This window comes from Misgurnus anguillicaudatus, chromosome 9 (genome assembly GCF_027580225.2).
Source record: "Misgurnus anguillicaudatus chromosome 9, ASM2758022v2, whole genome shotgun sequence".
Lineage (NCBI taxonomy): Eukaryota > Metazoa > Chordata > Actinopteri > Cypriniformes > Cobitidae > Misgurnus > Misgurnus anguillicaudatus.
This window is the reverse complement of record NC_073345.2, coordinates 14,328,610-14,557,490: the sequence shown is the minus strand read 5'-3', so window position 1 is coordinate 14,557,490 and position 228,881 is coordinate 14,328,610. Positions and strand designations below refer to the sequence as shown.

The 228,881-nt window shown below is 37.3% G+C and overlaps 3 protein-coding genes and 1 long non-coding RNA gene across 4 annotated transcripts; 1 reads left to right on the top strand and 3 right to left on the bottom strand.

Moving 5' to 3' along the window:
- The first annotated feature begins 12,129 nt into the window (after nt 1–12,129).
- LOC129424514 (claudin-3-like) lies at nt 12,130–13,718 on the top strand. The gene has a single exon (XM_055181207.2). It carries the CDS (start codon nt 12,149–12,151, stop codon nt 12,785–12,787), a length of 639 nt encoding a protein of 212 aa, XP_055037182.2. The 5' UTR covers nt 12,130–12,148; the 3' UTR covers nt 12,788–13,718.
- Nucleotides 13,719–29,045: 15,327 nt separating this feature from the next.
- LOC129424110 (glutaredoxin domain-containing cysteine-rich protein 2) lies at nt 29,046–37,666 on the bottom strand. Its single transcript, XM_055180693.2, has 3 exons — nt 36,548–37,666; nt 30,847–31,056; nt 29,046–29,689 (listed from the first exon to the last, which is right to left on the bottom strand). The coding sequence occupies exons 1-3, from the start codon at nt 36,854–36,856 to the stop codon at nt 29,516–29,518; spliced, it is 693 nt and encodes a 230-aa protein (XP_055036668.2). The 5' UTR covers nt 36,857–37,666; the 3' UTR covers nt 29,046–29,515.
- A 68,181-nt stretch (nt 37,667–105,847) lies between these two features.
- Nucleotides 105,848–108,317, bottom strand: LOC129441458 (uncharacterized). The gene is made up of 3 exons (XR_008643435.2): nt 108,217–108,317; nt 107,508–107,573; nt 105,848–105,943 (listed from the first exon to the last, which is right to left on the bottom strand). It is a non-coding gene; the product is annotated as an uncharacterized lncRNA (long non-coding RNA).
- Nucleotides 108,318–119,304: 10,987 nt separating this feature from the next.
- kctd16b (potassium channel tetramerization domain containing 16b) lies at nt 119,305–210,230 on the bottom strand. The gene is made up of 2 exons (XM_055179513.2): nt 208,596–210,230; nt 119,305–119,864 (listed from the first exon to the last, which is right to left on the bottom strand). The coding sequence occupies exons 1-2, from the start codon at nt 209,434–209,436 to the stop codon at nt 119,404–119,406; spliced, it is 1,302 nt and encodes a 433-aa protein (XP_055035488.1). The 5' UTR covers nt 209,437–210,230; the 3' UTR covers nt 119,305–119,403.
- Nucleotides 210,231–228,881: the final 18,651 nt, after the last annotated feature.

The window sequence follows — 228,881 nt, the reverse complement described above, 5'->3', positions numbered from 1 at the left end:
AAATAAAGAAAGAAAAAGGGAATTGCTAGAATAATGTTAGACTCTGGGGTTAAACGAAATGACAAATAAATAAACATTTAATATACTTTTTGATGAGCACAAGAGCAAGCCTACTCGTGAAGAGCGGAGCCGAGGAGCGCGCATATCAGACGTGAACGAAAGGAATAATGGCTTTAAAGCTTTAACTTCATTTCCTGACAGTTTCACTTGTTAGTGAGGATAGTAATGGCTAACAAGATGACGCCGAATTACATACAACATAATCACCTAACTAAATCTGAGAGAATGCAAACACATTACAATATTTTTTCCTCCGCCTGACGGCCAAGGCGCATAATTTTTTTTAGCCCGACAGGAATTCGCCATAGCCCGTAATGGACGTCGGGCAAGCGATTTTGCGAGGTTTGTTTTGTAGAAAGACTTTCTTTAACGTGAATTTCGTTTTGTATAAATTGTATCTTAATATTAATCAATGTTTGATCAAAGAATTGCCTCGATTTAATAAATAAGAAGCAAACCAAGAACGTCTGTAGTGTGGATTGAAGTGAACCCACTATATTTCCGCAGCCTACGTCTTTCTGCTTTAATGCATTTCTTAAATTAATGTCTCAATTACACAGTAGGCTTATAGGTTGTTATGATAGACTATTTGTTGCTTAAAAGCAATAGGCTATATTGTATAAAGTGTAGCAATAAACGTGGCGTGACTTATAGTGCTGCTATATCGCTATATCAAACAACATCACTGTGATCAGATGTTTTCTTTCTATTTTTTACCCCGCTGTCATATTTGTTGTGTGTTTATGTTATTGAGAGGAAAGCGCGCAGCACATATTTATAACGTGTTGTTATTCAAAATACGTTTTCTACTTGCTTGCAAAAAAAGTTCTCAAAGTGATCATGGCTGAAAGCTGCTCGGGAATATTTCATTATAACGCAACATTCAACTGCTTTAATAGTTTTTAAATATTTATCAGGCTTACTTATAATTTTACTGTTTTTAACATAACATGCAATAGATAAATTACACCACATAAAGTAGTATACATGTCTAACTATACAGAGTAGTATTTTTTACATTTCTGATTGGGCGGGCCAGCTGTCAATCTGGGCGGGCCCAGCTCCGCGCCTGACAACAACACTGCAACTGGCATTCTTAAAACGCTCACCCTGGCAGGGGTTGTCAAAAATTTTTGGATTCAGTGCCCTGATACTGCGTGTTCGTGTGGCTGTTCATCCCTGTTTGGATCCTAAGGAATGAATGGGGCTAGGCTAAATGCTAATACAGTTACGACATGCTGTACAAAGATTAAGTGCACGCATTGAAAAAATATAGGTTTGTATTGATTTTGTCTAAGTTGAGGTAAGAACATAATAAAATATTGAAAAACAGTGGCATTTTCCTTTAAGGTGATCAAATTATATTTAAACTAATAAAGTGGGGACATTTCCTAGTTCAATGGTCAAAATATCATTGAATTCTTATTTGTTATTATCCTTGGATTAAACAACAAGGACAAAACCTTTTAAAAAGTTTTTGTCTTTTTATTGTTGTGGGTTTGTGAAGGACAGAACACCCAAAAACTCTGGAACATCTGGTCAACTTAATACCGTTGATGTGAAATAGCAATTAGCAAAAGATGCTAAGCATTCAGCCGGTTAATGTGCTAAGAAATGCATGACAGAACCAGTTGGAAAGTAAAGAAACATAAAATTGCCAAACACGTCTGTCCTATTTCATTCATAGGAAAATCACTTTAAAGTAGGCTATTTGACAATTACGACTAGTAAGCAAGAACGTAATTCCCAGGAGGATGTGAAGTCAACAGTAAAAACCAAGAGCATCCATGGCACTATTTGGACCACCTGTGCCTTAATGAGGATTTGTCTTGCCATGACGTGTTTAATGTTGTGTTTGTAGCTCCTTAGCACCCTTGTGTCCCCCTGGTTACAGCCGAGTTCAAGGTAACCATACAGACACCTGGGACAAATACCATCTTATGTAGTTGTTTTACCGCAACCGCTGCACTTTCTTTACAAACTGATAACACTGATAATAAAACTGATAATTACTACAGCAATAAAATGGTTACCACAAAATTACCATGGTTTTGACAACCATTGTTTTCAAAACCCATAGTTAAACCATGGTTACGTTGTATAACCAATACACACACACAAAAAATAATAATAACATGGGTACTACACTTTTACCAGAAAAAAACATGGTTAATTTTCGTAGGGGTGGGTTCTGGGATTTGTTTGTAAGAGATATACTGAAGCTTCCTGGATCCTACGTTGTGAGTCTTTGATATCTGAAACCCACAGATGTGTTTCTAGGTGTGGTTCTTATCTGTGGGCTTCTGGAACTGTGATGACATCTTATCTTCTCAATAATGCCTCTGTTCTGAACCCTGGTATGGATTATATATGGATCAATTGGGCTATAAAATATACATTATTAATGAAAAGACACACTATATGCACTGCACCTTTATGCCTCAGAGTCTTGTTTGTTTCAAATAAGTGTCATCTCTACATTGATTACCATTTAAAATTATATAATTTTTCCCATGTCTGCTACTATTAATATCACATAAGAGTAGTCAAGCGCGGCATCTTGAGGTCCTGAAAACGCAAACTTTTAGAGACAGGTTTTAAAGTGCACATTTCTGAAAACGATGCATTCGTTTAAACTATGTACCTGAATCTGTGATGTTATAATGATGACATCATGCACATGTTAATTCAGCATGCGCGAGTATAACCAAAACAACAATGGCCGCCTACAGTACTGTGTTTGTACCGCAGGGATGATGTATTTTTGTAGGCTAACCCGGAAGTTAGCGGGTTTTTTTAAGTTAGCGGTTTCCTTGCAAAAAAGCCCATTCGTTTATCCCATAGACTTTTGGATTATTGCAAAAAGTAAGCTCTGTGTTTAACAAAAGTTTATGACACTTACACCTTTTGTCCAACAAGTTAGTCTTCACAGATGAGCACAACTTTAATACAACACAATTATTTTTTGCGATAATCCAAAAGCAGGTGACTTTTTTTTCGAGGGCACTCGATGCAAAGTTCGTCACAACATGTATGTAGCCACTTCTCCACTTCTTGCAGCTCATCTGGATAGGGAATGATTTCCTATAAAATTCACTAAGGCTGTCATGTAAGATGCTCACATGCTGTAAAATACGATGAAACCCCATAACACATTCACAGCCAATTGTCGTAAATAATTATCATCTAAACCAGAACAGCTGTAATGCTCCACTATTTCAGTATAATAATGCCAGATTCACACTAATGGATACTTGTGAGGTGAATTATGGGTAATACACTTCTGCATCACAGTGCCCGAGTGACCTTGCTTTGGCCACTATGCATCAAGCTTACTGAAAATAGAGCACTGCGAGAAAAACACTGTGGTTATTGATGAAACAAGACAAACAATTAATGGTAATACATCACGAGTACAGTAAACACACACACGCGAGTTCACAGAAGCTGCTAAGGTACGAGAAGCTGTTTTTTCGTATTAGGCACAATGATAAGTGACGTAAAGCACAACTATACCAATTTGAATCAAACTAACAAATAGCAACAAACCATATTGTAACACATCCATATTATGTTAAGAAAGTACATTAGCACTATTTTGCATGCTGTTGTTGAACATGCATCGTTTTCTCTGTATTATTTTTATTGTTAAAGTACACTCACCTAAAGGATTATTAGGAACACCTGTTCAATTTCTCATTAATGCAATTATCTAATCAACCAATCACATGGCTTCAATGCATTTAGGGGTGTGGTCTTGGTCAAGACAATCTCCTGAACTCCAAACTGATTCTCAGAATGGGAAAGAAAGGTGATTTAAGCAATTTTGAGCGTGGTATGGTTGTTGGTGCCGGGGGGGCCGGTCTGAGTGTTTCGCGGTCTGATCAGTTGCTGGGATTTTCACGCGCGGCCATTTCTGGGGTTTGCAAGGAATGTTGTGAAAAGGAAAGCTATTCGAGCTGATGGAGGAGCAACTTTGACTGAAATAGCCACTCGTTACAACCGAGGTATGCAGCAAAGCATTTGTGAAGGCACAACACGCACAACCTTGAGGCTGATGGGATACAACAGCAGAAGACCCCAGCGGGTACCACTCATCTCCACTACAAATAGGAAAAAGAGGCTACAATTTGCACCAGCAAAAATTGGACAGTTGAAGACTGAAAAAATGTTGCCTAAGTCTCGATTTCTGTTGAGACATTCAGATGGTAGAGTCAGAATTTGGCGTAAACAGAATGAGAACATGGATCCATCATGCCTTGTTACCACTGTGCAGGCTGGTGGTGGTGGTGTAATGGTGTTGGGGATGTTCACTGTACTAAAATGGACTTAAATCTCCATCAACTGCAAGATGCTATCCTATCAATATGGGCCAACATTTCTAAAGAATGCTTTCAGCACCTTGTTGCATCAATGCCATGTAGACATGAGGCAGTTCTGAAGGCGAAAGGGAGTAAAACACAGTATTAGTATGGTGTTCCTAATAATCCTTTAGGTGAGTGTAGATTTAGTTTAATTATTATTTTAAGTAATTTGCAGTGTAATACATAGGTTTTGTGTAAATTATACACAAAATATAATAAAAATACTGTGAGATGGACAATTGTATATTTACTCAAGCTTTCAGTTTATGAAGATGACTGACCATGATTGGCACAAAGATTAGATAGATTTTGTTGTAAAAGAAGGTAATTTTATTAAGTGGAGTGCTTTTTGCTTCTCTGTGAGATAGCGTTGGTTGAACGCTTTTAGCCGGATCACATTTCGTAATTACAGTAATTCTGACATGGCATAAATAGACATGCATTTTAGCACTTAATCCCTTGGTTTCACAGACAAAGCTTAAGACTAATCCAAGACTAAGACACATGTTTGAGCTGTCTCAACTGAAAAAAACGTACACGGACAGATCTTAAAATAACCCAAAGCCATTGATTTGCCTCAAGATACACACAAGTAATGTCTTTATCTAATGCATGTTTATAAAAGATTTAAGATTTAATTTAACCAAAGCCTAGTCTTGGCTTTAGCTAAGCCTTGTCTGTAAAACCAGGCCAATTTGTGGTTTTAATTCAAGTCATACACATCTGTGATGGCATAAGTAATAATTGATGGCTTTGCCTCATACCACATTACCACTTTGTGTGTACATTATTTTTAAATAATTCAAAGGACCAGAATCAATTATTCCGCTTATACGGTTACCACCGACATTCCTCTGGCGTTTATTTTAAGACCTTTGACAGGTTTTACAGAAAAATAATCAAAACCCATTGAACATTTCTCAACCAATCAGAATAAAGGCATTCAACTTCAAATATTTAATGAGTGTATTTGAACTATATTTTTAATGTACAGCATATGTTAATATTATTTGAGAGCTTATCACATCAGTCATGTTTACAAGGAGATGACAAATCTTTTTACAGGTCAGTAGTCCGTTTGATGCCCCTCATCTTATTTAAAAAGACACCTTGCTTTAAAGTTTCCTCAGAAAGACATTAACGCTGTATCTCGATCCCCAAGTCAGTAAATATTTCAGTGGATATCAGTTGTTTTTTACTATATGTTGATCAAGATGGCAAACCTTTCTGAATTAAAATGTTTAAAAAAAAAACAGGTCCTTGTGGTGGCAAGTTAAAGTTTACTGTGAAGGTCAAGAAACACTGATATAGGTAAGACTTCAGTTACTTTATATGACTTTTAATATGCTACGATAAGCTCGGCCTATTAAATCCCACAGCATAAGCTGATAATGCACATTTGAAAAGACAGTAATGGGACATGGTGTCCTACGATTAATATTTCCTAGAAATGGTCCTTTGAAATCCACACAAAAAAGGCATAAAGCCATAAAGTGCACCGGTCTAAATATAGGGAGATGGTTTAGGGGTACTTAGAAAAGAAATAAACATCTTTCATAGACGACATTCCAGTCAAATAGAGCACAATAGGAGTTCCTGAGGCATGAGCGGCTATCAGTCAAGCCTTCACAGCTGATGTGGCTGTTTAAGGGAAGACAGACTGAAAACCAAATAAGTTAGTAAAGAAGACAGAAAGAAAAGAGAGCGACGGATTGACGGAAATAGAAACTGACAGTGAAGTGAATGAAATGGAGTGGAGCAGAAATAATAAAGCAACAAAAGAAAACAGAGAAAAAGAAACTCAAGAGGGGAGAGAGAAAGAACGCAGTCAGAATAAATCTTTTGAGTAAATAGTGAGGGAATCAGCTTAAAAAATATTTTATTTGAGTTTCTTATCAAACCTGTCTCAAATGGACAGTTACAGCATTGATTTAAATATTTTTATACAGTATATTATTTACAAATGCTATCGGTAGCTTTTGAAAAAAGCCATTTGATAGTTTTGCTTAGATTTAATATTATGCTAGCAAGACAATTACAAAACTATATTGAAGTAAGTTTTGTTCTGTCACTTTTGTTAATGGCACACAAATCCAAGTCTTTTTGTAAGTGATGGAATCTGAATCTGCGTTTGTTCAGATGATGTAGTTAATATCCGGTATATCAGTCGCTGGTAATATCAATATCAGTCGCTATTGTAATAGATGTGCTGAGAGATTGGCACGTTGAGTCACCCCCACTTGTTTTGTATGGGGTTCCTCGCACACCGGAAAGTTATCAGTAAACTAAGTAACATTTCAATGAGTGTGTCTGTCTACTTTCTTTATTAATATCACAGTATCTTACAGCTATAGTAATAACTCGATGCCAAGATCCTCTTATTTATCAAATCTGAGAGTAGCTGTCATTGCAAAAAGAGGTGATATAACTATAATGATTTATTACAAGTTAAAATGTTTTATTCATGCATGTGCTATGTTTGAAACTGTACTGCATACTATATACACTCACCTAAAGGATTATTAGGAACACCATACTAATACTGTGTTTGACCCCCTTTGCCTTCTGAACTACCTTAATTCTACGTGGCATTGATTCAACAAGTTGCTGAAAGCATCTTTTAGAAATGTTGGCCCATATTGATAGGATAGCATCTTGCAGTTGATGGAGATTTGTGGAATGCACATCTCGGGCACAAAGCTCCCGTTCCACCACATCCCAAAGATGCTCTATTGGGTTGAGATCTGGTGACTGTGGGGGCCATTTTAGTACAGTGAACTTATTGTCATGTTCAAGAAACCAATTTGAAATTATTCAAGCCTTGTGACGCATTATACTGCTGGAAGTAGCCATCAGAGGATGGGTACATGGTGGTCATAAAGATATGGACATGGTCAGAAACAATGCTCAGGTAGGCTGTGGCATTTAAATTATGCCCAATTGGCACTAAGGGGCCTAAAGTGTGCCAAGTAAACATCCCCCACATCATTATACCACCACCACCAGCCTGCACATTGGAAACAAGGCATGACGGATCCATGTTCTCATTCTGGTTACGCCAAATTCTGACTCTACCATCTGAATGTCTCAACAGAAATCGAGACTCATCAGACCAGGCAACATTTTTCCAGTCTTTAACTGTCCAATTTTGGTGAGCTTGTGCAAATTGTAGCCTCTTTTTCCTATTTGTAGTGGAGATGAGTAGTACCCGGTGGGGTCTTCTGCTGTTGTAGCCCATCCGCCTCAAGGTTGTGCATGTTGTGGCTTCACAAATGCTTTGCTGCATACCTCGAGTGGTTATTTCAGTTAAAGTTGCTCTTTTACAGCTTGAATCAGTCAGCACATTCTCCTCTGACCTTTAGCATCAACAAGGCATTTTCGCCCACAGGACTGCCGCATACTGGATGTTTGTCCCTTTTCACACCATGCTTTGTAAACCCGAGAAATGGTTGTGTGTGAAAATCCCAGTAACTGAGCAGATTGTGAAATACTCAGACCGGCCCGTCTGGCACCAACAACCATGCCACACTCAAAATTGCTCAAATCATCTTTCTTTCCCATTCTGACATTCAGTTTGGAGTCCAGGAGATTGTCTTGAGCAGGACCACACCCCTAAATGCATTGAAGCAACTGCCATGTGATTGGTTGATTAGATAATTGCATTAATGAGAATTGAACAGGTGTTCCTAATAATCCTTTAGGTGAGTGTATATAAAAAATCAAGCATGTATTGCTAAATGTCACTAGATTAGAATATCATTGTGACATCATCACATCATATTTGTAGTCCAGGCCAAATGCCATTTTGTACTTTTTTCGACTGAACTGCTAAGTAAAAACTTGTACGTGGCATTGTAGCAAAGCTACACAATGTTCACTATATGCTTCTCCTACCTCTACATTTGAATAGACTTGTTAGCAGGCTGTAAGCCATAGTTCCTTAAATCTTACCCTGGAGGGCCAAAGCACTACAGAGTTTAGCTCCAACCCTAATCAAACTTACCCACCTGTGATTTTCTAGTGATCATGAAGACCTTGATTAGCTTGCTCAGGTGTGTTCGATCAGGGTTGGAAGTGCTCCGGCCCTCCAGGGTAAGATTTGAGGAGCCCTGCTGTAAGCAGTGTGGTGCAGTATGCTGTCAAAGCTCTAACAATCAACCGCTTCATAGCGTCAGTAGCTGATGCTATGGGAAAATTCCTGGTTTCTCCAATACTGACACCTATTGGTTTACATCTGGGAAAATCGCAGACCAATTTCGTTCAAGCCTTCCATTTCGGGAGGAGCCATCACTTATAAGTCCGGGCTGAACACCATTCAGTGTTTTGACTAAAGTGCAAAGTAAAAACTCACTGCGTGTCGTTGTAGCATGGCCAGCTACACAATGCTCGTTTCCGATATCTCAAGGAACTGGGGTTATGTGAGTAACCATATTGTTCCCCTTTGATGCGATAAATTTAGCATTGGGTCAGTAGCTGATGCTATGGAAAAGTATTCCACTGTGGTTTGACCGGCTTGAAGTGCATTTTATGGCCTGAAGTGACCAGACACTTGTAGAGTAGGGTATAAAACCGGCAGGAGAGTACGAGCGATACGTCCTTTCACGTCTCCAAAAGTCTCCAATAACAGGTAGTCATTAGTTTTGTCTGCAGTCACTTAAAAAAAGACTTACTAGAGGGGTTGGTATACTCACTAAATATAGAGACAAAGTCGCTACGTTGCCAACACTGGATGTGGTATCATCTAAAAAAAGACTTCAGTTATGAAACTCTAGAGGCCAAGACTTATAGTTTCTATAGCAATCCGCCAGCCAATAAGCTTGCCTTAAACTGACTGATGATGCATGCTTCATCTAACTCCACATTTAAATAGACTTATCAGCATTCTTTAAAGGGGCCATGACACAAGACTTTTTTAAGATGTCAAATAAATCTTTGGTGTCCCCAGAGCACATATGTGAAGTTTTATCTCAAAATACCATATAAATAATTTATTATAGCATGTTAAAAATTGCCACTTTGTAGGTCTGTGCAAAAATGTGCCGTTTTGGGTGTGTCCTTTAAAATGCAAATGAGCTGATGAAATGCACACACTGATCACAATGATGGTGGTTTGTTGCAATTAAAACTCAATTGTGCTTTTCTCTGCACTAAATGGCAGTGCTGTGGTTGGATAGTCCAGATTAAGGGGCGGTATTTATTATAATAAGTGCTCCTTATGACATCATAATGAGAGCCAAATTTCAACAACCTATTGTTTCATGTGCTTGTAGAAAATAGTTTACCAAAACTAAGTTACTGGGTTGATCTTTTTCACATTTTCTAGGTTAATAGAAGCAATGGAGACCCAATCATAGCACTTAAACATGGAAAAAGTCAGATTTTCATGCCATGGCCCCTTTAAGCAATGTGGTGCTACATCCTGTCAGAGCTCTAACAGTCATCCACCTCCATCCCCAGCACCACTTGCCTAAAACTTTACTGAGTAGCAAGTCTTCATATTTACTTTGCACACATAGCTCTGAGTAATCTAGTTTTGGAAAGAGAAAATACATTGACATGTAATGACCAATAAAGTGCTAAAAAGTTGACTAAACTAGTCAGAAATATCTTGTAATTAAACTAAATAACTAGCTACGGTTGGGCCATTAATCATTTAGATCAATAAAAACTAATCTAGTTTTTTAAACAATTTCACATAACCACAACCACAAAATATAGTTTAGTGGTTTGCTGCATCATTTAACACTGATAGATGCCTTTGTGAATGTTTTGTATTTGAAGAGTTTCGTTGCAAAACGAGATAACCACCGTTTTTTTAATTGTTCCGAAATCTCGTTTTTTGGTTGTGCATTCCAATTAATTTCAATGCAACTGCAGTTGGTTTGTTTTGATTTAAACCTTCATAATCTAAAAAATACAGCTAAGTAGGACCATAAAACAAAATAATAACATGATAATATAATAATAAACATGTTTTGACAAAAATGTTAAAAAATGGATTTATCTCGTTTTGCAACGAAACTCTTTATTTGTCACATATTATATAAAGCTACACTTACTGAAAACTCCTAAAGACTTTCCTGGTTTACAGCCAGAATAGTTGCAGAGAAACACTCTCTTCCTGGTCGGGTCATTGCAGTAATGCATGTTTAATCAGTTCATTAATCAACCGCTTCAGACGCCTCCACTAACAATTGCAAGACACACAATAGCAATGAAGAAACTATTTTACATCAGACGGTAGAACTGTAATAAAAGTCATTGTCATAATGCACACTCATTTGAGTTCAGTAATAGATCATATAATTAGTTTCACTGTAACCATGCTGTCATCATCTTCAGCAGAATTTCATATTCATAGGCACTAGGATCCACACAAACACAAAAGATGCTCGAAAAAATTTATTATTCTGTATCCATGCACTGTTGAACAGGGCATAGATTTTAGTATTCATAGATCCTAAAAAGCAGGCACGCTGATATGAATGTATTAATAGCACGAAAGGAGGAGGACATGAAATTCAAAACATAAGAATAGGTACGTTTCTGAGAAAAAGAGAAAATGAATGGTTTTTCTGATTATTAAATGTTTGGGGGGGAAATGACACAGGGTCAGTCTTATGCCTTTTTAAACAGTTTTTGCATATTGTGAGTAATGTCATTTTGACTGTAGAACCTTTTACATCCAAAGAAAATGGTTCTTTAAACTAAAAAAGTTAAGAAAGAAGTGGTATGTTTAAAGTGCACGTATTTCATTGCTAAGAAAACAACATTATTTTGTGTATTTGGTATGTGTTCACGTGATTTATGGTTAAAAAAACATCATTTTCCATACCGTGCATTTTTGTAGCCCCAGATTTCACTCTCTTCCTGAAACACACAGATTTGAAAAGCTCTGTGTCTACCCCTGTAGTATAATGGCCTAAGTCAAGAGCATGACTTAAGCTGTTTTATTTTGCCTTAGCTTTTCTAAATGGCAGTTGCATCAAGAAGAACACAAATCTACTCAACCTCTGAAGGTAGTTCCATTTATTTGTGTTATGAGAAACCTGCAAAAATGACATAGGCAATTAGTTTAGGAAGGTGACGATATAATATGTGTACTTCTCTTCTTCCTATGTAATGGCCGTCTTCCTTTTCTCTCTTTTAGTTTGAGTCTTATTGACATGACAAATACTTTGTATTGCCAAAGCATTTGCGGCTGAGCTTCATACAAACAAAACAGGTCAAACCAATAAGAGAGCATTAATAGCAAAGCAATGTCACACTCTATGCAGATAATATAAAAAGGTACTATCATAAAAAATATTACAAATACAGTAAAAAAGATCTAATGTAAAATAAATAAGTCTCTCTCTCTCTCTCTCTCTCTCTCTCTCTCTCTCTCTCTACTGCTGTCAGTCAATGCTGTCAATGCTCGTGTCTTTATATAAGAACATTTCCTGTTCATCTTTTTAAAAAAAGTTTTGAAAGTATTGGTTTTGGTTTTTGTGGCACAGATGTTAACTGGATAAGACACTTTATTCGCATGCTTTTCATAAAGGGCTACACAAAGAAAGACAGCTCACAAAAAATCAAATCTTGGATCACAGCAATTGGTACATTTTTATTATCTTCATAAGTAAACATTTCATGGGAGTGTATCCTTAGTTTTTTTTTTTTACAAAACTATTGACTGATGTGTGTCTACTTTTAGGTTAGAGGTTCCACACAAAAGAGGCATCATGTCGATGGGATTGGAGATCGTTGGGATTGCCCTGGGTATCATTGGTTGGATCACTGGAATCGTTGCTTGTGTTCTGCCCATGTGGCGTGTGACGGCCTTCATCGGTTCGAATATCGTCACAAACCAGATCGCCTGGGAGGGTTTATGGAAGAGTTGTGTTGTGCATAACACCGGACAGATGCAATGTAAGATCTACGACTCCATGCGGGCCCTGTCGTCGGACCTCCTGGCCTCACGAGCCATGACCATCATCTCCATCATCTTGGCAGTCCTGGCTGTAATGATCTCCATCATGGGCGCCAAGTGTACCAACTGTATAGAGGATAAAACCGCCAAGGCAACAGCTATGATCGTGTCCGGTGTCCTCTTCATTCTTGCCGGCATCCTGGAGCTCATTTCAGCTGCTTGGGTGGCAAACCAAATCTTTCGGGACTTCTACAATCCGTTGGTAGCCAGCGCACAACGGAATGAGCTTGGGGCATCGCTCTACATATGCTTTGCAGCTGCTGCTTTGTTGCTGATCGGAGGAGCAATGCTGTGTTGCTCCTGTCCTCCACAAGAGAAGAAGTACAAGTCACAGAGAATGGGCTCTAACAGCGTTCTAACAGTGGTGGAAATGACAGCATTTCAATATTAAGGGTCATGCTATGCTATCAATATGTACTTTTTCAGTTTCATAAGGATGGTCTATGGGCATATTTTGAGGCACTTAATATTTGTATTTGGTTGTTCTTTGTATTATTGAGACAAAAATAAATAAAGGTTTAACTGGTTAATTTTCTTTTATAAGCAAAATGTTTTCAGATTCAGTGTTCGATATTATAATGTACATAGACAGGAAAGGAAGACTTAAACTCATATGTTATAAAATTTAACTTACAACTAAAGCCATGGAATAAAAATCAGATAAATAATCATGTTTGCTATTTAGATATTAAAGTTTTTTTTACATGTATTTAAAATGGTGATTGCTAACAACTTTACATGATACTACAGATGTTGTTGGGAACTTTAAATGTCATCATGCATGAAAATCTAAGAAAAAAAAAACACAATGCAACATTAAATTTAAGGATTTGGCATATTCATGGCAGTGCATTAAACTATACATAATTTATTAATATGCGTGTTCCATGTGAATCGTACCCATTCCCCATCAACGGTTAACAGAATTCCCAAAAGATTAATCTACAGAGAATTTTCTTATACATTTTTTAAAAATGTATTTAATGAAGGTTAAAAGAGTTGTTGAAAGTTTGGTGTTGATGACATTGGAGTCGGGCAACCATGTTGTAGTTCACGTATAGTCTGAGGGTATAGCTTTTAATTTCTACTAAATGTCTACTAAATTATTTGTGAAAATTACCTTTATGGACAAAATGTTTAAATATTAAAATCTTTTGTTGATCATTGAGTTTATTTTTTGCAATAATTAAAAAGTCTATGGAAAATGTGAAGCTAACTTCCAGGTTGGCATTCACAACTTTGTCATCCCTGCAGCTCTTTATAACAGTTTTATTTTGAAAAACTTGCACTTTGAAACCATGTTTTAAAAGTTTGTGTTTTTTTGTGCCTTGTAAATGAACATCCAAAATGAATTAAACGTTTTGAGTTGAAAACGGTGTTGTGTGAATGGCTCCCACAGTAAATTTACTGGGACAACATTTAATGCCTCAAATTGGTATGGAAAATATTTAAACCAATGCTAAAATCTTTCTGTCTTATCTTTCCACTCTTTAGCTATCTACCGAGACACTAGACCCAGAGACTTCCTGTCACAACCGCAGTCTGAGCAGCCTTATAACTCTGTGGGTGCTACACAAAATATAAATTTGGCCTGATCAAAGTCAGATCTTACTGACATTGCCATGCTGAAACCACAGCATCCTGTGTATGAGCCAATACCCATCTATATAGAGGAAGACATTGCAACTATTATAGATTATTTGCTCACTCCAGTTATTTTAATCAGAACACATTCACATACAATATGCCACCTATTAACCCTGTACAGATAACTGACAAGGCCAGCTGACACCTCACACAAAATCTAGACTATTATTCCATCATCGGGCATCATCACACCAATGATGGAAAAAAAGTATTTTAGCATTTTAGTTAAAGGACAAGTTCAGTATTTTACACTTAAAGCCCTGTTTTCAGATTGTTTATGATGAAATAGAACGGTTTTGGCTGAAATTTGGACATATGATGCTGGCCCGAGAATTTTCGGGTGTTTGTTGTATGACCTCCCACCTCTAAAAGGGCTGTATAGGTGCACTGGAACAATCCTTCCTAAAATGCATTAAACTGTCATTTACAAAGACGTGAAACTCACCGAGTGGTCAGGGGTGTTCACTGATATTTTTGTATCTGTTTACCACAAAATTCCTCAAGTATACCATTACCTTGCCTGTAAAATATGTTTTTTTATGAAAAACTCACAAAAATTATGATCTAAATTTGATTTAAATTGTTTTTAGATATTGGTCTAGATGTTCTGTGTTGAATTCGGCCATCTAGTGTTTAGAAAAAAACATAAAAGAAATACAGTTTAGGGAAAAAATAATTTCGACCAGCAGATGCCCATAGAGACCTATTTATTTTACTGGATATGGCCAATTGCTCACATCACCACTTTAGTGATACATTTTGTGAATTTATGTTTATATAAACATTAGAAAGGACATTAAAAATAAATATTATATCAAATAGTAAAAAAAATTGTAGTGTTTGTGTCAGCGACAGTAGACAACAGAGACAGATGTATATAAAAATGTAACAGTAAAGGCAGAGTGGTGGTGAATGGTGATGATATCCAGTTGTGAGCCACAGAAACACAGACACACTGGGGAAGAGGTAATCCAGATGATGATGATCAGGGATAGTTCTGAAAAACACAGAGGTTAGTGAGTCAGGTAATCACAGGAACAGTAGCGTACGTGTGACGAGACCGGACGGTGTCTGTGTGTTTGTGGTTGGTATTTGTAGTGCAGACTTAATGAGGGGTGACAGGTGCAGCTGATTAGAATTCCGGTGATTGCGATCTGTGATGATGAGGGGTGTGCGTGGAAGGACCTGGCAAATCCGTGACAGTACCCCCCCCCTCCCCCCTCTGGGGTCCAGGACGCCAAGGAGGGCGGCCTCTGGGTCTGGGAGCTGGTTTGTCTGGATGAGCTTGATGGAAGTCATTGAAGAGTCCTGGGTCAAGGATGTCATCACAAGGAACCCAGGATCTCTCTTCTGGTCCGTATCCCTCCCAGTCCACCAGGTATTCGAGCCACCCACCTTGCCGTCTGGAGTCTAGGAGTTGCCTGATGGTGTAGATGGTTTCATCCTTATCCAGAGGGGGGGCTTTTTCACCAGGTCCTGTGGAGGGAACAGAAGAGGTGACAGGTGAAGGGTTTTAATTGTGACACGTGAAAAACTGGGTGGATCCGGTAGTGCGCTGGAAGACGGGGTTGAAAGGCTACCGGATTTACATCCTTGATGATGGTGAATAGACCTATGTACCTGGGACTCAGCTTTTTACAGGGTAGTCTGAGACGAATGTTTTGAGTTGATAACCAGACCTTGTTTCCAACCTGAAAGTTTGGTGTAGGGGTTCTTCTGGTATCTGCATGTTGCTGATGACGACAGATGGCGGATTGAAGATGATGGTGAGCTGAGTCCCAGACCCTCTCGCTCTCTTGGAACCAGTGCTGCACAGATGGTACATCGCAGGGTTCCTCAGACCAGGGAAACATGGGTGACTGGTAGCTGAGTACGCACTGGAAAGGCGTGAGACCTGTAGCCTGCTGACGTAATGAGTTCTGTGCGTACTTAGCTCAGTACTCCAAGAGTCCTGGTGGTTATGGCAGAAGGTTCCGAGGAAGCGACCCACTTCTTGGATCTTGCGTTCCGTTTGTCCATTGGTTTGGGGGTGATAACCAGAGGAGAGACTTACGGTAACATCAAGGAGTTTAAAAAAAGCTTTCCACACTCTTGAGATGAATTAAGCACCTTTGTACGAAACAGTGTCTTCTGGGAGGTCGAAGTATCTGAAGACATGAAGACATGCTGAAACAAGAGTTCTGCAGATTCCATGGCTGTAGGTAAACCTTTAAGAGATATTAATCGCTACATTTTAGAAAAGCGATCTACCACAACGAAGATGCAGTTACCTTGTGTTACCTTGAGATGGGGGAAGATTTGTGGTGAAATCCACTCTAAGCTGTGACCATGGACGAGCAGGGACAGGAAGAGGACGTAGTTTTCCATGGGGCAGATGTCTTGGAGTTTTCGCCATAGCGCATTCCTTACACCCCTTCACGAACCTTCTGATGTCCTCTGCCATATTGGACCACCAGAAGCGATGTTAAAGCAGCGAGAGGGTTTGTTGGGTGCCGGATGACCAGTACCAGAGGAGGTATGAGCTTTGGTGATGAGTGATCTCCGATATTGCAAGGGTACATACTTCATTCCTGGGGACAGCCCGGCGGAACATTAGTACTTTCAGGAATGACATCTTCCTGACTCAGATCAATAGGACACACGAATACCTTCTCTGGTAGGATGATTTCAGAAGGAGAAAAATCTTCATCTGCCATGAACATTCTGGACTATGCATCAGCTTTGCAATTCTTAGTACTTGGACGATAAGAGATGACAAAATGGAGTGAAGAAGAGAGCCCATCTGGCTTGTCTAGGATTCAACCTTTTTGCCTCGCAGAGATAATGAAGATTTTTGTGATCCATTAACACCATGAAAGGATGACGTGCACCCTCGAGCCAATGACGCCACTCTTCGAGAGCCAGTTTGATTGCCAGTAGCTCCCAATCACCAATGTCATAATTCTCCTCCGCCAGGCTGAACTTGTGAGAGTAGTAGGCACAAGGATGAACATTAGAGTTTTTCCCCTGCTGCTGGGACAAGACGGTGTCCCTGATTGGCTAGCACTTACTATGTTTGAAAGATTTCGGTCACAATGAAATGCTAACAGGATTAAACTTACAGGCTGTGAGTCTGAAGCAGGAGGAATTATGATAATGTCGGCGTTTACATCATCACCAATCCCAGGAAGTAAACTGTTACCTAAAATCTGTGTGTTTGTTGCAGTCCAAGAAAAGAGATTTACGTTGGACACGATAAATTGCATCATCGTTTACTTTGGGGTTTGTACTTTTTGCATATCATTTACATGTACTAATACACACTTACACGCCAAAGGAAATTTAAAAACGTGAATCGGACAATAGGTGCCCTTTAAAAACCTTTGATGAAATAAGTCTTTGGAGACCCAAAAATTGTTCTTCTATGGCATCGCTGTGCAGAACATTTGGTAGCACCTTAATTTTTAAGAGCATAGACAGATTTGGATAATCTAAAGACAATGGTCATTATGTGAAATTGGACATACAACATTCCTAAATGCTATATCTTTTGCTAAAAGGTTTTGGTAGTTACTACAGTGTTTGAACACTTGTAAAAGGTGTTTTAAAGGTTCTTGACATTAGCTGGGTTTCCATGGAAATGTGAAACGAATCTTTTCAGAATTCACAAAAAAGAAAAACAATCAAATGCAAATTAGGTGCGTTTCCATCAAGTTGTTTGAGCAATTGACGGTGGTATTGGTAGTACCTGACAGTAAATAAAACAAGGCACGCTTAGAAAATGGAGACAAGACTGCATTTAGTTACGATTTGGCAAGTTATAAATTTACTAGCAGTTCAGCTTGTAATTGCCAAACTGAATGCTATACACAGAAAAAGAAATGCAGAATTTTTAATGCAGGCACTAGCAGCAAGAGCATTGCGACGACGTTGAGCCCCATATATGGGAAAGACAACGTCAGCTGATACAGCTAAACAATCAGTGACATGGATTTAATGTTCGCTTCGTCAGAATTTATTCGGCAAATGGATTTCCATCCCATTTACTATTTTCTGCATAAGTCAAAAATCACCTCAAGCAGGTATATACATTTTTTTATGAATTAAAGGATTTTCATTCGAAATACGGCGTTTCCATCACTTGCTTCTTCTACTTCAAAATGTGCATAAAATCTGTGGGATGGAAACCCAGCTAGTGATGCCATAGAATACCCATTTTTGGTTCCTTGACGAACAGTCTGATCTGGGGCTGGTTTAGCCATAACAGACATAAACATACCAGCTTCAAAGATAAGGGCCAGCATTCAAACTTGACATTTACTAGTAAACATGTTTGCCATAGTGATATCTGTTCTAATTTTATCCCTCAAAGAAATAAACATCCTTGACCTGCTGTTGCTTCTTGCACACCAATGTGTTAAAATTTAACACTAAAGAACAAATTGTTTTAGTTTACAGTAATTGTCCTTACCAATAGATGGCAAGCAGGAGAGCTTTGTTCAAAGTACTGTAGGGCTTGTCATTGCATTTAATGAGTGAAACTCCAGCTGGTTCCTAAGGCTGAAGGTCTCTCATTACGCGATTGCAAGTCGAGCTGATCTATGCTGCCGACAGTGAGGCTTTGTATGGTCTGGATGCTAAGAGACATGTCAATGCTGAGACCATCAGTCTTTGGTCTGAGGCACAAAAACTTTGTAATATGGAAATTTTGTAGATATTTCTAGATAAATCAAGATATAACTTATAAAACTATAAACAAAGCCTGTTTGGATTGATCTCCAATACAACATTAACTCACCTTTTTGTTTACGGTTGCCAAGTATGGTTATTAGCTAGATGGTTGGTACCTGGCAGAACTGACCATCTTAGACTGGCATCTATCCAGCTTCCATGTTGCTTGGCCATCTTAGACTGATACAGGTTTTAGTTCAGCAAGTTCTCTACTGGTTTTTAATCCTACTGGTCAAACTAAATCATTTTGAACCAGCTAATGACTAAAAACCAACTAGAAACCAGTTTACAGAACTAGCACCTTAATTCGGCTATAACTAAACTTTCCAGAAGCTAAAATGACAGCTGTTGATTTCTGGGCGTTTTTGACATACAGTATCCATGTGACGTTTGAAACTACTTGATGTGTTGAGGATGTTGGATAGCAGTGTAGTTCTGTGACTACTGTAGGTGACTTAGAAATGCGTAGATGAAGAGCATGAGGTCCCATTCAAAGGGTTCAAGAGTTCCAACAACTCTGTCAAGCGTGAACGGCTAAGTTAAAAGTAACGTTCAGATCTCACAAATCTGACATTGCAGAAACCCGTCAAAACATTTCAAAAGCTGCAAACTTGCTCTCGCCGTCCCCCTGCTGTTGACATTTTGGAAACTCCAGTGTTCCCTAACTAGACAAAGTTTGGTTGTTGGTTTGAGAAAATTCACTTCTTCAAAGAGAAGAGGAATCTGACAGGCTTATATTTATCGTCAGTCTTGTTTCTATCGTTTTTGTGCGTGTGGGGGTGATGCTGAACGCTGTTCTGCACAAATCTGGCATTTCATTGACACGTTGTCTGTTTTAATGTGAAAGTGAGGTTTCTAGAGGTTTTATTGTTTGCAGAAGTCAGAAACAGGTAACAGTGAGAAAAGTAATAGGAGTATAATAGCAGCTTAGCTGGGTTATGTTAGAGGACTAGCAACTGGATGAGTAAAACCATATGCAACCCAATCTTAAGGCCTTTGGTGGTATAGTCACAAAATATTTTATTTTATTTAATTCGTGTTCATGGACATGGTTTTCTCTTTATCCCGGGTACTTTTTTGGGTACCTGAGCACAACTTTCTTTTTTGTGTCATTTTATGTATTGGTTTCTCAGTTTTTTACCATTGTTGCTTGGGGTTGGGCTTATAACGACTTTTTGTTACATTTCAGACAACCAAACCCCAACTCTAACGCCAACACCAAGCGACAAGAGTTTAAAAATCAGAAGTAAAAAAGTTTAGAAACTAATACATAAAATGGCATCCTATCCCAAATCCCAAATCTAACCCCAATCCCAAGTAACAATGGTTTAAAAATAGAAAAAAAGGAAAAACCAATACATACAATTACACGAAAAAGAAAGTCGTGCTCTGGGACACAAAAACAATACATAAAAATGTGTGCTGATTGATACAAATCAAGAGAAAAAAAAACGTGTCCATGAACACAAATAAATAAATCAAAGATTTTGTGACTATAGCAGGAATTGCATTGAGATTGAACCATGAAAACTTTGTGTGTGGTTGGGGGTTGACTACCAGTTTGGTCCAGGAAAATTTTACAATAGGACTTTTGCTATTTAAGCTATTTCATGGTGGGAACAACATTCATTAAGCGTGTCTTTTGAGCAGGGTTAAATCTACAGAAACCAACTGGCATTCATGATCGAAGAAAATATTTGCCTTTAAACTTCTAAGGAAAGTTGCCTTTGAAGAATAAATATAGTGACATGTCTGATAAAAATAATTATCACTCGAGTCAAAGTGATGTTGAAACAACCTGCACATGAAGGTTTTTACTTTCATCCTGTTAGAAAAGCCATTACATTTTATTAAAAATAAAAACATGTTCTGTCCATTTCCTTGTATTTGCACTGCACCAGTCCATTAGCAAAATCATTAAAGCCGTTCATGAATCTATTTCTTAAGCCATAATACAACAGCTTCTACAAATCATTCTGTTAAACTGAATCAGTTGTGACCCTGCTTGTAAACCCCAGCTAAAGTCATTTGTTATTTACAGTTCCCTTTCAGTCGGTCACTACGACGTCACGTCGTGACCGACGAATTGGGAACCGCTTCGCGGGTGACCTATCTACTTCGAGAACTATCAAAAACGCCAATGAACTTGGCATGCAGGTATTTGCATAATGCCGGCGCCGCCCCGCCAGGTGCGTATATAAGGCGCAGGTGCATAATACCAAATCAGCTTTATTGCTTCGAAGCCGGCAGACATCTGCTCTCGAGAAGCTGTTAAACTGATCTTCGTAGATCCTGTCTCTAAGGGAAAAGAAAAAAATCTCAGCTTGCTGAAGTTGGTTGGGCAAAGACACCTCAGCGGAGGCTCGCAGTGTTTTCTCCACCCTTTCTCTCTCTCTCTGTCTCTTTTTTTAGGACTTGAGTTCGAGTGAGTGCGTTTGCCTCTCCCTGTGTGTTTCACCAGCTCGCACAAAAGAGTGATTTCCCTGAAAGAGCAGCACGTTTGAGCTTTGTGTCTTTTTAAAGACAGCCACTCATTCGTGTCACGGTCGGGGTCGTCTTTTTAAAGATGGATTTCCGTCCGTGCTCCGTTTCTGGATGCGGTGTGTTCATCGCCCCCCAGGATGGCCACAAGCGTTGTCTTTCGTGTCTGGGGCTCCAGCACGCAGAGGCAGCGTTGCGTGATAGCTCATGCCCCATCTGCGAGGGTATGACTATGGCGGATTTGCGGAGACGGGTGTCGTTCCTCCGGCAACGGCCCCCGCCTTCCCAGTTTGGTGCTGCTAAGGGCGCAGCTACCAAACTTGCGAAGGATGACCTTCGTATAACGGTGCTGGGTCGGTCTGCTGGTTCGTCCAGTAGCTCACAGCGCCCTGATCCGTTGCCAGCGGAGGTCCCGATGGAGACGAGCGGCCCGTGTTCTACGCTGTCCTCGCGCTCTGTCGAGCCTCCACCTGACGCGATGTCCACCGTAACGTCGGAGGGGGGGTTGTCAGCCTCGGACGTCGATCCGGATCCGCTCCCGCCTTCGGGCCGGTTGGGGAATCTTTTGTTTCATTTTTCTGTTCCGCCGACTTTTCAGTCGGCACCCACAAATTCACAAAAAGAGCGAATTCCACTTCCATCTCTAGGTCTTCAGATGAGCGCCGGAGACACGAGCGGGCTCATAACCCCCCCTCGTTCTCCGACTCATCAGAGGAGAACGAGAGCGACGCACGGGCTCATAACCCCACCGCGCTCTCCAACTTCTCAGGCGGTAGGAGACAGCTACGGGCTCATAACCCATCGTCTCCCTCCTCCTTCGCCAGAGGGTGCATCGAGTGGTGTGAGGTGTCTTCAGCAGAGCCTCCCTTACTCAACCACCCAGCAACGGACTCAGGTGAGTGTTATCACACACAACACTGCTGTCGGTGCGGCCGTTACGCACACACCGGCGATCACCTCCGTTGCGCCCGCCGCGGGTACACCGATCGTGCCTTTAGTCCCCCTCGCACGGTATCTTGGGGCGTGGGAACAGCTTCCCAGCCCGTCGTGTTGGCTTTTACGCACGATTCGTCTCGGCTATGCGATCCAATTTGCCCGGCGTCCCCCCAAATTCTCCGGCGTTCGTTTCACTACGGTGAGAGCTGCCGATGCGCACGTCCTCCGTGCGGAGATCGCTGTCTTATTGGCGAAAGACGCGATCCAGCCGGTCCCTCCAGCCGAGATGAGGTCGGGGTTTTACAGCCCTTACTTTATTGTACCCAAGAAAAGCGGCGGCTTGCGACCGATCCTGGACCTGCGTTCGCTGAACCGTGCACTTCACAGAATGCCGTTCAAAATGCTGACGCCCAAACGCATATTTCCATGCATTCGTCCAAACGATTGGTTCGCATCTATCGACCTGAAGGACGCGTACTTTCATGTATCGATTCTCCCCCGGCACAGGCCGTTTCTCCGCTTTGCCTTCGAGGGGCGAGCATACCAGTACAAAGTCCTCCCATTCGGGCTCTCTCTGTCGCCCCGTGTATTCACCAAAGTAGTGGAGGGGGCTTTAAAAACCCCTGAGAGAGAGAGGTGTGCGCATTCTCGCGTATCTGGACGATTGGCTAATAATAGCTCAAACACGTCAGACGCTGTGCGATCACAGAGATTTAACTTTAAAACACCTCGCTCGTTTGGGTCTTCGGGTCAACTGGGAAAAGAGCAAGCTTTGCCCCGTGCAGAGAATCTCTTTTCTCGGTATGGAACTGGATTCGATCGATTTGACAGCTCGTCTAACAGAAGCGCGTGTACAGTCGATTCTGACTTGCCTGAATACATTCAAGAGCAAGAGCGCGGTCCCGCTGAAACAATTTCAGAAGCTTTTGGGGCATATGGCAGCAGCCGCAGCTGTAACTCCGCTCGGACTGCTTCATATGCGACCGCTTCAGCATTGGCTTCACGATCGAGTCCCGAGGAGAGCGTTGCTGCGCGGCATTCACCGTGTTATCATTACACCTGCGTGTCGTCGCACTTTCACTCCGTGGTTAGACCGTGCGTTTTTCCGAGCCGGTGTGCCTCTGAGACAGGTCTCCAGGCATGCGATAGTATGCACAGATGCGTCAGACACGGGGTGGGGGGCCACGTACGATGGGCTTGCGGCTTCGGGGGTCTGGACGACACCCCAGCTGCATTGGCACATAAACTGCCGGGAAATGTGGGCTGTATATCTTGCGCTCGTCCGTTTCAGCAACGAGTTACGGGGCAAAGATGTATTAGTTCGAACAGACAACACTGCGACCGTGGCGTACATCAATCGTCAAGGCGGTTTACGCTCGCGTCACCTGTCGCATCTCGCCCGTCACCTCCTCACTTGGAGTCAGAAGAATTTGAGGTCTCTTCGTGCCATTTACATCCCGGGCACGCTCAATGTAGAGGCGGATGCGCTCTCTCGGGCTGCGCGTCCCGGCGAATGGCGACTCCACCCCATTGCGGTTCAGCAAATTTGGAGACGTTTCGGCAAAGCGCAGATAGATCTGTTTGCTTCCCCAGAGACGACCCACTGTCGCCTGTTCTATTCACTAGCCGACGACTCGCTCGGTGTGGATGCATTGGCACACAGCTGGCCGCGAAACATGCGCAAATACGCGTTCCCTCCGGTGAGCCTCATTGCGCAAACCTTATGCAAAATCCGGGAGGACGAGGAGAGCGTGCTGTTGGTGGCACCGTATTGGACAACCAGGAGTTGGTTTCCAGAACTCTCTCTCCTCGCGACAGCCCCTCCGTGGAAGATTCCCCTGAGGAAGGACCTTCTTTCTCAACAAGAGGGCACATTATGGCACCCGCGCCCCGACCTGTGGAACCTCCATGTGTGGTCTCTGGACGGGGCACGGAGGATATGAGTGATTTACCGCAAGAGGTATCTAACACTATTGCTGCTGCGCGAGCGCCGTCTACGAGACAGGCTTACGCGCTTAAATGGAACCTGTTTGTCGACTGGTGTTCTTCCCGAAGTGAAAACCCCCGAGAATGCCCGATTAGTGTTGTGCTTTTATATCTCCAGCGTCGTTTGGAGAATAGGCTGTCACCATCCACTATTAAGGTCGATATCGCTGCGATATCAGCTCACCATTCACCCGTAAACGGTAGAACAGTGGGTCAGCACGACCTAGTCATTAGATTTCTCAGAGGCGCTCGAAGACTGAATCCTTCGCGTCCTCCCTCTATTCCTCCTTGGGACCTGTCCTTGGTGCTGAAATCACTCCAGGAAGTCCCATTTGAGCCTCTGCATAGTGTGAGTGTTAAATTTCTTACAATGAAAACATTAACTCTCCTTGCTTTGGCTTCTGTTAAGAGGATAGGGGATATTCATGCATTTTCGGTCGATGAATCGTGCCTTCAGTTCGGGCCGGCTGCATCCAGCGTAATTCTGAGACCCCGGCCCGGCTTTGTGCCCAAAGTTCCCACCACTCCTTTTAGAGATCAAGTGGTGAATCTCCAAGCACTGCCTTTGGAGGAGGCAGACCCAGCCATGGCTTTGTTATGCCCTGTTCGTGCACTACGTGTGTATATAGACAGGACGCAAAGTTTTAGGACCTCAGATCAGCTCTTTGTTTGTTACGGTGGTCAGCAGAAAGGAAAAGCTGTCACCAAGCAGAGGATGTCCCATTGGATTGTGGATACTATAGCCCTTGCATATCAAAAGCAGAATGTGCCTTGTCCATTTAATTTTCGTGCCCACTCTACACGCAGTGTGGCATCATCTTGGGCACTGGCTCGCAGTTCCTCGCTAACAGATATTTGTAGAGCTGCAGGCTGGGCGACACCTAATACGTTCACAAGATTCTATAGTGTTCGTGTCGAACCGGTTTCCACTCGGGTTCTTTCTACTTACTAGTTAAGAATGCCGAGGGTCGGCTCGTGTGTCGGCTTGGAGCCTCTATTTTGGTGCTGTACAGTTGCACCAATATGGAAGGCCGTCGGGGCAAAAACGTCACAAAAACTGTTTTTGCCTCTCCTCCACCGCCCTGATAGCTGGTGTTGCGGAGCATCCGCTGTCAACCTATCACTGATGTATTCTCTGTAAACCTGTGTAGGCTAGGCGTCCACATTTGTCCCCTACGTGGGGTTCATTTGTGTGTAAAGTCCGTGGGGTTCTAATCCTCCACGTTTTCCTTAGCAGAGCCTGCTCTGCACATCTCAACATACCATGTATTGTTCAGAGACTTTATTTTGAGCAACCTGTCGGTTGTTTCATATATTTTTATGTCATCCATTTAACCTTCTTAGGGGATGGCTTCCGCAGTGTTCTAGCTCCGCTCAGTTTAGACGCTTCCCCCAGTTCGCTGCTTCACTATCGTGGGTTAAGGAACAGGTAGTGACCGGCCTTCTGCATTTTGCCTTAGGTTCCGCCCCTTTATGTGGAGGGCGGAGGGCTTTTGCAGGCACTGGAAGGGTTCAGCTGCAGTGGCGTTTTGGTAGGGATTCCCAATTCGTCGGTCACGACGTGACGTCGTAGTGACCGACTGAAAGGGAACGTCTCGGTTACGTATGTAACCCTCGTTCCCTGAAGGAAGGGAACGGAGACGTCACGTCCCGTCGCCACAGTTTGCTGTTCCATTGCTGTTTTCAGGCCGGGCACTGTTGCTCGGCTTCTCAGCAATAATATAGCTGATTTGGTATTATGCACCTGCGCCTTATATACGCACCTGGCGGGGCGGCGCCGGCATTATGCAAATACCTGCATGCCAAGTTCATTGGCGTTTTTGATAGTTCTCGAAGTAGATAGGTCACCCGCGAAGCGGTTCCCAATTCGTCGGTCACGACGTGACGTCTCCGTTCCCTTCCTTCAGGGAACGAGGGTTACATACGTAACCGAGACGTTTTCTACATAAAATCATCCTACATGATATAAAGAACATTCTGTGAAAATATAACCTTATTATCTTTAATAAGCAAGGTCATGTCAAAGATTGACATTTTTTTGATGCTTCGAATCTTAGATTCACAAGAATTAATAATGACTTTGTAAATTGTAAATTTAAGGTAATTATTTATGTATGCATTAATAATTTTGAAGGTGTAGCGTAGGCACACAATTTATGAGCATGCACAAATTATGAATCAGCTGAATACCTTTTAAAATTATTGCCTGTTTGATAATCAATCCAGAAGTGCTTATCATATCCTAGCATAAACTAAATTACAGACCATTCATCACTTTTCATTTACACACTTTGCAGAAACTTTAATCCAAAGCAACCTACAGTTCATTCGAGCTATAAATGTATTTAGTATCCACATGACCACAGTACTGGATGTGCACGCTGCACTGATTTTGCTGCAATGGGATTTATGAAGCAACATAAGGGGTAACCTATTGTCTACTGGGCTTTCGTATGCAGTGACAGACACAGAAACTCTTCTACTGAGAATCTAAATGAGTTGAGTATTTTCAAAATACTCAAACCTAAACACACCTAAAAAGGTGGCAATTTTACCATGCTATAATAATTTATCTATATAGTATTTTGAGCTAAAACTTCACATACGTACTCTGGGGACACCAAAGATTTATAAAATTTGTGAAATGTCCTCTGTAAGCAAAGTGAACATGCTTTAAACATCTTTAGTTTTGAGTGTACATCAATGTGTTTTTTCCTGCGCCTACTGTGGCCATGTTTTTCTGTGTTCAGCGCTGAGGGCCCAGAGTTGAAAAATGTCCAAATTTGGATACAAAACTCAGCTCATCATTGTCACTTTTTACTCAGTCGATCAATCACAGTGGAGGAGGGGCGGGACAAAAACCACAACATCCAACCAGTGCATTGTGCAAAGACTGATAAACAAAACAGAAGTATCCTATCAACCAAAGCGCTCAGCTGAAGAAACACTGGCAAGCGCCCAAAGTTGACATCCGCCTTACGTCGACTTTTCAGCCACGTTTTAACGCTTTACTTGCTCCATGTGAATGCATATGACTTGAGAGCCCTGTAAACACAAGCTGCAACAATAGTCGCTATCCATTTACTTCCATCACAGCTAATCTTCTCAAGTCATACGTGACAAACTGCTGCTGCTTCTTCTTTGGAGGGTTTACTGGCCTTCTTCTTCGGCTTTTTTACTGCTACTGTGTGGGTTACACACGTGGATACTGCCTACTAGCGGTCTGCATGTGTACTGTAACTGTGGGTTTACTGTACACCAGATGCGAGTTCAACGATTTGCACGAGTAGATTACATGTAGATTACAAGTCAATGCAAAGACGCGATCAGACACGTCCTCGGCTTGCGTGGGGCCATGCGAATGACGCAATATGGACCGTGCGTTTGCCATGAAAACACGTGCAATTCGCCTCAAACGCGTCTTCGCCCAAGTTGAAACTATTCAACTCGAGTGAAAAATTGGCTTGACACAAAGTTAAATCCCGCGAGTAATCTAGACTAGAGTGAGCAACGCGATGCAATTGCACGCTTCGGGTTTGGTGTAAACCCACAGTAACTGCACATTGACGTGGGCGATGATGCAAAAGTATGAATGACAATCGACGTGTAGTCTACAGCATGGAGGCCATGCCATAGAACTTACGCAGAACTATAATGAGCCCTTAATTGCCCAAATTTTTTTGTTGATGTCTTACTGTGGGTTTACACCAAATGCGAAGCGTGCAATCGCATTGCGTTGCTCGCTCTAGATTACTCGCGGGGTTTAACTTCGTGTCATGCAAATTTTTCGCTCGAGTTAAATCTTTTCAATTTGGGGCGAAGACGCATTTGAGACAAATAGCGCGTGTTTTCACGGCAAACGTGCCGACCATATCGCGTCATTCGCATCACCCCACGCGAGGACGCGTCTGATTGCGTCTTTGCATTGACTTTATATGTAATCTACTCCCATCTATAGTGTAAACCCACAGTTACTGTTTTTTGTCTTGTTCCATTAGTGTACATATAGCGCTCAGGTTTTTTTCTATTCCTTCGTTGTTTTGGTCACTGTATTTGGGTCATGTTTGCCACACTTTGAGTTTGCTTAATTTGCCGCTTCACTTTTTGAAAGAATCTTTGGAGTCTCTGTGTTACATAAGGAGAAACTCATTGCAGAAACACCAAAATGAATGTTTTTGTATAGTTGTGTAAGCTGTCAGTGTGAAAGCTTGCCATGTATGCTTTTGTTCGTATCAATGCTGAATGTAACATGTGTGAAACAGACTGAATGTTAGCTGAACCTAATAAAACTCTCATATTCTGCTTAAGTACACTAACAAACAGTTTTTGGGGTCGTTTTAGCTTAGAGTATTTAAAAAAGCTCATATTAGTTTATATTCAGACCTTTTTGAAGGGTAGCGTGCAATAAATCAAATTTTATAGGGTTTTGTTGGATATTATGCAGATGTTTTACAATACAACAGGTTTATCATCAAATCTATATAGTGCTTTACATTCTCTCATCGGTCATAATAATACATCATTCACCACACAAGACACAATATAATAACTATGATGAGTGGAGTAATATTATAATTAATAAACCTTTGAAAATTATTATCATTTGTCTTCTTGTTTTTCATTGTGGTGAAAGCTTTTAGAAAATGATGTGAATCTATTTGGTCAGCGAAGGCAAATTTTATTGTCATTAGATTTTGGCGGTATTGCTTAAGCCTTAAGCAAAAGGTCTACAGTGGAAATTTGAAATTAAATTTTAACCATGTGTTTGTAAATGCAGACATCTTAGCAAAGCATAATATTTATAATTTTAAGATAGAACAGGAATATATCAGGGTTCAGTGAGCACCTATGAACAAAAATATGTTCATGAGTAATACAAGGCTTCATAGTTTGTTTAAAAGCAACATTTAATGGCTGTAAATCTATCAGAAGTAATACAAAATCAAAGATGTTTCATAAAACTTAACAACTTCTGTGCATATTCATCACTTTGCTGGTTAAAATTCTGCTATTCAGACATGAATCGAATTCAAGTTCTGCTGAAATAGATCAAGATAAAACCATCAAATGTGCTTGAAAAGTTTTGTATTCCTAAAACAAATGGCATACTGTATCCATATCTCACATATAAATCTCATATGACCTGCACCTGCAGTCTACACTGTTCATACATTTTATCTCTTTTTCTCACTCATTTTTTATTCTTTCTCCTTATCCATTTACACCCTGACCATTAAGGCACTGGCTGTGTCTGTATTAACTCTCACTGCACTTAAGTCTGTATGCTTTTTTCCTTCACAGCTCACAGCGTCTGATCTTCACTTCGCATTGGGCGCAGTATGGCTGGCAGAAGTTCAGGTTAGTGCGAGCAGGACTGGCATCGCTCCAGGCCATGAGGGTTGCATGCCGGACAGCGCAGTTCCCTGATTGACTCATTGAAGCGGTTAGCCAACATTGACAGTTTACTGCCGTGACACAGAGAGCACGGAGCGCAACCAGAACCTCCACAGTGTCCACAGGAGCCTTCTTCCTGCTGTTCAAACAAAACCAGTAAACAAACAAATACTGTAGGATGAACACAACATGATAAGTAACCTACATAGGACTACATGTTATGGCAAGGTTAAAATCGGATGGGCTTTTATTTCGCTTTAGCAATGTAAAATATGAAAGAACATGGAGAAACAGATTGATAAGAACGACAGATTCATGATGGTGTAATATACAAGAATTCATGACACGGTTCATTATTTCAATGGTGTGTGTGATGTACATCATTATTCATGACAAATCGTGTTTCATGCCGTAAATCTCTTAATCATTGCTTCGTGAATATTTTATTAAGTATGAAAAGTGCACACGACTCTGAGCAGCTACATAATATGCATTCGTGTGAAAGAAAAAAAATCCAAATCATTTAATAAAGTCATAAAGGCAGTTTTATAAGACTATGGATGCTTGCAAGGTTTTTCTCATCAATAAAACAAGATTTTTTGTATTTTTCCGTAAAAAATAAAAAGTTGGATCAACTATAAAAATTAGGCTACTTTATTTGTAGCACCTAAAAAAAAGAGTTATTTCAACTTATTTTTTTAAGTGTAAGATACTTTAGGTAAAAAAAAATTTGAGGGCGCACGATGCAAAGTTCGTCACAACCTGTATGTAGCCCGTCATGTGCGTAGTTCGTAATTTCAAAATATGTGTTCGGCGCGTCGAGTGAACCTGTGTGCATCACGTGACCCGTCAAAACAAGTGCCTGCTGCAGACGTGTCCAAAGGGTTTATGATAAAAGAGATGCCTGCGTTTGCCAGATACTCACATAATCTCATGCGTAATCAGAGTTTACTGTTAAGGGAGTTTCTTTTGTGTGTATTTTGTGAACTTGAGCGTCTCTTTTATCATAAACGGTTTTGACGCATGTGCAGCAGGCACTTATTTTGACAAAACATGTGATACACATGGTTCACATGACGCAACAAAACACATATTTGGAAAACACGAGCAACACACATGACACTCCAAACACATATTTTGAATTTGCGCCCCTCGGATGAGCAGTCACAAACCGCCACTGTTACAGTAGGTACATACAGGTAGCCTAACCCTAACTCATAATAGAAATGTGTAAGGTAAAAAACAGAAAAGAACATTGTGAAGCTTCCCGTCTACAGAGCTTCATACTGTGGATACCTTTTGTGTCTGTGTTTCATCTGGTTTCTCTGGATGAGAACATGCTGCCCTGTTCCTCTCTTTGCTCCGTGACGTACGGCGTGGTGAACTTTCTTTCCTGTCCCGGCTGCGGTGAGGACTCCTTCCACATTCTCTTCTCTTGTGTGGAGCACGGACAATCTTCAGGTTACTGGTGTAGATGATGATCTTTCCGAAATCTAATACTGGTCCCTGTTTAATCAAACACACACACAAACATACACTTTACTAACCTTTGGTGTTTAAAAGGGACATTTTATGAGACTTTTTTAAGTCTTTGGTGTCCTAGAGTGTGTATGTGAAGTTTTAACTCAAAATACCCCATAGATAATTTATTATACTGCCCTACAAAGCGAAAGCGCAGTAACTACGCATTTGGTCAAAATTGAGTTAAGGGTTAAAATGGGCTTTGTGAGATCTGTTGTGTCTTGTGACAAAGTCTCCTGGTTAAATTTTGTCCCATTTCAGAGAAATGTGTGTGCCAAAATTGCAGTAACATGTTTGACTGGTTGGTGTAAAAAACTTTAAAGCCATTTTTCTCAGTTTCAGTGTTTGCGTAGATACTGCACTTAGCCTTTGGAGGGCAGTATAGCATGTTAAAACAACCACTTTACAGGTGTGAGCAAAAATGTTTGTACCTTTAAATGCAAATGAGCTGATTAAATGGAAACACTGATTGGCATAATGTTGGGTTGTTAAAATTGAAACTCAATTGTGCTTTTCTCTGCACTAAATAGCAGTGACATGGTTGGATAGTGCAGATTTAGGGGTGGTATTATTATAATAAGATCCCCTTACTACATCACATAGGGAGCGAAATCTGAATTATCTATTTTTTTCACATGCTTGAAGAGAATTGCTTACCAAAACTAAGTTACTGGGTTGATCTTTTTCACATTTTCTAGGTAAATAGAAGCACTGGGGACCCAATTATAGCACTTAAACATGGAAAAGTCACATTTTCATGATATGTCCCCTTTAATATGTATCAGGTACTACCACTGTATTCTTCAAAAGGCCCATATTATACAAAATCCACTTCTACAAGGGACATAAATGTGTGTTGGCACCTACAGTGAAAATAATCCACCCACTCCCATTAAACCAGAGTAGTTTCATTAGACATGCTGTTTTGATTCTCTTGTTAATTTGATGTCAAACTGATAAAGCCTCACCCACGGCCACTGACTGACTGGTTACCCAAAAGATTTTCTAAATGTGTTTGTTAGAATATTGTAGAGTTAATGCGGCTAAAGATACTATTGTCTCAGACTGTATTCACAAGAATCATATCTATTTTTTCCAAATGCAGTAGCCTATTTTGCATTTGAAGGTACAGATATGAAAACAGCACTTTTTACTGCAGCCCCAATAAGGAGCATTTTGGGCATGCTATAATATATGAAGAGTTTGATTCCAAAACGCAATAAATCCATTTTAAATAAATTCAGTAAAAATGTGTTTTCTATACCAAGAAAGTGACAAGATGAAAATCACAATTTTCTATTACAAACTTTCACATAGCATCTTCACATAGGTTATAAAAACATAAAAAATTCATAATTTGATTTTCAAAAATGTATTATAAAACTGATATTTTTTCCACAAAATGCAATAAATCCATGACCAGTTTTTTTCAAAATGCTATAAATCTATTGAATCAATATATAAATATGCATTCATCTTTGCCATGTTATATTCATTTAGTTGACTACACTGTTTAATATACAATATACAAAAATAAACATTAATGGCATTAATCAAAACACTTAACGTTACTTTGTTATATTAAGAAGACTGTCATTGCTGCTGTCATCATTGGGACGTTTTCATTAAACTTTTTGACAGCGATCAGCTGTAAAATGTTTTGGTCCTGTTGGATTTTTGTTGACTTCGAGTATAATAATGGAAAGGTTTTCATAAGATTCCCTGGAGTCAATGTGTTAGCATGACAGAAGCTTAAAGGTGTAGCGGAGGATTTTCTCAAATTTTAGAAAAGAACCGCCTTCTCCACTTTTTAAAAAAAATGCAATTGCGCAACACTCCCGATTGACAACTAGGAGAACCAATTGTCTTAATGATCCATCCGGAAAAAGAAAATCCTCCGCAATACCTTTAATGATGTCGTGTGAGAACAACAACAGCAGGCATTTTTTCATTTTTGATGTCTAAAGCCCTATTCGGACGGGATTATTTACAGGGGGACCTCTGAGAAAATCGTGTTCTCAGAGGTCCTCTGTGTTTTTAATCCCGTCCGAATCGGCCATGTCTGTGTTTTTCTCTGACAACCTCCGTAAGAATTCCAGAGCAATTTACCTACTGTTTTTCGCCGAACTCAGAGGTCCTCTGAGAAATTTAATCCCGTCCGAATGCAAATGTCTGTGATCTGCCGTAAGGTCTTACTAATGCACGTAAATTGTATTTCCTGAGTCCTATTCATTCAGATATGGGTGTTTTTTTCCGCATTCGGCAAAATAAAATAATTAAATCAAGACGAGTTCAATATCAAACACTGTTAAGACTGGCCCCTGTAATATCTGTAATGTTATAAGAAACTCGTTCAAAATTCGTTCAAAGTTGTTCAACTTCGGAATGGTAATGTTTAATTAATAAAGATAATAAATTGTTATTAATCATTATTTCTTCATTTCTTTGGATTTATTATAAGCAGACAGTTATATAAAACACGTAGGCTAATGTTACTTTAGTAGGATTGGTATATTTTATTTTGATTTATTAAAATTAAATTAATAAATTACATGTTCTGTCATAATTTTACATTTAAAGCAAAATATTAAACATTACAAACACGCGTATCCAGAGCACATGCTCTTCACCCAAATGCATGAAACAGACACTCCCATCTCTGGAATAGCCTGCATCATTTTAATCCCGTCCGAATCAATCCTGGGGGACACGTTGAAACTCAAACGTTGTTTGGAAAACGAATCCCGTCCGAATAGTGCTTAATAATATTTTTAGCTAAAACTTCACAGACACATTCTAGGTGCACCTTAGGCTTATAATACATCTTGTAAAAACGAGCATAATATGGACTCTTTAAAATACATTAACATGTAAATGTTATATCATATCATATATAAATATGGTAATAATTCAATATGATAGTATACTGTATATCAAAGTACAATAAAAATATATTATATATCTTCAAGAAGTATTTGAATAACCCACACCTGCAATCCTAAAGTCAAACACACTAATATTTTACTTAAAGTAATATCCACTTATTTTTAGCCTCAGTGTGATCTTCTCAATGCAATTACATTATTTTTTTTATGTCTTGAGGACGTTAAGACAAAATTGAAACTATTGAACACACACACACACATATATTAGACTGGAACATAATCCTGTAGCTGCGGTGTTTCTGTAGCTCAGCTGGTAGAGCAATACATTAGCAGTGTAAAGGTTGAGGGAACACACATCCTGATGAAACATAAACCTTAAATGCACTGTAAGTCACTTTGGATAAAAGTATCTGTCAAATGCATGAATGTAGGCCAGATTAGCCACCGGCCATTATGCATTAGATAGCCTGTGTGCTACCTATTATATTACACATTATATGTGAAAACCTAACTGTTTTCTACATAAAATCATCCTACAAAATGTACAAAATTCTGTTACTGTGAAAATATTACATTTATATCTTTAATATTGACTGATGTCAAAGATTGAAATCAATGAGTGAAATCAAACTTTGATGCTCCTAATCTCCAATTAGATTATGAGACTTTAGTCTTGATTTCACAAACATGGTCACATATTAAAGGATTAGTCAATTTTCTTAAAAGAAAAATCCAGATAATTTACTCACCACCATGTCATCCAAAATGTTGATGTCTTTCTTTGTTCAGTCGAGAAGAAATTATGTTTTTTGAGGAAAACATTGCAGGATTTTTCTAATTTTAATGGACTTTAATAGACACCAACATTTAATACTTAACTCAACACTTAACAGTTTTTTTCAACGGAGTTTCAAATGACTATAAACGATCCCAAACGAGGCATAAGTGTCTTTTCTAGCAAAACGATTGTCATTTTTGACAATAAAAATAACAAATATGCATTTTTAAACCACAGCGTCTCGTCATGTAGATCCGGTCGTGATGCGCCAGCTGACCCCACTACGTCACCGCAATACGTCATAACGTCAAGAGGTCACAGAGGACGAACGCAAAACTCCGCCCCAGTGTTTACAAGCGTCTTGAAAGAGGACCGTTCCGACGTTGTTGTATGTGGAATGATACTAATTAATGTCTTTGTGTCAGTTTATTGTTTAAAATGGTCCGCAAATGTGCGTTTTATATATGTAACACGTGACCTCCCTACACCACTACGCATTTACGTTAGGTCGCGCTGCACCGGACCTTGACGAAAAGTTGTGGTTCAAAAGTGCATATCTTTCACTTTTCCTGTCAAAAATGACAATCGTTTCACTAGACAAGACCCTTATGCCTCGTTTGGGATTGTTTATAGTCATTTGAAACTCTGTTGAAAAAAAACTGTTAAGTGTTGAGTTAAGTATTAAATGTTGGGCTCTATTAAAGTCCATTAAAATTAGAAAAATCCTGCAATGTTTTCCTCAAAAAACATAATTTCTTCTGGACTGAACAAAAGAAAGACATCAACATTTTTGATGACATTGTGGTGAGTAAATTATCTGGATTTTTCTTTTAAGAAAATTGAATATTCCTTTAAATAAAGGATCTGATATGTCATATATTGAATTTGGTTTATTCTTGTTGACAAGCTGATCTCCAAAACTTGCCAAGAGATTTTAAGCAGAGCTCCAGCTTTGAATCTTTCTAAGAGCCCACATTGTGTGATTATGGTTGATTGTCATTGTCAAGTATATCCAATGTCTATATTTGGGTTCCAGGGAATGTGGATCTTCAGATTGTAGGTTGGAAATACAGTTCACAATGAAGAGGAAAGCTGAGAATGTCAACTGTGCCGGTGGGATGTAATTGCATGCCTATGTTTTGATGTCTAATAATAGAACCGAGAACTATGAATTAGTAACCGTGTGGGACAAAAAATAATAAATTACCCTGTGACCGTATACTGAGACAAAAGAAGAAGAAAAAAATCGAAGGAAATGATTCAGTGAGTTCACACTTTAAATGCCAGAGTTAAATAAAGACCCACAGAACAAAAGTACTGTTATGAAAACAAACTAAAGGGAAAATGGAGTTAAAAGTTAAAACTTATATAATTTAATTGATTTCACAGAAGGTTCTTTAAATTATGCAGGATGATTTTATGTGGAAAACAATAAATCACAAAAAAATTTGGTTTGGTCCCTCACTTTGAAAATATAATCTCAAGTGGTATCAGGGGTACACTTTGGATACATGGTGACATTTCCTACGGGACCACTTTTGGCCAAATAATAGTGGGTGTAAACAAGGCCTATGATACATTATACTGGTCTATAGACATGTTACAGGTCCCTCAAGTCTCAGGGACTTTTACACAGGTTTTATTATTTGTCATGTAAGAACCTTCAGTTGCGCATCTCTCCTCAAACAACATCATTAGAGGTATTTCCCTTACGAAAATTAACCATGGTTTTGACAACTCTATCAAATCTGAAAAAAAATTCAAGTGATTCTCCACTATTAAAATATGCTCAACACCAATGTCATGATCTTACTTTATTATTGCCCTCTGGTAGCCCCTCGCCACAGGCCAGGGTGCAACCACTCACACCTCGATAGACGTTTATCCTCTGGGCGATCAGTCCTGTAGAAGGATACAAACTTTGCTCCTGCATGTTTTCTAGGCCACACAGCTGTCCCATCTCCATCTGTGTGTGGATGAAGCTGTGAGGGTACTGCTCTTCTGGACTCTCCAGCTCCTGTCCATCTTCATACACGTGCTTCAACACCCGTCCGCTGTACGACGAGGCCAGCTTGAACCGTACCTTCCTGGGTTTGTCCGGCTCCGTCTGAAGATCCTCCATTGTCCCTTTCGCCTGAAATTCCTAGTGGTCTACTGAATATAAGGTGAAGGAAGAGTACACAGGAGAGGCCTGATGAATAATTGAGCGGGGGATCGGGTGCACAACGGCAGAGTTGGAAACCGAGACCGCACCGTATAATCAAATAATGATGATGAGGGAAAGAAGCAGGTGTGTGGACTGGCCATGTATCACCTGTAATGAATCTAAATGTCCATTTGATAGGGATCATTTGCTTCTGTACTATTTAAATGATTTTACTTAAAACAAAAAAATCATAAGCAATTAGAAGAGACTAATGTGATATCATATCCACCATCTGTAACTCAAATGTTTGATGATCATTGATCAATGATAATTGATTTCACATTCATTTTAATCTTTGACATGACCTTACATAGGCAATATAAAAGGTATCAAGGTTATATTTTGAAAAATTTGCCTTCAGGCAGTTATTTAAGTCATGCAAGACTGAAGTCTTATCGCTTATCGGCTTGAATCGAGAACACAGGTTATTCCAACCAACGATTAAACCTGACATCAACTGTAGACTACTATAACTTTCATTTCTTTAGCTCAAATTGATCCTAAAACACCTTATGTTGCGGTGGTTTCAGCTACTGTGCATGTACAAAGGTTGTCAAGCATCTTACACGACTTTGTACAGAGCCTCTCCCCCAGAGAATCGTCAGTCTTTTTCGATTCATGATTGGTTCTTTTAACTGGAAGGCGGGACTTCCGTCGCCAAAGCGGCCATACTAAGAGTGGCATTTCCCCCTTCACAGTAATAGCAGTGCCCAATCTTGTAATACATCTAAATATAAGGGCCGCTAAACACCACCTCTGTCAAAAATGGGATAATGATATTAACCGAATGCTCTCGGCACATATTATACGTTCATCAAATAATTTTACTTAAAATCCACTTAATCCTGGCCTCAGGTCATTCAGAAATACCGGTTTGTTGACGTAATCCAATAAGAGTCTAAAACAAATACTCATAAAAAATAGAGGGTTTTGCATATGAACTCTTCATATCTTTGCTTACTTTTATACATCATTAATTCACTTTTGCATTTACATTTATGAATTCGGCAGACGTTTTAATCCAAAACAAAATGCATGCATTTAAAGGTGCCGAAGAATGTAAAACTGTATTTACCTAGGCAGAGATGAATAATACAAGTTCTGTACATGGTAATGACATATTATGAGCCTCAAACACGATTGTTTACTCCTTCTTATGTAAACCTCATTGTTGCTACAATGCTAAAAACAAAGCTGTGACTGCTGAGTTAGGGCTTTATTCTAGTTAATCAGTGTTGTTTTCGTCAACGATGACGATAACGAAATGATTTCGTTGACGCACATATTTTTTATGACGCTAACGCGACGATGACTAGCTAAAAAATTTTTTAAGGTGACGAAAACATGACGATACGCTTTCGAGTTTTCGTTGACGAAATGAGACGGAACGAAAATGATTATAAGTCTGACGTTCATAATGAATGTCATTTCTTCCTATTTTGCGTGAAATCTGTCTGTTTTTAGCTCAAAAGTATCAGTAATGCTGCCGCTTTCTATCCTTGTTTTGGGTCAACACAGTATCACTCACGCTCACGCCCACCACCCGGCTGCCGCCATGCCGCGCACGCACACCAGATTTCAAACAACAACAACACACCTGCGGCTGTGGCAAGTTCGCAGGACCGTAGGGGTGATGCCAATAAACGGAAACGACGAGATGATTTATGAACATACTTTCAGTATAATCCATCAGACAGAAAACGGAAATATATTGGGAGACGACGGTAAATGTGGCCACAAACTAGGTGGGAAGAATACCACCAACCTCAAGCGGCACCTGAAGGCTCATCACGCTAACATTTTTTAAAGGTGACTAACAAGTCACGCTGTTAACTCTTTCACTGCCATTGACGAGATATCTCGTCAATTAAGAGAAAACGCTTCCCCGCCAATAACGAGATTTTCCGTCTTTCCGCAATACCGCAACTTTTTAAACCCGGAAGTTTTCTTCATAACTTTTTGTTATGACATGGGCAGAAGGCACACCGACTAAAACAACGGCAAGCCCTCAGGGACAACCTTAATGCACATTTTAATTGTATTAAATACACCACACTTTTTAACCTAAATTCATTGGTTAAAAAATAATTTTTTTACTAAAATTGACTTAAACTTGACTAAAACCTTTTTGCGTTTTCGTCGACTAAAACTTGACTAAAACCTTTTTGCGTTTTCGTCGACTAAAACTTGACTAAAACTATACATTTTACAAGTGACTAAAATGTGACTAAAACTAAAAGCATTTTCGTCTAAAAGACTAAGACTAAAACGGAAACTAAAAGGGCTGTCAAAAACAACACTGTAGTTAATGCTATATGCTAGCGTTTTAGCCAAGTTCAACTATTGACATTAAAGTTACGTTTTGCAGCGTAAAAACACAAACTTACCACTCAGAGACATCTATTTCCAATCTCCAATTTATTGATTATTCCTTAAATTCTATATCTTCATCTGATACAGACTCAAACATAATGTCTGTTTACACACACAAAGCTACTGAAGGAGCTGCTCTGTAAAACAGCCAATCAGAGCAGAGCTCAACATTATTATTCATGAACATTTTAAATAAGGTAATAATAGACCATTTCATTCTAAAGGCAAATCCTTGTTAATGGACATGTAAACTGTCTCTGGATTTGCACTTAATAAAGCCACATACCTTCTATGTAGATATCAGAGAACAAATTATATATTACAATATATATTATTTCAATGCATTCTTTGGCACCTTTAAGTTGTACATTTTATCAAAATGTATGAGTGTTCTCAAGGAACTAAACTTCCAAGTGAGCTAAAAGAACACATTTTTGTTAGAAATGGTTAAACAAACCGACAAACAGAAATACTGTACAAATAGCGATCACAAGAAACACTAGTAGCACAAAGGTTACTATTGAAATGAATGGGAATGATAAATACTACTACTCTCTCCAGGTATTATGAACTTTTTTGTTGTCAGCTGATTAATGATATTAATTCTTATTTTCCCTTAATAATTAGAAGCAATTTGTTGTTGTTATATTTCTCACTATATGAAAGACACTACACCAAATCTTTGAGCTCAGATCCAGGCCAGCAGGGAGCCATTTTAGTGGGACAGTAATGCAAATCTAAAAAATAACAGACATTAACCCTTATGCTTTCTAACATTAGTCTTGCAATTATCCCATTAGTTGACTCTGATTGCATTCAAACTGACTGCTATGCCCTGCATGCTGCATTACTATAAAATCATTCATGCGAGAAATTGTTTTGTGTGCCTCTCAGTAAAAGACTCATTGAAAGTGTCAAATTTCCGACCACGCTGTACTAAACGATTATTAATCTACACACACACGCTTATTTTCAGCTCTTGTAGCATGATTTGGTTTTCTGTGGGAAATCTGCATTGGGATCATTCTTTCTGAGTGGTTTAAATGCTCCTTATAAAACGGCTCGTTCTGGTTCTTCATTCTGATTGGTTGAAACGCGTTCTAAGCCGTGATAAAATACCCCGGTAAACCCACGGTTCAGACCGCATCACAAGTATCACTGCGCCACTGTTGCTGCGTACTGATTTATGAAAATAAACACCACAGTCTCTAATCATTTTTTTATTTTTCTACCTTTGCACAATTATGGCAATATCCAGATAAATGTCAATAAATAAAACATTTCGTCAATAAAGAGAAAACATTCTCTGAAGATTTTTTTGTCTTATTGATATTTCCGCTATTATCCACTAGAGGGCAATCTTACCCAACTTAAACACTGAGGCATTCACTCGATACAACAGCGTTGTGGTGGATTTAGCGTGACGTGTGTTTTGATCAGGCTCTGAATCTGATCTCTTAGGGCGTACTCACATTATACAAATCAAACCAAACCGTGCCCCAGCGCGATTGTCCCCCCTCCCCTACTCCCCCTCTGGCCTGCACTCACATAGCGTTTCAGCATTCGTGCCGGAGCACGCTTACGTCATTATGGCGCGTACCGGAGCACGCTTACGTCATTATGGTGCGACGGTTTCGGGATAAACAGGAAGCGCGGCGGTGTGACTGAACACAATGGAGTCCATCGCTCTGTTTACTCTGTGGATAATTTTAAGTCGGTTGGTCCACGGTGGTCCACAGCCTTCTCACAGCCTGTTGCTAAACAAATCTATCGCCTTTGTGGCACGAAAATGGTCACGTAATCGTGCTGCTCGTATGAGGAGGTTTGCAAGGTACCAGCTGAAGTGCAGCAAGGACTTTGCAGCTTTGATTACGGACTACAGTTCCCGTACACCGACAAGGTAAGAATTAAGATACTGAAATGTCATTGAACACAAATGAAAAGTGTATTGTGAAATTTGAAATTCAATATGTTTATATAATATATGTTTATGTTTTTTTATTATTACGGCAGTAGCGTTCTAAAGCTAATAATCATGTAACTTGTTGGTTTTGGAGCGTCGCAAAACCGTGACGTCACGCGTCCTGTTCCGTACTCCAGCACAGTTAGCGCTCATACTGCATGCAAACCGCGCCTGAGTCCAACTGAACCGTGCTCTGGCCCACCTCTTCCAAGCGGGCCAGGGCCGGCTAATCGAGCCGCGCCCGGGCACGGTTCGGAGCACTCACACTAGTCAAACGAACCGCGCTTTGGTGGTCAAACGCACTCGGGCACGGTTCAAACTGGCTAGTGTGAGTAGGTCCTCACAAAGTTCTTCACAAAAATGGAATTATCTCCGCATTTAGCTGAGAATTTGAGAGGTGATAACTGATAAGACAACAAATGAAGGTAGGATGAAACGTTTTTTGATGTTGTTGGAAAGCGGATGGACTGTTCTTTCATTTGATATTTTATTTTTATTATGTTTATTTAAAGAAGATAACTGGGTGGCAACTTAAAAAAAAACGCTGACGGGGAAATAGTTAAGCATGCTTCCAAGCATATTTGATCATCACTTCAACAGTTGCACGATATAAATGTTAATGTATAAATTAGATGAATGTTGATTTATAAAAATAAACACCACAGTCTTAAATCATACTTTCATTGTGCCTTTGCTGCGTCTGTGTTGTTTGTGAACTGCGTTCTGTTGCAGCCACTCTTGATTCTGAGGAACTACTTTGTTTGGCGGAAGAGTAATATTTGTACTAATATAATTACAACTTATTTGTGTTTTATTTTATAAAATCCCGCTAACGTTATGCATATGAAGTAATCGTTTTATAAACGCAATAAACCCCTCGAAGCGTTGGGTTACCAGTGCATTTTATAACAGCCGCTTCGCGTCGTGCCTAACAACGCCCCTTAGCTGTTATAAAATGCACTGGTAACCCACTGCTTCTTGGGGTTTATTGCTTTATTATAGTGCAATTGCCTTTGATGATGTCATCATTTGTACAGTATAAATGCATAGTGTATTTGGCTGGTTATACTATACAGACTTGTCCCAGGTTTGATTCACATTTAATGTATGACTGTACGTACTCTCATTTTGTACTGTTAACAAAACGTAAAGTCTGTTACTTTACCTCATTTACTTGTACATTGAAAGGTGCTATTCTTAAAACACAGAGGGAAGGCATGGCTCGAAAAATTTTTATTCTCTTGCGGTTTATTGGACTGCAAACCAAACAGTTCTACTGGCCCATGAGGGAATTCAGACAGAAATTCAAATGACAGTATAATCTGTGTTCTCTTTGACAGCTTGATGCATTAAACATCCCAGGTAATCTTTTAAAGCCGACATTAGCACCCTTACAACAAGGGCTTGAAACTCTGAATCACTGCTCACTGTCCGCAGCTCCAACAGAATATTCATGACCTGCAGTGCAGAATATTTTAAATAGAGACGCTTTGGGATTTTGCACTGGAAAATATAACATAACAGAGCCAGCTTACCTCACTTCATGCTTAATAAAATAACTGATTTATCATGAATACATGTTGATAAGGAGTTTAGCTTGTAAAGACAAATTAAATGTGACGTTAACAGTCTGGCTTAGTTTATGGAATGTAGTTTTTTTTATCACATGTATATTTCATAAGCTGAATCAACACAGCTGAAGCTTTTTCTCTAAAGCAATTTACAGTGGTAGATGCGTTTCAGCCACTGCTGTCCCCTTAACAACTTTTTACAGTAGCTCAATCGGTAAAGCATTGCATTAGCAGTACAGAGGTTGTGTGTTTGATTCCTACACTGTCAGATAAAATTGTCAAAAAAAGTCCCTAGCTGTCACCACGGTAGTACCCTTTCAAAAGCGCATTTCTGCACCAAAGAGGTCTGATATTAGTACCTTAGAGGTACATATTGGTACCAAAGAGTGCATATTAGTACCTCAGAGCTACATATTGGTACCAAAGGGTGCCTGTTAGTACCACAGAGGCACATATTGGTACCAAAGGGTGCCTGTTAAATCAGAGGTACATATTGGTACCAAAGGGTGCATATTAGTACCTCAGAGGTACCTTTTGGTACCAAAGATTGCATACTAGTACCTCAAAGGTACCTATTGGTACCAAATGGTGGCAATTAGTACCTCATAGGTGCATATTGGTACCAAAGGGTGCATATTAGTACCTCAGATATACATATTGGTACCAAAGGGTGCCTCTTAGTACTGCAGAAGTATTAATAGCAGAGAGTGCCTATTAGTACCTCAAATGTACATATTGGTACCAAAGGGTGCCTATTAGTACCTCAGAGGTACATATTGGTACCAAAGGGTGCATATTAGTACCTCACATGTACATATTGGTACCAAAGAGTGCCTATTAGTACCTCAGAGGTACATATTGGTACCAAAGGGTGCATATTAGTACTTCAGATGTACATATTGGTACCAAAGTGTGCATATTAGTACCGCAGAGATACATTTTGGTACCAAAGCGTGCCTGTTAGTACCTGACAGGTACATATTGGTACCAAATGATGCATATTAGCACCTCAGAGGTACATATTGGTAACAAAGGGTGCCTGTTAGTATCGCAGAGGTACATACTGGTACCAAATGATGCATATTAGTACCTGGTGCATACTGGTACCAAAGATTGCATATAAATACCTACATATCTATACCTTAATGGTACATATTAGGACCTTTTTAAAGTGTACTGCCCCTGTGACATCTTGAATGTGTAGTGAACAGCGGATAACAAGGCATTTCAGGGCCCCTCCCCAACTTCCATGTTGTAGAAGGGTTGCTACATTGGAATTGGATTTTGGTAGGTTAACATAAACAAATGCCCAGTTCCATCAGATAAGTCTGCTAGGACAACTACCAGACACCTCTTAGGGCATCAAGGCTGACCACAGTACTAAAACTCAGAAGAAGAGGACATTTTAATTGGTCCACAGCATTTCTACTTATCAACAACCGCCTTTAAACTCTTCCTAAAGGCTGTAACCGATTTACACAAAGTTTTGATTCTCCTCAAGAACAAACCAAGATCTGCATTTCTGGCTTGTGTGGCCTGAAACGGATCACACTACGTTCCGAGCTTATCTTCCAGGAAGGCAACAACTGACATCTGCAACAAGGTGAAGCTTAGGAGAGAAAAACTTCACTTCAGGGGATCTGCATGTTTCAGATTGTTAAGGACCTTCTGCACCGGCTCCAGGACCGCATCTGGGTTTTCCAGATTGCTGGGATTCTCTCTGTGCTCCAGGAGATCAGCATTTCACAGCACTTCGTGTTCAAGGCTGTTGAACGGAAACTGACTCCTTTCCCACAGTACGGCAAAGCCTGATAGGTGGAAGACATTGCCTCCATCGGACTGCTACCACACAGAATATAAATATCACTAACCAAACCTCTTTCCAGAGACATTGGCATAAGTGCATTGTCATTGTATGTTTACATTAGCTACTTTTAATATTGCATTTCTAATTTTCAAATGTTTAAAAGATAATACTTTAATTATTTGTTTTTATGAGAAATAAGGTTGTGGTGCTATTAGAATCAGAAAACATCCTGCCATAAATTCAACTCAGTCACTTCCATTTTCGGTTCTTTCCACTTTAGTTTCCATCCTTACTTTTCTTTTAATGTTTTAGTATCATTTAGTAGTGTTTTTAATTATTCTTATATGTTTTTCTTAATAATTTCCATTTTATTACAACCATGTCTGCCTTTTGTACAGTTAAAGGTTTTATAGAATTAGCCAGAATCTCACAAAATCCTTCAGATAAATTAGACGACAAACTCCAATTTATATATTTTCCTATTTGTTGAATAATCCATTTGGATAATTTTCATACGGTTAAGGTGAAATTCTTTAGCTGGTTGGTCGAGGTAAGGATGGATTGGTAATTTGACACACACACTCAAGTTAAAACTTGCATCACCTCCTGTGCCTGTTTATGGAATGCTACCATATTGGTGCCGTGCAAAAAACACAACAAATGCATTGTGAGTCACTTTGGTTAAAAGTCAATATTTAACCTTAGCTAAATAGCATTAGCAAAATATTTATAAATATAAAAATAGGCATATTTCCTTCACTAAGAAGCCAATCACAGAATGCATTGCAACAAAAATCTAAAATAGTTAAAATAGTATCTTCATAGTTATATTATAGTTGACATGTTTGTTGTAAAACAAGTATGCTGTTCCACAAGCCTCTAATCTGAAAACCAAATAGACTTGAAACAGGAATTTACATGAATAAAACAAAAAGATGAAAATTTGTCTTTTGGAGCTATTGCCTATGAGAGCATTTCCACTCAGTCAGTTATGCAATTTCATTTAGTTTCGGATGCTCCTTTAGAAAGCAGCTGTCTGCAGTAGACAACAAATCTGCTCACTGGAATTTAAAACAGAGCTTTAATTTACACAAAGGACCTTCCACGCCTGAACCGTCTTGTAATAATTCACCGAACACAATGCTTTTCATTTCCCCCTGACTTTTTTATAACATTCAAAACACCATAATCCTCTTGAAAAAGACCTTTTAGCAGCAGTGCACCTACAGAAAGGCTGACTGGGAGTGAACGGATCACAGCAGGTCAGCTGCCAATGAATTTCAGGCTGTGACTCGGTCACATTACAATGTACAGCTGCTCTCGGGCACCCGAGCGTTACACCAAGCGGTACCTCCTCTCACTAGTTTGCCAGTCCATTATGGGACTGTGGCTCATCAGCCATTCGGTTTGTCTTGAAATCAGGCCGGTCTTCCTTTGAACAAGCAAATTTACTTTCGTGCTGTCACGACAGGGTTGGAGAGACAGGACGCAAAAGCAAAGTTCAAAATAAATAACATTTAATAATAAAGACACGAGGGCTGACATGGCGAATACAGGAACACAGGAAACCAGGAACATCCAACACAGGGAACAGACAGGGTAATGACAATAATCCGGCAACCGGTGTGACAGAAACAAGGCATATAAATACAAAGACAATTAAACATAAGACAGGTTTAGTGTATTGGCGTTATGAGTCAATGAGTGTCCAGGTGAGACGGATCAGTGCAATACACAAAACATGACACGGACTAGCCGTGACATAACCCCTCCCTCTACGAGTGGCTACCAGACACTCACATAAACACAAAACAAAAACAAAGTCTGGTAGCGAGAGTCCAAGGGAGGGGTGGAGGGCTTGGGGACCCTGGCGAAGCCGGCAGCCGCCGGGACGAAACCAACAGGACGGTGGGCCGGACTGCGCCAGGAGAACCGGAGCGATCGCTCCGAGAACCGAGGCAGACGAATTACCCCCCTTCTGGGAATCGTCGACGATGAGGTGCCCCCCGGAAGTCATCTCCCGTCCCCTCGCGGAAATGGAGACCCTCACTCGGTAGCCACCCCGGGGAAATGATCGGGCGTGGTCCGTTCCGGATCCCCCTACGAGCGGGACGGTGGTCCTCCGAGGGACTGTCGACGACGACTCAACCGTTGGGGGACCGCCTGGGCCGATCCTCCTCCCACAGGCCCGCAGGAGCGAGCAATCGCTCACGGTGGTCCCCAAGAGACATCGGGGCTGATGGGGAATGAACCCCGATGTCACTACTCCCCCTTGACGAAACTCCTGGGGGAGCCGCCCTCCGTGAACTTGCTGCGTCCAGTTTGGCCGGATTATTCTGTCACGACAGAGTTGGAGAGACAGGACGCAAAAGCAAAGTTCAAAATAAATAACATTTAATAATAAAGACACGAGGGCTGACATGGTGAATACAGGAACACAGGAAACCAGGAACATCCAACACAGGGAACAGACAGGGTAATGACAATAAAACGGCACCCGGTGTGACAGAAACAAGGCATATAAATACAAAGACAATTAAACATAAGACAGGTTTAGTGTATTGGCGTTATGAGTCAATGAGTGTCCAGGTGAGACGGATCAGTGCAATACACAAAACATGACACGGACTAGCCGTGACACGTGCATGGCTTGTGGTTTTCTGAGATAAGAATGAAGACACATGGGAATGTGCTTAATGACATTCACGAGGCAGTGTTGGCAGTAACGCATTACAAAATATAATATATTACAGTAATATATTAGTTTTTGCTGTAACGCAGTAATATAACGCATTACTAATAAAATTTTGGTAATATTTTACTCGTTACAGTCTTAGTAACGAGCGCGTTACAACACTGCATTTCAAAATTAGACTGTGTTATTTTTTTTTTTTTGACCAATGCGCGCGACCAGCATCCACACATGAAAAAGCTGCGTGTAATAGTTATGCCTGCGTCCCAAACTGCATACTTCTATACTATATAGTGGGCGAAAAGCACTACTTCTCGTACTCTTTGCCTACTATATAGTATGGAAGATGTTTACATGTTTATTTTTACTTTAACTTTGTATTTGAAATGCGATTTGGACGCGGTGCGCGTCAAATATAGACATGTGGAAGTCCGCGGCCGTAAGCATTGACTAAAGTGGTCGCAATCAGGTCCGGTAGCGCCGCACACGCATAATTTTGCGAATAAGAGCACTAAGTAAAAGCAACAGAAAGTTTCTATCGGTCTCCTGTGCTGCTTGAACCTCAGAAGTAAAGAGACTTTGCAATTATATGTTAGCCTACATGTAATCCTTATATTGTACTGAAATGAGCTGTATTCCTTGAGACCTAATCCTCCAATAGCACTTTTTGATAAATTGTGTCAATCCAGTGCATGCCAGGTTTGTGCTGTGAATCTGAAAAGTGATCACTTAAGAATAGAAATGAAAAGAGGTTGCGTGTCTTGCCATGTTAATAGGCTATAGGTTGCATTATAGTGGGCTCTATTGTGTTTGGTATGTGTACCATAATTTACCAGACTTTTACCAGATCATTTGTCTATGTTTTTGATTCTGACAGTGATTGTTACTGTATTTTGCCATAAATCTTCACTTTGCCTATTCAAGGCTCAAGGGCCAACACATAACTTCTAGATTTATAAGCAGCAACAAACTACATTTTAACATTTTATAATGCCTAGTCATACTTCTGTTCTTTTGATGAAAGTACCTCAAAAGTAATGCAAAAGTAGTGTAACTCATTACAGTTCAGATACAGTAATATTGTAATGTAACTAATTACTTTCAAATGACAGTAATTTGTAATATATAATGTATTACACTTTGGAAGTAACTTGCCCAACACTGCTCAGAGGTGAATATTGGTACCAAAGATTGCATAATAGTACCTTAGAGGGAAATATTGGTACCAAAGAGTGAATATTAGTACCTTGGAGGTCAATATTGGTACAAAAAAGTGAATATTAGTATCTCGGAGGTCAATATTGGTACCAAAGAGTAAATATCTGTTCCTCTGAGGTCAATATGGGTACCAAAGAGTGAATATTACTACCACAGAGGTCAATATTGGTACCAAAGATTGCATATTAGTACCTCAGGGGTCAATATTGGTACCAAAGAGTGAATATTAGTACCTCAGGGGTCAATATTGGTACCAAATAGTGAATATTATCATCTTGGAGGTTAATATTGGTACCGAAGAGTGAATATCTGTACCTCGGAGGTCAATATTGGTACCAAAGATTGTATATTAGTACCTCAGAGGTCAATGTTGGTACCAAATAGTAAATATTAGTATCTCGGAGGTCAATGTTGGTACCAAAGAGTGAATATCTGTACCTCGGAGGTCAATATTTGTACCAAAGAGTGAATATTAGTACCTCAGAGGTCAATATTGCTACCAAAGAGTGCATATTAGTACCTCAGAGAAAGATATTGGTACCAAGTAGTGCATATCAGTACCTCAGAGGTAAACCAAAGAGTGCATACACTCTAAAAAATGCTTGATTGTTTTAACCCAATTGCTGGGTTATTGTCAATCAATTATGTTGAAACAACCCAGCAGTTGGGTTAAAACAACCCAACATTTTTGTAAATATTGGTGTAAATATTGCTAACAAAGAGTGCATATTAGTTCAGAGGTACATATTGGTACCAAAGAGTGAATATTAGTACCTCAGAGATGAACATTGGTACCAAAATTGCATATTAGTACCTCAGAGGTCAATATTGGTACCAAAGAGTAAATATTAGTATCTCGGAGGTCAACATTGGTACCAAAGAGTGAATATCTGTACCTCGGAGGTCAAAATTGTACCAAAGATTGTATATTAATACCTCAGAGGTCAATATTGGTACCAAAGATTGCATAATAGTACCTTAGATGGAAATATTGGTACCAAAAAGTGAATATTAGTACCTCAGAGGTCAATATTGCTACCAAAGAGTGAATATTAGTATCTTGGAGGTCAATATTGGTACCAAAGATTGTATATTAGTACCTCTGAGGTCAATATTGGTACAAAAGAGTGAATATTAGTATCTCTGAAGTCAATATTGATACCAAAAAGTGAATATCTGTACCTCGGAGGTCAATATTGGTACCAAAGATTGTATATTAGTACCTCAGAGGTCAATATTGGTACCAAATAGTAAATATTAGTATCTCGGAGGTCAATATTGGTACCAAAGAGTGAATATCTGTACCTCGGAGGTCAATATTGGTACCAAAGATTGTATATTAGTACCTCAGAGGTCAATATTGGTACCAAATAGTAAATATTAGTATCTCGGAGGTCAATGTTGGTACCAAAGAGTGAATATCTGTACCTCGGAGGTCAATATTTGTACCAAAGAGTGAATATTAGTACCTCAGAGGTCAATATTGCTACCAAAGAGTGCATATTAGTACCTCAGAGAAAGATATTGGTACCAAGTAGTGCATATCAGTACCTCAGAGGTAAACCAAAGAGTGCATACACTCTAAAAAATGCTTGATTGTTTTAACCCAATTGCTGGGTTATTGTCAATCAATTATGTTGAAACAACCCAGCAGTTGGGTTAAAACAACCCAACATTTTTGTAAATATTGGTGTTAATATTGCTAACAAAGAGTGCATATTAGTTCAGATGTACATATTGGTACCAAAGAGCACATAATTCCTCTCTACTGACAGCTGGTCGAGTCGAGGGCGATTACGCTTTTGTATTGCTCACTTAAACGTTCTGTCTCTGCGCTACATGTCCCTAGTAAGTTTCTCATTGGTTGTGGCAGCTCCTTAGAGGTTTAATCCAGCTGTGAACAGACTTTCTTGGTCATTTATTACAGGGTTGTTCAGGTAGAATACTAAAAGGCCTTGCTTTTTTGCGAAGGTGTTCCTGTTGCACATTGCGTTATCATGTTTGATTCTCAAAATGTAATCCTTAAATGCAGTTTAAATTGTTTGGTTAAAAGTGTCTACCAAATGCATAATTGTGAATGAATATCCAAAAAGGGTCAGTCCACAGGTTTTACTGTTTGTGAGATCATTCACACATTGCATCGCAAAAAAAGTCTATTTGGGGAAAGGATAGAATGTGTGATTTTTACATTTTTCACACCTCGCACACTTGCTATGGCCAGCTGGTTATGACCTCCATGCTTACATGCTGTGATCTCATTGGTTGTTATCCGTGTTGTAGAGACCTCCCGAAGTGCCGGGGCAGAAGGGGCTAAAGATGGAACCTGCAGTGGGATGAAAGCACATTCACACGCTGGCAAAGAGTCGTGCATCACCCTGAATTATTCACAAGCGTCTGGCTCATGCAGATGGAGAGGATTCTGTCGACAAGCTCTTTGGACAATACAAATGAAATTGTGTTGACTGGCAGCAATGCTAAATGGTCGAGTGAAGAGCTGATATGGGAACATTTTGGCCTTATACTGGATTATGTTTGAAGTCAAGGTGAATCAGAATCTGAAAAGGCTGCTGGGGAATTGTGACACAAGAATTATAGGGTAGCCAAAATGAAATAAGGTTAGGCATGAACACAATGCGACAACAGCAGTGATCGATTGTAAAAACAAATCAAATTAGAATAACATACATGTTTAACATATTGCAATAGTATTATCAGCGGGATAAAAGTAACAAGTGTCATCCTTACATTTAAACCCGATTTACTTTTATTTTGAAAAACTCTGATAAGGTAAACTAAAAGATGTGTTAGAGCACTAAATAACCTGTAGATTGATCAGTGCTTTAACACATGAAACCATAAACACAACACGTTATAAGAAAAAAATGAACGCTTTAGGAATTTACTTATCATGGTTGAAAACAGCTTTCTGGACCTAGACGCACAAAACGGTGAGGAAACAACGTGATATTTGTCAGCTCTGTCAAGGGTTGAGTGCTAAAGATGCTGTCATAGTTTGGAATGCAAATGTTATCAGGGCTCGAAAAGAAAATCGCTTTGTTACTTTCGTCCCGCGTTCTCCCCTATGCATACAGTACACAAATTATTATTGCCACACATATTTTCAATCCTCTATATTAGAAATTCAATAATTTCAGTGCAGCAATCCAGAACAAACTTGGCACAGTAATTTCTCACCTCATTGGTGTCAGCACAGGTAACAAGAATCTCAGTCATAAATCATCACTCAGGAAATATCTGCATGCTTGATGCCATGTTTTGTGGTTTCATAACTGCGGTATTGAGGCTAATTTCATTTGAGCGAGCAGTTGGCTGTTCAGCTCCCCCACAACCGGCTTCAATTACAGATGGCTGTCAACCTGATTTCAATGTACATTTAAAGCCTAGATTTTCTCTATGGGAAGGGCCTAAAATCTTTAGCTGAAATGAAGTAGGAACTTGATTGTGTTTGAAGGGAACCAAACAGATGAATTAAATTCTACAATGCATTGTTTAAATGTGTTTATACTACGGGTCTATTGAATGCTTGAATCTGATTGGCTGATGAATGTTCTGAGGTGTACAATTATTTTCTGGGAAACGCACGGCGAACGTAGTTTTAGGCAGCTCTCTTGACCACAACCAGCTATTATAAACGCTATATCAGATTTTTACATGTATCCTTATAGATAATGTCTGTTTTATATTTATGTTTGAGTATCGATGGGTTTAAATATTGTTGTAATGTTGTATATGTTTTGTTTAAATTTAGTTAGCTTATTACAAAAGATAGACTGTAATTTTAAACGCCATATAGGGCATTGTTAAGGCCAATATGAAGGGAGAATTGTAATGGGTCAGACATTATTTTCGAGTTTAATTTAAGTTTTATTTGCTACTTTAAAATGAATTTCGTTTCATATAATTTGTTTTCCTAATTTTAAATGATGTTTTGTCGATAAGTTTTGTGAATATAAATTAATAAAAACAATAAAATCAGCGTCATATTAATATTTAATGCTGGTTTAGCCGATTGCTCTTTTTGCTATTTCTGTGTTGCTAGTGGAGGACGTGCACGGACCTCGCACACTTTTAAAAATGAACGTAATTTTAATTTTTTTTATTTGCACACTGAACAGTTCGCTTCTGTTTAGTACTGTTCACTTGAATGCTTTCTTTTTAAATCATAAAGACCTTTCTGTTTGGTTTATAACATCAACCTATTAATCATATTAAAATGTTGTAGGGGGGAGCTAGAACAATATAAGACTTTCCCAAACACATTTTTATAGGTTCAAAAACAGTGTCTGTTGTAGTTGCTGGCAAAGGTTCCAGGTATGAATTTGTCAATATCGCACACCCCTAGGCTGCATAAATGCGCAAAGGTAAGCTATTATTAGAGTAATAAGTTATTTTACACTTTTATGCGCATGCCCAGGGACCTGATTGGTCATGTTTCATGCGTTTATGGTGGTGTATAGTGTGGATGAAGATTCTTTTAAAATGCCAGTATAAACAAGGATCGTTTTCATTTTAAAATGCCATTTTAAAACGCAAATGCTCTAATGTATGTTACACTGAAAAAAATGATTCATTGAATTTAATCAATTTTTTTAAGGTAAGTGGTTGCAATAAATTTATTTAAGCTACATTTAAACAAACAAGATTAGTAAAGTAAAATAAAATATAAAACTTTTGTTTAAATGTAGCTTAAATAAATTGATTGCAACAACTTACCTTAAAAAAATTGATTAAATTCAATGAATCATTTTTTTCAGTGTATGATTGGCCAGTCACGGCATTCCAAGGTATGTTATTCCGAGATAACAACTGCCTGAAACTGATAACACACGGTAACCCGGATGCTGCAAATCATTTTGATGGGTACAGGTTAATATTACACAAAAATATAATATAAATATGTATTTAATAACATACATCACATTGTATTTACAAATTATTAGACCATATAGTGTGTTTGTGACATTTGAATGACTGATCTGATCTCGTCTTGGGTTTTCCTCGTGGAAAGGTCTGCATTCGTTAAAAAATATCTTATAAAAAATTTCAAATAAATTTTAACGCTCCTCTCTTGCCGTGTAATAAGAGTTATAACAGGCAGCATGTTGTTATCGGTTGTTGTCAGCTTTTTTTCTGCGATAACAACCGGCTTCCTATGCATTATCACTTACTTAAAGCAACACTAAAGAGGTTTTTTTTACCTTAAAATAACGTTTCCAAAAAGTTTCAGTCGTTCATCCACTCGAAACAGGGTGAACGGCACTTTCAAATTCGCTTTGCAGCCCTCTATCGGCCAAAACCGCACTAAAGAAGTTTCCAACCGTCGGGTCGCAGTCCTGTAGTTTGAGTGAAAACTACAAAAACTTGCTTTGCGGCAGACCTACAATCCAATCAGAGCCAGCTTTGCTGCAGTAGGCTAAATTATTTACGACAGTGATAATGGACAATTCCGCTTCCAACCTGTAGGGGGAGCAAAGAGCAAAAACTCTTTAGTGTTGCTTTAACAAATACAACCTTATTCTAAAATGTTACCAAGTATGATATACAGTACACATAGTGTTTATACAGAGAAAGTAAATTATTATTATTGGCTTACTCTATAGGGCCGGTGCCCTGCAGAGTTTAGCATCAACCCTGATCAAAAAAACCTACATGAGATTTTCTAGTGATCGTGAAAACATTGATTAGCTTGCTAAGGTGTTTGATTAAGGTTGGAGCTAAACTCTGCAGGGCGCCGGCTCTCCAGGGTAGGGTGTGAGGAACCCTGCTCTAGAGGAAACCTACAGTGAATGTATTTTAGCATTGGAAAAATTTAATTTTATATCATCACCAAAATAGTTAGTTATAAATAGATCATTGTCTTCCAATCTCTGATATCAAACATTTTATTTGATTTTAGGTCCAGAGAAGAATGCATACCAATCATGTCAGGGTTGAGCCTTTCAAGCGTCCGAGTTTCTTGCTGAAGTTTCATCCAAACTCTTGTGTTTCATTCACTTTTTAATCACAATCATTGAGGTTCCTTCAGATTTATGGAGGCTGATATTAGTAGAGACGGGCTGTATGAGGCGTAGTAGATCTTTTCCTCAATTCGGTGTGGAGGAGAAGCAGTATAAAGCGAATCGTTTCATCATCTGAAAACGTGTACCACACACACTTTATCCCAGTTTAATTTATTTACCCTCTCCCCATGTCTCAAACACTGAACTGGGTCTGAAATCTGGATGAATACAGGATGTCCGTGCAGTTGAAGCTTTCATGGACGTGTTTATCACTTTAGACTTTTTTACTGTGGGTTCATACCCAGGTCAATCTCCGCTTTTAAGACAAAAAATCATAAAGTTCCATTATTTCCCTCGTATTGTGTTTACAGTCATCATTTTGATTTATTTACATCGTTTTCATTTTGTTATCATTGTATACTTGAAACTTAGTTGTAACCAAACTAACCTTGCTGTGTAAGAAATGTTCAATGTATTGTTGCACTTAAATCTTTAAGTTTAAACACGTCATTTAAAATTTCTTGACTAGTGAGGAGTTTGTATAAATAAGAATAAATACAAATAAATATTTCTATAATTTATAACAACTTCTAACTAAAACTTATTCATTTTAACAAACTGTAAAACAAATATGAAATTATTATTTGTGATAATTGTCAACAGGCACACTGTAACCTGTACCGAACCTTAAATAATCCTTTAACCACTACAAAGAGAAAATGATCCAAATAAAACACATCCTCTCTGTGTATGTGTGTAATATTCCCCTAAAGGTCCAAAACCGGTGGAAGATTTTGTTTATGGTTTATGATCCAAACACTGTGATCTTTATTTTAATTTGACATGCCCACAGGCCTTTTAATGCTGAGCTGTGCAGAATGCCATCTAAGAGGAATCGCTCTGTGATTTGCATACATTATGTATGTTAATAATATATTCCTGACCTTTTATATCTTTATATCATGTGCACTAGGTTTTTGTTGGTGTGAGGGATTAAAACACTGTAGGGTTATGTGTATTTTTTAGCACACCAACACTGTGGCTTAAAGTTAGTAGTATTTAAAGGTGACAATGTCTAAAATAGGATGAGCAACATAATAAAAGAAAGAGTACAGCAACATTTTTTTCTACCTAAAAGAAATTATTACTAAATTATTAATGTGGAAATGCAATCCTATCTCACAGCATATCGTGTGTATACAATCAAGGTACACATATGTATAGTATTAGCATCTCTAAGGTACTAATATGGACTCTTTAGGTTCAATGGTCTCCTTTTAGGGTACCGCCCATATGACTTTGTACCGCCCCAAAGATTTTGTATTTTTTGTTATGCTTCCCTAGCTCTGTAAGACCCAAATATAAAAAAAAACTTTGATTTTTTTTAACCTTTTATATGTTGTTGTAGGAGTCTCTAATGCAGAAATCAATGGGTTTTTACATTTTTTACATTTTAGTAAGTTTTTAAGGAATTGTTGTAATATTACAACATTAGGCCTATGGGGTAGCAGAATTGCTGTGATTTCACTCAATGTCTAAATAAATGTTAACATCTAAGAGTTTATTTGCAGGATGTACTGCTTATGTAGCCTAGTAACAGTAGCCTATAGCCATATACATAATCACACAATACATAATAACCAGACAAACCATATTTTATGAAAAAATATTTATTATAAATATATGCTCAGAATATTTACAAAACCTGAAAGAAAACTGGTATTTATGGTGTTTAGTTGTGTTTACAGAAATGTTCAATGATAATAGTTCCATTTTATTGTTTATGAAAACTGATTTTTTTTTGGAAACTTTACTCATTGGTGTTATCTTTCAGAGCCATGATCATGTCTTCTGACACAAACCTTCGGAGGTACTTCAGTGGTATATGAAAGGAGATGGCATCATTAGTGATGAAATATCAGTATTGGGAATGATAAAATCCTTTTTCAGACAGTAATACCTGTCATGGGGCAAGGTCTGTGTTCTTGAATGGCTTGGTTTTGTTGCCATGATGTCCACTTAATCATTATTATTATTATATGGGCAGACGTAGTTTTTAATTTCTCTTTTTTAGTTCAGAGGCATCGTCACATACCTTGTCATCAGTTATATCAGAGTCCCATCTCAAAGTCACTTTACCAAATTTGGATGATATAAATGACATCATACGCATTGTAGATAAGTCGTGGCTAGTAGCATTCTGAAATAAAAAAAAAACACTGATTTTTCCATGCTTATTAATCTTGATGCAAATCAAATCCAATCACATGTATACATTTCAAAGGATTTGTTCATTCCAGAGAATTTACACAATATTGTCTAGCGAGCTTATTGTCCTCTATTTATAATGCTAATAGCACCTGTACCACATTCCTGAACATTATCACCTGACCCTCATGCAGCAAACAGATATTTTGTCAAACAAAGCCCAGACAAGAAAACAGGACCAGCTAAGTATATTTTATAATAAGATACCGATAGTTTCAAACATTGCTACATAAATACTTTCAAATTCTCAAATAATTAATTTCCCAAAAACCTATTTAATAATCTTAAAACGTTGATTAAAACTCAAAATAGTATCAAAAGTTATTTAAAATCAATGTTATATTTTGTTGCTACCAAATAATGATTAAAAAAGCAGATTTTTAACATATTAGAAGGACAGTTAATTCATGTAATGTGCAAGGTGCAAAGGTAAATTTTGGCATCCTTCAGACCCAACGTTGTAAAATTACAACATTGACATAACAAGCTCAAAATCTAATATAATCAAAACATTCAGCTGTATATTAAAAGCTAGACACATAACTTATCACAGACAAAAATATTTTAGGAATTTTACTTACGTGATTGTTGATTTATTTAGTCCAGTAAAAAGGTTATTCAAGGCAGGTTTGCAAGTTTTGAAAGTTCACGACCAGGAAAACAAACCTATTTACAAAGTCTACCATTCAAAATCATTGCAGGGTTAAACAATATGACTTTTTAGTTGTGTAAATGTGGTTTTAAAGAGAAAAAAACATGTACAGGTATATTTTATTACACCTTAAACTGATATTACAACCGAGGGCTTCACATGGCTAGTCCTGTCAAGTGAGAATGGGTTGTGTATATCACCAGTTTGTTTTTCATAGAAATTTCAGAACACACATTGGATACAAAGCTGATGCTTGAATTAAATCCAACTGAGATGTCCATTATATATACTTGGTTATGAAATGGCATCTTATTGAGTTCTAATATTTCCTCTGGATTGGCCCAACAGCATCTCTTTTAATATTGTATACACACATTTTGTCATCACCTGCCTTTGTCGTCTAAAGAGTGATTGTTGTGCAGAACATTGAAATGTGTATATTTTCAATAGTCAGTAAGACAGCTAAGATTTAATTTATGTTCATAAGTCCTTAAATGCATTAATATAAATTTAAATTGTAAATTTATTATACAGCATTGGGTTGATGTAAGAGGAGTTGGGCTGAAGCATCAGGTAACTCCTTACACAAAACAACCCAACACCCAACCAAATAAATCAATGGCATGACTCAACTGGCTCAACCCAGCAATAGGGTAAAATAATACAAACAAGTGCTTTGTTTACCTACAGTAGGTGATTTATTTCATCCAAGAGAAATCATTCATCTTCTTTTATTGCATAATAAAAGGCTGTAATGTCGATCATCTTGGTCATCTGTTATGTAAATAGTGCTGTTTTGTATTTTACCAATGTCATTAATGATATCATCTCAGACAATGGTGTGATGCACAGCATGCAATTATTCACAATATGCAAAACACAACATTATATTTTCATAAATAAATCTAATCAGAATGCGCTTAAGCGAATAAAACAACTAATCTGTCAGAAATAAATTAATATCCTCACAGTCTGGTGTAATTACAACACAACTCATTCACAGTTTAATTGATTTGAATTGTTTTCCACTGAAGATTTATACTATTGCTAATGGAAAATGGTCTGTTTATTTGACCTTTATTTGACCTTTATTACATCATATGTAGCACATTTCTGTCATTAATGTGTGATAATTAGCATTTGCTTGTTTGTTATCTTATTAACATGAATTCGTCTGTTTAATTACAATCCTTCTTTCCACTGCTAAATCTACATGCAGGTTTTTTTAAACATCCTACATCTACAAGAACAATTCAGCAGTGTTGCTCACAGTAATTGATGTCTATACAGTGTATGCAATAATTAATTAGTAGGCAATACAGACAATAGTGCTTTTGGGAAATTAACAAATCAAAGAGAAATAGCAAACGCTAACTGTTATTATTATATTAATTAAAATAAATTGATATAGCAAAAACAGTATATACATTTCTGTCTTTACCTAAGCATATAAAACGTGAAGTTTATTTTACAGTATGCACGGACAGACAGTGTATACTGGTAGATAAATAAATACAGATCTGAAGTTCACTTCAGTTCAGTCGCGTAACTGCGACAACGTGCGCGCATCCAATACAACCGTCTTTAAACACCATATGGTGTATTCTGTAATGTTGCTTTTATATAATGAGAGGAAAAGCACATAAACTCTCTCTCTCTCTCTCTCTCTCTCTCTCTCTCTCTCTCTCTCTCTCTCTCTCTCTCTTTCTCTCTCTCTCATTCTGGCTACAGCAGTGGGAGAAATATGAAGAGTCTTTGATCATATCATCAGATTCTGCTGAGGATATACAAGGCTTTGACTCTAAGCAACCTCATTAAAGTATACTGTATTTCACTGCAGCGCTCAAAGGAAAGATTTAGTGATTGCCTTCCTCTTAGTCACATTCTAAAAATATAAATATAAGGTTAAACCTCATATTAAACAGCCTGAACATTTTACTGCCTAAGTTTTAAAACAAATCTCATTTACAAAATGAAAGCATTTGCCTTTGAGGAAACATTATTTATAAGGTAACATTTTGATAATCACATATCATGTGAATAATTCACAAAAAACACATGAAACTCATTTTTACATCTGACTGATGGCTTAGTGGAGTTTGTGCAGATTAATCTGATGATCCTTTAACGTGCCTGACATCAAGTGTATGTATTAATTTATTTAAGCATAATAATAATTTTGCTCAGCTTTTATTGTGCTGTCATTCCACTCATTTAAAGGACAAGTTCGGTATTTTACACTTAAAGCCCTGTTTTCAGATTGTTTATGATGAAATAGAACGGTTTTGACTGAAATTTGGACATATGATGCTGGCCCGAGAATTTTTCGGGGGTTTCTTGTATCACCTTCCACCTCTTTAATGGCTGTATAGGTGCACAGGAACAATCCTTCCTAAAATGCATTAAACTTTCGTTTTCAAAGACGTGAAACTCACCAAGTGGTCAGGGGTGTTCACTGATATGCTCACACAAAAATCGCTGCAAAAGATGCTTTCCAACAGGTTTTATAGTAGTTTTTGTCCAACTCCATTGACTTGTATTAGATGTGCTGTGAAATACGGTATTACTCCGTGCCGAAACTTTGTTTGTATTCTTGCAATTGGCAAAGGCGGATTATCGCCACCAACTGGGCTGGAGTGTCTATTATTCAAGCTCTTAACGGAAGAATATACGGGTGTAAGACGTTTGGAAAAATAGGTCCACAAGTTTACAACGAATGCTAAAACACCTGTTGGAAAGCAGAAATCAGTGAACACCCCTGACCACTCGCTGAGTTTCACGTCTTTGTAAACGAAAGTTTAATGCATTTTAGGAAGGATTGTTCCAGTGCACCTATACACCCATTGTAGAGGTGGGAGGTGATACAACAAACACCCGAAAATTCTCGGGACAGCATCATATTTCCAAATTTCAGTCAAAACTGTTCATCATAAACAATCTGAAAACAGGGCTTTAAGTGTAAAATACCGAACTTGTCCTTTAAGTAGGGATAATCCTAACACTGCGTATTGATTCTTGCAAATTTATGCAGAAATGTATGCAGTCTTACATTAGAAGTCAAAAACCTATTGAGATTTCATTAAAGAAAAAAGGAAAAGTTTATCCAAACCTTTTTATAATTTACTCACTCGTATGTCATCTCAGATCTATTAGATTTTATTTTATCAGCTGAACAGAAATGGATACATTTATATTCAAATGTTGCCATGTCATCTTTTTATCTGACGTGGTACAGCATGGCTAAAAAGCACATCCATCCATCATTAAAGCAATCCAAATGACTCATTTACTGTATATCATCATCAAATATTATGAATGAGATAAACAAAGGGAATGCTTTCATTCATTTTAAAGTGTATAATCTACAGTCTCCTTGCTGTTGTCTTCTGCATATATTCTGCTGTGTAATCCCTTGCTAATAGAAGTCTATGTAATAATGATAGATCACATGGCCTGTTTAGTTGCTTAATTACATTTTTGGGCACAAGCTAATGTTCCGGGTATTTTAGTAACCGAGGAAAGGGTCCAAGCGTATACACATTTGATTTACTGCTCCAGGGCTGAAATGAGTTGTCATTGTAAGCTAGTAAAGAAATTGGCAGTGCACAGCAGAGGGAATCCTTCAGGGAATGTTTATAGGCTAAAATCAAGAGCTTTGACTGGTTAGCATGAGCAGCATTCCTTAATGGATTATGTAAATTCACAACAGAGCAACTAAAAGCATTCTACACTGTTGACCATCACGTTTGTATTTCAAATGAATAACTTTACTCTAAAAATGGCTGGGTAAATTTTATGCTAATTAAATATTGGACAAAAAACACAGTGTAACGATCAGCCCTATCAGCTGAGTTACAAATAGTTAAAGGGGTCAGATCTTACTATGTGAGGTTTAAACAATGTTAAAAGGATGACAAACAAGTGAAATTAAATTAAATAAGTGTATTTACAAGAACACAATGAACTTAAAACAACACATTAAAACTTAAAGGTCACGTTCTTCCTGATACCATTTTTTAAACCCTAGTTAGTGTGTAATGTTGCTATAATAGCATAAATAATACCTGTAAAATGATAAAGCTCAAAGTTCACTGCCAGGCGATATATTTTCAATAGAATTCCTCTTTAAAAGCCTACAACGAACGGCCGGTTTGGACTACAGCCCTCTATTTCCTGCTTTAATGACGTCAGTAAAACAGTTTGTTGACTAAACTCCGCCCACAGGAATACGTCAGTCACCAGCTTTGGCTCAAATGGCTCTGCTAAGCTAAGCTGTGCGAATCACAACACACTAAACAAACTACACAATCAGAACTTGTTACGTATTTCTGAAGGAGGGACTTCACAGAAAATGGAAGACATCAGCCCATTTTTATGACAGTGAAAACAGCCGTATACAGATAAGTAAATTGTGTGAAAAATATATTTTTTTTACACGTGAAACATGAACACTTGTTATATTGCTCACTATAAACACAATCAAAGCTTCAAAATCACCGACAGAACGGGAGATTTAAGACTGTTAAAAGAAAGGAATACAAGAAAACCTTACCTAAAACTATCTTATCGTTCAAGCGTTTTATAAGTCCAAATGTGCAATGTGTTCTCGAGTTTATATACAATCCAATGATAGTGATAATCCAAACTCTGGAAAGGTAAGTCCAATAAAAGTAACTCCACTGACCAACAACAGTTTGGTTGAGCTTTAGCATCAGCATCAGCTACTCGCTCTTTGCTACTTCCTTTTATAGAGTCACTTCCTGTTTCCTGATATGTGATCACTCACATGACAGGTAGACCATATCAAAATAAAAGACATACACACAAATTAAAAGTAAGAGATAAAATGAAATAAAATGGCTAAGACTACATGTAAAACCTATTTAAAACTCAAATATACATTAAATCATAAAATATTTATATTGAGCGGTTAAAACATGCGTCTTGAGTGGCCGTGTCACAAACATTTGGGGTAAAATTGACCCAATGCTGGGTTATTATAACCCATGGTTAACAACAACAACCCAACGCACAAATTATCCAAGTCGTAAAATATGTATGACTTCATGTGAGATTAGGCTGGGAAGTCACATGGATCACAGCACCCCCTAATGTGTGGTTCAGTTTTTTCCTTTTTACATTCTGACCTTTATCATTTGCAGTGTTTCTAGTTGCATTTTTGGAGATTTTGAAACTGTTTAGTATGCCTTGTCTAATGAAGTGGATTAGGAATGTGGGGTTAAAGTTTGTTTTTAAAGAAGTTCCAGCTCGCGTGGAGAAAACCGACTGTTTGTTTACTTCATTGTATAGTGGATTCATTTGTAAAGAAGTCGATTTGCAGAGAGACTGGTCGCGGATGGTAACTCCTCCTTAACTCCTGGACCTTATAATTCCAAGGGCCGGTATATAATGTTCAGATTCACAGCCAAAGGGAAAACTAATTACCATAAAGTTGACTATAAGCGAACCACAGTTATGCACTGTGCAGTTATCTCTCAATGCAGTATTATATGGTTATTTATTTTCTTACAATATTGCGTTACTGTAATGATCTTCTTAATAAAATAACATAAAAAATGTATTAAAGTAAAATAGTAATAAATAGTAAGCTTTACATACAGTATCTGAAGCAATGTCTGTTGAATCTTCCTGTAAAAATCCCGGCAATTCTTGACAGTGATCTTACGAGTGTTTTTGTAACATAAACCCCAGCAGTGTCCAAATAGAGTATTCTCTACAGTATCTGTATGAAATCAATAGATTCAGATCTTATATGACATCTGTGCTGATGTCAGGAGAGAAAAAGTAGGTAGTGATTTGATTCTAAGGTCCATTCAAACGTGCTAGATACTGTATAGTCAGGTCTGGGCACAAGATTTTACAGCAAAAGAAACGGATGAACTATAAAATATGGATTGTATACTGTATAGCATACTTCTGTTCAGGGTCTTTCTCTATTCAAGAGGGACTCCATTGATTGTTGCACAGGCTGAAGAAAGTCAGACCTTGAAGAGCTCAGCAAGAATTTTAGAAATATTGAGCCATTTTATTACTTAGTTGTGAAACAGGAAAAATAAGCAAAGGCTTAGGACATAACAAATCTATAAAATAAAAAATATGTTTAGTTACTATACAAAGATAGATTAGGCAGAGTACAGGAGATGATCACAGCCATGCTGATATAGAGCCATGTCATGTCTACCAGAGCACAAGTGTGTAAAAAAATTTGAAGCCCGAGATGACAGGTACCCTTTCAGCTGTTTGTTTTGAACTTCATAACTGACTCCCAGGAGTGAATTTTCATGTGATGAAAGCAGACAGAGCGAGCTGCTTCAGGCAGCTCAAAATGGAGCGCTTATGGGCCATTTCATCGAATCGGTGCCATTTCTACACTGTAAAAAACATCCTATAGAATTTACTCAAAAAATTTGTTGTAACAATTTGCACTCACTTTGTTTGAGTAAATTATATCCTATATATTTGATTAAAGAGTACCTAAATTTAATTACTATGATAAAGTAAAAAAAATTAGGTAAGGTCTACCTATTTTTTTCATAACTAATTACTTATAAAAAAATGAATAACATTAACCCTATTGGTATTAAGGCACAGATCTATTAAATTATTATTAATAATGATAAGCCATTAAGAAACATTACATATTACTTATTCAGAGAGGGGTTGAATAAGAAAATAGTCATACACAAGATTGCATAATTGCTTGCTTTATTGACCAAATAACATTCTGTAAACATTTAAAACTAATTATTGGAAGAACAAAATAACCCCAATACATTTCAAGTGAAATACAACATATCATAGTTTTACAATTCTTGAACATATAATTTCATAAAAAAATAAACCAAAGTCTTCATCATGAGATGTTAAAAAACCATTAAAAGCAAGATTCCTAAATACTGTTCTTCACGTTATTATTAGAAAATTAAAGAAGACAATAATATGAGAGGAAAAACTGATCTCATTTACCTCAGAAGACTAGCATGCTATATCGATACAAACAAACATTTCAACTTCATTTAAAACTTATTAAGTGCAAAAATACAACTTCATATTATGCTATAACTCACAGTACACATGCATAAAACATTGAACACTAACAAAAAGTACTTACATTCAATTTTAAGTGATTCAACTTCATATACAAGTCACATATATAACATATGAACTCCGAAATACTTTTTGAACAGACATTAAAAAGCGAAAGGCAACTTTTAGTATATATCCGTAAATGATAATAATAACAATAATAAAATGGCTTCATAAATGGATCCCTTTTAAAACAAAACTCAATATATTAACAGATAAATGCAAGAAAACTTTTACAGTAATTATCTAGCATCGGCAGCTTTACCGTTGTTTGTTTGTCTGCTCGACGCCCTCCCGTCTGTATCATACATCAACCGTCCGCTGCTCTCTCTCTCTCGTCACGTGGCTTGCTCAAGTTCAACCACTCATATTGAGCAGCTCCGCTGTTCACGAGATTCAGACATGTAAATAATAATAATGGAAGTTAATATTTTAATCATAAATATGGATTTTTATTCGTATTCGCAGGTGCAAGAACTGGGCGATGTTTCATTCAAAGCTAACCTGACTGACATATTCTAACCTATCAATCTGTCAACAACAGAGACAGAGAAGCACGCAAATGACTAAACTTCTGGTAGATTTTACAGTTAACCAACTTAACATTTCCATTCATGATGATATCAACAAGTTAAATAAAAACTTACCTGTAAACAAACCGCAGTTCTCCCGCCGATATGATATGAAAAATGGTGACTCGAGTCCCGCCTGGATGTTGATTCATGCGCACTTTGCGGTGCTAAGGCCAATATTTTGGGGTATATGTTACTTATTTTTTTAATATTGCAGTTATTACTGTTAAAAATTGGATAGTGAAGGTAGAATATACCCATTATTTTTTATTTTACTTGCTAGCTTATATACTTAATTAAATTATAACTAATTTTCATGGGTTAAATTTAACACCCTCCCGAGTAATTTTTTACAGTGTATCCAGAGGACATTATATTGATAAAAATGCAAGAAAACTAACTCTAAAATACATTTTATTATTAATAATTGTGTCCTGCATGTTAATCTCACACTTAATTTAAACTATATAATTTAAAACATTAATAAAAACTACAAACTACATAGAACAATAAAAAATTGCATTTTTTATCCATCCCTGTTCTTTATCTCTATATTTTATCTTTAAATATAAAAAAATAAAAAAAATCTTTATTTTGTTATCATTATTATTTAATTTTATTGCATTTTTATGTGGGTCCATATCCCGTCTTTGCTTTAAATATTTTGTACCATTGAAAAGTAATATTTAAAATTAAATCCACAGTTTAGTCATGTCCCATGATTTCATTCGGTCCTGCTGTTACCCAACAAGTGGTAACACTTTACTTGAAGGGGTGTTCATAAGACTGACATGACACCTTCATAATGACACGTGTCATGAACATGAAGGAGAATTTATGCACATTTATGACAACTGTCATTAAGTGTCACTTGTACAATTATGTCATTTTTAATGCAAAGATGTCATTGTTTGAAATTTCTTTGCTATGACAACCAATACATCATTACTTGTCATAAATCTGTCATAAACATGACAGAATAATTATCAAACTTAAGAAACTACCTAGCTTTATGGGTTAACATTACATTAAACTGTCGTTTAAATGTCATTAATAATATGTCAAATAATTTTAAATACCTTCACAAAATGCAACAGACATGTCAAAAAATTATACTTAACTTTATGCAATTCATAAAAAACTGAGAACTAACTTGTTCTTTCTCACACAGGGGGTTCTGAAATTTTTTGACATAGAAAAAAAACTAACAAAACATTTAATCAATTTAATTTAATATAATTAACTTTGCACCAATTTGAACCAAAAGGCTGCATGGCTTAACCCATTATTGTGCTGTTTTCATTTTTTATTTTAGGTGAATCTGTCTATTTTTTATTTTTATTATTATTATTATTGAATGATTGATTTTTTTGTTAAACACATGGAAGAAACTTAAAAAAAACATTATGAACTGAAGAATATTCATGATGTTGTTATAAAACAATTTGATAGAGTATTAACACTAAATGACATTTTAATTTTAAATTATATTGGTACCACTGTAGTTGAGGTCAAGAAAAATATTCATGATGTTGTTATAAAACTATATGACAGAGTATTAACACTTGGTCAGTTGTCAGTTAGACATCTCAAACAATGTCATCTTTGCATTAAAAATGACATAATTAAACGAATGACACGTAATGACAGTTGTCATAAACATGCATAAAATCTCCTTCATGTTCATAGCATGTGTCATGTCAGTCTTATGAACACCCCTTCAAGTAAAGTGTTACCCAACAAGTTTATGGAGTTTTATCTCTCGCTCAATCATAGACGTACTCAAAATAACTAGACCATGCATCTGATTTGGTCAGCTGGTGGGATAGGTCAGCAGCGCTGCCATATTAGCGGTGGCAAGAGTAGCCTGCAAACAAATGCAAGTAAATGGGGGAGCTGCGCCTTTTTTGATTAATTAGTATTTTTATAAGGAATCATGATCGCATATTTATCATGTATTGATTTGGCTTGAGAAGGGAATGTATTATAGCTTAATGTGCATGAAATTAAATAAATTCTTTCAATTGTGAATATTGTTTTTTGTATTGTTTACAAAAAAAGTGGAACTAAGTGTCTAATGAGTGTTAATTACAATTTAAAGTATTTATTGGTTAGGGGTCAGTGTAATGAAGGCTTTTATTCTCCCAATAATAAAATTGAAAGTGACAAGCTTGTCAAGTATGCAATGCATATTTGAAATGTGACCTCTGAATTTAACCCATCCTAGTGAGTAGTGAACACATAAACTGTAAGTCATGAACACACACACACACCCGGAGCAGTGGGTAGCTTTCCCAGCACCTGGGGAGCAATTATGGTAAGGTGCCTTGCTCAAGGGCACCACAGTCACAACCTGCTGGCCATGAGACTCAAACTGGCAACTCTCAGGTTACTCTCTAACCACTAGGCTACAACTAGAATGTATCCTAGTAACGCAGGATCCATTTAATAATTGTAATAAATATAATCATTTACACTCCATGTACGTGCCTAGAATGCGCATACAGTTCATAAATCCATCCCTGCCATCATCACTAACATACTGTAATGTATGTAAAACTGTACTGAAATATTTTTAGTAAAAAAATAAGTGAGGATCCAATAAGGAAGGTTTATGACTATTCAAAACGGAGGCTGTTTTACAATTGGTGTGCATTATGAAAAACTGCTTTTATGTGTGGAAAATAATTGGTTTCAAATATTAGACAAGAGAGGAAGCTGCCGTTTCCTCGGCCATAATTACACAGTAAAAATGCTGATTGGACAGATTTCCATGGAAATTCTTGTTGTGCAAAACTTTTGCTTTTCCTTATCCTACCAGAATGCTTGGTGTAATTAAGTGTCATCCATATGTATTTGAGTGACCTTAAGCCCCATTCACAACTTGCAAATGTAAATGTGGAGCAACTTTTCGAAACGACTATCTTTTGGAAGTACAGTGGTGTCTGATTAATCCTTGCAGTGACTGTTTTATCAAAAGTCAGTAGCAATTACGTATCTGATGATGTACAAGGAGGATATAGACAATAGTGATATTCATAGACATTACTAGGGCAACCAGAACTAGGAACGCATATGGATGATAGTGATGATACTGGGAACTGAATACATCTCTGTGTTCACATTGCAAAATCTTGAGATGGTCTTAGACAATCAATGACATGGCAGCCGAGATACGCAAGTTTCAGATTGAGAAACATCTACTGTTAACATGATTGGGCTACTTTGGGACAAATAAGGAAACTTTTAACTTTGTGAAATTGAGCAGTGAGGTGATTCAGTGATAAACATGTAGTGGAGCTTACATGCTGAGGATTGAATGTTGACTGAATGGAAAGCTTGTTGATTTGAACCTGTGTTCATTTTCTCTCCACTTAAAAAGTTATATCTTTGAACGGCTCCATGAACCTGACCCCTAGAATACAGAACTGCAATTTAGAGTCTCATGAAGGATTCAAGGTCAAACTGTGGAAATAAAATTGTATTTAGAGTAACAATTGTTATTGGGCATTTCTTTAATAATGGGCACTTTGACCTTTTGATCTTTAAACTCACTTCAAACACCCTTTTCATATCTACTACTTTATTTCATTTGAGACTAAATATATCCGGCAGTGGATATGCATGTCACACATGTTTTATTCTGCAGATATTACATCTTAAAGTGCACATATTATATTGCTAAAAAGGACGTTATTTTGTGTATTTGATATATATTACAATGTGTTCGCGTGGTTTATGGTAAAAAAAAATCACATTATACTTTTCACATACCGTACATTGTTGTAGCTCCAGATTTCACTCTCTTCCTAAAATGCACAGATTTGAAAAGCTCTGTGTCCCTGATTGGCCAGCTTATCTGTACACTGTGATTGACCGGAAATGTGACGCTCCTTACCATGTTTGAAGGATTCGTGCACAATGCAATGCTAACAGGAGTTCATTTACAATCTGTGAGTCCAAGCAGGAGGAATTATGATAATGTCGATCTTTACTACATCACCAATCCCAGGAAGTAAACTGTTGGCTACACTCCGTGTGTTTGTTGTAGTCCAAGAAAAGAGATTTAAGTTGGGGACAATATCTCGCGTTATCTTTACTTTGGGGTTTGTACCTTTTGCATATCGTTAACATGTACTAATACACACTTACACACCAAAGGAAATGTAAAAACATGAATCTGACAATTGGTGCTCTTTGGTTAACATATTTTTCAGTAAAAGTCTAAAGCTTGTGTTTTATGTCCCTTGAAAACGATCACACTCGTAATAATATTAAATAAATAAATGCTTGGTTAAAATTATGTGCAATAATAATAGACAATAAATAAGAAAAGTTGAAATCTGTTAAAAAATCTGTAAAGTAATAACTTACTCTAAACGTGAAAGATGACCAGCGGTCCTTCACAAACATCTCTGTAGAATGGAAATGATAAATGACTTGTCAGGAAATTCATATCTTGAGGTCAGAAGGTTTCCTTGCTTGGTGAAAAATATGATTTTCCAACAATGCATCCTGGTCTTTTAGAAAATTGTCAGTATTGCAATGTTTTTTAAAGGAATTTCTGTTCACTTCATTCCAGGTTCTTCCCAACTTCTTTGGTTAATGTTTATTATTTTCAAACACAAAAGCCATAGAATGTATTGATAAGGCACATGGCTTTATTTATCATTAGAAGGACTCACCGGTGTAAACAAGAATGTGTCTCAATTGTCCACTTGCGATCCAATCGACCAAAATGCCTCTTAATACCAAGTATAAACAGCCTGCCACAATATTGTTTCTTTAAAATATATCTGAGAACATACAGCAAACTTCCAATATAAGAAACTGCACTTTTTTATACAAAAGTATAAATATAAGAACAAACATGCTGTTTATATTAAAAAAAGCTGCATTTACATATATCATCTTAATCTTACCAACAAAAACAGCTTCAAGAAGCAATTACAGGGCAAAGGGCTGGAATTACAGCATGTCCAACACAGTACAGAAAGATATAGAAAGAGCATATGATATGCATGAACCACTAGATGAATAAAACACGTCTTAAACTTCTTTGTTACAATTTGTGTGTCTACAAAGAGACCTAAATAGAGGGTTTTAGCCACGTTTCCTGACAAATCACAATAAAATAGACCCTGTAATTTTCTATCCATTTTCTGAACTGCTGAGCATGACATCTATAAAGGTATGTTATAAACATAATAAGCCTTTCAAAGTAAGCATTTTTATAATGCCGCCCTTGTGAGATAATGTCATCATTATATGAATGGCATACAAGGTACAGTATATGTAATCCAAGTACGACATTGTAGCTGCTTTTATAACAAAAGACAACAAAGCAAACTGGATGAATTATTTTTTTTTACAGTAGTAAATGTCATTATTTCTTTCTTTGTGAAATGTACTTTGGGGAATCAAAAGTGGTTATTTTATAATGTCGCTATGAAAAACCATGCAGTTTCTCTGGGATTTATGGCGGCCTTGAATTCAGATGATATGACTTTTAATGAAACATGTGAGCAAATTAGGTATGAATAAATCATTTTTTCTTCTCTATAACATGCAGTAACACACAAAAAGGATTTCACAGTGGAATTGGTGGTCATTATCTGGTGTTAAAATCAGTTGAGACTTGGATTAATGAGGCTCATTTTCTCTTACCTGTTCAGCCTGTACTTTTATTCTTGACCCTGGTGTCACAGACATATCAATTAGCTTTTGATGGAGGTGATAAAATTACTCAGGGATTTATAAATTTAATAATGGCTCGTTTTGTTAGATATTAGTTTAAGCATTAAGCCATTTGCACCGTTCGATGTTATGCTAACTATTCTGATCTTTATTGGTGACAGCTTTTCCCTTCTGCTGTCTGCCGTAACAGATAGGGCAAGAGCTGGTCTGAGGTCCTACATCTTCCACTTACAGTCGCAGAGCGCATATGGGACACAGCAAAGCTAAGGCTGGACTTGCAGGTCCACCATCTGATCTCTAAAAGTTATTGTGTTAGCTACCTCCTGGGGTAAGCCACTTAGAACCTCTGTTGTGCCATATTGTGCTCCCTCCCTGAGAAAGAAGGTCCTCTTGCAAGGAGCATGAGTTGAGGAACCACGTCCTGGTGGGCCAATACGGAGCCACTAGTAGGACGCACTCTTTGTCTTCCCTGGCTCTGCACAGACTTTGTGCAAGCAGGCTCAGTGGGGGAAATGCATACTTGCAAAGGCCCCACGGCCAGCTGTGTACCAGTGCATCTGAACCGAGTGTTCCCCGGTCAGAAAGTAAAACAGGTGGCAGTGGGACGTCTCTGGGGAGGCAAACAGATCTACCTGGCTTTGTAAAATGTCTCCAAATCAGCTGGACCTTCAGGGGGTGGAGTCGGCACTTGCCGGGGCTCGATGCACATGACAACGTGCCGCTACATTGAGCATTCCCGGAATATGAAAAGCATGAAGATGCTTCTGATACACAATGAGCTGTGAAACACTAGTGTCTTTTGCTAGTTTCAACCCAGCGCAATGATCATTTTCACGTTTAGCACCACGTTGTTTAAATAGCAAATGCATTTGCACACAATTTTGCGGCCACGGGCGTTCTGGTCTGAAAACGAGGTGGCGCATTGTTGGCGCGTTGCTATTTTGAGGCAACTAAAATAGACTACGCCATTGAACAACAAAAACCTGCTCTTAAGTCAATGGCGCAATGTTGTTTTTGTTATTTAATGAGCGCTTTAGTAATATGCGCCTATAAACGGTATAACAACGTGGATGCGCAGCAGCACATAGACGTTTTAAAATATGAACATTTTTAATTAAAATGCAAAATATTATTATTGAGTCTCATGGACATAAATGAGGATCGATTATGAGATGAAGGTGTAAAGAGCTGCTTCACCTGTAGCCTGGTAAGTAAATAAATGCTTTGCTTTAAACAAATGCAAATATTGCATATATTTTTAAATGTTTTTTTTTTTAAATGCTACCCCACGGATTTATTCTATATGATGACTTTGTACCTGTGAATAGATGAGAACCTTTTTTAAGTAATGCTTTTCAAAGCACTCACGGCACAGTCTAAGTGCTGAAGGCTCTCCACACGTTTTCTTTAAATTCTTTATCTCCTGTTTTTTTACAGAAAAAGCATTTTTGAGGTACAATCCTTTTCTTGCATATTTGCAAATTATTTTATAAGATTACAATGATTATTTAGGATGGCAATACATTTACAGGAATTAAAAGCCTGTGATTTTTACTTCCATGACTGAAAGAAAACGACTTTTAAAGGTTTTAATACTAAAAAATACAAATGAAAAAACATTTTTTTTTAATATCAATCTTAAACTGGTGGTCTTCTTCCTCCACTTAGTTTTTCAGTTTACAAATTTTACTTCCTAAATAGGGATTAGGCATGGCGCCAGGCGCAACTGGTTTTAAAGGGGATAAAAGCCGAGACTCTCATTGGTTTATTGCACGTTACACCCAAAACACACCCTTTACTCATTACGAGAATAGGAACAACCGATTTAAGCTGTGCGCTTGGCGCATAAACCATTTTTCCCGTCATTAAATTAGCGTCCGTTTAGACCGTGCACTTTAGACAATGCGCTTAGATTTTTAAAATAGGGCCCTAACACACCAAAGGAAAGATACAATTGTGAATCAGATAATAGTTGTTCTTTAATTTTTTACCCGTTTCTGTGTGTTATGCTTTTAACACATTATTAAAATAAAACACAAGTTGGGTTAAAAGTAACACAAAATGTGTTGTTCCAATAATAACACAGAGATGTGTGCATTCTGGAAAAAAAGCATTTAGTGTGTTCTCCCTAAACTAACACAGATTGTGTTGTTTTTAACACATCTGTTCTAAGAGTGTGTTATTTTTTAATCACATAAGCCAGCTCACTAACATCTTACCAGCAGGATGAACGCCACTCCACGGCTACCAGTTATTTTCAGTGTAAAGCTCTTACTGGTTCAATAATCATAAGCCACACCAGCTAACACTCCAAATTCTCCTTCCCAGCTGGTTGGTGTGAATCTGAAGTGTCGCATGGTGGGATATTAATTGTCATTTCCTCCTCCTCAAGACTCTTGATTGCACATCGGTTGTTACAGATGAAGAGCTCCTGTGCAGGAATGACATCTTTAAATCCAGCTGGATCACAGACTGATCCACATAGCACAAACATTACTGATTTGAGGATCAGGGGCTGTCTGTGGAGAGGCCATTGTGCTTTTGGCAGTTTGGTTTTATCATCTGTAAAGACATTTTAGGATCAAACAGAAAAATAAATATTTGTTAAGCAACGTGCACTGACGCGATACACGTCTGGATCCGAACTTTACTTCCGGTTTCGGTTTTTTAATGGTCTGACTAGTTGCTAAACTGATCTCTTACACAAATGCCTCGTCGAAAATAACAAATGTTTTGGTTTCCTAGGTAATCTATGTGTTGTTGTTTTTTGCTTGTTATATAAATAAACTACGTTTAAACAACTTTGTTGTTATTTATTCTTAGCGGAGTTTACCGGAAGTTACGTGTGGACCATGACAGCCGCTTGTTTATGTTGTTACTGCTAAACCGTCGATAGATAAACTCAACACATAACATACAAACTTATGTACACACACCAACAAAGAGATGACACGAAATCAACATCAACGAAGGAGTGTGTATTTGTCTGTGAGGAAAATTTAAGCTTGTTCAGCTTCCCAAAAAACTCAGCCTTATGGAAAGAATGAATATAGTTAGTTTATCCTGCGTAGCACTGGGGTTTATTTGGAAAAAATCGATACAGCTGATCTGTCTTTCATAAATCCGATAAAACTAAAGACTTTTTGGATATATCAAGGATGTAATACTCTATACAGTAAGATTAACAAGAGATAAGCAGAAATGGCGTGTGTTATGTGAGCTTTAAAATGAAAAATGTAGTCACCAAGGACCATAATTTAAGTTCAAAATTCTGAGTTGAAGGTTTCTGTGCTCTGTCAGATTCTTTATCAATCTAATAAAAGCTAAGAGACATTTTGCAATAAGCAGCTGTAATCTTATACACACACACAGCTACTGTGACTTTATTAGGAGGTGGGAGCTTCAGGCTATGAAAATGTGCAATTTTTCGTGCAATTGGTAATCATCCCTTTTTCAGCTCTTTTGCTTAAAATTTGAATTGTGTGATCTGTCTTATTTTTCGAAACATCAAAACAGGCTGTACCAATGATATTTAATATTAACAAGATGCGCCACTGCTATTGCTACAGTATGAATGGGGCAGGGACAGTGCCATCTGAGTGCTAAAGAGGGGGCGTCTAAAAATACAGAGAGGGGGCAATCACATGAATGCATATTATACTCCCCGCTAGAAAATTCATATAGCTATATACGTTCCTTATGTTTAAATGTGTTATAAATAAGCATCTCGATGCTACAAACACAAAAAAATGCAGCTAGTGAGCAATGTACAGAGCTCTGAACAATCCTACTATATACAAAAATGGCCTAGAGTCTAGTATAACCAATTTATAAATACTATTTAAATGCATTTTTATTGCTTTAATCTACCTAAAAAGCCAATCAGTGTGATGTTGAAGTGCGAGCTGATTGGCTGGCGGATCGCAAGACTAGGAACTATCAGCCTGTGCCTGTAGAGTTTCATGACTGAACTGGGTCATTTTTATGAGTTATAGTTTTATAGATTTAGAGATATGTGATAGATTTTTAAGACTATGCTAATGTTGTATCTACTGACATCTGCACACAAGACAATATACTTGATGTGTCAATTTTATGTTAGAAATAAAGGCACCGCTGCAGCAATTTTAGTCTTGTCTCAGCTCAGATTCAGTGGGTTGTGCTCTTCTTTTTTTACAGTTTTTTCTTGAGAAGTGCCAGCAGAAGTAGGTCAACAGAGTCTCCACCTAACCACTCAGCACAGGCAGCCCCAAGGCCTTTGACTGAACTGTAACCACCGCTTATTCTCAGAAGAAAGCTTCTTGGTACTCTTAGGATTTAAAATAGAAATTACTTATGGCACCAGAATCTTTTCTTTACATTATTGAGACTTTTACTTTGCCGCATTTAGTCACTAGACATGCAAGAACCAATGAGATTTGATGTTATTAGTATATCCTGTATTTGATTCTTTTCGACTAATTTCGGTAAAAACTTGGGTAACGCGTAAGTACAGCGAATTTACAGTGTATGTTTCTATAATTATAGTTTACTTATGAAGTACGTACGTGTAATTATAAAGGGAACAATTTATAATATTTGGGGAATAAATGGGTAACAACCAGGAAAAATACAAATAATATATGCAGTTAAGTACTGCGTAAGTACAGCGAATTTACAGCATACATTTATGTAATTATAGTGTACTTATAAAGTACATACGTGTCATTTTAAGGAAACAATTTATAATATTTTGGGAACTAAGGGGTTAACAAGTGCCACTTTAATTTACAGCCCGCAGATGTTGTATTTACTCTTTAACTACGTGAAACAAGGGGGTAACAAGTGCCACTTTAATTTACAGCCCGCAGATGTTGTATGTACTCTGTAACTACGTGAAACAAGGGGGTAAAAATCTTGACTTAGGCTGTTACAACACAAAACAATGGTATATTTACACAGTAACTACAGGAAATAGTTCTAGTTTTGCTTGCTTTGTTTTCACCATAGTTGCCTTGCCTATTTTTTATTTTGCTTGATGACCCAACCAATTCCTGTACTCTTTTTCTTTCTTAAGGTAAGTAATCTTTATTGAAAATTCTAAATAAATTGTATCGTACTAATAGCATAAACACAATTGAAAACTGAATTTCAAGTTTTGTTGTTTAGTAATCTCCATCATCATGAATCATGAAATAATAAAATATGTACCCCCGTGGTTAAAAAATACTTAGCCTATGCCTAAATATATTTTAATAGCCTACCTATATTATTCTAAAAACATATGTGGTGCATGACTATGATTTAATGAAGACCCACACTTTGCAGAATCCATGTGAAAGCATCAATGGTATAACGCCAGTGCGATCACCACGCACCAGCTATATGTGGAGAGGAGTGTGATCGAGCCAATTCAGTGAATGTGTGTGTTCTCGCTAAATTACTCTCAAACATAAGATTGTAGAATTCTGTGTGCATTCAACATGTCGCCATTATTGTTTACAATGCATGGAATGGTGCGCTGTGATTTGTTGAGCGGATTTATTGCATTCTGCAGAGATGGAGGACTGGCTTTTATCCTGTTTTGGGAAAAAAAGCAGAAAAGATGACAGAATAACACGGTGGATATTGGATTTTGCATTAAATATTTTGGGTCTTTTCCCTTTGCATTGTATGAAAGTGTTTAAAAAAAAAATTGTATTCAGCTTAGGAAAAGTCATATATGCGATCCCATAAATGTAGGGGAAATATATTTCCTTCTGTAACAAAAGCTAGACTTGCTGTAATAGTTAGCATATTGGTTATGGAACAAAGTTAAATCACGCTAATTTTTCATCACACTAAATTAATTTAAATAAATAAAACAATAGTAAATGTCCACATACAGTATTTTATATTATTGTAGCATCTGACTTTTGTAGAAAAAGGCTCAACATATCCCTGCCTTTATAAGTGGCTAGGATGTGGAGATAGTGGACTCCTTTAAATACCTCTGGGTATACGCTGACAATAAGATAAACTGGAAATTGTCAAGAATCAGACAGGGAAAGAACCCAAGCCCAGACGTACACTGTAAAAAACTGTAGAAATTGCAGCTGGGTTGCCGGTAACTTACCGTAGATTTAAATGTATGTTATTTGCTGGCAACATTTTGTTCAAGGTTAAATGAACATTAAACATTTGCAGGTCTTTGTCTTTACAGAGTAAAACTAAAAGAACAGCATCAAGCAAAACATTCTGGGAAACAAAATCTGAAGCAAAAAAACAGAAAAAGGTTGATGATTTCTCAGAATGCTTTGCATGAGGCTGTTATTGTATGGTTTTGTTCTGTAAAGATAAAGACTTGTTGATGTTTAGGGTGTATTTGACTTTGAACAGACTCTTGCCAGTGGATAACATAAATTTAAATCTACGGTAAATTACTGGCAACCCAGCTGCAATGACATTGTAATTTCTACAGATTTTTTTTACAGTGTAGATAACAACTAGGGGTGTGCCTCGATGCATCGCGTTCCCATTAAAAAGACCTGTCTAAAATCGACTCTGAATCGTAAGGCTCCGATTCAGTGTTTCATGCACAGCTTGTGCATGTACTACGGCTCCGTGATCAGTACGAAGTCCTTATCAATCTAAAATCACTACGAGTTTGACTCGTTTATAACGTGCATTTAAAAAAGCAACACTCATCAAACACAATCATTTAAAACATTCTTTATAATCATGAAAATACCTGAAACAATCTGAAGAACAGCAATATAAATATGCCTCTAGATATTTCCTGGAATAGTGTTAGTAATGATACTTCTTCTGTAGCACAAATGGAGTTTCTGCACGAAAGCGCCCTCTGGCTTTTGGATGTGGCGGCATTTCACCGTAATTCATTCAAATTCATTCATTGAGAAAATGCGCATTTGCCCGATTAATTGTCACAACCCTAATAACAACACAGGACACAAAACTACACAGTGATCAAACATAAACTGGACTAGATCTTTTCATTAACAAAGGACTCACGGACAGAACAAAACAAACCCGTACAAGACACCAAACACAAGGACTATAAATAGGGAAAACTAAATGACACACACCTGAAAAGAATCACAAGTAACAAATCGGGGAAAAAGTGACGACACCCAGGAAATGCGTGGTCAGAATTAACAAATACTAAAACCACGCATTTCCCACATGAAACATTGTACTGTCAGAACCCTGCCATACTGAACTAGATCTAAATACAAACAAGGATCTGGCAGGATCCTGACAGAAATAAAAGCAGTTTACAGGAAGAGTCAATGTCGACTGTACATTTTGCATATTTTATCAGTCTGTGATTGCCAGTTCCCTGTTGTATGTTTGGTTTGGTGGAAACTAAACCCAATTATCAATTAATTATTTTAAGTTGATACAACTTTTTACAGTGTACAGTTAACATGTATCTTCTCTTAAGCTAAAACTTAATTACAAAATGTAACTAAACTATATGTATTTTGTTCATTGTTTGTTTGTTATTCATATATAAACTTTCTATCTTACACTGATGCATTTGGCAGACACTTGAATCCAAAGTGACCTTCAGTGAATTCAGGGTATACCCTTTACTGTATATTCCCTGAAAATCATGCTTATTTATGACATTTATGCTGCTGACCCAAACTGAACCACAGGGACATAACTGTAAAAAAACTATGTTCACAATAACGTGAGATTTTAAAGGAACACACATCTGGTTTAATGTCGATAAGAGGCACTTGATGGGACCATGGGGAAACATACAACAAGTTACTGTAGGCAAATACTGGCCTACAGCACTGAAAAACTACGACACTTTTCTCAGCGGGAACTTGAGGCTGCACCGGGCAACTAAAAACTTGAAAACTGAGGAAAAGTATCCTAATCCGGAGAATTGCATTGGCACCGTGAACGCAGATGGTAGGGTCGGAATTTGATGTACACAGCCGGAATCCATGGATTCATCTTCCCTTCTGTCAACAGCACAGGCTGGTTGTGGTTTAATGGTGTGGAGAATTTCTTGGCACACATGACCTCTTTTAATACCGCAGAAGCGTCATTTGAATGCTGTGCATCCCTTTATGTCAGCCCAGTCCCAAATGAATATATTCAGCAGGACCCGGTTGTTTAATGTTCCAAGTCCTGAAGCACACATTGTCTCAAGCTGGTTCCATTAATGTGTTTTGTTCCAGTGACAAAACAATATAAAATCTTTCTCGGTGGAAACATTACATCGATATACAGTACTACACAGTCCCCAGATATAAATCCAACACCGTGCCTTTTGGGTGAGATTTACTAGAGGTGTGTGGTATCAACGGATTGTGCACAATGTGAAGAGACACAATTCCCGATGGTCTCCATGATGTTCTTAAAAGCACGGACAGATACAGTAGACACAATCACAAAAGACACCAGAAGAATTCTTCGGGTAAGTGAAGATCTGTAATCTGTGCAGAGAAATATACAGAGACAATACTCTTAACAGAGAAGACCATGACAATGATGAAAGACAACGGGGTGAAATTGTGACCCAGAGCCCTGTTATTGAAACAGAAGGTTTGCACAAACATGATTTCCAAGAAGCAATATAATTCCTGAAAAGAATTGAGGAGGTCTGGTAGGCACTGGTAATTGGGTACTGGATAAATCCAGAAAAACTTACCTGATTAGCAAATTTATTTTTATTTAGTTTTGCTTTGATTGAATACTATTAAGTCACATGCGCATCAGAAATGTGTCTGTTTGGCATCAGTCAGTTTGAAAACGGGAAAACTGAGCAAAGTAGAAAATAACTAGAGCCCAGTGGGCATTTTACTGAGAATATCATTAAGGCTTTGGAGCATGCTGGAGCTGATGATGGAAAAAGAAAAAAAGAGGAAGGCAGAAAAAACCTGTGTGTGGGGATGAACAAAATGACTGTTTTTCTTCATATTTATTTTGTGTTAAATTGCCACGCTTGGCCATGTGTATCACTAAAAGTCCAACAAGATTATTACAAGTAATTTATTAAATGAGATTAGGGCTATGTAGAGACAATTATTCTGGAATGTATAATTATCACTGACAGTAAGTTGGTTATAATTTTGCTAATTGAAATAACCACCACATGATGTAATTAGCTAAATACAATAACATTTGTTATTGTTCAATTGTTCATGTTGTTTAAAGCTTATAGCAAAGTTACATAACACCTCTAATAACTCGACATGCATATCATTTACATAAGCGGCTCCCAGAAGTAGCACATTTACTGTACAGTATAATATGTATTGATGCTGTGGTGACACACTCTGCTTCAGTTAAAAAAACAGAATACATTTTTTTTATATTTGAATGAAACCCATTACCTAATATGCTGAGGTTTGCATTATGGTTCTGTCCATTTTATACGCCTTATATTGTGAAGGTTTAATCTATCCTGAGGGGACATTACAAGCAAATATTGCACAAATTCCCCAATGGACATCACTTTTGGCCACCACTGTACATGACTGCTCTTTTCTCCAGTTAAAGCTCACATTTCACACGCTGTTTCTGCTTATCTCAAGTTAATCTACCTTTAGAGTAGTATTATATCCTTCATATATATAAACCATAGTTAAGCAATGATTAGTATAGTAAAACCATAGTTTTGCTGATAGTAATCAATACACACACAAAAAAACATGTTTACTACACTTTTACCACAATGAAACCATGGTTAATTGGTAAGGGCTGACAGTAAAGAGTTTACAAATTGTGATAAATAGCAGATAATATAACAATGTTCACCCCCAAAACATATAGAAAAAGTGTGTATTTAAGTGTAAATTGGCAAAAAGGTTCAGACAGAATACTTAATATCTAAGGTAAAAAAGTATACTTGAATGTATTTTGTAAAAGTTAAGCACTACAAATATATCAATAAAAGGTGTATGGTCCTACTTTAGTACTTCAATGCACCTAAAAAAGTATACAATAACAGTAAATAGATTTAAGATGTAAATGTACTTAAAGTTTATTTTAGTGCACTTTTTTTCTCCTAGGATAGCATTTGTTAACTCCTAACACCCCTGGACCTAACTAATTATCAAACCCTGGCTAAGGCCATGGCATCATGGTATGATCATCATACACCAGTCCTAAAAAGAAAGCTAAAAAAAAATGGAGCATAGTTGAAGGAGCACAAGTTTAGAGGTATGTTGTGCTGCATGGAAATACAGTGTTCAATACTACTAACAGGCTCTAAAAATCACCAGATCTACCTATCTCAGCAAGCTCATAGAAGAAAATCATAATAAACCTCAATTTCTCTTTAATACAGTTGTAAAACTGACTAGAAATAAAGAACAAACAGAAACAGATACTAAACTCCAACACAGTAGTAACAACTTCATGAACTTCTTCACTAACAAAATTGTGGTTATTGGGGAAAATATCGAAGGTATGGAATCAGTCACCATTTTACCCAATAGTACACTGAACACCAGATTACCACATAAACAACTTGAGTCATTTAAAGCTACTACAATAGAGGAGCTGTCAACATGAATAAAATCATCCAAATCATTATCTCGTATATTAGATCCTGTTTCCAAAAAACTACTAAAAGAGGTATTCCCTGTAGTGTCAGACCCGGTACTAAATATCATTAACTCATCGCTAGGACTAGGATACATTCCAACAGCTTTCAAATTGGCAGTTATTAGACCCCTCATTAAATGCCTCACCTCGACCAGGGAGAGCTTAATAATTTTAGACCAATTTTAAATCTCCCCTTTCTTTCTATAATATTAGAAAAAGTAGTGGAAAGCCAACTATGCACATTCTTAGTGAATAATAGTACTTTTGAAAAGTTCCAATCAGGATTCAGGCCCCACCATAGCACAGATACAGCACTGCTTAGAGTTACAAATGACCTCCTTTTAACATCCGATCAAGGTGAAATCTCAATTCTTATATTACTAGACCTTAGTGCAGCCTTTCACTCAATAGATCACATAATCTTACTCCATAGACTAGAAAACTATGTTGGCATCAGTGGTTAGGCATTAGCCTGGTTTAGATTGTATTTACTTTGTTTATGTAAATGAGAAAAGTCTTGTCACTCTCAGGTTAAATACGGTGTACCGCAGGGATCAGTTCTAGGCCCTATCCTTTTCTTGTTATATATGTTACCTCTAGGAGACATTATCAGGAAACATAACATTACAGTACATAACATAAGGTTTTACTGCTATGCAGATGATACCCAGCTTTACATCTCCTCACATCCTAGTGAAACCTACCCAGTTTTCTAAGCTAACAGTCTTTATTAGCGATATCAGTGACTAGATGGCAAATAACTTCCTTATGCTAAACTCCAATAAGACAGAGATACTTTTTGGAGCTTCAACATTATGTGACCTACCCTATATGTACAGTATAAAGCAATGTGATATTGTTAAAACTATTTTCAACACCAACTTACAGAAAGATTTCCCATAACCATTACCACTTCATATTTCCATATTTTTTCCTAACGTCTAACAACCGGTTAACAACTTTTTACAGAGAGCATAACATCCCACAAATCCAGCGACAGGGGGACAGTGTGAACTCTTTTTTTGTGTTGGCCGAGACCTTTCACCACAGCAGGGGAGTCTGATAATTGCCCATAACTCTGTATTAGTTCAAACGTCAATGAATGTTTCACAGAAGACCTTCAAAAACATGTTTATTTAAAACACCGCGATTTATCTAGTGCTACAGGAAAACAGAAGGCCTCAGTCTGTATTAGTTACAATTCTGCACTTACAAGGACAGAAATGGAGGAAAAGAAAGAAAGTGTTAATGTGATGGAAAGAGAAAGATACAGTAACTTTTGTTGGAGAGATGCACAAAGCAGAGCTCTTATTCCCCAGACGTTTTAGAGACAGACCCGTCTTTCCTCAGAGTAAAAATGCTATGGATGGTGTTAATGCACCCATAAACCTGTACAATAAACCATTGCATGTAAACTATAAATATCCTTACCTGTATGTAATCCTACCAAGAAATTACTAGAATCCTGTTTTCTGTTATTCAACTAAATTTGTGCATGTGAGCTTTTATAGGTGAATAAAACTTTATTGTCATTGTGCAAGCACAACAAAATTGCACATGTGTCAGCCTTCATCAGCCTCAAATTTAAAATACTTTAATACAGTACAGGATATAAACAATGTAATGGGCAAATAACAGAATAACATTTTGTGTAATGTATAAAATTGCAAATATTATTTAGAATATAATGTTAAGTAAGCAGTGTTATGAATAAAGTTGCCAGGTTGTAAATGTGCAAGTAAACCAAATATAAACAGTAAAAGATTAAGTAGCAGTCTATATACAAGTTATCAGGTTGCAAATGGCAAATAACTGTAGAAAATAGAAAATGGTTTGATTTCAGTTTTTCTCATGCCACATCTAAAAACAAATCTGTTATCCCATTATAACCTAAACGTAATTTAACAACAGAAAATGTACAGCAGGTTCGTATCCACAGAATGAGATTAAGCCAACATGCACTTGAGTATTTCTGGCTGTGTCTGTGCATGCGAACGACTGCATATTCATCTTGGTTGTAGAGCTACAGCGTGTAGATCTTAGTGCTAGATTGAGTCATGTCTCATACATTATGCAGCAGATGGCAAGTGCATTTTTCACATGCATTTGAATGAAGTGTGGCAGCACAAAAGAAGATTATTAGTACATCTGTCCATTATTGCTCCCCTGAGGTGTACTTTGTGTCTCCCAAATGTGTAAGTAATAAAGATTTGCATTTTTGTTACACAATGGTGTCACACAGTCTACAGTGGTGTGGAAAAAGTCTGGGCCCCCCTCCAGATTTCTTATGTTTTGGCATATTTGTCATACTTTAATGTTTCAAATCACCAAACAAATTTAAATATTAGTCAAAGATAACACAACATGCAGTTTTTAAATGAAGGTTTTTATTTTTAAGGAAAAACTGGTAACACTTTAGTATAGGGTCCAATTCTCACTTTTAAATTGGCTGTTAATTAGTGCTTATAAAGGACATATTAATGCCTTGTTCTGTATGACCATATTGTACATCCCTTAACCCAATCCAATACCTAAACTCATAAGTAATAATCAATAAGTGTTCCCCATACTAAAGTATTACCGAAAAACAAAATCCAAAACTACATTGCTCTGTGTGAAAAAGTGTTTGCTCCACAAACCTAATAACTGGTTGGGCCATCCTTAGCAGCAACGACTGCAGTCAAGCGTTTGCGATAACTAACTATTCTGTTTCAGCACTATGGAGCACTTTTGAACCATTCATCTTTGCAGAATTGTTGTACTGTAATTCAGCCACATTGGAGGGTTTTCGAGCATAAACCACCTTTTTTAAGGCCATGCCACAGCATAGGATTGAGGTCAGGAATTTGATTATGCCACTCCAAAGTCTTTATTTTGTTTTTCTTCAGCCATTCAGAGGTTGACTTGCTGGTGTGTTTTGGGTCATTGTCCTGCTGCAGAACTCAAGTTCGCTTTAGCCTGAGGTCACTAACAGATGGCTACACTAACAGACAATGCGGTCTAGGCTCTTCCTCTTGGCTTCTTTCCAGGTGATGTTGATTTTCTGGAGTTCATCTCTGGTGGTTCTTCGCCATGAGTCTTTGGGCCTTCCTCTGCGTCTCACACCATGGGGGTTCCAATCAAGTGCATGTCTTGTAATGTTTGACTCTGGTTTTCTCAATGTATGTCCAATCCATTTCCATTTTCTTCTTTTGATGCTTGTTTGAAGTTCTTCCTGTTCTGTTTTTCTCCACAGTTCTTTATTGGTAATTTTCTTTGGCCACCAGATGCCACATATATGTCTTAGCTTTTTGTTGATGAATGGTTGTAGTTTGGCCAAAACACCCTTGTTTATTTTCCATGTTTCGCATCCATACAGAAGGATGGTTTTAACACTGGAATTAAAAATCCGTATCTTTGTTTTCAGGGAAATGGCTCTAGATCTCCAGACTTTATTTAGGGTGGAAAATATTTGTTGTGCATTTCTCTTCCTGGCTTTTACATCATCTTCTGTTCCTCCGGATTTTGAAACTATGCTACCAAGGTACCAAAACTGGTCTACTCTCTAAATGGTCTCTTCTCCACATTTGATCACATCAGTATTTGCAGGTGTCTTAACTCTCATTTCCTTGGTTTTGTCCACATTTATTTTAAGACTCATGTATAATGGTCAGATATTTAATTGGTTTCACTGGGTCCGGTCTAACCTTTTATGCAGTACAGTCTAAAAAATGCTGGGTTATTTTACCCAAGGTTGGGTCACTATTGAAGAGAACGCACTGCTGTGTTAAAATGACCCAAATGCTGGTTAATTGACAATAACCCAACAGTTGGGTCACCTTAACCCAGCAGTGTGTTCTCTCCAATTGTGAACCAACCCTGGTTAAAATCACCCCAGCACTTTTTAGGGTGTAAATAAAAAAAGTTGTTGCTGTATTTAGAAAAATGTTATAATGCAGTAATTATAAATCCTACTAGGTTCATCCTAGTTAAATGAAAGACCACTATTTGTTACTAAAGAATATTCCCTTTTTTGGGAGCTGTAAATTTGAATTAGCTGGCATAATCAAAACTTTAATGGTTCAGATCGCCAAAACTTGGTGATGGTCCTGTACCTGTTCTGCGAAAGTTAGCTCTCCAGTTGCGGTGCATGGCTTACGTCTGCAGTTTTCCAGAGCGTTTCATCAGAGGTGAATGATTTGTAAAGTCCTGAGACCTGCAAGTCTTCATTCATCCAATGTAGTGGAGTAGACAAAATTGCTTAAAATACTTAAAGTTACCAAAGGTCAAACATGAAGTTCACATTTTAGATTTCTGTAAACTTAATATCCCACACTGTCAGAAAAATAGTCAGAGAGTGGTCCTAAGCTGTCACAGGGGCAGTACCCTTTAAAAAGGTCCTAATATGTATCATTTAGGTACATGTGTGTATACATTTGGTACCAATATGTACCTCTGAGGTACTCTTTAGATGCAAAGTTGTACTTTTTGAGAGGGTAAGCCCCAGTGACAGCTAGAGACCATTATTGACCTTTTTTTGACAGTGCACTTCTCTAATTTAGAGTTATAATAACTATGTTTAGCACCAACTTTAGTTAATATTGGTAAATATTACTTGAATGATACAGTATGTAAGATTGACAAAGTCATAATACGAAATAAAGCTTGCATATGATTTTTATCCTTAAATTACTCATGAAACCTTTTCAATCAACTTTATAATACGGTTGAATAACATGCAACAGAGCTGAAAGAGCATTTTTATAGTGTTTTATAGCTGGCAGAGAGTGTGATGTGTATGGGAGATTTCTATTTCAGCTCACCCTTTTAAATGAGCATAACAGTGCATCAAAAGTATGGGGCTAGACCATCTGGCCCTTCATGTTCCAGTCTCTGATGACTTTAGCAGCTCTACAAAACAAATGTACAAGCAACCCTTTCTCTCCCAGTAGGGAGGTAAAGCCGAGCCAACTGTGCCGACTGGCATCCACAGAAAGCTGGAAAAGAGCAGATTCATTTTTCCCGTTTCATGCTAACACCACCCAAAGTGGGAATCATGCTAATCCGCTTGGATATGCAGTATGAATCATTCTGATGGTGATTATTGTAGATCTCAGTATGCAACTCTACACTCTGCAACTTTTTTCAGAATATCACAATAACCAACAATTTAATAATTGTGTGATATTTAAGTTAATCTTCTTTTTTTTTTTTTGAAGCAGCTGGATTTCTTAAAACAAAGTTACCTGTATGATAAAATGATGAAAGCTTTTCAGAAGTAAGGATAAAACCCTTATATATTGTATTTATATCTATGCATTTGGCACGTTTATCCAAAGTGACTACATGAAATTCTCTCATCTGTTCATTTTCTGAGCATTAAGTAGAGTGCAGGACAAAACTGTATGCAGAAGATGGTAGAAGGGACTACTGATTGAAATATTAAAGCTTGTCAGCTTGTAATTGTAAGTAAAACACATCTAATTATTTATCCTGATTCCTACATCAATCCCCTTTAATTTTGTTTTGGGTCCCCCCATGGAGCAGCGGGTCCCTAAATCGTTCCCGTCTTTACCTCATTAAATTTAGTCCTGTCCTTAGGCATTTGTCTCCCTTAAAAGTCGAATCATTAAAAGAGACGTCTTTAATAATGTCTTGAGGAAGAACATCAAAGAACTTTTGTCACCCTCAGTGGGAGATGGTCCTACTTAAAACTGTTTCTTTTAGCTATGCACGGGAACATACAGTTCATTCCTATGATAGAAGGAAGCAGAAGGGCCATTTAATTTGACAATGAAATTATATTGTGCTTAACAAATAGTTTCAAGCATCAGAATCACCTTCACATCTTCTGATCAAGGTAAAAATACTACAAATTAATTGTGAATCAGCCCTTTCTCCATCATGATCTCACAGGAAAACAAACCTATTTTATGTTGTGCCTATCTCATGGCAATTCATACATATTAGGTGGCTAATTTATATCAATTTAAATGACCCCATTCATACATTTTTGTAGGGTTTGGAAAAAAATATGTACAAATTCTCATGAGATCAGGCTGCACATGGCTCACATGATGCAACAAAACACATATTTTGAAAACACAAGCAACACACATGATACTCCGAACACTTATTTTAAATTTGCGCCCCTCGGATGAGCAGTCACAAGCCGCCACTGCCTGTAATAAAACACAGCTGACTGAAACATACCGATGTATTTTGATCATTTACTACTGTCCCTTTTGTAAGATCAATCCTAAAAAGTAAGAAAAGCAGACGTAAGAATTTACGCCAATTATGTTCAGTAGTTTCTGCTTTGTAACCTTGAATGAACTCGCATCAAAAATGAGACAAATCAAGGACCTCCAGTGCCTCTAGGACATTTCAAAAGAAAGATGCAATGATGTGTACCAGGAGAAACGTATTTCAGGTTATGCCGAACTGTACAGAGAGGTATTTCAATGAGCAGGTGTAGTTATTGTCATGAGATTGTCTTGTTGATTCATTTGTAAGTATCTGCTTACCAATTTTAGCATTTTTGCTGTGCTAAATTTAGATCCAATGTCTCACTACAAGAGCCAGATGGAAGTAAATCATTAACTTGTCATATGGCAGTTGGAGCAACCACAGATGAGCATCTAACCCGTATTATTGTTTTATTCATATGTTTTTTTTTTCAGTTTGTGTTCAGCCTTTGTTTTGCATTCTGGTGTATTTTAGTGTTTTGGCACTAACACTTGTTTACTAGCAAACCTAATGAATTACATATAGGTTGAGGAAGAGCTTGGTCAACAAAACCATCATGAAGCACTCTTTTCAGAGTTACCTTTAGAAAATTTCAGGTCATTGGTTTGTGAATATTTCCCTCACATATTTTTGAATCACTTCTATCTGAAATTACTACAATTTTACACACATTATCCACAAATCTTTTTTGAAATGTACTGATTTACTGATGGCCGATATATATAGCTGAGCAGCTCCAGTTTCAGATAAATGTAATGCACTCCACCATGGACAGAAAAATGTGTGCAAAACTATCCAACAAATTAGCTATAAAAGTGGATAATCTTTTGTAGTTTAAAACTAACTCTGTCAAGGTCACACTAAGAATGACTCACTGGTAAAATAACATGGCGCAGTAATGTCAGTGATCATATTACAAGTATCACCTGCATTTATGCACTGTAAGAAAATTACATTAAGGCCTTAAGTGTCCTACGCATATGTGCAAAATTGATCCCCCATCTGCGCAATAAAAATTCAATCAGATCTAAAGCAGAATCCCAGCAGGTCATGGCAGCTTTTGATATATATTCATAAGAAAGAAACTTTTGATCTTGGGCTTTGACGCACAAACATGGGACATGCAGAGAGGACAAGGGCCTGTTGCTGTGTTATTTCATTTTATAAAAACAGAGTGACCTCTAAAACTCTTAGGTCAGATATATTAGAGACAACCGTGCAAATGTTTAAGCAGGGACGTCGTTAGGCCTATTTTAGGGGGGCTGAAGCTACCCCAAAATGTCCCTAAGCCCCCCTAAATGATTATAAGAACAACAGTAAAATTTGATTTATCAAAAACCGTATCCTCATTAATATTTAGACTCAACAAATGTTATATATCCAGCTACAAAAAAACATCTGACAAGTCGGACAGAATACGCTAGATGTCGAACGTCAAGTGACCAAACCGGAAAACGGCGATCGCTTCCGGTTGCCTGTATTAGTGATGGGTCGTTCGCGAACGAGCGGCTCTAAGAGCTGATTCTTTGTAGCGAACGAGCAGAGCCGAATCTTCAGACACATGCAGGGGAGCCGGCTCTTCTAAGGAGCCGAGCCAGAAGAGCCGAATCTATGAAAAGAGCCGGACTGCCATCACTAAAATGTAGAGCCAGCGCTTGAGCCGAAAGAGCCGAATCAATGGAAAGAGCTGGACTGCCCATCACTAATACACACGCTAGTACGCACGCTAATGGTAAAATAAAGATTGGTAAGTGTCGTGATACGGAGGAGTGAAATTGTAAGTTGTTTTTAATTACCTGCTGGCTGCTTACCTTTAGCTACGTTTTCTTGAGGTAAAGGAATGGGAATATTTTGGTTTGCTATGTCATGAAAAACTTTAGTCTTGCACAAGCAAAATACAAGAAATTGTTAACTTAGCAATCTAATCACAACTCTTTATTCTTTGCCAACAATATAGGCCTAATAATCTTTAAAATAAAATATCTCTAAAATAAAATATCTCTAAAAGAGGCATATTCAACAGTATCAATCCCCATAGAATGTTGTTGTCACTGAAAACTAAATGTCATTATAGGGTCCCTGTTAATGCAATACTGTTGTATCCTTCAATTCATTGAGCAGATGAGATGGATATTAAAAAATATTTAAGGAGAGAGAAAGAGAAGCAGCTGCAGGAGATTGGCAGGCCAGTTGATTCTGAGGGAGCCGGACCCGGTGTGATTGAGGTCAGTAATGGTCTTTAGGTCTAAGGATAGTTTTTCTTTTCTTTTCTTGAATTTCTTATAACAATAAGCATTTGTTGGCAGGTCTAGGCACTATGCATAGCATACACTATTATATTTAATACGCTAGCTATATTCTAACTAGGCCTGAGACTATTTTAATCATATAATGTGATAAATAAAATATTAAATACGTAGATGTTACCTAAAAGTAGGCTAAAGATGAGTAAATGCCCACACTCTCCACAGATACACATGTGAAACAAAAATGAAAGCAGTCATACAGTACATATTATACAGTAATCATTACTCCAAATCTTTTATTCCTTCCGCCATCAGGTTATTGTATTTATACAGTAGCCACTTTAAAAAGGATCCATATCAATAGCTTACCTGGTAAAATACTGCCTTTTTGTTGTTGATTTATATTATACATTGTATTCATTTGGCAGAATAAATCATCTTTAATTGAGAAATGCTCAAACCTGTGTGTTGTCAAATATCACTATGACTTTAAAACTCTAGTTCTTGGGTTAAACTGTATGCAAGTCAAACAAAATTGCACTCTGATTGAACCTATCCACCATAGCATTCTGTGTGTGGACAACTTAATATAGAAATTAGATATAGTATGCTATTACTTTATCATACAGTTACAAAAGCATACATATAGCATTTAAGTCATTGCTTATAGAATAACTAATCAGGAGCAAAGTCTGGCCTAAATTCCCCCATGCAGCTTTGATGTGTCTAAAAGCTAACATTACAGTAACTTTTATTTAACAGAGTAGAAATGGAAGAGGAGGATATGTCTGTCATGTTTTACTTGTTAACATCTTGGTTTCTTGACTGGATGTTGACATAATTGTAGCTCAGATGTGAGTGCAAAAATTTTGCAAACACAAGTTACAAATACTCTGTGGGCTGAGCCCCCCCTGTCTTCCAATCCTAGTGACGTCCCTGTGTTTAAGGTTGTTACAAATATCTACAGATGAGTTTTTTGAGTCCCGTCATGCTTTTATCCAAGCCAACTTATAGCATATTGAAGGTACAGTGTAACAACGCTATCTTGTGGCATTTCGTACGTATTTTATAAGGGTGGCTAATTCATATTAATAACCACATTTGTGCATTGACCCCTTTGATGTTGGGGTTAGGAGTAGTTTTTTTTTTTTTTGACAATTATTACAAAAACCGACCAGAGCATTGCACAATAATTGATAAACAGAACAGACATATCATAGCAATCAAAGAGCTTAGCTGAAAAAAACGCTGCCAAGCCCCACAGTTGGCATCCTCCTGGCATTTTCTGTTGCTTTTAAACACTTTGGTGCACACGCCCCTTTACTCCTGTTGACCGATTTCTTAATATAAAACATTAAGTCAAAAGCTTGAGACAAACAAGTACAAATATTTCTGCTCAAAAACTCTCATGGAGCTTTCCAAAATCTGTACACATTTTAATAAAGGATTATTCTACTTGTTTTTGTTTAAAATGGACCATGTCATTCTCAAATCCCAATCTAAACATTTTCTTACCCAATTGACAAGCTACTGGATTCTGGCTTAGGCACCAGCTGAAAAATTCAGCTAAGATGAATGGAAATCATAGAAGATGTTTTCTCCAGGTATTATAGACCTAATGAATGCTGGCACATTATTTATTATGCTGGGTATAGTGCACATACAGAATGAATGAATAAATTTACCTTGAAAATATATTATAAAATATGTAGCTGGAAATTTTCATGTCTAAAAATCAGGTGAGGCTTCTTTTAGCATTCAAAATCTGTGTTCGGAGTGTCATGTGTGTTGCTCGTCATGTCAAAATATGTGATCGTTGCGTCATGTGAACCTATGCTTCATGTCAAAATAAGTGCCCGCTGCACACGCGTCGATAAAAGAGACGCTCACGTTCACAAAATACTCGCAAGACACTCACTTAACACTAAACTCTGATTACATACGAGATTAAGCGAGTATCTGGCAAATGCGAGCATCACTTTTATCATAAACCGCTTCGAAGCCTCTGCAGCATCCACGTATTTTGACATGACGCGTGATGCACATGACTGGTTAAATACATGTTGTAAAGAGCTTTGCATTGTGCGCCCTCGAAAAAGAAGTCACCGGCCGCCACTTTTCAATGGATCTGTTTTTAATACAGCATTGCCCAGGACAATACTATATACTGTAAAATAGTTTGTCAGAATGGTAGAAATACACTATCTATATGACAAAGAGACATACAGTTGGAACCTTTCAATGTTTCAAAAATAACACATAAGTAATAGGATGTATATTAGCCAGCCCATTCTCGTGACGCGCGTAAAGTCATTCAAAACATACGCCAAAGTCAAATTTTCTCTTAATACCACAAATCTTTTTGTGTAATTGTATGTATTGGTTTCTCAATGTTTTTCTATTTTTAAACCATTGTCACTTGAGGTTGGGGTTAGATTTGGGGCTTGGGTTAGAAAGTCATTTTATGTACTGGTTTCTCAATGTTTTTCTATTTTGAAATCATTGTCACTCAGGCTTAGAGTTGGCGATTGGTTAAGATGTCTATAATGTAACAAAGTTGTTCTAACCGCAACCTCGGGCAACAATGGTAAAAAACAGAAAAAAATGAGAAACCAATATATAAAATGACACGAAAAGAAATCTGGTCAAATCTGAATGCATTATTCAGCTATTTGAATCTAAAGATTGGTTTGTTATATTAAAATGCATTGACATACAGTACACTATTATGGTTCTGTAAGTATTTTCCTGCTTCAAGTTTTTCATTCAACAGAAATTACAGAAATCTCTTTACTAAACTGGTCTAAGACTTTCTAGCATACCACCCAACACTGAGATAAATCACAATATTACAACATTTAATTTAGTCAAACAGTATTTAAACGAAACAAAGAGTACAAGATACGGTGTGTACTTATGAGGGAATAATTTAATTCATGAATTCATTACTCGCTCTTTAAGGCCATAAATAATTAAATCAGTCTTGTGGTTTTTGGGCCTTTTAATGTATTTTCTTATCCGAAAACAGCACTGCTGTCTTTTATGTTACAAAACGTAGACAGAGCCGGCCCTGACCAATTTGCTGCCTTAGGCAAGATTTTACCTGCCGGCTGGCGTCCTTGCTTTCATATTCTGCCTATTTTAAATAAATTAATGAAATTATCAAATTAAAACAAGATTAACCATTTCTTTATACAAACCTGAACGCAAAGTAAGTCATGACAATTGAAAAGACAAAATTACATTTTCATTGAGACAATGCATCGTCCTCATCAAGTTGAAATATAAAATCAAAATCAATAAATTTGACATTTCATTTTCACTAAATCCCGGGGCGAGACTGCCAATATTAAAATTAAAAGGCAAATGTGAAACAGCATCGCACAAACAACACAAATAATTTAATCTGGCAATTCATGCACAGAACTGTATTTACTGAGCACTTCTCTACGGTTTCATTTTCAACATTTATTTCAAGTGTTTTATCTTCAGATTTGTACTAGTTGATGGCAGCAATGATCTACTAAACTATAACATTTTTCATGTTATCACCAAGAATGTAAAGGTGTAAAGTACTATTTTTACTTTATTAAAGTACATTTTCTATGGTGTTTTTTTTATTTAAATAGATTTTGAAGCATAATATCATACTTTTTATTGCACTACATTTCACATTAAATATTATAACACACAATTATACTTTAAACTTTAAATTATTCAATTAAATCATGGACACACAGCCCAACTGGTTTTTGTTAACATTTGTTAAGATTTTGTTTTAATCTACACCAAATCCCTGTGATGTGGTAACACAAATGAATGATGAAGAGTAAATGTGAATTTGTAGCGTTCAATCAAATTTATATTTTTACTTGCCTGTAACTTAAACTGCTCAAGTTTTCAAAAACATCCGTCTATTATTTTTCACTGAACCAACATAAGAACATTTCATTTAACTAACACATTTATATTATGGACAGTGGTTCCCTCCAATTACTTCAAGTTACAATACTTTAAGATAAGATCACACACAAATTGCAATTTCCCAAACCCTAACACCACATAAAAATTCTTAAATCAATATGTATTTTCTTGATAAGCAAAATGACCCCAGAAAATAAGTCTAGTTTTTAGATTTAAAAAATCTAATTTAAGTGAATTTGTGCTTGTTTTAAAACTGGGTGCCAGCGCTAGCTGAACTTAGCCCCGCCCACAACATTTCATGTCTGGAAGTTCGGTCTTGGCTCCGTTGTGGCGCACCTATCCGCTGGCTCCAATGGTCACTAAGAAGATGGGACACAATGAAAATGGGCAACATCTAATTAAGAAAGTCATTTTTGCAGTGTACACATTGTATCCACATACACATTGTATCCATTGTATGGTACTGTATGTTAAGAAAGCGGGACCGTCAAGAATGGACAGTGTTTCAAAAACAGAAAGCATGTCATGTGTGTTTGTATAAGTCTACCTGCATGTCTACATGTCTTCATTTCACCCAGAGGAGACTTCCCTTACGCTATTAGAAATAAAAGAAGTAGGCTAGAAAGTGAAGTAGACGTGCTGACAAAGCAAAAGCCAGACATAAATCACAAAACCTTTGTTTCCACATGAATAGCTATATACTGAAACCTTGCTTTCACATGTTGCAAAATCATTAGAACCTGGTTATTGTCAAATTTGCAGCCTATATATATATATATATATATATATATATATATATATATATATATATATATATATATATATATATATATATATATATATATATATATATATATATATATTTTTTTTTTTTTTTTTTTTAGTGAATAAGAATCATTTTAAGGTAAAAAAAATGCAAAGTAAAAATTGTACAATAAACTAGTTGAAGCACCTTTAGATTTTATCACAGCATGCAATTATGGGTAAGAGTCATTTTCGCACATCTTGACTTAGTCAAACTGGTCTCCTGTGCACAGCCCTCTTCAGATCACCACATAGATTTTTAATGGGATTTAGATCTGGGCCCGTATTCTTAAAGATTCTTAGAATCCTCTCAGAGAGCTCCTAATTTAGCTTAAAAACCTCTATGTAGGAGTTTTAGATTAAGAGCGATTCAAGACCAATATGAGAGCATCTTTGAGCAAGGAAGATACAAAGACGCTTATCTTAGTGAGGAGGCGGGGCTGACACAGTATGAAGACTGTGATTGGCTGGTTGTCCAAATAGCAAGAAAAAGAGTAGGCTACTTATTAGTATGGGTCTATTTTAAACCATCAGTTTGAAATTATAGGTATTCTTTTTCCTGTTTTACCGTACTCACACACGCTCTCTCTCTCTCTCTCTCTCTCTCTCTCTCTCTCTCTCTCTCTCTCTCTCTCTCTCTCTCTCTCTCTCTCTCTCTCTCTCTCTCTCTCTTTACATAAAGTACTGTGCAAAAGTCTTAGGCCGCCACCACCAGAATTGTTTTTTTAGAAGTATTAATGTCCATCTTTACTTTTTTAAAATCTTTTTTATTAGTTTATTAGTATATTTGACTGCTTTTAGTTTTAGTCACATTTTAGTCACTTGTAAAATTTATAGTTTTAGTCAAGTTTTAGTCGACGAAAATGCAAAAAGGTTTTAGTCAAGTTTAAGTCAATTTTAGTAAAAAACGTATTTTTTAACCAATGAATTTAGGTTAAAAAGTGTGTGTATTTAATACAATTAAAATGTGCATTAAGGTTGTCCCTGAGGGCTTGCCGTTGTTTTAGTCGGTGTGCCTTCTGCACATGTCATAAGAAAAAGTTATGAATAAAAAAGTTGAGCCTAATATACCCTCATGTTGAGTTTGTGTGTTACGCTGAGACCTCGCTTCTAAAGTTGAAAAACGCGTGCCTTGCCTTATTTAAATACGCCACAAAAAGTATTGGAAAAGGGCTTAGGTTTGACAAGTAGATACATGTAAAACCTTAAGCTTACCATGAAATGTGTCACAAGCCGATTGTCGAGTAAAATTGAATTTATATGATATGTTAACAGCGTGACTTGTTAGTTACCTTTAAAAAATATTAGCGTGATGAGCCTTCAGGTGCCGTTTGAGGTTGGTGGTATTCTTCCCACCTAGTTTGTGGCCACATTTACCGTCGTCTCCCAATATGCATTCCGTTTTTCTGTCTGATGGATTATACTAAAAGTATGTCCATAAATCATCTCGTCGTTTCCGTTTATTGGCGTCACCACTACGGTCCTTCGAACTCGCCACAGCCGCAGGTGTGTTGTTGTTGTTGTTTGAAATCTGTTGCGCGTGCGCGGCATGGCGGCAGCCGGGTGGTGGGCGTGAGCGTGAGCGAGACTGTGTTGACCCAAAACAAGGATAGAAAGTGGCAGCATTGCTGATACTTTTGAGCTAAAAACAGACAGATTTCACGCAAAATAGGCAGAAATGACATGCATTATGAACGTCAGACTTATAATCATTTTCGTTCCGTCTCGTTTCGTCAACGAAAACTCGAAAGCGTCTCGTCATGTTTTCGTCACCTTAGAGACATTTTTAGCTAGTCATCGTCGCGTTAGCGTCATAAAAAATATGTGCGTTAACGAAATCATTTCGTTATCGTCATCGTTGACGAAAACAACACTGCTTGGCACTAAACACATCTTTTGCATTTTTGAGCAGAATGAAGTAAAAAGACTAATTTCTTTAAAATTAGAAATTAGGATTTAATTGTATTTAGGTTTAAGAGATCCTGCAGCTGCCTGCTATTGCTCAAGTGGAAGGAGACTTTACCCTGAAAACTTGACACATCAGATTACATTTTATACAGTTTTTAATACTATATATACATTTTCTGTATTTTCTGGTTGTATTTTATTAAAGAAACTGAGTAACAATTATATATGATCACTATAAAATTGCAAAAACAACAAATCTAATTCTGGCATGGTGGCCTAAGACTTTTGCACAGTACTGTATATATTTTTCATGTACCATGCTGTTAATTTCATAATTAACATATTTAATAGGACATAAACAGGTTTTGTAGTTCTTGTGATCAATTTGCTTATAGGAGTATGAAACAGACTCAAATAATCTCTGCTGCATTTTTGCATTTTCTCCAGTTTCTGAATCTGAAGTCAGAGATGTTAGCATGTCTCCAATAAGATCAGTCACAATCATGATCCCTGCATGATCTAATATGTTGTGTCTTTTCAACTCACTGTCATGCATTGTGTGCAACAACTGTTTGTCTCCCTCTTCGTGTTTTGTATACTTTCCCTGCTGCTAAAGAAACTCTTAAACCTAAGTCCTTGTCGATACAGTTTTGTACCTTAAGACCTCTTTTTAGGGTTCTGAATTATTTCTTTCTTTACTAGTATTTGTGGAAACGCCCACATTTTAAAACATTTATATAGAATTTTGTCATTAGGAGCAACTCTTTACGCTAAGATTTTTCATGAATATGGGCCCTGGACTTTCAAAACATTGAATTTGTTTTGGTAAAGCCATTCCTTTGTTGATTTGGAGGTGTGCTTCAGGTCGTTGTCATGCTGAAAGGTAAAATTCCTCTTCATCTTAAGTGTTTTTGCAGAAGGTTAAAGTTTTGTGCCAAAATTTTCTGATATTTGGAGCTATTCATTATTCCATTCGCCATGCTTAAAGCCCCAGTTTCAGCCAAGGAAAAGCAGCTCAAAGCATGATGCTGCCACCTCCATGCTTGGTATTATGGCCAAGGTTTAACTTTAGTACACATGCTTTTGGGAGATCACCATTTTTTGGCAAACTTTCCACAGGCATGGATGTTTTTTTTATTAAAAATTGCTCATAGCCCAAACATGAAGAATTCAGGAAACTACTGTCACATGTAAGGAGCAACCAGTACTTACACTACCAGATATTGTTGCAATTCTTTCGATGTTGCTGTACGCCTCTTGGCAGCCTCCCTTACCAGTTTTCTCCTGGTCTGCTAAATAAGCTCTTTGCGGCCCGTAGCTTTTTCACTTGGATGCTACTGTACCAAACTGATGTCTTTAGGGCCAATCACACTTTATTAGCCATTTTAACTGGCGGCAGCAGGTATGTACTTATTCATATTTAACTTAAGTCTGAATGTGGTCACACACTTATGCAATAAGGTTATTGTAAAAAAAAATCCCCTAAATGATTGTTATTGCTATTCACTTTAATTTATAGGATGCACTTTCACAATGAAGGTGGAACAGGTTTTGACATGATTCATTTGTTTCATCACAAAAACCTGCAGTTTTAACAGGGATGTGTAGACTTTTTGAATCCGTTGTATGCCATGGCCCGATCCTGATGGTATACAACATCCCATATTAACTAATAAGAGTCTGGCTGATGTCAGCAAACATTATCTGTCCAGCACAAGCAGCACTGTACTGTATGTTCGGATCTAAAGTGATTTCTCCCTCTGTGGACATTCACTCTTCAACCATACAAGCATATCATATCTGACAAGAATACCATAGAGACATAACACAGAGAATTATTGGCCTCGGCCACAGAGAAGACTTATTCATCTATCCAGTTTAATGTGCATGTGTTATGTGAGATATGAGTTTATAGTTATTTTACAACAGAAACTACAAACATCGATCATCCAATCAGAATACAGAATACGAATTTAGTTTTATAAAATATATGAAAAAGTCTTGTGATGATTTGAAAGCTGCTATTGATGTGCTAATTTCTGTGCTAAATATTCAGACAAAGTTAGGCAAACAAATTGCTTTTCAAAGAGCAGTTTGTTCTAAGAAGAAGCTCAAAAGCAATTTTCATTAGACGTTTAATCTTAAAATAAAATTCCTCATCATTCTCTGTCATTTTTGTGAGAGGCTTTGTCATTTAAAGCTAATTATAATTAAAATGGATTTTGGTTCGTTCATTAGCTTAAAAAATGAAAAATGCTGAAATTAATACGATTGATCGACTTATTTATCCTATTCGTCTCTAAATATTTTTGTATATGACTGCTATAGAAAAGATTCAAAAAGATCAAGAATGTATCTCAAAAACAGCAAGTATTGTGTGTTAAAGAAAGAGGCGCTGGTTAACATTTGCAAATGTATGATACAGTATACAAATGATTGCAAAACATTGTCCTTTAAGGGATACTGCATCAGACGAACACTTTTGGAGTGATTAGTAAATGTCCTTGCTCTTCCAAGCTTATAATGGTAGATAACAGGGAACAACTTCTAACTTTAAACCCCAAAAAAGTGATTCCGCGGGTAATCGATGCGATTGTGTAAGTTGTTCCCTGATCCCTGTTTTCTGTCTGAAAGATAATGCACATACACTCACCTAAAGGTTTATTAGGAACACCTGTTCAATTTCTCATTAATGCAATTATCTAATCCAGTGGTTCTCAACTACAGTCTTCGCCCCCCCCCCCCCTCCCAGAATGTTTTAGATGTCTCCTGATATGAAACACCTGACTCCACTCATTAGGCTCCTTCCAGAATGTTTGAAACGGTTCCTTAATTAACACACTAACAAGCTGATGAACTGAATCAGGTGTTTTATATATGGAGACATCTAATATGTTCTGGGGGGGCGAGGACTTGTGTTGAGAACCACTGATCTAATCATCCAATCACATGGCAGTTGCTTCAATGCATTTAGGGGTGTGGTCCTGGTCAAGACAATCTCATAAACTTCAAACTGAATGTCAGAATGGGAAAGAAAAGTGATTTAAGCAATTTTGAGCGTGGCATGGTTGTTGGTGCCAGACGGGCCGTTCTGAGTATTTCACAATCTGCTCAGTTACTGGGATTTTCACGCGCAACCATTTCTAGAGTTTACAAAGAATGCTGTGAAAAGGGAAAAACATCCAGTATGCAGCAGTCTGGTGAAAATGCCTTGTTGATGCTAGAGGTCAGAGGAGAATGGGCCGACTGATTCAAGCTGGTAGAAGAGCAACTTCTGCACTCTTTAGATACCAAAATGTACTTTTTTAAAGTGTACCACCCCAGTGACAGCTTTTGTACCTTTTTGAGAAGAAAAATTTTGGATACATCTGCCAGTCTTGGCAGATGTTTCCGCCGGAAAACTTCCCCAGAAAACCCCGCCCAGCCGTCCAGCCGTCAGTCAGCGGGAGACGCTAGAGCTTGCTAACAGCTTATCACGCCACTCAGCTCTGTTTCATTTCAAAAGTCAACAATGGCACAACAAGAAGTGTGTTTTTGGATGTAAGGAGAAGACATCCAGCCTCATGGAAACAATGGATATAGTTTATTATCCGGATTAGCAGCGGAGTTTTGCGTGTGTGTTTGATGCGGTGGATTTTCAGAACCGGGTCATGACGAGTTGCACGCGTTAAGTAAGACTTCTGTCTTATGTTGGAAATAGGCGCGTGTATATTATATAAATGACACGAACATGTAGTGAATCATAAGTTAAAACAGTGTTGTATGACTCGTACTTGCTCCTCCCGTGTTATAACTCCTCCTTCTTCATTTTTTCGTACGTTATCGGAAAGATTCGGTAAAGCTAATCTTTCTTTTATAAATCTGATTAAACTAAAGACTCTTCAGAGATATAAAGGATGTCATACTACTCCATAGGTACTCCAGATTAATATCAGAAATGCAGAAACAGCGTGTGTTACGTGAGCTTTAAAAGCAGCATGCGAACATAAAGCTTATTTTGTACCAGTGAATGTTTACCGATCTAACATTAAATCAGTTCAGCACACTGCTGTAGTCAGTCCACCGATTTATGGTTCATATTTATCACCAGCCTTTATATTAAACCACAGAAGTGCTTTCCCATATTGTTCACAGTGCTTGACAAAATATCTCATCGCTGATGTGCTGCTGTTATGCAAAGGCAGGAAAGCAGAATAAAATTGAAATCACTGCAACTCTTATATTTTTGACATGAGCATGTTTATTTCTCTTTGCATCTCCTATTCTGAGGCACATATGGGGAAGAGTGAGAGAGAGAGAGAGAGAGAGAGAGAGAGAGAGAGAGAGAGAGAGAGAGAGAGAGAGAGAGAGAGCAAATATACTGGTATCATAAAATCTTATTCTTTAATCTGAGCTGGGAGGTAAAGGTCTGTCTCAGAAGGGTCAATGCATGCTGTCTGCTCATACCAGAGGCTGAGAAATCATCTTTAGTCTCATTCATACTTCTAGGCATCTTTATGGGTCTTATGAAGACTTTATTAGCGTTCACACATTTATAGACAGAAGAAATGTAACTATGGAAATCTCACTTTAAATTACACTCTGGCTCAAAATTTCCTCTTTTATTCTTATTTATTCTTTTTGGTAGTGTTATGCATTATAAATGATAGTATTACAATGTACTGCCTTTTCCAGATAACATTTACCATAAACAGAAAAAATACAGGTCACACTGCATTGGACTTCAAAATGTATATGTGTATCAGGCTTGTGCACAATTCAGAATTTCAGAATTGGCCTCCATTCAATTCATGAATTGGAATTTGAATTGAATTGACTCCGCCCTACAGGAAGTTGAATTTGAATTGGAATTGGAATGACAGGAAGTGGAATTAAATTCATGGCAATTCAAAGAAATTCCACAAACAAAACAGAAAGAATCTCACATACATTCAGTGTTAGGAAAGTTACTTTGGAAAATTGTTTGGCAACCATTTTAAATACTTGGTTAAAGTAAAGCATTCTGTGAAATGAAGTCATGTTCCATCATGTTCCACAAAATTACAATTACAAAAAAATCAAACTTAATTATTTGTTATGTGACTAGTTTTTAACATTAATTGCTGGGGGAAAACATTTTCTGTTAATGTAATCTGTACAAGTAGTTCAAACTAATATAATTTATAGATAATGTAATGCAATCATATCTGACATATACTGAAAGCTTCATTTTTAACACTTTACTTACTGTTTAATATGTATATTAATTTCTTAGAATTTCTATTGAATTGCAATTCTGCTACCTTTAATTCAAATTCGATTTTTAATTCTAGATCCTGTTTTTGACATCAATTCAAATTCAATTCAAAATCAAGAATTGAATTGGAATTCAGGAGTCATTCTCAATTCAATTCTGAATTGTGCACAAGCCTGATGTGTATAATTTAAACAGATGAGTTACAAAAAAATCACCCCCCTTACAGTTGACAAACTTAGCTATAGACTAAAAACACTTTTTGTACCAGGCTGTAAACATATTTTTTCCTGCTGTAAAGTTGGACATTTAATCATGGAGGGAGGGTCCTTCTGGAGGCAGTCTCTAGCAGCCAGTCGATGAACTGCAGTTTAAGTGTTTGCTCTTGGTTTACTTCTGTGCCGCTTGGTTAAAATAAACAAACCTGAAAATAAGTAAAGAGGTAAGCAATGTTTCCATTAAGGTTTTTCTGATCTACTGCTTGAATTTCCCAGGAGAGTTATGTGTAAATGCTTATTTTGACACAACATTATTGATTCAATTCCACAAACATCCTTTTAATTACAGAAATCAATTACTATTTTAAAAGAATGTTTTGGACTCATTATAAGTCATGGCTTATCGATGGCTTTTCTGCCATAATGTTGAGAAAATTGAACAGTTGAAGGAGTGAATGCTACAAATGCTCTTAATAGTACAAAAACTCAAACTAAAAACAAAACATTGCATAAGGGAATAATTAGGCAAAAATGTAACCGTCTGTGATGCCAACCTGATCTTATGAGAAATCATACATATTTTACGATTTGGTTAAATTGTATAAATTCATATGAAGTTAATTGTGCAATATCGTACGATTCTCATAAAACAACAACAACAAAAACAGTTACACTTTACAATAAGGTTCATTAGGTAACATTAGTTAATGTATCAACTAACATGAACAAACAATGAGCAATACATTTGTTACAGTATTTATTAATCTTTGTTCATGTTAGTTAATAGAAATAAAGCTTTTAATTGTTTGTTCATGTTAGTTCACAGTGCATTAACTAACGTTAACAATATTTTAATAAAGTAGTAATTGTTGAAATTAACATTAACAAAGATTAATAAATACTGTATGGGGTGGCTTCCGGGATTAGCTTAAGCCAGGACTAGGGCTTAGTTTAATTTCAGTAGTTTAAAAACTACTGAAAACTAACCCCTCACCTAACTCCAACGTCACAGGGGTTAAGGCAAATCATACCAAAACTTACGAATGTGGTCGTATGAATTAATCCGAATTAGCCAACTCATAAAATATGTACGAATTCTCGTGAGATAGCGCTGGTGATGCAGGTCTAAACCTGTGTGATGTCATTTTTGGATATAGTGTTTGCATTTTTAAACTATGCTAAAAGCACTAGAATTTGATGCAGATGACATCCCAAAACACAAGGGTGTGGCATGTTTTAGTTTGATGGGACTGCAGTGCTGTGGTGAAGATTTTCAGATTCGTCTGTTCATCATTTTTGGGTGAATTATGCCTTAATGCAATTCTGAACGTTTTCATAATAAACATAATGTATATGAACATATTTGTATTGCACCTGTTTTTTGTAACATTATACAAACATGAAGTGAAATACAAGTTTAAATAAATGTGTCACACAGTATATGTGTTACACATATAAAATGTATTAGTAGTACTATTAGTAATATTTTTATATTTACACTGTCAGAATTTTTTTACCAAGCTATCACTGCGGCAGTACCATTTATAATAAAGCTTTTAATATGTACCATTTAGGTACATACTGTATATGTATAATGACATTAAATAGTGCCCCATTTTTAAAACAAATAGAACATTCATCCATCAAAAACTAATCCATATGGTTATTAAATTATTTCTTAAAGTAAAGCGGAAGTGTAAGGGAACATCTATATTTCGGACTTTATAAACACCTAATTTGAGGTGTAAGGCTGACCTCTACAACATTACATAAAGGCTTGAAATATGGGCTAATATTCATTTTAGGGTGAACTATTATTTTAAATGGATACATCATTTTATGTATATGTAAATGTGGATAAAACAGATGAATAATATATAAATGAGATTTCCGTATGGAACATATCTTTGCATCTCTGGTTGGTTTATGAGCCGAGTTCCACCAATCATCTGATCCCATCTCCAGCTGAAGCGCGCTTATCCATTACACTGAAAAATAGATGAATCCTGCTCCCTTATCTGCGTAATTCTGACAACACTGCAGCCTCTGCCAGCCAGATGAAGGAAAGCAGAGAGAGAGAGAGAGAGAGAGAGAGAGAGAGAGACGATCAGGCAGATTGCTCAGCTCTCATGGGCTAAATGTTGCTTGGAAAAACAGGTAATAGCAACATCACAAACGCCTGATATGGGGGTGTGTGGTCCCTTGTTCTTATTCCGAGATTTTATATTCCTAGCAATGAGGTTTGAGATGTGGTTAGTATGTGCATGGATGTTAATTTGTGTAGAAAAAGCTTGGGACTGTTTATTGATTGTTTTTCTGACAGTGTGAGAAGCAAAAAGTGAAAAATAAAGCTGGGTTTGTAAACTAGTTTCAAGAGACGCTAGTTACAATAGACCTTTAACCTCATTATTAGATTACCATGCCAGTTTGATCACTGGTCCTGCACAGATCCAATTGTATATATAAGGTGATACATACAGTATAAATAAATGTACACAATGTAAAACATTATTTTTAGAGTCACTTAATGGTGCAGAATTATTCACTTGCAGAATTAAATAATAAAACAAAATGTGTGCAAATCCCAGCTTGTAATATCAAACCCAACATGATACACATTCATGCAAACAAAGCTAAATATGTAAGTACTAACTGACGACGGGCTGTTGAATTATAAGAAGATAATGCACACCCAAGGTGGTTCACTGCAATGACATTCTTTCTTATTATTTTTTGTCTTGTTTTCAGTACAAATATTTTAACATTCTGAAATTAACCCTTGTGTGGTGTTCGGGTCTGTGGGACCCGTTTTTAATGTTTACTGAAAGAAAAATTATGGAATTAATTGTTGTTTCAACCTCAGATTCATTGGCCTTGGCTCATTTTCTATGAAGAACATAAAAATAAACAAATTCATAATTACTGTACACTGTGTACCCCCCCTACACATTTATATTACATATGTGGTGTTCGGGTCCACTGGACCCAGGGTTAACCCTCTGGGGTCGGACCCTTTTTGGACACAGTCAGAGGTTCTGAGATGCTCTCACATTTGGTCTTTTTTCAGTTGCTTTAAAACACATTAATGGCTAATATCACATAACACTGTATTCAGCACAAACTGTGCTATAATAATATTTAAGATAAATGTATGTACATGTTTGTATTTTTAAGTAAATGATGTTTATGCGTGGTTAGTAAAAAAAAGAAAACAAAAAGTTGCTGAAATAAGGCCAAGGAACACATCCTAACCATTTGTTAACAAGCAAAAAAGTTATCTACTCTTGTAGAGTAGAGAATTTGCTACAAAAAGATGTAAAAACCATTTAACCCACTCATTCACGTGAAAAAATACATTGATTTAACTTTTGTAAGACACTTTTTGCTGTGTAAAGGCAATATGCAAGGGAGGGTCAATGGTCATGAATATTGATGTGTTTTACACCTGAGGAGACCCAACCCCCTAATGGCTCAGTGAGGAATGTTGGGACAAAAGAACTGTGACTGTGGGGAGACTTAAAGAGAAAAACTTTTGCTTGTACTTAAAAAAATATGTTAAAATAAAGTACATAATACTTTTTTAGTAAAATAAAAGTCTTACAGGGTTGCAAAAAATGCTAACAACATGAACAATACAATAGATTTAAGAAGCTTTATTGTAATTATAAATAAAGAAGCTTAATTGTAATTATAAATAATAAAGTAACAATATTTATACATGTAACAATATTCTATATGACCAGTACAATATGGCTCTAATTAAAAGAAAAGGATTCTAAATGTCAGCTGTGAAAGTTTGGTGTGCATCTAAAAATACTTCCAAATATAAAAAATAAGGTATACATAAACCATCACACACTGTAACTCTTTGGGAATGGAGTTAAATGTTGTCGTGCCATTGTTCAAAACGTGCGAGTACCAGACGAAGTTGGTGTTGCAGACACATTCCTGAAAACATATCTTAATTAATATCATGTATTTTCAAAGTACAAAGCAACACATCAGTATTACTAATATTGAGAACTTTTTTTAATAATTAATAGGGGTGACCCCGAATAGTTGAAGATTCGATGCATCGGAGAAGCCGGATTCGACTACCAATCTCACAGTCGAATCGTTGCAGATGTGTTATGAAATGAGGATCATTCAATTTTGGCCGTATATGGGTGCACACATTATCTGATTTCACACATAACAGCTTTCTCCCAATATATTGATATACAGCATAGTATTATAATGCTGCCAATAATATGTGATGTAGCAGCTTTCAATAAATATTTTTAAAATGCGTTAATAAATCCAACAATCCCTGTGACAGGGCTACACGTCCAAAAAGAGGTTCCTATGTTAATAAACCATTGCCTCTTTGTTTCTACATTTAAGAGACGAAGCTGGCAATTCTGGCAATACTTTCGTTTTTTTATTAATTTCTTTATTTTATTTATAAATCACTCTGGTTTATCTGATTTATCTATTTGGCTTGTGTTTTGTTTCCGTGCACTTGAGGCATTTTGCACATTTGTTCTGCACGTTGTTTACTTCTGACCTTATTTGATTTAAAAAATGTATTTATTATAAACGTAAATTCTGATATAATTTAAGTCTGTACATTTTGGATTGTTTTTCGTTCTATCGATGTTGCGCTATTGCGTTCTGGCCATGTTTGCGCATGCAATTTAGCCGAACGTGCTATAGGTGCTCTGCGTCTTTAGAATTTCATCAAACTAAACATTACAAAACGGATGTTTTGCGGCGGGCATAAGTTTTAAAATGTATTTAAAACCGAGTGGTTATCTATTATGGTCGGTGTTCACTTTCAAATGATAGCAAAGAGATTCCTGAAATAAATAATATCATCAGGTCTTTCTGTATAAAGTGAATACAGAGATGATCAAAGTCAAAGCAAGCAAGCAGGTATTTCTGTGCTAAACAATAACGCGGAGTGTCTATAAAATCATTAATTTCAGTGTTTTTCTTGTTATAAATTAACGTTTAATGAATTGTATACATTATAGCTTATAGTTTTTATCATTTACAGTAACAATCACAAATTATTTGTCATTTGTCTTTTTTGGTCATGGCTTTGACGCGCTTAATCTCCGAATTAAATAAAAATACTAAATTGTAGCCGGGGTTTCCAAGGCAGGATCACCTTTGTTGTTTTTTAGGTTTAGTTCTCAAAATGTTTTTTTGTGTGATGTTCTGTAGATCGTGGCATTAAAATGTTATGAGGAATAATTAAACAAATTTTGCCTTACATTTTACCTTAAAAAAATATATATATAAATTGTATCACTTTATTTATTTCGGGTTCGTTTCTGCATGCCCCCGTGCGAGTAAATGATGATGAAGCCACGTTACTAAAACATTACTTGTAAACATTATTTGTATCATGTATTTTCGGAAAATACAGATATGTTTATATATACACATCTTGTATTTTCCAAATTACTACGCAAAACATCAGTAAAAGTCTACTAATAAAACAGAAAAGCCCGCAAATGTGACTTACCCTGTATGAATGTCCGTCGCATTTCTGCAAATGCCCGCTGAAGAGGAGAGTGATGCTGCCACATTCCTACAAAAGTTTTTAATAATTAATATAATGTATTCTCCACAGTAACAAACTTATAAAGCAATACTAAGGCGGTAGAGCATAGTTGAGATAAGATAATTGGGTACATAGATGCGGTATATCTTTGTTAACGGGCCATTACCGGACATATTTATGGCTAAACATTAACACATTACAAATCTCCGGACACATTTACAGCACATCGATACTACATCGATACATTTACACCCTAACAGATAGTCGCGTAAACAAGACTTGTTGAGGCATAAACACACTAGTCAAAATATATTTTAAATAGTGATATTGTTTTATGACATATTGAATATTTACACCATACAATCATACTGTTTAACGCATGACATATCTTCGGGCTCATTTACAGCACAATGTCACACCCGAGCAAATAAAGAAGGCTTATTGATAAGTCGGCATGGACACTATAGTTATAGTAGTGATATTGCTTTATAACATTCACATTACACTAATCAGCATACGGTTTAATGTAAGAACTATCATTTTTATTTGAATACAAATTGCCAATTACGAGACGTTTTTTATAAAGTCATTATGAATATCTGCTTGCAAACAGTCAGTATACAGTATATAAAAGTTACACAACATTTCAACAAATGTAGGTAAAACTTACTCTTCAGAAATTATATCCTCAGCTGGATCAAGTCGCTCTTCAAAATACAAACGTTCATCGTCGGAGTCCTGCTCTTCGTCTGAAGAAACAGTGAACTCTTCTTTCTCGCTGTCCAGGAGCATCTGTAGAGCTTCCTCACTTGTAAAGCGTGTAATCTTCCCAGCGCGTTGATAAGTGGATGAAAATGTCAAAACTCGCTGCTTCTTAAAGCATTGTTTGTGGGCGTTGATCTTGTTTGCATAGCCCCGCATCAGGTAATTTCCATATGAATGGCGCGCACAAGGGAAGGTGGGATCTCATTAGCGCTAATGAGGTCGAGCCAGAAAAACTGTACCTCTCTTTACTTACATGTCGATTACACAAACAGACAATGAGTTCTTCAGATTTTAATTACATCATGTAAAAGTAGACATTTCAGGCTTTCTTTAGACATATGTATCATGTTCGTGTGACAAGTATTGGCGGAGTTATCAGTTCATGTTTGAAACGTGTTTGACGAAAATGGTCAAGGAGACAGAGATGTCGAAATGCACTCCCTGTTTATTTTCTTTATTTGCCAATAGCACACAGTTTTGTTGTTATTATGAAGGCACTCACATTAAAGTAGAGACTTCACAGTTTCGAATGATGTATTACATGTATGTGTATGATTATGAATGACGGAGTATTTTAAGTGGATGTCACAGGAAACAGGAAAAAATGCGTCAAAACGCGGCCCCGCGTTTTTGGACCCCAGGGGGTTAATAAGAGAGTAAAAATTGAATGTGCTATGTAACTTTACTCTGTTTTTCTCCTATCTGGGACCAATGTAAGTGCATGAGTGTGTTTGTATATATGTCTGTACATATGTGATGGATGCATGTCAAAGTTTTGTCCTTCTGCTCTTGCTGTAATACCGCAAGGATACAACATGTTATATCATGCATGAACATTAGTCTGTACCCACTGTCCCAAACACTTTACCTTCTGTCTAACAGGAACCATTTTACCATTATCTCCCTTACAAAAAAATCCATAGTTTTACTGTAGTAAAAGAGTAGTAATCATGGTAATTTGGTATATTGATAACCATTTGTAAAACCATGGGTTTACCACAAAACCTATGGTGTGTGTGTGTACCTGGTATTTATCACATTGTGGGGACCAAATGTCCCACAAAGATGTGAGTGTGTGTGAGAGAGAGTGAATAATAGAGAAAGTAAAATATTATCCATGTATTTTCATCATTCTAAGTTGTGGCCAATAGCAACACATTGTACTGCAATGTGTGTGGACATACGATGGACACAATATATGTGTCTAAAATGCAAGAAATGCATACACAACACAACTACACAGTAGAAATTTGCTTCTTATATGTTGTGTTGGCTGGCATGAACAGGTTATGTGTTCAGTGTGGATGATGTCTTATGATACGGCATTTGTTTAGTTGGGGCCTGTGCTGTGTAGACTGACACAAATGTGTACAATTTCAAAAAGTTCAAAGAATTAAACATCAACAGTGATGAAAAAAACTTTGTTTCATTTATACTTATTTAATATAAACATGTTTCCTCCCCAATATCTGGCTCAGAATAGAATTTTATTCTTTTATTTCATATTACCACAAAAACGAATGGCACTTTAGTTTATAAATAGTCCTCTACCAGTGGTAAATGACAAATATTAACCATAAATTCTGTCTATATTACTTGCAATAAGGCTAAAATAAACATCTGTAAACAATATTACATAAATTTGTATGACTGCATTGGATTAAGATACTAATAATGCTCTGGGTCCACCAGACCCACAAACATCGTCTAAGTAACAAAAATACGAACACCACACAAGGGTTAAAATGCTTGCTAAATGTCCTAAGAAAATAAGTCTAGTTTTTAGTAAAAAAAAATTTAAGCAAGCAAAAAAACCTCCCAATGGGGTGAGAAAAAAAATCTTGAAATAAGTTAACATTTTTCTTAAACACTTAATTCATGAAAAAAATTCTCACCCCATTGGCAGATATTTTTGCTTGTTTTAAGCACACATTCACTTAAATGTTAAATGTTTTGTCTAATAACTAGACTTATTTTCTTAGGTCATTTTGCTCATTAAGAAAATACATCTTAATTTAAGAATTTTAAGATATTTCTACTGAAAAGACAAAAATACTAAGTAAGAAAGTCATTTTTTGCAGTGTAATGAAGCATGACGCAAAGCCACGGGGTTTTTGAAAGCTTTATTTAGATTTTTCTGTAAAACGCACACCTGACATGTGAAATGTGGTAACCGTGGTATAAGAGGAATAAATGATTCCTTGGTCTTTTGGGTGTGCATTTTTTTTCTAATAATTTAAGAGTCTATCTTCAATTGTAACATAATTTAAAGGGCCAGAGTCAATTATTCCATTCATACCACAGTTACCACAGACATTGCTTTGGTGATTATTTTAAGACATATGACATGTTAGGTGTGCATTTATCGAAAAATAATGCATACCCATGGAACATTTCTCAACCAATCAGAATAAAGCATTCAACAGCCCCATGGTATGTGAAATTATGTCTGTACCCGTAAGGCTCTAGTGAGATGATCATTCAGTCAAGAAACACAGTTTATATAGAAGTTTATTTCAAGTACTCATACATTTTTAAATCTCCTATGCTTGTATCTAAAGACAAATGGAGTTGTTCAGTCTTTTATGCATAACAATATACATTTGTGGCAAAACATTAGCAAACACAACCCATACTTTGTGCTTTACCTTTTTTTTCCTGTATTTTTGGTACTTCTTATAGTTTTAACATACTGTAGTCACAAAACAGACAAAGATTTCGCAATATTTCTTACACCAGCATGCGTACAATGATCTGGACCTTTTTTTGAAAACCGAAACGACACCAAACAACATCATGTTTGTTTATTTGTGGTGTTTTGCAAAGTTATTTTATAATTAGTTGTTCACATGTACGATACTGTTCGTCATCTGTGAGTTTATGCAGGTTAAAAAATGAAAAAGGAGAGTAAACAATAGGGGGCGTCGCTGTTAATACACCAGGCAACAAGCATGTGCACATCTGAGAAAACTTATTCACTGTCAAATGCCTCTTTATGCTGTCATATGTTGCTCTGTATGATCTGCATTGGTGTTTATGCTGTAAAATAACAATTTACATGCATACGGTATTCATTGTAATTTCATAAACAAATAAAACCAATAGACCAAGAGATCCAACAGATCCTGTTAGATTTTTCATTGTTTTCATGAGAGACAATCTAACATTCAAAGCCCTGTACTGTAGATTTCATTCATACCTCACTGTGCTTTTGAAATACAAGTAAAAGTAAAACTTCACCATGATAAAATAAAGCTGTTCATTAAATAAGGCTTTTACATACGCCAAACATTCTTTAATTGATGTGATGATAAATGATCTTTCATTTCATTTCATTTGAACAATATTTACAGTGGATTTTTAATGCATACTGTCTTTATAATATAGTTATCTATAACAATATAAAAACAAATTCTCAATAACATCTACATACACACTTCGAGGTTTTTGTGATATATTTCAATGTAATGTTATAACTTTTTTTTTAATGTGCACGGAAAAACAAAACTGAATTGTAAAAAATAAAGGACTGTCATTTTATCTGAGGGGTGAAATCTGCCCTCCTTTGACACAATGCATGTCTTGTTGCATTGGAAGCTGAAGTTAAAGGAAAACACCACCATTTTTTCAATATGTTACTATGTTCTTACCTCAACTTACAAATTAATACATACCTGTATTTTTTCAATGCGTGCACTTAATCTTTGTACAGCACATCATGAATGTGTTAGCATTTAGCCTAGCCCCATTCATTCCTATGGCTCCAAACAGGGATGAATTTAGAAGCCACCAAACACTTCCATGTTTTCCCTATTTAAAGACTGGATATGAAAATATGAAAAAGATATGTATTATGTATATGTATGTATTAAGGTATGTATTAATTTGTCTAAGTTGAGGTAAGAACATATTAAAATAAAAAACATGGTGTTTTCCTTTAAGGAAATAAGTTTTAATATTATTTTTACCACCTGTGGAAATATAACATAGAATATGGTGACACTTTACAATAAGGTCTCATTCGGAAACATTACTTAATGCATTAGCTAACACACTCAGACAGAAGATACAAAAGTTGTCATTAGGACAGCACCTTTTTGAAAAGAGGAACCATACAGATATGTACATTTGAGGTACCTCTATTATACCAATCTGTACCTTTATTGTACAAAAGTGTACTTCTTGAAAAAGTACCGCCCAGTGACAAAATTTGTACTTTTTACTTTATTTCTAAAAAAATTTATGAAGTAACGATTCATAAATGCTGTAAAAAAATTCATTAACGCAACCAATACAATTGTCTGGTGTTTTGTTAGTTAGTTGTGTATTAACTAACATTAACAGATTTGACTGTTCATTTTAAAAAATGTTTTAGTAAATGCTGAAGTAAGATAACGTTTAAAGGCCACCTATTATGCTCATTTTTACAAGATGTAATATGTCTCAGGCATGCCCTGAATGTGTCTCTGAAGTTTCTGTGCTGTTTTCATGTCTGTACCTTTAAATGCAAATGAGCCACTCCCTTATCAAAAGAGACAAAATCGATCTGATTCCTGTCTGAGACTCATTATTGGTAAATGGGGGATAGTGTACACAACTCGTTTTAAGGGTGGAAACTATGGTAATACAGAAATGGAACATTAACCAGAGAATCAAAACGGCATGTTTTGGTTTAATGGGAATTTAAAAAAGTGGGTGGATCTTTTTCATTGTACACTGAAAAACAAATTCATTCAATTTACTAAATTTTTTAAGGTAAGTGGTCGCAATCAATTTATTTAAAGGGATACTCCATCTTTTTGTCATATTAAACTATGTTATTACCTTAACTAAGAATAGTTGATGCATACCTCTATCATCTTAGTGCGTGCACGTAAGCGCTGTGGCGCGCAGCGACACTTTGGTAGCACTTAGCTTAGCCCAGTTCATTCAATGGTACCAAACAGAGATGAAGTTAGAAATGACCAAACACATTAACGTTTTCCCTATAGACCTTTTGCGTGTTTGCAAACAGAGATGACGTTTTTTGTGGGCGGAGCCCAACTTGTGGCAGAAAGTGACAGCTCCGCAATATGGCTGTGAAGTGTTTTAGCGTTAAACTGTGATTTTTATGGATCCGGTGTTCTGTAGAAGTCTGTTTCTCCTATATTTCTCTTAAGTGTAATGTTTCTTAGAACGTTTTCACCACATTACGTTTATTTTTTTAAATAAATTAAAAGTTTAAATGGCTTAGCTACTGATATGTGTGCATGTATGTAATGTATTGTTCTTTATTTGTAAATCAATTATTTTTACAGTATGAATCGCTGAAGTACTTATAAGAGCAATACTATCATGTATTCTGTATAATATCATTTATTAAATATTTCATCATTTCCTGTTTGCAATTTTTTTTCCTTATATTTATAGCCTACGTGTTTTAACACTTTACATCGAGTGTGTGTGTGCTATGTTTATATATTTATTAGTAAACATCATAATTTAGAACAAACAGGAAGAAGACATAGGCTAAGATATAAGGTAAAAAGAAGTAATAGAAAACGAAAAAAATATGAAAACTTTGGTAATATTATTGATATTATGAACTCATTCAAATCTTTAATCTTTCTAAATAAATTATAAACGTAACGTGATGAAAACGCTATAAGAGACACATAGAGGGATCAGACTTCGACAGATCACCAGACATCTTCTCTAATTATTTTCTATTCAAATTATTAAAAGATTTTCAGATGATTTCATCACTTCAGTCTGTCCGGTTGAAGGCTTATTGCAACCATAAACACCTACGTTTATCTTCAAATGGTGTCTTCGATGACGGTGTACTATAAAAATGAAGGTCATCTATTTTGGCATTCCTTTTCTGACACTCAACAGTACAACAAAGCATTTACTAGTGTTATATTGTTTGTTTCACTCGTGTCTCATTCATTTCCACTGTTTTTCTGCCACCACATTACGCGCGTGATGTAACTGTGACGTCGACTCGCAAAAAGTCTATTTAAAACAAGTATATAAACGAGTTATACGATCAAATATGATGGCACAAAATAAAACGTAATGAGAGGGAGAGTGTTACTGCGCCGAGTCAAAGTACTCCCAAAAGTGCTATTCCGCCATACATTATAGTTACCCTTTTTAACCCGTTTTTATTTTGTGCCATCATATTTGATCATATAACTCCCTTATATACTCGTTTATATACACTATTTATTTATTTAATTAAAATGATTGTGATTTTTAAGCAAATTCAGACGTGTAACACTGTGGTCTCAAGCTCGCCGTAGGCTATAATAAATACCAAGACTTGTGCTGTTTAGATTTACAGGCCTGCTGATAACTCTCTTGAAATAGGATGTGCAATAAGACAATCACAGCCGAGAGTGAGACAAAACGTTTTGGCCATTTCCTCATTATTTTCTGACAGAACATTGAAGAGAATTGTGCAGGATATTGAAAAATGTGCAGATGTGAAACTGCTGAGAGTTAAATATTCGTTTGCTGAATCTTGAAAATGTGAAACTAAAACTTCGGGTGCAGAACTTGAAATAGAAGATAACAATGCTAGTGAACGTTGTGCAAACACATGATAATGTGCTTATCGCTTGGCTGAAAGCAAGATTTAGAATATAGCCTAGTAGGCCTATTGAATATAAGTTGAGAATATCCAGATCACATGATCATGAGTGTCAGTGTTTGATGCCTCCTTGCTATCAGTCAACAGACTTCAGTTCATATTGTTATAAAGCTCTTTATACATTGTTACTTTAGCCTGTGTGCTACTTTTTTATAATAATAGTGATTTGTTCATATTGCTGACTTTAAATAGTAATCTCTCTGTAATTAAAAATGACAAATTATTATAAAACACACTTTATATTTAATATAATAATGTTATTTATTACTGTTATTATTATATATAAAGTGATTTGGGTTACACTATATTTTAAGCTGTCATTGTTACACTGTATAAATTTAAGTACCGAGTACTAACAACATGTTCTTACTACAGGGTTCGTGTTTGGATTAGGGTTACCTGCATGTACTTATGCATAATTTACTGTTATTACTATAGACATTACTATATGTGTAACAAAGACATTGTAATATAAAGTGTTACCGTGATTTGTAATGCTATCATTTATACTATGGCCAGTGCTTGGAATGTGGAGGGATTTGGGCTAAAATAATGGCTTTACTGTTTCCTTAAAGCGCTAAGATGATGAATAATATATTTTATTATACATGCTATTCTTCCTGTCTTCACTTCTGTAATATAATTTATCCAGTAAGTAGACCTCGTGATAAGGGAATGAGAGACTGGAGGGCAGATTTTGATTAGAATATTCATTCATATTCTGAAATAAAAGAATTCTTTGTAAAAGTCATTGGTACAAGGCCATGCCCATCATTACCCCTCTAACTGTACAGTACCTAACCTTTGGTTTTATCATGACATTCAAACATATCACTAGTGTACATTCACAGTAACACTACATCAGTCTATCTTACAATAATATCTTCTTTTCATTAGCACATTCACATTAAAATAAATATAATGTTTGAATAAAGACACGTGTTAGACGTCACTGCAATTCTACTGTAATTGTCTGAAAATGTGGCATTGTGTTTTCTAGTGTGAATTTGAAACAAAGATAAAGTATGTTTTTTTCTATGTTTAATATGCAGAGTTCGCTATCTTATTAATTGGCACCTTTTCTGTCGCTGGGGTGGTACCTCAATGTTCCATTTTGTACTTTTACAAGTATACTAAACATAATACGAGGTTGTACCTTTTGGGTACATTACTGTGCCTACTTCACCTTAAAGGCAGGGGTGCATGATTTTTGAAAAACACTTTGAAAAAGGGAGTCGGGCCGACTACCAAAACACACTTGTAGCCAATCAGCAGTAAGGGGCGTGTCTACTAACTGACATCGTTGCCTGATATGTGCTGGGGGGGCTATCAAAAGAAGGTCCATCTCTAGGGGCCTATTTATATCGCTGTTCTTCAGATTGTTTCAGGTATTTTCATGATAATAGAGAATATTTTGAATGATTGTGTTTGACGAGTGTTGCTTTTTTAAATGCACGTTATAAACGAGTCAAACTCATAGTGATTTTAGATTGATAAGGACTTCCTATTGATCACAGAGCCAGAGTACATGCACAAGCTGTGCATGAAACACAGAATCGGAGCCTTGCGATTCAGAATCAATTTCAGACAGGTCTTTTTAATGGGAACGCGATGCATCGATGCACATCCCTATCAGAGATCATGCACCCCGCCTTTATGTACCCATTGTATACCTTTAAAGGTAGAGTTGACTGTTTTGTGTCCTAAAATTTAAATGGTATAAAATTGTTTCTTAAGATACACAAACAGGTCGGGTATAATATTGCACGCCAAAAGGTAGAACAATTAATCATTCAGGGTACCACTCCAGTTATCAAAAAGGTAGTTTTGTAAAAATTTTCTGACAGTGTAGCCTATATTGCTTTTTAAACATTTTTATGTTTTGCTTTTTTTGCTTGACAGAGCAGCAAGTGGCTTTTGATTTAACGAATGCAATGCTAATAGATCACATGAATCAAAGCCTGCATGAATATTATCTATTTCTTTGAATGTCTAGCCATATTTCTGATAATGAATTAATCACATATTTAAAAAGGCCATCATGTTAAAGACGCACTGTAATTTAACCTACTGTATGCTAGGTTGTTTTAGCCCATGCCACAATTTATATTTTAACTCTTTCACAGCCATTGACGAGATATCTCGTCAATTAAGAGAAAACGCTTCCCCGCCAATGACGAGATTTTCAGTCTTTCCGCAATACCGCTATTATCCACCAGGTGGCGCCCTTCCGCAACTTCCGCAACGGAAGTATTGCCCTATGGCAAGCGGCTGCATGTCCGTGTCTGTTTTAAAGATCGCTCTGAATGGGATCTCTATGAAAAGTCCGTCACAAAAATGGAATTATCTCTGCTTTTTGCTCAAAATGTGGTGTTTTTGCAGAAACCTACCCATATTCAAAAGCTGATTACAAAAGAACCACTGAAGTGGGTTCGGTAGGATGAAACGGGGTTTTTTTTGTTTGAAAGCAGAGGTTCTGTTCTTTCATTTGGTTTATTGTATGTTTATATATTTAAAGAAGAACATTTTCTGGAAGGCATTAAACTTTGGTGAAAATCATGAAAAACGCTGGCGCTGGCTGGCAACTTTTTTTTTTAAACGCTGGCGGTGAAAGAGTTAAGGTAAACTAAAGTCATGTTTTTATACCTGAAGTTATAACTTTTAAAGATAATGAAAGATCAGAAAATGAATAGAGAGGCAGATCATAATTTTCCCACTTCCACCATTATTACATGTAAATTAAAATTCATATCAGTAGCATAAAAAATTATTCATGGTATATTATTATTATATTTTTGCGATATCAGAGTTTGGCATTACTTGTTTTAGTCATAATAAATACAGCTTGAGTAGCAAGTTCTGCAAAACAACATAAAACAAAATATATCTTACTCTGAAAAATGCTGGGTTACCCAACACTGGGTCAAAAAGGGACGGACCCAAAACGTTTGTTTGTTATTATATCTATGCTGGGTTGTTTTAACACAAAATGCAGCATAAATATTTTCTCAAATTAACCCATCAATCAGGTCCCTGTTTTTGAGTAAAAAAAATCTAAAGTTTAGTTTCGGGCGCATGTGAAAGCAAAAGTTTAACGTGCAGATGCGATAGTTTCATGTGCGGACACGATAGTTTCACGTGCGCACACGAAACTAAACTGTATTTAATTTTTGCTCCATGTCCCTTTAGGGGCTCCATACTCTTTGACCCAACACTGGGTTAAAAAGAATCCAGGATTTTTTTAGCGTGTAAGCTGATATTGATTTGTCTAAAAATGACCCAACATGCTTTCCATAATCTGGATCCACGATTAATCACAACACCCATTCACCATTTATTATAATTATTACCATCTGAATCAGCATCATTTATGTACCTCATCAAAATGAAATAAATATTAACTCTATTGTCCTTATACTATCAGAAGACATTGCACAACCTTACAAACTCTATATGTTTGTGTATTTCAGTGTATACAGTATTATATTTCTTTTCCCATTCAGTAATTTTCCCAAACATTCCATACTCAACCTTTAAACTCTTTCCCAACGTAAGCCATCACTCACTCCCCTGTGGAATATCATGTGCTTTAATCAATATGTTTCAGGAAGTCAAGTCTCAAAAGCTTAATGTGACGCTATTGAGTTTCCACCCGCAACCCCTTTCTAAGCCATGACTGGATCTTGAGGGATCTGAAAGGGTCACTGATTGTAGCTTAGCTACAGTAAGATACGTTAATGGAGCATGCAAAATCCAAAAAGGGGGAAACGGATTTGGCTTTGTGGTCTCCTGTGCTTCTGTAAGTGTTGAAATGGAAACCCTCTCTCCCATGTGCCAGGGCAGTGGCTATTCTTAGAAAGGGCACAGTTGGGAGTGCATGAATTATTTATGAGTTGGATACATGTTCATCGTTCAACCTCTTGGCCACCTCAACTCAATCTCAGTGTCACTAACATAGCTATGTCGAAAGATCTCTTGTAACAAACGCACTATCGCACACAAATTTGAACTCAACAAGGGAAACCCGAAAGGAAGGGGCAGGTAGCTGTGCGAAAAATGCTTACATTGCTCTGGAAATCTACAAAATTGCATGTGCTTACAAGTAAACTGTCAGCGAATCTGCAGTCCACCCTGCTGAAAAGATGCTTAACAGGTCGCCAGTTTCTTAACTAGTTTAATTTGTGATCGATTTTTGTTACTAGATTTTGTTTGTGGACAGCATGGCTATGTTGGTTTCAACCAGTATCGCCAGCATAAACCAGTCTGCAACAGTTCATGCTGGTTTAAGCCAGAACTAAACTGTTAACCAATTGTAACTCACCAAGATTGATATCAAAGTAAAGTCAGAGGCAGTAGTATTTTGATAGTTGCAATAGTGGTAGTGATAGTTACAACACGTACATCATTGTAGCTTCAAATTTAGTCTTAAAAATGCTCTCCCCACGTCTCCGTCCTTCAAAGACGGTATTTTCGCAGAAGATCGGCCTGCCACATGTACTTGCGTTCGGGAAATTGCTCCGGAATCTTTATCTTGCGAAAGTCCTGGATGCACTTCTCCAGCTCCTCCTCCACGGTCAGCTTTTCCTTCGCCTGCCGCTTCTTGCTGGTGCTCGTGTCCCGGGAGCTGGCGGTGAGTGTTCGCAGAAGATCGCTCTTGCGGCGGTGCTCAGACTGCTGCTGTTGGAGAAGATGCTGAACGGGGCCTTTCTTCGGAGGCCGATCCAACGTCTGCACGTGCGTCTGCCGGCTGACCGGGCCACGGATGACGGTACCTTGCGGGGAGCTGGCCTCAGAGTGGCTTTCAGAGCTGGAGGTGGAGAGCTCATTGAAAGACGTCCCACTCTCACCTTCGCCATCGCCTTTGTGACCTTTACAGCAACAGTCGCAAGGTGGAGAAGACCAACGAGAAGGGCCACCTGAAATACAGAAGAGAGGAATTCACCTGAGACTGAAGAACAGATTAGAACTTTGGGCCTGTAGGTAAGTCCAGCCTGAACTCAAAAAAACAGTCCTACATGTTGTTGGCTAATTCATATATATTCATATGAAGTTAACAGTGCAAAAACGTACGAGTCTCATGAAAAGAACAACAACAAAACCTAACTCTTATCCCCGCCCCTAACCGCAACGTCACAGGGGTCAATGCAAATCGTACAAAAACTTACGGATGTGGTCGTGTGAATTAATACGAATTGGCCAACTTGTAAAATATGTACAAATTCTTATGATATACCATTGTTAAGTCATGAACTCACTATGCTGAATGCCCAGAGAGCAGACAACTCTAGGCCAGAGATGCGCCGTACCTGCCAACTTCAACGCGGATCCGGCGCAGATCAGGCTCAGAGTCACTTGCTGTCTGGGTGGTAAAGATCGGATGGGGACCCATAGATACCATAGATACCTTCGCATTGGCCCCCCAATTTGCTAAATCCTCAACTGTGGGTAACATACTTATGCCGCAATAGTTAGCCTGTCTTTAACCAAGCTGATGTAAACCACATCACTGTGTGAAACTTGCATTACATGTAAACAGCCCCTACGCTAATAGGATTTTGTTACCTTATTATGAACTCTAACTCTATTATGAACTCTTTAGGTACAAAGGTGTACTTTTTTGAAAGGGTAATGTCCGAGTGACATCTAGGGACGCATTTCCATGTTGTCTTCATATACAGCGTAATAAAAATCTGCACTAAACAGTGATAAGCTTAGCACCAGTACAATAAGACTTATTGCACAAAAACACACAGTATGCTTGAATCAACTACAAAGCTCTTCAGTCAGGGGTGTGAGGCAGAGAAAATGTAGCCTTATTACCTACGAGTATTTGGAAATGAAGTCAATTACACAGGCCTGTGTTTTCTAAGGCCTGTCACTGATGAACTGCGTCTGTTATTCTCCAGCACACTGATTCGCTGTATTTCACAACACTGATCCATGTCAGATTTTTAATTATGCAACCTCAATCCATTTGCATTTAATTATGCAAATGAGAGCCGGGTTGTCAGAAATGATTCACGGCGAGAGAGGCTGCACTTGATCAAACCCATTAGCCATCTATATGGATGTTTATGCACAAAGTTAGGGCCACATAGCAATAATTAAACAGAAGGTAATTGTGCAGTTGTGTCCGCAGTAAAGATATATTATCCAAAAATATACAATTGCACTGCAATAGATTATCTTCTGGTGTTAAAAAAAGGATAGGATGGCACATATAACCCCATATCTCCAAATGTCCTTGGTTTAAAAATAAGGTATACGCATAGTAATACTTTAGATTACAATTCTACACACTGAGAGCATTGTCCAGCTTTGTCTGAGCAACTTCGTAATGTGTCAACTTGCAAGATTAAACAGTACTGAGTTTTCATTTAAGATAGACATTTTCTGGTTTGACTGTATTTGTCAGCAAAACAAGTTTGATAAAAAGGTTAAAAAAGAAATTCAATCAAGTGTTTAAAAACTTTATCTGGTAAATCACTGGTCTTTTTGCAGTATGTTGAATTAATGACTCCCATTCAAATTTAATTTAAGTTAAAGGCTTAACTTTGTATCTGCAATAAACTCTTAATCACATTTTATTACCAGCTTTACACAACTCTGCCACCTTTTGTTTCTTATAGTAGCACCACAAAGCATATATTAACAATAGTTTTTGTTTTAAGTATATATTATGAAAAGTTATTCAGAGTGCATTAAGAATTAATTAGAGTAAATTACACAAAGTGCATTATTATGCAAAGCTATAGGAGCCAGTATGAGATCTTCATTTGCTGCAGAAGAACAACTTGGCAACAGCAGTATTGATCCCACATCAGCAAAACAGCCCGTGTAAGAAATTGCCAAACTCTGCAATAAAACAACTGTGCTTTGTTGCAAAAGTGCAGTGTTGCAAAAAACACCCAATCATAATAAGATACTTTTATGGCGTTTGATTATTCGAGTAGTGTGAGAAAGATCCTTAAATAAAAGTATTTAAAAATGAATACTGAATGAAGTGAATGACACATGGTTATAGTTATAAGTAGCATGCATTTTAAAAAATGTTGGATTATTTTCAACCTAGCGTTGTGTCAAAAAGAGACAAACCCAACCATAAGGTTAAATTAACCTAGAAAATGTTTATATTTGACCCAACAATGGGTTAAAGCAACCCAGCATTTTGGATTGAAACAACTTTGCATAGAGTAAATTAGAACCCAACAGGTTGATCCCTTTTTGACTCGATGCTGGTTTTAAAATAACCCCAAAAATGTTTTAGACTGTGGCAGGATGCTGTAGTCTACATTATGTTTTGTATGTATTGTTACTGTAACTCAATTATAACAAAGTCAACAAATTAAACCATTTGAAATACCCTGAAATACAACACTGTGATATATGTACCAATAATGGTACATATATCACAGTTACTGTACTGTACATGTAAGTGATGTTCAGGATGTGTTGCATATAGATGCTGATTTAACAAGCAGTGCTAGCATTGCTTAAAAATAAGGTTTCTAATTTGAACAAAGCCCTAAACCTAGATATTAAAGTTATGTAATGGAAGGTTTCATAACTGTACTTTTTGTGCTACTGACATGAATTATACATGCTAATCTAAACTATATTTCTTGTGATTTTTAATAAAACACACTCCTGTGTTACCAGTGTTTTTCATAGTGATACCATTAAAAAAAACATTTTTGGTTCCCCAAAGAAACATTTTTAAGAGTGCAGGCTTAAAATCCTAATGGCCATGTCTTTATGTCTTAGTTCATGACTGACTGTATTAAAATAATATCATTAAATCCTCGGTAATATATAAGTCTGCAATAGTGAACTGTTCTCTATACAGCCTTGCAATTCATTATATTTTTTAAATATATCATTTCCACTTCAATACAAATAAACAATTATGATTTTTGCCATAATTGCGCAGCCCTACCATAAAGTATTTTAATATTATTCCTTTAAACTTATTCAAAAACTACTGAAAGGGAACAAATATGTTTGTGTTTTCCCCAATATTTCTATTTTTAAAAAATGGTGGGTATTACATTTTTTGGAAACCCCTGATATACAATAAACAAGCAAGATTGATTAGGGGAAACAGATGGAAAAATACAAATCCTTATTTTAAGTTTTATTACTAAGATACTTACTACTTTGTGTCAAAAAAAGAACAAATATATTATAGATAAAAAAATATCTATATCTCCCACCTGCAAATTAAGCGAGTGAGGCTGGATAAGTGCTGGCAGCCTACAGCAAGCTTCAACCCAGTGCCATGACAACACCGGCCCTCGTGGACAAAAAAAAACAGACCAGCCCACCAGGAATTTTTTCAGTCTCCCTATGGCCAACCCGGGCCTGTTTGGGGGTCCATGGTGTTTTTTTTTTTTTTTTTTTGAAAAAGCAGCATTGGATGCCACAAGACTGAAAAAGTATATGAGCCTTGGAGCTCTATGAACGTATACAGTATTTTATTATGATTCATTAACAAAAATGAAGTTTGGTAGGTGCAGTTCAAGCTTCGGCTGTCGTAACGATTAACTCTTGCTCCACCATTGACGAGTTATCTCGTCAATTAAGAGAAAACATTGCCCTGACAATGACGCTTTCCTGACGAGTTTTTATGGCAACCTGTAATTCTGCTATTATTAACTAGGTGGCGCACTTTATAAAAAACTGAAGCAAAAACTATTTTAAAAACATTTTAAACTCTGTGTATGTTTTGATAATAGTTCTGAATCTGATCTCTAACAAAATTCTTTTACAAAAATGCAATTATTTCAGATTTTTGCTCAAAATTTTGTATTTTTGAAAAAACCTTCCCATATTTAAGAGGTTATAAAAAGAGAACTAATAGGATAGGATGGAACGTTTTTTGCCCATTTTATTACTTTGTTGGTTTAAAAGCAGAGGATCTGTTCTTTTATTTGATATATTTGTATGTTTGTTTATTTATAGAAGAAATTTTTCCAGGTAGGCATTTTGTGAAACTTTTGTGAAAATCATAAAAAAATGCTGGCAGGCAACTTATTTAAAAAAGGTTGGCAGGGAATGAGTTAAAGGGGACATATCATGAAAATCTGAATTTTTCAATGTTTAACTGCCATAATGAACCTAGAAAAGATCAACCCAGTAACTTAGTTTTGGTTAACCATTCTCTGAAAGCATGTGAAAAATCGGTCATTGAAATGTGTGTCCTCTTGTGATGTCAGAAGGGGATAATATCGCTCCTTAATTTGCCCTATCCAACTATGGGTTTCTTTGACATCTTAAAAAAGTTTTGTGAAATGTCCCCTTCAAAAGTTTTTATCTTTATACGCCAGTTATATATTTTTATTAATTTTGACTATAAAGCTTTATTTTCTGTGCTTTTTTTCTGTGCTGCTGTCACACAGTAAAGACACAGCAGTGTGAAAACTTACAGTCACTCAGCAGTTTTGCTTATGTGCAATGGGAACCAGGTGTTGGGCTCTTTTAACATCGGTCAGTATGCATCAATCTTAGCAACACTCTGGCAACCACACAGAATATCCTTGTATCAATTTATCTTTTTGTTCAGGCAAGTGCCACATACCTTTTCTTCAGAAAAAAAAATATTAAAAAAGAGTGAAATTTTTAGAAGTGTTTATGTTTGTACATAAACTGTGTATTCCTGTAGTTTAGTGAGCATTGCATGAGCAGTGCAAAAGGTTTGAGCCCCAGGGAATGCACATATAGTACTAATAGTATAGCAATGCAAAGTCGGCAACACCAAAGCTCCAAAAGTATCAAAAATATTTATTGTTTAAAACTAGTGCATGGCATCAAGGTTATGTTTCGAGCACGCAGGCTCTTCATCAGACCACATACAGTACTAATAAAATGTCATTTTTAGGGTATTTATTGTTTTCTACATAAAATCAACCTACATAATGTAAAAAACATTCTGTGAATATATTCATGATCTCTTTAATATTGACTGAGTAGATTATGTCAAAGACTGAAATCAAACTTTGATGCTGACTTTAGCCTGGATTTTAAAGACAGGGTCACAAATGTAAACCATGATGTGGTTTTATATGTTTTAAAGTGTTACTACTTGTTAGTATCATAAAGCAGGGGGGTAAGTAACTTGTGATGGAAATAAAACCATGAACATATTGCTTGACATGTTTATAAGCACATCTGATCATTAATAAATCACAGCCAGTAAGATCATCATATTAAACATATGGTAACCTGTCAACTAAATATTAAAAGTTTTCAGAGAAAAAGCTAAAATACTTATTTTACAGTACATCATCAAATCTTATCACACTTCACATCTTATAGTCCATATTTCTATACTGCAGGGACAGAAGAGGACTGGCAGAAATGACTGGAACTTGCTTATGTGACAAAAATGGAATTCATTTGTCACTTGGTATAAAAGGGCCCTTTGATTGATGAGTCGAGCCCTCATAATTGGTGTTTTGAAAAATGGGCCCTGACTTGGCAACATAGCTAAACCAGTCAGTGGCCAATTTTCTGTCCACATGGAATTAACAGGATGCACCAAAGCAGTGTTGACAAATGTCATGCATTTAAAATCATCCTGTGAATAAGAGGGTCGGCGGTAATTTTGTTTTTGAAGTGGGGTAAGCTAAACCTCACAAGCCCTTAAACCTTGAGTGTAATTACATGCTTACAAAATAACAAGTGCTATATTTCCAACATAATACTATTATAGTATTAATTTATTTTATATTATTTAATACACATAGGGCCAGATTAAAAACAGGACAAATTAGAATATGTGCGCAATTAGAAAAAAGTGCAAATGGGAGTGAAAATTTTTTAGCATTAAAAACTTATAGGGCCCTATTTTAATTATAAAAGCGCATTGTCTAAAGTGCACGGTCTAAACAGCCATGTCCGAACCCACTTTTGCTAATTTAACGACGGGAAAAATGGTTTATGTGCCATAAACAATTTAGGCCTACTTACAAACCCACCTTGGTAACATAATGTCGACCCTTTGCCTCTTTCACTTCTTATTTTTTTCTCTTTCCGTTTTTGACTTCCAGATTTTTTAGGCATTTTCACTTCCTTATCAGTCAAGTTGATATTCTGCCGGCACTATAAGTGAAGTCAAGCTGTGTTGCCTGGATTATACAATTTGGGCGGACTGAGCCATAAACCCACCTTGGTAACATAATGTCGACCCTTTGCCTCTTTCACTTCTTATTTTTTTCTCTTTCCGTTTTTGACTTCCAGATTTTTTAGGCATTTTCACTTCCTTATCAGTCAAGTTTGATATTCTGCCGGCACTATAAGTGAAGTCAAGCTGTGTTGCCTGGATTATACAATTTGGGCGGACTGAGCCATTTTATGACAATTGAGAGGGGGGAAAGGGGCCCACAGACGTTTGTGTTTCCTAAACAAATACATTTTTTGAAACCAGGAAACAGCAAATAGAATAATTTAAAGTTAATAATTTTTACTATTAAATATTTTTTAGCACCACAATTTTGGGGGCTTCTCTGGGCCCCCTCTTACTCGTGGGCACCGAGAATTGTCATTGTTTACCCCCCCTTTACAGCACCCCTGGTTGCATGTAATTATGCATAATTAAATGTTAGTAACTTGGGTACCAAAGACACTGTAAAATAAAGTGTTACCAACAAACAGATGAACAGCGGCTGTGTCATCTGCGTCTCTCCCCTTGTCGTCTTTCTATCCCCAGACTTGCATAATCAGGAATGGTAAGAAGAGCCCTTGATAGCTGCACTCGTGTGAAAAGCACTTAAGTGATAATTGTATTCTTTAAGAGTGCTCTGCTATCCCCGCATTCTGTGCACTTAGCCTCTACCGCCTGCTTCGGCGCATATGAAGTGTGCCGGAGATGTCTGCGGCTAATTAAAGCCATGCCTGTGCATCCTCTTACAACACATTCATTTGTTTTATATGCCGTCAACCTGATAAAAAACATTCATACTACAAAATATAATACACACTCACCAGCCACTTTATTAGGTGCACCTGTTCAGTTGTTCAGTAATGCAAATATCAGCCAATCACGTGATAGGAAATAGCAAATAGACGTGCTGAAGTTTACACCAAATTCCATCAGAATGAGGAAGAAACTGAAAGAAAGTCCACTCAAGAAACAACTCATTACAGCTGATATCTGAACACAACACACAACATGTCAAGCCTTATCTCTCCAGCAGAAGAACAAACCAGGTGTCGCTGAGAATGCAGCTGGCAAATCTGCAGAAACTGCATCATGCTGTCATGTCAATATGGACGAAAATCTCTGAAGCATATTTCCAACACCTATTGAATTGATGACACAGAAAAAAAAACAGTTTTGGGTGGTCCAACCTAATATTGGAAAGGTGTAATAAAGTGCATGTACATGTATATAAATGTGCATGCTATCTAAATGTACGTCTTAAATTTTGTAAAACATTCAAAATCTAAATGTAAGATTAAAATCTAAAATTAGTTCTAGTTTTAACATGTAATATTTAAACATAAACATACATGAAATTGGATTCTTATTAGACTTATTTGTAGGGCTGGGCAAAAAAAAAAGAATTTTTGATAAATCGTTTTTTTTACGTGGTTCGAGTCAAAATCGATTCTTAAAGGCCATGAATCGTTTTTTTTTTTCATATTTATTTTTTTCAAGGAATGCGACTGTTCTGACTTTTTTCCATATACATTTTTCATCTTGCATCAAAATTGTGTTGTATTTAACATAATTTTATGCATTTGAAAATTAGAAATGGGTCCTGTTTTAATATACCCAAGTGTACCTAAAATAAAAGAGTTTAATATACAGGTTTGTGGCTCTTAATTTCTTTTTATTAATTACTTACTTGTAAATTTATGTTCACTGTTCTTTTTTTTAATAAATTTAGTATTTGTATTAAATCTATATTAAATCTATATTTGAGTTGAATCGAAAATCGAGTATAAAAATCGATCCGAGAATTGGAATCAAAAATCGAATGGAGAATCGAAATCAAATCGATCTGGAACATCTGAATGGATACCTAGCCCTACTTATATGCCTAATGCACTACGCATGCTCAAATATCAGTCCCTCCAGATAAACGTGATTATGCGATCGCATGATTCAATGCATAATCAGCCAGCCAAAGTCCACACATTTATTCTGGGGCCACACTTTTTTCACATAAATTGCAGATTTCTGCTCGCAAAATATGCGGAGCTTGCATGATTACATAATCCCTGCATTTTCGTAGCAAAAAGTCATATATATCTTAGCAGAAAGTTGAAAAATGTTGCATTTACTTCTTACATGCGCACCATGTCCCCTGTTGTCATGGGAATGTTAGGAAGTGACATAATTATATGACGTGAACATCAATAAGTTCTCGCAATTTTGGCAAGTTCCTTCAATTTCATCGCATAAAATTGCATAAATATCCCGCATATTCCATCACATTTTTTAAGAAAACGTGCCGCAAGATCGAGGAGTTTTGTTTGCAACAATCACAAAAAACTGGGTTTTTCTGGAAGGACTGTAATGTATAGCATCTGACCTATAGCAGTAAAATTTGACATTTATGCATTTGGCCAAATTTATCCAAAGTGCATTATTTTTTTAAAGCATGTGTGTTCTTTGGGTTCAAACCCATGACCTTTGTGCTAACTCCAGTTGGTTGCTGTGGTAATGTCCCGCCCCCCCTCCACTATGATTGGACGTCCGTGTGAAAACTGACTTTGACGAGGGATGATTTTTACCCAAAGTTGAATATTTTTCAACTCTCTGCGCTCAGCGCTGAGCGCAGAAAAAACGCAGAGCGCCGGGTTTCAGCGCGGAAGAAAATCGCTAGCTTATTTGAAAAACACTGAGCTTCCATTGGAGACAATTGAAAACATGCGCCGGCTGTGGGTGTAAAAGCTTTAGTGTGCACGGCCCCTTAGAAAGCATGTGTTAATTTTTTACACATCTTTGTGCGTTAAGCTTTTAACACATTGGGCTCTATCATACACCTGGCGCAATGCACCGCAATGCGCGACGCAAGTGTCTTTTGCTAGTTTCAACCCTGACCAATTATCATTTTCAAGTTTAGCGCCACGTTGTATAAATAGCAAATGCATTTGCGCTCACTTTTGCGCCCACGGGTGTTCTGGTCTGAAAACGAGGTGTGTTCAGGCGCATTGTTGGCGCGTTGCTATTTTGAGGCAACTAAAATAGACTACGCCATTGACCAATTAAAACCTGCTCTAAAGTATAAAGTCAATGGCGCAATATGTTTTTGTTATTTAAAGAGCGCTGTAAATTATGAGCCTATATAAACAAGACAACAACGCGGGTTTGCTTATCACATACATGGATGCGCAGCAGCACACAAAGCTTTTAAATATGAAAGATTAAAGGATTGAATGTAAAGATTATTATTGAGTCTCTTGGACATAAATGAGGACCGATTATGAGACGTTAGAAGGCGTAAGGAGCTGCTTCACCTGTAGCCTGGTAAGTAAATACATGCTTTGCTTTAAACAAATGCATCTTTTTTAAATGTTTTTAAATGCTACCCTATGGATTTATTGTATATGATGACTCTGTGGATATGGTGACATGAAAAACATTTTAAGTAATGCTTTGTAAAAATCCCATGGTGCTGTTCGACTGCTGAAACGCTTCGGCGTTTGTAAATTCTTTATCTCTTGTTTGTATTTTTAGAGTACAAACATTTTCTTGCATATTTACAGCAATTAAAATCCTGCTATTTGTACTTCTATGACTGAAAGAAAACGTCTTTTAAAGGTTTTAATCCAAAAAATAAAAATTTCGATAAAAATGAAAACAATTTTTTTAACATTATTCTTAACAAAGTCCGTCATCTAAATAGGCATTAGACATAGCGCCAGCGCAACTGGCTTTTAAAGGGGATGAGAGATAAGACTCTCATTGGTTTATTGCACATTACGCCCAAAACACACCCATTACTCATTAGGAAATATGAACAACCCTTTTCGACCATGTGCTCGGGGCACAAACCATTTTCCCGTCGTTAAATTAGCAAAAGTGGCATCAGACACGCCCATTTAGACTGTGCGCTTTAGACAATGCACTTAGATCCATTATGTGTAATTTTAACACATTATGTGTCATTTTGTGTTGATTTTGTGTTAAAATATAACACAAGTTGTGTTAAAAGTAACACAAACTGTGTTGTTTCATTAATAACACAGAGATGGGTGGATTCTGGGACAACGCATTTAGTTTGTTGTTCCAGAATCAACAATAATGTGTTGTTTTTAACACATTCATTCTAAGAGTGTGTTTTGGGATGTTCTTTAACAAAGAAAGCACAACGTTTTCAAAGTTAATTTGTGGCAGCAGTCCGATCAAGCAACCATCGAATGAATCAGACAATGCATGCCACATCTAAATAGCAAGTCTGTCTGGACGCTATTGACTACTGAGCTTCCGCAATTACCTCAACATTTATAGCCTGTCTGTGAAGGCAGAAGCCTTCTCAACAACAGCTGACAGGGGCGTAACCCCTGTCACAGCCTGCCGCCCTACGTGAGCCCACCGCCAAGACCCGATCAATTCGCTGTTTCAACACAGACCGACCCGATCTGTCCGCCCAGCGGCATGCTCATTCGTCTTTACTCGTATCAATACATCACACAGCTGGTGGAGGTGTCTGAGCTATTGGCCCCCTATCGATTCTTGTCATATACCATGGCCAAGCAGAGAAAATGCCACGGAAAGATAAACGTTAGCGCTGCCATGCGAGCCAAAAGTTGCTCTCACTGGCATTAGTTTTGCTTGGTGGTGTCACATTACAGATTCACGAATTTTTAATGAATCAGGTGCCTGATCTCCTGGAACAGATCTCATTCTGTGAGTTTGGGGTTTTAGGAGGAGCTATTAGCAATAAATGTGTTAAGACAGACTTCGGCTTCTGATCCGCCGCAAAGAGGAGTTTATTCTGGCCAGAGATTGAAGATCTGTCGCATCCAAAGAGGTCTATAATACTTGGAGAGAGCTACTGTATTTGATTCCCATTTATCTCAATGGCAGTTGCTTGGCTGGTGCTGAACCCCGCCCCCTAAAGAAGAAATGCAATCAGCTGAGCCATTTCATTTGACTAATCACTATGGAAAATGATGCCATGACATGCTAGCAATGTTAAATGGCTGGTAGCATCGCAAGAACCCACAGACCCTCCATAGACATACATACAGTCCTTTTTTTTAATTATTACTATATTACTGAATACTAAATCATATGTTAAATATGCTCATTTTCCAGCTCCCCTAGAGTTAAACATTTGATTTTAACCATTTTGGAATCCATTCAACTAATCTCCGGGTCTCGCGTACCACTTTTAGCATAGCTTAGCATTGAATCTGATTAGACCATTAGCATTGCGCTCAAAAATAACCAAAGAGTTTCTATATTTTTCCTATTTAAAACTTGACCCTTCTGTAGATACATTGTCTACTAAGACCGATGGAAAATTAAAAGTTGTGGATTTCTACGCAGATATGGCCCGAAAATAGTCCCCTGCTATTGAAAGTTACCAAGGGGACTATTTTCAAGTGCTGCGTAATTACATTGCTCCACCTGCAGCCATGTTATGGCAGCGAAGTTCTTGATTATTACGCCAGAATGAGAGTATAGTTCCTATCTATATCTGCCTAAAAAAATCGCAACTTTTAATTTTCTGTTGGTCTTAGTACATGATAGAAGAGTCAAGTTTTAAATAGAAAAAATATCAAAACTCTTTGGTCATTTTTTAGCGTGATGCTAATGGTCTAATCAGATTCAATGGATTATGCTAAGCTATGCTAAAAGTGGTAGCGCCAGACCCGTAGATCAGCAGAATGGATTCCAAAATGGTAAAAATCAAATGTTTAACTCTAGGGGAGCTGGAAAATGAGCATATTTTCAAAAAAGTGGAGTGTCCCTTTAGGCATGCCACCAAGTAATTGGGGGGATGCGTTTTTTTTATAGGTCCACGGTCCAAGATCATGGCAATACAACAGACCAAAGTTGCCTACAGTATATATGTCTGAGACCTCACACTCCATTTTTCACTTTGAAAACACTTAAAAAAGGTCTTTTGAACATTTTTGCATTGGACATCAATGAAGACTTCCATTCAACTAATGGAAATTCCAAGTAGGAGCTAAATGGACCATGCAAACTAGTCAAACCTGGACCCACTGATATTACTTAAAGGAGCTGTGTGTAACATTGACTTCTAGTGATTGAACTTGATACCGCAGTCTAAATGTTAAATATTGGAGACGGTTTTCCCCTGACCCCCTCTCGGGTTGCCAGACACAAACAGGAGCGCAACAACAGAACTAAAGCATACGCTTATCTGCTGATTTTCACGTTTGCAATGTTTTTTGTTGTCAGCAAATTACAAACCCGTTCGTGTGGCTTTATTTAACTCAATCTACAGCTCATTTCGAAGGTGGCATCCACCAGAGGTTGCATTTATAGTCCAATCCAGCCTCATTTAAGCAAGCGAAATACACTTTTGGGTAAATTGGCAGTGGGCAGAATCACACAGACCAAAGCTGACACCACACAGAAGGCGCATTTCGAAACGGCAATAACTGACTATAGCATTGGTTTTCAGAGAAACAGAAACGTGAACTAAGCATGTTTCCTATACCTACAAATATATTATAGTATTTTTTTATTTAGTACATTTAAATACCTACGTAGAGCTCCTTTAGGTCTCCCTGCTATTTAAGTGATATCAAAGGTGTAACACATAAAAAGTGTATTTTTCTTACGGGTAAAAAATAACTGTGCTCCTGTATAGCTCAGTGGTAGAGCATTGTGTTAGCAATGCAAAAAGTCATGGTGGGTTTGAACCCAGGGAACACACGTTGGCTAAATGTACAGTACTGTGCAAAAGTCTTAGGCCACCATGCCAGAATTATTTGTATCTGCCATTTGTATCTTAATTAAATAAATTGAAAAATAAATATGGATGGACATTAAAACTTCTAAAAAAACAAGTCTGGTGGTGGTGGCCTAAGACTTTTGCACAGTACTGTATATCTGTAATGCACTGTCAGTTGTTTTGGATTAAAGTGTCTGCCAAATGCATACATGTAAATGTAAAATCTGCTTTATCATGCTGTCATATAGATTTCACTTTGCCTGTACAGTACATTAGATCTCAATTACCCGTTTAAATAAGCGTGTGCTGTATATAATGAGTATTTCCAATGTTATGTCTGTGAGTCAGAGCATGAAAAATGTCTGATATTCATGAATAACGTTTCGAGCATTCTTGCATCAGGCGTCTCTGATAATCCCAAGTTAGCTAGTCTTGATGTGCCAGAATGTGTTCGTGTGTCAGTGTGCTCATTCATGTGTCTTATTTTATCCCTACTGAGCATCAAGACTCTCTTCATGCCCAGTTTAAGCAAGACTGCGTTCAACTGCTGAGCAATATGCCAGCTGTCTGCCAGACCTGCTGCGTTCCCGCTGTAGTGATGGAGTTCTCTTAATTAGGCTCATCTATTTCTGGCTATGAAATCAACCACATATTTCCCACTTACCATACTTTCTTTCATGGCTTTATAGTTTTGAATTATTGTTTTTGTGTCATTAAAACCTGGACTGATTGTACTTGAAGTCATTTTGAAACTGAAATTGACTTCCTTAATATGAGCTTCTGCTCCTATTAGGCTTGATTTATGAATGCATGTTTTTTCTACAGCATTTATTATGCTCATTTCAGCATTTATTTTATACATTTATAAAATCTAAAATTGTAATCCAATTTTCACGCTTTACAGTGTAATGCATTAAAGGCAGGATAGGCAGGAATTGTCAACAAAACTTTTTTCCAAATTTGTTTAAACTGTCTTTATATACCAATACATAAGTAAAATGTAAGTACTCTGAAAAAGAGAGTATAAAACTCGAGTGTCTGTAGACCTCTCACGACTGTTTTAAACACAGCTAATTATTTCCATTCGAGACGAGACAAATAATTGGCTTGCACGACTATCACTCTCTCTGGCAACCATGGCTACCACCCGTTGCTACAGGATCTGCCCACACATGCGCACACCAGATTGATTTGAACGTGCACGAGGCACTCTAGGAAGAGCAAAAGTACGGCAGAGAAAGAGCATTCAAAACTCACAGTACCTGCATATGTAGTCAGCGAAGGCAAACGAGGCAAAAAAAGGAATAAACGAAAAAATCAAACGAGAGTAAATATCACGTGTTTTTTCCTCGAGTCGACGATGCGGTAGCGGTAATGTCTCCGGAGTGTAGTCCTCATCAGAGTCAACAATGCTTTCATCACAGAAAATCTTACATGCAAAACACCGTTTATGTTATGAATCTTCCACGAAATTCACCTTCATCACAGTGTAACTGATGGTAATGAAAAAACGTGTATCAATGCAATCTGTTTTTTAACTTTGTCTTATAAATCTAACTAGCTTGTTTGTTACCGAATCAAACAAAATGTATTTTAAACTTTACCAGTATTGATATGCTGGCTTAATAGTGAGTACTAAAAGCCATCCTATTTGTTTATATTCATAGTGATAAAGTTAGGTGTATTATTACATGTGATTCTGACATGCTGTTACTACATGCACCGCGCTCCTTTCTCTCCGCTCGTCTGAGGTAAATTTGCGTTCATGTGTTTCGGGGGCGTGGAAGAAACCCAGAAGGGAGGAGTGAATGGAAAAATGAGCTGTGTGAGAGGTCTACAGACACTCGATTTTTAAACTCTCTTTTTCAGAGTACTTACATTTTACTTATGTATTGGGATATAAAGACAGTTTAAAAAAATTTGAAAAAAAGTGTTTTAGACTTTTATTGTAACCAATAATTCTTCATAAAAAGTTGTAAAAAGTTGCTTTGCCTGTGAAATTACTTTTTGCCTCAAGTTATCATGCCATTCTAATTTTTAACCACTTGCTATCCTTTCTGGATAACGCCACTTTTCATGATACAGTCAAAGAAAAAAATCAAGCCCCACACTTCTGTTTTATTCAATTTCCTGCTTACTTCAAATGACTATGTAATACACCTGATTGCAGAATAAAGATTGGTTATGCACATGTTTCACATGGTCCTATAAAGAAAGGTCTTTAAAGGCTTTCCGTGTACTTTATTCTAAAACCATTTTGTCTTAAAGCTGAGCTAAAGAGATTTCTTTTAAAACAGCAATTTCATAAGTTTGCATCATGAATCACATTCTGTTTAATAAGTATGTCAAATAGTTTCATATTACCCCGTGCACCAATGTCTTCTTTGTTTCAGAAGGATTTTTTTAATCAAATCATCACTAAGTGTGTGATGATCAAGATCAACTCTTATCTCTATTTGCTTTAAATTTCCCATTGATAAAATTTAAAAAATAATTATTTTTCAAAAAATATTTGTCATTTAAAGAAATACAGAAGAAATCAATATAAAATATAGAACTATTATTGGGACTGACCATAGGTTATTGATTTTGGAATTTGCCACAATTTTCGCTGTTTTAAAAATTGGGGCCGGAGCATGATCATTGTTTTAATATTTTTTAACGCAGTTCAATAATCAGCAAGGTTTGCAACCAATCATGCAATGGGAGCCTAGCATTGCATCAAAACCAAATCTTCTTCATTTAATTACTGCTTGCATAACCGTGGGCCAGAAACTTAAAGAGCACCAATTATCCAACTCACGATTTTACGTTTCCTTTGGTGTGTAAGTGTGTATTAGTACATGTTAACAATATGCAAAAGCTACATACCCCGTAAACGATGACGCAAGTTATGGTCTCCAACATAAATCTCTTTTTTTGGACTACAACAAATACACAGATTGTAGGCAACAGTTTACTTCCTGGGATTGGTGATGTAGACAAGACCGTCATTATCATAATTCCTCTTGCTTCGGACTTTAGCATTGCATTGTGAGCGAATCTTTCAAACATGGTGAGGAGCGTCACATTTCCGGCTGACGTCAGAGGTATTCAGGCCAATCACAACATACAGATTAGCTGACCAATCAGGAACACAGAGCTTTTCAAATCGATAAGTTCTTTACAAAATTAGTGTGTTTCAGGAAGCAAGGGAAACCTGGAGCTATAAAATTGTACGCTATGTGGAAAATAATGTGTTTTTTAACCACACAAACACATTTTATTATACCAAATACACAAAATAACGTTATTTTTAGCTGCCACTCACACCCACATTCAAATATTTGTGATTTGAAAACATAAAATTAACATTTGCCAAAAGTGACAAATGCAAGTATATGGTGACGTTTTTATGAATTCTAGCAACGTGATCTCACAAAGTTCCGTGGGATAGTCACAGAAATTTTTGCTTATTTTTCCGTGGCATTGTCACGGATCTCCACATTTTTCCGCATTGAAACGTGATTGGTTGCTATACCTATCAGTCATATGGCCTCTTGGGTGGTCCTTGGCCATTCAAAGCATCCATGGTTCCCAGACCTTCTGCCATCAGTCTGTGTAGTCTCCCATAGCCAGACCTTCAGACCGATGGCAGAAGGTCTGGACTACATAGCAGCTTTGTCTGCCAGACATCCATCCAAGAGGCCATCAGACTGAAATGTAAAGCAACCAATCACAGCGTCATGATGGGGCGTGAAAATGTCAATGTCTATGTTAATGTCAGTGCTTTCCAGAAAATGTTTAAATACTAAATAATACAGAATGACCTGTTTAAAACCACAAAAGCAGTTTAGAGGGCAGCAAACATACAGAGAAAGAGTAATAATTTATTTGCACAATGTCCCTGTATGGATTGTTTAAGAGTTTTCATCTACTGTTGTTGGATACTGTACAACACACCGCTGTCTCTCTGACTCTTCAGTCGTGTGCACAACTACTGCTTACTATACAAAGAACAAACATATTACTAATCACCGGCAGAAACTGTTGGTGCTGCATTTATTGCTGCACCTGGAGACAGCTCGAGTCTACTGATAAACAACGTGATGAAAAGTATTGCAACCCAGAGATCTCATTCCCACTTCACTTAACTGGACTTAAAAGTGTGGAAGAAGACACGCTTGCTTGTTTGCTTGCTTGATAACTGAAGTGAAGGGCCTGGATGTGGAGGTTGGTAAAGAGCTGATCAATGCTGGATCAATATGGTGCATTAGAAATGAACTTGTCATGGCTCCAACCTCACCACAACCAAACCACGACTCTTATCTTTAGGTAGGGGTTTGTTAAAGCGTTTAAGTGAAGCTTACTGCATCCATCACATCTACAGAAAAAAATCAGACTTGGTTTCTTGATAGTCGGGAAGCTCAACCAGAGGCCTTCTGGCATCCTGTAGTGAATTTACCTGTTTATTTGGATTCGAGTGAAATACTAAAGAGATTTACAACGTTTACGACATCACTGATTTTATTTGCATCATTTCATTTGCATGAAAACAATTCCGAATTTTCTGTCAGAGTTTTCCCAAAAACAGCTGTCAGGCATTATATCTACTTTATTTGTGTGAGTAGTCTCATTATAAATTAATACTTTATCCAATACTGTAAGACTATTAGCTAGTAATTAGTGCAGTAAATGAAGGTTTATTTCCAATTTCTGCTCTCTATATTTGTTAAAGAAGCTTGCACAGTTCCTAGAGCTTATTTATAAAGAGTCCTAGCAATACTTTCAAAACCTGGATTGAGAAACCATGGGGAAATCAATGGAGACTGACAGAAGCACTGCTGAATTTCTCAAAATATGCAAGTGGGAAATTAATTTTAAGAGCAATGTGCTTTTTTGAACAAATAAATGGTCCCACTAAAACGAAAGGCTTTCTTAAATTTGAAAATAAATTTCATATTTCATGAGGTATATATACATGTATCACGCAGAGTCACTTAATACTCAAAGGGAGAGTATTTAAGGCGATACTGACTTTGAGAAAGATAACTGCCCCCATTTACAAAAAGGCAATTACGTTTTTGCTAGCTAAAGCACATAAGCTACACTTTCGCTGACATATTTTCTCATGCCCGCAAAGCTTTATGACTTTGTTTTTGTAGTCTTAACGCATTTCTCAGGCACAATTCTTCCCAAATGGCCTTATGGGAGGTTAATTCCAACAGAATGGTAAACTTCTTTGCTGTTTCAACAGAGGCTGTGCCTTTTAACATTTGTCTTATTTCAGGGATATTCAAGTTTTCCAGAGCTCTAGTCTCTTACTTCCTTTCTAGTAGGTACAAAAGTCCTAAACCATCATAATGTACATTAGTTTACTATAGTTGTGTCAGGTGCTCTGTATTTTCTCCTGTGGGTATGAAAGTTCACATCATAGACTGTAAAAATACGGACATAGCATCTGTGACATCACTCAAAGTTTTTTTAAAGAGCTTGTTTAAAGCCAATAGTAGGCGGTGCCTGCCGTCACCATCTTGGCCACGCGTCAACGTGCATCACTCGCGGATAGCCGAAAATGGGTAGAGGCGGGACGTGGGTGAAGCTAAAGTTGATGGTTGCTGAAACCACGCCCGCCTAGCTCGACAGTAGTGACCGCAGTTCACTCGTCACTCAAGTGGCCACGGCCTTAATTATGCTAATTATGCAGAACTTTAAAGGGGACATTTCACAAGACTTTTTTTGAGATGCCAAATAAATCTTTGTTGTCCCCAGAGTACATATGTGATGTTTTAGAATATTATATAGATCATTTATGATAAAATGTTAAAATTGTGACTTTGTACAGTAGGTGTGTGCAAAAATTTGCTGTTTTTGGGTGTGTCCTTTAAATTGCAAATGAGCTAATGTCTTTACTAAATAACAGTGCTGTGGTTGGATAGTGCAGATTAAGGGCGGTATTATCCCCTGCTGACACCACAAGGGGATAATAACCTATTTTTTTCCACATGCTTGCAAATAATGGTTTACCAAAACTAAATTACTGGGTTGATCTTATTCACATTTTCTAGGTTGATAAAAGCACTGAGGAGCCAATTGAAGAGTTTCGTTGCAAAACGAGATAAATCCATTTTTTTTACATTTTTCTCAAAACATGTTTATTATTATGTTATCATGTTATTATTTTGTTTTATGGTGCTACTTAGCTGTATTTTTAAGTTATGAAGGTTTTAAATCAAAACAAACCAACTGCAGTTGAATTGAAATTAATTGGAATGCACAACCAAAAAACAAGATTTCTGAACAATTAAAAAAAAAAAGGTGGTTATCTCGTTTTGCAACAAAACTCTTCAATTCTAGCACTTAAACATGGAAAAAGTCAAATTTGCATGGTATGTCCCCTTTAAGGCTTTAAATAATTTAAACAGATAAATTACAAAAAAATCACCCCCCTCACAGTTGTTATAAAGGGCAAAATCACTTTTTGTACCAGGCTGTAAACATTATTTTCTGTTGTGAAGTTGGCCATTTTAACATGGGGGTCTATGGGGATTGACTCCCTTTTGGAGCCAGTTGATGAATTGCAGTTTAAGTCACTTCCGTGTTGGCTTCATCAGAGAGATCGAAGGGTTGCCTCTCGGGTCAAACCTTGTTAACAGATATTTTAACCATAATGTAGCACATTCGTAGCTCTAGTGATAAACATGAGTTGTGGTTAATCTGCTGACTCCTGCAAATTTTGACTTCTTAAATATCCACAATTAACTTCATATATCCACTAAAAGGATTTTGGGATTAGTTGGTTAAACGTATTTTTCAATACAAACTTCCTAGTCTCATGGAAGTGTCAGTCAATGGGTTGCAAATATAAAACCTAGTCATCAGCAATAAGTACATTTCCACTAAAATCTTCAACTACAGAGAACAAACTGCTATTTCCACTTTGATGAACATCATCCGCTCCTCCATATTTTCGGCTGTTGGACTCCAGTAGACCCAGCATGTGGTAGGTCATTAGGTATGACATATTCTCTCTATCCTTGACTTCTTCTCTCAGAGATGAACACAGACTTCCTCACAATGTGACAGCTTTTCACACATCTGCTCTTTTGTCAGGCTTCAGGGCTGCTGACTCCTGCCATGCTGCATTGCTCTCGCCATGGCTTGGCAGCTGAGATCTTCATGTAGTCACAACATGCTCAGTTTTGCCTGGACAAGCTTTCCATTTGCTGAAAAATCTGTTTTATTGTTTCGTTTTAATTAAGACAACATAGCCAGATTGCTGTGATGAAACATAATGAGAATTTTTTTGATAATATCCTTACAAATACAGATCTTGCAGGATTAAACAAACTTTATGTAGAAAATTCCACCATGTTATAGACATGAATGACCTCAAATTGTGCACCCACTTTAGATGAGATGTCTTCTGCTTATGATCATTATTTATAATTGGTTTTCACCTTATGGACGATAAAAGTTGACAAAGGCACCGTCAAAGAATCAAGTGCTGCTTATTGGCATATTGTAAAATCGGCAATTCCAGTATTCATCTCATTATACATCATCTGGCAAGGGCATAAGCCAATGTGCTTCCTCAGAAGAAGTGCTTAGATGTGGTATTTGCTGGTCTTTTACTGGTCCCTTTGCTCTACTATATACATATTATGTCCTTAGCACATCTATAATGCAATGCGTTTAAAACTCCTGAGGCAGCAGATTAGTGAATGATGTCAAGGATTAACAAAAAGGTGTGCAACTAAGTTAAAGATGAAGTGTGTATTGTAAAACTTCCTTCGGATGAGACGTTAAACCGAGGTCCTGACTCTCTGTGGTCATTAAAAATCCCAGGATGTCCTTCGAAAAAGAGTAGGGGTGTGCCCCGGCATCCTGGCCAAACTTGCCCATTGACCTGGATGGCAACATCATTGGCTCTATTGGTGAGTTCGGGATGGGACTATCTTTTTAGCTAACCAATGACAAATGGCGGAAAATTCTGTTTCATTTGGTGATACTATTGGCAGAAATACACACATTATTTTAAAGTCTACTTTATCTTTATTTTAAAGATTTTTGGTTGAAAGCAAACAATGCTTGTCAAAGACTCTACTGTGCAAAGCAAGCTAACTTTAACTAGGTTATATGAACGTGCTTGATTTATGACCATATGGCTGCCTCTATTTATTATGTACTTCCATTTGCAGCCATGAATGGACCAGTAATTTTAAAGTAATTGAAGTTTGATGAATTTATGAAAACCAAGTCCAAAGCCCTATTCAGACGATAATAGTTTCTTGTGGGGACATGAGTTTATGGCTATCTAAATCCAGAATGTCAGTGTTTATCTCCAACCACCTGCGTATAAATCCCAGACCGAATTACCAACTGTTTTTGGACAAACACTAAGGTGGTGTGGTAATTTAACCTGATAAGGAACACTGTGCCATACACGGCACACCCCTCTCTTGCACGTGAGGCTGCATTGCGTCATTGTAACTTTGAAGCATTAATCTTCAAAATATACTGTCATGCGGCACATCGTTGTAAAGCTTAGACTTTAGGGAATCCATTAAGCGCACACACAAAGCATAATATGATTTTTAGCAGTCATAAAACTGTAATCTAGTTGTTAGTTACCTGAACCGGGCGGCGCCGATTTAGGATATTTACTTACCTCCAAAAATCTTCCCTTTATCCGCTTCGGGGAAACTGTCCAAAACAAATTGTTCATAAATCCCCAAAGTCTAAGGAAATGGAATATCCAAGCCTTTTAATCCAAAACTATTTGTTCATCTCACAATCTTGACGTTTCTGACCGAATTAGTTCACTAACGGACATTCGTTCGAATCTCACTTTTCATTCACGATTTATAATGAATATATTCGGATGTCACGTTTATTGTGCAACGTCTGAGGAACAAATACACCCCCTTGCGGAATTTCAGCCATTCCATAAGGGGCTACTTGCCATCTGAATCCACATCATTGTTATTATGCACTTCCTTTTAAAAAGAAAACGCTTCCCTGCCAATGACGAGTTTTTACGGCAATCCATATTTCCACTGTTATCCACTACGTGTCACCCGTGCCCAATTTATAATCCACCAAAGCATCAATTGTTTCCAAAAACAGTAAAAACTCCACAATGTTTTGATCAACGCTCTAAAATCTGATCTTTACCAAAAATCCTATCCAAACATGCAATTATCTCAGCTTTTTGCTGAAGAAACCTATATTTAAGAGCTGATAAAAAGAGAACAAATGTTTTTTTTAAACAAAAGGTCTGTTCTTTTATTTGATATATTTTTGATAAATTTTTCTGAAAGGCATTACACTTTTGTGAAAATCATAAAAAATGCTGGCGCTGACTGGCAACTTTTTAAAAAAACACTTGCAGGGAACGAGTTAACCACACGTGCAGGACATATACAGGTGTTTCGAAATATAAACTAACACATCCACCGCAAATTTATCTTAATCCGAATACATGATTTTTATCGCGAATGAGGCATGCAATTTTTACAGACACACTCATGAGAACAGTTACCATCCGAATAGGACTCAAGTAGAGATTACAGCTCACCACTAGACTGTCCACACGACTCCCTTAAGGATTTAGGCTGCTAAAAGGTGCCTACAAACTGAAGATCTTTAATCTTGTAATTGGCAAACGGCCATTACCAGACTGATGAGACAGAGAATCAATAATGAAGCACTGCTAAATCGTGCACCACGCTGTCCATTTTATGTGAAGCAACCATTGATGCATTTATCCCCTGCTGAGGGGAAAAACTTACAAATCTAGTTGTCGACATCATTTAAAATAATTTGTAACATCTATTCAACTTTTTCTCAAGCACCTTATTTTTGCAGCCTTGTCAGCTTGAAGACACAACTATTTGCAAAAATGTGCAAGTATTGACAAACCATTTCTTTTTGTTTCATAATGTAGAGCTATTACATGAGTTACAGAAGTTTTAAAGAAAACTTCACCCAGAAATAGAAATTCTGTCAAACAATAAAGTTTATAAAATTTTGCTGCTTTATAGTCCAGGGTTAAAAAAAGAAAGAATAAACCTCATCATTCACAAAACTGCTTCATGTTTTTGCCGTCTTTGTTTGTATCGCTCTGTAGAAGAATATGTATGTTTGCAGGTGTGAAGTGTTTCTTTACAAAGTAACAGCACCATCTACTGGCTTGGCATATGTAATACAGTGGATTTAGTCGTGTCCGCGGATCTGTGTAAACAAAACTCTTTTTGATAGCACTGTTGTCTGCATATGAAATTTTCAATTTTCACTACATTGTTGTTGTGTAAATATAACTCACACCAAAGAGAGTAAAAAAATTATTTGCAGGGTCATTAACTCTTACCCCGCCATTGACGAGTTATTTAGTTAATTAAAAGAAAACATTTCCCTGCAAATGACATTTTCCTGACAAGTTTTTATGGTAATCTGTAATTCTTACCTAATTTATAAAAAACTAAAGCAAAAACGAATTCAACACCACTTTAAACTATGTGTATGTTTTGATCTTTATTCTGATTCTGATTTCTGACAAAAATCCTTTACAAAAATGCTATTGTTTAAGCTTTTTGCTCAAAATTTGTTATTTTTGAAGAAACCCATATTTGAGCGGTTATAAAAAGAAAACAAATGAAGATAGGATGAAACTTTTTTCCCATTGTGTTTGTTTGTTTATTTGTTTGAAAGCAGGTGGTCTGTTCTTTAGTTTTATATAATGGTATGTTTATATTGTATACTTATAGAAGAAAATTTACTGGAAGGCATTTTGTAAGATTTTTGTGAAAATCACAAAAAATGCTTGCAGGCAACTTTAAAGAGTAACTAAACCCTAAACCAACTTTTTTTATAGTTAATGATCTGTAAGAATGGGGCTTTATTAGTGCTGTTCATTGATTTGAGTAACTTTTTTGACATTTGGATATAAAGTGTTTCAATGCTACAATATATGGTGTAAAAACGTCTAAGTGCTGCCCTCTTCAGGTTGAATGGTGGCTACTGCAGTTTAATTTTCCTATTGAATGCTGCGGTACCACGTGACGTAAGTGGTACGACCCTACCTAAGCAATTTTTTACGATCTCCCCACACCCTTGGTACGAGCTTAGTTCGTCCCCTCTATCTCCGTTGGGGTCTGCCCTCTTTTCTTGCATTTTTCAAATATTGCCAGTGGGTGGAGTCAGGCTGTGAACAGGGGTTTAGTTACGCTTAAAACAAGCTGGCGGAAAATTAGTTAAAACTGTGCTATAACAACAAAGATGGTGGTGGCCATCTTATACACAATACTTTATATTCCAAATTTTCTCAAGCCAACAGACCAAAAATATTACAAATGCTGACAGATGTGGACACAATGAAGTGTAAGAGCTGCATTAAAACATTTAACTATTGCATTAAATGGAACAAACAACAACATTGTATTGACATTTTACTAGACATTCCTAAAAACGTGACGTATAACAGTATCCATTACGAAAAACAATATGGCTGAACTATTCCTCTAATGGCCCTTTGCGGTGAAAAGTGAATGAATGGCGAATCTAACTAAGTAAAAGTCTAGACAGAATCCATTTGGTGAGGAATCTTGAAATAGAAACGGGGACGTCAGAGCTGTTAAATAATTTAATGAGTGCAGACATTGTTATATTGGTTATCTCCTCAACACTGGATTTATCTGGCCTATGGCAAGAACAGCAGAAAAATGATGTCATATGTCTTTGGAGAGTTTTAATGTCATTGACTGAGTACCAAACTTTGTTCATTTGTCTGGTTTGCCAAGAAACAGACCTGACATAAGGCACAAGCGAATGTGATATTGCAACAGATCAGCATTAGACAACTCAAAGGTGATTTGGGAAATTTGATACTTTAAAATGTAATACAATTTTGAGCTAGCAATATTTATTTACACAAAGTATCAAGTGCCACAACAAATTCAAGCAGTACATAACCTACAGTGTAAAAATTCCTTGTTGCACTTCAAGTTTTAAGTTTAATTAATTTCAGAGCCGGCCCGAGGCATAAGCGAACTAAGCGGCTGCTTGGGGCCCCCCAATGTTTTTTATTTTTAAATAACTTAAACAAGTAACATAAATTAATGAATGAATAATAAAAGACAAGAAAATTCCAATTTGCAGACAACTGATGTGTGTCTGCATTGCTAGCATTTGAGTCGCGGGTCAGGGTGGGTAAAGAAATTGGGTCATTCTAAACAAAATAAAAAACATGTATATTGGGTCTAATTCCCTGTAGCATAATAAATATTTGGCAATATATATTTTCATATTTTATTAGGTTTTTTGATAAGGTTAAATTATGTAGGCCTATGTGGCAACGTAACTTGATATGTGCAACTTTGTTCCTTTTATAAATGTTTGTAATTTCTTTATATTTTAATTTAAAAAAATTGGTGGGAGGGGGCCCCCCAAACAAATTCTGCTTAGGGCCCCCAAGAGGCTCGGGCAGGCACCAATAAGCTAATTCAACTTTCATCTATAATTTATATGGTAGCAACTCCTCACTAGTCAAGAAAGATGAAATAAATTATGCATTCATATGCATACTGGAGCGCACCTGTCTACGCGCTGACTGCGCTTATGACTCTAGCTGTTTCTCAATTCCAAGAATGCAAAAAACGGACTTTCGTTCTTGTGGAGATCGGTCTTGCCAGGTGACCTCGAAAGAACGAACTCAGAAGGTCACGAGAACACAGAACGCACTTGTAAGAACTGAGATGTGTGTGATCTTCCTGTTGGTCACCTGACCTCCGCCCTTGTTTTGCCGCAATGACTTCTGGGGCGTAACGCGATTTCATTGCGCAAGTCTGCACTCGATGCATCCTCGATATCAAGAACACATCCGGGTATTTTCATGCGTCCTCTGTACTTGCATTCTTGAGAATTTAAATGAACTTCGACGGTTAATGATGACGTAGAGCGAGAACATGAAGACGCAAGATCGCTGAAGAAGTCTTTCCCCTGGCCTGTGGAGTGTAAGTCGGCCCGTTATTGTCTACAGCTGGAGTTTCCTGCTCTGGTTAGTTATTTTACAATAAACACTGTTGAATTGAAACCCGCATTTGAGTCCATGTTCTGTAATACCATGACAATAGGAGTAAAAGAAAAATGCTTTTTGCCACCAAAATTGGGGCATTTACTAGCAGGAGACAAATAGACATTCTGCCTGAATTAGACGCCCGAAGAAATGTTTCCTGTAATACTATCTAGGCTAATACTTTGAGAGATGGTGGTATTGTTTCAACCCACAAAGCCTTTAACTATACTAAAACTAGCTCATAAGAAAAAACAGATGAACACACGTAATGTTTAAAAATGTTTAAGTACACTCTCAAAAAATTTGCAAAATTTACAAAAAAAAAAGTTACAAAAGCTGCCACTAGACGGTGCCCTTTATAAAGGTCCGAATATGTACCCTTGTACAGTTATGTAGATTTTGTATAAACCCATATATAGAGTAAATAGGTACTAATAGGTGTATTTTTTTGAAAGGGTACCACCCTTGACAGCTTTTGTATCTTTCTTCTGAGAGACACTTTCATCCAAAGCAACATCCAGAGTATATTTTATAAGTATGTGGGAATCAAACCCTTGTATTCGCAGTGCTCCACCAGGGAGACACCAGAACACCAAAAACTTCAAGTTCCAAAACCTTAACAGTCAACCCAAAGCCAAAATCTCCAAATCACTAGAAACAAACTGTGTCCTTCCCGAAATAAGTTGTTGTAGCTTGAGCATGTTGTACCCTCATCATAGGAGGGTTAAAGGATGGGCTTCTCTACCTTCTGTACCTTCTCTAGGGCATGAAAGGTGAGTGCGTTTTAATATTTTATGATGGGCAGCATTTTGAGTCGCTCCAGATGCAACAGTCTGCTCTGGAGAAAAGTGCAGATTCCTAGAGGAAGTAATGAGGCATGGACCCCACAGCCTCAGCTTAGCTAACACATTCACAGATCTCAGTGGAGAATTACTTATGCACGTGGAGACTCATAAATCATGGATTTGAATGCCAGAATGGGAAAAGAAGCACAACTTAGTGCTGAAATATTCCAAGTTTACAAAGTGCTTAAAATAATGGAGGTCAAACTTCCTCTAAAAAAAAACTTCTGATGCACCTAGCACTTATTTTTCAAGCCCTTCCTTCTTTTATTGTTGTATGTGACGTCCACTATCCAATCAGTGCATGCATTTTAAGATGTTGATGGGTTGTAGGGCTGTGCAATTAATCATTTTTTCAATTTTTAAATTTTTTTATTTAAACAATTACAAAAACAAGATAATCAAGGTAAAACTATTACCAAAATAATTGTGATTAGGATTTATCATAAATAAATAAGCAGCCCTATTGGGTTGACATACATAGGCAGCACACATACTGCATATGCTATTTGAATAGTGCATTAACCCAAAATGTTGTTGGCATTTCAATTCAACACTAACAAAACAAAGACGGAAGAACAATTAAACAGATTAAAATTTCATAGTTGAGAGGATGTATCTGAGAGGCTTGCAGCAGTTTGACGACTCATCTCCACTCGCTTTCAAATATGCTGATGTTGTAAACACAAGACTGCGATGCATTCATAACTACTACAAACTCTTAAGGGTCTAGTTAGTTATCCGTGACAATGTCAGCTAATGGATTCAAACCACATGTACTAATAAGAACCACAGAACTCTTTGTCCAAAGAACTCTTCTAGCGTATACTAGGGGCTGTTTACACTTGGTATTAAGATGTGTTTTCATCGATCGGATCACAAGTGGACGAGAGAGACACATTACGTTTACACCTGGTATTTAACTCCGTCTCTTTTGTCCACTTTCGACCGCTTCTGTGCTGAATACTATGAGGGGGGGGTCTGTGAGACAGTGGGCGAGTCTCTCTGCTGTCATTCAAACCCGAGCGGGAGTAATTATGAGTTTATATGGATGCAAACTAATATTATGTCGGAGTGCACTGCTTGTTTAACAAGTAAACATGCTGCACAGTGTTTTGTACATGAGTATGTAAGAGCTTTCTTTGAATTTTCAGCGCAATTGATGAAATAGGATCGCGCAACTTTCACACGCTTTCAAAACGAAACTACGGAGATCAGCCGCTTAGTTTTATCAATGAAAGGCTAAAAATAGCGCTGTTCACCGAATGTTCACGCCAGAAGTCAAAAAAGACGTAAAACTTCAGATTAGATAAATGGGCGGAGAGAAGGCGGTCGCGTGTGGCTGTTCGAACGCATTCAACCACATGTGCGTTCCGCAACTCCAAAGCGATCCAATCGAAAGTGGTTTCGACCACCTCTGAATGTGGTTGAAAGTGGTCGAAAGTGGACGAGCTCAAAACGTTTTGAACACCGTTTACACCTGGCATTAACGTCGTCCACTTGTGATCGAAAACACATGTCATCTGTATTAAAACGCTATGATTGGCCCGAAGCTGTCAGCACGGTCTGACGTCGTCCGTTCTAAATGCCGGTAATCCTATAATTTTCGTTCACACACAGCGCTTACCGGTAAATTACTGGTAATCTTACAACCTGTCTTACTGGTAAATTGGGAGCACTGATTTACCGGAAAGGTTCTGTTCACACATGATCTGTTAACTGCAATTTACCAGTAAATTACCAGTAACGACTGTATGTGTGAAAGGGACTATTGTGTACCTTTTAGGTACAAAAGTGTACTTCTTAAAAAAGGTACCGCCTCAGTGACAACTTTTGTAATTCTTTTGTAATTCTTGTGGTATCACACACAGAAAATGTTAGGTCGAAAATAACCCAACTCACTATTCGGACAAATAGGTCAGAGAAGAGCCTGCATGCTTGAAAGTCACAACTTACCATATGTTAGTGTCCACAATTAAAATATATTGAGACACTATTTTAGGTTAATGTGCGTGGTGTTGTTATTGTTAAAATATGGACTGACTAAAAAATGTATATTAATTCACTGCGCGCACTCTCTCTCGTCTCTCTCTCTCTCATATAACTGAAAAGGTGACGGTGTTTTCAAAGTCCGTTGCTCCATATACTTTCTTTTTTGTATAAACATTAACAGTCACAGATGTTATTGACAGAGAAGACGGCTGATTCAGTTTATCATGATTTGACGAAAAGGTTATCATTTGTGTTTCCCACACACACACGCACATTATCTCCCTCTTTATCATGCTGTATATGCCCTGGTTGCTGTATATGTTGGTTGTGTATATTTGTGTGTGTATTAGGGGTGGCACGGTTCACAAAACCCTCGGTTCGGTTCGTATCACGGTTTTATGGTCACGGTTCTCGGTTCTGTGCGGTTCTTGTTGTTATTTTTTCTTTTAATTTTTTAACACTCCAGAAATGTATTGTCTTATTAACAGTGATGCCACAGTTACTTTGAAAAAGTAATCTGATTACTGATTACTGATTACTCCTTTAAAAAGTAACTAAGTTACTTTACAGATTACTTGATTTTAAAAGTAACTAAGTTAGATTACAAGTTACTTTGTTAGTTACATTCCAGTAGCTGCCAACACCCCCACTGCCTCAACATTAAAAATGACAACCGGTTTTGCCAACACTCACTTTATTGGAAGTGCATTTTTAACAGTAACGTCAACAATGTATCTCCTGACATTTTAAGATGAAGTGTTGTGTTTTAAAAAACTAAAATATATATATATGAGTCTTTCTTGACTTCACTTAACATAAATAGGGGTGAGCAGGGGCCATTTTCAGAAAAACTTAATTTTAAAAGTTAATGTTTTAGACAGAGATATATTTTTGTTGTGGTCAATAACTCACAAGTGTGGTCTATCAAAACCAGCTGGAATTTTGAACAAATGTAAAACGACTTCTGTATAATTTCACTTTAAACAAGAGTACTGAATTGTTACTTTTGACCTTGACAGCAGGGACGAAAGTAACACACAGGTGGGTCAAAAGTAACACAACAAAACATGATAGATTTTTGTGTTACACTTGTTTTTATTAAATATATATTACTATGACCTCTTTAATATGTAACTGCAAACTTATTTTGTCATTTATCTTTGTAAAAAATAATTAAATTACATTTTTATTTTAAATTTCAGTTTTATCAAATGTTTCAAAAGCAACCAACAGTACAAACTTAAATTGCTGAGACTAAAAAAATTAGTGAGATTTAGATGTTATCAGGGCTCGGAGAAAATCGCTTTGTTACTTTCGTTCTTCAACTCTCCCACACTTACTGGTTTTGCACTGAAGTCCAGCTTTTGTTGTTTGGGTAGTGGATGAACTCCTGCTCACTGCTTCGCATCACCGGGTGGGACTTGCTCTTAAGTTTGACTGTCTGCGCCGTGCTGCGACTCCAAAGGTTTTTTTTTTTTTAATTTGACGTAGTGTTTTTGTAGCTGCAACTCTCTTCTCTCTTCATTGTACGTTGTTTACGTTTGTGTCGCTTACACGTGACCTGAATTGTCCTCGTGCTGAAAACGTGACTTGTCGCACACCTGACTTCACTTCCCGAGACGCAAGAAGAAATATACAAGAAAATATATATTTTACTAAGGAAAATTTCAAAAATAGTAACGCACAATGACTTGGATAAGTAACTTTAATCTGATTACTGGTTTGGAAATATTAACGCGTTAGATTACTCGTTACTAAAAAAAGTGGTAAAATTAGAGTAACGCGTTACTAAGTAACGCGTTACCGGCATCACTGCTTATTAATGTATTAATTATCCATAATTTAGAATACAGTATTAAAAAAAGTTATATCATGTAATCATGCACAAACTGAATTTGACTTTAAGCACATTATTGGGACCATCTCTAATGAAACCCAGGCGAGATTTTGATACAGCAAGAGGGAAGACATTGATAATTTCAACATGCTTTTCATTTATTTGGCAAAAAAGAGAATGTGTATCGCCATCTACATGAACTTTGTGTGCATTTTTGCCCTGAGAGTGTGCACGCAATTTATATCTCTTCAATCACTTCTCTTTTGTTTTCTTTTGACCACCTGATTACTTTGAGGGGCAATTTATGAAATACGATCGCGCAACTTTTACACACTAGCAAAATGAAACTACGCGGAAATCAGCCGCTTTCGTTTTGTCCATAAAAGGCTAAAAATAGCGCTGTTCGTGTGTTCCCAGAAAAGACGTAAAACATTGTGTTCAGTACCTCAGATTAGATAAATGGGCGGAGAGAAGGTGGTCTCCTGTGGCTGTTCGAACATATTCAATAGACTGCAGTTCAATCTACTGATTTATTTCCACTGTCATCATAGGTAATATGAAATAAAAAATGTTTCCACACACCAAACTATGACGCTGGCGCATCCTTCAACTCCAGGCAGACTTCCTTCCCACTTGCCATTTCTACATGTAACATGACCTGCAGCACTCACTCTCCACACCAGTCACTTCTTCTTTCGTGCGATTCGCAAAAGGGAAAGACGCTATCTGAGGTCACATACAGGGCACGAGGCTACATGCGTTGCGCATGCCATGAACCGTCGAACCATGCGACGCACACACGCTCAGAACCGAGACAAGCGAACCGATTTTTTTCATGAACCGTGCCACCCCTAGTGTGTATATATATATATATATATATATATATATATATATATATATACAGGGCTTGACATTAACTAAAAGATAAACACAAAACCCCTCGACAAACACTTTAAATATTTATTAACAACAGAAGTAAATACTGTCAAGAAATGTGCATGAATATTACTGTCAACTTGTTTATGCAGGTTGTATTTTATAAGCTTGATCATGGTTTCTGTTAAAAGTGATTTAAGACTTTTAATGACAATTGTCGAGAGGGCATTATTGTCGCCCAAAGTAGCCTACGTTTAAATGATGCGCGAACCTCTCAGCTGGCGGGTTTCCTTTGATTTCGTGTGCATTCAGGTATGCGCTGAATTTCTCTCGCTCTTGCCCTGAGAGTGTGCACGCAATTTATATCTCTTCAATCATTTCCATGCAATAGTTTTTTCTTTCCCAAAGTGTATAGTGCTCAGACTGCGTCCTCTTGTGCATCCGCAATCCTTCAGCTTTCAACAAACGGTCTCTGTACATTGCGCTGGGTGCAGAGTGCTCATGGGAGTTGTAGTTTCCCAGTGTCGCATTGCGCATTGTTTATCATTTCGCATAACTTTTAAGAAAACTACAATTAAAAAAATATATTCAACCTGCCAAAGTGGCTAGTGGGATTGGCTGTCTATATACAACCAATCCCCCAGCCACCAAAGCTGTAAACCTAGGGGAAATACTAAGTAAGTACATGTTGTTATTTTACATTACTCAGTACTTAATTTTATAATTACATTGTAACAGGGACAATGTAAAATAAAGTGTGACCCATACTAACTAAACCAAAGATGACAAGGCTAGCATTATCTTTAATAACAGTTAATGTTGTGTGAACTGCCTTATTTTGCAATTGCCCCACGACCCTGGACCATCCTGGCAACTATCCAAAGCAACTTACAGTGCATTGTTTTTTTAACAGTATTTGTCTTTACTGGGTTCGAACCCATGACCTTTTGCACTGTAAACGCAACCACTGAGCTATCTAGGAACACAATTTTTTCCAAATAAGCCTTTCTGTGTGGAATTTACATGTCCTTCTTTGTCAGCCTGGGTTTACTCTTAGTACTCCGGTTTCCTCCCACAGGCCAAAATCATGCAGGTTAGGTGAACTGGAGATGCCAAATTGCCCCTCCCAAAACATGTGTATGGGTGTGGATTAACTTGTGTATGAATTAACCAGTTCCTCATATGAATATAGCCATAGATGCTGTAATAGCGTTAAGAATAAACAAAAAACAAATCCAACAATTAATCATTGGTGAAAACTGATCTCAGGGGAAAAATCCTTTGTCAGATAACTACAACGTAGGGTTTCCTAGTTTCATTGCATATAGAGATATACAATGACAATAAAAGTGAGACATTTTTACAAACTGGGTAACAGATAAACTACCCAACATAAAAAATAACACAGTGAAAAGATTGAGTAAAAAAAAGCAACCCAACGTCTTTTGAAATATAGCCTAGAATCAGTGAATCTTTCTTTTTTGTGTATGCTGTGGTAATAACAGATGAGATGGAAATCAGTGGGTGTTTGTGATGCCTTAAAATGGAAGTATGCAGAGGAAGAAGAATTTAAAAATATCGCTGGAAAACAAAATGCACATCAAAGATAAAAGAACCAGAGCCAAATCAACAGGGTGAATGTCTTACATTAATTTCTTTTAAAAAAAAGAGCATAAATGAATCTAAAAACAGAATGTTAAAAAAAAATTTAAACACCCGTGTTACTTGGTATTACTGTTATTACTCAATTTTTGGTCTCAAAACATCTTCATTTACTTAAATGTGCAGATATCCAGAGTTCATGCATTGCGGTGTGGAATTGCTTCTTTTAACATCATTAGTCTTGTATTCAAATGTGACACTTTCTCAGCCGTTCGGAAAAAAGCTCTGCATTTAAAATGACAGATTTGATGAGGAAAATGGAAATGGGGTTCAGCCTCATAGTCGTCTGTCTCATTTTCATATTTTTTCTTACTGCAAATGCTGCTTCATCTACTTTGATTCGGCTAAAAGGATGGTGGACATCTTGACAGCACAAATGACTCCAATGAGAACAAGCCATTCTTGTTTTTGTTTACGCAATTTCTGCATCCGTCTCTTCAATTACACTGAAGTGCCTCTCCAAGCGCTCTTTTATTATCGATGCAAATGCTCTTTTGTTGTTGTTGGAGGCAGAATGGCCCTTGCCGTAAGTTAGTGCCTACTTTACTTCCCCATTTCACTTTTTATGTGTAAGGCTGAAAGACCCTGATCCTGGGGCCTTAACAGGCGGACCGTAACCGCGCACTGAAATTGTTCATTTACGTGCAATGGATTTGCCTGCAAGAGGCAGGGAAATGCCATTACCGTGGAGGATGGCAAGAGTGATGAAAACATCTGGGCTTCTGAGATCGGAAACATGTTTATTTTGTGCATCTCGCCCCGGTTAGGAAAACAGGTGCGTGAGAAGTGGCCTACCACGTATGGAAAACCTCAAAAGAAATAGCTAGATGGAAAATGAATAGTGATTAATTAAATAATTTGTTGTTTGGAATAGCAACATTTATTCTTTTACTTTGCAAATTTAGCAGTAAACACTGCAGGCCTGTTGGTAATATAGAGCTGCTGCAGTTGACGTCACGCAGCCTTCACAACGCCCTTTTGGCAGGCAATCGTAGAGCGCTGTAGCATTGTATCGATAGTGGTTAAACTAGAATTTTAAACCATGCTGTTTATACCATACAAACATTACTATTTCAACATGTTGTGTAAGGGTTTTATGTTTAAAGCAACACTAAAGAGTTTTTTTTTTCTTAAAATAACGTTTCCAAAATAGTTTCAGTTGTTCATCCACTCGAAACAGGGTGAACAGCACTTTTACATTCGCTTTGCAGTCCTCTATCGGCCAAAACCGCACTAAAGAAGTTTCCAACCGTCGGGTCGTAGTCCAGTAGTTCGAGTGAAAAATACAAAAACATGCTTTACAGCAGACCTACAATCCAATCAGAGACAGCTTTGCTGCAGTAGGCTAAATTATTTACGACAGTGGTAATGGACAATTCCACTTCCGACCTTTAGGGGGAGCAAAGAGCAAAAACTCTTTAGTGTTGCTTTAATAGTAATGAAATTACATGAAAAAGGCATTAAAGGGATCTGTTATGTTTCATCTATTACATTTTGGAAGTACATTTCCATATCTTTTATATTAAAGTGCGCAGTGAACTCTGTTGCCATAAAAAAACTCCTGCTGGCGCCATTCATTTCATATTTACTCCTGACTGTCCCGACTGTCCCTGCCTGCCAGTATTGTACACAAAATGGGTCATGAGCAGGACCTCTATTGTAATGCTTAAAGGAGGGTTGCCAGATCTGCATAACAAAGCCAGTAGCTGATCAAAATTAGCCCCATCTCAAATAGAGTGGTGCAGGGATTTTTGTAGGCCAACCCCTGGAAGTTAGCAGGACACTCCCAGAAAAAATAAGCTCTGTGTTTCTGACTATCGCAGAAAAAATAAGCTCTGTGTTTAACTCTTTCCCCGCCATTGACGATTTAACTCGTCAATTAAGAGAAATGGATTCCTTCCAATGACAAGTTTTCCGGAAATCCGTATTTCCGCTATTATCCACCAGGTGTTCCCTTAGGACAAACAGTTGAATCTGATCTCTATCAAAATTCTTTTACGAAAATGGAATTATCTCAGCTTTTTGTTCAAAATTTGGTATTTTTGAAGAAACCTACCCATATTTCAGAGGTGATAAAAAGAGAACAAATGAAGATAGGAGGATTTTTTTTGTAATGCAGAGGAACTGTGCCCGGTTGCATGAAAGTCCTCAAGCTAAGAAATCCCTTAAATATAAGGTTAAGGGTGCCCTTAATAAAAAATGGGTTGCAAGAAAAACCCTTAAGTGAACCTTAAGGCTGTCAATAAGTATTTACCCTTAAATGCTAAAGTATTACCTTAAGCTCTGCTATGCGTTGCAAAAAAGTCCTTAAGTCATATTTTCCCTTAAAAACTTAAGGGACTATAACAGGTCCCTTAACGTCACACGCGATGGCTGATTTTGTGGTTATTTAAGAAAATAAAGTACCAACGCGCATTTCTAACGATCGAAATAATCCCTAGAGAAAAAGATGCGCATTTATTAGGAGAATAGCGGTTTGATCGTCCGTCAATCTAAAGTGTTTCCAGTTTGAATTACTTTAAGGTTTTATACACGCGGTACTTTACAGTCTGTTATTTGCGATGTTTCATTGTACACAAATCCGCCGTCTGTTGAGCTGCGTGCGTTGATTTGTTACCGCTGTGAGATTTTGTAACTACAGCAACCGCGTCTCCGCTGCCGTGTTTTGGCAGAGACTGCCGTAAAATACTTAGTATAAACACTTAGGTAAGGGTGACAGTTAAGACCTTTGTTGCAACGCTCTTACATAAATCCCTTACCTCAGGGATTTTTTCTCCCTCAGGGAAACCCTCACTTAAGGAGTTTCATGCAACCGGGCACTGTTCTTTTATTTGATATATTTATATATTTAAAGAAGAACATTTTCTTGAAAGCATTAAACTTTTGTGAAAATAAAAAAAAATGCTGGCGCAGGCAACTTGTTTAAAAAAAACTGCTAAAAAAAATTTATCACACGTTTTGTCCAACAAGATACTCTTTGCAAATGAATACAACTTTTATTAATTTTGAAGTCTAGATGCGTTTACTAAAAATAAAAAGCTAACCTTACGCTACAAGCAAACTGCACACTGCAAAAAAATGACTTAGTATTTTTGTCTTGTTTTCAGTAGTAATATCTAAAAATTCTTAAATCAAGATGTATTTTCTTGATGAGCAAAATGACCTAAGAAAATAAGTCTAGTTTTTAGACAAAACATCAAATTTAAGCGATTTTGTGCTTTTCAAAGCCCAGATCTTCCTTTTGAAAATAGTGCACAAAGATTTGTAACCTACAGAGAAATCACAATAATGTCAAGGCTATTCATATGTATTTTATGAGGTGGTTAGTTCGTATTAATTCATAGGACCACATACGTAAATATTTGTATGATTTGCTTTTGCCCCTGTGATGTTAGGCGCAGGCTTAGGGGTGAGGTTTCACTATTGTGTTTTTATGATATTTTTGTTTTGTACGATTCACTTCGTACATTCCTGAAATGTCAAGCACAGTATGTGTAGTAATTTGCTTATTTCAAGCATATTTTGCAATATATCATCCCTCTAATGAAGAAGGAAATGAAGTGCTAGATCACTAATAGCCAGAATCCACCCACCGTGGACGTTTTTGAGCTGACCTCCTTCGTACCATCATCACAACCCAATTTAATAGCTGTTAGAGACGCCGAATACTTGCTGCCAATATTCACAAATACCAGTGATAATCATCTGCTCATCTGCACAAAGCTTTTCAGCGTGTCGGCGGAAAATGCCAGAGGGCAAACTGTGAGCCTGTCTTAATTTCCTCTGGACCTTTTGAGTGTAGCCATTAATCTCCTAAATAAAGCTTTTTATGGAGGTTCACAGACAAGGGCTGTTCACTTAAAACTATTAATATTTGATGACTAGCAGTAGAGTTGTTAGTAATGTGTGTTAAGGCGAACAATACTATTACTATTGCTCATATTTAGGTTATGGATTTAATGCTTAAACTTAAAGGAATATTCAATTTTCTTAAAAGAAAAATCCATATAATTTACTCACCACCATGTCATCCAAAATGTTGATGTCTTTCTTTGTTCAGCTGAGAATAAATTGTGTTTTTTGAGGAGAGCATTGCAGGATTTTTCTCATTTTGATGGACTTTGGTGGAGCCCAGCATTTGATACTTAACTCAACACTTAACAGTTTTTTTCGGCGGAGTTTCAAAGGACTGTGGACGGTCCCGGGCGAGGCATGGGGGTCTTGTCTGGCGAAACGATTGTCATTTTTCACAAGAAGAATAGGGAATATGTACTTTGGAACCACAACTTTTCGTCTAGGTCCGGTCCAGCGCGACCTAACGTAAATGGGTAGTGACGTAGGGAGGTCACGTGTTACATATATTAAACGCACATTTACGGACCATTTTAAACAATAAACTGACACAAAGACATTAATTTGTATCGTTCCACATACAACAACGTCGGAACGGTCCTCTTTCAACACACTTGTAAACACTGGGGCGGAGTTTCGCGTTCGTCCTCTGTGACCTCTTGACGTCATGACGTAGTGCGTGGGGTCACGCTGGTGCATCACGACCGGATCTAGACGACAAGTTCTGGTTTAAAAGTGCATATTTTTTATTTTCTTGTCAAAAATGACAATCGTTTCGCTACCTAAGACCCTTATGCCTCGTTTGGGATCGTTTATAGTCTTTTGAAACTCCGCCGAAAAAAACTGCCACGTGTTGAGTTAAGTATTAAATGTTGGGCTCTATTAAAGTCCATTAAAATGAGAAAAATCCTGCAATGTTTTCCTCAAAAAACATATTTTCTTCTCGACTGAACAAAGAAAGACATCGACATTTTGGATGACATGGTGGTGAGTAAATTATCTGGATTTTTCTTTTAAGAAAATGGAATATTCCTTTAAGTTTGAAACTTCAGCATGTGCAGGACCCCCCCCCCAATGTAATCAACTGGCTTGTTGAAAAAAGGGGTGGTGTTGCTTGTTAAGTGATCAGACTTATGATTTTCTTTTGGCGGACAATAACAGTAAATGTTCAAACATACATTAACCCTACAAGACTGATGTGTTGTCGTTGACACATTTTACCAAGATTGCGGTGGGGTGGGTTTCAATATATGAATTATTGCAATAATTTCTTGCTTTCCCTCCACCAATCGCTGCTGTTTTCTGAAGTAAAAACGCCTGGAGAACTGGGGTAAAAAGGCCTCCTAAATGAAAAATGTGCATATCAGTAACACTAAAATTACGTGTATGTACTATAATATTTTTCATGTCTTTTTTATTATTTCTAAACAAAAACATTCAAATTTATTCTGTTTTTTTCTATTTGAAGTCTATTTAGAAAATCACAACATACATTAATGACTTTGATTGTAATTTAATGTAAGCCAGTTGTTTTCTGAAAAAAAAATGATACCTTGCACTTGATAAAAACACATTGTGTTTAACTCTTTCGCCGCCAGCGTTTTTAAAAAAAGTTGGCAGCCAGCGCCAGTGTTTTTCATGATTTTCACAAAAGTTTAATGCCTTCCAGAAAATGTTTTTCTATAAATATATAAACACAATATATCAAATGAAAGATAAGACCCTCTGCTTTCAAACAAAAAAAAAAAAACGTTTCATCCTACCTTCAGTAGTTCTTTTGTAATCAGCTTTTGAATATGGGTAGGTTTCTGCAAAAACACCACATTTTGAGCAAAAAGCAGAGATAATTCCATTTTCTACTTTTCATAGAGATCCCATTCAGAGCGATCTTAAAACAGACACGGACATGCAGCTGCTTGCCATAGGGCAATACTTCCGGGTTTAAAAAGTTGCTGAAGGGCGCCACCTGGTTGATAATTGCATTGCGGAAAGACGGAAATACTCGTCATTGGCGGGGAAGCGTTTTCTCTTGATTGACGAGATATCTCAATAAAATACAAAATGTGTGCAAACAACCTACTTTTGCCATAGGCTCTTAAAGGTAAAGGAGAGATTCGAGCCATAACTAGGGACCAGCACATAGACATGAAGATAGGATTGGCGTGAACCTATTTGACTTATAAGGCCAATAAGTAACCACCTAGCAACCATCCAGTAATGCTATAACAACCATTAAGAATACTCTAGCAATCAAACAACTTCCCAAATACACAACAACACACTCCCAACCATAGCATCATAAAAAGCAATCACTTATTACCATGGTTTTAATACAAATAAGAGCCTCTCCCCAAATTAAAATGATAACATGATGGTTTACAGTAACCCTTATTTACACTGCATGTATTTGCTCTGACACAGTTTTGTTCCTTCTTCCACATGGTGCCAACTCACACTAAAGCCCGGGATACACTGCACGATAATTGACTGTCCCAGACGAAAGATTACCATCGTGAAACTATCGTCGCGATTTCTGTGATTGTGGCTCTCCATCGGTGGTCCTATGTCGTACAGTGAGAGAGGTTTAAAGACGGCCGTTTTCCCGGTCTTGCGTCCAAAGATAGCCTACGACAGTTTTCTGGCAGTGTCAGAAATTCGGCATGATCACCGCACAGTGTGTTTGCTGCTACGACCTGCGCGCCGGTATTTGTTTACCATGAGCGCATGCTGGTGACGTTGCGCAACGTGTGACGCAGCCACCGAGGCTTCCGTGTCATCATCCTACAGTCTACATGCCTCTCGTACCCGAGTTTAAACAATGCATGTCGCACAGTGTGATAAGGTAATGATCTTATAAGAGGCCAAAAATCGTGCAGTGTATTCCAGGCTTAAGAGCATTTTAGGAGCGAAGCAACAGGAGTTGCAAGACCACATGATCTGTCCGACATTGTTTTTCCTGATTTCTAATATGGATTAGTTGGCTAAATGTTAATGTTTTGTCCAGTTTAATTATTTTTGATTTGATTTAATGGTTTATATAAAAGGGGACAGTGCAATTTCATAAAACACATGAACAAACATGGTTAAAAAAGCCAGAATTAGCCAAAAGGCTATTTTTCATATGTAGTCCCCTGGCCAAGATGTAAAAAGCATTAAAATACAAACAAGAAAATATATTTACATTCATTGTTGTTGTTTTGTTATGTCCTATGTTGTTGTGCTGCAGCCCTGTGGTTCCCAAACTTTTTCAGCGTGCGGCCCCCCTTGTGTACAGTGCATTCCTTCGTGGCCCCCCAAAGAAAATTTGTGACAAAAAACTGTTCTAAAACTCAACATTTTAATTAAAAAAAAAAACATTAAATTATACAAAAAATGACTGCTTTTGGTTAGTAGCCATATTTTTTTTAGGTTTAATTACACAGATTTCATAATAAATTAATGTATTTCATAAAATGTCATAAAACTGGGGCCCCCCTGGCACCATCTCGCGGCCCCCAGTTTGAAAACCACTGCTGGAGACTACACAGTTAATACATTTAAAAGTTCAGTTACACTGTAATAAATAAGCTTGTAAGTAAAATACAAAATAATGGGTACATTATACCTACACTATCTATTTTTTAATAGTAATAACTCCAACACTAAAAAATTTAGTAAAATAAACCCCAAAATATTAGCTATGGCCCCACAAAGTGCACATGCGTCAACATCCAGACAGGACTCGAAGTCACCATTTCCCAATGTCATTGGCGCTGCAGAACCATGATTTTTTAAGCTACAGGTAGGTTTTTATCTAACTTGTTGATATCATCATAAATGGAAAAGTTAAGTTGTTTAATGGTAAATCTACCAAAAAGATTAGTCATTTGCTCACTTCTCTGTCTCTGTTGTCATATTGACAGGTTTGAATTTTTTGTCAGTCAGGAAAGCATTTAAAGCGGAATACATTGTCCAGTTCTTGCACCTGTGAATACAAATAAAAATCTATATTTCTGATTAAAATATGTTAATTTCCATTATTATTATTTACATGGCTGAAATTCAGCGGAGCTGTTGCACGTGAATGGTTGAACTTGAGCAAGTGATGAGAGAGAGAGAGCAATGGACGCTTGATGTACAGACGGGAAGGCAGTCAATGTGGTATGCTAACGTTACTTTTTTCTTGCATTTATCGGTTGATATATTGAGTTTTGTGTTAGATGGGATCAATTTATAAAGCCATTTTATTATTATTATCATTTACAAATTTAAAATTAACGTTTGACTTTCCATGGACATTTTTAATTTAATGTCTGTTTAAAAAAATATTGTTGTTTATGGGGCGGTTTCCCGGACAGGGATTAGCCTAGTCCTAGACTTAAACACTTTTAAGAGCCCTCCAAACTGAAAACATCTTTCACTAACATATCTTAAAATACATCAGTGCTCTTTGTTTTACCTCAAAATGCACACAGGTAACGCTTTTAGTAAGGCATGTTTGTTAAAACTAGTTATATTTCCTAATTAAACTAAGGCCTAGTCCTGGATTAAGCTAATCCTGGTCCGGGAAACTTCCCCTATATGTTATAATATAATGTGAAGTTGAATCACTTAAAATTAAATGTAAGTATGTTCTTGTTAGTGTTCAATGTACTGTGAGTTATATGTAAAAGGAAGTTGTATTTTTTACACTTAAAGGTGCAGTGTGTAAATTTTAGTGGCATCTAGTGGTGAGGTTGCGAATTGCAACCAACGGTTCAGTCCAATGCTCACCTCTTGCTTTTGAAACACATAGAGAAGCTACGGTAGCCACCACAAGACAAACATGTCACTGTTGGACACAACTTAGTAAAAAAGTTTGTCCGTTAAGGGCTTCCGTAGAAACATGGCTCCACAAAATGGCGGTTAAACGTCTCATTCTAAGGCAATAAACACATAACAGTTCATTATAAAAAGGTCTTTATACACCCCTTGATAATTTAGTTTTGTATATTATTTTGCATTTCTGTCAAGAGATCCTTTTAAAAATTACACACTGCACCTTTAATTCGTTTTAAATGAAGATTGTTTGTTTGTTTGTTTGTTTAGCCAATCTACTGAGGTAAATGAGATCCTTTTCTCCTCTCATTTCAGTGTCATTTTCTAATGATAACTCATTTTTATAAGTAATTAGTTATGAGAAATATTAGGTAGACCTTAATTCATTTTTTTTAGTTTGTCATAGTTGTTGAATTTAGGTCCTCTTTACTCAAATATATAGGTTAGAAACTACTTAAAGTGAGTGCAAATTGTTACCTCAATTTTATATAGTAGATTCAATAGGTTATTTTTTACAATGTAAGAAAGGTAAGGAAAACATTTGTATCTGTGTATAGTTGTCTAAAATACATCCTGAATTGTATCTACACTGAAAAAATAAAGATTGGATTTACTTAGAAATATAATGCATAATTTTTGCATCTATTTTTTTAAGTAAGTTTCATGTGAAATTTACATAATTGGAATGGACGTAATTGCTTAAAATTCCATGTAAAACTTACTTTAAAAAGTGGATGCAAAAATAATGCACTATATTTTTAAGTAGTTTATTTTTAAGTAGCTTATTATTTTTACCACATATGTACAAGGTAAGTACGCATACTGTAAAATAAAGTGGTACCAGAATGGATCTTTATTATATTGGCAGTATCTAATGGCAGGACTGTTTTAAAGTATCTCAGCAGTTTCCCAGAAGGCAGTGGGCTGCGGCCAACAAAATTGAATAATAAAAAAAACCTATTTGTTGTTGTTTCGTCTTACACTATAGTGAAAAAAACAAAGCATCAATCTAGTTTGATCAATACAGGCAGCATTTAGAGTGTAATGAAGAAGACTTGTCTCGTGGCACATTAACATTAGTGAGTGAAATGACTTGTCTGGCCCTCAGTGACGTCTTGCTTTGGAGGGACAGCAGTGGAGGTTGTCTGAATGAAGTTATCGACTTCTAGTCCGACTCTACTCGACAATGTGATCCTGTTACCCAGTGGCCCTAGAGCCTGCCAAAGACCTTAACTGAAAGACTGTGATCTTCAAAGATTGAGACTCCAGAAGGACCCTGAAGGAAGCGTTCAGATGCGCACCTGCTAGGTTGGAATCTCTCAGGAATGAGGGAATATTGAAGGAAAGTGGGGTATGTTGCCAATTTTTCCGCTTGGCAGGGTAAGAAAATGAACTGAGTGACAGCGGTGGGTCCAGTGTCACATAGCCTCTGGCAAAAAAAAAAAAAAACGTGCAGGGAAATATCGCTCGACCTAATTTCCTGTCTGGGAGGGCAATTACCGTGAAACAATTAAGCCGGACTGACTTCTGATAAGCCTCCTTTATTCTTTCATTAAGCTGTAATATGAATGTAAATTTCAATAATGACATTTATGATGTACTATGTTAAATAAGAAATTTGAATAATTTTATGGGTAAATAAACCTCATCATGAAGCTAAATTAATTGTAAAGGAATTTTGATTCAATATCATTTGGAGGGGATGTGTGAAATTTCTAGTGCACAAAATTAAATTATAATTAACATTTACAACACAATTTTTTTTTTAAGTGTGCATCCCAGTGTCAACTGGGGTACATATTTTAGCCATTTTTTTCTATAACAGTGTGGAATGTATTGTATTTTTTATTTTTGACAGTGCAGAAAGCTGTTTACTTTGATTCTATTGAAACAGGAATTATTGTGAGATAAATTACAATTTGTTATTATTTATTATTTGTAATGATAAAATCCATGAATAGACTAACACATCTGGAACCCTACTGACCAATTAGCATCAAGGACTGCAACCATCAATATACTATTAACCATTTAAAACATTTAAAGATACGTGCCATGTGAAGTTAAATTTGCAGACTGTTATAACAAAACAGAAAATGTATAATAAATTGTCAAAATACTGTATCCTCATACTCAGATATTCACTTGCTTTACTGGCCACTTCACCTGTGCAAAGATTGATCTGGAGAGCAGGCATGTGTATCTGCACTTGACAGATACACATCTAGACTGCTGTGCTCATAGTTTATAAGTGTGAGGAATACAAGAGCCGGCAGCCACTCCAGCATGCCTTAAAGTTTGTCATATTGACTGCTCGCTATGAAAAGCCGTACTGTTGCATGTCACAACACTATGATACTGGGCCTTTGGGTAAAGCCAATACAGCTTAAATCAGCAAGGTACACTGAACAAAAACACAGAATCAGCACAATTCTTAACACAAACGAAAATTGTTACTGCGGTGTGGAGATATAATGGTTAAATCGACACAAGAACTAAGCATTTCTTTCTAAGGGACTGGCTTTATAAACAGCAAATACACACACTGACAATCGAGAAAAAATGTGTATACTTTTACTTCTAAACAAACATGTTTCATTTTACATAAGGTTCAAATTCATAATCTTTGCACATGCAGAATGTTTTTAATAGAGATGCATCTATTTCTCAACCAGAGACCGCAATTGAACGATTTTACCCTTGGCCAGACTGGTACCAGCTGGTCAGTCCCCCGACATTCAGAATCCGAGCTGGTCTGTTTGTTGCCAGTGGCGCAAGCAATAACGTCACAGCCACATGCACACTCAGAGTGGAAGCATGTACTTTGACAAGATGCATGATGCACATGGTTCACATGACGCAACAAGCACATATTTTGACATGACAAGCAACACACATGACATTCCAAACACATATTTTGACATGACGAGCAACACATGACAATTCAAACACTTATTTGGACATGACGAGCAACACATGTGACACTCTGAACACATATTTTGACATGACGAGCAACACACATGACATTCCAAACACATATTTTGACATGACGAGCAACACATGACAATTCAAACACTTATTTGGACATGACGAGCAACACATGTGACACTCTGAACACATATTTTGACATGACGAGCAACACACATGACATTCCAAACACATATTTTGACATGACGAGCAACACATGACAATTCAAACACTTATTTGGACATGACGAGCAACACATGTGACACTCTGAACACATATTTTGACATGACGAGCAACACACATGACACTCCAAACACATATTTTGACATGACGAGCAACACACGTGACACTCCAAACACATATTTTCACATGACGAGCAACACACGTGACACTTCGAACACATATTTTGACATGACGAGCAACACACGTGACACTCCAAACACACATTTTGACATGAAGAGCAACACACGTGACACTCCAAACACACATTTTGACATGAAGAGCAACACACATGACACTCCAAACACACATTTTGACATGAAGAGCAACAAAGAATGACACTCTAAACACATATTTTGACATGACGAGCAACACACATGACACTCTAAACACACATTTTGACATGACGAGCAACACACGTGACACTCTGAACACATATTTTGACATGACGAGCAACACACATGACATTTCAAACGCATATTTTGACATGACGAGCAACACACGTGACACTCCGAACACATATTTTGACATGACAAGCAACACACATGACATTCCAAACACATATTTTGACATGACGAGCAACACATGACAATTCAAACACATATTTTGACATGACGAGCAACACACGTGACACTCCGAACACATATTTTGACATGACAAGCAACACACATGACATTCCAAACACATATTTTGACGTGACGAGCAACACATGACAATTCAAACACATATTTTGACATGACGAGCAACACACGTGACACTCTGAACACATATTTTGACATGACGAGCAACACACATGACACTCCAAACACATATTTTGACATGACGAGCAACACACGTGACACTCCAAACACATATTTTCACATGACGAGCAACACACGTGACACTTCGAACACATATTTTGACATGACGAGCAACACACGTGACACTCCAAACACACATTTTGACATGAAGAGCAACACACGTGACACTCCAAACACACATTTTGACATGAAGAGCAACACGCATGAAACTCCAAACACACATTTTGACATGAAGAGCAACAAAGAATGACACTCTAAACACATATTTTGACATGACGAGCAACACACATGACACTCTAAACACATATTTTGACATGACGAGCAACACACGTGACACTCTGAACACATATTTTGACATAACAAGTAACACACGTGACACACAGAACACATATTTTGACATGACGAGCAACACACATGACACTCCGAACACATATTTTGACATGACGAGCAACACACGACACATCGAATACATATTTTGACATGATGAGAAACACGCATGACACTCCGAACACATATTTTGACATGACGAGCAACAAGCATGACACTCCGAACACATATTTTGACATGACGAGCAACACGCATGACACTCCGAACACATATTTTGACATGACAAACAACACACGTGACACTCCAAACACACATTTTGACATGAGGAGCAACACACATGACACTCCAAACACACATTTTGACATGAAGAGCAACACACATGACACTCTAAACACACATTTTGACATGACGAGCAACACACGTGATCTCCAAACACATATTTTGACATGACGAGCAACACACATGACATTCCAAACACACATTTTGACATGACAAGCAACACACGTGACACTTCGAACACATATTTTGACATGACGAGCAACACATGACATTCCAAACACATATTTTGACATGACGAGCAACACATGATAATTCAAACACTTATTTGGACATGATGAGCAACACACGACACTCCGAACACATATTTTGACATGACGAACACACGTGACACTCCGAACACATATTTTGACATGACGAGCAACACACATGACACTCCAAACACATATTTTGACATGACGAACAACACACGTGACACTCCGAACACATATTTTGACATGACGAGCAACACACATGACACTCCAAACACATATTTTGACATGACGAGCAACACACGTGACACTCCGAACACACATTTTGACATGACAAGCAACACACGTGACACTCCGAACACATATTTTGACATGACAAGCAACACACGTGACACTCCGAACACATATTTTGACATGACTTGCAACACACGTGACACTCCAAACACACATTTTGACATGAGGAGCAACACACGTGACACTCCGAACACATATTTTGACATGACGAGCCACACACATGACACTCCGAACACATATTTTGACATGACAAGCAACACACATGACACTCCGAACACATATTTTGACATGACAAGCAACACACGTGACACTCCGAACACATATTTTGACATGACGAGCAACACACATGACACTACAAAAACATATTTTGACATGACGAACAACACACGTGGCACTCCGAACACATATTTTGACATGACGAGCAACACACGACACATTGAATACATATTTTGACATGACGAGCCACACATGTGACACACAGGACACATATTTTGGCATGACGGGCAACACAGATGACACTACAAACATACATTTTGACATGACAAGCAACACACATGACACTTCGAACACATATTTTGACATGACGAGCAACACATGACATTCCAAACACATATTTTGACATGACGAGCAACACATGATAATTCAAACACTTATTTGGACATGATGAGCAACACACGACACTCCGAACACATATTTTGACATGACGAACACACGTGACACTCCGAACACATATTTTGACATGACGAGCAACACACATGACACTCCAAACACATATTTTGACATGACGAACAACACACGTGACACTCCGAACACATATTTTGACATGACGAGCAACACACATGACACTCCAAACACATATTTTGACATGACGAGCAACACACGTGACACTCCGAACACACATTTTGACATGACAAGCAACACACGTGACACTCCGAACACATATTTTGACATGACGAGCAACACACGCGACACTCCAAACACATATTTTGACATGATGAGAAACACGCATGACACTCCGAACGCATATTTTGACATGACGAGCAACACGCATGACACCCCGAACACATATTTTGACATGACAAACAACACACGTGACACTCCAAACACACATTTTGACATGAGGAGCAACACACATGACACTGCAAACACACATTTTGACATGACGAGCAACACACGTGACCTCCAAACACATATTTTGACATGACGAGCCACACACATGACACTCCGAATACATATTTTGACATGACGAGCAACGCACCTGACACTCCGAACACATATTTTGACATGACGAGCAACACACGTGATGCTCCGAACACATACTTTGACATGACGAGCAACACATGTGACACTCCGAACACATATTGTGACATGATGAGAAACACGCATGACACTCCGAACGCATATTTTGACATGACGAGCAACACGCATGACACCCCGAACACATATTTTGACATGACAAACAACACACGTGACACTCCAAACACACATTTTGACATGAGGAGCAACACACATGACACTCCAAACACACATTTTGACATGAAGAGCAACACACATGACACTCTAAACACACATTTTGACATGACGAGCAACACACGTGACCTCCAAACACATATTTTGACATGACGAGCAACACACATGACATTCCAAACACATATTTTGACATGACACGCAACACAGGACAATTCAAACATTTATTTGGACATGAGCAACACACATGACACTCCGAACACATATTTTGACATGACGAGCAACACACATGACACTTCAAACATATATTTTGACATGACGAGCAACACACGTGACACTCCGAACACACATTTTGACATGACGAGCAACACATGTGACACTCCGAACACATATTTTGACATGATGAGAAACACGCATGACACTCCGAACGCATATTTTGACATGACGAGCAACACGCATGACACCCCGAACACATATTTTGACATGACGAGCAACACACATGACACTCCAAACACATATTTTGACATGACGAACAACACACGTGACACTCCGAACACATATTTTGACATGACGAGCAACACACATGACACTCCAAACACATATTTTGACATGACGAGCAACACACGTGACACTCCGAACACACATTTTGACATGACAAGCAACACACGTGACACTCCGAACACATATTTTGACATGACGAGCAACACACGCGACACTCCAAACACATATTTTGACATGATGAGAAACACGCATGACACTCCGAACGCATATTTTGACATGACGAGCAACACGCATGACACCCCGAACACATATTTTGACATGACAAACAACACACGTGACACTCCAAACACACATTTTGACATGAGGAGCAACACACATGACACTGCAAACACACATTTTGACATGACGAGCAACACACGTGACCTCCAAACACATATTTTGACATGACGAGCAACACACATGACATTCCAAACACATATTTTGACATGACGAGCAACACAGGACAATTCAAACACTTATTTGGATATGATGAGCAACACACATGACACTCCGAACACATATTTTGACATGACGAGCAACACACGTGACACTCCGAACACACATTTTGACATGACGAGCAACACATGTGACACTCCGAACACATATTGTGACATGATGAGAAACACGCATGACACTCCGAACGCATATTTTGACATGACGAGCAACACGCATGACACCCCGAACACATATTTTGACATGACAAACAACACACGTGACACTCCAAACACACATTTTGACATGAGGAGCAACACACATGACACTCCAAACACACATTTTGACATGAAGAGCAACACACATGACACTCTAAACACACATTTTGACATGACGAGCAACACACGTGACCTCCAAACACATATTTTGACATGACGAGCAACACACATGACATTCCAAACACATATTTTGACATGACGAGCAACACAGGACAATTCAAACATTTATTTGGACATGATGAGCAACACACATGACACTCCGAACACATATTTTGACATGACGAGCAACACACATGACACTTCAAACATATATTTTGACATGACGAGCAACACACGTGACACTCCGAACACACATTTTGACATGACGAGCAACACATGTGACACTCCGAACACATATTTTGACATGATGAGAAACACGCATGACACTCCGAACGCATATTTTGACATGACGAGCAACACGCATGACACCCCGAACACATATTTTGACATGACAAACAACACACGTGACACTCCAAACACACATTTTGACATGAGGAGCAACACACATGACACTCCAAACACACATTTTGACATGAAGAGCAACACACATGACACTCTAAACACACATTTTGACATGACGAGCAACACACGTGACCTCCAAACCAAGGTTATAATCGTTAACTAAAACGAACTAAAAAACGAAAACTAGGTGGGAAAAAACATTGTCGTTAACTGAAATAAAAATAAAAACGAGTCATTACAAAAAAACGATAACTAACTAAAACTGTAATGTGTGTCTGGCAAAACTAACTAAAATAAAATAAAAATATAGATTAAATGTCCTTAGTTTTCGTCTTTGTCTTTTATAGAGCAAATAACGCTTCAAATTCCTTTCCATGCGTCTCTCACTCACGCGGTGTCACATACACACATTCGCGAATTAATGACTCGTTTAAGTTGATTCCTTACAAGGTGTTGCAAATAAATGAGTCTTTTGAGTCGGTTCTTTACAAAGCAAACGGGCCAAACATTTTGAATTGGTTCGCGAATCAGTTTAAATGAATTGTTTAGATCGCTGCAACAACTGAATCGTTTGATGCGGTTTTGCTTGTGTCTAGAAACACGCAGAACATAAAGAGAGTTGTATTACGTGAATATGAATTTACTAATCTTTTAACTAAAAGCTAAACTTCACACGTGTACCCGCCATTATATACGCGCGACCTGTTCGTCGTCAGAAACATTTAAACGCGCGCAACCTCCAGAAGCACTGTGAACACGTGACTGAATGAAGAAAGTCCATCGATGATTGACGTCTGATTAGCTGTCTACTGTACTGTAAGTGCTTCTCACAACACACACACGTGACATGAGATTCACAACATAAGAAAACATGAGTTATTTTCTAAAATCAGTTTGTATTTCATGTAAGTGTAAACTGTCGATGACCATCTTAGGAGATTCTCTGAGTGAACTTTAATATGCATAACTGAATGCAAAACACTGTCGGTGTACTTGTCTGATATTTCAGCTATAAGCTGTATACATCAAAATTAAGTTTTCAGACAAACAGGCAAAAATCCTCAGTTTGCTGTGGAGTCAAGAAATGTCTAAACATTAAAAGATAAATAGACAAAAGTACAGAAATGTCACCTGTTTTAACATGCACACTATTCCAACTCAATAACACAACACGTTTGTATTTTAATACTATCTAATGTGGCCACTTTGAGACCATTAACTCAGAAGTGTTCAAGTGAACTGTGTCCTAATGCATTAATTGTTCACACGTGTAGTATCAGTTTGATCCATTTCTTTTGAGTTTTGCGTTTGGGTACAACATACAAGTCAGCATTAAAGGCTGTTTTTCTTTGTTGTTAAAGCATGTATGTGTTGAAACATAATCAAAGGTTGATCAAATGTGACTTCTGTACTTCTGACACACTGATATTCATCTTACCAATTTCTGGTCTCCACAGCAAACTTTTATCTTTACTGTCCTGATACTTTTCGTGTGCACTGTATACTGTGTGTGCATGTATGTGTGTATTTTTTTTTCTCAAGAGTAACTACTAACTCGCTACTTGAGTGTTTATTTCTTTAGATTACTTCTTTTCACCTATGGTTATTTGTCATGGTCTTGTCTCAGACTGCACTCTCTGACAATCTGACAGAAATGTCTTGTTGTGGCTCAAAAATGGGTTGAATACATGCGGTTCATGTATGTCTTGTTTAGTCTGTTTGCTCTTTAACTTTTTTACTGGCGCACATCACATTTTGCACTTACTGTGGAGTGTTGAACTTGAGACTGTTTACATATTTGTGGCCATATGTACATTTTATGTACTGGTTTTATTTTTGAATTCATATTTTCTAAAATTGTATGATGTTTTTGTTGAGTTAATATTACACAATTCTTTTTCTGACCTTTTTGAATCTTGCCCCCTGACAAATAACCCAAATTATGAAAAAGACTAAAACTAACACTAAAACTAATAAAAACTAAACTAAAACTAAGCATTTTCAAAAAATAAAAACTAAACTAAACTAGCAAACCCACTTCAAAAACTAATTAAAACTAAACTGAATTTGAAAACAAAAAGTCAAAACGAAATAAAAATAAAAACTAATGAAAAATGCAAAACTATAATAACCTTGCTCCAAACACATATTTTGACATGACGAGCAACACACATGACATTCCAAACACATATTTTGACATGACGAGCAACACATGACAATTCAAACACTTATTTGGACATGATGAGCAACACACATGACACTCCGAACACATATTTTGACATGACGAGCAACACACATGACACTTCAAACATATATTTTGACATGACGAGCAACACACGTGACACTTCAAACATATATTTTGACATGACGAGCAACACACGTGACACTTCAAACACATATTTTGACATGACGAGCAACACACATGACACTTCAAACACATATTTTGACATGACAAACAACACACGTGACACTCCGAACACATATTTTGACATGACGAGCAACACACATGACACTTCAAACACATATTTTGACATGACGAGCAACACGCATGACACTCCGAACACATATTTTGACATGACAAACAACACACGTGACACTCCGAACACATATTTTGACATGACTAGCAACACACGTGACACTCCAAACACACATTTTGACATGAGGAGCAACACACGTGAGACTCCGAACACATATTTTGACATGACGAGCAACACACGTGACACTTCGAAAACATATTTTGACATGACTAGCAACACACGTGACACTCCAAACACATATTCTGACATGACGAGCAACACACATGACACTCTGGACACATATTTTAAATTCGCCCCCATTGAAAGAGAAGTCACAGGTCACCACTGATTTTGTGTCATATCACGCACGCATGCAGCCAGTAACAAGCTGATCCCCAAGCAACAATTCACAACTGATATTTGGATATCTAAAATAATATCAGTGAGCCTGACTGAAAAGATTTGTTTACGATGAAAATACCGTTTTTTATAAAATAAAAGTGGATTTTTGTTTGTAGCCTAAATGGTGTCAATTATAGTTCTAAGACAGAAACCGTAATCTGCAAATATTGTTATCGACAGGTCACAAATACACACACAGAGAGAGAGAGAGAGAGAGAGAGAGAGAGAAATCGGAATCAGCAAAAAAATTATAATCGCTGCATCTCTAGGTTTTAAAAAAATGTGTAAAAAAAACGCATTTGTTTCTAACTAGCTAGGCTTTAGCCAAATAAGCCAAAACAGCTACATAATCATTAGTTTAAATAAACCTTAAGTGTGTATGTCAGGCTCAACAACATAAGTGACATAAGCTCTGGGACATCACTGTCCAAGTACACTTTATGAGTCTGAACAGATGCTATTTTAGACATTTGGCCAAGTATACATAAAGAGTCAGTCCATTAGCTTTATGTTAATGCTACACACAGCTAATAAACACAATAAACATGGTTCCCTGAATCAAGTTCTGCCAGAAAGATTGTCAGGTTCCTACTAAAGTGTTGCTGAAACACTGCCATGTGCGTTTGATCATCCCAAACACGTGCTTAAAGCAAACTTTAATGCCACAAGCTTGGGGTGGGACTTAGCGTTTGTCCAACCAATGAAAGATGAGTGTTTGGGAAACCCCTTAAACATGTGACTTTTACAAAAACAGTCAAAAAGCCTTAAAATCTGATGATTTTTGGTATGACTAAAATCCTTTTGTTTTTGATAGACGCTAAATTTAAGTGACAGGTCACCCAAAAATATCTTTACCTGTATGTTTTCTTGAGTCATACAGGTTTGGACATATAGATGAGTAAATAAACTCGTACCTTCAAATGTAACATTATTTTTAACATAAATGAAGAGTGTGACATCAGTGCCAGAACATCTAAATCAGTATGAATCACTAATGAAATAGTTAAGGAACTGAAAGTGGAATTGAAATCAGAAAAGATTCCCATCTCTGGCAAATAATATGAGTCTGACAGGCTTTTATCGTGCTAATGCACAAACTCTGGGAAGTACAAAATCCAACAGGCATCTCTTTCCTCCACTCAACCACCTTAACAGGCACATAATGAAGGCAACCTCTGGTGGAGAGGCTATTCCAGGTCCTCTAATCATATTGCCATTGAATGTGGCTGAAGCAGGGGACTAAACGCCTGCTGTGAGCCAATCAGACAAGGCAGTTTATTTATTTATTTCAACTTTGCCGTTTGGCATCTTGAACGCATCGATTCAGCTGTAGCCAACTGGACTGTTTCATTATTCATGCCCTAAACTTGGAGAAAATGGGCTGCTGGAGCCCACAGCACAAATCAGTAAAGCATAAGACAGTGATCAGTGCTAATGGAGTAATCTGGGCACACGTCTTTCTGCCACCAACACATTTTTAGCACTGTGTGCTATAAATGCATTGCTTGGGCCTTGGGGCTTTCTGGTAAATGCTGCTGATTGCTTCAATGCATTCTCTGTATTTCCTGTCTAGATGTCTGTGGCGTCCAACTACGAGGCGTACAATCATATCCTGTTCAAACAGTGCTACCATTAACATGTAATATAACTTTTTAGGGCCTACACTGGATGGCATGACTCCACTTTCATTAAAAAATCTGATAATTTACTCGTCTTTCTTTGTTCAGTGGAGAAGAAATTACGTTTTTTGAGGTAAACATTCCAGGATTATTTTACAGTTTACAGTTTCAATGCAGCTTCTAAATGATCCCAACCGAGGCATAAGGTTCTTATCTACCGAAACGATCATCATTTTAACCAAATAAAAAATATGTACCTCAACTTCTCGTCTTGCACTAGCCGTGTGATACGCCAACACGGCCTTACATATTATGTAATTACGTCGAAAGGTCATTACATTCAAATATATGCTAGGCTACCGCTCCAGTGTTTACAAGTATAAAGAAAGAGGACCGTTCCGATCAGGAACGTTTTCCTCAAAAAACTTAATAAAAGTGGACTAATCCTTTAAAGGTTTCATGAACAGCATTTGTCGTTAATTTTTTCATGTGCAATTATAACGCTAGCAATGCCTTTAAATTTAGCATTGTCTATGTCTGCCCTACTGAAAAATCCAGCTAAGACCAGCATAAGCTGGTGAGCTGGTTTTAGCTGGCCCCCAGCTTGGTTTTAGCTGGTTTTGCTGGTGTAGGAAGCTGGTCGTGCTGGTGTAGCAAGCTGGTCTAGCTGTGTTTTGGTCACATTTTAAGCTGGTCTAGCTGGAGTTAGCTGGTCATGCTGGAATACCAGCTGGCCCACCAGCATGACCAGCTTTGTCAGGCTGGTAGGACCAGCGTAAACCAGCTAAAACCAGCTACCAGCTTATGCTGGTTTTAGCTGGATTTTTCAGTAGGGTGATACTATGACTGGCTAAAAGTCGTGCCTTTTTAAATGCTGCTGTAATGAACTCTGAAAACAATATGGGTCATTTTCATGAAAAACTTCTCGGTAGATATCAAACGATCTGTAACGGACGAAGCAATGTGGTTAAAGCAATTACTGTTGGATCCAGTAGAGTCAGCACTGTATCATCTTTTCTTTTTCAGTCTCTCTGAAAAGTCTGCATCCAAATGTGTCTTGTTTAAAAACGAACCCGCAGTACAACGAAGCAAATAAATGAACTATCTTACTGACATGATCTGAATCTTCATCCATGCTAATTTTAGGATCACAAGGGGAAAGAAATGCAAAGACACTGCAAATGTCTTGTAATCCTTGGAGGCATCTCTATCATTTAATTGTTAGAGTAATCTGGTCTTGTATTTTGTATTTGTTTATGTTGCATTAATAAAAAACGAAATACTAGCAGTTGTGTGTGGGTGTTTATACAACATCTTGCATAATGTGCACCTCCACACACATTTTATAACAACTTGAAATGTTGTGTAAACGCTTTTATCTGCATTTTACAAGAAGTGCAATACAGAATACAAAATAAGAACTTTATACATTTTATTTTATAGGTGAATTTGTCCTCTACACAAAAAGCTGATATCATCATTAAATAAATAAACAATGCCTTAAACAAAGTTTTGAAAGATTCTCACAGTTAGTTTGTTCCAGAGATCAGGAGAACCAGACTATCCAGCTACTAAAGCTAATTTGGTCAGCTGTGTGACTTCATGCCCTCGAACCCTTGACCGGCTGATGAGATGTGGCGTTACTGCAATATGTCCTCTCTACCTCTAATGCTCTGAACCTCACTGAGCTTTGATGTAGCAAATTGCCATGGAAAACTTCAGCTGTCCATCAAAACTTCAAACAAGATTAAGCAGAAGAGACTGTTTGATGCTGAGATGCAAACCTTTCTAATGACGTACAAGTGAACTCACTGGGAAAGAAAAGATGGAACTTCACTGTTTTGTAGCTGTAGTGAGGAAACTTATTTAGGGTGCGCATTTTTAAATGCATGTTTATGTTTTCAAGGTGTTGCCTTAAAGGTGCGTAAATTTTAGCGGCATCCAGTGGTGAGGTTGTGAATTACAACCAATGGCTCAGTCCACTGCTCACCCCTCGCTTTTGAAAAGCATTGAAAAGCTACGGTAGACGCCACCAGAAAAACATGTAATTTACGGAGACAACTTAGTAAAAAAAGTCTGTCCGTTAAGGGCTTCTGTAGAAACATGGCGGCACAAAATGGCGACTTCCACGTAAGGGGACCCTCGGTGTATATAGATAAAAACATCTTATTCTAAGGTAATAAAAACATAACGGTTCCTTATAAAAAGGTCTTTATACACCTCTGATAATATAGTTTTGTATATTATTTTGCATTTCTGTCAAACGATCCTTCTAAAAATTACACATTGCACCTTTAAGCTGTTTTGAGTGATGATATGGTCTGAAGATGGTATAAGTGTGGCGATACTCACCTGTGTGGAGTACAGACAATTGTGTGCTATTCTCTTCACAGTGATGGGAATTATTCTCGCAGTTCTCTTTGTCCCTGCTCAACAAGACAATCTGTGCTGTCGCTCGCTAGATGAACACTGTTAGTCTCGCAAGCTTGACTGTAAAATTCTTTGTGAAAAGCAAATCCATATACTGTATAGATCTAAAATATTTTTAGTTCTAACATTTTTGCTTGCTGTATTGATTCTTACTGTACAGTATCCAGTTCCATTTTCAAAAAACAATATTAAATAACCATACTGTCTATTAAAGTTTTAAGGCCAAAGTTTAAATAAATTACATTTACAAGTGTAAATAATTATGATGTATTAGAGTTTTACAATATCTTCATAATAATTATTGCTTTATAGACCCTTTTACTGTTTGTACACAATGATGACGTGACAATGTATGCGCGCATTTAGGCAACAGAAATATGGCAAGAATCAGCAGTGAAGCAACACAGAAAGAGAAAGTTATTTTAAAAAGTTGACTTATCAACTTTTTCAACACAGCTACCAGATCCGTGTACTATAGTGGAGTGGATAGAAGACGTCAGCAGATGCCCAAATATAAAGTGTATATAAAATATAAATATAAATATTCATGTCCGAATCCACTTTTGCTAGTTTAACGACAGGAAAAATATGCACCTATACGCCTGCCGTACAGTCTAAAAAGGTTGGTCCTATTGTCGTAATGAGCAAAAAGTTTTTAATAATTTAGAAATATGCAAAAAAAAAAAGATTTGCCTAAGTAAAAATACTTTATTTGAACTAACAGGAGATAAAGAATTTACAAACGTGGAGAGTCGAAATGTTTCAGCACTGGGACAGCGTGACAGTTACTTTTAAACGTGATGTTACATTGTGTTACACACAATAACACTCTGGTCTGGTGTGTAGCAAAGTTTTATTCAAACAGTAACGTGAGGTGTCAGATTTGCAGTACAAATGTATTTTCAAGTACTTAAAAAAGGGTATGCATTTTAAATGTTTATTTAGTTTTACCAATTTTCTTTTTGTCTCTTGTTTACTGTAATTACACCTGTGTTATATCGGCCTCATTGCTTTCACATAGACACATAAAACACCGCTCAGATATGTTATTGTGTACATAAATGCCACGTAAGTATAACAAAGAAAATACAAACACTCACTTTAGTCACTTTATCCCTGCATCCTCCACACAAATGCGTCCCCTGCACAATATCTCCACAGACGCGCTGCCTCAGCTCTTGGAGCTTGTGCTCGTAAGCCGAAACACGTCTTTGAAATAAGCACGCGCCCGGAAACATTCACAAAACAAACGTTCATATCCTTATCTGATCCAGAAATGTTAAAAAGAAAGCACACAGCGAGAGTCTGTCCAAGCTCATATACTCCGCAGCGCGTCTGATCGTAAGCCAAAACACGACTGTGAAATAAACACGTCCAAACACGCGCAAAGTTGCTCTTTTGCCTGTAAACATTCACCAAACAAACGTCCATGTCCCTATCTGATGCAGAAATGTTATAAAGCAAGCACACAGCGAGAGTACAGGCAGTAGTCTGTCCAAGCTTCTCTACGCAGCAGAGGCAGAGGGTTGCGGTGTCTTCCCCCGGCTCCTCTACTCAGCCGAAGCCCAGGCTCCAGGCTACTCCTCCGGCTTCTGTTCCTCCATCTGCCTCAACTCTTTGCTGTATTGTGGCTCATAAAGGTGCAATGTACAGCGGATTAGAGCAACACGCTTGCGAAATCACCCTCTTCCATATAATATTGATTAACTTCCACTGTTATTGTAACACGAAGTCTGGCTCGCTCCACAACGTCTGTTTAGCTTAGCTTAGCATAAAGATGGCGACTGATCGTTTTTTTTTAACGTCTGTGTTCGTATATTTTCGTAAGTCCCACCCACTGATCTGTAATAGGTCTGTAGCGTGAGTGTGTTCCACCCATAGCCCCCACCTTGGAAAAATGAGGAATGAGTGTCTGTAGTCTTTCACACTCAACAAAGATACAGGATTTCCTTCTTTCAATGACGCAAAATGACGATTTTTACATCATTGAAAGAAGGAAGTGCCTCACTGAAATCAGTATTTCTCCCGTCTCAGGGAAAACTGAGGGAATGATGCACGACCATTCAAAAACATGACTGGGGTTCTAACAATACAAAGCTTAATGCAAATGGGTGAAGTTTCCCTTTAACTTGCCTCAAAATAGCAACGCGTCAACAATGCCCCTGAACACACCTCGTTTTCAAGCCGGCACGCAAATGGGCCCACAAATGGGCCCACAAATGGGCGCAAATGCATTTGCTATTTAAACAACTTGGCTTTGAACGTGAAAATGATAACTGCGTTGGGCTGAAACTAGCAAAAACAATTGTGTCGCGTATTGCGATTGGTGTGTGAAAGGGCCCAAACATTGATGATTCTCTGGGGGGGGCAAAAACCAGGTGTCTCAACCCTGCTCCTGGTGAGCTACTGTACTGTACCATCCTGCAGACTTCAGTACCAACACAGCTCCAATATACCTCTCTGTAATTATCAAGCAACCCTGAACACTTTGATTAGCTGCTTCAGCTGTGTTTGATTGGAGTTGGAGGACAAATCTGCAGGACAGTAGCTCACCAGGAACAGGGTTGGAGTCGTGTTAGGTGTATGCATACGCAGTAGCTGAAACAACCTCAAAGAAAGTGTTTTCCATGAGCTAGCTATAGTTTAGCCAAAAATAAAAATTACCCCATGATTTACTCACCCTTAAGCCATCTGAGTTATATATGGTTGCAACATGATCTCATGGAAATCTGTGTTATAGTCACGGAAAATTGCATCACTTTATCCGTGACCATGTCACGAAATTCAGCTTTTTCCGTGACGGACCACGGATGTCTTTTCGGTGTCAGTCCCACGGATTTCTTGTGTCATTTTATGTATTGTTTTCTCATTGTTTTTCCTACTTTCAAATCATTGTCGCTTCGGGTAGCCTAAGGGTTAGAGTTGGGGTTTGGGTGTCTAAAAATGTAACAGAAAGTGATTCTAACCCCAACCCCAAGCGACAATGGTAAGAAAATAGGAAAAAACAAAGGTGGTTGCTTACTAAACAACCAAGGGATATTACATAGAAAGGTACCTACATTTGTCTTCTGGTGACCTTTTTGGTCCACCAGCCAAAAAACACAGATCAGACGGCTCAGAAAAGCAATAACACGCCTCAACTAAATGAGCTTCGTCGTGCCGCACAATTGAGGTTTCGTTTATGACCCGAACACAGGCACTGCTAATGAGCAAATCTGCCAAGCCATTTATTTCATTATTCCAACGGTAGGTAAATTAATATATAATTCAAATGCTGTGTATTCAGGCGTGTATCTGTGTCTCCCCCAATCAGATTTCACTGACTGTAAAATAAAGAAATTCAGTGACTGATTCATTTCTTCTGTTTAAATGGAGGTTCAGAGAGTAGCAGCAGGTGCTCAGCTCCTGTAATAGTCTCTTTACAACTGTGTCGTGAGCTGAAGGTCAGCTGTGACACCATGTGCTCCACGGCTCACTTTAATCCTATGGAAGAGGAAATCGTGTGAAGAAAATGAAATGAAGTTGATGGTTCAGAGAATCGCTTCAGTTATATAAGTTTGGCTTCTCTCGGTTTTAATTATCTGTATGATCAGCTTTAGCAGTTTTAAATATACACTCAAGTGCCACCGATGGAAACGCGATTAAATGAATAAATGACTTTTAAATGCAAAATGAACTCTGAGAAAAATGTGCTTTGTAATATTAGCATAATTGACTGTTGAGGACTGGTGATGTTAATGATGTTGACTGAGCAATGACTTCTGCCATTGCATTTGCATAATTTGTCCAAGGCTTTAATGCTGTTCTTTTTTAAATGACAGGTACAGGGGCAACACTCTACAATATAAACGTGATCTTCTTGAGTTTCCTTATCTACGCTGGATAGTAATCTATGTGGTCATAGCGGAATTGGTGCATCATGTCTAAATTTGTATTGCTTGGTCTTTGCTCTTTCTTGGCTCAAGAGAATTGGGGCCAGATTTACTAACAGCTTGCACCTGTGCAAACCATCATTTTGGCGTTAAATAATGACGGGACTTACTGAAGATGCGCAGTGGATACTTAGTACTGCTAAGTAGGTGTGGCCTAGTTATTTTTGCGACTTTCAGGCACAACATTTATGGGAGGAGAGTATTTAAATGTTTAATAATATTAGCCTACAAGATTAGCAAATTCTGTTGGATTACATGAACAGGGTGGCGGCAGCAGCGAAGGTGGCCTGGCATGGATCAAATTCCTGGCCTGATTTATAGTCTTCCACTGGTCTAATCTTTTGCAGCGATTTTTGTGAGAGCATATCAGTGAACATCCCTGACCACTCGATGAGTGTCACGTCTTTGTAAACGAAAGTTTAATGCATTTTAGGAAGGATTGTTCCAGTGCACCTATACACCTATGTAGATGTGGGGGTGATACAACAAACACCCAAAAATTCTCGGGCCAGCATCATATGCCTAAATTTCAGTCAAAACCGTTCTATTTCATCATAAACAATCTGAAAACATGGCTTTAAGTGTAAAATACCGAACTTGTCCTTTAAACAAATAAATATTTTATTGCATGCGGTCTTATACTAAGTCTAACCCCTTGAAGTCTCTGTCATTAAATTTAATTAAACAACAAAAGAAGAAAAAATCACTTACTGCTCCTGACTGACTAACATTTGTAACATTTTTTTTTTTTAAACAATATCGCTCGAGTAGAAGTGTGATGTAGCTCTATATCCGAGAGCGATATTGCTTTTATACAACAGTTTGACGGCACACATTTGAAAAAAGAAAACTAGAAAACAACAACAGAGTTATTTTAAAAGCCTCTTTGTTTGGAAACTACTTTCTTCCACCATGGATTTGAGGGCTGCCAGAATGACAGGTAACACTTTCGGCTGCTTTGAATCTCATAATAACTCAATGGACGGAAAAGCTGTTTCTTTATATTACCGTTTCTTGGTTACAAAGTGTAGTTTTAAGATTAGTTCAGTCAAGAATGTATATGTATTATATTTAAATCTGCAGTCGATTAGTAAAGATAGCGCCTGTTTGAACGTTTGCTTAGTGAGATTCGGTACGTATGAGAACCAAAGCATGAGCGGACGTCAGTGTTCACTCGCCCTGCTGACCACCGCCCTCTCTGGGCTACATCTCTGACAGGGATTCCCTGGCTCTCATGTTGGCCTTGTCTGTGTTTGATGGTCAAAAATGAGATCAAATCAGCAGTATTTGGTGTCATGATCAAACTATTACTTGTTTTCTTTTTCGTGATGCTGTCACAAATTTCCCCAATTTTTTGTCATTGTATCACAAATTTCTGTTTATGTGTCATTGTCACTTATTGGTTACTCTGTTAACTTTTTTGTCGTATTTTCTTACCATTGTCGGTTTGGTTTAGGGTTAGATTTACATTAAATAACATCCTTACCCAAACCCAACTCTAACCCTAACGCCAGTCGACAATGTTTTTTAAAAATCCTTAAAAATAGTATAAACCAATACTTAAAGTAACATCCTAACGCAAACACCAAATCTATCCCTAAACCGAAGCGACAATGGTTTGAAAATAGGAAAAAGCAGTTGAGTAACCAATACGTGACAATGACACATAAACAGAAAATCACGAAAAAATAATAAAAAAATTACATATCTATAGGTAAAGAATTTTGTGAGACTGGGTAGCCCATTGAGATATTTTGTCAATATATAAAAATATATTTATAATTAGTATGTGTTGCTAGGACCTCTTTAAAGAACAACTTTAAAGCAGATTTTCTAAATATTTAGATTTTTTTCTCTTCTAAAACTTTAATGGAGACATTTTTTTAAACTTCATAATCTTTTCTAAGGAGAAATATCTATGAATATCTCAAGCAAAATTCCCCATTTGCTCTTCATTTAATCTCATTGATGTCTAGAATAAATAAATATGAGATATTATTTAAGAAATCTAATATGTGATTTTTCTTTTGAGTGGGTCACATTTTGCCCTCCAAAATCAAAAGAAATACATTTTGCAAGAAGAAAATGTTCCACTTTGTGCAATTATGCATGTTTTATGTCATTTAAGCAGTTTGATTTAGGTGCACGGAAAGAAACAAAAACCATGGCAACATACTGTCTAAAAACCCAGTCTGAGCATCTATCACTCTTTTTTCAACACACAGTGAAGCAGACATCATTTAGCAGCTTTTATATAACAGAGTGACACATTAACAAGGTTTAACAGCACTGTGAAACTTTACAGTTTCTCTAATGAACTCTGTAACTGTAAAATTAGACACTTTTTGATCTAAAGCCTTTTGATGCTTGTCATTTTAAAACCAAGCAGCTGTTAATGATAGGATAAAACAGAAGTCTGTTTCTTCCTGGTATATTTCCAGACTGCTGATATCTTCCATGATTCATGTGTGGCGAGCGCTGGTGCGTATTCGGCGCCTTACTAGGGGAATAAAGCTGAAGTGACAGCTATACAAAACAAGAAAATTGAATGCCAATCACTGCAGATGCCCTCTCCGGGAGTTGACGTGCTGGGAACGGCATTCACCTAAAATCGACCAGGCTTTAATACCACTTATGAACAAACCTCTGTGTTGAAAGAAAAAAGCCTCAGTGGATTCATAAGCTTAATGTCTTATTTTGTAGTAAGCTTAAAACCGCCCACTCAGATGAAAATTAACAAAAAAGCATGAATATTTACATGATTGTTTGCAATGAGCCTTTTCTTCCTCCTAGGGGTACACGTATTCAATTCAATTTTATTTCATTTTTATATAACACTTTTTCAACGTGCATTGTTGCGAAGCAGCTTTATATAACACGTTTTAGTCAATTATGCAAATATATTTTTATAGGCGAGTAAATAAAATGTGACTGCAGCCACTTACAATGAATAGCCACTAATGGTGCTGTCAGTGCTGTTTTAGTTCGATTCACTAAAGCTGTGATACAAATCAAGTCACAGCACAAACGCCCAGCAAACTACAGTACAGATCAGGTTTGAGCACTACTGTACATCGTGAAGGGTACAGCAGACTAACACAGTGTGACATTTGCTAGACTTTAAAGATACTTGGGTTTTTAAAATACAGTAAGTTTATAGGGCTGGGTATTGTCAGGAATTTCACAATTCGATTCGATTTCGATTCTTGAGGCTTCTATTCAATTAGATTCGATTCGATGTTGATTTATTTGCTTCCATATCAATTCAGTAGTAAGTAAATACACAAGTAATTACCTGAGTATTTTTTTACAGTGTTTCCCACAGGATTTGGAGAGACTGGCGGTGATGACGTCACACGTCGATAAGCATGTGAAGTCATTGCGTCGTGTTTTACTCTTTGATCTGTCACATTATATTGCATTTTAACACAACTGAATGCTATTTTTATATATTATCTGGTCTGTTGTCTATAAAATAGTGACTAGACACAACCCAGTAACGACCCACGACCCAGTAACTCCTTGTTTAATCCAAATTAGCTCTTTCTTTAACTGCTGCTAAAAACGGGACATTGTCTGACAAAATCACCATACATTTACATCGAGGCCGTACTGATGTTGCTCTTCTCATCAGTGTTGTTGCGTTATGAGCGTTTTTTTATTTTAAATACGAGTGGTAGTTTTATTGTATATCATGTATAGCGCAGACAATTTGGTGCAAATTCATAAATATGAGAGAATACACTGTTGCTTAACCTTTTGTTTAGTCATGATGAACTCGATCACCCGTCTTCTCTGTCAGTAACATCCGTGACTGTTGACGTTTACGCGAAAAAGAAAGTACACGGAGGAACACAGAGTTAAAATACTTTTCACTGTTATGCAAGAGAGGCGCGCTGCACGCAACATGAGGGAGGGGAGGGTGCGTGCGCTGTTGAGGTGCTGCACATAACGAGAGAGAGAGATAGAAAGAGGGGTAGAGAGGGAGGAGCGCTGAGCGCTTGCTACAATGAATTAAGCCGTTTTAAATAGTAAAATAAAAATGGAATGGGAATCATGCTGTTTTAGTAAAGCGCGTCTTGTACAACGCTGAACGGTCTCACTAGAGTGTTGCCCACAGTGCCACCACTGGCAGGTGGGCTGAATCGATTCATAGGATTTGATGAATCGATATTGAATTGATAAACAAATAATTCCAATGAATCAATATTTTTACCTAGCCCTAAAGTTTAGTAATGCTTGTCTAAATACATGCACAGGTATAATGGGGCGATCAAACTACACTTTTTGTTGTTTATTCGTATATGCATACAAAGACGTCAGACCGGACCCGCAAGGTCGTGCAAGAACTTTTTTTATAAAAAGAAATATTCCTTTAAAGGAAAACATCACCGTTTTTCATCATCACTCCTGACTACTCCCCCTCTAGCTCAAACTTCAATATTACTGCACCCGAGGTCGAAGTGCTGCAAATAAGTGCTCTTCCGCCATACAATACAGTTCTCATTTTTTATTTGCTTAAAAAATATCTCCACGTTCTCTTTTGTGCCACCATATTTACTCGTGTACTCGTGTAACAGTCTTTAAATAGGGAAAAGTATGGAAGTGTTTGGTGGCTTTTTAATTCATCCCTGTTTGGATCCTAAAGAATGAATGGGGCTAGGCTAAATGCTAACACATTCATGACGCGCTGTACAAAGAGTAAGTGGACGCATTGAAAAAAAGATAGGTATGTATTAATTTGTGAGGTGAAATATTGAAAAATGTTGAGGTCTCACTTGACTGTGTCGTCTATGTGACACGACATTTAGCATTCAACGCATGATAATTTCAAATCTGTTTACAGGACGAATGCACTTTAATATAAAGTATGTGTGCTTGTCAATGACTGGCATTAAATCTGCAGAATTCCGTAGAGTTTTCTATGGAAATCCATTTGGGCCTGGCAACGTCATCCGAATGGATAATATGTTTTCACAATTTAGTGACTTCTTAATGCGGAGGCGATAACAGTGTCATTTTCAAAAACTTGTACACTGCAACAAGTTTTTAAAGTTAGCATTTTTTAGTTAAAACCATGCCCATGAAAGTATATAAAATACTTAACATTAATAACTAAACATAGGAATATTACGCAAAATTAAAGCTTTTGTGATAAAAAGCAGCACAACTGTTTCTTTCAAAATAAGCAGGGGCGAGGCACTCATATATTCAGCGGATGTGCTTCAGGAACTGTCTCCTCAGTGTGTGATCCACTCGAGGGCTTTCTCATCCTAATATGAATTTACTTGTGAAAGCAAAGGTCCCATCTCCTCAAAGCTCATGGTGGGGGTGAGGGTTCTATACCCCTTAGCAGTCCAAGCAAACATCCCTTAGTGAAATCAAAAGATGAACCAGGAAAGCTTCACACGTTTAATAAATCTATGACAACAACTTAAAGGAAAGGATTTTATATGTCCCTTGTGGTTCTTGGTGTTTACTGGATATCCTTCGTATTGGTTTTCGTGTATCCGAGTCCCCGCTGGGCTGACTGAGGCAATTTGCCAGGTATCCTCGTAAACTGTCAGTGCTGGAGCTTTGATGGGATCAATTCAACTGTAAAAGGCGACAAGCCATATAAAATGGGGTTTGATAATAGCAGATGGTTGGCTGTTTAGGCATCATATGACTTTACTACAAGTACAATGTTGATTAAAACAAAAGGGTTATGATTTTAAAAGTAGAAGTAGGGGAGCGATACGGATATACTCCAGCAGCCAAAAAAAAAATAAAGGAGCCATTGTAAGAAAAGCTTTACTATTACTATTAAAGTATATAACCCAACGTTTTAAGTTTTGTTGCGTAACAAGTAAACGTACTGTTAACACCGGTCTTGCCTACATCACCAATCCCAGGAAGTAAATTGTTGCCTATAATCCGTGTGTTTGTTGTAGTCCAAGAAAAGAGATTTACGTTGGAGACGTTAATTCACGTCATTGTTTACTTTGGGGTTTGTCATGTCAAATGTGTAATACATGTCACATCAAATGTGTAATACATTAATGTGAAACACAGATGTGAAATACAGGCTAACACATGCGTCAATTTATTTAACGTAAGCTTATAATTATTACTATAACATGAACTTATAAGGAAAGTTTTGAATTCTGTGAACTGGTTAATTCATTACTATTTCATTATTTATAATAAACACCTATATATATAGATCTGTGACTAGGCAATCCAAAACTTTTGGGAAACCACACTGTAACATAATTTAATAACCTTTTTATATTTAAAGGCGCGAAAGAGGATGTTTTCGCCGACTGAGAATCCAAAGACCGTTACTGAGTTTTTGAATTGAGCGCATGCGTAAGAACAGCCCCCCTTCTTCACAGTTAATTTCTAGAGAACTCGTGCACGAGTATTTGAACACGAGTGTTTGTTTACCACTGGCATATGCTGTGTTGCGTCAGTGGATTCATTATGTGAAATGATGTGATAATAAACACATAAGACGTAACGTTAGATCAGTCGACGCTACTCCCATTTCAACTAGCATGTGGCAGACTGGTCACTGCCTTACAACTACAGTACAAGAACAATGTCGATATCCCTGAATAACAGTACAACAATAATTATTACACAAAGAAAGAATAATCACTGTTACCTGTCAAGAAGATTTTTTTAAGGCCCTATCTTGTGCACAGATGACGTATATTAATATTATTACTTTCAGTGCACCTAATAAATAGTCTTTTATCAGTTAGTAAAGACAGTTTCAAGTAATATTGCAAAAATGTATAAAACAAACATCCTCTTTAGTACCTTTAACTGAAATCACATGGTCGATAATCAAATTCTCAGTAACATATTTATGGCTCCAAACTGTTCGTAATATTCATGTAATATTCATGTACATCTCCATTCTCCATTCCGAAAATGCATCACTATTACCCACGAGAGTGGCATAAAAATATGGTCACCACAAGACAACCACAGATTTTGCCTCTGCAGCTGGAGGTCAGGGTAGCAATAAGTAGGGTCAAAATAAGGAGCCAAAGGACATTTTTTGCATTGCTTAAGTGGTGCTACATTATAGGTTATCCATAAATGAAAATCCTCTCATCATTTACTCCCCCTCATGTTGTTGTAAACCTGTATGTGTTTTTTTTATTCTGTTGAACACAAAAGAAGATATTTTAATAAATTATGGTAAGCACACAAATGGAACTCATTGATTTTTTCATTGATCGGTAGGAAATTTTATTTTTGGGCGAACTCTTCCTTTAAGTGGTTCTCACTAACGAATTTGGTTAATGATGTTATCACCCGCAGGGACAAGTAAACTGAATCAGGTCACTAGACCACATTGTAATTGCAAAGCAATTTACAAAATCTGCATTAAGTGACATTATACTTGAAAATGTGATTAAAGCAAAATGATTAATGTATTTATAATGTGCTGCTGCTACGTTATGGTCGATAAATGAGAGTGCTGACAAAACAAGTGAGAAAACATAATGAACCAAAGAAAACTACAACACACACTGCGTTTACATTGGAATTTGTACAACCTGATCTCACGAATTTCTGTGGCATAGTCACAGAATTTTTTGCTAATTTTTCCGTGGAATTCTCACGGATTGGTTACTCAACTGTTTTGTCCTATTTTCTTGCATTGTCGCTTCGGTTTAGGGTTAGATTTACATAAAATGACATCCTTACCCAAACCCAACTCTAACCCCAACGCCAGGCGACAATTGATTAAAGTTTAGAAAATGTAAAAGAATAAATCAGAAAAAATTTTATAAACCAATAGTTAAAGTGACATACTTACGCAATCACCAAATCTAACCCTAAACCGAAGCGACAATGGTTTGAAAATAGGAAAAAGCAGTTGAGTAACCAATCCGTGAGAATGCCACGGAAAAGAAAGTCTGTGGCAGGGCCACGGAAATATGCAGAGATCCGTGAGAATGCCACGGAAAAATTAGCAAAAAATTTCCCTGACTATCCCACGGAACTTTGTGAGATCGTGTTGGATTTGTACCTTTTGCATATTGTTAACATGTACTAATACACTCTTACACACCAAAGGAAATATAAAAACATGAATCTGATAATTGGTGCTTAACATATTAAGTTAAACAATTTCAACTTGTTTTTATAAGTTACATCAACTTAGTCAAAACTGAAAACAGTAGGTTGAATTGACTTTAACCAAGTTGTTGCATTTTTTTACAGTGCATGTTCATTTTAAGCTTGCATGATCAACCTTTTTGCAAAGAAAAGGGAAAGCAGAAGCTTTTGGCTATGTGAAAATCTTCAATGATGAGAGGAGTTGGGAGAAGCCGTCACTATGTTGAGGAAGTTGTCTTTTGAAGACAAATTTTATTCATACTTTCACATGAAACGGTTTCAAAGCATCCTGCATATCATGAAAAGAACATCATCAAGAGTCAAATAACATTCAGCAATCTGATTAGTGCCAGAGACGATTTGGCGCTATTCTATTATTTATCAGATGGAAAAAAATCACTCTGAAGTGATCCCAACGATATTCCTCAACAAGCATTGTTCTTTAAATTTAATCGACTGTCCACCCTCCATCTCTTTCTTCACACCACGAGCACACACTAAAAATGTGTATGGAAGGTGCAAAAATCGGCCGCTACAAAGAGTAGCCTTTCAGCTTGGATTAAGTGGCACTCTCTCCCTTTTCCACATTGACCATAAGGAGAGATAAGGCAGAGGGCGACTGGGACAGTTTCCCTCGAGAGTTTCTTCTTGAATCATTTTAGCCATTCAGCAATTCAGCCGCAACGAGAGCCAGTCCACACAGTGAAGCACCCGAAACCTTTCTGACCCACCAATCAGGGTGGGATGTATTCTTGGACTCCACAGTAAGCTCTTTAGAAGTGGTGCATGGGCACGGCAATCTAAGAGAGGCAATCAACACCAACGTCAGCAAAACATTCAGCTGCTCGGTTCTAGAACTGATTGAAGTTGAACCTTATGATGGAGAGGTCACATGGGACAACCGTGAAGAATTGCTTAAAGAGCGCCTATTGCCCGATTCACATTTTTACATTTCCTCTGGTGTGTAAGTGTGTATTAGTACATGTTAACGATAAGCAAACACCAAAGTAAATGATGGCGCGAGTTATCGTCTCCAACGTAAATCACTTTTTTGGACTACAACAAACACACGAATTGTAAGCAATAGTTTACTTCCTGGGATTGGTGATGTAGTTAAGACCGACATTATCATAATTCCTCCTGCTTGGACTCACAGCCTGTAAGTTAACTCCTGTTAGCATTGCATTGTGCACGAATCTTTCAAACATGGTAAGGAGCGTCACATTTCTGGAAGAGAGTAAAATCTTGAGCTACAAAAATGTACGGTATGTGTAAAATAATGTGTTTTTTAACCATAAACCACGTAAACACATTGTATTATACCAAATACCCAAAATAAATTGTTTTTAGCAATAAAATAGGTGCACTTTAAAGGTGCAGTGTGTAAATTTTAGCACCATCCAGCAGTGAGATTGTGAATTGTGACCAACAGTTTGTGCGTTAAGGGCTTCTGTAGAAACATGGCGGCACAAAATCGCGACTTCCACATAAGGGGACCCTCTGTGTATGTAGATAAAGACGTCTCATTCTAAGGTAATAAAAACATAACAGTTCATTATAATAAGGTCTTTATACACCCCTGATAATATAGTTATGTATATTATTTTGCATTTCTGTCAAGAGATCCTTCTAAAAAATACACACTGCACCTTTAATGGATTAGTTCACCTAAAAATTTTATTCAGGCAATACTACTCATGGTCATGTTTGAGTCTGGTTTAATACATAAACAGACTATTGAAGTAGTTTCTCTAAAAAAGAATGTTGGTTTGGAATAATGTGAAGGTGAAAGACCTTTCATATTTGAAGGAATTAGCTATTCTGTGCTGTGTAATACTAGTAAATATAACCACAGAAGGTGACCTTCTTCACATGGGGAACCTGCTTTTTGGCACAGCAAGGTTTATCCAGCACACCTGATCCTTCAATGACCCTCATATATTGATTTAAAAAGAGCTGTGCACTTTCTGACTCGGAATGCAAAATCTTTTCACTTTCTTCGGACTGGCTCGGACCGATCAAAACCCGATAGATACTGTTTTCAAGCACCACATTTCAAACCAAGCCTCATAGCATTTTAAACTATTTGATAAATAACAGGAGAGAATGCTATAAATCCTATTCACACTAAGACCACTGGAGGCACAGGAAAATAAGGTAATATGTGACCCAGTCTGTAGCCAAAGGTTATTTATTTACTGTTTCTACATGAAATCATCCTACATAATGTAAAGAACCTCCTGTGACTGTCCTCAAATAATAACCTAATAGTTAGTTTCCAGGACCTTATTACGTACAACGTCAAGATGCATGTAAGCATATATTATAAGGTGTAAAGTATGAAGGCCTTTGCGGGAGCCCCTTCATGACATGACACTTAGGTTAGATTCAAAACATGTTAAGCTTTATTACCAGCATCTGTGATGTGTTGACTCTCGTCTCAGCGCCAAAGCACAGAGGGATAAAGTAAAAGCCAACCAATTACAAAGAAATTGACTAGTCTCTCTGTAAGTAAATGCATTAATTTAATTTCTTTGTTTATACCACCTGAGGGAGAAAGCAAAGCTATTTTAATTAAAGTGTAATAATAACTCTTATGACATGGTCACACTATGCTTTTAGCATACACATTTTTTATGCAGACCCTTGAATTCTTTTTATTCACACATCATGTGAATGATCGCTATTGTTGCGTTTGTAATTAATGTATACCAGAAAATTCACACTGTGACCTACCAATCCTCTATTGGTTGCACATCTTCACGTGATACTGTTTACATTTATTTTCTAGTTGGACGCATTCGCACATGTATGAATGGAAGTCATGGGATTGAAAAGGCTGGTGTGACCCTTCTTTTCTAACCACTAGGCTCTATTACAAAATTAAATCCTGCTTTTTTTCTCATTGTGCATTCAGCTACGCAAGTCAAACGGTTGTTTTACAGGATGTTATTTAGTAATACCGTTATGGCTTGTGACCGTTGGAGCACAGCAGAGCAACAGCCTCTGACTGCGACTTGAATATGATGAAGTACACCGAAAGCCTCCTCTCCAGCCCCGCTGAGCTGATGTGAACTTCAAATATCAATAAAAACTGTAAGACTTTTGACAGCTAGAAGGTGAGAAGCAAATGCAGCTTCCTACATTTTACTCATTTGGCATACGCTGCTAAACAAAATTCATATCATATTCCAGTGTTAATTTCGTTGACAAATAATTTTCATAGTCAACGTGTTTTCACTAACCAAAATTAATTAACTAATCCATGATGACTATAACTATGACAAAAATCTATTGGCATTTTTGTTAACGAATAAAAAGAGACGAAAGTATCTGTGTGGTCGGGAGGTTAGACCCATACACAACTGAGGAACTTCATGCAGCGCTATGCAGGGTGATCGTATGAAATCAAAGCACTGCAAGAGCGAATCAAAAGCATATGGAGAAGTGTTGCCTTACAGTACGTTGATGTCAGCTTGCTGCATATGTCATAAACTGTACAGAAAAGTTAATGTCTGGTGTGAGAGAAGAGGTGAAGAGCAGACATGTGGATGCAACTCACATTTGATATTGCCATTTTGCCATTATTTTATGCAGAAAAAAGCATGTCTTAAATCATTTTATGCTGGAAATTGCTGCAATTGTAGCTCATAGGAGGAGGCTTGGCATAGATCAGAGAGTGCGTGGTACAAGGCAGAGGATTTTTTAACACGTATTGGAATGCCAGAGGAACATGTTGTTTGCCAAGCCATGTTATTTTTATTTCCTGAAGGAAATGAAAGAGGAGTCACTAGAAGTCACACAATACCAGGTGTTTCAAAAAACTTCATTTTTTGTCCTCTATGTCTTTTCAGTGTACTATGGCTTCGATAGATGGCATTTCACACCCCGAAATTTCATCTGTGATGTCCGTGGTGCTGAACTCAAGCGCATCAGGCATTAGTAGACCACACGCACCTGCAGGAGCATTAGCTCTGCTTATTTGCAACCCTGAACTAATTTGCCCTGCTCAGATTGTTTTTGGTCATTATAAAAATCAGCTGTTGCACATGTGTTCTTTAATATGCGCCTTTTAAGTAAATAACCCGCAGATATTACAACTCCCATCTGCGCTTTTTTGTAATTGCACTTTGGTACTAATTTGCCCTGTTTAGTAAATCTAAAACTAATTCAAATCTTCTGTCAAAATGAACACTGTCATGTTCAAGCTGTACGTTTCATCAGTACATGCATTCCCTAGGAGTCTAGCTTACAACCTTGCTGTTGCTTTCGACATGCTATACCAACTCAGGTACAGTATATGTGCATGACTTTCATGCTCCTGACCAGATTTTAGCTACTATTCACTTTTTCACACAATGCAATCAAACTGAACATAGAAGTGTTGTTTGAAGAGCAAACACAGCTCTTGCAGAAGAGCCCTTCCTCTGAATATACAAGCCTAAGAAGAGAGTTGGCAGTTCAATAAAAAGCAGACACATGCCTGGATAGACACGGGGGTGGAAATCAAGAAACACCACAGCTCTGAGAAAACTAGCTAGGGCTCAGAGAAATGAGCAGCATGAAACAGTCCTACACAATTTATCTGTCATCTTTAAAAACATGCAGTGCTCGATTTGTAGTCTGCGGAAACAAAAATCACAGAGAGGAAATCATATGATTCCATCATATAATCTCATAAGAATTTTTGTCAAATCAATATATATTTTATGTTACTTGATTTTATAAGCTATGTCAACTTAAAATAGTAGTTTGAATTCACTTGCGAAACTTACATAACTTCATGCTGCATTTTTTTTACAATGTGTGAATAAAAACACACAAACCAGAAGCAATAATACACGTCAAATCAAGAAGGGGTGGCTCTTCAAAGAATATAAATCATTTATTTCATTTTAATTTAAACGTTAGACCTTAAATTTTGATGTTAAATCCACTATTGTATTATATATAATTGTCCTACAGTCCATACACAATATTTAGTTCAATTACATCAGAAGTAACTGTAATTGATTTACAGAAAAGAATAAGATAAAAAATTATCCCTTACTTTACTTTTTTAAGGGAAAAGTAATTAAATTACAGTAACTAATTACTTAGTAACTAGTTACACCCAACAACACTAGGCTATAAAATGTGTACCACCCCAGCGACAGAAAATGTACAGTATTGTACCTTTTTTGTACTTTTTTTCCAAAATTTTGAAGCTATTGGTAGACGGAGCCTGCCGTTGCCATCTTGGCAGCGCATCGCCACACATTACTTGTGGATAACCAAAATGACCAAAGAGGCAAGACAGGGGTGGAGCTGAAATGCCTGGTTGCTGAAATCAAATCACACCAGCATAGCTTGAAGGTTGTGACAACAGCAGCAGTTCACCTGTCACTCAAGTGGCCACGCCCTTAATTATGCAGGACTTTAAGGGGTTGTGCACACCAAAGCTTTTAAACGTGGCTGAAAATGCCTGGAGGACGCCGAATGCCAGCTGTTTTTCAGCTGAGTGCTTTGGTTGCTGTGATACTTCTGCTTTGTTTAATAGTTGTTGTACGATGTGCCGGTTGGTTGTTGTGATATTTGTCCCGTCCCTCCTCCACTGTGATTGGAGCTTTAACGCCCGCGGCCGGCACATGTTTTCAATTGATTCCAATGGAAATTTAGCGTTTTTCAAATAAGCCGGCGCTCTGCGGGTTTTCCACGCTCGGCAATGAGCGTCGAGAGTTAAAAGAGATTCAACTTTGGGTAAAAAGCTCCTCTCATCAATGTGAGTTCTCACACGACCATCCAATCACAGTGGAGGAGGGGCGGGAAAAGTTTCACAACAACTAAGCGGCTTACAGCTCAAGTATTCAGCGCTTGGCTGAAAAAACCGGCATTCTGTGTCCTCCAGGCATTTTCAGACGCGTTTAAAAGTTTTGGTGTGCACAACCCCTTAGCACGGAAAAAACGCTAGTTGCTGGCTTTTTTGAAAAACGCAGGGCTTCCATTGGAAACAATTGAAAACATACACCAGCCGCAGGCGTAAAAGCTTTGGTGTGCACGCCCCGTAAGGCTTAATATAATTTAATCGGATGAGTTACAAAAAAAATCCCCCCCTAACAGTTTTTATGAAGGGCAAAATTAGCTATATAGACCAAAACCACTTTTTGTACCAGGCTGTAAACATTTTATTTCTGCTGTAAAGTTGGGCATTTTAACATGGGGTCTATAGAATTGACTCTCTTTTGGAGCCATCTTTCAGCTGCCAGTCGGTGAATTGCGGTTAAAGTCACTTCCATGTTGGCTTCACAATAGACTGGATTGCTAAGGTTTCATGCTAAGGTTTACATTTTCATGGAATTGCCCAGCTTAGATTTACCAAGTCTGCAATCAGAAGTCAGTAATATTATTGAAGATTTAATGAATAACTCAAAAATTTCTAGGGCTGTTCCGAATACCATTTTTTGAGCTTCGAAGCTCTAGTAGAAATAAAATTGAATATTCGAAGCTTCGGAAGGAGGGGCTGAACATATTTTTCTCTTTAATAAAGGCAGGAATCTCTGTGTGTGTGTGTATGTGTGTGTGTGTGTGTGTGTGTGTGTGTGTGTGTGTGTGTGTGTGTGTGTGTGTGTGTGTGTGTGTGTGTGTCTGTCTATCTACAGTTTTATTATGTGGCGGATGTGTTGCTGCGGACTCAAGGGAGTGTAGTGCCTTTTTCGTGCAATATGGACATGTGACACGTTTAGAATAAACTTTAAGAAATAAACTTTAAAAATACTACAGAACAGCGCAAGCCGAAAGCGGCGTGCCTGTCACGCGTCATGCGAGAACAGGATTAGTGAAACAAAACACAAGAGCAATACTTTTAATAAGGTAGCCTAACATTTTTCTAACAAATAAACATTCCCGTATCAGAAATAAGCAGCACAGTAATTACTGACAACGTAGGCTAGGCTATTTAAATAAAACGAAAATAAATGAACGAAGTTCAACAAACTGTAATAAAACGGTAGCATACTTTCAAAATCAAGTTTGTTTATAACACTTACACCATCCAATATGTTTCTTTCATCAGCAGAACAATAAAGAAGATAATTTGCGGAAACCCCAGCGCTCCGTCATGCAAGTCAACCGATCCGCACACTTTAAGAGCTAAAGCATACATATCCAATACAACAGTAATCCCCCATAACTCCGTGTGACATATTGACGTCTTGTGAAGCAAATCAATCAGTTTTTGAAAGAAACTGAACGTTATTTACAACACTATTAGCGTGAATGCCAAAGCAGGAGGTGCGCTTTCCGTTTGAGGCGATCTCTTCCACTGGTGGCGTTTGGTGGCTGTTGGCTATGGATGTTGGTCTCTCTGCACCACCTACAGAGCGGGAGCGTGAAGCGCACTTCCTGCTTGGCAAAAAGCTCTGCATTAACGCTGAAAAATATTTTCGAATCTCAAAACTGAAAATCGAATGTCAACCCACAGAACGAATAGTCGAATTTTCGGGTCCAGCCCTAAAAATTTCCACCTCAAATTGACCTAATCCACATATTTCACCCAGTCTACATTAATTTTACAACTACATACATATAAGCAATTTTAGTTGATACTTAAATGAAACACAAAAGAGATTCATCGAATCTCCTGAGCTATAAAAAATCAACTGCTGAGTTATAATATTCATATTGGGTGCAGGTTTCAATCATCTTAGCTGCTATGATGTGTTATCAGAAGTATATCAAGCAGCAGATGTCAAAGCTATGGTGTCATGATATTTCTATTGGATACATTTATGCATTTGGCAGACACTTTTATCCAAAGCAAGTTACGCTGCATTACAGGGTATACATTTTTATCAGCATGTGTGTTCCCTAGATTTGAACCCATGACATTTTGCATGGCAAAAACAAAACAAAAAACAGTGAAGCCATGGTGCCCTAATTTATTATTTATGTATATACTCCAAAGTGTGGCTTATGAAAGTAATGTGTTACTTCCTTGATCTAAAATCATATGTCTAAAACCACACACATAAGTACCACTCACACATATAGGAATGGGCAGGGGTGGTAAAAGTACTCAAAAGTTATACTCGAGTAAAAGTATTTATACCCAAATAAAAAATGACTCCAGTAAAAGTAGAAAGTCCTCCAATCAAACATCACTTGAGTAAAAGTACAAAAGTATCCAATTTAAAACGTACTTAAGTACCGAAAGTAAAAAGTAAATATTATAAAAAAATGTATAGCAATAATTAGGCAGATCAATTGTTTTGGCAGCATGCATGGAGAACCAGTTGTGCTTACTAGCCTCCAAGCAAACACATACCGTTCCCCTAATGTTCAAATATGGTTCCCATTTGGTTATTTATGGGAACCAAATAAGGACGTTCCCAGTCCCTGCTGGTTATTTTTAGGTTTAATGAGAACCTTCCAAAAACATTTCCTGTAGGTTATTTTTATTTTTTATAACCTAGAGAGAATGTTCCCTGTATGCTATTTTTTATTTTTATAAACTAGAGAGAAGTCACACTGTTCCGTATGTATTCACTACTGCTGCTATCCACCCATTTTTTGGAAATTTAGTGAAAACATTAAATACATTGTATTCTTTATTAGTGCGTAAGTCGTGCGCGCTACACTACTCCAGCACGCGCTTCTCTGTTCCTCCAGCATGCGCTTGCGAACGTAGTTTAATTTTACCTCAGAAACAAACATTATTTTACTGATTTCTTTTCTTTCTTTCGTCATTTAGTAACTTAAATATGAGAGAACAAATATATATTTTAGTGGTTTTCGATCGTAACGTCTATATATGAGGAGAATATGATGTTAAAAGAAGCTTTTGATTGATGTGAAACGGGGATAGCTAAAGTTAGGCGGATAAACTGTGGTAAGATTTGTTAAAGTGAATGAAATATTTTTTTTGTCAGAGAATACATTATTTTAGCTAATTATTTTATCTTTTTCTTCATTTAGTGACGTTAACTTAAATATGTGTGGACAAAAATATATTTTAATGATTTCCAATTGATTTGACACGTATAAAGAGAATATGATGTTAAGGAAAAGCTTTGAACATTTTATCTTAAAACGGATTGGCGACTAACTGCAGTGGTAAGATCTGTAAAGTATTTATTTATCTGTGAATAAATATCTGTTTTAAGTCCTCTATATTGTGTTGAAGTTATTATTTATATATTTTATAAAATACAATGAATGTAATCTAAAAACAATATGTGATGCTGAGTTTTTGTATTATTAAAAATAAGCTCCAGTTCATGTTTTCTGAACAATAAACACTGTTTACATGATTTTTAGTCTAATTATTTGCATTGAGGCATATCATAATATTTGGTTAGGGGAACGGCAGCGAGAGCTGAACCTTCACCTGTTTCTGCGGTCATCTTCCACTTCGCAATGCGCGCCGAACTGACTGCTGAGCATATGCTGGCAAAGAGCTCGTGCGCGTTCTTTTTTTTTTCAAAAGAAAACCCAGTTTTTCATTGGTTTGGAAAGCCAGTGTAATAAATACTTGGAGCGGGCATAGGGAAATGTATCGGAGTAAAAAGTAAACTTTTTCTTTAATATTGTAGTGGAGTAAGAGTAAAAGTAGATGCAAATAAAACATACTCAAGTAAAGTACAGATCCCCGAAAAAAGTACTTAAGTAAAGTAACGAAGTATTTTTACTTCGTTACTTACCACCACTGGGAATGGGACAATTTTCCATCAATGTACCTTGACTGACTCTTCTATAAAGGGACTCTGATGTGAGCTGAAAAAATATGTAAATGCAAATGATCATGTAAACTCCTTTTTAGTTCTGCTAGAGCGGTAAAGCACATGTTTCCATCGTTTTCCATATTAATGAGTTTGGATCCAGACACATCAAAAGAACAACCGCCTGATTAAGTGGAAGCTTGGCACAAGCATCTCAGGCCAGAACTTCACCTAATTGGATGAAATGAGATTCAGAGGTGATGGATTTTGCTAATTGTTGGTGCCTGTTAGTCACCTCACCAGGGTCCTAGTGTCCTGTCTTGCATATTAAGCCGCAGACCTCCACTTAATGTGAGATGGAGACAGACTTCTCAATTATTTCTCTACCTCGAAGGCATGTTAATCAATTCTGAAGTTTATCAAATTAGGAACTGTTTCCAGAGGACTAATAAGAGACATGACAGGACTTTGACAGGAAAGAGTTCAAAGTCTCCAAGACCTCAGAGAGGCTTGTGGTCATTCCTATAATAAGCTTTCTGAGATTGACCTTCATGTTGTAAGAATGGGTCAGTGTTATAAAAACTGGAGTGAAGTCTGAGAGGTTGACATTCAGTGTGGCATATATGTCAGCAATATTTGGTTAACAAATAAAAATTAAAGAGTTCAAAAGTTTCAAAGCAATTAGAAAAGCAAAAGGGGGAAAGGCCGGCTTTCAAACTGCAAAATGGCTTCAAAGGCACAAATCAAAAGCACAAATTCCTCTATTGATGAAAAGTTTGAGAGAATTCCCCAACGTACAGTATGCATTGTATTTTCTGTTGCTTTATGCTGTTTATTTACATATTTTGCATGCATGATTTATCTCAGATAGTTTTGTAATGAAAATATTTAGAGGGAAAGCTTTGGGAATTTGGTTTTGAAAGAAAAGCATGGCTTGCATTTTAAAAAGTCTGTTTTGGATGCGGATGTACAAATCAATAACAATAACATTGAGTCCAACCTCCAACTCATTATCAAGGAGAGATTAGCAGTTCAGATGTTTTTCTCAACCTAACTAAATTCTACTTTAGTCTCTAATTCAGCCAACGTTCGATGAGCATTACAAGTTATTAACATCAGTGAGTAAGTATGAAAGAATCGATGTCAGGTGTAATATTGTTTTGAATTAGACTCACGAGACCTACTGCACAGAAGATCTCAGTACATTAATATGCGGTGTTAGGGAATAGTTATCTACAAGTAGCGGCGCTACTAACTTAACCACGTTTTTCTGTTGTTTGACAGTAGTTCAGTTACTTTAAAACAGTGTAGTGGCTACCGGTAAATACTTTTTCAGCAAGTCGCACTACCAGACACTACATTATGTTGTGCCTTTTAGCAGCACACTAGATAGAGATAGATATATACACTAGATGTCGCCTTGGCTACGGCAGTTCATTGGAACAAATGCATCAAATAGATCCGCCATCTTGAAACAGGGGAGCCGCTCCTCTTTAATGCTTCCTATGACAAGACCCCTGTTCCAAGATGGCGGTGGTTTTGATGCATGCTTAGAACCCTAAGGCAACATCTAGGGACGGTTTACCGGACAGGGATTAAACAAGTCTTAGACTAAAATAAATGTAAGAGCTGTCTAAACTGAAAATAACTTGCACTGACATATCTTAAAGGGTAAATTTTACAAGAATTTTTAAATCTTTGGTGTCCCCAGAGTACATATGTGAAGTTTTAGCTCAAAATACCATACAGATAATTTATTATAGCATGTTAAAATTGTCACTTTGTATGTGTGTGCAAAAATGTGCTGTTTTGCTTGTTTCATTTAAAATGCAAATGAGTTGATCTCTGCACTAAATGTGTTCAATTAATGTAAAATACCTCATTAAGAGCAATAAGTATATATATTTAATTAGTCTAACACAAAATGAATATGTACTATATTTTATTGATTTCTTTTTAATTGCGTTAACACAATTAGTTTGAGTTTGGGTTCTGGAAAAATAATTTCCCAGCATGCTTTGCATGCAACTGCTTTTGGAGAGTAATTTGTTAAATTAAGTGTTATTTTATGCATTTTTAGGTAAAGAGAAAGACTTAATAGTGTTTAATGTCCGTTTATCTTATTGATTTATAAGCGTTTGTGTTATATTTTTTCAAATTGTTTGGTTACCATCGTGCAGAAGAGTGTCGCTTGTGGTTAGGTTGTGGATGTGACGTATTTCTCTCAATGAGCTGTGTTAATGCCTGTTTGGAGGTCAGTCTCTTCTCACATGCTCATCCAAAGTATCATATGTTATTATTATTAGCATGCTAACATGTGCTTATGCTAATTAGTATGATACAAAAATATTTATATAAAATAACAGAATTGAGTTATTCAGACTACACTACATTGAGTTATTCAAACTACGCTAAATTGAGTTATTCAGACTAAAGTAAATTGAGTTGAGGCAACTAATTGAGTATTGCCATTTAATTTAAATTGAGTTGGACTAACTCAATTTATTTTAATTGTGTAAAGCAATTTTTTATGAGTTAGGGGTACACATTCATATTGGATGGAAATCCTGCCCACAATTTTATTGAGTTTATCCAATTAATCATTTTTTTGAGTGTGTCGTGGTTGGATAGTGCAGATTAAGGGGTGGTATTATCCCCTTCGTCACCAGGGGAGCCAAATTTCAATGACCTATTTTTTTCACATGCTTTTGGAGAATGGTTGCCCTTTGTTTCACCTCAAAATGCACATCAGTAATGTTTTTAATAAGGCATGTTTGTTAAAACTAGTTGCATTTCCTAATTAAACCAAGGCCTAATCCTGGCTTAAGCTAATCCCTGTCTGGGAAACCACCCCCTAAGCCGTTTCTCAATGTCAAGGATACTTCCTTGGCATGAGTAGTCCTTTCAAGTCACTTCCTTCAGAGGCTAGGCGCGGCTCCTCTTAAGCATTCGGAGAACACGTAAATGGAACAGGCTAACAAGTGCACGTCATTGCGTGAAAGGTGTGCTTTCGGTGATGCGCGCATAGGATTGTCGGTGATTTCAGCGCGTGAAGAGCGCAAAGGATACACATATGCACCCTTTCCTGTATATGGGATATTTCTCGAACGAAGGACTCAGTCCTTGGCTGAAATTTCGAGGATCCTAGACATTGGAACAGTCATTCGGAGGACGTCGATGACGTAGCATCCTGGCTTCTGATGATCCTTCCTTGACATTGAGAAACGGCTCTAGTGTATGACTTACTGAGCACAGCAGCGTCTTCTTCTCTTCTTAGATCACAAACTCAAATTGTTCATTACTGCCATCTATTGTTCTGTCACGCATCTTTGAGGAGATCGTCTGATGATTACGTACAGGAAGTGCAGGGGTATAGTTGAAACAATGACGCAGAAGTAAAAATGAAAACTGATGCGTAGCCTACATCGTAGATGCTGCAGAGTAGGTCCTACGCAAAACTATAAATCATGATATGGTTGTAACACTTTATTACTGTATCAAACCTCGTTGTGTAAAATATTTTTTTAATCCCAGCTATCAGTTACTGGAAGTGGTTGACATGTTTCAAAATGCGGAGATCTGTGACAGTGACACGGAAATTTGTGAGATCAGGTTGTGACCTATGCAAATCAGAAATAAAAAAATATGATGAAAAATGTACTTTCATACCTTCAAAACGCTCTTTCTCCAGTATCTTAACAAAAACATCAAAACTTTCCAAAAATTCACGGGAAACCATCTTCTGACAAGACAGAAAGCACAAACTACTCAACCCTGTGTAACAAGATCTGTGTTACATTTAACCCAATGTAAGGTTGTGTCTAACTTACACATTGTTCTGGACACAGCACTGTCAATTATGCTGCGTTCCATTAAACTTGGAAAGTGAGAATATTCCAATATGCAAGAACAACCCATCCTCACCCCATGTCGTCAATATTTGACGACACTTGACCATTCGTCAATGGTCCTGTCCCAAATCGCACACTCCGGACTTGTGGTCCTCCTCAGAGTCCACACTTTGATGACATCACGTAGTCCAGACTTTAGGGACCCTTAATACGAGTCCACGTGGGTGCAACGGAGTCGTATTTTGGGACAGACTCGAGCGCCACACCGGAAATAGGTAGAGAAGTTGCCCGTCAGTGTGAGCTCCTCCCTTCCGTCGTCTGATTGGTCTAATTGCTCTTTCGCAAGGACTTCTGGGTTGGTAAAGTGCGCAAAGCCTGCTGCAGTGCGGGCTTCGCTGAAGACCGCATCAAGGGGGCAAAGGAGGCGCTGATGAGCACACTTCAAAGCGTAAAAATGACAGATGGGACACCCTACGGACTCGTGGACTAAGCGAGCACGCGCAACTTAAGGCCACGAGACCGAAAGTCCACATGAAGTGCGCCATTTGGGACAGGGCCAATATGTTACGGGGAGGGTATACATATACATTTTTTGACGAACTGGGGACTTCAATACTATTACGTCCGTTGCATTCTCTTTCCTATTTTCTTACCATTTTCGCGTCGGTTTAGGGTTAGATTTACATAATGACATCCCTACCCAAACCTAACTCTAACCCCAACGCCAGGTGACAACTGTCGCACCTAACTCTAACCCCAACGCCAGGTGACAACTGTTTAATTTCGCGTACACTGTTTAATTTTGCGTAATCTAACCCTAAACCGACGCGAAAATGGTAAGAAAATAGGAAAGAGAATGCAACGGACGTAATAGTATTGAAGTCCCCAGTTCGTCAAAAAATGACGCGAAAGGTGTACCCTCCCCGTCACATATTGACGAATGTTCAAGTGTCGTCAAATATTGACGACATGGGGTGAGGATGTGTTGGCAAGAACAGCACAATACAAAACCACTAACTATCACACTTCCTAACCCTACAGTATTCAAATATACACATGCAACATAGTATTGAACATCTGCATTTTTTCATCATCTTGTGAGCATCAAACAACAGAAAGAAACATGATCGGAAGTCAAAAAATTTAGGAAAGAATGTGAAACATTTGACTTGGAATTAGCTCAACAAAACCCATTAGACTGGTCAATGGGAAAGCATCCCTGTGCTGTTTTTCCAAAGAGAAGAACCAAGCTATTTTTTCTGATTTGATAGCAGTAACTTTCATTTTTAATGATGCCATTTGAGATAAGGTATAAGGTTTGGCAGGTAAATTAATGAGCAGAAGCAGAAGAGATTTGTTCTATCAGTGTTTATAGTTACCCTGCAGTAACCATCTCTCTCTCTCTCTCTCTCTCTCTCTCTCTCTCTCTCTCTCTCTCTCTCTCTCTCTCTCTCTCTCTCTCTCTCTCTCTCTGTGTTTGTCTGGTAGTGAATAATGCAGATGCTGGATTCAGAGTTAGGTCCCCTGATGGTCTGAGCAGGGGAGCAGCTGCACCTAACAAGTGGAGCATCAAAGCTGTCATGGCTCATCCCCTAGCAAGACAAATTAGTTTAAGCAGGACAACATCACTCCACCCACCTGTGCTTTTTTTAACCAACCCCCTTATGTCTCTTCAGTCTCTAGATGATCTCATCTATGGTTTGTACAGCATGACACACTGACTGCTGTTATCTGTGTTGTTCCCTCAAGCTACTGTACGAGCGAGAATGTGTTTTTTCTACCACATGCAATATCCATGAATCAATCCCGGTCACACTGATATAAATGATAGTGCAAGATTACTACTGTTATAAAGGAGTTATAATAATAATAATAATAATCTTAACTACTGTAGAGGAAATGGTGAAAATGATGATAGTAGGCCTAAAACATGACATCAAAAGACATTTTATTTTTCACATGTAGAGATGAGCTCACACGTTCATTTTTGACACTGCCATCTTACTTTGAGGTTTTTTCCCCCCAAACTGCCCATTTTCATATTGCTACTCTTAGTTCACCCTGACTGCAATTCAGACATGTGGTCCCGCATGTGCTATAAGGCAGACGTCTAATGTTCACCGTGGTATCTTGGAAAACAAAAGGGACATATTTTTAATCTTCAAACTTTTAATTACGATTCATTATTTCACCTCTATCTAAACACAATCTCATGGCAATTCATATGTATTTTACACTATATGCCAAAAGAAAAATCCTACATTAAGCAGTAGTGGAAGCTTGGAAGTTTAAAATATTATTTTTGTTCCAAAAAATGTAGGAGCTATCGATCTAAGAAAGATTTTCTTCAATGATCTGTCTCTATATAATTCCCAATATAATTTTGCTGCTTATGTCAGGCTAGACCGATAGTGTTTGGAGGGTGGGGAAAGGTGACATTGTCACCACACGAGCTGATGACAGGATTCACAGCACTGTAGGCAGACTACAGAAAGTCCTCGGCCTGTCACAGTCAATGATTGATTGTCAGTCACTGTAACATGCAACAAATGGGTAAATAAATTTGCCTGTAAGCCATTGCACTCTGGGTAGAGTTTGTGTCAGAGCGTTGATGCCTAAAAAAAGCAACTGGTGCGCTCCGCCAGAGGCAAAGCGAACTCAACAGGCTTGGTGGGGTGTGTAGGAGGCAAACTCTAAAAACGCTCCTCAGAAACTTTACTATACTTTCTACTTTATGCTGCTTTTAAAAGCTTGGCCTTTACGGCGGATTGACAGAATGGAATAATGTAAATACACTTTAAAGAGTAACTAAACCCCTGGTCAGTACCTGACTCCACCCACTGGCAATAATATGGAAAATGCAAGAAAAGCGGGCAGACCCCAACGGAGATAGAGGGGACGAACTGAGCTCGTACCAAGGGTGTGGTGAGATCGTAACAAGGGCGTGTTGAGCTTGAACCTGCTTACGTAGGGTCCTACCGCTTACATCACATAGTACCGCAACATCCAACAGAAAAATTCAACTGCAGTAGCCACCGTTCAACCTGAAGAGGGCAGCACTCAGACGTTCTACACCATATATTGTAGCATTGAAGCACTTTATACCCAAATGTCAAAAAACTTACCCAAATTAATGCAGTAAAAAAGCCCCATTCTTACAGATCATTAACTAAATAAAGTTGGTTTAGAGTTCAGTTACTCTTCCAGAAAATGCAGCATGAAGTTAAAACAACTTGGTTTTGCAATTTGTCAATTCAACATGCTATGTGACAAGTTGACATAAATTATAAAAAGACTAAAAATTTTAAGTTAAAGTAGCTGTTGATTTGACAAAAATGCTGCATTTTTACAGTGTCATGCAACACTCAAATACAAAATCCCTACAGTACTAGCTGTCAATTATGCTGAATTAATTGGGAAATAATAAAGTCGGAATGTTCCAATAAGAAACAGTGAAAGAGAATGCAACTTCCTATCAGACTTCCAACTTACCACATCGTTCATAGTTATGACAGTAAGCATTAGGGCTGGGTATTGATTCAAATGTTCCAGATCGTTTCGATTTCGAATCACAAGCTATCGATTCGATTCCGATTCTCGGGCGATTTTTATACTCGATTTTTGATTCAACTCTATGAATATAGATTGTATAAGATATTATATTATATTATATTACAATATTATTTTACATTATATTAGAATAAAGACTGAATAAATTAATAAATGAATGACAGGCTCACCTCTCGCTCCTTGGTAACATTGCGCAAGGAAAAAAAGATGGTGACATCTAGTGGAGAAGACTAGTAATTAGATTAATTACGTTTTCTTACGTTCAATGTTCGCGTAAATAAATATGGGGAAAAAAATCGATTTGTGAGCTTTAAGAATCGATTTTGAATCGACACGTAAAAAAAACGATTAATCGAAAAATCTATTTTTTTTGTCCAGCCCTAGTAAGCATCCAACTTCCATACTATTTAATTCCAACCTGATCTTACAGGAATTCAAACATATTTTATGAGTTGCCTATTATTCGTATAAAGTGAAGCATACAAAACATACGAATATCATCATACAAATTTGCCACCTTTTAAAATGAGTACAAATTCCTGTGAGATCAGGTTGGAATTCAATAGTATGGAAGTTGGATGCTTACTGTAATAGCTATGAATGAGGTGGAATTGGAAGTCTGATAGGAAGTGGCATTCTATTCTGCTGTTCCTTATTGGAACAGACTTTCCCAGTTGGAAGCAGCATAATTGAGAGCTAGTATGAATTGCATTGAGATTGTGTCGTGTGAAATCTCATGGGAAATACTGTTCAAAATTTTAGGGTCACATATTCTTTATTAATATTTTTCCACATTTTAGGAAGTTCACTCATCAGAATAACACAATGGTAACTAGGAATTATTTTGTGACTTGAAAAAAAAAATCTAAACTGTGGTATATTTGATCATATTCAGTGTAATCACCCTTTAAAATCTACCCTTGCCATTTTATGTTTCTTGAGATTACACACTGAGATGATTTTAGAATTGAACTGGCTCCTTTCTTATTATTTAGTCAATTGTTCTTTTCATATATTATTTAAAATAAAAATTAAGTTTGCACTATTTTTGTCTATGAAACTAAACATTTAAGCAGATACCTTTAGATTGAAGCTTTTTAAACTGAGAGATTGAGAAATTGAGAAACATTCCTATTAAAGTGACCTTAAACCTTTGGTCAAACTCACGCATTTATTACTTTGGTAGTTTCAAAAATACAATATTTTGCATGTTCACTAAACAAAATCTATTCAGTTTTGTGGTTTTATGGCTGATACATCCACCAGCAAAATTGCTGTAACATTATGTGAGATGGCAAGGCAATAAAATGCTGAAAATGTCCATTTTAATGACCGTCCTATGAAAATCTGAAAACCTCTAGAATATGGTGGCTGTAATCTCTTTAATTGGCTCAGTATAAAGTCCATTACGTTCTTCCTCCATTTTGTGTTGTGGCAGGGCCGTTACTGGCCCGACAGCACATTAGCCACCAGCAGCCTGAAGTGGGTGGTGTTTTGTTACATCATAAAATATTATGAGAGCCATTACAGAAAGCCATCATCCTCTGCCACTCCACTGAGATGCTTATAGAGATGGTCAGAAGGGGAGGGGGGCTCTTTGAAAGAGAAAGCCTCACTTACCAGGTAAGAGTCTTACATAATGGATATCAAAATGTACATTAGCACAGGTACAATTCAGTAAAGTAATATAAGGAGGTGTTCACTGTTCCCTGATGTAAGTCGTAAGATAGCCTATTTGCGACCTGAATTCACAGGAAAATGTATCTATTTTACAAGGGTGCGATTTTGTATGAATCTGTGTGATGCGAATCGTACAAAATGCATAATTTTTTGCCAAAACAAAAATGAAGGCCCACCCTACACACAACTGTCAAAGCAGATTGTAAAATAAATGTATCCTATGTTTGCTTAAACCTAAAATAGTTAACCAGAGAACTCCAAATGTGGGCGGTACCTACAAGGAGAAAGTGTGGGCGTGTCCTTTGTATCTGTCAATCCAAGTAGATATAACTCCATAGCAGAGCACTCCAAATAAGCACTTCAAAATTGGGCGGTACCTTGGGTTAGGTACTGTTTTACGCGCTGTCAATCTCTAAAGGCAAGAAAGACACGCCCTTTTTGGAGCTCCCGCCCCGTTTGGAGTTTCCTGCTCCCATTTGGAGCTCTCCAGGCTGGAGTTACACCCTTCTTAATTGTTTGTTCCCTCCCATGAGACCTCGAGTGAAGTGGACAGAAAAAACTACAAACCGAGTGCGCCGTCTAGTGGTGATGCAGGGATTTGCCAGAAAGCAAATCTGACAGCAAAAGTGGCAGAGCATGCCAATATTATCAAAGCAAAGCTGACATTAGAAGAGAAACTTACGGTAAAAGACGTACTCAGTGTAACTTGACCATATCTTGTCGTCAGTGAGCTGGTTGACGAACGAGGCCGTCACCGACGAGTTGCACGCGACCATCTGGAAGCCGCATTCCGAGAGCATGTCAAACGCGCGCTCCAGGTGTTTGAACTTGAGGTAAAAGCGGGACGTGTATCTGTCCGGTGTCCTATCCGGGTCCCTGCTCTCATTCAACGTCTCTCCAAAAACTTCTTTGGCCAACGCGATCCTCCCGCATATCATAATCCTCGGCACCCTTCGGAATTTGGTGTCGGTTTGACCCTCTCTGCCCGTCGTGCACGATCCGCGGTATCCGACGGTTACGAACCCGCTCTTTCGGTCGGCGGGAACGAGCGACGGCGGTGGGCACACGCGCTGGTCGCTTCCTTGCGAATCCTCGTAATCGCTGTGGATGAATTCGTCGGGACTCGGTTTCAATTCGTCCGGGGTTAACAGTTTAACCAAGTCGGGCAACTGAAAGTACTCCGCTTCTTTCCTCAGCCGTCCCTTCTCGGGGAAATGATCGGGGAGGACGACTTGCCTGTCTCGGAGGAAGTCCAAAACATATCTGAACAAAAACCCATCCCGGTCGATGAAGTAACGACCTTTGGGATCTCTGGCGAGATCGTTAGACGCGTTATTTTTAGGAGAGAATATTTTTCCCAGAAGGGAGCCCGGGTTGCTTATTAACGTGCAGTGGCGGGTATAATACACTTGGCCACCGACGTTAAGCTCAATAACGTCGGGGAAACTGTTTTGAACGGAGCTTTGGTCTTTGGCTGTAGGCTGGGCTCGAGAGTTTCCACTTAACGCCATTGTTTCGGTCATGGGTGCCGAGAAAATCCTCGAAATTACCACCAAAATAAACGACGGAAACTTCGCTCTATTGCTTAGAGAGCTGATTAAACAAATCACTATAAACAGTAACTGCCAATAGGTATTGCATTTCAACGAAATTAACAGGTCGGATACTTTCTGTCAAATAAAAACGTCCAGAGAATAGGAAGACCAAACAACCAATGGGCGCATCATCCGTGAACGAGCTTTACGCGCTCACCAGAGACTCGCACCTTGCGTAAGAGCATCGGTTGCTCAGCATCCTTTGCCACACAGATTAAGCGTCGGATGGAGATGGAGAAAGGCATGGCTCAAGCATCTAAAAGGCAATACGTTTTCATACAATAAAACAACTAGAGTTGTAGTATCAACTCTACAATGTCAGTATTCAGTCAAAATGTTGATTTATCCACGCACCAGTGAAAACAAAACATTTATACTCTAAATCAGTTCCAAATTTCCCAACAAGTTAAGCTGTGGTTCGAATCTTAACTTTTTTGAGGTTCCAGACACACGTTTGAGACGTTTAAAGATAGCCGCTTTCCTATTGTCCCAGGTGCGAGTTAAAATCAGCTCAAAATGGCACAGAATACTGGGAGTGGGTTGATCGATAAAATCCAGCTGTTTACAGACAAATCCAATCTGTCGGTGTTCTCCGGTAAAATATTAACCCCGTTTTGCGCGCCGGTTGGTTTTTAAAGTAAAGAAGATCCAGAAATCCCGTCTCTGTACCGGCGCGATCAGGGCTGTGTCGCCGGGAAACTGCCTCAGCTGCTGTTGCCTCAGTGGTGCGGGCGGGAAAAAAAGAAAAACATAATGGGTTATAAAGAATTACATCATCTTAAAGGAGTATGCGCGCGCTGCTGTGGCGTTGCTCTATTCTCGCCTGTCTGTAATGTTTCAAGCAGCTGTGTAATACTTTACGCAACACATTTTTTGTGCTAATGACATAAGTTGCTGTCAGTGTTTATTTGTATTTTATATTCTCAGATTGGCAGGGGTTGTATGAAGCGCTGTCCTCAGTGGAGTCTATTTCAGCACCACAGACAGCGACAAATCATAACTTTTGCTTTTTTTCTTTTCTCCTTTTTGGTTCGTTTTAAGTGGAAGTGTTGTGAACAGTTTTTATTTTCTTTTTTATTACACTTTAACTTACACATGTAGCTGTAAAGTATGGGTGCAGCAGTAAAATCGTAAACCAGTAGATAATGTGACCACAGATGATCATGATACAGTAGATATCATATGCCAACAACAGATGATCAGGATACAGTACATCATAAGCCAATAGTAAATGATCATGTAATTTTCAGACATATTATGATCATGATAGGTAGATCATATAGATGATCATGATAGTAGATATATCATATCCCAGCAAAAATTATCATCAATAGATCAATGTCAAAACAAGATGATCATGACACAGTAGATATATCAAATGCCAGTAGAAGATGATTATAATAGATTGATAAGTTATGCTAATAATAGATGATTGTGATTGATATCAACTGATGATAATCATGATACAGCAGATAAATCATATGCAGAAAGAGCATGATTATGATGGATAGACAGATAAAATGGCAATAGATAGATAGATAGATAGATAGATAGATAGATAGATAGATAGATAGATAGATAGATAGATAGATAGATAGATAAATAGATAGATAGAAGGATAGATAGATATACACACACATATTCACAGCTCACAGAAATTTGTGGACCCCTGGAGCACGAATGTCTTTTTCGTGGCACACAGCACGAATTTCTAAATAAAAAAAGTTTTTAGTTTAATATTTTTTTTTCTCATTGTTTTTCCTTTTTTTAAATCATTGTCGCTTGGGTTTAGGGGTAGATTCGGGGTTTGCGTTAGGATGTAATTTTATGCATTGGTTTCTACATGTTTTTCATGCTTTTAAAACTATTTTTGCCTGAAGTTGGGGTTAGAGTTGGGGTTTGGGTTAGGATAGTTCTAACCCTAACCCCAAGCGACAATGGTAGAAAAATAAATATAAAATATACAAAATATAACTATATATATATATATATATATATATATATATATATATATATATATATATATATATATATATATATATATATATATATAATGACCCAATACAGAAAAACTGTTTCTAGAAATTCATGCTGTGTGACACGAAAAAGACATTTGTGCTCCAGGGGCACGAAAAACAGTGAAAAATTCATGTCAATAGCACGAATATATTAATGAAAAAATTTGTGACTATAACATGAATTTCCGTGAGATTGGGTAGGGATGGATGGATGAATGTATGGATGGATGGATAGATGGATGGATAGATAGATAGATAGATAGATATAGATAGATAGATAGATAGATAGATAGATAGATAGATAGATAGATAGATAGATAGATAGATAGATAGATAGATAGAATGAGATAGAGGATGAGCGACAGTGCATTCATTTGTAAGTAGGCCATAGCTGTATTCATAAATGCATGCATGCTTTCACCTCTTGTCTGCTGTTTTTCAAAGATATTGGAGTGTAGCAGTCGACTGGCGTACTTTAAATAGCTCAAACCCAACTCATGGCTGGCAGAGTTCCTGTTGTTATTTCATAACAGTACACTCTGTGTTTGAAAGCATTGGCATTTTTAATTTTTGAAAAGCTTCCCTTTCATAAGAAAAGTCTCCACGGACTCCCAGCAGGTTGATTGGTTTATCAGAACCGCTGCTTCCTCTTTCAATTCTCTCAAATGTGTCCTCAGAAGAATTCTTAGAAAAAAACACAAAGCTTTATGTTTGAAGCAAACCAGGATAAACCAAGGCAGAAAGAAGTTCTGGTTTGGAAAATGTGTATAGTGTATATAATATTGGATAGGAGGATGAAGAATTTGGGCTATGCTAATTTTTCTGGAAAGTCCTATTTGAATGCTTTTTATCCATTTTTATCAGTGCGTTATGCATGCTTTCCTTCCAGTGAAACATAAGAACCAAACTCATGCTGTGTTAAATTTAAGTGGTATTGATTACTGGACTTTCTCTTAAATGTGAAATTTTATCACTCATTGCAATCAGTACCAAGCTCATTTAATGAACTAAATGTTGCTGTGCAAATGACTTAATCACTACACTTTATCTTCCTTTCTTAGGGAAGATGTTTAGACAGCTTGTTTGCCTATACCTCATCTAAGATAGATGATCTTTTTAAAGCTCATAGTCAAGTGTAATTGATAAATGCATTTTATTATTTGCATGAATGATCAAATTTGCAGAATAAAACATGTTATAGACATGTATTAATCTACTGTATATCATGCATACACTCTCTCTGTAATTCCTATGTAGGGTCATGGGGAGAGAAACACTAGCCAGAAATGTAGGCAGTCCATCAAAGTGAAGCATTAAACAATATCCAGAAATACCTCTTGTATCAAACCTAGCTAAAAATTCCTAACTTTTTTGTTTGTCAGTTGACCTTTAATGCACCATAATTGCGATTTGCAAAAATGCTGCACAGCAAAAACTGAAAGAGACGTTTGCTGTTATATCAGACAAACTCTGGGAGTTTTTAATACAGCTTGTATGAATGATACCTCAAATCGTTCATTTTGACATGGAAAGATGCACTGTAAAAAAACTTTGCTGCCTTAACATTTTTTGTTAAATCAAGTCATGTCAACAGAAATTAGTTGTCACAACTTATAAAATATAGTTGAGACAAGTCAACTTAAATTTATAAGTTATAACAACTCACCTGTAGTTATAACAAATCATCTCTAGTCAAGATAAATAATAGTAAGTTGAAATGACTTGTAAATCCAAGTTGATTCAACAAAAATTTTTAAGGCAGCAAAGTATTTTTTACAGTGTGTCAGTAGCATCTGAAAATGTCTTGTATCCTCTTTTTGTTTTTCACCACATTCTAATAAATGCTGGGTTATTTTTCAATCCAGCCTTAGGTAAAAAAGGGACAAACCCAACCCACTGGGTTCGTCCCTTTTTGACCAGCCTGATCTCACGAGAAATCGTACATATTTTACGAGTTGGCTAATTCGTATCATTCATACAAACTTAATCGTACGATTCTTATGAAAAAAACAACAATGAAGCCGAACCCCTAAAATCGTAACAAAACTTACGAATGTGGTCGTATGAATTAATACAAATTGCAACTCATAAAATATGTATGAATTCTTGTGAGATAGCATTACAGCGACCCAATGGTGGGGTGAAAATAACCCAGCATTTTTTTTAGAGTGAACTGATGGTTTTTGGGATACAATAATCCATAACCATTTCAAATATGCTAATTATAATAAAATGCCTAATTTATGGCAATGTATGTCAGTATTAAAAAACAAATGTGTGTATATTTGAATGTTTTTGTTGTTGGTCATGCCTGGTGGCACATTGAGTCATCACTAAATTTCACAGGGCTGTTCTCTCCAGGGAGGGACCAATAATTGGCTGTACACTAAGGAGCTTTGGATAGAGCCTTTGCCCTGACTATGGCCCTGAATATTTTTGCATTCAAAGCCTCTGTACATGCACATAACATTTAACCAATTAACGGTATATATCTTAAAGAGAATTTTGCTAGAAGTGTGTCTTTGATTTAAAAGTTATGTTATTTTATGCAATAAAGCTATGCTGAATATTTAATGACATTACATATAGAAGACAGCAGAGCAAATAAAAAAAACTAAATATGTAGTAAATTTTGTAGCGTGGTGCTGATATAGCATCAGCACTGGTTTCAGGTTTCTGGTCCTACTTACAACTGTTGCAAACACACACACGCACGCACGCACACACACACACACACACACACACACACACACACACACACACACACACACACACACACACACACACACACACACACACACACACACACACACAGAGGTAAAGTAGGTCTGCGAAATGCTCCAGAGACAGGCTGTCTCACTGAACATTAAGGCCAGTAGCTTGTTTGTCCCAGCTGAAATAAAAGCCACTGGATGATGAGAGGGTAAAACATTTTGCTTGGGTCTTGGTTTCCTAATTCATCCCTCTCCCTTTCTTTCATTCTAAAAGTAATATAACGTTTATATATACATACTGTATTGTATGGAAATGAGCTGGCCATTTGATGAATTGACTTATTGTAATACAAAAACAATAGAACGACAACAGGAAAGATAAAATATAAAGACCATGAACGTGATTTCACCAAGAGGGATGTGATCCTGGATCAACACCATTGTTGGTCCTGGATCAACATTTTCATCAACCAATCAGATTGCAAGATTAGGATTAGTGTGTATGTTAGATTTAGGTTTAGGATTGGGTTAGGGGCTTTTAAAAAATACCCCTCAAACTATTATTTCACACTAATTTGAGGGTTTAAAATGGTTACGGTTTGAGTTAAGAGTAAGTTGGGGTATCTTTGATTAAAACGTTGATCCAGGATCAACAAAAAATGTTAAAGGGACTGTAAGTAGGATTTTAAGTGTTTTATTAATCAAAATCAATGTCTTTATTCATAAATATATCCTTGTTGGTGTCAAATGACCTCTGCCAATGATCTGACTTTTCTTTGTAAGCTTAGAATTTCTTCTCTTTACTTACATTGAACGGGTAAGTCCAAGGAGGCTTCCATATCGTTCCGCCGTATTGATAAACTACAAAAAGCACTAGCCTACCAACGCGTTTCCACAACACGTTTTCATTCAGAATCAGCTGCAATGGACAAGGAGATCAGTGAGAACATAAGGGCTACCGTAGTTGCAACACGCATTTGGAAAGGGGAGGCGCTAGAGAGCACTGTTCGTTTTAATGCAAAATACAATTTCACCACTAGATGGGGGTAAATCCTATTTATTGCCCCTTTAATCCATGATCACATCTTACTTGGTGAAATCACGTCGACCAGCACATAATGGTAAAATATAACAATGACATGAAGCTGTGTATATTTTGTGTGGACTATTTAAGGAGATCTTCATGCAAAATTCACTTTTACAAGATGTTTGAACATAAGTGTACTCAGCAACCCTACATGATAAAAAATGTCTAGCCTACTGCTCCATTTTTTAAAACCACCATAAAGCCAAACTAAAGGGTGAAGTTAGGTCAATTTTTACACGTACGCGAGGGTCTGCATGCAGTGCGCGTGAAGCAATTTTCGTCATCAGAAGGTTGTCCATGTATTGTATGCAAATCCCCAACCTGAGACACCAGAGTCTGACTCGACCCAGTGGCAATTTTTTTAACCCAATTGGACACGAATGTAAACAGCACCAACATGTGTACAGTCTGCAGCCCATCACTCACCAGTCAGACAGAAAGAAAGCCCGGTGGCCTCCCAACCAATTTGGCCCGCTGCCCCATTTATTTTTGTTTGTATTCAACATCAAGATTACTGCTAAAATGTCCATTCAGAATACGAGATGCGGGAGCGCTAATATCATACCTGACCCCTGTCCGAAGAACCCTTGAATCTTTTAGACCCAAACCTGCTCGGGTTGGACCTCGGGTTTCAAGTGGACCCATGAAGACCTCTATTGTGCGCTGTCCTGCCATTGTCTTCAGGCTGTAGCAGCTGTACTAACAAGAATGTCTCATAAGCAATGTAGGTGTTTTGTTGACCCAACTCCATATCCAAAACGAATCTGTGCTGCACTGCATGATGTGAATGTTTGCAATTCACCTTTCTAAATGACTCTCAGCTATTTATATAAAAAATTTTGCACAGTGGTTTTTCAAAATCAGTGCAGAAAATGCAAAAATGCACAGATTAAATTAAGGCTCATTTGAAGGGTGTAAAGGTTTCCTTGGTATTGCAGAATACTCGACCATGAGATCTAAAGAAAGGAGCTAAAAACAAAGCCTTTGTTTGATCTTTAATTTATGTAAATTAAATAATTAAATTTTAAGAGCCACACAAAATGAGGTTCTATTTAATGGGATCAGAGAGCACCATAACAATCAGAGGGACACGCCTGCAATACCATAAAGGCAAAAGTTTATGCATCGCATATATAAACTGTCATACTGGGAAACGTTGATTTCGTTTGAGTTTCTCTCAGCAACTCTATAAACATCCTCTAAATTTGATAAGGGGGCTTGCAGGTGCCAGTTATGTTTGACACAAATGATGTTAAGCTCATGTTGTGGGCGGTTCTCTCAGTTCAGACATTGCTAAGCACTGGCTTAGCTCGGGAGGGGTGGTACCACTTTCCTTCCAGACACCAGAGGGATTTCAAGTAATCAGGTGCGAGTTTTTATTTTCCTTCATGTGCATTTTGTATTATTTTGTAGCAGTCAAGATTAATTTAACCTTTGAAGTTGACTTTTTCTTTAATTTATTTTCAACCCCAAAGGAAAGTGTAATTGCTCAGATGTTTTTAGATCAGCTTGAATTTAATAAAAAATATTTGAATCTAGTGTTAGAAACTCTTGTGAGACACCCGTGCTTTTTTCCTCAGAAGAAACGTCTGGAGCAGAAAAGGTCTCGATTTGCTCTACCAATCCAATTTCCTTCCTATGGGAAACAGTGTTTAATGCCAAATATGACAGAGCAAAGAAGACCAAAAGCTGCCATGCATTATTCACATATCCAGTAGTCAAAGACACAAGTTAAACGAAAAATGATATACATAAAATAATGCAATTGATCATCCTGTAAAACTGTGCAAGGGTTGTTTAAATACAGCTTTTGCTCCTTGTGCTTTTATAGACTCAGTATCTCATTACGCCCGGGCAGAGTTTGCCATTTCTAGCTTTCTCTATTTTTTAAAGCCTTACAGCGAAATGCATGATTTACCCTCTGGATCCAAAACTAACTTTTGTCAGACTGCAGGTTTCCAGCGCGAAGTGGCTGATGATGAATTATTTGTTCGAGGAGGTTTTAAGGAGGCCCGCTTGCCGCATGGGGCGACTCTATAATTGAGATAGAGTTGCAGCCGCGGAGGGATCCAGCTATTGCCAGCTGAGATTTCATTAGACGCTGCCATGTGTTTCGATGGTTTTCCTATTGTACCCCCCAGTCCCTTAAAGCACGGCTGCCACGTACTTTGCATTGACTGACTTGATGGGGTGTTGATGTTTTATGCCCTTGGCTATTGGATTACTTGGATACTGGCATCTGGCATTATGTGAGAGATAATTGTTTAGGGTAGCAAGGGAGTGTGTCGGGATTCATGCGTTAACAAACAGACCACTGCCGGTAAATCCTGTTTAATCTGATAGCGTTGTTGAGCTGATCTAAACTGGTTGGCATTCAGGACCAGCAATAAACCAGCAACCCGTTTGCTGTTTCTGGTGCCAGGGTAGAGTAGAAACCAAAAGCACAGCTCTTTTAAAAATAAGCCTTTTGACTTATTTATTGGATTTAACCCACACATCAAGAAAGGTTTAAATATAAATGAATGAGAAGGGTTTCCTCTCTGTTCATTTCTAAGAGTTTTCTGTTCATGATTGTTTTTGTATTATGTTCCCACTAACAGACCTGAAGGAAAAGTAGGTGTTTGGAAACAAACATGGCCTATTTGCACAGGTCTCTAATGCATTTAGTCAGAGTGTTGGATCAGAGCGAAGATAAAGAGATGGAGTGTGTGCGTGCGTGCGTGTGTGTGTGTGTGTGTGGGTGTGTCTAACAAACAAGTTGTACTCCGCGAATACAGCCAGGCAATAGCACAGGACTAAAGAAAACACATTAACAGAAGGTAATTATGCTAGAATGGTGATTCACTGACCTAGATTTGTGTTCGCACCAACTGACGGTTTTCAATTTTCTTTCATTAAGGAGTATAAAGGGAAGAGTCATGTTGTGGAACTTATATAATCAAATTAAATCATAAGAAGGATTAAGGTCCTTCGTGTGTAATGATATTTTGTCAGCGCGTTGTATTTTTTGAACCATATTGTATTTAAAGTCGCAATGAAATTGAAATGAAAAACTATATATATATTTTTAATATTGTGGGATTATTAACAAATGACTTATCTGTGAGCTTCATTATTTTTTTAAAATTCGTGTGTGCTCATAATCTTTAATAAAAAATGTAATTCTCAGAAAAAAATTATCAATATGGTCCCTACAGTAGCTGTCACTGGGGCGGTACCCTTCAAAAAACCACACGTGTCCGTTCTACGCAGACCGCAAGCACTGTGTTTGGTCCTCCGGAAACCCTCCCATCAGGTATAAAAAATCTGCATCGCAGTTCTTCATAAGCTTTTTTGGCTCTCTTCCTCTCAAGCACACTCTCTGACACATATACGCACACACACATGCACCCAGACACACAAACTTACATTCAGTCCAATTTCTATGGCATTTTGTAAAAACAGACATTTAAAAATGCATCAAAAACTACAAAAAAATCTACTATTTGAAATAGTATTTATTTTTAATGTCCTTTCTAATGTTTATATTTACATAAATTCACAAAATGTATCACTAAAGTAGTGATGTGAGCAGTTGCCCATATCCAGTCAAATTAAAGGGTCTCCAAGCGAATTCACGCATTTTAGACCATAAAACATTTTTTGGTACATACAGCATCTCCTCACTATCTGCTTGCTGCCTGTCTGCTGATCAAACTGTAAAAAACGTGATCTCTGTAGACAGCCCAGGCTCCACAAACTGCAATATAAACACAGTGGCCAATCCTACCACCAGAAACCATAACAAAGTATTCCAGCCAATAAACGATGAGAAGGATTTGGGGGTTGGGCGTGTTCATGAAAGCACGGAAAGGAGGGGGAGGAGTTAGCTATGCTCCGTTTGTTTGAAAACATTCCAAACATCAACAAAAAAGTGACATCACACAGATTCGCTTAGAGCACACTTTTAATGGCTTTCTATGGCCCTCTGCTGGTCAAAGCTATTTGAAGGACCATTTGAGGGTTAACTCAAACCGCAACAAAAGTCGCTGTCTATTTATCACCATCAGTGCTGGTCTCCTCAAATTGTACACAACAAGCTGCTGCTTCTTTTTTTCTTTGTGGGTTTATTGGCCAAGCTGCTGCTTCTTTGGCTGTTGTACTGCTACTGTGGGTTACATGCGTGGATACTGCCTGTGGTCTGCATGTGTAATTGACGCAGAAGTATATATGAAAACCAACACGTACAATGAGCCCTAAATGTGTACAATAACAATAAAGATTTGCTTCTTTTCAAATGTATACATATCTGTAATTGAATGGATACATATTATAAAGCCTGGGAGCATTTTTGGGACAGTGCAAGCAGTCGGTCCCTCTGTGCAATTTTGCATAAAGTAAATTTTTATATAAGTATAAAATTGTAAACTGATGTGTCAAGTTTTTTCCACTTGAACAATAGCAGGAAACTGCAGGATCTCTTAAACCTAAATAAAATTAAATCCTAATTTCTTATTTTAAAGAAATTAGTCTTTTTTACTTCATTCTGCTTAAAAACGCTCAAGATGTGTTTAGTGCCAAGAGAGGTCACGCTAAACACAGACGAAGCCTAAGAAGACATTTAGTCGTGAAAATTTTCTTTTTTTTCCCGATATATTTCCTGTATTTTCTGTTTGTATCTTAAAAAAATAGATTGAAAAATAAATATAGATGGACATTAAAACTTCTAAAACAAGTCTAGTGGTGGTGGCCTTATGCTACATACACACCAAACGTGGGGCATCGCGTAAAGCCTGTAATACACTGCAGGATTTTTGCCCTCCTATAAGATCATTACCTTATCACACTGTGCGACATGGATTGTTTAAACTTGGGTACGACAAGCATGTAGACTGTACGATGATGACACGGAAGCATCGGCGGCTGCGTCACACGATAGCGTAACGTCACCAGCATGCGCTCGTGGTAAACAAATACCAGCGCGCAGGTTGTAGCAGCAAACACACTGTGCGGTGATCATGCTGAATTTCTGACACTGTCAGAAAACTATCGTAGGCTACCTTTGGACGCAAGACCGGGAAAACGGTCGTGTTTGAACCTCTCTCATTGTACGACATAGGACCACTGATAAAGAGCCAAGATCACAGAAATCGCAATGATTGTTTCACAATGGCAATCTTTCGTCTGGGACAGTCAAAAATCGTGCAGTGTATCCCGGGCTTAAGTCGCTCTTGAGGCGAATAGCGCGTGTTTTCACGGCAAACGCACCGCCCATATCGCGTCATTCGCATTGCCCCACGCAAGGATGTGTCTGATCGCGTTATTGCATTGACTTCACGTTACTCGCTCTAGATTACTCGCGGGATTTAACTTCGTGTCATGCAAATTTTTCGCTCAAGTTTAATATTTTCAACTTGGGTGAATTTGCGTTTGAGGCGAATAGCGTGTGTTCGCGGTAAATTCGCATTGCTCCACGCGAGGATGCGTCTGATCGTGTTTTTGCATTGACTTTGTATATAATCTACTCGCGCAAATCGTTGACTTAGCGTTTGGTGTAAACCCACAGTAATGCTACGTACACACCAAATGCAGGGCATCGCGTTACTCGCTCTAGATTACTCGCGGGATTTAACTTCGTGTCATGCAAATTTTTCGCTCATGTTTAATATTTTCAACTTGGGTGAATTCACGTTTGAGGCGAATAGCGTGTGTTCGCGGTAAATTCGCATTGCTCCACGCGAGGATGCGTCTGAACGTGTTTTTGCATTGACTTTGTATGTAATCTACTCGCGCAAATCGTTGACTTAGCGTTTGGTGTAAACCCACAGTAATACTACTTACACACCAAATACGGGGCATCACGTTACCCGCTCTAGATTACTCGCGGGATTTAACTTCGTGTCATGCAAATTTTTCGCTCAAGTTTAATATTTTCAACTTGGGTGAATTTGCGTTTGAAGAAAATAGCGTGTGTTCGCGGTAAATTCGCATTGCTCCACGCGAGGATGCGTCTGATCGTGTTTTTGCATTGACTTTGTATGTAATCTACTCGCGCAAATCGTTGACTTAGCGTTTGGTGTCTTTTGCACAGTACTGTACATCTGGCAAAATTGAAGCAGTGAACCACTTCCAGAATGTTTGTGCTCTCTGTACAGCACGGTTAACTACAGTCTTTACAACCCACTGACCGTGATGCATTTAAGGGCTTGACCGCTACTCTCATCACCAAAAAAAAAACTAGTGGATGCCATGAAGAATTAAAAAAATGACATTTATAAAATGAAAAATATAGATCACACTAATTTCACACACTGAAAAAAATGATTAATTGAATTTAAGGTAAGTGGTTGCAATCAATTTATTTAAGCTACATTTAAACAAAAGTTTTATATTTTATATTACTTTACTAATCTTTTTTGTTTAAATCTAGCTCAAATAAATTGATTGCAACCACTTACCTTAAAAAAATTGATTAAATTCAATGAATCATTTTTTTCAGTGCATGTTATTACCATTAATCATATAAACTGAAACCTTATGTGTTTAATTTGCGCTCTGCTTTTAATGCATCAAATTCAACAATTAAATTAATTAATAAATTTTGTACACTGTCAAAAAAAACATAAAAAATGGTCCCTAGCTTTCAATTAGGGCGGTACCCTTTAAAAAAACACCTTCGTACCAAAAAAGTGCATTCATCTTTCAGAGGTAATCCACACAGCACCAAGGGGTTATATGGATGTGCTTTTGTGAGAAAAATATTCATATTTAAAATTTTATAAACTATAATAACTAGTTTTCAGTAACAACGCCATTATTTGGTGAAGAGCTGACTAGCACTGATCTGGGCTATTATTTAGTAATTACTCAAAATTAGGGTGAGGGATAACTTCAGATATTTCAAAATGTGTGGTTATTACGTTTCTATAAGCTACCAGATGTTCACCTTGTGGACATGTAAAAAACGACTGTTATTAAAGGGATAGTTCACAAAAAAATATATATTCTGCCATCATTCATTTGCTCTCAAGTTGCTGCAAACCTGAGTAAATTTCTTTGTTCTGCTGAACACAAAGGAAGATATTTGTAATTAAGCAGGAAAGGCACCATTGACTTCTATAGTAGGAAATAAAAATACCAAGTCAAAGGTGTTCAAAAACGATTTGGCTACAAAGATTGATTAAAATATCTTCTTTTGTTTTCATCAGAACAAAGAAATTTATACAGATTTGAAACAACATAAGGGTGAGTAAATGATAACAGAAGTTTTATTTTGGGTCAGGGACCTGCATCATGCTGGTATACTGTTTTAATATTTCAGTCAGAAAACATATAAATATCAAAATAGAAATGTGCTGAATTTGCTGCTTCCTATTCCTGTCTGTTTTATGCTTACTTGACTTTTTAGCATGTGCTTTGTCTCCCTGGAGTAACATGGGACCGAGGGCACAATGCAACAAAAATGTTCAGTAATGACTAGCACATAACCATGATGGGACCTGTGAACAACCACATTATCTCTCCATTCAGTTTCCTGCTCCACCCGCACCATTATGCTGTGTTTGCTGTTTGAACATTCAAATAAATGAAGCCTTTTCCAATCTCTCTCAGTGAACCAAAACTGGCAGCCCTCATGCACATACAACCTCCATTAAATATCTTCACTGAATAATAAGAATGATTTCCCAACAGAAATGTATTTTTAGTGCCTCTTGACACCAAAACATCAGTGTCTAGTTTGGGTTCCTGCCATCATATGCTGGAGAAGATGATTAATGATTCATACTCGCAACGCGCATTAGAACATGCATGCATTACTGTTTTTACAGACAATAAAGGAAGCAGGGAAAAAAGGTATTAGAGCACTTGATATTCTTTTATTGGTACGTTTTCATTAAAAAGTCATTAACAAACATAAGGCTCAGACCAGTATCTGTGTAGTCAAATATGAAAATATGTAAATCAAAGTTTCATGACAATCTCTGTGTAATGGACTGCGCAGAAAACAAGCAAACAGCTCAGGTAAAGAATAATCAGGAGCGTGCTCAGAATAGCAGTGTTACATAAGACTAGCAAAGAATGACTGAGTGAAATTAAATAGACAGGGGTGACAGAGATAAGGAGAGATGGGTGATGGCAATTAAACTATAATGAGTCTTAGTGCAAGGAATGGTGGGAAATGTAGTCCTGAGGCTCTGGGAGCAATGAATCTGATGGGCAACAGAGGGAGCCATGGTGGAAATCTCTGCATTACTTATTTTTTTATAAAGTATTAAATAATATTGGTGTTACATTTGGTCCAAAAACAAATAAAGAAGGTCGACATCTATGCAGATTACGTGTTTAATATTCAAATTCTGTAATCTTTCTATATTTTCCTTTCTAAATACTTTGTATTGTGCCTCTGGTATACATATGCACTCGCCCTGTTGCCTCATAGAAATGGCTTCCGTTTATACTGAAAGTTTGTATGTATATGCGAGTGTTTAATAGGTGTATGCGTGCATCAAGTATATATATACATTATGTGCAAGTGAAGAGTTTGGTTCCAAAACGCGATAAACGGCATTTTTGATACTGCCAGAATCAGTATTATATCAGGTCAGTAGTTAAAAGTAAATTCTTAATTTTACGCAAAATCCAATATCCGCCGTGTTATTCTGTCATCTTTTCTCCCTTTTTTCCCAAAACGCAATAAACGCCACTCCTCCTTTTTTTACAGAATGCAATAAATCCGCTCCACAGATTACAGCGCACCATTCCACGCAATGTAAACAAACAATGGCGGAGCGTTGAGCACACGGAATCTTAGTTTTCCTCATCTACTTTGTACTTCGTGATCAACAAACAAACAAAAACAAAATATTACTTTAATGGCATTAATAAACCTGTGATGGTTTTCTGTGATGGGAAAGAAACGTAAGCCATCAACATCTAATAATGAGAGGCACTCGGGAGACGGGTGCTTGTTCGCCCGGGCCGACAGCATCAAGTTTCTGACATGCTAACACATTGAACCCAGGGGATCTTATGAAAAACTTTCCATAATTGTACTTAAAGTCAACGAAAATCGAGCAGGACCAAAACATTTTACAGCTGATCGCAGTGAAAAACGTTAAGCGATGACGTCAAGTATAATCGCAGCAATGACAGGGTTCTTAATATGACAAAGTAAGTGTTTTGATTTATGCCATTAATGTTTATTTTTTTAATCAGTGTATACCACTAGTCAACTAAATGAATATAACATGGCAAAGATGAATGCACATTTATATAGGCTATTGATTCAATAGATTTATAGCATTTTGAAAAAAAACTTGTCATGGATTTATTGCATTTTGTGGAAAAAATTATTTGTTTTTATAATAAATCTTTGAAAATCAAGTTATGGATTTGAATTTTTATGTTTTTATAACCTAAAAATGCTATGTGAAAGTTTGTAACAGAAAATAATGGTTTTCATCTTGTCACTTTCTTGGTATAGAAAACACGTTTTTACCGAAATGTGTCAAAATGGATTTAATGCATTTTGGAACCAAACTCTTCAAGTGTTTTTATGTGTATGCGTGCATCAAGTTTATATGTATGTGCAAGTGTTTTTATGTGTATTTGTGCATCAAGTATACAGTATGTATGTGCAATTGTTTTTATGTGTATGCGTGCATCAAGTTTATATGTATGTGCAAGTGTTTTTATGTGTATTTGTGCATCAAGTATACAATATGTATATGCAAGTGTTTTTATGTGTATGCATGCATCAAGTTTATATGAATGTGCGAGTGTATGAATCCATTTTGACAAATTTTGGTAACGTGTTTTCTAAGAAAGTGACAAGATGAAAACCATTATTTTCTGTTACAAACTTTCACATAGCATCTTTAGGTTATAATAACATAAACAATTATTTTTAACGATTTATTAAAGAAACTGATTGTTTTTTCCATAAAAATGCAATAAATCCATGACAAGTTTTTTTTTCAAAATGCAATATAAATCTATTGAATCAATATATAAATGTGTATTCATCTTTGCCATGTTATATTGATTTAAAAAATAAACATTAATGGCATTAATCAAAACACTTAACGTTACTTTGTCATATTAAGAACACTGTCATTGCTGCTGTCATCCTTGGGACATCGTCACTGAACATTTTTGAAAGCGGTCAGCTGTAAAAAAAAATTGATCCTGCTCGATTTTTGTTAACTTTGAGTAAAACAATAGAAAGTTTTTTCATAAGATCCCCTGAGGTCAATGTGCATGACAGAAGCTTGATGCTGTGGAAAGAACAAGCAACAGCCGCCATTTTTCCATCTTCCGAGTGCCTCTCAATAAATTATTCGCACGTTTATCAATGCCATTATAAGTATTATATTGTTTTTGTTTGTTTGTTGATCCCAAAGTACAAAGTAGATGAGGAAAACTAGGATTCTGTGTGTATTCAAAGCACCGCCATCATTGTTTACAATGTGTGGAATGGTGCACTGTGATTTGTTGAGCGGATTTATTGCATTCTGCAGAGAAGGAGGACTGGCTTTTATCACGTTTTGGAAAAAAAGGAGAAAAGATGACAGAATAACACATATTGGATTTTGCGTAAAATTAAGGCTACGTTTACACGGTAACGATCTGAAAAGAAAACGCAAAAGTGCCGTTGCGTTATCACTTTTTATTCCACGTTTATACGAGTGCTTTGAGGGGGAAATCTGCGTGCATATGGTGACGCAAAAGTGTGTGATATTCAATGTAGTATGCACTCCAGGCAGCTAGTTGGCAATGTGAAGCACTGACACACAACACCACCAAGTCCCCACGCCTGCATACCTCTATGGAGCGAGATATGCGTCTTTATTACATGCGATAAATTAAATGATCTGAGAGAAATAAAACTATTTGAAAGAAAAAGTTATCACACTGATAGCAAAGAAGCATTTCATGAGAAAAAAAAGAATATTTGAGAGAAAAAGTTTTCATACCAATAGCAAAAAATAATAATATTTGAGACTAAAAAGAAGTTTTGAGAGAAAGTATTTAAAAAATATAGAACATAAAAATATTAATTTGAATTTTTTTTAATTATTTCTGAGAAAAAAATCTCTCAAGTATATGTTTTTTGCTATTAGTGTGAAAAATTTTTCTCTAAAAAAAAAAGTGTTTCTATCAAAACGCTTTTCTTTGCTCTCGATGCAATTTCTTGCTCTCGTGTCAGGATTTTGCTTTCTCTGTGAAAATTGTGTCATGGGCGGGGCCACGCTCCCACTGGCCAGTCGGGAAAGCATCGTCCTGTCTTGGGAATCGAACTGAATCACTACACCGTTGTTCGGCTCACCCAGACAGATGGCGTCTCTGCTTCCAGCCGAGCACGGACACCCCAATGTTTGAGTAAGATGATGACACACAACTCGATGGACAGCCGGCCGAGCAAGCCCACAGCACCGAAGACCAAACATTAAAAAACGAAATGGCACTCTTATTCATGAATGAATGTGTGTTATATTGTTGGCTTGCTGGTCGCTGGTTGGCCATCATGCTGGGTGGACTTGCGGGTGCCGGGTGGATGTTTTGGGTCGCTCCTTGTTTGGTGAGTGGTGATCTGGTTTCTGCCTTTGCACTTGCTGGCCTCAAAGCACCTGAAGAGTAACTGCTTGTTCATCATATACAACCTCCTGTATAACTTTCAACCAACGTTAGTGTGCATGGAGGAAGTACAGAAAAATAAGGGACGCCTAAATATTAATAAGCTGCCGCAGCGCGGGGGGCCACACGCGTCGGGGCTACGCCGGTGACCACAGTCCCGATGTACGTGCCAGTGGTGGTATCATAACTTAAATGTGTTTTTTGTTTTCATAAAAACATTAACATTGATACCATTATAATAAGATAGCGATGCACTCAGTCTCTCAATATCACAACTTAAGTGGTCATATTGAATACACAGCTATGACAATAATAAATAGGGCAACAAAGTAATAATAATAATTTGTTACACTTATTTAGCGCTTTTCTGCAACACTCAAAGCGCTTTACATATAAAAGGGGGAATCTCCTCAACCACCACCACAAAAAATAAGCTTTGGAGGAACTTGTGAGATTTGAACCATATTTTTATTAACTTATTAAATTAACAGATCCATATGTAGTGGTACAAGGTGATTGACATGTAGTGGCACAAGGTGATTGACAGCTGTGTTCACCTATCGGATCATCAAATATCAATATCAATAATGTGTAATGTTTGTAACAACACTGGGTGTGTTAATTTTAACACATTGTTTTGTGTTAAACTATTCAACACATTATGTGTTATTTTGTATTGATTTTGAGTTCATGTAAATAAAACACAGATGTGTTGTCCTTATAAGAAAGATGTCTCAATTTAACACATTCGTTTTAAGAGTGTATGTAAAATACGGGACAAATCGCGATCGGTTTCGTGTTTCACGGGACGGGTGGCATTGCCACCTTCCATGCACAATAACGTTGGTTGAAAGTTATACAGGAGGTTGTATATGATGAACAAGCAGTACTCTTCAGGTGCTTTAAGGCTAGCAAGTGCAAAGGTAGAAACTAGATCACTACTCACTAAATAAGGAGTGAATCAAAACATCCATTTGACATTTGCAGGTTTGCCTAGCATGGTGGCTAGTTGGCGATTGGCAAGCTGGTAGTATGGTACACATTCAGTCATGAATGAGAGTACCATTTCATTTTTTAATGTTTAATCTTCAGTGCTGTGAACTTGCTCAGCCAGCTATCCATCGAGTTGTGTGTCATCATCTTACTCAAACATTAGAGTGTCCGTGCTCAACTAAAAGCAGAGACGGCATCTATCTAGGTGAACCGAACAACGGTGTAATGATTCAGTTCGGTTCCCAAGACAAGACGATGCTTGCCCGACCAGTTGGAGCGTGGCCCCGCCCATGGCACAGTTTTCACAGAGAAAGCAAAATCCTGACACGAGAGCAAGAAATTGCATCGAGAGCAAAGAAAAGCGTTTTGATAGAAACACTTTTTTTTTTTAGAGAAAATGTTTTCACACTAATAGCAAAAAACATATACTTGAGAGATTTTTTTTCTCAGAAATAATTTTAAAAATTTCAAATTTATATTTTTTATGTTCTATATTTTTTAAATACTTTCTCTCAAAACTTTTTTTTAGTCTCAAATATTATTATTTTTTGCTATTGGTATGAAAACTTTTTCTCTCAAATATTCTTTTTTTTCTCATGAAATGCTTCTTTGCTATCAGTGTGATAACTTTTTCTTTCAAATAGTTTTATTTCTCTCAGATCATTTAATTTATCGCATGTAATAAAGACGCATATCTCGCTCCATAGTATACAACCTTCTTCCTTGTTCTCCCAGTTCTCGTCCAAAGCCGTCTGGTTTGCCTCCGACAAAATTGATGCATCAACAATTTGATAGAGGTAATTAATTTGCCTTATCTGATCAGTAATACTAGCTGTGAATGTTTCATACAACTGCACGGCTACTTGGGCAGAGTGATTTGCTCGCAGCACCTGAGAAGCCCTCCGCCCAAGTAGCAGTGCTTCGCCTTCTGAGAATATAGTTCCC

Coding starts and splice junctions, on each gene's coding strand:
- kctd16b (XM_055179513.2), bottom strand. CDS start 209,436: ATGACCGAAACAATGGCGTTAAGTGGAAACTCTCGAGCCCAGCCTACA. Junction 119,865..208,595: donor CACTGAGTACGTCTTTTACC/GTAAGTTTCTCT, acceptor TCTGTATTTCAG/GTGGCCCTTCTCGTTGGTCT.
- LOC129424514 (XM_055181207.2), top strand. CDS start 12,149: ATGTCGATGGGATTGGAGATCGTTGGGATTGCCCTGGGTATCATTGGT.
- LOC129424110 (XM_055180693.2), bottom strand. CDS start 36,856: ATGGAGGATCTTCAGACGGAGCCGGACAAACCCAGGAAGGTACGGTTC. Junction 31,057..36,547: donor TACCAGAGGGCAATAATAAA/GTAAGATCATGA, acceptor TTGATTAAACAG/GGACCAGTATTAGATTTCGG. Junction 29,690..30,846: donor ATGAAACACAGACACAAAAG/GTATCCACAGTA, acceptor TTGTTTGAACAG/CAGGAAGAAGGCTCCTGTGG.